This window comes from Equus asinus, chromosome 4 (genome assembly GCF_041296235.1).
Source record: "Equus asinus isolate D_3611 breed Donkey chromosome 4, EquAss-T2T_v2, whole genome shotgun sequence".
Classification (NCBI taxonomy): Eukaryota; Metazoa; Chordata; class Mammalia; order Perissodactyla; family Equidae; genus Equus; species Equus asinus.
Window position 1 is genome coordinate 113,099,443 of NC_091793.1, and position 288,358 is coordinate 113,387,800.

General features: G+C 39.9%; 5 protein-coding genes, 1 long non-coding RNA gene, 1 other non-coding gene and 1 pseudogene across 19 annotated transcripts in view; 4 read left to right on the plus strand and 4 right to left on the minus strand.

Moving 5' to 3' along the window:
* The first annotated feature begins 3,414 nt into the window (after positions 1-3,414).
* Positions 3,415-7,164, plus strand: SP9 (Sp9 transcription factor). Its single transcript, XM_044768693.2, has 2 exons — positions 3,415-3,572; positions 4,584-7,164. Exons 1-2 carry the CDS (start codon positions 3,552-3,554, stop codon positions 6,015-6,017), a joined length of 1,455 nt encoding a protein of 484 aa, XP_044624628.2. The 5' UTR covers positions 3,415-3,551; the 3' UTR covers positions 6,018-7,164.
* An 8,866-nt stretch (positions 7,165-16,030) lies between these two features.
* CIR1 (corepressor interacting with RBPJ, CIR1) lies at positions 16,031-54,369 on the minus strand. 2 transcript variants are annotated; one of them, XM_014851645.3, is made up of 10 exons: positions 54,230-54,369; positions 49,197-49,291; positions 43,835-43,908; positions 43,264-43,274; positions 43,110-43,174; positions 42,679-42,727; positions 41,745-41,862; positions 19,475-19,581; positions 18,291-18,376; positions 16,031-17,086 (listed from the first exon to the last, which is right to left on the minus strand). In XM_014851645.3, exons 1-10 carry the CDS (start codon positions 54,299-54,301, stop codon positions 16,330-16,332), a joined length of 1,434 nt encoding a protein of 477 aa, XP_014707131.1. In that variant the 5' UTR covers positions 54,302-54,369; the 3' UTR covers positions 16,031-16,329. The 2 variants fall into 2 exon arrangements, with proteins under 2 accessions (XP_014707131.1, XP_070364229.1); XM_070508128.1 differs by lacking the exon at positions 43,264-43,274.
* Positions 54,370-54,371: 2 nt separating this feature from the next.
* Positions 54,372-90,914, plus strand: SCRN3 (secernin 3). Of its 3 annotated transcripts, none has more exons than XM_014851644.3 (8): positions 54,372-54,504; positions 56,466-56,634; positions 58,110-58,291; positions 58,858-59,057; positions 61,777-61,989; positions 82,925-83,087; positions 84,062-84,242; positions 88,336-90,914. In XM_014851644.3, exons 2-8 carry the CDS (start codon positions 56,476-56,478, stop codon positions 88,504-88,506), a joined length of 1,269 nt encoding a protein of 422 aa, XP_014707130.2. In that variant the 5' UTR covers positions 54,372-54,504; positions 56,466-56,475; the 3' UTR covers positions 88,507-90,914. The 3 variants fall into 3 exon arrangements, with proteins under 3 accessions (XP_014707130.2, XP_014707127.2, XP_044624626.2); XM_014851641.3 differs by having other exon boundaries at positions 54,396-54,709; XM_044768691.2 differs by having other exon boundaries at positions 54,406-54,695.
* Positions 90,915-93,092: 2,178 nt separating this feature from the next.
* Positions 93,093-134,326, minus strand: GPR155 (G protein-coupled receptor 155). 4 transcript variants are annotated; one of them, XM_014851637.3, is made up of 17 exons: positions 134,097-134,326; positions 130,351-130,552; positions 129,599-130,095; positions 122,493-122,892; positions 120,168-120,333; positions 119,107-119,262; positions 117,459-117,542; positions 116,746-116,863; positions 112,720-112,804; positions 112,535-112,625; positions 111,309-111,519; positions 106,815-106,919; positions 103,372-103,508; positions 101,800-101,895; positions 99,695-99,759; positions 97,891-98,025; positions 93,093-95,053 (listed from the first exon to the last, which is right to left on the minus strand). In XM_014851637.3, the coding sequence occupies exons 3-17, from the start codon at positions 130,062-130,064 to the stop codon at positions 94,765-94,767; spliced, it is 2,604 nt and encodes an 867-aa protein (XP_014707123.3). In that variant the 5' UTR covers positions 130,065-130,095; positions 130,351-130,552; positions 134,097-134,326; the 3' UTR covers positions 93,093-94,764. The 4 variants fall into 4 exon arrangements, with proteins under 4 accessions (XP_014707123.3, XP_014707126.3, XP_044624624.2 ...); XM_014851640.3 differs by having other exon boundaries at positions 93,093-95,106; XM_044768689.2 differs by lacking the exon at positions 106,815-106,919.
* A 10,796-nt stretch (positions 134,327-145,122) lies between these two features.
* Positions 145,123-146,736, minus strand: LOC106837930 (translocation protein SEC62 pseudogene; annotated as a pseudogene).
* Positions 146,737-190,263: 43,527 nt separating this feature from the next.
* LOC123285390 (U6 spliceosomal RNA) lies at positions 190,264-190,366 on the plus strand. Its single transcript, XR_006527140.1, has one exon. It is a non-coding gene; the product is annotated as a U6 spliceosomal RNA (small nuclear RNA).
* Positions 190,367-195,939: 5,573 nt separating this feature from the next.
* Positions 195,940-288,358, minus strand: part of WIPF1 (WAS/WASL interacting protein family member 1) — a 112,486-nt gene continuing 20,067 nt past the window's right edge. The window contains exons 1-9 of one of the 7 annotated variants that reach the window (XM_044768688.2): positions 266,488-266,594; positions 229,611-229,865; positions 219,783-219,868; positions 216,760-216,889; positions 211,300-211,491; positions 207,859-208,629; positions 203,862-204,074; positions 203,044-203,157; positions 195,940-198,996 (exon numbers count right to left, since the gene is read on the minus strand). In XM_044768688.2, coding sequence (XP_044624623.2) covers positions 198,941-198,996; positions 203,044-203,157; positions 203,862-204,074; positions 207,859-208,629; positions 211,300-211,491; positions 216,760-216,889; positions 219,783-219,833 — 1,527 coding nt within the window. In that variant the 5' untranslated portion in view covers positions 219,834-219,868; positions 229,611-229,865; positions 266,488-266,594 and the 3' untranslated portion in view covers positions 195,940-198,940. Of the gene's footprint in view, positions 198,997-203,043; positions 203,158-203,861; positions 204,075-207,858; positions 208,630-211,299; positions 211,492-216,759; positions 216,890-219,782; positions 219,869-228,875; positions 228,944-229,610; positions 229,881-265,525; positions 265,800-266,487; positions 266,623-288,358 lie in introns of those variants that run through there. The other 6 variants (XM_070508133.1, XM_070508132.1, XM_070508135.1 and 3 more) reach the window with 6 other exon arrangements.
* Positions 235,600-242,480, plus strand: LOC139045123 (uncharacterized). The gene is made up of 3 exons (XR_011502868.1): positions 235,600-235,921; positions 241,155-241,386; positions 241,499-242,480. It is a non-coding gene; the product is annotated as an uncharacterized lncRNA (long non-coding RNA).

Below are 288,358 nucleotides of genomic sequence, written 5' to 3' on the forward strand. Positions count from 1 at the left end.
CCAGTCCTTCGGATCAGCGCTAATGACGGAATTGTTTCCCCGGCTTTGCCTCCTAAACGCAGCAACTTGAGCAGTTGCTCAGATCAAAGCTCTCCGGAGAGGCAAGATGGGGGAAACAATATTTGTTCAAAGGAAGTGAACTCTTCCCTTTAATTACCCTATTCTTCTTTATTAGAATTCCTATTGAAATTTTTTGCAAAAAAAATTATGTTGATTTAACCATAGTGTATTTACGATGTAAATATATTCCAAGATGAAAACGTCACGAATCAATTGTAAAGGACCCGGATACATAATTTTAAAAAATCAGTTTCAGTGTATATGAGGTTCTCACCCCACTTTCGCTGCTCAGTCAGATTTGTTTATGCAGAATCGACATTTAATAGTGCTAATTGCACTCCAGTTAAATTGCCCTGATTGCAGAAAGGGAAGCAATTTTCGTGCTCTCTGTCTGGGTTTGGAAGAAATTGTTTTATATTCACCTCTTTATAAAGAAGTGGAGATAAGGCACCGGGGCCTTTGCACAAATTGCACTTAGGGGCTGACTGGCAGCATTCAGGCGCTATAATAGAGCATTATTTGGCCGTTTTGAATAATGTAAAGCGTTTGCTGAAAGCTATTCTCCTGAAAATTGCTTTAACTTTTAAAAAGGGTGATGATTCACTCCAAACCAGGCCTTTGTTACATTGTCATTATTTCCCCAAATGTTTTAACAGTCAGCTCAACACTTTAGCATAACACATTGATCTTTGTTTAAAAACTAGATTTTTTAGAGGATGAAAAAAATCTGTCACACACACAAAAAAAACTGGACTTCTTCTGAAAGATTTCCTTGGGGCCCCACCTTAGAGGTGAAGCGGCCGAGGTGCCTGCCTGCGCTCCTTTGGAAGATTTCCTTAACTTTTATTGTGATCTGGCTGCATGTATCTAAAGGCATATCCGAGCGCCCACGTAGAGAGTCTGACAGCTGGAACCACATTGAAACGGCAGGAGGGGAAGGGGAGGGGAGGAGGAGGACGAAGAGAGGAAGGCAACCGGGACTCCCGGAGCCCGAGGTGCCAGCGTGAACTGTTTTAAATGGTTGACTTGAAAATGTCACCCGTGCTAAGTGGCTTTGCGGATTGTCTTATTTATGACTTTGTCAGGTTTCCTTAAGGAGAGGGTGTGCTGGGGGTGGGGGAGGAGGTGGAAGGGGGAAACCTCCTCGCTTCTCCTCCCGGGACTGCAGTGGGTGAGTCGGGAACGCCTCGCTGCCACTTAACAATCCCTCTATTAGTAAAGCGATGCAGAGGCTCTACAGGAAGCCGAGCACCCGTCTCCCCTTCCAGGGCAGAAGTCACCTGTTGGGAACCGCTCTTGGATCCCCCTGCCGGGCTTTCTGGCTCTTCCAGGCTGCCTGGATTCCCCCTCAACCCTCCACCCCGCGTCCCCCAGGGGCTTTTCACACCTTCTCCCACTCCCCCTGCCGATTTTCACCACAATCCCCCAGGGCACAGCGCTACGTTATTGCCTCTCGGGTCTTCTCACTCTCTCCTTTTCTCTCCTTTCTCTTTCTCTGTCATAATTTCCGAGGAGGCTTTTGCCTACTCAAACCAAAGAGGGGAAAAAAGCATTCTGAGCAAAGACATCCTAACGAAAAGCAAAGAAAACAATTAATGTGGCCCTCTCCACCCACGGAGTGTACCAGGATGCACGCAGGCTCTGTCTTAGGGCCGTGCGAAGAGCCACGGTGGTTGTACTTTTGGGCCAAGAGGTATTGCAAAAGAGGAGAGAAAATATTGGGGGCAGAGTTCCATGTCCTCCTCCCTTGCTTCTCCTCCCCCCCTCCAACTCGTCTTTTACACCCAAGCATTTGGGGGGTCGTGGTTAAAAATGTCTTTTATAAAGCAGGATGTGGGTTTGGAGGGGAATGTGATACATTAAAACCACTACTCAGGTCTGCCCGAGGGCGCTGGTAATTTTGGTTCAAAAGCAGCTCCTGGTTGCCCTGAAGAAGAAAGAGAAAGCAAGACCCAGAAAGAAGAAAAACAAACAGCTCAGCGGTTGCTGAGGGACTCCGGGACGCGTTGTCTGTCTGAGGACACCTCTTTTCACACCGATAAGATCCAGAGAGGACTTCAGGATGTTTCTAGCGTGCAAAATGTGCAGGCGTCCACGTGTGGCCTCCTCCTCCTCACTTGGGGATGGAGGTCCCCGAAAGAGGCTCCCTGAGCGTGTCCACGAAAGCAGGGCGCCAGGTGGGGGGCCCACCTCTTAACAAGGCGCTCTTGCCCTGTAGAGGAGCATCTGGGCCCAGGAGGTCTGGAGTGGGAACGGCTGGGAGTTGGGGTAAGTAAACTCGACTCCAGGCTGAAACGTGACATGCAAATCCTCACCGGGTTAAACAAACAGCCGTGCAAGCTGCAGCTTCAGCGGGGGTGGCGGTGGGGGCGGACGCGGCTTGCGCCGGTCTCTGTGCAAAGTTGTTACAACGTGAAAATAAGCGGCTTCGTGCAGCGTGTTGTATGGGCTGATGCCTCCCACCCCCACGCCAGCCCCCAGCGAAACCTGGCAGATAATCAGCACGTCCCACTGTTTAGTCATATTTGACAACTGGGTTAACCTGGTATCTAGCAGCTAGCGAAACGGTACAAAAGGTGCCCTCAATTACCACCAGAATCTTCTGGTGTGAGTGGCACTTGCATTACCCCTCGGGTCAGAGGCCAGAGGGACAATTAGGAAGTCACTTAGACCGCCAGAGGAAAAGACGAGATGCAGCAGGCTCGAGGCCCTCCCAACAAGTCTGTGGGTATAAACCTGGACGGAGGCCTATTTCTCTCCTCTCGGAGGAGCTGTCCCTTCGCACCCTCTCCTCGATGTGACTCTGAGAGTAAAACTGAATCGAGTGGGATTAAGGAATTGAGTAGAAGACAACCGACAATGATGAAATCGCTAGCGAGAATGACGGACTCCAGCTGAAGTTGTGCTCCGCAGGAGAGAGCCTGGACACACAAAGTGAGCGTTGACATTTCCGTCTCCACTTGGGCCTTGCCGGCGCGGCCTCCGCCTCCGCGCCCCCTCCCCTCCTGCCTCCTTTCCCACAAGTGGGGAGTGGAGCAGGACTGTCAGTCCTAACTTGCATCATCTCGGGGTGGTTCGGAGGGGCTTGTGGCTTGGTCTCAACGGTACTTAAACCTAGCTTGGTGCATGTGTGCGTAAATTTTTAATTGCACTGTAATTTCTTCAGTCCCTGGCTCGCGACCCCCCCACCTCGCTAGCCGCCTTGACTGGCACGCGCCGGGAGCCCGGGCTCGGGCCCCTCGGCTCCTCTGATTGGCTGCGGGGCAGCTCCCGTCTGCTCTGCCTGCGCCCTCATTGGGCGAGAGGCGCAGCCAGCGGCACTTCAAAGCGGGTGCTCCCCGCACTTAGGCTGAGTTTAGCCGGCGGGAGCCCGGAGTCCGCTCGGCGCGAGCTCGGGGACGCGGGAGCCGCGCGGGACCCGAGCAGCTTTCCCGAACAGCCGCCAGGCTCAGCCCCGCTCCCGGCCCCGCCGCGCAGCCCAGGGACCTGCTATGGCCACGTCTATACTCGGGGTAAGTCGGAAGTGCGGCGACTCATTTGCTTGTTTTAACTGGAGTAATTTTTCGTTATGGCTTCTCCGGGTCCGCGGCTCCGGAGAAACTGTTGCTGCCGGACTGCAGCTTCAGCTTCTTGTAGCACTTTCCACATTTCCAGGACTTATTCTTTCCAAGTTATTGGAACCTAGGAGATACCTTTGTAAGAAAATGATTTGTTAAAAGTAAGTCCTTTTGTATTTGGTTTTAAAGAAAACCTAGAGGTTTCCTTTCTTCCCCTCGTGATTTATACCCCGTCCCCCCTGGCTTTGGGGATTGTTGCAATTACACGACAGTGGTGTTTCCAGAAAACAGCCTTAATCGTTTTGCAGTCCCTGTAGTCACGTTAACAATTACGCTTCTGCGGCTCCCCACTTTGCCTGTGACTTTGAAATTTATCTCTGGGTCTCTTCTCCGCGGATTCTTGTTTTCATAATCAGGTTACTTGTATGTGTGTGCAAACATTAAAAATAACGTTTTCTATTAAAAAAGAAAAGAGTCAAGTCTTAGCCACCCTTGGGAGGAGTGCCCCAAGTTTCCCCCGCCCTTGGGCGGCTGTTTCGGCCGTCTCCGCCCTCACCCGTGTTTGTTATCGATGTGTTTACCTTCGTGCTTCACCCCGAAGGGCGATTTGGGGGCTTCTGTGAGAGGAGCCGGTTGACGGCGAGCGGAAGGCGAGCACCCGAGTCTGGTTCTGGGCAAGGGTTGCAGCGACTGAGGCGGGGAGAACCGAGACATCTTTGATCTGTAGTCCCACTGAAGAACAACTTTCCAGCGCCAGGACCCTCCGCGCCCTTGCGATCCCTCTGCCCCGCGCGGGCGCGGCGCATCCTCGGCGAGAGCGCGGGGAGGAGGCGCGGGCCGGGGAGCCACGACCCCTCGGGACGAGACGCGGGGGGACGAGACTGCTCACGGGTGCACTTTGTGTCTTCCTCCCACTTCTTCCTGCCCTCCTCCTCCTTGCTCCCTCCCTCACCCCACCCACTCTAGGAAGAGCCGCGCTTCGGAACTACCCCGTTGGCCATGCTGGCGGCGACCTGCAACAAGATCGGCAACACGAGCCCGCTGACGACGCTGCCGGAGTCGAGCGCCTTCGCCAAGGGCGGCTTCCACCCCTGGAAGCGCTCCTCGTCCAGCTGCAATCTCGGCTCCAGCCTCTCGGGCTTCGCGGTGGCCACCGGCGGCCGCGGTTCGGGCGGCCTGGCGGGCGGCTCGGGCGCAGCCAACAGCGCCTTCTGCCTGGCCTCCACGTCCCCCACGTCGTCCGCTTTCAGCAGCGACTACGGCGGCCTCTTCTCCAACTCGGCGGCGGCCGCGGCGGCGGCGGCCGGGGTGTCCCCGCAGGAGGCGGGCGGCCAGTCGGCCTTCATCTCCAAGGTGCACACGACGGCGGCCGACGGCCTGTACCCGCGCGTGGGCATGGCGCACCCGTACGAGTCGTGGTACAAGTCGGGCTTCCACTCGACGCTGACGGCGGGCGAGGTGACCAACGGCGCGGCGTCGTCGTGGTGGGACGTGCACAGCAGCCCCGGCTCGTGGCTGGAGGTGCAGAACCCCGCCGGGGGGCTCCAGAGCTCGCTGCACTCGGGCGCCCCCCAGGCCTCGCTGCACTCGCAGCTCGGCACCTATAACCCCGACTTCAGCTCGCTCACGCACTCGGCCTTCAGCTCCACGGGCCTCGGCTCCTCGGCCGCAGCCGCCTCGCACTTGCTCTCCACCAGCCAGCACCTGCTGGCCCAGGACGGCTTCAAGCCGGTGCTGCCCTCCTACTCGGACTCCAGCGCCGCCGTGGCGGCCGCCGCCGCCAGCGCCATGATCTCGGGCGCCGCGGCAGCCGCCGCCGGGGGGAGCTCAGCGCGCTCCGCCCGCCGCTACTCGGGCCGCGCCACCTGCGACTGCCCCAACTGCCAGGAGGCCGAGCGGCTGGGCCCGGCCGGGGCGAGCCTGCGGCGCAAGGGCCTGCACAGCTGCCACATCCCGGGCTGCGGCAAGGTGTACGGCAAGACGTCGCACCTGAAGGCGCACCTGCGCTGGCACACGGGCGAGCGGCCCTTCGTGTGCAACTGGCTCTTCTGCGGCAAGCGCTTCACGCGCTCGGACGAGCTGCAGCGGCACCTGCGGACTCACACGGGCGAGAAGCGCTTCGCGTGTCCGGTGTGCAACAAGCGCTTCATGCGCAGCGACCACCTGAGCAAACACATTAAGACGCACAACGGGGGTGGCGGGGGCAAAAAGGGCAGCGACAGTGACACGGACGCCAGCAACCTGGAGACGCCCCGCTCCGAGTCCCCCGACCTCATCCTGCACGACTCTGGCGTCAGCGCCGCCCGGGCGGCGGCAGCGGCGGCAGCGGCAGCGGCGGCGGCGGCGGCGGCAGCCTCGGCGGGAGGCAAAGAAGCCGTGTCCGGCCCCAACGACTCTTAGAGGCCGGGCGAGAAGCGCGAGCGAGCGAGCGAGTCGAGAGACCGAGAGCGAGCGAGCGAGCGGGCACGGACGGGCGGGGGCTCCGGAGACGCCCCCGGGCCGCGCGAGGGCAGCAGCCCCGGCTCCCGGAACGCGGCTCGCCGGCCGCGCCGGGAGCTCCCCTCTGCCGTCCGAGCCCGGCCGGGGACCGAACGCGTGGTCCAGGAACAAAAGCGAACCATCCTCCGACACAAACACCACTTGAAAAACTGCACACACAGGCACACACACCCCGGAGACCTACAACCACAGGCACGCACACTCACGCGCGCGCGCACACGCATACACACCACTCGCACAAACTTCTCGAGCGAAGAGCAATACACAGAAACGCTCCCTCCTCTCCCACCGACCACCCCCCTCCGCTACCCTTCTCTTTCCTTTTCTCCAAAAACAAGCCACCACCCTGCAAAGGACTGTCAGAACATTTTAAAACAAACGGGACCTATACAAACAGACCCTTTGTGTGGATTATATTATATATAAAACGCTCCAAGTCCTGCTTGATATCTGCTTACAATGAAACTTTTTTTTTCCTAAAAAAGGAAGCATCAAAAAAGGCTTAAGGTGAGAAATTAAACTGGAAGTCTAGTGACAGTTTCTCTGTATTTCATAACATCTGTATAAATAGGGTTCAAAGGATTGTGTTCTCTTTTATTTTCTTGTAAATGTTCATTCGAATAGAGTTTTTTTGGTGAATTCCTGAAATTCAGGGAGTTTTTTTTTAAATTTTCTGATGCACTTTGTGAAAGTCAGTATATATGTAAAAGATATTTAAGATCTTGAGTTATCATTTCACTCACAAACACGTAAGTTAAGGTCATCTAAAGAAATTAAATGCGTTTATCTGTATGAAGAAAATCTTGACATATTTTCATTTTGGTATTATTAAAGGACTCTGAACAATACACTTCCTTTTTTAAAATCCTGTTCCCCTCTCAATAACCTTTATGTGGGTCGGCTTTTTTTGTTGGGAAAAAAATTCCCTTAATGTTAGTTTTAGGTAATGTAAGGTTTATGTGAGTTATAAAAGCCATAATACATATACGTTTTTGAGAAGTCAACATTATTTATTTGTATATCAACAGCGTGAATTAAATTGGGTTATAAGAATGTGTAGTTGTATTACTTAATGGGAGAGCTCTCAAAAATGTGACATTTTAAAACTCTCCAGCGCCTCAAAAGAAAGCAAAGGTCTTTGGCAGCTTTAACTGAGGAGGTGCCTACACCTCCCGGAGGGGTCAGACAAAACTCCAGTGGGTTTGTTTGTTTTTAAAAAAGCGATTTTAAAACAATCTGTGAAAGGAAAAAGCTTTTTAAAAGAAGTTTTTTAGCTCCCAAGTCTCTCTACATTGGGAGGCGACCCAGGGGAATAAATCGCTAGAGTCAATACCCCGGAAAAGACATTTCATGCCTAAATGAAAATCTTGTTAAATGTTATTAATTTTGACTTAGAGCACACAGCAGCCCCCTGTGCCTTGTATTCCCTTATTAGGGATTCATGTCTTATCAAATATCTAATTAATCTCCTAGACATCATTTGTTCTGGCCAACTTTATCTCAGCTGGTCCACGGGGAAAACTCCAAATATTCTCCGTGACAAAGCTCCCTTGAAGATCTTTTTAATTGTCTAAATTAACTGCACCAAATTTGCATGTCAAACGGTAAAGGGCAACCTGAGATAAAATGTAAACGTTTTAAAAGCCCCCAAACTAAGCACTTGATTTGATAACTAGGCTTTTTAATGTTATGGAAGACAACTGCTCCTTTCCTTTTCAAAGACGGCTGATCTATGCAAATAGTGAATTGGAAATGCCTAGGTCCCCGCGCAGTCAAATGGCCCTCGCAGGTTATTTGAATATCAGTGGCGCTGCTTCTGAAAAGGTTCAAGGATGCTCTCTGACTTCTTTGTGATTACTCAGTGCGGCGTCTTATTCTGAAGAAAAAAAACTCAGGAATAATTAAAGGCTGGGATCAGGCCTGGGAACACATTTGGGACAGGAATCTCATTTAGACAGTCTCTTTCAAAATAAGGCACAGTTAAATTGACCAGAAGGCAATTATTGAAATGAAAATTATTTTCACTCTCTTTGTCTTCTGACCACCAACTTAACAGCCCCAGTTTAAAAGAGAGGGAGAGACGAAAAGAAAATTGGTAAATGAGATAATTTCGCAATTCAAAAAAAAATGTTCATTTAGAAAATAAAGTACATATTTACAGAATAAAAATATTTCTAAAAGGCTCCCCACACAATAGGAAGTACAAGCAAAGTCAGCCCCCAAGGAAAATTTTTTTTCATGACTATCCGTCTCGAAAACTTGAATGAAGCTTTTGATTTTGGGGAAGAAAAAATAAATTGTTGTTATTAACAATCCACAAAATGTTTCCCCGCAAACTCTGCCCTGAAAAGCCAAGTAACAAAGTAGCGATTAGCATGGAGTGACGGTCCCCAGAGGCGTTTGCAGCTTGAGGTCCCGTGGCTTCTTCCCTCTCCTCGTTCTTGCGATCCCCCAGCCTCGGCTGCCCCGCTCTTCTCCCTCGGGTTTTTCTTTTCTTTGGCCATTTTCTCTCCTCGCTCAAACAGTTCATAACCGGGCCCCCCACCGCACCCCCGCGCGCCTCCCGGTTCGGGTCTGTCCTCTGCAGACGCTGGCGGTCTGCGTCCGCGCCGGGGGCTCCGGGCCGAGGCGCTGGCGGCCGAGAGGGTGCCCGGCACGCTGCGGGCTGGGGCCGCGCCGCGGAGCCGATGGTGTGCTGGGGTTCCCGCGGAAGGAGGGCGCCCAGGCGTCTGTCGCAGGCAGCTTTGTTTCTCGTGGATAATAAAGGCAGATCAAAGGGCCTGGCCGGGCAGGTCCCGCTCGCCGCGCCGCTCCCTCCGCGGCCCAGTGATCAAGGCCTCTGCGCGCTGCCCCTGCCCCGCGGGTCAGCGGCCGTCCATCACCGCGGCTCCCGGGAGCGCCGGGCGGAGGCCCGGGCCCGAGCGGCCGGCGGGGAGACCAGACCTCGGGGCTCCTGAACCCGGAGGCCGCGAGGGCCCTGCCGCCGGGCCGAAACCCACAGGCGAAAACAGACCCCTAGGGGCCCCCAGGGGCGCGGGGAAACCTTGACCTGAGCGGGGCGACCAGGCGAGGCCGAGCCACTTGGGGAGAGCGTGCGTGCGAGGAGGAGAGAGCCCACGGACGAGGGGACGAGGTCGGTCTCCCCGGGGCCACCTCGGGGCTCCGGGGCCCGGGAGGAGCGGCAGGCCGCGGCCAGGGGTCAGGGCGCAGACGAGGGCAGCGGCCTGGGGGCCGGCCTGGGGCTGGGGGCGCGGGGCCCCTCTCCGGCCCGGGTGAGAGCAAGTGCGATTTCGTTTCAGCCGGTTTCTCCAGCGTTTCCTGTTCTCCAGCTCCCCGCGCAGCCGAGGAACCGAGACCGAGGGGTCCTCAGGCCCTGCGCCTCCCCAGCCCCAATCCACGCCGCCCCGGGCGGTTTCCTTCTTTGATTCTACTTTTTTCCCCTTGGAGTGATTAGGATCCTACCTAAGGAGGAAAAAGAAAAAAAAAAAAAGAGGAAGATGTTCTTTCCTCAAAGAGGGAAAACATTATTTGGACGATTAGATTGTGCACCTGAATGGCATGTCTGGACATTCCGTCAAATCCTTATAAGTGGTGTAAAAGGGAATTTCTTTTTATTCAGATGGAAACTTTATTTATTTTAACTCTAATCTTATTTGCATCTATTATCTGTATTCACCAAGGCACTCTCCCACTACAAAAATGCAGATGAAGTAAATCTCACATAAATCCCGCCCATTTGTGTAATTGGTACACTAAGTGTTTATTTTAAGTGAGAATAATTTAGCTACAAATTTTCTTAAGGAATAACATTCTTAACACATTAAAAAAACTGAAAACTCTGATTTGCTTTTATGTTTGACAGTCGCTCTTGATTCCCTTAAGAGGAGCCCGGCAAGTGCGGCTCGCTGGCGCCATCTAGAGCTCCGGGCCGGGAAGGCCGCGCTGGCCGCTCGGCTCGCCGCCGCCGGCGCGGGGAGACCGGCGTTTGCCCGGAGCGGCAGCGACCCAGCGAAACGAGCAAAGAAAAGCGAGTTTTTGTGTTCCCGGGGGGATGAGCCCCACTCTTGGGGAACACTGCTTAGCAATGGCCGGTATTACTGCTCCCAGGGAAGGAGGTCGTTTCTGGGACATGCTAACTGAAAATCCAAACAAAACCAAAATAACGTCCTGTCTGGCCCTAGTCTTAGAATTCTCGCATTTAACATCCCTTTCAAGGCAACTTCAGGGTCTCTCAGCTCAAAGTGGAGCACGCTGGGCGCTGTCGACGGCGACGTGAACACCGGGATGGGCACCTGGCCTTGGGCGCGGCCTCCCGCGCGCTCTTCGCCCAACAACCCGGGATCCGAGGGCTCGCGGTCGGCGAGGCCCGCGTGGACCATCCGGGACCGACTGGGACCAAGCTGACTAAACCGGGCAACCAGGCCGTCCCGCCTCCCCAGACCCCCTTTGCAGGGGAGGGAAGCGAGGGACCCGCAGCTTCCACCAGCCCGGCCCGGGGATGGCCGACGCGTCCTCGCGCCTTGGGGCCGTGGTCCAGGCCGCCGTCGCCCCCACGGCGGGTGCCGGGGTTGCGGGGCAGGCCGGGCCGGGAGGGGCGCGCGGGGCCCCCGAGGGCGCCCAGAAGCCCCGAAACACCTCACCCCAGCCCCTCTCGAGGGGTCCGCACTCCCTGGCGGCGCAAACCCACCCCTTTTGTCCCCACTTTTCCCCTCCGAAACCCGAATCTAAAATCGGATAGCAGTTGGGGGCGTTGACCAATTTTCTCTCCTCTCTGTGCGTCGCCCTCCCCCCGGCGCCCCTTTCCCTCCTCTTCCCAGTCCACCACCCCACCCCTTCTCTTCAGACGTGGTGCAGTGGCTTCTTCCCCTCCTTCCTTGTCCCCCCACCCCCAGCGCGTTTATTGTATTTTAATCTCAAAAGCTACACCTCCAAATCCCGCGCCCGCGGCAGCGGAGGCACCGTCACCCGCAGCAGCGAGGACCGGCCGTGGCACCCGGGCGCCCGGCTCCCCGATCTCGCGCCGGGGAAACGGCGTGCGTTTCCGGGAACTCGCAGCCACCTTTGCAGCGGATAACTCGGCTGGGTTTGTATTTGCTGTTTTAATACAAACCCCGCCACACTGCCTATTTCAAAGATGTGCTAATTACTACTTGGATAGCAGGGCGCAAAGTCCTTGTCCATTTCCCAGTACAAAGTAGGTTGCTAGAAAATTTGAAATTGCCTTTCAGCCTAAAGCTGCCTTACCTGAATGTCATAATTACAGTAATTATGTACATCCAAATTACATGCTAATTAAATTAGAATCAAATCGTTCTAAATCGAAATCAAATGAGGTAGTGAAGAATTAATCAATGACAACATAAATAGAGAGCTTCCTTCAGAGATATTTATTGTAACGATCCAAGGAGGAATTTGATCTGAAAAAGTCACCTGTTTATTTACTTTCAAATTAGTAATCAGTTATTATCCCTTCTCCATAATTTTAACCGTTCAGTGTTATTTACCCCCCACCCTTTCCAGACGCTGGAGTTTATAGAAATATGTATGAGGTAAATATATACAGACATGCCTACCCTATATGTTATTGATATAAATATATACAGTGTGTTTGCAGCTCCAGTCAAGGAGAAGGTTTCAGAATGTCCGTGGGGACACATCCTTCCAGGGCCTGTTCGCAGTGTCCCAGGAAAGAAAAACACCTAAGTTTTTAGGTTTTCCAACACCCTTGCACTCTCTTCCTTTGGAAATTCATACGAGGGATTTGCATGGTTTTGCAAACATCTAACCATTTCTGGGTGACTCATATATAAAAGAAATGTAAAGTGATGAGGATCTCTCCCAGCCCGTTTTCTGCTTGCAGATTGCTGGCGAGAGTTGACATTTTCATTTTTTGCCCCGGGAGCGAGAGATGAGCGTCGAAGTCTAAAGCGCCCTCTTCACCTGTGGAGCGCGAACGACGAGAGAAACTCACTCGCATCCCTAACAGCTGCCGGCGAGTCCGCCCTCCGACCTGCGCAGGCGAAACGCGCCCGAGGCCCGGCGAGCTCAGGCGGGAACTGGCAGGCGAGGGCGCGCGGCGGCCCCGGCGCGCCGGTCCCCAGGGCGCAGCTCTGTGGCCCGCAGCCCGGCAGAGTGGCCCGGGAATTTCCTCAGGGTGGGCCACTGGCGTGGGGCGGGGGGAACCGGTGCTGCGAGCGAATCCGGACCCTTTCCCGTTCATTTTGTGGGTGGGGAGTCCAGCGGCCTCTTCGCGTGGGGGGCGCATCTTCTAGGAGAGGGATGCGCCCCCTAATTCTCAGCCTTTCCGTTTCGGTTGGAGGTGCCTTCAGAAGGTTGCCAGACGCGTGTTTAGAAGGAAAGCACCACAGTTTGCAGGGCTGGCGTCGCCTCTGGGGACGGAAAGGGGCAACCCCGGCTCGGGACTCACTCCATCACCCTAGTCCAGCCCACTTCCGGCTTCCTTGGGTTTAGGGCGAAGTCCTTGGAAGCCCCGCTCTGGCCAGCTCCCGAGCCCCCGGGCCTCCACTTCTGCCCACCGCCTCAGAATGGGCCTTCGAGCAGAAGGGCCGGGGGTTTTCCGAGTCTGCGAGTCGGGGAAAGGCGGCTCACAGGCAGTTTGGGCCAGTGGGTGCATCTCTTTCCATTGCAAGCAGCCCCCTGCGTTTCAGGCCGCACGGCGCTTCCCGCTTACTGTTAGGTTCTGAGGGTGATGTTAAGTGTGGCGTGAAGGGAGGAGAAAGTGGGAATGTGACAGGAGTACTGGCTTCCTTTTCCGTCAGCAGGAAACGGGTTTTAGGAGCCTTATCAGGAGAGCCCTCGGTTGCCATTGCATTTCCCAAACCTTATCGTTCTCTCGGTTTTATTTGTTCCTCAAAACTTTTAAAAATCATTTCTCCTTTTTGATCCAAAAAAACAAAACAAAACAAAACAAAACAAAAAACCGCTCCCAAGGCCTGCAGCTATTGCATGCCTTTATTTCTTTTCAAGAAATGGTAGCTACCAAGGTTTTCTTTTCAGATTACCCAAGTAAGACTTCTTAATCTCCTTCAGCTACTAAGGCTAAACTGCAGCCTTCTCCCCGGTCTTAAGCACGGAGTGTGGAGCAGGCGGCCTCACTCGGCGGCCTCCACCCGCGTTTGGTCCAGTGGGCGTTAGGACAGGAGGAGAGCGACACGGCTCAGGTGCATGCTGACATCTTTGCGCTTCAGTGCTAAAGCGTGTTAAGCGTTCTGTGATTAAAACTGGGAAACATCGCGCTCCCAGCCGCGTGGACGGATCTGACTCACTGTCAGCAAGCGGTCTCAGGAAAGGACGGCAAGAAAGGTCCCTCCAAGCCTTTCAGATAAAAAGCTTTCTTCCGATTAAAACCGTATGTTTCAAAACAAGGTCTCCGTTTCCCATTTCAAGGTAAGCAGACCTGCCGCTAGGCTGCAGCAACCTCTGCCTGTTTTGGCACATTTATTAAATGAAATTATAACTAACTTACCACATGAAGATTCAGATAAAGAAACAAGTCCTAACCTAGTAACCTGATCTTTCCTGGCCATTTGTAAATCGACAGCACCTCCTACAGGAATTAATTTGCTAGTGTTAAATTATGTTAAATGTTAGACCAGGGAAGACGGAAGGAGGGGGCCCCCAAAATGTCTCCGATGTCTGCCAATGCAGTTCCCCACCCGTGCACAAACAAATGTCACTACCCATACCCAGATTTCTTTAAAAGAATTTTCTATTAAGGGTAAGAAGAGTGATAAATATTCGTCTTTTCCAGTAGTTTTCTAAAAAGTCTTGTCGAGGACTTTTGTTTCTTGATTCATAAATTCATTAAATTTGGAGGACACTTCTTTGGCTCTCAGTACTTAAGGGCCTCTCTACACATACAACTAAACATCCTTTTTATTATGAATTTTATCTCTGGTTTCTACCTTATATTTCAAACGCAGAAGTAGAATTAGATGTCTAAGATTTTTGTTTAAAAAATCACTTTCAGTTCCTTTTACCTGTGTCATTAGCGTATGCAGAACAAGTAAGGTGAGTCTCTTTAAGGCTGTCACCATGTTGTGATTCTATGTGCAGATGCCTTCCTTCAGGTTTAAGTTTGCTAAGTTGGAACGCTAGCCCCGTGGGGCTGTCTACCACCTTTGGGTGACCAAGGCTGAAAGCCAAACAGAAAGTCAACGTCTTCCCTAATTATGTGGGAATTTTTCTCACCATTGCATGGAGAATAACATTCGGGTTATGGGTAGCACTTTATAGTTTCTCAGTCTTAACAATGAAGGGTAATTAACCCAGAGATTTAAAAAAATTCTTATGGTCCTTATAAAGCTAAAAGTGGACTACAACATTTGTGAAAGTCAAATGAAAAAAGTATCTGAAATGATAATGTATTTCTATAACTCATTTTTAATTACAGGAGGCATTTCAACATTTCTCTTCATGAACACTGTATTGGTTCAGAAACCCTTTAAGGCAGTAAGTATTGCACAGGTTTTGACATTATAAAAATTATAAAGTCTAAAAAGGCATAAGATAGAAAATAATCAGTGCAACACTGATGAACTCAAGGTGTAAATTAGCAGTCTTTATCAATTTCAAATGCATGCTTTCTTTTTTTAAATGAAGAAGGAAAGGGATCTTTAAGGTGCACTGTATGTTATAAAAAAATACTGCAGAAGGAATTCAGTTCTTCTCCCTCAACTCTCTTAAAAATCTAAATAATTAAAGGCTTGTTTATGCCTTTAGTTAGCTGCTTCTAAATCAGAGGACATTTATGTGTGTCCACATACAAGACAAAGACATATATATCAGACTACAAGGAGTCGTTTTACTTAATTCCTCTTTCAAACTTATTTACTTTTTTATGGAATTTATGAAATTATGACTACTAACCCTCAAACCAACTAATCCATATTTGTATTGTATTAAATAAGTTGTTTTTTAAATGTGGAACCCTGATAAAAATACTTGTGTCTGTGATATTTAGTATGTACTTTTTGGAATTGCATGTTACTTGTAATTTGTACTAAGTAATTTTTTGTATAGTTTTCCTTTACCATATCCTTTGAAACACAAGGGAGAATCTGCGGCTAAATTTAAACATGTGTTATATACTTTAACTAATGAAATATATCTAAATAGTTTACATTGGTCCATTTGTGACATTACATAAATGCTTAAGCTTTAGAAGTAAAATCTTTAGTAGCTGTATGCCAGTAGCAGAAAGGACATCCGCGTCACGTAGAAGAACCTTTTAAAGACGGACACATCCCAACCTCTGGAGCCTGTGAATATGTTAGGTTATCTGGCAACAGGGATTTCAGGTTGCAGATAGAATTAAGGTTGCTAATCAGTTGATTCTAAAATAGGGAGATGGATTCTCCTGGTGGGCCCAATGTAATCACAAAGGTCCTTAGAAGTGGAAGAGGGATGCAGAATGTCAGAGTGTCAGAGTGATTAGATGTGAGGACTTGACTCGACTTTGTTAGTTTTGAAGATGGAAGGACGGGGCTAGGAGCCAAGGAATGCAGGTGGCCTTTGGCAGCTGGACAAGCCAAAGAGATTTCCCCCTGGAGCTTCCAGAGAGAACCAACCCTGCTGACACCTTGATTTTAGCCCAGTGAAACCCATTTCAGACTTCTGATCTCCAGAACTGTATAATACATTTGTGTTGTTTTAAGTCTGAGGTAATTTGTTATCGCAGCATAGGAAATTAATACATCATCCAAATGTGAACAGCTTACTCTGTAGAACAAAACATCTGAAGGGAGTTCAAGTCTTAAAGAAATACTGATCAAATCATTACTTAATTCATATTAGTGAATTTCAACAATGATTACCGTTTGCTTTAAGTAAATTCAAGTCTTAAAAGTAATAAATTTGAATTGAAAAAAGTAATGAAAATTAAATTATACCCATTCAATGTACTGTTACTCTTTTAATGATGTTTCAGAACAAAGAAAATGTCACAGAGTTACATGGGATTTTTATCTAGTATAGGGCACAAGAAACATTATCAACAGAAAATATTTTTACAGTCCCCAAATGGATTACTTACAAATATTTGCAAATTTCACCCTTTGGGACTTATGTAGTTTTGTACTTGATATGACTATTTACAGAGATGGAAAATTAAAATAGCGCTTTTTTATTAGAAAGACAATAGTACATAACTTAGCCCTTGCTAAAGGTATTCAATAAGAAAGTGGAGATCTTTTTATTCCCAGGTAGTTGTCAGATACAGTCTCTCCCTCATTCTCTCTCTACTCCTGCTTCGCTCTCTTTGGGTTACTCTAGTATGCTTCTCTCCTGCCTTCTCTCTCTGTAGTTTTTCTCCTCTGTATGGATCTGCGCCATGGCTTCTTGTGTCATGTCCTCTATTCCGCTCTTCACTGGGGCTTCGCTGTGACTGCTTTCTTGTGTCTCTTGGCTTGTAACTGCTGTGACTTTGGCTCCGGCTTCTCCTACTCCTCTCATCCCTGCTCCGGCTTCTCCGACTCTTCTCATCCCTGCTCCGGCTCCTGCTGCTCCTCTCATTTCTCTCAGATCCTCTCTTCTCGGGGCCATGGTTGTGGCTTTTGCTCTTTCTGTCAGAATCACAATGGCTCCCTCTGCTATTCTCCCCAGAACTCTCTTGTTTTAAAAACCTAGACTTTTCCTTGTTCTCGTGACTGCTAGAAAGTTCTTCGTAAAGTTTTCTCTTCTTAGACTTGTCCTTCTCTTCAGAATCACCGTTGTTAATCCCTGAACACTTGCTTTTCTTTCTTTTCTTCTTATGTATTTTCTTTTCTTTGTTGTCACTCTCACTGCTGCTTTCTGAAGTCTCGCTAGAAGAGGAGGAGGATGAGGATGAGGAAGAAGAGGAAGAAGACGATTTGTTTTTATGTTTTTTGTGTTTACTTCTGCTCTTCTGAAGCTTTTTCTTTTTTCTATCTTTTTTCTTTTTTTTTTTCTTCTCAAGTCGATCCAATTTTCTGTTATTGGGAAAAAACAGTTAACAGATTACGTAAAAAGTCTTTTCATCAACAAAGTTCTAAATAGACAATATATTTAATTAGAAGCTATTAAAAGTGATATTCAAACATAAACACATTCTTTATTAAATGACCAATCATTTTCTTTTAAATTATGAGTCACATATACATTGTTTAAATAAAAAAATTAAATGCATTAAGTCAATTCTCTCACTATACTTTCCTCAATAGTAATGATTATTAAAAAAAAAACCTCACTAAATCAGAATTTGAAATTATTTAGCACTCTAAATAAATGGTCTTCCTGATCTAAAGAAAGGTTTGTAACGTTAGTTGGACCTAGTGCAAACTCAAATATATAGCTATAATCAGATGAAAAATTAATTTTATCTATGCACTATTTTAAAGTATGGAAATATTAATCAATATATTATCAAAATTCAAGATCATATTCTCCAGAAATTCTGAATAAGAATACACTTTACATTTTTTATACTTTTTTGGTTATATAAAATAAAATAATCACTAGTTTTCAACAATTGTGTGAATTTATAAATAATTAGGACAATTCTATAAGGCATTCTGAATTTCTAAAAGGGACTGCACATTCTCAGAAGAGTAACAAGTTTATAAGATATGTCTGAATTGCTCTGAAATAAAAATGTCTTCACTGGGCTCTGTCCAGCCATTCTCAAAACTCCACAGACTGAAATATCGTGAGCTCCCTCTATTGGACTCAGCAGACATTTCTCGGATTCTTTAATTCTTTAATCCAGGGTCTGTTTAACAAGATTCATATTTGCTTTGTAAACTTAAGCATTTTCCAGCATTCCTCATAAAATCTTACAAAATGTAAAAAGAGTAATACATGGCCCCACAATATTTTCTAAGAACAAACTGTGTGCAAAGGTATACACAAATCTATTATGAAAAGTAAAACCTACAAATAAATCTATTTCCAAATTAAATGTTCTGAAAAGTGTGATGATTTTGTGGTGTAATCTGTGTATATAATCTTATATTCATTTTCATGTTACTAAAGCGAGACAAAATTATATTATTATAGCTGAAGAATAAAACAATAAATAAATCTAACGCATGGTTTAAGCACCTTCATGAGCTCCTAGGATCAGAGATGAATATGATACTAAGATGAAACATAAGACAAAATGTTGAATCCATTAAATATATACTTGAAAATTACCTGAGAAGTTTCTGCTTCTGTTTGGTGGTTAGTGACTTTAAAAATTCGACTTCTGGATCTTCTTCCCCCTCACTTGCAACATATTCCTGAATCAACAAAGACATCATTCAATTGCTAGATTTCAAGACAAATAGTTAACAGACAGGAAAGAAAATATTTACAAGTAAGACATTTTGTATTAGAGACATACCGCAGATGAGTAGGACATTTTGGATTGGGACGTGGGGGGAGGTAATTAAAACATTTTTTGTGGTCTACCTGCTATGGAGGATCACAAGGCACTAAGAGGATAAGATGACTGCTCTGCCAGCATTAACAAACCAGCAGGAAGAGGATGACAGAGAAAGAGAGACAAAACATTTACAGCATGGCTTCTACTCTCTCTCTCTTGAGTTTGAATTTAAACACTTGAGGGCTTAAATATTTTATTTTTAGTTTAATGAAATATTAAAACCAAGAAGATCATGAACTTTATGGCAAGGCCAAAACATCCACAATTTTAGCCTTTTTAATTTCAACAGTACATTATCAAATACATATCAAATAGTACAAATATATGGTTATACGGATACATGCACAGTCCCCAGCAGTGTTGGAAAAGCAATGTGCCTCTTTTCAGAGCAGCACAGGTTTATACCAGTGGGAGCCTGGGTATTAGTCTCATGTCCCTAAACAGACACATGACCAGAGGGAAATCATCCCACTTCTCTGGGCTCCAGCATCCTCATAAAATAAAATAAATGGTTTGCATTAGGATATCTACAACCCTTCAAACTCAACCATTTTCTGGATCTATGTACAGTTTAATAAATTAAACGTTTAAAATATTTTCTGTAATTTTTAGGGATGCTTTTATACACTTACCATTGGTTCTATTTAGGGTCACTTCAGGGGTAAGTTAGCAGGAAGGAAACAATAACAACCTCATCACCAGTTCAGTTAGGTATTTTATCCACATCAACCCAGAGAAGCAGTTTCATTTATTAAAATATAGGTTTAAAAACAATTTCTCATTTAGGTTAAAATAATAAAGAAGCAAAATCAAAATACATTTTAGGCATTTTCTTGGCCCTATCTTGCTTTCCTATGGATATATGCATATTGGAAAACATTAAATAGCAATTCACAAGCAATCACATTTAGATTTATAGACATTTTCAGCTTACTGATAAAAAGATCATTACCTGTGATGGATCATTTGCGGTCAAGTTTCTCCCCAGTACATTTCGTTTCAGTGCAAACCCACTGTTTCTCATCTCCGCTATTAGCTCCGAGGGGTGCATCGATGGCCCTGTTCACAAAAATCACAGTTTGAATGTATCATTTATATCTCTCTACCTTTTTCGGACTCCACAGTAGGAATGCAGTTGAAGCTTTGTTAAGTAAAATCACAGCTAAATCAACTCAATAATCTTCTGCTGAGCAAATAATCAGATATGATTTTCTAAAACAGCAGTCTGGAGATTCAGAATAGAAAATAATTGCATTTTTCCTTACGTGCTAGGGGATTCTCTTCTTATGTAACTTTGTCATATTGGAAAAGATACATTTAAATGTTATCTGCTCGGCAGTTTTTAGTATAAAATCAAAGCAAAATGATAAAAAACTGCAATTAAACCTTAAATATTCTCTCAGTAAGAATTCAATATAAGAGAGATATTTTAAAGGTACACGGGCAATTTATTATTCTACTTTCCAATTTAAAATTCCTCACTCTTATTTATCAAACCCAATACTGAATACATTGCTACGTGGTTGCTGACAATCAACAAAACACACACACGCGCGTGGGCGCACATGTACATGCCGTGGGTAACCATCAAGTACTTAATCTCCCACACACACATATATATATATGCAGAGTTTGAAATTTCTAGTTATTAGTTTGGGGTTGGTGACAAGCCATTTCTAGTTATTAGTTTGAGGTAGGCTGGCAGTAAGTGTGTACGTGTTATATTTTCCACAAACTTCAGTTGCCACTTTCATAAAATCCCAAACTGAAAAGTGAGCTTCTTTTTGGTCACAAAGTATGTACTAAAACAATATGAACTAAAGATAGACATAATTAAAAAACAAATCTTTTTAACATTTGAGCCCTTTCCTCAAACATTTGTAAGGTAGGAGTCTCTCCTCTTTCTTTCGTATACTTCAGTTTCATTTTGTTTTCCCTGTAGGTAGCAAATAATGACAATATTTCATGGAAGCTATTTAAAGCTTCTGGCCTAATTCATCTACCCTGGCTTAAATGAACCATACTGGCCAATGCAGCTGGAATATAAGGAAGAATAAGACAGTTCCTGCCAACGAGAAATTCATAAGGGAGGGTGGGGAGTAGAGAAACACTCAGAAACTGATTCCCTAGTTTGTCGATTAAATACTTCATCTACTTCATCTACTTCTTTCTCTTTTCACTGTTTCATCTTTTTTTTTTTTAACCACTTATTTGCATGTTTCTTACATGTTACCATGGAAAACAAAAGGCTTTTAACAAAATTCAAATCTGTCACTTGTCAACAGCATTTTTGGCAAAAAGTTCGGTAAAAGTTCTGGTGTACGTTAGTTAATGTCTTTTGTTGGAGTCTATGGGCTTTACCATTCTGTTCACATTACCAAGAACAACTGGACGCTGGCTCTAGGGATTAGGGAGATAGGGAAGAACTGCCTGGCCTGGAGCAGGGGAAGTTATTAGTAACGCGACACTTTAATTTACTGGGGGGAAAAGCCTTATTTAGTGAAAACAAAACAAACATCATAAAGCAGCATCTTTATTTCATTGATATTGATATTTTAGTTTAAAACAATGTAGGATCTTTGATATGTTTTTTTCTTTTATACAAGATATTTAATGCCTACAGATTACTTTAATGACCTTTTAATTATTCAGCTTGGTTGATAATGTTAAAATAAAAATTGAATTTCAAATATTAATACTGGTTGCCTCTAAATGGTATTAAAAGTACTAATGCAATTAACACTTTTAAATTAACTACAGAATGTTCACTTTGGTGGCTTCTCAAATTTCACACGTAGGAACAATTTTATAAGGTAGAAAATGTCTTCTCTGAAGTGTCAAAACTACATTTCTTTGTCAATAACTTTTTAGGTGTCAAATGAATTCAGAAAGCAAACATGCTAAAAATTAGGATAAAAACCACTCCAGTAAAGGGCCGATGAGCTTGGCCATTATGATGAGAGGTTACCAATTGGATCAAAAGATGAGTCATTTTAACAAGATGTTTTAGAAAACATGCTTTTTTACATTGTCATTACAGTACTTCCAACTACTTCAAGAAAACGATCTCTCTTTCCTCAGTCTGACAGAGATTATACAGATTATGAAACAAATGTTACCTTTTAGCATTTATATTTCTCTAAGACCTCAACTGAACTCTACAGTACACACGCTTAGCACACACTTCCACATTGTAAGACTGTCAATACAGTGCTTAATGAAGAACCTGACAGACAGTACTCAATCCACAGTAATCATTATTCTTACTGGTACCTATACAACTTTTATGATTATCTTGATACAGTCTTCATAATTAAATGCTCTTAGTAATATTTTTCAAAATCCAGTCTTATTCACATATTTTTGTATATGTAAACCTTCTCCTTCTTTTTTTTTCTTCTTCTTCTTCTCCTCAAAGCCCCCCAGTACATAGCTGTATATCCTAGCTGTAGATCCTTCTAGCTGTGCAATGTGGGACGCCCCCTCAGCATGGCTTGATGAAGGGTGCCATGTCCACGCCCAGGATCCGAACCGGTGAAACCCCGGGCGGCTGAAGTGCAGTGTGCAAACTCAACCACTCGGCCACTGGGCCAGCCCCTAAACCTTCTCCTTCTATCATCAAAAATTCTGAGTTTAGAAGACATGACACACCAGGTTTAATTAAGATATATTTAGCAAGGTCTCTTTATATTTTCATGTTTTGTGACAGTGGCTATGCAGAGTTAAATTGACAGAACAGCTCTCTGAGAACTCAAAATTTAGTTGATATAATAGATTATATAGATATGTTGAAAAAATAGATATTACAAATATGTTCAAATGCCAATTGACTACTTCTCTATATGGTGCCTTAGTAATTTAAATTACAGCTGGAGTTGGGGCTCGGAAATGTTTGATGTGCTCTTAAATTTGCTATGCAGAATAATTCTAGAGAATTCAGAAAAAGGCGTTTGTTTTAAAATGTAGATTTGTGAGGGCTCCTTTCTAGATCATCTCAGCCAGGCTGGCTTAAGCCTCCACAGCATGAAAACGTTTCAACCTAGGAAAGCCGGTCCACTAACGGAACGGTTTTCAACACTCACTAATTCTGCAAGCTTCCTTTGCCGCGATGTGAACAAGCGTCAAGATGCTGACTGTGACTATGGTGCTCAGGCTTCTGTCCTGACCAGACCGAGACTATCTCCTACCGGAAAACGCCATGAAGTCAGTGTCTCAGGAAAAAAGAATTCTCAGAAGGCGAAGCACGTTATTCAAAATTATGTTTGTGAAGGGTTTAATCTATTCATTAAAAGCATTCACTTTCATAGAATTAAGCAAAGGCAATGGAAGGTAAAAAATGTTCCGTAGTAAAATAGGTATTTTATTAGAGAATAATATGAGAAGTCGGAAGTGCTGGCTACAAGGAAGGCCGTGTCACTGACTTCACAAGTAGAGGACAGCAGTCCCAGGTGAATCTCACAAACGGCACAGGAGGAAGACCAAGGCCGAGGCAAAGATGTTGATGTTACACTGCTGGCATTAGGTCCACCTGCTCTTTCGAAGGACAGGTGTATCTTCCATTCAAAGTTTATCACTCTTTTCAAACAAAGCATCACCTTCTACAATTTTATGGTATTCAGTGGGAGAAGTGAGGGCACTGAGTTGTACGTTAGGTAAGGCTGTATTAGAAATGCCTTTCCCGGGGCCGGCCCCGTGGCTGAGTGGTTAAGTTCGTGTGCTCCGCTTCAGCAGTCCAGGGTTTCGCCAGTTCGGATCCTGGGCGCGGACATGGCACCGCTCACCAGACCATGCTGAGGCGGCGTCCCACGTGCCACAGCTAGAAGGACTCACAACTAAAATATACAACTATGTACTGGGGGGCTTTGGGGAGAAGAAAAAATAAAAAATAAATAAAATCTTTAAAAAAAAGAAAAAAGGAAAAAAAAAGAAACGCCTTTCCCTCCTTCCCCCAAATTTAACACATTAATTTAATTTACAGAATGCTACTGTTAGCTGAAATAGCTATTCCTAAAGTGAATTTGGTTTTGTTTGCTACTACAGTGATCAATTTTTTTCCTTCTCATTGTGTGTATTTTAACTTTATACTATGGAATACTTCAAACCTAGAGAGAATAATGTAATAAACCCTATGTACTCAACACACAGCTTTGACAATTATCAATATTTTGTCATTCTTGTTTTATCTATTACCTCCAACTCTCTTTGTTTCTTTTCCTATAGAGTATTTGAAATAAAATCTCAGATACCACTTTGGTATATAAATCACCAACAAATCAGGACTATTTCTTAAAATAAAACCATAACTCCTTTATTACACCTATCAATACTGACAGTTTTAAAATATCATCTAACACCAAGTCAACATTCAGATTTCCCCAACTATCTCAAAGCTATCTTTTTACAGTTGGTTTGTTCAGATTAGGACCCAAATAAGGTCCAAACATTGCATTTGGTTCATGTATCTCTTAAGTCTCTCTCTCTCTCTTTAAGCTGAGGTATAACTGACATACATCTTAAGTCTCTTTTAGTCTAAAAAAATTTAGCAACCTCCCCCAACCCCACTATTGCTATTCATTTGTTGAAGAAACTGGGTCATTTGTCCTGCAGAGTTTCCCACATTCTGGATAGTGATGTCATTTAATGTGTTCTTCAAGCCCTTGTGTTCCCTGTAAATTGGTAGGTCGATCTAAAGGCTCACTATTAAACTATTTTGGAATTTTATGCCACATACTTTGGGGGAATATATAGAAAATTGTGTAAAGTGTGGAGACAGGAAAATGACACCTAAAAACAAACACATATCTGGCTAATGAACTAGGCTAAGGAAAAAAGGCTGAGACTTCAACCCAGTACGTTCTGGCTTTTACCATGTATTTATTGTAGTCATAATAACAGTGGGATAAGCTTAAAAATGTGTGTTTGAAAATAACCCCCCCAAACATTATCACAAATAAAATATATTATCACTCTATTTCCATCAAAGTACAACCTTCTTTCCTTCTTTCTTTCTTAAAGTTAAATTGACTACATCTAGTGAATAAGGAACTTCCTGTCACTAAATATGAAAAGGATACTTAGAGACATTAGTTATAGTACATGACTGAGAGGGAGACCTGTGTCTAGTGGGAACTATCCAGAATTATCTTACACTTATATTTGATTCCTAATATTACCTAACCTTTTTGCTTTTAAGAAAGCTTATAGAAAGTTATCTTAAAAAAAGACTAAAAAAGGGGGCACAGTAGGAACATGCAGCACAAGTCCCGGGATAAAAGTGAACAAGGCTATTAATAAAGTGTGTAGGTGATTTTTATTTATATAGACGAGAATGTTTTATGTATGATTTTCTAAAGGTTATGCAAGAACCACTTGTACTGAATTGTAATAAAACTGCTCCATACTGGGAATTTTCCTGACACACTGCCAGTTCATCTTAGTGGAGGCTGGAAACAATCGGGTTTCTTATTGCCCTTATCCCAAGTTCATACTGAAGACAGCTAATTTGATCTCTATTAAAACATACAATGCAAAGGACAAATTAAACATTTCATTTTAGTGTACGTGTCTAGAAAATACACAAAGGCAAGGAACGATGAACTACCCTTATTGTATGCTAGTAAAAAACACTTTATTAAAAACAATCTTGCCTTACAGAATGAGTATAATTAAAGATATATTACCTATATTTGTATGTCTTTAAACATACATTTTCAACTTAATATATGCAAATATTTTAGTGATGTTACACCCAGCAATAAAAGTAAATTCATAGTCCTACAGGACTAAGAAAAATCATTTGTGTTGTGATGAACATGAAGTATTAGAAGTTAGCATTATGTTTTACATAAGTTATGAGACTGAATGATCTTGAAAAGTTATGCATCTATGAACTTCGAAGACATGTTAAGTGAAAGAGTCAGAACAAAAGAATACATACTGTCTGATTCCATTTATATGAAGTTCGTGAACAGGTAAACTACTATAAGGAATTAGAAATTAGAATAGTGGTTGTGGGTGGAGGCGGCCAACTGGAAGGGACAGCAGGGTGTTTTCTAGAGTGATAGAAATGCTCGACGCTCTCTATCTTGTCAGAGACATTGGTTACATGGGTACATACATTTATTAAACTCAAACTCTACACTTAAGATCAGCGTGTTTTACTTAAAAAAAAGTTACACATTGGGCTGGCCCTGTGGTGCAGCAGTTAAGTTCGCATGCTCCACACTTCGGCAGCCTGGGGATTGCCGGTTCAGATCCCAGGTGTAGACCTGTGCACCGCTTATCAAGCCATTCTTTGGCAGGTGTCCCAATATAAAGTAGAGGAAGATGGGTACAGATGTTAGCTCAGGGCCAATCTTCCTCAGCAAAAAACGAGGAGAATTGGCACCGGATGTTAGCTCAGGGCTAATCTTCCTCAAAAAAGAAAAGGTTACACATGATATTTTAAATCAGTCAACAGTAATTATTGAATGACTATGTTACTATAGACTCTTACTACATTTATATATTATCTCTCTCTCCAACTATGGAGAGAGCCCTGCATGAGGGAATTTCAACTTATTTGTCCCTAGTATATAACATAGAAAGTGATTTTTAAAAACAGTATGTATGATTGAGAGCTTATTAGTTTATTTTACTAGGTACTTGAGAGCTAAAGAATAGGGAACTTGGTTTTTGCCTTCAAGCTTATAATCGTCTTGGGAAAGTTAGTTCATATGAAAGAATAGAAAATATATAAATTGCAAATTTGTGTTATAAGGTATATTCAGAGAAAAAGATAATAAACAGTGATGTTTAGAATAGTTAGCAAAGCCTTTCCATTCAGTCATTCACTAAACTGTTATTTATTAAGCATACACATCACGCAAGGCATTGGGGATACAAAGATAAATAAGGTACAGTCTCTATTTTGGAAAAGCTACACTTTCTAGGAAAGAATTCGAAATTGAGTTTGATTTTCAAATTCTCATATGATTTAGGAAAAGGTAAAGAGCAGGGCATTCTAAGTGAGTGGAACATGATGAAGGTTCATGTTAACTTCATTAAGTTTGATTTGGGTAGAAGAATTAATATTTACTAGGTGGACTAAATTCCATTCATTCTCCTTTTCCCAGGTAATCACTAGCTAATTTCCTTTACTTGAAGCTGGTAGACCTTGAGTAGATGGAATATGTTAATAGGAAGAGTCATGTGAAAGAGTTATGACTGTGGTCTGAGAATCTTAGTACCCCTCTGAGATTACAGGAGTAGCCTCCACTAGCCCCAGACATGTCTTTAACACAGAGCAGAGTCATTCACTGACAGAAGAAGAGTGCAGTTAGTTTGTTAATGTCAATGGAATTTCAGGGCACAGACACTCTAACAACAAATTTAATTACTGAATTATAATAGTGCTTTTAAGTAGTTTGAAATGGCTTAACCATTGGTAATCACTTAAAACAGCCAAAATTTAAAGTACTAATCAAGAGCATCATTTTGATCTTTGAAGCACTATGACTTTACAGATTTTACTAAATAATCTCTTTAAGAGGTCAATATTTCTTTTCAGCTACCTTCCTCCTGCATAAAAAAGGACTAGTTCTTGACTGATCAACTATGTATTAAAATGGAGAGAAATGGTACCTAACTTCACTTTCTTATTTTGAAGTCCATCCTTTATTTATTAGTTTTAATATTTGCCTATTTTAGGAGTTTAGCTTTAAGGAGATTTGGTAACACAAATACTTTTCCTGCAGTAGAATTATGTTGGAGGAATAAAAAAAACTCTGCTATCATATATAGGGCTATCTTGGTAGCTATGCTGGTAGGATTCAACTTCTTCAAGTTCCCTGCACAAGGGAACTCCATAACAGACTCAGGGAGATTTGCCAGAAGAGCAACTGTCTTTATCATCTTTCTTTTTACAGAAAGTCCCTCCAGCATGCTCCTAGGTGTCTTTCTAGCAAAGCTTATGATCAGACAATTATTTTGTTAAATTTCCCAAACATGTTCTCAAGTGACAAAAATGCCTTCAACATGAAAGGCTGATGAAAAGACAGAGGAGCAGCATGTGGGAGCTCTGTTGCAGAAAACTTCTATCAGTGCTATGGATTAGTGTAACATTCTTCAAGAAAAATTAAATCAAGAGTTAGGAAAAATTAGGCAAGGAGGAGAGCACTGATATGCAAACAAATCTTTGCAACAAGTATAAAGTAATACTTTCCTCAACTAAACTATTCATTTTCATATTGTTGAAACACACTAAAAGCAATGGTATAAACAAGACTGGATACAGACACTTGAAACATTAAGTACGTATCATCATTTTAGCAATTTGTGGTGTGGCTGGATCTCTGACTTAGGCATTATAAAGAAAAAGAAATTCTGTATATGTCAAGAATATCCAGTGACACCATCTTGAATTTGAAATTTACTTTTATTAAAAATGTGAAATTTGCAATATTATCATATCAAGTCAGTTCCAAATATTTAAAAAATTAAAAAGTAACTTTAAGTATAAAGCAACTTAAGCCTAAAAAACCAAAAGTTAAATAATTAGTACAATGTGAAACTAATGTTGACATATTGGGACTCAAGGTTTATTCACTTTTATGTTGCTTTTACAACTTTTGGGTCCAATATATAAACAACTTGAAAGTCCTCCATCCTTACAATGAGGAAAAAGCCGAAAATCAACAAATCTTTTTAGATCTATTAAAGAACTGAGGTCACAGGGCAAATCACTGCCTCACAACAGGAGAGACAGGCGATATAGAAAATCACAGTTTATTTACCAAGACCAGAAACACTCCTAGAGCCAGCAACTGGCCCGAATACTTAAAGGATAATTGACTATTGCTGGAGACTGAGCAAGGACTAATGTGAGAGATAAAACTCCTGGGGTCCCCACCTTAATAAGGCCCCTACATTTTTGTGAGTTTTACTTCCAGGAGTCCCACCAGGTTCTCACTGTGAACATCAAACAACAATCCCCTTGTACTTTCCTTCCAACAGTGAGAAGGGAAAAGTAACCATTTTGAAATATGCCCAGAGCATTTTGTTGTCCTGAACAAATGCTTACTCTTTTTTTTTTATTAAGGTTATAAAAGTTAACATCCCTGTGAAATTACAGTTGTACATCATTATTAGTCATGTTGTAGGTACACCACTTCACCCCTAGTGCGCTCCCCCCATCCCCCTTCCCCTGGCAACCACCTATCAGTTCTCTTTGTCCGTATGTTAACTACCACCTATGAATGGAGTCATACAGAGTTCGTCTTTCTCTGTCTGGCTTATTTCACTCAACATAATACCCTCAAGGTCTATCCATGTTGTTGTGAATGGGACGACACAAATGCTTACTCTTAAGGGAAACTATTTTATCAGAGCCTAACCTACATGGAAAAAAAGTCTGAGAAGCACTGTGAAGGTTACAGCCCAGGGGCACAGGCTCACTAAAAGAGTGAGAACTAGTCATAGGATTATAGAATGTTTCCCCTCCCCCCATAACTTACCATCACATCAATAGGGTTCCTGTATAATAACAGGGGATTACAACTGAAGCAAGGCTTAAACTCTATTAAAGAAGGAGTCTCTAGGGAAACCCAAAGATAACAGGGGAGACAAAAACAAGGGCACAAAAGGAAATTTTAGCCTCTGACATCTACAGCTACAGCAAACAGTAAACACAACCTAACTCCTAGCCAGATAAACACAAAACTTCACACTAAAGGCCTATTTACCTCAGTTCCATCTACCTATCATGTCTGGCTTTCAACAAAAAATTACAAGTATGCTAAAAGGCAAAAACCAGTCTGGAGAGACAAAGTGAGCGTCAGAATCAGACTCAGCTATGATAGAAAGTCTGGAATTATCAGATTGAGAATTTAAAATAACAGATTAATATGCTAAGGGCTCTAATGGAAAAAGTGGACAAGATGCAAGAACAGATGGGTAATGTAAGCAGAGAGATAGGAATTCCAAGAAAAAATCTAAAGGAAATGCTAGAAATAAAAAACACTATTAGAAACAAAGAATGCCTTTGATGAGCTCACCAGTAGGCTGGACACAGCCAAGGAAAGAATCAATGAGCTTTAAGATATGTCAATAGAAACTTCTCAGACTCAAGAGCAAAGGGAAAGAAAATGCGACAATTAAAAAAAAAAAAAAGGAGGGGCCCGCCCCGTGGCCTAGTGGTTGAGTTTGCACATTCCACTGCGGCAGCCCAGGGTTTTGCTGGTTTGGATCCTGGGCAGGGACATGGCACTGCTTGTCAAGCCATGCTGAGGAGGCATCCCACATGCCACAACTAGAAGGACTGACAACTAAGAATATACAACTATGAACCAGGGGGCTTTGGGGAGAAAAAGGAAATAAATAAAATCTTAAAAAAAAAAAAGGAAACCAAAATATCTCAGAACTGTGGGACAATTACAAAAAGTGTAACATATGTATGACAGGAATACCAGAAAAAGAAGAGAGAAAAGAACAGAAGAAATATTTGAAATAATAGTGGCTGAGATTTCCCAAGACGAATGACAGACACCAAACCACACATCTAAGAAGCCCAGAGAACACCAACCAGGATAAACAGCAAAAAAATCTACACCTAGGTATATCATATTCAAGCCGCAGAAAGTCAAAGATGAAGAGAAAATTCTGAAAGATGCTAGAGGGAAAAAATAAAACCTTGGGGCCAGCCCTGTGGCTGAGTGGTTAAGTTCGAGCATTCTGCTTCAGCAGCCCAGGGTTTCGCTGGTTCAGATCCTGGGGGCGGACATGGCATAGCTCATCAAGCCATGCTGAGGTGGCGTTCCACATGCCACAACTAGAAGGACCCACAACTAAAAAAAACATACAACTATGTATTGGGGGGATCTTGGGAGAAAAAGGAAAAATAAAATCTTTAAAATAAATAAATAAATAAATAAATAAATGAATGAATGAATAGATAAATAAATAAATAAATAAAACCTTACCTAGAGAGGAACAAGGATAAGAATTATATCAGACTTCTCTTAAGAGACCATACTAGAAAGAGGAGAGTGGAGTGAAATATTTAAAATGTTGAAAGAAAAAACCTACCAACATAGAATTCTGTATCAAGTGAAATTATCCTTCAAAAGTGAAGGAGAAATAAAGACTTTCACAGACAAACAAAAATTGAGGCATTTGTCACCAATGGACCTGCCTTGCCAGAAATATTCAAAGAAATTCTTCAGAGAGAAGGAAAATGACATAGATCAGAAACTCAGATCTACATAAAGACAGAAAGAGCACTTGAGAAGGAATAAATGAAAGTAAGATAAAATACTTTATTTTTCTTATTCTTAACTGATCCAACAGATAAGAGCTTGTCCAAAATGATAACAGCAACAATATATCCTATGATATATGGACAAATGAAACGTATGACAGCAATGTTATAAGGAATAGGAGGAAGGAATTGCATCATATAACAGGAATTGGTTTACTCTCTTATAATGTTTTGGCACTACTTGTGAAGTGGTATAGTGTTATTTGAAAGTGGACTTAGATTAGTTGTAAATGTATACTGCAAATCCTAGGGCAACTGCTAAAAATTAAAAACAAATAAGTGTAATTGATATGCTAAGAGAGGAAAGAAAACAGAATCATACAAAATGCTCAATTAAAACTAGAGAAAGCAGGGGCTGGCCCCATGGCCGAGTGGTTAAGTTCGCGCGCTCCGCTGCAGGTGGCCCAGTGTTTCGTTGGTTCGAATCCTGGGCGCGGACATGGCACTGCTCATCAAACCACGCTGAGGCAGCATCCCACATGCCACAACTAGAAGGACCCACAACGAAGAATATACAACTATGTACTGGGGGGCTTTGGGGAGAAAAACGAAAAAAATAAAATCTTTAAAAAAAAAAAACTAGACAAAGCAAAAAAGAGTAGATTATAAAAAAAGAAACAAAGAATGAGGGCAACAAATAGAAACAATTATAAACACTGTAGATCTTAATTCAATTATATCAATAAAAGATAAAAAATCCAACTATATGTCGTCTACCTGAAACCCACTTTAAATATAAAAATATAGATAGATTAAAAACAAAGGAATGGAGAAGAATATACCATGCTAACACTAATCAAATAAAGCTGGAGTATCTATATTAATTTCAGACAAAGCAGATTTCAGACCAAGGAAATTTATCAAGGATCAAGAAATACAATTACATAATGAAAAAGGGGTCCATTCTCTAAGAAGACACAACAATCCCAAATGTGTATGCACCTAACAGCAGGGCATCAAAATGCGTAAGGCAAAAACTGACAGAAATGTTTTTAGAAATAGATAAATCCACTATTACAGTTGGAGACTTCAATGCCCCTCTATCAGAAATGGATGGATCTGGCAGGCAGAAAATTAGCAGGATATAGTTGAACTGAACTATCCATCAACTGGATCTAGTTGACATTTATAGAATACTTCATCCAAAACAGCAGAATACAATCTTCTCAAGCTCATACGGAACATTCACCAAGACAGATCACATTCTGGGCAATATAACACACCTTAAACAAACGTAAAAGAATAGAAATCACACACAAAAATGCTCTCAGAACAAAATGGAGTTAAACTAGAGATCAGTAACAGAAAGGTATCCAGAAAAATTCACAAATATGTGGAGATTAAACAACACACTTCTAAATAATACATGGGTCAAAGAAGAGGTCTCGAGAAAATTTAAAATATATTGAACTAAATGAAAATGAAAGTACAACTGCTGTGTAATAAAAAACTTGGCTGGCCTTTGTCCCCAGTTGTTGGTAGGGAGCCTCTAAATTCTGGAAATTTCCTGAGTGATAGGAGTATCTTTGCTATTCATGGTGGGACCTGATAGTTTCTGTTAATGAGCTGACTCAGGGTGAGCCCCTAGATAGGTTATGCTAAGGAGATGACTCAGGATTAGGCTGGCCACACCAGAAATGCCAACCATGTGATTAGACGGTTGGGGCTTTGAGCCACATGATATCAGCCTGACCTCTGGCGAAGGGAGAGGGACTAGAGACTGAGTTCAGCCACATGGCCGATGATTCAATCAATCATGCCTATGTAATTAAACCCTAATAAAAACTCTGGACAGCTTGAGTGAGTTTCCCTGGCTAAGGATACTCTGTGTAAATTCTTGCACACTGATGTACACGGAGGGTAATGACATCCAGACTCAATGGGGAGAGGCCACTGGAAGCTACATGTTCGGGGTGGAAGGAAAAGGGAATTCTAATTGTGTCAAATTTAAAGGCAAAGAAAGTAATACTAAAACTATTTTCTTTACTATATATTGTATGATTCCATTTATATTAAATCTACAGTGTAGGCATTCTCAAAAAAAGTAGAAAGTAGATTAGTGGCTGCCTAGGGCTGGCGAAGACCGGGGGCTGGAGGGTGAGGGCTGAGAGGTGTGGGATTTCCACTTAGGGTAAGGAAATGTTCTAGAATGGACTGTGGTGATGGATGTAAAACTCTGTGAACAGAAAAATTCAAAGCCATTGAATTGTACACTTTAAATGGGTCAACTGTATGGTATGTAAATTATCACTTAATAAAGCTGTTAAAAAACACTTGCTCAAGAAAACGAAAAGACAAGACACTGACTGGGAGAAAATGTTTGCAGACGACACACTTGATAAAGGACTGCTATCCAAAATATACAAAGAACCCTTAAAACTCAACAATAAGAAAACAAACAACCCAATTTAAAAAATGGGCCAAAGGCTTTAAGAGATACCTCACGAGGAAGACATACAGACAACAAGCACGGTTGTCCCTTGGAATCCAGAGGATTGGTTCCAGCACCCCCGAAGATACCAAAATCCAGGGATGCTCAAGCCCCTTAAATAAAACGGTGCAGATTTGCATATAACCTATGTACATCTTTCCATATACTTTAAATCATCTCTAGATTACTTATAATACCTAATACAATGTAAATGCTCTGTAAATAGTTGTGATACAGTATTGTTTAGGGAATAATGACAAGAAAAAAAGTCTGTACATGTTCAGTACAGATGCAAGCACTAGAGGCCTTTTGATACGTGGTTGGTTGAATCTGTAGACACAGAATTTGCAGATAGGGAGAGCCAAGTGTATAGGCCAAGTGTATATGATGCACTACATCATATGTCGTCAAGGAAAGGCAAAATAAAACAACAAAGAGATATCATTATAAACCTATTAGAATGGCCAAAATTATTAACACTGATAATGCCAAATGTTGGTGAGGATGTGGAGCAACAGGAACTCTCATTCATTGCTGGTGGGAATGCAAAATGGTACAGCTACTTTGCATGTCAGTCTGGCAGTTTCTTCTAAAACTAAACATCCTCTTGCCACTCAATCCAGCAATCACGTTCCTTGGTATTTACCCACAGGAGCTGAAAATTTATGACTACACAAAAACCTGCACATGGATATTTATAGCAGCTTTATTCATAATTGCCAAAACTTGAGAGCAAGCAAGATGTCCTCCAGTAAGTGAATGGATGAATAAACTGTGGTACATCCAGACAATGGAATATTATTTAGTACTAAAAATAAATGAGCTATTAAACCATGAAAAGACATAGGGGAACCTTAAATGCATATTACTAAGTGAAAGAAGCCAATGTGAAAAGGCTACATACTATAAGATTCCAACTATACTATCTTTAGGAAGAGGCAAAACTATGGAGACAATAAAAAGATCAGTTGCTGTAGAGGGTTATAGGGGAGGGAGGGATGACTAGGCAGAGCACAGAGGACTTTTAGGGCAGTGAAACGACTCTGTATGATACTATAATGGTAGATCCATGTCATTATACATTTGACCAAACCCATAAAATGTACACCACCGAGTGAGCCCTAATGTAAACTATGGACTTTGGGTGATAATGATGTGTCAGTGTAGGTTCATCAATTGTAACAAATGTACCATTCTTGTAGAGGATGTTGATAATGGGGGAGGCTATGCATTTGTGGGGATAGAGGGTATATGGGCAATCTCTGTACTTTCCTTTCAATTTTGCTGTGAACCTAAAACTGCTCTAAAAAATAAAGTCTATTAAAAAACACAAACAAGACTAAAACAAAACAAACAAAAAGATTAAGTAGGAGGCATACTGATATATATAACTATTATATCTATTAAAAAAGCCAAAAAATCAAACCAAAACAAAACACCCCCCCTTGCTTTGTTGAAAATCCCCAACTGTGGATTAAAAAAATTATGTTTACTTCAGTACACATTAAAAACATGGGTAAGTGACAGATGGTAAGAGTCAATGATAAGAATAAGGGCTATAGAGAATAGATAAAAGGCAGGTGGGCTGGCCACTTAATTACAGTCATGTGTCGCATAACCACATTTTGGTGAACAACAGACTGAATATACAACAGTGGTCCCATAAGATTAGCACCATCTAGCCTAGGTGTGAGGTAGGCTATACCATCTAGGTTTGTGTAAGTACACTCTATGATGGTCACACAATGACGAAATCACCTAATGACGCATTTCTCAGAATGTATCCCTGTTGTTAAGGAACAGATAACTGTATATTGTAATATAAAAATATTTTATAAAAATTTAGTCATCACTGAAGCTTGCAAGTTTTACATATAATTTTGATGTACCTAGAGTGGATGAAAGTGTATAAAGTTAAGATGATCTTATCAGTAGAAAAGATATTCTAAACCAGCTTAGCCCAAAGAAGCATTTTGATTGCCTAATTTAACTTTGTAAAGGAGAAGTAAATCTTATAGCTGGTCTCTGTAAACCTCACAGCTGGAAAATTCTAACAGCACCTTGTAGTTTCCAGTGATCAAAGTAAGTTACTTTATATACTAAACTAAGAATTTCATAATAGAAATAATGTAACACCAGGGGGTGCGGTTATCATGAAATAATTACACTCCTGGGAGATTACAGGCACAAGGCTGTACCCCAGGGGTGTGATTATCCCATGATAACCACATCCACTGAAATTGCCTTACTGCAGAAATAATCTCTATTCACTGGTGAGACATTATTCAATAGGTGATTTTTTTTAAATGAAAAGATTTTTTTAGCTTGAATCAGCAAGTGGATTAGGAAATTGGCCAGTTTATTTTTCATTGCATTCAGATTCAGAATACAACATTGTTATTATTTGCTTTCCTATTTGACATAGCAGAGTTTTGATTTTGCTTTTGAGAAACCTTTAAGAGATTTTATTAGTGTCAGTTAAGTGGTACTGCTGAATTCAGATCAAACTTTATTTATTTATTTATTTTTTTTATTTTTTTAAAGATTTTATTTTTTTTTCCCTTTTTCTCCCCAAAGCACCCCCGTACATGGTTGTATATTCTTCGTTGTGGGTCCTTCTAGTTGTGGTATGTGGGACGCTGCCTCAGCGTGGCTTGATGAGCAGTGCCATGTCCGCACCCAGGATTCGAACCAACGAAACACTGGGACGCCTGCAGCGGAGCGCGCGAACTTAACCACTCGGCCACGGGGCCAGCCCCTCAGATCAAACTTTAAAGGTCTTAACTGAGCAATACAATTTTAAATAATTTATTTCTATGTACAATTTTAAATTCTTCTAAAATAATGCTCATTTAAAAAATTATTAATGTAATTTACCTCCAGTGTTGCAAATACAGATAAGCAAAAAAGATGAAACTAAAAATCTCAAGAAATCCCACAGCGAGACAAAACCATTGTTAATGTTCTGGTCCATCTCCTTCCTGGCATTTTTCTAAAAGTATCTGTCTGTATGTGTACTTAAAGATATAAAGAGAAACATGAATGGAATCCATGTAACTACTTTGTTTTATAACCTGCTTTTTTATTTGACCAAATGTTGTAAACAACATCCATATCATTAAGAAATCTTCATATCATTTTTAATGGCTGCACAGTATAGTATTCCATTGTAACAATATCCCATAATTATCTACTTAATATCTTTTAATTAGATACTTAGGTTCTCTCTCTCTCTCTCTTACTATTATACACAATGCTTTGCAACAAAATCTTCGGACATATCCATGATTATTCCCTTAGGATAAATTCATGACTGTGTAATACTAGTAAAACACAATGGAAACAAACAGATAAAAAAAGGTACGTTCCCCAAATCTTCAATTGTTCTTATATACAGCTGAAGCTGATGGTTCTTTACCTTGGCAGTACATCACAAACAGATCAGTAACTTTCATCATCTTATGTGGTATCACAGATGGTGAAAGTTGTTGATCTATTTTTACCATAATTTTATCATAGAGTTCAGTGTTTGGAGATATTCTTAAATAAGTAAGTTACAAGACTTAAGAAATTAAAGATAGCCTGTGTATTTACTAGTATCTGTTCCCACACTTATACTTTTTCGGTTTGAAAGGAAAAATCGGAAATGGAAATTCCCCTAACTCATTTTTCTGTAAAGACTGAGGTGAAGAATTAATTTAGTCTGCCAGTAATTTCTCATCACAAACATACCCTTTATAACACACCAGTAACTCTTTGCTTTCTTTAGCTGTTCCAATTATTCTGAAAATAAACTTAATATTGGAGTACAAAGGAAAACATTAGCCTTCTGAAGACTATCATGTGATATTCAATGTCTGAAAAGCCGAAATTTTAAGTTTCTTTCCCAATTTTAATTACACATTTTAATATAAAAGTAAAAGAAAATCACCTGTAATTTCACCAAATTAACATATTAACTATTTTCATTCTTCCATGTTTCCTTCCAGTCCTAATCCATATGCATGTAGTTTTATATTATTAGAATCATAATGTAGATTCAACTGGTTCTCTTTAATTCACTTGATATATCAACAGTTTATTCTGCCATTCCCCTAGTGCTGGATATTTAGTTCACAACAGCGAAAAATTAGAAATGATGTTGAAATGAACATTTCCCTTAAAAAAAAAAAGCTCTTTTGGCACGTTACCATCTCTCCTTCTCCTCTATGCCGCTCCCTTCCAAAAACAAACACCACACACCACACGTACACAGACTATTCAATGGCATCATTTTTGCTTACAACTGTTTTCCTAAACTTTCGGATCATGAGCATGATGTGGGAGTGAGTCTCAGGCTCCTCTCAGGACTCTAGTTCAACAGGTCTCAGACAGGGGCTTGGGAACCAAGACCTTTAACAGAATACGTAAGTGATCCTTTACATTAGGTAAGTTTGAGAAACACCGGCTGCAGCATCCATGGCCAAGCTTTTTTTGAGAGTCATTTTGAGAGTTCAAATCTGGTTCTGCTCATTTGAAATCACTCAAGATAAATCTGCACCTGTTTTTCTTCTGGTCTTTCCTTTTGGTCAACCTTTCTATCTGTCTAAATCCTAGTAATTCTTCAAAGGTCACTTTAGTCCCACTTTCTCTATTAACCACATAATTTAGCACTCAGTTATTCTCTATTAAATATATTCTTACATAATGCTCTAGTTTTGTTTTCCGATTAGACTGTAAACTGAGTTACTGTTTCTTATGTGATATGTTAATTTAATGTTTCTGATTAGATTTTAAACTAGGAGTAGAGCCCATATCTATGCTATAAGCTTGGAACACAGAAGTTGAAAAAAGAAATTTTATGGCTGAAATGCAGGACATCAAATACATGGTTGCCAAATATAATAATCTCAGTTCTAAGAATTGACTTTCATTTGGCCTCTTAATTTGGTGAGCCATCCTTTCACCATCTAAGGCAAAGCTTCTCAAATCTTATAGATTTAAGAAATACTCATTCTAGGAGGCCATTTAACCACTGAATGACATTTTGCAGTCTATCCTCACATCTTTTAAACAATATTGCTTCTTAATTTTTTTTTTTACTTGCTTTATCCTGGTATATCCTTACATGTCAACATCTATAGCTATCTATATCTATATCTATAGATCTATAGCTCTATTCATATATCTATATCTTATGGCCACATGGTATTCCGTTTTTGGTGGATGCAACACAATTTATCTAAAAAAAAATACTCATAGAGTGCTTACTATGTGCCAGGCACTATTCCAAGCACTACACACACATTAACTTGTTTAGTTCTCCTAACAACCTTATGAGGCAGGTAGTGCAATAATATCTATTTTAGAGACACTAGCGCACTGAGGCGCAGAGAGGTTAAGCAGCTTGCTTAAGGCACATAACTACTAAGTAGCAGAGCAGGGGTTCCAAATCAGGCATCCACGTAGCTCCATAGCTCGACAGTCAGTTCTTAACCACTAAATACACTGCCTCTCAGAATTTATGGTTCCCTCTGTGTGGAAGGCTGTTCCTTTTGCCTAAGATGCCAAATGCTCTTCTCCCAGGTCTTGCGTGGCTGTATTTTTCCTGTCATTGAGGTCTCAGCTTAACATCATTGCTTCAGAGGGGCCCTTCCTAACCACTTAGCCTAAAGTTACTCCCCATTTAGTTCTCATCACAGTATCCAACTTAATTTTCATCACAGAACTTATACATACCTAGTATTTTAATGTTTATTAAGTTAATATTATTCATTTTCTTATTTATTTTATGTCTCCCAATATAATGAAAATAAGGACCTTTTCTGTCTTGATAACATGTTTGTAGAGCCTAGAAAAATGCCTGGCACAGAATATGTGCTTTATAAATGACTGCTGAATAAGTGAGTTTCTTTTTCCAACTCCTTACTGATGGACACTTAGGGTTGTTTCTAATCTTTCACTACTATAAACCCTAGCGTATGTACCTTATCACTTTCTTATAAACCCTAGAGTATGTACCTTATCACTTTCTTATAAATTCCTGGAAGCTGAATTTCAAGGTGAAAGGATATGCATGTTTTTAAGGCTTTTGACACATATCATATGACTCTTCAGAAAGGCTGCTCCAATTATCAGCAGTGGATTAAAAAGTTCATTTTACCACACTTGCTCCAATGCTGGATGCATAGGTCTTTTAAATCTTTACCAAATTTGATAGGCAAAAAGATAATATTTTAGTTTACACTACTTTGGTAATTAATGTTGTTGAAAATGTTCTCCGAAGTTTAACGACCGTTTGAATTCCTCCTTTTGCAAACCACCCATATATACATCCTTTGCTCCTTTGTGTTTGTATGTTCACCTTTTTCATATTGACTTGAAAGAACATTTTATATATTAAGGATATTAACTATAATATTTCAATAAAGGTAATACTTTTCATCCTCTACCACCCAACTGCTCAATTTATTTAGATAAAGAGAGTCACTAATTTATAGACTTCTCAAGCTTGCTTACACATATGTTAAAACTTGACAGGAGCCAAAAACTCGAGCATTTTTCTACTTCATTCACTTTATTTTGAAAAAGTTCATTTGATTGAAGAATAGTACTACAGTAAAATCCCACCACAGGTAGGGTACAAAAACCTGATTGTATAAAATGAATGACTGAATTATTGTAAGTTAATGAACATAAACGGAGGGCTGGAGAAGAGCCAATAACCAGCTTCATTACATTTGAATTCACTGTTTTCAATACTCTTAATGATAGGCTAACTAAATAGCACTAGGTCTTTTGATTGCTGTTAGGAGACTTTCTAACACACACTCAAGAGAAAGCAGGTCTATCGATTACTAGATGAAGGGCTGAGTCTGGAGTCATCCTACTCATTCTCTCAGAAACAGGATTAAAGTAAGATGAGGGTGACGAACAAAGACAGCTCCTACCGCTGCCTGCCCCTAGCCAACATGAGTCATGCAGTTGTAAGAGCACCACAAGGCCAGAGTGAAGGAAAGGATAAGAAAGATGCACTTCCTTCCAGAAAACAGAACATACCTTTCAGATATAACAACACATCCCTGTGACTACTAAAATTAGTGGTCAGAAATATTTGAGCCATGTTCTTCATATATGACCTACTCCACCCCCATTTTCTTTGGGGTTTTGTTTCTTTTGGGGCCTCTCTCCCTTCTCTCACCATTGGGTGAGGACAGGAGAGGAGGCAGCAACAGCATGAGGGTTTTAAGAGTACCTGCACTGTGGCATCAGTGGGATGTTCTGTCAGAGAGTGCCAGACCAAGGTCTCTATCAATAGTCTCTTATCACTGAGCAAGCAGTTTTCTCTCTACTTAAAATGTGGTTTCTTAACCTTTTTTTAAAGCAATAGGATTTTTAAAAAATCCATCATAATACTCTATCTGTGTACTTCTTCTACCCATTCTGACATCCATTAACAACGTTAAAGAAATAATGTCAAACTTGACAACGGGTCAAATTCCTAAACTCCTAATGCAAGACCCGGCATCTTGAATCCTCCTGTCTGCATCTGGCTTGCAGGAAGGATGCAGGATGTCTAGCTACAGAACAGGGGCTGAAGGTCATGTACTGGCTGGGAGTAACCCTTGGCTCAGAGTGGCAGTGGCAGCCATAGGGAGTCTAAAGAGGTGCCTCAGAGCCGAAGAGGATGGGGCTTCGTGCCCAGAGCATTTCCTTCAATGGAGCAGCTCTGCCTTTATACGCTCTATATATTGGGTTTCATGTAAGATTTCTTTAAAATAAAGAAAAAAAACAGGTTCTATAACTGTTTAAAAAATGCTGAAAATCTCTTGAGTTATACTAAATGAGTTGAAGCTCATAAAAGTGAAATGACTTGCTTAAGCTTACAGGGTTAAGCAGGTTATTTCTATTACGATTTATTATAAATTATGGTTGGATCAGTGTGGCTGTCTCAATAATATGCTAACAAGGCAGTGAGAAATAATTAAATCTTTTCAGTTTTCATATCTTTTTATAAAAAGAACCCAATTGATCCAAACCAAATTAGACCAGTTTTTCTTGAGTAGACAATAAGATGCAGGAAAGTAAAGAACTTTCAAGTAAAAACCACATTTAACATCTTTTTAAACTGAATTTTAAAGAGTTTAAAAGAGGCGATTCCTGAAGGCTTCTGGTCCAGCCTACATTTACAATTCAGGAGGACACAAATATCTTCCTTCTATTTTTAGGTTACTAACATGATAAACTATGTTTAATATACATTTTACTTTAAAAATCAAGTTCACAGGGCCCTTGACTAGAAAAATGAAATTTAATTCTAATACACAGCATTTCAAATTCAAAACATATGATTAGAGTTTCCCATTGACCATCATATTTTGGGAATGTGACAGACAAAAAAAACCCAACCAAACAAAAACAATACCCAGAGATTAAAGAAAAATGTCACTTTATCTTTCCTTGTTTGTCCTCAATATAAATTCTAAAACAAATAAATAAATTATGTCTAGTGCCTACCTGAGCCATCAGTGGGAACCGAACTGGCATTGATTCCAGAAAGACCAAACAAAGGACATTCTCGATCTGTGTTCACATGACCCCATTTGTGACATTTAATGCACCTCACATTTCGAACCTGAGAAATAGTGAACATTATTTTGGTTACTAAAAGAATAAAAATATAAACCAATGTTCAACTCCCTACTCTTTGGCAGAGTTTAAGTTAAATTACTCATATGATTAAAAGATCTCCAAGGAAAGAGACTCCATAACTATATTTGGTAATTAAATACAAATACTAAAATCTTCTACTATAAATTCTGCCTAAAAGCCAAGCTGAATCCTATTTCTTTGTGACTGTTACTTGGTGGCAATAAAACAATGTCATCCAAAAAGAAATGGTAAAATACCAAAAAAGAATTATGTCATGGCTTAATTTTAAATTCTCTAATTTTAAAAAGTTAATCTTTAAAGTTTCAATTTCCTAAACCAGGAGCTGGCAAACTTCTTCTGTAAGGGGCCAGATAATAAATATTTTAGGCTTTACAAGCCAGAGGTCTCTCGTGTAACTACCCAACCCTGCCAATGTAGCGGGAAGGCAGCCACAGACAATATGTAATGAATAAGCAAGGCAGTGTTCCAGAAAATGTTATTTATAACCAAGATCTGCCCTCTGGTGATAGTCTGTACCGGTTCTAAAGAAACAGAGCGAATTCTCCAAATTCCCCGCAAACTGCAGAGACCATTAACATCATAACCCTTACTACAAAACCTTGATTCCTATTTTTATCAGTCTACTACATTTAATGTTTTCTCCCCTAGACCTTCTATTATCTGATACAAATAGAAACCACAGGGCCCTTTATCAGCTTAAATATCTTTTGGACAATAACATAAAGAAGTATTTATTAAATAAAAATTATTCTTACAGAGTAAAATACGTGTCACTTGCCTGAATACCAAAGGGCTGATCTCTGATGTTCATATCATCTTTGGCATATCTATTAAGTAGAGAAAATGTACAAACACAATATTAAAAATAATTTAATAAATTAAATAGCAGTTATTCTGAAAAATATTTTTATAGTTCTAAGTACATTAGGAAATGTATAAGTTCAATAAATATATAGAACTATAAAATCTATGTAGTATTTCCAAACACTTCATTATTAAGTGTCCAGTGTGATGATTTGTGATTAAAAAAGTGAAAAAATACATAAAACTAAAGACTATGATCAAGCAAATTAGTTGCATATGACAAATCATTAAAAATAACTTTTCTCATTAGCTGTCTTCTCTAGTGAATGAAACCGCAATGTAAGATGGAATATTAGATAAATTTAATGATACATATTTTCATCTTAAAAGAAAGCCAGTTCTTACTTTTCTCGTGGGGCTCCTTTCTGCCATTCAAATTTGTATTCGGTCTCTCCTTCTGTTTCTTCTTTCTAAAAACATTCATTAAAAAGCCTTTCAATTTTTCTATAAAACTAAAATCTATTGCAAGTAAATCCAAACATAGAAAATAGTACTTTACCTCTTTGTTTTCTTGATTGCATATCAAAAATATGGAGGAAAAAAACACAGGTCAAGTTAAAAACTTCAACATAAAAGTCTGCTATCATATACTACACTATCGTATCATGGTATTTAACTGAAACTTGTAAGCATTTATTGGTTTGATTTTTTTTCTTCTTTCACAAGAAAATTCAAATCACTGAAGGACAAAACAAAATATTGAATAAGAGAAAGCATTTAATAAGTGTGTTAATTCCTAATTTTTAAACTTCTACATTTTTCATTGAAGTGAGTATTTTGCTTTCTATTTACAGGTATATTCAATAAGAAGGACTAAAGATAGATATTATAAAAGAATAAATGCACTTCTGCTGATGTTGAGATTTTTGTCCTCCCCGAAGGACTAGTCAAGAAATATTACTAGATTAGACAATTTTTAGTATTTATTCTCTTGTATTAATTAGAGTATTATTATTTTTAATTATCTTCACAGAATAATAGCAACTTTAAAAAAATATCTGTCATAGCAGTTCTCAATCTTTAGCTGCAAACACATCAAAGACTTAAAAAAAAGAAAATGAGACAAACACCTTTTTTAGCTCCGGGCGGGGCCTCATACATGAAATTAAGGCCATTCTTTACTCGTTCATCACCCATAAGCAATCTAAAGGAAACAAGACATAAAGTTAACAATTTTATGTAGGAGGAAAACATTACAGAGTAACTGCCACATCCCCCGGCCTCCGCCAAACCCTAAGGGAATTAAGATAAAATATTTTTGTTAAAGATAAAGTTCCAAAACTTTACTCCACTGACTAGATGCGATCTGAAATATCTGAATGGAAATTCAAACAGTGCTGCCTCTTTAGCAACTGGTTGTACGTTCTGAGACTTTCTCATTACCTGAGAGATCCTCCCAACAGAAAAGAGGAAAAATGTCATGGCCACTCGCACATGCTTTTCTTAAACTTTGAAATGCTGTGGAAATAACAAAGCTTTGAAATCCTATATGCCAGTACAAATTTGGAATTAAGTTAAACAGTGCCAACATTTTTTCTTAATTGTGCAGGATCAAACAGTTTTGGAAAAAATGAGTCTCTCTGGAATTACTTTAGGGAAATCAAACCCAATTAATGCTTTTAAGAGTTAAAGTCTATGAGAGAAACAAATTCTTTTTTTCTTAAAGATTGGCACCTGAGCTAACAACTGTTGCCAATTTATTTTTTTCTGCTTTATCTCCCCCAATCCCCCCTGGTACACAGTTGTATATCTTAGTTGCAGGTCCTTCTAGTTGTGGGATGTGGGACACCGCCTCAACGTGGCCTGATGAGCGAGGCCATGTCTGCGCTCAGGATCCGACCCAGTGGAACCCTGGGCCACCGAAGCAGATCAAGCGAACTTAACAACTCGGCCACGGGGCTGGCCCCAGAATCAAACTCTTGAGTGAGGCCAATGAAGAGAGAATAATTTAAAGATATTCTACAACAGGTTTATTACTATGATGGAATCAATGTCTGCTGCACTTCAAAATTCCTGTTTTAACACTGAAGGTTCCCTGTTTGGGTTCTCTTTAGAGAGAGATGCTGTGCTTTTTAGGAAAAAAACCTCTGAGAAACTGCATGATTTCACTCATATATGGAAGAAAAACAAACACATGGATAAAGAGAACAGGTTAGTGGTTACCAGAAGGGAAGGGGGTTGGGGAGTGGGCATAAGGGTAAAGGGGCACATATATATGGTGATGGATAAAAATTAGACTATTGGTGGAGAACACGATGCAATCTAGACAGAAACTGATAAATAACAATGTACACCTGAAATCACACAACGTTACAGACCATTGTGACCTCAACAAAATAATTGAAAAAAAAAACACCACCTCTGCAACAAATTGAATGACTGGTTGGGCTAAAGTTTTAATTCATAAGATCCAAGTAAAAGTAGTGGTTATAAAGATGGAGGCTCAAGGATGAACAGAATTTCCTTTTATATCTGGAAAAGGCAATCACAAATGATATACCACATGATTAGAATTCCTCTGTTCTTATTTCCTTGGAGTTTGTAAAGAACTATAAAAAAGAAGAGAGCAAAGGATGAAGGGATCTACATCCATAATAAAATACTATTCAGCAGTAAAAAGGAATGAACTACCGATACATCCTACAACATGGATGAAATTCAAAACATTATATTAAATGAAAGAAGCCAGTTGCAAAAGAGCATATGTTATCTGATCCTATTTAAATGACAGGTCCAGAATAGGCAAATCTATAAGGAAAGAAAGTAAATTAGTGGTTGCTTAGGGTTGAGAGACAGAAGGGAGGACAGAGTGTGGGAATGGGGATTGACTGCTAATGGCTATAAGATTTCTTTTTCAGAAGATGAAAATGTTCTCAAATTAGATTATGGTGATGGTCCCCAAACTCTCTAACTGTACTTAAAACCAACATACACTTCAAACAAGTATGAAAATTATATCTTATATTAACACCACTTTAAAACCGGGGCTGGCCCAGTGGTGTGGTGGTGAAGTCTGCACGTTCTTCAGCAGCCTGGGGTTTGCTGGTTGGGATCGTGGGTGCAGATCTACACACTGCTTATCAAGCCATGCTGTGATGCCACCCCACATAGAAGAACTAAAAGGACTTACAACTAGGATACACAACTATGTACTGGGACTTTCAGAAGCAAAAAAAAAAGAGGAAGATTGGCAACAGATGTTAGCTCAGGGCCAATCTTCTTCAACAAAAAAAAAGAAAGAAAGAAAGAAAAGAAAGGAAGAGAAACCTTAAAAAAAAAACAAGCACATGAAAAGCCTAACATCACTAGTTACCAGGGAAATGTAAATTAAAACCAGAAGATACCACTTCACACTCATTAGGATGGCTATTATCACAAAAAAAAAAAAGAGAGCGAGAGAGAAAATAATAAACCTTGGTGAGGGTATAGAGAAATTAGAACCATTACTGCTGGGAATGTAAAATGGTGCAGCCACTATGGCAAATGGTTTGTTGGTTCTTCAAAAGCGAAACACAGAATTACCATATAATCTAGTAATTCCAATCCTAGGTATATATCCAAAGGAACTGAAAGCAGGGACTTTAACAGATATTTGTACACCAATGTTTACAGCAGCATTGTTCACAATAGCTGAAATGCAGAAGCAACCTAAGTGTCCAATGATGGATGAATGGATAAACAAAATGTGGTATACACATACAATGGAATATTATTTGGCCATAAAAAAGAATAAGTTCTGATATGTGCTACAATATGGATGAATCTTGAACACATTACGCTAAGTGAAAGAAGCCAGACACAAAAGGACAAATATTGTATAACTGCCCTTATATGAGGTACCTTTAATAGGCAAATTCATAAAGACAGAAAGTAGAATAGTGGGTACCAGAGGCTGGAGGGAGGGGGAAGTGGGAGTTATTGTTAACATGTATAGAGTTTCTATTTGGGGTAATGGGAAAAGTTCTGGTGATAGTGGCGATGGTACACAACACTTTGAATGAAATTAATGCCAGTGAACTACCCACTTAAAAATAACAAATTTTATGTTATATATACTTCACCCTCAAAAAAAGCATTTCATTTATATTGAAACAAAAACAACATAAAATCAAAACTGGAAGGTCAATTTCCACATCATGTAAAGTTCAACAGGTATATAAAATAAAAGGTAAAGCTATGATATTGGCATTTTGTTTTAACTTCAACTAAAAACCTGCATTTTTTTTTTTTTTTTTGCTGTTGACGTTAAGCAGAATGTACAGATTTTTTGACATCCCATTAAATCCTTTTATTTATCTGGTCAGAATAATAAATGTGATTATCATCTTTAAAAAAGTATGTAGGGATCAATATTCATAAGCTAAGAAACATTTAGGATAGTAAAAACTTAAAAGAGAAAAAACAACAGACAGCTAAAGAACAGAATTGGCTATCTTTTGAATAAGGAATAAAAAACTTTACAAATCACCAATTACTCATAAATTTGCATTTGAACAACCCAAGCTAGAAGCACTGAACACACCTAGTGCCCAGATCCTGGTTTCTAAATATCTTTCTCCAATAAAAGGGACCAGGGTTCCCTGGAATCTGGTTGATTCCAATGCTGGAGCAGGGAAAAATAAAAGACAGGAAGTGGTTTAAAAAGAAAAAAGGATGGGTCATGTTAAATGGATGTTAAATGGATATATAAGCTGATAGAGTGGTCAAAGGCCAAAACTGGAACTATTTTAGCAACAAAATAAGTAACAACAGTATTGGATTGTAGCCCATTAAATAAATATCTGTGAGCCCATACTGAGAGAAATAAATGATTAAATAAATAACTAAATGAGGGAAAGGAAAAATTCTTCTTTCCAGAGGAATTCAAATTACAAAAAAAAATGTAGAGGGCATGAAAGAGACAGAAAATCAGAGTTAGAATACCACAGTAATAACTGCTGCAGGCAAGATCCACTAAGGAATGCTAAAATTAGTGGGCAAAAGATCAAGCAGAAACAGGATATTTGCATAGCTTCAAATATTTATTAATTATACAGGGAAAAAAATAACTCTTCTAAGATGAAGAATAAACATGAACACTATAACCTGTTTCAAGCCTGCTTTCCTACCTCCACTATCCCTCTATTGGTCTAACTCAATATTGGCTGTTTCTTGAACATCCTCTCTACTTTCCCACTGTGCTGATCTTTAATAAGCTTTTACTATACGTAAATCAGTGTTTCTCAACAGTAGTGCTATTGACATTTTGGACTAGATCATTCTTTGTGGTGTGGGCCCGCCCTGTGCATTGCAGGCTGTATTGCAGCATCTCTAGCCTCCACTCACTAAATGTTGGTAGTGACAACATCTGAGTTGTGACAATCAAAAATGTGTTCAAACATTCCCACATACCCCCTGGGGGGCAATAATGGTCCTCAGTTGAGAACCACTGATCTAAATCCTCACCATTCTTCAACTTCAGCCAAAATGTCACCTCTTTCACGAAGCTTCCCTTGTTATCTCAAATGGAATTATTCTGTCCTATGTTAGCCTGCTAGTTTTTAAAGCAGTGTGTGTTTTCAATACATCAGTTATTATATTCAGCCTTGAACTATATGTATATATCCCTTACTAGATTTTCCTGAGGGTAGAAAGAAATTATGTATCACACTTTTATAGGCCCCTACAACACCATTTGTTATCTTGCATGAAGTAGGTACTCAATAAAAGTTAACCAGATTAAATAAAATTAGTGAGAAAAGTACTTAATTGAACTAAAGTTTTCTTTAATTTTACTCTTAATAAACTATACTATATTCTAAAGAGAGTATTTAGTAACAGTTTAGTATTACTTTGCTTAAGTTCCATATTTTGATGAAAAACAGGACTGAGTGGAAGAGAAAGTATGGTCTTCATAATTAAAGTACCACTACTCACTTGCTTGATTAACCTAGAGAACCCAGCTTCAGAATAAGATTTGCAAATACAAACATAAATGATAACAGCTAAAGGACAGGTACCGTGCTGGAAAAAACCAATGAGGAACTCTAGCCACGATCCTGCCATTAACAGAACAATGACATGCAAGTCCAGACACTTTACCTCTTGAAGCTGTTCTGTGCCTCTTTTCATTTGAGTGTATACTAAAGACATATCTTTCTAAGAGGTCTCAGCAGTTCCAGTATAGATTTTCATTATTCTAAGCTTTGCCTAATTTGGGACTTGCTCACCAACTGTACGGAGTCACATCAATCTATATTTTATGTGAATCATGGGTTAGGTTGGAAAAAGTGGCCATCTACATGAGGAGTGAAGATAGTTCACAGGACAAGAAAAGAATTCTATCACTGGGGCATTCAATTAAAAAGAAGCTGACTCAATATTTGATTCAGTAAGGGATCATTCTCATGCAATTGATTATTCTCAAAACACCAGTATAGTGGAATTTCTTACCTATTATCATATGATTCTTGCTCTTTAAGATACTGTTGCATTAACTCTTCTTGTTTCTTCTTATCATATGATATTTTCTGTTCTGCCATCCATACCTAAATTAATAAAATAAAAATTTTAAATGAAATAGTTGGATTTAAACTAAATAGGTTTGCTTTTCTTTTATAATAAAATATAAAATGCTATTGTTTACAGTTTAAAACAATCTATTTTGGTCATAATAACATCATCACAAAATAACAGCTGAAAAATTTGATTTGTGACTTGATATAAGTCCTTGAATCCAACCATTCAAAATAAGCAAACTTTAAGGCAAAAATGTCAAAGGTGAGAACCACTCTGAGCACCCGTGGTACGACAGCTTCCTGCACTCAGTGCCTGTGTTATTTCAGAGATGAGAACGACCATCTCCCTACATGGAATATGTCTAGTCTAGAAAACTCTTTAGCACAGGGCACAACCAGTAGGGTTAAACAATGCCCACAGATGCCACTGGGTGTCACTGACACTCCAAAAGACGAGGAACGGAGGACAAGGAGAAAAGATGGAAAGGGGTCAAAAGGTAGTTGTAGAAAAAAGGACGAGACAGGAAAAGAAATAAGAGATAAGACAGAAGTGCAGCAGATGTCCTGGAGCTGCTCAGGGACATCCACACCACAGGCTGAATGTGTCCCTATGTGACATTCTCAAAATCATAAAAGTGGTGAAGGTAAAAAGCCCACATAACTTATGCAACGATATTTAATCATGTTACTTCCAGTTTTAAAAGGTACCAATGCATCCCTACCACTTTTAGAATAAAGGACCAAGTGTTTGACAGCCGTTCAACATCAACAGCAAGTTAAAACTTTCTCTCCAAACATGCCAAGTCTTAAGAAGGTAAATTCGAGGACAAATACTCACGGTGAGAAAATTATATGTAATTATAAACCGTGGGTGGGGGCAGATAAGTGTGGGGAGGAGGGTGTGGGACAAGACTACCATTACTCAATTTTAAAAGCAAAACAGGGGTAATTAGTATTTTAGTAATGCTGAGATAGGGAGGTTCTGCGGGGACACAGTTTGAGATGTGGATAAGAAAGATTAATAGGGAGAGGAGAATAAAAGCGGAAATGAAAAGAGAACCCTTCAGGGACAGAATATACCAAAAATTTCTTTTGGTATAAATTCCTGAAAGTTTCTTCCACTGACTTCATACCTATGAAGTAACATTATAGAAGAAAAACCTACACTTGGCAGCAAAAGGCAAATATGCGGAACTTTCACTGTAGCTCAAAATGCAAACAGTGCAACAGAGAAATGTAAGGTGTCACTGCCTGGTAGAATAAGATATTCATAATAACATCCTAATAATAACATATTCCTTCTAACAGGATAACTACCATTTAATTAAAGCTTTAGATTTTACTCGATTGCTCAAGAGTTTGAATACATATTGAGTAGTTATCATGGACTAGAATGAGAAGTAAGAAAACATATTCTTGTCCTCAAGATGCTCAGAATCTGCTATAGAAAATCATACTGACTTTTCTGTATGTTTAAACTATTTCATAACAAAAAAAGAAAAGATAAGAATTATATAAATAAATCATAACAAGACAGTTTGATATTTGGATAACAAATATGTACAAGATAAACAATAGAATAAAAGGGTCATTAACTTTAGGTGGCAGGGAGGAAGGCTGGTATAATGGAATGCTTCATAGCAGGTTTCGTTTTTTAAAAGTTATTTATTTTTTTAATTATCTATATTCACAAGTAATGTTATCCATTTCTTGTATATCCTTCCAAAGATGTTCTAAGGCACATATACAAAAAATACATACAGAAAACACACATATACACACACATTCTTTCTTCACTCTTTTTTTTCTTTTTAAAGATTGGCCCTGAGCCAGCATGTTGCCAATCTTTTTTTTCTTCTTCTTCTTCTTTTCCCCAAAGCCCTCTAGTACATAGTTGTACATTCTAGTTGTAAGTCCTTCTGGCTCTGCTATGTGGGACGCGGCCTCAGCATGGCTTGATGAACGGTGCCATGTCCACGCCCAGGATCCGAAGCGACCAAACCCTGGGCCACCGAAGCGGAGTGTGAACTCAAGCACTAGGCCACGGGGCCGGCCCCGTCACTCTTTTTATAAATGGTAACACGATGCGCACATGTGCACATGCATACACGCTATGTACAAAATAAAATTCTATACCATGGAGACCATTCCCAGATCAGTAAACAAAAAGCTTTCTTGTTTTTTTAGCGGGAGGGGGCTGAAGATCATTTTATTGTGGGGCTACACCTATCATTTATTTAACCAAGCTCCTACAGTACTGATGGGCATTTAAATTTCCGGTCTTTTCTATTACAAACTCTGCTGCAACAAATAACTCTGGACACAAGTAACTTCACAAATATTAAGCAGAGTTTTGGAGAGGATCAAAACTTTCCCAAGGAGGGGCCGGCCCCGTGGCTGAGCGATTGAGTTCGCATGCTCCACTTTGGCGGCCCAGGGTTTTGCCAGTTTGGATCCTGGGTGTGGACATGGCACCGCTCATCAGGCCATGCTGAGGTGGCGTCCCACAACTAGAATCTACAACTATGTACTGGGGGGCTTTGGGGAGAAGAATAAAAAAAAAAAAAGAAGACTGGAAACAGTTGTTAGCTCAGGTGTCAATCTTTAAAAAAAAAAATTTTGCCAAGGCAAAAACAGCAGGATATTATCGGCAGAGGGAACAACTCAGGCAAAGGCCCAAAGGTGTAAAATAGAAAGTAAGTAGTTTGATAGCATTGGAGTATAAAATCTGAGGTAGGAGAACAGCAGTAGAGGATGAAGAACGAAAAACTGGAGCCAGATTACTTGGATTTAATCCTGTAGTATTTTAACAGGGTCTGGAAGAGACCAGATTTGTGCTTTAAAAAGACTACTCTATGGAGGGCCAGCTGGTGGCGTAGTGGTTAAGTTCATGCACTTTGCTTCAGCAGCCTGGGGTTCGCAGGTTCGGATCCCCAACCTGGACCTACACACCACTCATCGAGCCGTGCTGTGGTGTCGTCCCATATACAAAGCAGAGGAAGACTGGTATGGATGTTAGCTCAGGGCTAATCTTCACACACATACGAAAAAAGACTAGTCTACGGAAACAAACCAAATATTCATCAACTGATGAATGGAGAAATAAATGTGCTATATCCACACAATGGAATTACTCAGCAATAAAAAGGAATGATGTACTGATACATTCTACAACATGGATGAACTTTGAAAACTTTATGCTAAATGAAAGAAGCCAGTCACAAAAGAACACACACTGCATAATTCCATTTATATGAAATGTCCAGAATAGGCAAACCCACAGAAATAAAGCAGATCAGTGGTTGCCTACGGCTGGGTGAAGGGAGGCAGCAGTTAGGAGGAAGGGGGCATGGTTAAGGGGGAGTGACTGCTAACAGATAGGGGTTTTCTGGGGGGGGGGTGATGAAATGTTCTAAAATTGTTTGTGGTGATAATTGCACAAATCTATGAATGTACTAAAAACCACTGAATTATACACTTCAAATGGGTGATTTATGGTATGTGAATTATATCTCAATAAAGCTGCTAAATAAAAAAATAATCTTATTCTGATGGCTATGAGAATGGATTTGAGAAGGGTCAAGGCTAGAGACAGAAAAATCAGTTGGGAAATGTAGTGGTCTGGGTGAAGGACGATGAGGGTGTAAGCCAAGACACAGGCAGTAGTGACAAAGAGGAGAGAGAGAATCGAGAGATATTTGGGGGGTAAGACCAAGAGAGCTCATCAGCTGACTAGATAAATGGGTGATAGGAAAAGGGTGAATCTTGAATTTCTGGTTTAGATGACTAGATGGACTGTTACTACCTGTATTTCTACTCGCATGAGACAGGAAGGATAAAAACAGCAGATTTAGGATAAAACACAAGTTCCATTTCAGACATGTTGAGTTTGAGACGCCTGAAGGATATTAAGATAAAATTGTCTAGTATATAATTGTCTTGAGGTGCCTTGAGCTAGGAGGAGAGATCTGGGGCTGTAGACTTGAGAGTCCTGAGTGAAGACAGGGTAGTTAAAACCATGAAACTGGATGTGATTGCTTGGGAAAGCATATAGAGAAAGCAAGATATAGGTCAAGGACAAAACTCCAGGGACATCTGTATTTTAGGAGCAGGCTAAGAATAAGTATGAGTGTAGGGGCAATTAACATTTTATTGAGCACTCCACATGGCTGGCATACTGCTAGGTGGTACTTTGTTTCAAATTCCTTACACACACCATCTTATTTAGTCCTCACAACAATTTCACAAGTCAAAGCAACTGATACTGATCATTGTTAATTTACAGATTAGGAGATTGAAGATCAAGAATATTAACTATTTTGTGCAAGATCTCAGGGCTAAAAGTGACTGTGCTAGAATAACTAGAATCCAGGTCTGATTCCAAAGCTCAGACTCTTCCTACTTCACCATTCTGCTTTCTACTGCTATAATATTCAGTAGGGTATTTCTGTACTGCACCTAATGGACCTATAATTGATTACTTAAAAGCCAAATTTCAACGAAGTCATGAGACAGACACTACATTATCAGGTGGATTAAAAGAGGAAGTAAGAGGTGAATTTATTTCCCTTTTAAGATATAAAATAAAAAGGGAGTCTTCTTTGTACAGGATAGCAGAGCTCAGAAACCGTGACCCCTGGGATCCGAAAAAGCAAAACCAGAATCTGTTGAGGGAAGTAACGAGGAACCCTATTATCAGTCTTCATGTCTTACAGATTGACATTCTAACCGACAAAACCGACAGCGCCGATGACAGCCGCCAGTCTCCTGGCCGATGTAGAATAAACGTCGAGGACCAGCTTTGTCAGCGAATTTCTCAGTGAAGAAGAAGGGGCGATATCACCGGGGCTTTAGGCCTGGAAAAGGGGCGACTGTCCCAAGGATCTGAGAGTCAGCACCACTCACCTCCAGCAGACCCTGGGAACCCAGGCGCCAAGGGCCAGAACACTCCCTCATCCCATTACTCACTTTTTTGATATTGGATTTGGAAGCAGGATGAAAGTCCTTCTTGCACATGAAATTGGCAAAGGATTTCCCCATCTTGGAGGCTGAGCTGGGGGAAGGCCGCGGCTAGACCTGCGAGCAACGTAAACAAACTCTGCCGCCTAACCGGAACTGCACCGCCCGTGGCAGCGGGAGCTTCCGGGATGAAAGGTGACAGCTTCCGGCAACCCGCGCCCCTGCCTGCCAATCTTCGCCCCTTCCCCCTTGCCCCCGTGCACTTTGGGTAGCTCCGAGGCCAGGTGAGGGGCATGCAGGGGGGAGGGGTGTGCATAGCTGAGGCAGGAACTAGGAAGACGGGAACTGTGGCGGGGCAGGACCCGGGGCTTCCGCGGAGGGGCTCCGGGTCTGGGCTCCGGGTCGCGGCTACGCGGACTGCAGTGTGAGCGCCGCCGGCTGGGGTGCGGAGAGCGGACCGGGCGGCTGCTCTTCTGTAAGGCGCTTGAGGTTCGAGCCCTTTCTGTCTGTGAACTCTAACTCGAGTTACATAAACGTTTCTGCCCCGATTTTCTCATCTGTGTTTTGAAAACAGTAATTTTCTCCCTGACTGTAGTACGTTTGTGAGGCTCAAACCATATGATGTTTCTGAAAGCGCTTGGTGAAGTAAGGCATATAAAATAGAATGTCACCTCCACAAGAGCAAGGACTCTTATTTTGTTACCAGCTGTACGGTGCCTGGCGCAGAAACATGTTCAGTAAACATTTGTTGAATGATGAGTACGCACTAGGCGTTAGGAAAGGCTCTCAGGCATTCCGCCCCCCCCGCCCCCGAATGGGCTAGATGCCTTCCTAACTGGGCGGCATGTTTCCTGAGCTTCTCTACGACCTCAGTTAGACAGCTCAGATCACCTGGTGCAGCGTGATGGCCCTTAAGACTCAAAGGTTTTGCGTGCATGTGGCTGCTACTGCAGTAGGGGATCCACCAACCAAGTCCCCTCACCGAGGTGGTGGGTGATGTCAGTAAGCTTTTTGTGAGAAATTTACTCTTCTGGCAAATAATAACAGCTTTCATTTGAACGTCTGCTGTATTCCATGCACTGCCAAACGGTTTACACATTATCTTATTAAATTCTCATAACAGCCCCGAGATGTTTATTGATGAGGCGGGAGGCGTAGAGAGAGATTAAATAGCCTGTCAAGGTTTCGCAGTGGTGGAACTAACTTCGTAACACAAATAGAAGGCGATCCAGAGTGTAAAGGTTGAAATAGACACAGAAAAGTACAGAAGTAATCATGACCTCTCTCTGTCACTGAGGAAAAGAGAAAAGCCCTTAGTTTCAGGCTGAAGTTGTTACTTGAGTCATTTTGTTTTCTTTTTAATGAAACATTTATTAGATTTGAATTTTGTTTTTAAGTTGCTAGTATCTGCCTGTGTAAAGCCATTCTGAGGTCTGGCTGGGCATTAAAAAATAAAGGAAAGAATTCTATAAACTCTATAAAACAATGTGTGCATTCTGGAAGCAAAATAAAAAGTTCAAGACACAAATGTTCTACTAAAATTGAGGATTTAAGATTTTCCAAATTACAAATGAAGACATAATCTTGATATTAAATTCTACAATCAGGATTTACAAGTTGTGTATGTGAGCGTCCTCTTGGAAATAGCAGCAATTTGGAATTTTACTGACATCTTTTCGTATTTGTCTGATTCAGTGAGTTTGTTTCAAAATTTCAGTCTTACCAGTGTCAGTGTATATTCTTCTCCAGCTCAAAGGAGACCCCTTCTTCCTTGTTTTGAGGAAATACTGAATACATAATTCTGGGTCTTTTCCATAAGATAAGTCCCAGTGATGAGAATACAAAGATTAATAAGACATACTGCCAACCCCCAAGGATCTGCTGTCCAGTAAGGAGATTCATATATATTCACTAATATAGTAGAATATGTTCTTTATGACAGTAGAACTAGGTAGTGTTCAGGGAAGACTTCAGGAGAAATACATCGTGGAGGGTAAATTTGACCTATAGACTAGATGAAGGTACTTGTTGTTGCCATTTTCTTATTGATTATTGTAGTACAAGATTCATTCCCAAGTCATTTTCTTATTGAGTTTTGTGCTACACTATATGAAGTTTAAAAGTTTAATGAACACCCTTATTAGATATGGCGATAATAAACTTGGTCATCAAGTAAAACTCTGTTTTGTATATACTTAAAAAATGTTGTTCTCTTTTTGTTTTGAAACTTCTGTATGATTTTTAGTTTTAAAAAAATGAAACCTTGTTCCTGTGACACTTTCGTGGCATTACCTCCAGCAACAGTTGATAACAGGATTATTTTTGGAAAAAATTCAGATAGACCCTGCGATGAAGTACAAGAGGTGGTTTATTTTCCTGCTGCAGTTCATGATAACCTGAGAGAACATCTTAAGGTAGGTGAAATACATGTTTTGTTAGCAATATGTTTCTTTAAAAATATCGTAAACAGTTATTTCTCTCGTTAGCTAGCTATTTGTCAGAGACTATAGAAGTTAAAAATTCAAGAATTTAAATTTGAAAAATATGTGAATCAGACGTCTGGTCTTCTATTTCAGTGATCGGGAGGAAGCTGAATCAACACCAATAATAATTGTTAGTTCTTTGATCAGACATTTGCATGCCTACCATATGCAAGCATATGTTAAATAGGGCAGGGATTTCAAGCCTACTGTGAAGACTAGGACTGTCTTCCAGGAGCTTGGTCTAGTAGAGGAATAGGATGGATATGTAACTAACCCCGCTATACAGTAGGATGCTTTAAATGCTACATTTAAGTAAGAGCAGCAAGCTGTGACAGCAGTGGACAAGGAGAAATTAATTCAGAGTAGGGATCAAGGAAGGTTTCACCAGGAGTTGGGGTTTCAGCTGGAGTTTGATGGACAAAAAGTATTCTGATTGGTATAGAATAGGAAAAGTCGTTCCAGACTGGGAATAACAGTTTCTTATCAAAAAAGGTTTATTGAGCCCAGTGGTCACACTCTCAACATGGGTTTTATGCAATCATTTGGTAGGATACACATTAATTAAAGGATCCTTTAAAAAATTTTATTAAAAATCCATTTAACATGGAACTTAAAAGTTAACATATGCTTTTATTGCTAAGTTATATGTTTTTTAGATTTCATTTTACTGATATTCCAATATTAAATATTAGATGTTTTCTGTATACCAGGACTATTTTTTTCTTTTGCTGAGACTGTTTTTCATCTTGGATCCATTTCCCCTGTATCTCTTCATATTCAAATCTAGACTGTCCTGTCTAGGGTGGTTCTGATTCTTTTCACTGCTGTGGACATATCAGATGGATGACTTCCATATGTGACATGGGCTTCTATGCTAATACCCTTGTATTTAAGGGCTACCATATGGGACTTAGATCGTTAACCAAGAAACACTAGACATTGAGATTGAGAACTGCTTCCTTAAACTTCAACTAGCATACATCTTCCTCTACAAAGTGTTTCACGATTTTACAACTAGAAACTCTCTCTCTCCTGAGCTTCTCTTAGCACCTCATCTTCACTTCTCTTCATGGCCTTTATACTTTATATTTTGTTGTATCTTAGTTAATGTACAAGTCTTAGTTTCTTGAAAGCAAGATCTGTATCTGATTCATCTTTGTAACTAACATATCTCTTAACAGAATGCTTGATAATAGGATATGCTTAGCAAATATTTGAATGAATAAATGGTTTAGGGTCAATCTGAATATGTTTTAAGGGTAATGCTTTTATTATTAAAAATTTAAATTTAGTTATATTTCGTGTATCTCATAATGGTCATATCTTCTGATTGATTTTTAAGATTCTGAATTTTGAAAACTTTTCTTTTTCGGTTTTATGGTTGTTGCTATGACTTTTTTTTACAGTGTACTTACATAGAAATTGATCAAGTCCCTGAAACATATGCTGTTGTCCTTAGTCGCCCAGCTTGGTTATGGGGGGCAGAAATGGGAGCCAATGAGCATGGAGTTTGTATTGGGAATGAAGCTGTATGGGGAAGAGAAGAAGTTTGTGATGAAGAGGCACTATTAGGCATGGACCTTGTCAGGTTATTTTTCTGTTATATTTTTGCACTATAGAACTTGTCTATATTTTAAATTTTGGTGTAATGCTTACATGTTTTATTTTTCTATTTTTTTCATTTTTGGACTTTGATACTTTATAGTTTGTGTAAAAAATGCTTCAGAGTACAAGCATGCAATTTCAAGACTCTCAAATATCATTAATTGGGAGAAGGGAAGGAGTTTCAAATTATGATTTATTGGAAATACCTGACAGACTTTATCACACTTTAATTTTCACAATAACCTCATGGGGTAGATATTTTAATCCTCATTTTACAGATGAGATGCCTGAGGTTCAGAGATAAAGTAACTTGCCAATATATTACCAAGTTGGAATTTGAACATTGATCTGTTTGACTCCAAAAACTTTGTTTTCATGATTCCAAACTGACTTCAGAAGCAATAGTTGAAAAGTTGGATTTCAGTTTATCTGTTGATTTGAAAGTATTTTTACTTTGAATATAAATACAAAATCTCACATGCATGAAATTATTTAAGAAAAATAATGGAAATTTATTTTAATCTGAGGACTTTAATATTTTCATTTTAGGCTTGGCCTTGAAAGAGCTGATACAGCTGAAAAAGCCCTCAATGTCATTGTTGATTTATTAGAAAAATATGGCCAGGGTGGAAATTGTTCCGAGGGTAGGATGGTGTTTAGCTATCACAACAGTTTCCTGATAGCGGATAGGAATGAAGCCTGGATTCTGGAGACTGCAGGGAAGTACTGGGCAGCAGAAAAAGTAGAAGGTATGCACAACTTTTCAAGGTTTAATTTGTCTTACAATTAATAAAATACCCCCTAAATTGAAGATATTGCATGTAATTGTCTTTCAAGATTTATAATCCAGTGCAATGAAGGGTTGAACTGCAGGAGAAATGAAAAAATTTGAAAGAGCATACAGTGAAACCACTATAAAGAACTTTCTTGAAAAAAAGAAAAAGATAGTATCTCTTTTTCTCTATGTGAACATGAATTTCATATGACATATAGATATATTTTTTTTCTGTGCAGCAGCTCTTGGCTGTTTTTTAGTACTTTTCCACTTTTTAATAATTCCTTACCTTTTCTTCTTTTAACTTTGGGCTGAACTCCAAAATTTTATCATACATAGGTATGGAGGTGAGGAAAGGGGAATGGTGTTGGTGATGGGTGTCTGAATATATTGATATAATAATATATAATAAATATATAATTATAATATATTTATCACATATATAAATTTACATATTTATACATAAATATAATAAAGATATAATAACAAAATTTAAAGTTTGATATCATTGAGTAAAATAACCAATTTGACTGTTTTAGAATGCTTTGCTTTTTTTTTTCATAGTTTCGTTGTGATAATATATTCCTCTTATTTTTCAAGTGAGGAAATCCAGAGATGTGAAGTGATTTCTCAAGGCAATAAGTGAAAGAGTTAGAATTTAAATCCTTCCATTCTGACTCTCTGTTCAGCTAGAGGACAGCCTTGTGCTCAAGCATGATCACATAATTCCTATGTACTTACCTCCTGGATCTCCTAATTTTACTAGAGAGATAAGATACACATGTGAAAATATCAAATGGTTCATGAATGATACAGATACACAGATGCTGTGAACATTTAGAGAAACGAAAAGTCATTGTGAGCTGGAGGGGTTCAGAAAGGCTTCATGAAGGGAGCCTTGAACTTTGGAGGATTTGGATGTTAGTTTTCACAATAGGTCATTGCTAGTTGTTTTGAAGAACATTTTATTTTATATTTTTCATGTATGTTTATTAATATATAAAATTGAATTTAGACTATTTTTCTTATTGTGATCATTGGCCTGATTGCACATTAAGCACTTTTAATTTTCTTATGTTTGCTGTATGCAAGCAGGAAATGAGTAAATGTATTCTGTTGAAAAAGATAGCTCCACCTAGCCACCCAAAATGAGTACCTTCGTTGGGTCTAATTATCTAGCTGTAGATTAATTTTGTCCATGGATTCCTCTTCCTATTACTAAACGGGTCCAAGAACTAAATAGCTAAAGTAAATAGTAGGGGATTATCTATCAGATGGAAAATTCCTTTTCTCTATCTTTGATTCTATCATGACTTAGTCTAGTTTTTGTAATGAGAATATCCCGTGTGTGACTTCTTTAAAGTAATTTAATTGATTTCTACTTGGCAGACTGTCATTCTAAATCTGTTTTAAAACATCAATTTTCGTTTATTGTGATCTATTTCTTTTATTATAATCTCTTTAGAATAAGATTTTATGTCTTCTATTTTGTATTTTAGTTGAAAATTTTATTTACAACTTAGTGCCGTGATATGTTTGGAAGCCTTATGTTTCTGTCCTAAACTTATTTATGACTATTTTTTTAAAAGTAATTCATATAAAAGACTAATATTTAGAATATAAAGAACTCTTAAACTCAATAGTAAAAAAATCTGATTATAAAAATGGGCAAAAGACATGAAGAGACCTAAACTGATATACAGATGTCAAAAAAGCACATGAAATGATGTTCAGCATCCTTTGCTATTAGGGAAATGCAAATGAAAACCACAATGAGATATTACTCTACCTTTATCAGAATGGCAAAAATAAAAAATGACACCACCAAATTCTAGCGAGAACATATAGACTGGATCACTGATAGATGGCTAGTAAGAATATACAGCCACTCTGGGTAACAATTTGGCAGTTTTTTAAAAAAAGTAAACATGCAACTATCCAGCAATTGCAATCTTGTGCATTTATACCAGAGAAATAAAAACTTAAATTCACACGAAAAGCTGCACATGAATATTTATAGCAGCTTTTTCCATGATAGCCAAAAACTGGAAGCAACCCAGATGTCCTTTAACTTATGAATGGTTAAACAAACTGTAGTCCATCCATATCGTGGAATACTACTCAGCAATGAAAAGGAATGAACTGTTGATACACAAAATAATCTGGATGATCTTTAGAAAATTATACTCAGTAAAAAAACCCCGAAAGGTTATATACTGTATGATTCCATTTATATAACATTCTTGAAATGACAGTTATGGAAATGGATAACAGACTAGTGATTGCCTGGGATTAACAAGGGGGTGGCAGTGGGAGATAAGTGGGTGTGGCTATAAAGTGGCAATGTGAGTGATCCTTGTGGTGATGGAAATATTCTATATCTTGAATGTATCAATACCAGTGCTTTGGTTGTGATATTGTACCATGTGTTGCCATTGGGGGAAACTGGGTAAAGGGCACATAGGATCTATTACTTCTTACAACTGCATGTAAATCTAAAATTATCTCGAAGTAAAAAGTTTAATTTAAAAATAATTAATTTATCTTTTTGAATATGTAATAGGTACACATGGTACAAAATTTTGAAGTCTATATTTATATTTAAATAGTGATTGAGAATCATAATGTACAGATAGATACATTATGTTAAATATGACTTTTTTCTCCCTTCCCCTGTTCTTCTTTGAAAATAGAGGGAGTTCGTAATATTTCTAATCAGCTTTCTATAACAACCAAGATTGATCGGGAACACGCAGACATGAGGAACTATGCTAAGCAGAAATGTTGGTGGGATGGTAAAAAGGAATTTGATTTTGCTGCGACATACTCTTATCTTGACACAGCCAACATGATGATTTCACCAGGCAGATATTGTGAAGGCTACAAGCTTCTGAATAAACACAAAGGTAATTTATCATTTAAACAATATCTGAATGAAAAATTATATTTTGTGTAGGTATCATGTGGGTGTGACAAAATCTGTTTTTTGAGGACTTATTCTTAGTAAAGATATAGTTTCATTAAAACTGAAAACGTTGTGATATTGTAACTTGTTTTTTGAGATGAGTGAATTGCTATATGATTGTGAGAGGGTAGTGATTCTTTTGGAAGGACAAGTTCAGATTCACAATCCTCAGACCTTTTATCATTTCTTACTAAGATTCTTAAAACCAAGTTGGGATTACTTTTCTTCACAGAGTTCATTAGAATATGGAGATAGCCTTTTTTGATTACTACTGCTGCTTCTTTCATTTATCTTTTGATAGTATGCTTATTGGTTATTTTCTTATTACAAAAGTTATATCTAAAACCGGTTGAGAAGACAAACTGAGCACATGTAGGAATTCCCTGTTTCCACTCCAAAACTCTAGAAATGTTGAATAAAACATTTAAACATTAAATATATATATTGCTAGGTTCAAACACAAGAAGAGAAAACTACAGGTACCAAAATGAAGAGAGGACCCATAAGTATTAGCAAGATTTGAGGTGTCCCCTCTGCACACAGTCCTCCTCCTCTCTGTGTCAAAGGAGGGATTCTGGACTAGATATAAGCCTTAGGAGCTGGTTTTAACATCCGTGAGAATGTAAGTGTCTAGGTGAAAGACCCACTTGGGGAGCAGAAACTGGATTCCTTACCTAGATTACAAGTCTGAAAAATGCTACTCTGCTCCCTGCCCTGACTCCTATCCTGAAATTGAGCTCTCTGCTGTCCCAGGCTATGGGTCAGTACAGTTTCTTGTGAGAGATTGAACTCTGAGCTACATGTATTTTGTAGGCTCAGCTGGGGCAACCTGTACTGTGCTGAGAAACAAACACTAGTTTGGAACCAGTAAATCACACAGGACCCCAGCATACCTGTATCTCTTTACCCACTATGTGAATATTTGATATGAAATATTCAGATTTTAATCAGATTTCCTATCCAAATGGGAAATCTGCTATAATGAATCTGCATATAACTGCCATTGAAAACATTTAAGTTACATGGACTCAGATTAAAAGATGTAGTTTCTATATTTACTATGGGTAGTTTCTACTGTTATGTCCTTAAATGCACTGACCTTTTCTTCTGCATTATCTAATCTGCTGTTAATCTCATTTAGTTATATTTTCGTTTGAGATATTGTATTTTTCATCTCTACGTGTTCCATTTGGTTCTTTTTGTATATTTCCCATTTCTCTGTTCATTACCTTCATGTTTTTCTTTAAATCTTTGAGCATATTCAGCATACTTATAATAGCTGTTTTAGCATCCTTGTCTGCAAACTCCATTATCTCTGTAATTTCTGGATGTGTTTCTGTTGATTTAATTTTCTTCTGGTTTGGGGTTACATTTTCCTACTTGTTGACACGTCTAGTAATTTTTGATTGGATGATGGACATTGTAGATTTTATTTGTTGAGTTGGATTTTGTCCTATTCCTTTAAAAGATGTTCGACTTTGTTTTATCTTTAGTTAAGTTACTTATGGAACAGTTTCATAACTTTTAGGCCCTTTTTAAAGCTTTTCTAGGGTATCTCTTGTGTAGCTTTTATTCTAGGGCTAGTTTAGTCCCACTGCTAAGGGATGTGATCCTTTTGGGATCTTCACTGAATGCCCTGTGTACTAAATGAGATATTCTTACTCCAGCTGGTGGGAGCTCAAAGATTCCTTGCTTAGTGTTAGCTTTATGAACTTTTTTTGTGAGGAAGATTGGCTGTGAGCTAATGTCTGTTGCCAGTCTTCCTCTTTTTTGCTTGAGGAAGATTGTTGCTGAGCTAACGTCTGTGGCAGTCTTCCTCTATTTTGTATGTGGGATGCCACCACAGTGTGGCTTGATGAGCAGTGTGTAGGTCTGCACCTGGCATACAAACCTGCCAACCCCAGGCCGCTGAAGTGGAGCATGTGAACTTAACCACCACGCCCCTAGGCTGGCCCTTTGTGAACTTTTTTCACTCATAGTTCCTGGTAATTGCTTGTTCCTCAAAATTTGTTCCTTGTTTGGCCTTGTGGGGTTTCACCCTGTGTGTGTGCAAGTTGGTATTCAGCCAAAGGCTCAAAAGAACCACTATACAGATTTCTAGAACATTTTCTTTGGGTAGTTCCTTCCACTCTGGTGCTTTGTTCTCCAAATTCTAGCCACTCTGGCCTCCATGAACTTCAATATCTGTTTCTTCAACTTGGAGTGATCTTTGGGCTGTGTCTGGGTGCCCCCTTCCTGCACTGTGGTCTGGAAATTGTCTCCAACAACATTGAGCACTGGAGCCAACATGATGGTAGGGCTTACCTTGTTTGTTTCCTTTCTCTCAGGATTGTAATCCTACTGTACCTGTTGTCCAGTGTCCAAAACCAGTTTTATATATTTTGTCCAGTTTTCTGTTTGTTTACAGTAGGAAGGTAATTCTCGGCCCTGTTGTTCCTTCATGGTTAGAAGCAGAAGTCCTATTTACATTATAGTAAGTGTTTTTTGTAGGAGAGAAGACAAGTAAGGGGCTGGCCTGGTGACGCAGCAGTTAAGTGAGCACGTTCTGCTTTGGGCGGCCTGGGGTTCACCAGTTCAGATCCTGGGTGCAGACATGGCACCGCTTGGCAAGCGATGCTGTGGTAGGCATCCCACATAGAAAGTAGAGGAAGATGGGCATGAATGGTAGCTCACAGCCAGTCTTCCTCAGCAGAAAGAGGAGTATTGGCAGCAGATGTTAGCTGAGGGCTGATCTTCCTCAAAAAAATAAAAAGGAAGAGAAGTAAAATTTTTATCCAATAAGATACATTATTATTATGAACTGCACATCAGCACAGCTACTGTAAGTTCACTGAGAGTTAAATAAATAGGCATTAGTGTTTTACATGCTTTTTATTATGCAGAAGTTCTTCGTAGATTGTTATACAGGTTTTAAAACATTTTAGTAGTATTTGGGGAAATTGATTGAGTTTTTAAATGTGGGCTAGGAATACATTATTATTTTTCCCACTTAAAATAATGGACTGTAGGCTTGTGCTTTTCAGTGTCTTCCTGAACAGTTTAGATTCAGGGAAGGAGGATGTATGTATTTTAGCAATCACTCATATGGAGGCCTCCATTACCCAAGGCCTACAAAGTCTCTCCTAGAAGATAATTCCTTTGACAGTGATTTCAGAGAAAAAAATTATAAACACATGAGCAAATTCAGTCCTGAAGGAGGAACTATTTATACAGCAAATACAGGAAATTCACCTCCAAGGGACAATTAGAGCTAAATGAAAGAGGTTTAAAACAGTACAGTTGAAGTTTTCAAAGGTATTTGATAATATTAAGGAGTTATTTATAAAACCAGGTGTGATCATTGTATTTTGTTTATGTTTATAAAAAGCATTTTTGGGGCCAGCCCCAGTGGCCTAGTGGTTAAGTTCAGTACACTCTGCTTCAGTGGCCTGGGTTCATTTCCTGGGCATGGATGTACACTGCTCTGTTAGCAGCCATGCTGTGCTGGTGGCTCACATACTAAAAAATAGAGAAAGATTGGCACAGATGTTAGCTCAGGGCGAATGTTCCTCAGCAAAAAGAAAAGAAAAGTTTCTTTTTTACAGTCACATACTGAAGTATTGTGGATAAAATGATATGACTGGAATTAGCTTCAAAATAATTTAATGGCAGGAATTTGATAACTGTTGAAGCAATGATGAATGTGTGAGAGTTCATTAGGCAGTTTTTCTAAATTTTTATGTATGTGACATTTTCTATAATAAAAAGTTAGAAATTGGGGCCAGCCTGGTGGTGTAGTGGTTAAGTCTGTGTGCTCCACTTTGGCGGCCTGGGGTTTGCAGATTTGGATCCTGGGCATGGACCTACACACTGCTCATCAAGCCATGCTGTGGTGGCGTTCCATGTACAAAATAGAGGAAGATTGGCACAGATGTTAGCTCAGAGGCCGTCTTCCTCACCAAGAAAAAAAAAAGTTAAAAATAAAATAAAAATGTTCAAAGATATAAAGGAAGGAATGAAATCCATAAAGTAAGAGTAAGAGATTATGGGAAAAAAAAGATGAATTTGAAAATTCTAAAATGCACAGAAATTCTAAAAGTGAAAAATACAGTCATTGAAACAAAAGTAACAAATGTTCAAAGTCAAGCATTTGGAAAATGCAGGTTGGTAAAAATGAGAAAAAATTCACTCATAATGAGCACTTAGGACTCACTCAACATTTAAATTTTTTTAACTGCAAAAGTAAAATGTGTCATTGTTAGCATGTATTGTTTGTAGCCATATTTCTTTTTTTTATAGTGGTAAAATTGGTATACAGCATTAAATATATTTCAGCTATATAACAATAATTTGATATTTGTACACACTTTGTAGCCATATTTCTATATATATATATATATATACAGCTTATTTTTAAAAATAAAAATAGGTCAATGCTGTATACTCTATTTTAATCCACTTTTTACTTGATGATATATTGGAAAGATTATTCCTTAACCTTTTGTTATCATTCAGTTTGAAATATTTTAAAATTTCCCTTGTGATTTCTTTCTTGATCCATGGATTACTTAGAAGTGTGTTATTAATTTCCAAATATCTGGGAGTTTCCCAGATATCTTATTGTTATTGATTTATAATTTAATTCCATTGAACTCAGAGAACATACTCTCTATGATTTAGTCCTTTAAAATTTACTGAGACTCATTTTATGACATAGCATATGGTCTACCTTGGTGTACAAAATACACAATTTGTAGTTGTTGGGTACAATGTTTTGTAAATATCAGTTAGGTCAATTAGGTTAAGATGGTTATGGTAATCATCTATGTCTTTACTGTTTTTTTCCTTATTGTATATATTCCTGAAAGAGGAATATGAAAATTTCCAATTATGTTTATGCAATTATCTGTTTCTCCCTTTAATTCTGTTAAGTTTTGCTTCGTTTATTTTGAAGCTCTGTTTTTAGGTGCATACACATTTATAATTGTTATACCTTTTAGTGAATTGGCCCTTTTACCTTTATGAAATATTATTTTTCATTGGTAATATTCTTTGTCTTGAAGTCAGTTTTAGCCCAGCCTTCTTCTTCTTTACAAGACATATATTTACCTATCCACTTGCTTTCAAACTTTCTGTCTTTATATTTAAAGTACATTTGTCGTAAAAAGAATATGCTTGGTTCTTTTTTTTTTTTTAACCATTCTGATAAGTTCTGCCTTTTAATTATGGTGTATAGTTCATTAATGTTTAATGTAGACTGGTTCTTGTTCCAGATAAGATGGTTTAATTACACTCCATTGTGTCTCTCCCTGTGAATGTAACCAAAACCCTGAATACTGCATGGAGCAGCTATCTGAAGACTCTTAAAAGTAAAAAGATACAGGCAATAGGAGAAAGAAATCAGAACTCAAAGTAGGAATAATCCAGCGTGAGTTTCATGGGTTTTTCCTTCCATATCACTCAGCCTGGTTTCAAACAGTGTGAATACTGGAACTGTGTACTGGGTGAGGACAGAAAATGGACCCAAAGCTTCATAACATGATGTTACAATCCAAATGATACCATCAAAAATTACTTAATATACAGAAAAACTGGAAAATCTCAACAACTTGGAAGGGAAAAGACAATCAACAGATACTACCCACAAGATGATCTGGATGTTGGGATTATCAGACAAACACTTTAAATAAAGCAGCTGTTTTAAGGATGAATACTCTTGATATGAATGCAAAGGTAAAACATCTCAGTACAAAAAAGAAGCTATAAAAAAGAATGCAAATTTTATAATATAATTGAAAAACACAATAACCAAAGTAAACAATTTACTCGATGGGCCCAATAGTAGAGTGGAGATGACAGAAGAGTCAGTGAATTTGAAGATAGATCAGTAGAAATTACGTAATCTGAACAAAGAGAGAAAAAAGATTGAAACGAACAAAAAGAAGAGAGCCTCAGGGACTGAGGGATAATACCCAAATATCTACAATCTGTCATTAGCGTCTCAGAGAGAGAAGAGTGTGATGTGGAAAAAGTTTTTGAATAGATAATGGCTGAAAACTCAAAATGCCAAAAAACTTAACCTTACCGATTCAAGAAAGTTGGTGAACTCCAAACAAGATAAACTCAAAGAAATCCATGGCTAAATGAACAAACTGCTGAAAAGCAAAGACAAAGAAAACAAGTTTGAAAGCAGCTAAAGGAAAACACCACATTACTTACTGGTAAAAAACAATTTCTGAGAATTTTTGGTTATAAATCATGCATGCCTAAAGGCAGTGAAACAACATTTTTAAAGTTCTGAAAGAAAAGATCTGTCAACCCAGAATTCTATATCCAGTCAAAATATTCTTCAGGAATGAAGAGGAAATAAAAACATCCTGACCTGTAAGAAAACTAAGAGACTTTGTTGCCAGTAGCCCTGCTCTAAAAGAAATGCTAAAGGAGGTTTTTTAGATAGAAGGGAAATGGTACCACAGGGAAACATGGAACTTTAGGAATCAAGTAAGAGCCACAGAAATGGTAAACATCTGGGTAAATATAATACTATGTTTCTCCTCTTAACATCTTAAAAATATGTCTGACCATTGTAAGCCAAAATTACGTTTCCTGTAATACACATGATAACCACAATATAAAGAGGGCAGAACATAGGGACCTATATGGTGGTAAGATTTCTACATTCTACTTGAATTTGTAAAATATTAATTTTAGTAAACAGAAAAGTTAAGTATGTATATTGTAATCCTAGAGCAACTATTAAAAAAGCTACACGACAAGATATGGGTAAAAACCCAACAAATAAATTAAAATGGAATACTAAGAAAATATTCAAAAAGAAGGCAGGAAAAGGGAAACACAGGAACAAAAAACAGAGGGATCAAATAGAAAACAACAATATAATGCAGACCTAAAGTCAAATATATCTATAATTTACATTAAGTGTAAATCGTCCAAACACACCAATTAAAAGATGGAGTGTGTCAGATTGAAAAGAAAAAACCCAGGACTCAGCTATATGCTGTTTGTGAGTAACTCACTTTAAAGAGGTGAAATGTAAAAGAATGAAAGAGGATACACTGTGTAAGCACTGATCAAAAGACGGTTGGACTGGCTATATAAATACGGGCTAAAGTAGACTTTAGAGCAAGGTGGATTACCACGGAGAAGGAGGGTCATTACAAAATCAAGAAAGGTTCATTTTACCAAGGAGATGTAACAGTCCTAAGTGTATATGCACCTAGTAACAAAGATTCAAAATACATGAAGCAAGAACTGATAGAAGTGAAAGGAGAAATTGGCAGTTCCACAGTTAGAATTGGAGACATTGTTCAATACTTCTTTTTCGGTCATCAGAAGAACCAGTAGACAGAAAATCATCGAGGATTTAAAAGAACTGAACAATACCATCAGCCACTGGATCTAACTGATATTTATAGAATACTCTAGCCAACAACAGTGGAAAACACATTCTTTTCCAGTGCACGTGGAACATACACAAAGGTGGACCATATCCTGGGTCATAAAATAAATCTTCATAAATGTAAAGGAGACGTAACAAAGTATGATTTCTGGCAATAATGAAATTAAATTTGAAATCAATTCCAGAAGGATATCTGGAAAAATCTCCAAATTCTTGGAAATTACACAATACACTTTTAGTCTGTGGATCAAAAAAGAAGTCTCAAGGGTAATTAGAAAATATTTTGAATGGAATGAAAATGAAAATCAACATACCAAGATTTATGGGATGTAGCAAAAGTAGTGCTTACAGGGAAATTTATAGCATTGAATGCTTATATTAGACAATAAGAAAAGTCTCAAATTAATAATATAAACTTTCACCTTAAAAAAAGAACAAAATAATTCCAAAGGAAGGAAATAATGAAGAGCAGAAGTCAATAAAATTGAAAACAACAAAACAGTAGAGAAAATCCATCCGACTAAAAGCTAGTTCTTTGAAAAGATAAATAAAATTGATAAACTCTATATCATTGACAAAGATTGGCAAAGAAAAAAAAGGAAGAAGACACAAGTTACGTGTCAGGATAAGAGATACCATTATAGACCCCACAGACCTTAGGGGGATAATACGGGAATACTACAAACAGCTCTAAGTGTATTCAGTAACTTAGAAGAAAAGAACCAATTCCTTCAAGCCGCACATCACCAAAACTCACCTAAGAAGAAATAACTCTTGTTTCAGCAGACAGTTTAATTGGCTGTACTCAACCTGCAAACTGCCCCCTGGTCGGCAACTCCAATTTCTGTGCAGTTCGTTGACCTTTAGCTGCGCTGCGTGCAGTCTGCCTCACATGTGCTGATTCATGAATCAGATGGAGATTTGGGCAGAGTTTTTTCTTCACGGAATTTGTGGGTTCCTCTCTCTAACATTCTCCCTTACGGGATTCCCCCTTCACTTCCTGGTGCCTGTGATTGACTTCCAGTCCTCCGGGCCAGAAAGACCAAGGTTTTCTACAGTTACCTGCATGGTATTGTACAGCATTGACTGTGGCCTTCCCTCAGGCTAAAGCTGTAACAAAAATGGGAAACTTACCCTGTGCTTTATCCCATCTTCCAAGTGTCACCTCCCCTCCAGAATTTTCCTGTTTTTGTTCACTGTAAAGAGCCTTCAGGTAGTTGTTTCCTGTATTTTGTCTTGAGTTTATAGTTATCTGAGAGAGGGTTGATCTGATAGGAGCTTACTCAGTCAAACTGAAAGCAGAACTCCTTCCCGTGTTATTTAATATTCCATGACATTATTTTGCTTGTAAAAATAAGTATAACCACATGATTCAAAATTCATACATAAGAGTATACAGTGAAGTCTCTCCTTCCTACCCTGTGCCTAGACATTCAGTTCTTTTTCCCACAGGTAATTCCTTATATGTTCTTCCAGAGATGATGTATACTTAGTGAAGTAAATATGTAAATATGTAAAATTGTCCCTCAGTATCTGTGGGAGATTGGTTCCAGGACCCCCGGTGGATACCAAAACCCACGGATGCTCAAGTCCCTTTTATAAAATGGCATAGTATTTGCATATAATCTATGCATATCCTTCTGTATACTTTAAATCATCGCTAGATTACTTCTAGTACCTAATACAATGTAAATACTATGTAAGTAGTTGTTACACTGTATTGTTAGAGAATACTGACAAAAAAATGCCTGTATATGTTTAGTACAGACGCAACTGCCATAGGCCTTTTAGTCTGCAGTTGGTTGAATCCATGAATACAGAACCCGCAGATACAGAGGGCCGAGCATATTCTTTTCTTTCTTTTTTTTACAGAAATGATAGTATGCCATACACACTTTTCTGAATATAACTTCCTTTTTTAAAACAAATTTTTTAAAGTTTTTATTTTTCCTTCTTCTCCCCAAAGCCCCCCGGTACATAGTTGTGTATTCTAGTTGTGGGTCCTTCTAGTTGTGGCATGTGGGATACCGCCTCAGCATGGCCTGATGAGCAGTGCCATGTGCGCAGGCAGGATCCGAACCAGTGGAACCCTGGTTCGCCAAAGCGGAGCATGCGAACTTAACCACTCGGCCACAGGACTGGCCCCTGAACATAACTTTTGTTTAGTTAGCAATACATAATGCAGATCATTTTATTTTAATACGTATAGAACTTCCTCCTTTTTTAACAGATGCATAGTATTCTATTATTTTGATATCTTGTTTATTTCTATATGGTTTATTTTAATCATTATATAGTAAAGATTGAATTATCATACTTTAATTAGCAAATTCTCTCTTATTTAGGTTGTTTTTACTTTTTCATTACTGAAAATTATGTAACTTGTTTATAGCTTATTTGTAGTCACATTCGTGATTATTTTCCTAGAATAAGTTCCTAGAAGTAGACTGTGGGGTCAAAATATATACATGTTTTTATTTTTATTTATTTATTTAAGATTGGCACCTGAGCTAAACTCTGTTGCCAATCTTCTTTTTCTTCTTCTTCTTCTCCCCAAACCCCCCCAGTACATAGTTGTATATTCTAGTTGTGAGTGCCTCTGGTTGTGCTATGTGGGATGCCCCCTCAGCGTGGCCTAATGAGCAGAGCCGTGTCCATGCCCAGGATCTGAACTTTCAAAGCCCTGGGCCGCCCAAGCAGAGCACATGAACTTAACCACTTGGCCATTGGGCTGCCCCTATGCATGTTTTTAAAAGGCTTTTGAAACACATTGCAAGATGACCACCAGAAAAGTGGCATCAATTTAAATTTCCACCAGCAATATTCAATGCCCATTTTCTAATATATTTATCAATATAGGATATTATTTTTGTTCAACCGTGATAAATTTTGTAGGCAAAATGGCATGCTATTATTTTAAAATATACTTCTCTTATTAGTGAGATTAGACATATTCTTATCATTATTGAAAATTTGTAATTTTTAAATAAATTACATGTTTATTAATATATCTTTTTCCTATTTTTATATTCAGTTACTATTAACTCTTAAAAAATAACTTCTAATGTGCCTTTGTCTTTTTGGTTCCAAATAATTTCAGAAAAATAACTTTTATTTAGAAGATTACTGGGTGGCACATAACTGCTAAAAGGGTCTTCCATTAATAAAAATGTGTGACTGATATATCCTCTTTCACTTGAAGGATAAAATAGTTCTATAAATCAACCAGAAAGCAACTACTCAGAGATCAATCAATCAGTGATTGATATTTGTTTCCCAGATATTCATTAAACAAATTAATTACATGATGGTTACTTGGTATGGCAGAAAAAAGTTCGTGACAGAATGTTTTTAGAATCCTTGACATCATTGTTTTCAAAGTACTGAATATCTTACTTATATTTTAATTTCCAGAAGAATGTCTTATCATTTGAAAAATTTTCTACAAGTTTTCTTAGTTTATCATTTTATAAATAGGTTACTTAAACTTTTAAAAATGGGGACTGGTATGTAGAAAATGCTAAAATATGTTATTCTAAGGATTTCAATGTTAGATGTATTATTTGTAACAGTAGACACAGGGGTAGAAGTTGCAGCAACACCTACACCCATTTATTAAAAGCATATCAAGGGCTAGATGCTGTGGCAACCGTGTGAAGTACGTATTATCTTCATTTTACAAATGAGGAAGCTGTGCTCTTCGTTTATCTCCTCTATGAAACTGAAAAAAATGGACTCGCTTATTTGTCTTTACATTTCTCTCAGCACCTATTTCAGAGTCTTGCACTAGTATGTTGTGTATGCTTAATAAGTGTTTTTGATTAAATTAACAAAGGATTGTTAGTTGAATTAAATTGTAATTTGCGGATAGTTTAAAAAAGATCACTGTTTTGTACTTTTTTCAGTAAACTTAAAGACTCAGTCAGGAAATTAGCAGGTATTCTTAAAAAATGAAGAATAGTAATACATAATTAAGGTGGAGAGGAAAAATGTCAAGAATCCTAATGTTTGAAGTAAGTGAACAAAAGGAAGAAAAAATAGATAGAAATAATTATAAATTAATTAGTCACTGCATCCTAATAATTCTAGTATATTTAACTATCATATAACTAAATCATAGATTTAAATGCATACATGATTATAGTAATAGGTGCGTGTGACATGAAACTTATTTTTCTCTCCAAGTGTGAAGTACAGTTCATCCAGCTTTCTGTGCTCTGCCAAAAGAATAAATGTCTTTCTAATACTTTCAGAGAAAATTGTCTGCTAGTATATTATGGTTAATTTTTCCCGTGATTTTTCTAGATGGAAGAGCCTACTTTTCCTCTTTCCAACTATCCCTACCTGATAGCTATTAAGTGTGTTGCATATATATCCAAATTGTATCTATATTCACTCATGTATTTTAAATAACTAGTTTAAATTGCAGTGAAATTGCACCCTGTGTTTTGCATTCATCTTAGTGAACCCTGCCACCGTAGTCTCGGTACTTATTCAGTGCTTGCTAGTGGATTACCTACAGCTATCCTACTCAAGTGATCATGTAAATCCTCCTTTCATTTTGAGAATTGTAGGTTTTGAATACAGAAAACATTTTCATAATACCTGTATTATTGCAGTGTTATGGTTCTGACACTATTTTCATTAAAACTTGCCATTTATAGGAATTTAGATTTGAATCATTTTAAAATCTTGCTAGGTGCAGAGGCTGTGTGTCTGATAGCTAGGTGCAGATAGTAGGCTTTTGCTTTATTTAGTTTTAATATTAAGGGCTGTTTTCAGGTACATCCTTTTTTTTCCTTCCTGCATTTCTTCAAAATAACAGAAAGATATTGCTTCTGTAACAAGTTAACTATAAATTGTTTTTCTTGAATTTGAAGTCATAGTATACTATGGAGAAACTAAAAATTTGCTATTAGCATAAAACAGTTGGTGCTTGCATGATTAACTGAGGGTGGAACATTAAATTATTTTATATGGAAGTCCATTTTATTTTAATTTAAAATGTTGCAAAACAATTTGGGTATAGACTTGTAAGCTTTTTTCTTTTAATTATTCCCATATGTTGTGAGAATGGTGGGAAAATCTTGCTTTTCATGCTTTCTTTGTGTTTGAGTTATTTCATTTTTTATTCCTTTACTGTTATGATAATAGGGTTTTGGGAGAGAGGAAACAAATAACTGTGGTCAACCAACTATGTTAAATGAAAGTTATTCGTTTCTTTAGAACTAATTTTAATGTAATAATAAACATTTCCGTAGAAACTATCTGAAAATGGCAGGAACTGTATGTTTTGTTTTATTTTCTTTTAACTGTACTTGTTACAGTGTGGGTCTACCATGTTCATTACTGTCATTAAGGAATCGATAGGACTTGAGGATAAAAAGTGACTGATGTATTTCATAAATGTGAGGCATAGTAGTGGAGTGATTACAAGCACACAGCTGGATTTCTGCTTCTGGTTATGAAGAGTAGCTAGTATAAGGCTAACCTCTCCCAAGAATAACTATAAAAGCTGGAGAAAGGGGCTGGCCCCGTGGCCGAATGGAGAAGTCTGGGTGCTCTGCTGCGGCGGCCCAGGGTTTCGCCGGTTCGGATCCTTGGCGTGGACATGGCACTGCTCGTCAGGCCACGTTGAGGCGGCATCCCACATGACACAACTAGAAGAAAAAAAAAAGCTGGAGAAATAAAACCCACTGTTTGAAGGCCTGGGTGAACAGCCAAAACAGTTAAGACATGAGGGACCTGGATCCAGGAGATTGGTAAAAGACTGACTAAACTTTGAGAAGAGCGGGACCGTCAGTGTCACAATTTCTCTGTAAAGCAATTGTTGACTTCTAAGCAGCACATATGTAGGTTGAGACACGGAGAGATCAAGCAGAAAGTAGCTGCTAAGAGTCTAAAAAGCTAAGTAGAGGTTTTCTCAGTCTCATAAGGCCTTAGGGACAAAAGTGGATTTGATGGCCAGCCAAGAAGAAGGGACCTGGGAAATACCCCAGGCTTTCATGAGACCCCAGAAAGTCTACACTTTAGGAGTAAGAACAAACAGAAAATAGACCAGTCTCAACTGGATCAATAGGTAGTCTACCTATATTCTATCTGTTTGTCAGAAGGAAATTAAGAACTCTGTGGAGGGAAAATATCATGCAGAGCTTCTGTAAATTTTCATCTGCAGTGTCTAACATTCAATAAAAAATGATCAGACATGCCAAGAAACAGGACCAAATGACTGAAAACCAAGAGGAAATAGTAGAAACTGACCCACCAGTTACCCACGTGTTAGCTTGATCAGACACAGACTCTCAAATTAGTATGTTTAAGAAAATTAGGTGAAATGATGGAGAATTTCATCAGAGAACAGGAATCTATAAAATAGAACCAGATGGAAATAATAGAACTGTAAAGTTATAATAAGTGAAATTAAGAATTTAATATATTGGTTTAACAACAGATTGGACATAGCAGAAGACAGAAATTAGTGAAGTGGAAGATCAGTAGACAATATCATGGGGCCGGCCCAGTGGTGCAGTGGTTAAATTCACGTGCTCTGCTTTGGCAGCTCGGGGTTTGCCGGTTCCGATCCCAGGTGCGGAGCTAGGCACTGCTTGTCAAGCCATGCTGTGGCAGGTGTCCCACATATAAAGTAAAGGAAGATGGGCATGGATGTTAGCTCAGGGCCAGCCTTCCTCAGCAAAAAGAGGAGGATTGGCAGCAGAGGTTAGCTCAGGGCTAATCTTCCTCAAAAAAAAAAAAAAAAGCTAAAAAACCAAAGAAAATATCCTGATTGAAACAGAGAGATAAAAGTTTGGAAAATATAGAAATATAGGCAAGAGCGTGAGAGGCATATGGGACTTGGTGAAAAGGTTTCACATGTATGTAGTCCCAGCAGGAAAAGAGAGAGAGAATATGGAGGGGCAAAAGCAATATTTGAAGAGATACTGGCCAAGAATTTCCCCTAACTAATTAAAGTCATCCAGCCACAGCTTCAAGAGCCTCTACAAATCCCAAGAAGGATAAATGGAAAGAAACCTCACCTGGGTACATCCTAGTGTGATTGTTGAAGGGAAAAAAGGAGAGGCAAGCTTAAAAACAGTCAGAGAAAAAATATGTATTATCTTCAAAGTAACAAATATAATACTGACAGTTAACTTTTCAACAGAAGAGAGAGAATCCAGAAGAATGTAAAATGACACCTTTAAAGTGATGGAGAAAAATAATAACTACCTATTTAGAATTCTATATCCGGTGAAAATATCCTCCCAAAATGAAGTTGAAATGAAACAGAGAATTCATCACTAGCCAGTTTGCACTAGGGGGGCATTCTTCAGGCAGGAAAAATGACCCCAGATAGAAAGAAGGTAAGCGGGAGTAAATGAAGAGAAACGGAAACAGTAAATACATGGGTAAAACTAAATGAATATTGACTGTTTAAAATAATAATAAGTTTATGACCACTGGGCATAACTGCGTTGTTCAAAACTGTTGTGCATTGATTTCATGGTACCAAGACTACTCTTCCTACAGGCTGCTCCTGGCCAAGGACTGAAAGTGGCAGAGAGACTAAGGCAGTCTCCTTCCTGGGATGTGTGGGACTCCTCTGATGGCTGATTTTGGCTCAAGGACTCCCTGACGGCTTTGCCAGGCTTCCTTAGATGGTGTGGCAGTCTATGACGTTTCCACCCAACCTTTCTTCCCTCTCTACCAAACCCAAGTTCAGACTTATGTCACAGTCTGGCTCCCTCCCCATTTTCTCTCACAGGCATTTTCTCTAATATAATCCTTGTACATTTAATCCCATGTTGTGGCATCTGCTTCTCAGAAGACCCAGAGGAACACAGAAGAATTAAATGTATGGGAATAGCACAAAAGACGGGACCAGTAATGGAGTTAAAGCGTTATAAGGTCCCTGTGTTAACTAAGTGGTAAAGAACTAGTATAAAGCAGACTGTAATAGGTCAGGAGAGACTAGTAAAATAATAAAAGAATCCATAAGTAATAAGCTAATGGGAAAAGTAGAATAATAAATACTTGAACAATTCAAAAGAGGGCAAGAAAGGAGAAAAAGGGAAAAAGAATAGCTGGAATAAATAGAAAACTAATAATAAAATGGTTGATTTTGTCTCATATGGAACTTACATGGTTTCTAGAATTTATACAGTACTTTTAGAAAGGTTATTTTGACTGTAACAGAAATGGTTAACTACATCTTACATTATAGTTTTATTTTGTAAATTGAAATTATAATTCTTCTGAAATTTTTCTAAAATAAAGTATGAATTAGGATTCCAGCTTTTTCCCCACCCCTCAAATGATTAGTCAGTGATCCCAGCACCACATTAAATTATCTTTTCCCTACTGATTTGAAATGCCAACCAACTTTATCAAATATTAAACTCCTAAGTAAACCCAGGTGTAAATTAGACTACTGTATTTGTCCAGTTTTACTGAGAATAATGTAAATGTACATAGTAAGGGCTCAATACTTGTTTTATGAGCCAAAGAACGATATTAGTGAATTTATAATGTTTTTTTTTTAATGTGGTAGGACAAGGAACTCCTCATTACTCTGCTTTTTCAGAATTTTCCTGGCAATCTTTGAATGTTCATTAGTTTCAAATGAATTTTATAATAATTTTTGAGCTTCTCCCCAAAAAATCTTTTTGAGGTTTGACTGGAATTAAATTAAAATTATAGATTATTTTAGGGGAAGAATGGACATCTAATAGCCTTCCTATTCAAGAACAAGATATAGTTGTCCATTTATTGAAATTTTCTTTTGTGTTCCTGAGTAGACTTTTCTAGTTTTATTTATCTAGGTTTTCCATAATGACTTTTTTTTTGTTAAAGAAATCTTCTGTGAGCACTTGCTCTGTGTTAGGCATGGAGCTACATAGCAGCAGACATGATTGATAGAGTCTCTGACCTTCAGGAACATAGTGACTAGTGTGGGAAAGACACATGCAAGTAACAATGGTATTGTTCACTATTCGATTGTTTCCAGTCTTTTACCACTGTAAATCATGTTGCAGTGAACATCTATATTCATTGAGATTTTTCTGCATTTCAAGATTATTTCTTTAGAGTAGATTCCAGAAGGGAAGTTGGACCTACAATATTTGCAATCTCAACCTAAACAAGACAACAATGTCTTGGGGCCGGCCCTGTAGCCGAGTGGTTAAGTTCGCGCGCTCTGCTTCAGTGGCCCAGGGTTTCGCCAGTTTGGATCCTGGGTGCAGACATGGCACCGCTCGTCAAGCCACGGTGAGGCGGCATCCTACCTGCCACAGCTAGAAGGACCCACAACTAAAATATACAACTATGTAATGGGGGGCTTTGGGGAGAAGAAGTAGGGGGAAAAAGAAAGATTGGCAACAGATGTTAGCTCAGGTGCCAATCTTTAAAAACAAACAAGCAAACAAAAAGAAGACAGCAGTCTCTCAATTTCTCTTCTATAGAGAATAAATTATTCCTCAATGAGAACTTTTTTTTCAAAATTTCAGATTGTTTCAATTATTTCTTCATATGTTGATCTTCTATTCTATGACCTTGCTAAACTAATTAGTTCTAGGAGTTTTTTTTGGTAGATTCCTTGGGATTTTCTATATAGGTTATCATGTCACCTGCAAATAGGGACAGTTTTAGTTGTTCCTTTCCAATCTATATGTTTTTTATTTCCTTTTCCAGCAGTATTGTGCTGGCTAGGACTTCCAGTATTATTTTGAATAAGTATAGTGAGAGCAGGGGCCGCATAAAATGGAGGAAGATTGGCAAAGATGTTAGCTCAGCGACAATCTTCCTCAAGCAAAAAGAGGAAGATTGGCAACAGATCTTAGCTTAAGGCCAATCATCCTCACACACACACACACACACACAAATGGTGAGTGCAGATGTCCTTGCCTTGTTCCTAGTCTTAGGGGAAAGCATTTAGTCTTTTACCGTTAAGTATAGTGTTCACTGTAGCTTTATCAAGTTGAAGAAGTTCCCCTCTATTCCTTGTTTGCTGAGAGTTTTTATCAAGAATAGATGTTGAAATTCATCAAATGGCCTTTTCTGTGTCAATTGATATGATTCTTTTTTTTGGCCTGTTAATATGGTAGACTATATTTGTTTTCTAATATTGAACTAGTCTGGCATCCCTGGAATAAACCCAGCTTGGTCCTGGTGTATAATTCTTTTTATACCTTGCTGGGTTCTATTTGCTAATATTTTGTTGAGGGTTTTTGCATTTATATTCATGAGAGATATTGGTCTGTGTTTTGTTTGTACTGTCTTTGGTTTTGAGATCGGGGTAATATTTGCCTTGTAAAATGAGTCAGGAAGTGTCTTTTCCTTTTTTATTTTCTGGAGGAGATTGTGTAGAATTGGAGTTAATTCTTCCTTAAACATTTGATGGAATTCAGCAGTGAAACCGTCTGGGCCTGGGTATTTCTTTTCTGGGAATTTTTAAACTACAAATTCAATTTCTTTAAGAGTTATAGGGCTATTCAAATTATCTATTTCATATTGAGTGAGTTTTGGTAGTATGTGCTTTTCAAAGAATTGATCCATTTCTTCTAGGTTGCCAATTTATGTGTATAGAGTTGGTTGTAGTGTTCCCTTATTGAGTTTTTAATGTCTGCAGGATCTGTCATGATACCCCTGTTTCATTCCTGATGTTGGTATTTTTGGAATTTGTGTCTTCTTTTTTTGTCAGTCTAGCTAGAGGTTTGTCAGTTTTATTGATCTTTTCAAAGAACCAGCCTTTGTTTCATTGATTTTTCTCTCTTTTTTCTCTGCTTTCGATTTCATTGGTTTCTGCTCTTGTCTTTATTATTGCCTTCCTTCTGCTTCCTTTGGGCTTATTTTGCTCTTCTGGTTTGTTAAGGTGGAAGCTTAGATTACTGATTTCCACATTGACTTTTAAGTTTTTCTCTAGATATTTTATATTTTTTGCTGGTAATGTGATGGGATATTTGTCTATTTTATTTACAATTGGTTGTTTTGGATCTATAAGAAAACTGTTGAGTGTTTTCTTCTATTTAATGGGACACCTCACTGATACTTTATTGTTTTTGTAGTTTTAAAATCTATTCTCTTGAGTTTTTCAAGTAGGTAATTATATGTCAGTAGTCCTATTTTAATTTTCTAGTAGAATTATACTTTTAGAAATATAAACTTTTTGCAAGCGTATAAAATTAGGAGGCTATAGAAGAAAATGGGGAAATGTAAGTATGTTCTAAAAAAATGACCTGATTTTAGTCATATATCAGCTGGTTAATGAAGCAAACATTGCAGAAAGCTGTGATGGATAGTAGGAGGGATGTCTGTTTTATCTAAATTTTCAGTCCAATGCCTCAAAGTTCCAAAGGTTGTATTGAGAAGCAAAAGTGGTCTTAAACGTAAGGATAATCACTGATGAACTGTCTCTTTATAAAATTAGTCCTCATGCAGACATCTTTCCCAATTTAACATTATCTTTCTCCTCTACTTTGCTGTCAGCATTTTTGTTGATCAGTCTCTTAATGATTATTAAATGTTCAACAACACAATGAAAAAAATACAAACTGGAAGTTGTGTAAAAGATGTAAGATTTCAAGAAGTCAGTGACAGTAATGTTGGATAATTGCTTAAGTCACATACAAAGCCATTGACAAATAAAAATGGGCAGAGAGTTAGACCTATTAACAACTGAAGGAAAAATTGAGGACAATAACATGACTAAGTGCTTCCAAAGAAAATGATTTGAATTCGAATCGAGAGAGGGGCCTGAGAAACTTGATGAAGTCTTCAAATATTTTTGCAGAAATTATTTTTTGATCATGCTGCAATAATCAAAGTTGCATTGTCTTACCATTTTGTTGGAAAAATTACACTTGATTCATTCTTTGTTCTCAGAGTTAGTATATTAAAATTTTAAACTAAATTTTAACTATAAGCTTATATAAATTTATTTTTGTAATATTTTTATTTCACTTTAAAGACTCAATCAATCCTTTTCCTCCACTATTTACTATGAAACTTTGATTCCCATTTTATATGTGTTACTTTAAGTGGCAGTTTTCTGGTACCAATTTTCTTACAATAATGAGAATTTCTTGTATTTATTCAAAGGAAAGCTTTTAAACCTATTCTGAAACTCTTTTTGAATTGGTAACTGTGGTTACCTCAGTTGAAATTGGGTCATGGGACTTTCACTTCTTTACATTCACATATCTATATATCTATGTCTTTATCTATCAATATCTGTCTATCTACCTATCTCTCCATTGCCTAGGATAGGCATTTAACAGGTGCTCAATAAATATTTGTTGAATGAAGAGAACTAAACAGAGAAAAACTCCATTCCTATACTTAGAGAACTTATAATCTAATGGCAGAGATAGGACCAATATAGACAAAAGATCAGGAAAGCTTATAGATGGAGAGGAAAAGGTTATTTCAGTTAAGCTTTGTAGTAAGTTTTAATTTGAAGGAGTTTTAATTTGATTCAGGAGGAATTGAGAATCATAGATTTTGGAGAAGAGAATTATGACATGTGAGAAGATGTTTTGGCTACTTTTGGAAGACTGCATTGTGTAGGGGTGAGATTATTCATCTTGTCACAAGGTAGTTAGATCTCGAGCCATATCTTTGACTACAGATATGCACAGCAAGGAGCAGAGCTGTCTAAAGGCATGATTGACTTTTGAAATTTTCTGGTGGAAATGCCTTCCAAATATGGAATTCTGATGCTCTCTGTAACCATGGACATATTGTGTTTGCTAAAGAGAGAAAATAGATTTTTTTCTATTTTTCTCAAAAAAATCTTAAACTATCAAACTTTACACTTGGAAGCAGAAAGCAGAGTATAAGATCATCTATTTTCATCACACAATGGACATTTAAACTTCTAAAGTAGTCCAGCAGAACTGTGCACTTACAAATTCCATTAACCAATAGTCTATTTCGTCTCCTTCATTCCCACGCAGGTTACAATTTACATTCATAAAAGAGTATTAATTTCAGACACAGAAATTATTACAGGAAAAATAATTTGTTATTCTGTAAAGAGCATCTTGTATAATATTGGAAACTAAGCACAATATTTTCTAAATATTTGGTTTCCAGAGCGGATAGACTCAGATAATAGTTATTGAAATCATCAGTTCATTGCTAACTAAATACACCTTAAAAAATTTTGTAAGGGCAACGAGATTGAGTATATTTTTGCATTATTGATTCTTTCCTCTTAGGAAGTTACAGAGATTTTACCTTTATGTTATAATGGTTTTGAGACTTTGTATATTTTGTATTTCAAAAAAATATCTTCCCTGCGACAGTGGACTGAGTCTAATTACAGTTATGATACGAGGTTTGTTTATAGTCAATCTCTTATTTAATTTATACCTAGACCAATATCTTATGTTATGTATTATCAGTAGAGAAGGCAGTTCATAATTGCAGGATACTGACCTGCAAATTCATATGTATTTGATGGTTTTTCAAATTATTTCCCTAGGAAACATAACTTTTGAAACAATGATGGAAATTCTCCGAGATAAACCAAGTGGCATTAATATGGAGGGAGCATTCCTGACTACTGCAAGCATGGTTTCTATTTTACCTCAAGACTCCAGCCTTCCCTGCATTCACTTCTTTACAGGGACTCCTGATCCTGAGAGGTGAAGTCACAAAATACTATAAACCAGTAAGGAGTCGGGGGTAGCACAGAATCATTAGTCTGTTGATGATTTTTGTCAGGCTAAATTTTTGTTACACAAATAACCACAATAATTTGTGGATGCAATTTCTGTTCAGGTTTTAATCAGCCATTTCCATATGTGCATAACTGCCATCACAATTCTCATTTTTGTGGGACGAAAATGTTAATAGTTTCTTGTATGCCATTATCCCTACTCCCTCTTTCTCCGAATATATTGAACATTATCAAGGAAAGAAAGTAGATAGGTTTTCTTATGCAGATTTCAGTACTACAGTATGACATGATTAATAACAGTTAGTGAAAAGGTTAAATGATGTAGTTGCGCTGGATTTAGATCGTTACGCATGCACTCATTTCTAGAAAATACATACAGGTAAAACTTAAAACATTAATACTTCAAGTTATATCTTAAGTAGGATTCATATAGACTATCTTGATTTAAGGCATTCATATCTCTTACAAAACTTATTGCACATTACCTTTAGAAATGGTCTTATATTCATTACCTCTTGGCGTTGTAGTCTTTCATATTAAAGATTTTTCAAGAAAATGAAATGAAATTTGTGTCCCCTTTATTAATACTGCTGCTGATTTTCATCTCAAATCCTAATCCTCAATCTGTAACATTGAAGATTGTTCTTACCTTCCAAGTGTGGAGTTTACAGAATAATTTCACTTGACACTGTTTATACGCCAGGCCCTTTGTTAGGTCCATGGGAATCATAAGGCTAAATAAAGCATGGCCCCCTGCCCCAAAGGAGATCCCAGGGTAGCAGGGAAGACAGGCATGGGTATAACTTGTATGATGGAACAAATCAGTGTGTAACAACTTAATCGAATCTTCTACTAGAGGTAATCTTAGAAGATTTAGAATAATGCTGAATATTTATTTGTATCCCCACATGCCAATTTAATAAAGACTTTTTCTTCTAGGTCTGTTTTTAAGCCTTTCATATTTGTACCGAATATTTCACAACTATTGGACACCAGTTCACCAACATTTGAACTTGAAGATCCAATTAAAAAGAAGCCACATTTTAAGAGTAAGCCTGACAGAAGACACCCACTCTACCAAAAACATCAACAGGCATTGGGAGCAGTAGATAATAATGAGGTATGATTAGATTATATTCTCTGTTTTATCATTAAGAATAGTTTAAAATATGATTCAACCCATATTTTGAACTTTGGAATTTCAGCTTTTTTTCCTCTCTTTGTATAAAAATAAGTTTAAAAATAGTTTAGATACTTAGACTATAGAACTGTGTTATTTTTTATTTTTGGTTAAAAATAATGGTAAGAATGTGTAATGAATCTTTTAGAGAAATGAAGCGTATTTAATATAATATCAATAGCTAACATTTATTGAGCACTTATTACACACCAAGCACCGTGGGACTGTTCCATGGAATACTTCATTGTATCTTCACGACCACTCTATGAGGTCAGTGTTATTATCCCCCCTTCACTGATAAGGAATCTGAGACTTGGAGAGTTCAACCAGCTTGCTTAGTATATATGTCACACTAAAAATTACAAAACCTGGTCTGTTACATAATGTTCTAAATCATACAGCCTCAGAAGAATTTTAATTGAAAGTGACTTAACACCCCATGGACTTAATAATAACTAAGGAGTTGGATTTTTAAAAAAATGATAAGTGCTTATTATTTTAAAATGTAAGCATTATAGAAGGTTAACATCACCCCAAATCTCATCTCCAGAAATAAGCAGATAGATAGATAGATGGATGGACAAATAATTTTATAATACCCATACCTCTTCAGCCCTCCCACCCTCTTCCCTCTCTGAGCCAGAAGAAAAACAATAGATTGGAAGGAAATGGAAGGCTACCCAAAGGCTTTCTGCAGCACCATCCATTGATTCCCTGCAATGCAGGAAAAGATTGGCCGTTTCCTACCTTTTCTCACCTGTTGCTATCAGTTCCTGATTTTTATTGCCCGTAGCTCCTTTTACTTCATCAAGGTCTATACCTTTACATTCTTTCTATGTTAACTGAATTAAGTGAGTTTTCTCCAGGTAATTATTTATTTACTTTTGTCTGTAGTCTGTTGAGATAGTTGCCATGCCATTCCCCTCATCTTGCTCATGCTTAAAGCTCCTATTTGCTATGAATTCTTGACACTACTCCTGCTTTATCTGGGACCAGTTTGTTTTCACCTTTGACCTACAGTGTAAACGCTTTTTTTAGCCTGGTGGCATGGAGAGGCAAGCGTCTTGTTCTTAGCGTCCATTAAGTGTACTGACAAGGGCCCAATCCACCGGGTCAGAGGTGTCATTCACTCCTTGGGCTTGGTTTATCCTCCAAATTCAGCAGAGCGCTGTGAAAAATGATGAGCCCTCTGGTTCTTCTCACATTTGCTCAAGTTCTTGAGTGATGTGTTCCAAGAGTGTCTGCTCTGGAGGGACCCCCTCGCGCCTCCCTGGGCGGCCTCCACACTGCCTGCATTGCTTATGATAGTTCTCCAGAACTCGCAGCTCCTTTCCCCCTCAATATCGTTTCTGGGAGGTTGGTTTTGTAGACTTATTAAATGTATGTTAAATGAAATTAAATTGCCGATTCACATTTTCAAAGTACTATTGGAAGAAAAATTTAAAAGCTGTTACTATTTTAGGCTTTATTTAATAGGCATTAAATGTTGATTGACAACATAAAGTAGTAGAAAGACAACAGAATTTGAGGGAAGAAGTGTCAAAGAGCTGGGCTTCTAGTCCTGGCTCTGTAAATAACTACTTTTATGTCTTAGGAGAGTCAATCCTACTGGTAGTTTATTTTTTTCCAAATAATTGAGTATTTATTCGAAAGGTGGCTTTCATACATCGGGGAGTTTTGAATGGAAAAATGACTGTCTATATATATTTTGCATATTCTCCAACTAATAGGAACCAATTCCAACCTACCCTGCTTTATTTTTCTTCACAGAACTTTTCAACGCACAATATTCTATGTATTTAACTTCTTAACTTGTTTTCATTCTGTTTCCCCTCACCAGGGTATAAGCCCCATGAGGGCAGGGATTATTTTTTTTATTGAGGTCATAATAGTTTACAACATTGTGAAACTTCATTTATAGGTTATTATTTGTCAGTGGCCGTATAAATGTGCCCCTTTACCCCTTATGCCCACCCCTCAACCCCCTTCCCCTCTGGTAACCATTAATCTGTTCTCTTTGTCCATGTGTTTGTTTATCTTCCACACAGGAATGAAATCATACGGTGTTTGTCTTTCTCTGTCTGGCTTATTTTGCTTAACATAATACCCTCAAGGTCCATCCATGTTGTTGCAAATGGGATGATTTTGTCTCTTTTTATGGCTGAGGAGTAGTCCATTGTGAGTGTGTATGTGTGTGTGTGTATATATATATACACACCATATCTTCTTTATCCAATCATCATCCTACTGGTAGTTTTAATTTACATTTCTTGATTACTAATAAGGTTGAAAATCTTCTCATATGTTTATTGGCCATTAGTATTTCCCTTTATTTTTTATTTTGTTTTTTTTTTTTGAGGAAGATTAGCCCTGAGCTAACTACTGCCAATCCTCCTCTTTTTGCTGAGGAAGACTGGCCCTGAGCTAACATCTGTGCCCATCTTCCTCTACTTTTATATGTGGGACGCCTGCCACAGCATGGCTTTTGTGAAGCAGTGCCATGTCTGCACCTGGGATCCAAACTGGTGAACCCCGGGCCGCCGAGAAGCAGAACGTGTGAACTTAACTGCTGCGCCACCAGGCCGGCCCAGTATTTCCCTTTAAATGACTTGCCTATTCTTTTCCTTAGCCTATTTTCAATTGATTCTTGGCTGTTTTTCTTTTTTGCCTCAAAGAGGCAAAAGTATGTGAATATTATTAACTCTTTGTTATACTGCAAGTTTTTAATCTCAGTTTATTGTTAAACTTTTTTGTCAGACAAAAATTTTAAATTGTCAGTTACATTTGGTAGTCTTTTCTTTAAGGCATCTTGATTTCATGCTTCAGAAGGCCTGCCTCACCTCAAAGTAAATGTAACTTCTGTATTTTCTTCCAGTATGTATGTGTGTGTTTGAAAAAATATTTAGTTCTTTAATTCATCTGGAATTTACTTTTGTGTATGTCATGAAGTAGGGATTCTAACTCTGTTTTCCAAAGAGGTGACCAATTATTCCAATACCATTTATAGACAAAAATCCATTTTTTTCTCCACCGATATGAAATGCAGTGTTTCTTCAGAAAAGAATGCATACAATTTCATATTGAAGTCCATGTTAAGGTTACGAATCTTTGTTTTGTGGAGGTCTGCCCCATAGTGGTTCAAATTTTAAAAATTATGCTCACTTTCTGGTAACTTTCTTATATACTTTTTCTCTCAGTACCTACCTATAACTGATCATGGTAATTTATCAATAACTTCAAAATTACTCCTTTCTGTAAAAGTCATAACTTATTTATGTATTTATTTGGTGAGGAAGATTGGCCCTGAGCTAATATCCGTTGCCAATCTTCCTCTTTTTGTTTGAGGAAAATTGTTGCTGAGCTAATGTCTGTGCCAATCTTCCTCTATTTTGTATGTGGGATGCCACCACAGCATGGCTTGATGAGCAGTGTGTAGGTCTGCGCCCAGGATCTGAACCTGCGAACCCTGGGTCACCAAAGTGGAGCACATGAACTTAACCACCACACCACCAGGCCAGCCCCAAGAGTTATGACCTTTTGGCTCCCTTCTTGAAACAAGGGGAATCATAGAAAAAATGTCTTTTCTTTTAGTTGCTCTTTCCCTTGAATATTACTCTTCTGTTTCCTTTGTTTTATCTGATAATATTGGTTTTAAATATAGAAGACTCAAATTTATAAACCTATCTCAGCCTCAATTTTCAGTAACCCTCCCCATATACAATTAATACCAGATTTTCAATTGCCTCGTTATTTGTCTTTTAGGTTTCTTGCTTATGGACTAATCCTACATAACTATTCTTGTTTTTTCTACTAAAATAACTAATAGTTTTGGGTTAATACATTAATTCAATCTGGAACAATGATTTTCCCAAAGAATTTCTTTCCTTCTATATCTGAGGAATAGGAGGAGGCGAGGCAAATCAGAAGTAGAAACCAGAGTGGACAAACCTTGTCTGCAGAGGTGGGTTGGAATTTGCATTAGACTTGTGTGTGTGAGTGTGTGCTTATTTATTTTTATTTTTGAATTGTTCAGGAAAAAGCCAGAACAATGTTGGACAACATGAAGAAACTGGAGAAAGAACTATTCAAAGAGATGGAATCAGTCCTGCAAAACAAGCATCTTGATGTGGATAAAATTGTTAATCTCTTTCCTCAGTGTACAAAAGATGAGATTAGAATTTATAAGTCAAATATTAGTTCTTAGATCATATAAATGGTCAGCAGTTTTCCTCAAAGTCAGAATCTGTCTTTTTTTTTTTGGTGAGGAGAGATTGGCCCTGAGCTAACATCTGTTGCCAATCTTCTTTTTTTTCCTCCCCAAAGCGCCAGTACATAGTTGTATTTCCTAGTTGTAAGTCATTCTGGTTCTTCTCTGTGGGATGCCACTGCAGCATGGCTTGATGAGTGGTGCATAGTTCCATGCCCAGGATCCGAACTGGCGAATCCCGGGCCGCCAAAACAGAGCACATGAACTTAACCACTTGGCCATGGGGCTGGCCCCAGAATGTATCATCTTGGTAAATGATATAAACCTATTTGGAGCAGATCTGATTATTTTTAAATAGCATTCAAATGATAGTTTGACTATTAAAACTATATATAACCTTGCTGAAATACTGAGAAAGAAAATAACATTGAAATTGGACACATTTATCGTGGGATAGCCAGGTGTTACTTCAGGTACCAACTTGTGTTATTTTTTTTTAGCTACAATACCTTTTTTAGAATCAGAATAAATATTCAATTCTGCATAAAGCATGAAACATTAAAATAATGCATGGATTTATGTTTATTATAATTATGTAGTATCCTCAAATAGTTTTCTCAATTACAACAAAGTAGATTTTTCTTTAGTAATGGAAAATATTATCTCAAGTATTGAGTTTTTTGTGCTTTAGGCAAATATTAACCAGTTCAAACAAAATTTTCTAGATTTATACAAAAAGTCATTACAGTGTATTAATTCTGCAAATGCACTTTTGTTAAACTCAAACATGCTCTTGGTCAAGACTTGGCTGACCAGTGAGCTTTTGGCTCTAATTATCTAGCCTTTTTTTTGGCCATGCCCCTTAATCGGCTTTTATGTTAATATTTTTAGAAGAGCTTGTCTGGGAGATTAGGAAATGGGATAAGGGAACCAAGACCTTGGGCGATACCGTTTCTGTGTCTCAGATCTCTCTCATCTTTTACTTCTGTTCACTCAGTGAAAACAGGAACAGCAATAAGATGGTGGCAATGAAATAGAATTATTAGTGTATTATGAACATCATAAATGAGCAATAATATCTGCCCAAAGTTTATAAAACTTTGTTGAAGTTACATAGAGATTACCAAGTAAGGCTCAAAGTTGAAAATATAAACAAAAGAAAAATCCGACTCAAAATAACACTTTGTATTTATTAGTTTCTAGAAATGTCCATCGTAAGTATTTTATTACATTGTCATATTTATTGGTTACTATCATTTGCAATTAGGATTATTACTAAAGTAGAAGATCATTATATTTAAAGAGTACCCAGGAAATTAGTCTTTTTAAAGTTCTCTCATAAAAACCATAATCTGCCTGCTATTGCTCTTGTCTGATAGAGGGCTGCCATTATAAAAGAAAAGATCTCTGTCTCAAGTACTCAGTTGATTGTGTGTTTGCCTTTCGTATGGCTCAGTGATAGGTTCTCCCTAAATCATGAGGACTCTTCGCCAACCTCCGTACACCTCCCCTCTCTCTCTTTTTGAAGATATGAGGAAACTAAGGGTAAGCTGTTCATTGATTTATCCAGGGATACATACTTGAATCTTATTTCTCTCTGTAGGGCCAGCATGTTTCCACTTTCTCCTTCAACTCCATCCTAGACCAGACTAGCACCATCTCTCACCGGAACCACTGCAGTTAACTGTTCAACACCCGTTTTTGTTCTTTATCTCCATCCACGTGAGTCACTGCAGCCAGAGTGATCTATTGCAAACTTAAATCTGACCATGAATTTCCCTCCTAAAACTTTTTTTCTTAAGTAGACTTTATCTTTTAGAGCAGTTTTAGGTTTAGAGCAAAATTGAGCAGAAAGTACAGAGGTCCCATGTACCCTGTCCCACGCCCCCCTACTATCAACATCCCACACCAGAGAAGTACCTTTGTTACAATTGTTGAACATACATTGACACATCATTATCACCCAAGATCCTTAGTTTACATTAGGGCTCACTCATTGTACACTCTATGGGTTTGGACAAATGTATAACGACATGTATCCACTGTTATAGTATTGTATGGAACAGTTTTACTGCCCTAAAAATGTTCTGTGCTCCATCTATTCATCCCTCCCCCTAACTCTGGCAACCACTGATCTTTTTATTGTCTTCATAGTTTTGCCTTTTCCAGAACATCATATAGTTGGAATCATACAGTATGTAGTCTTTTCAGATTGGCTCTTTAACTTACTTAGTAATATGGATTTAAGGTTCCTCCATGTCTTTTTATGGCTTGATAGCTCATTTCTTTTTAGTGCTGATTAATATTTCATTGTCTGGATATCTTGGTTGCTGATATCCGCTACTGAAGGACATCTTGGTTGCATCCATGTTTTGGCAATTATGAATAAAGCTGCTATAAACATCTGTGTACAGATTTTTGTGTAGACAGGTTTCAATTCATTTGGGTAATACTCAGAAGCATGAGTGCTAAATGGTATGGTAGAAGTATGTTTAGTTTTGTTAGAAACTGCCAAACTGTCTTCCAAAGTGACTACCATTTTGCATTCCACCAGCAAGGAATGAGAGTTCTACTGCTCCACATCCTTGCCAGCATTTGGTGGTATCAGTGTTCTAGATTTTGGCCATTCTAATAGGTGTGTAGGGGTATCTCATTGTTTTAATTTGCATTTCCCTGATGACATAGGATACAGAGCATCTTTTAATATGCTTATTTGCTATATGTATATCTTCTTTGGTGAGGTATCTGTTCAAATCGTTTACTCATTTTTAAATCAGGTTGTTCATTTTCCTGTCATAGAGTGTAAGATTCTTTTAAGACTTATTGAGATAAGTCCTAATGCTTAACAACTGCTAACAAGATCCTGCTGATGTGCCTCCATCTGTATCTTATTATACTGTCACCATTGTGTTTTAAGTTTCTACTTTGCTGCTCTTTCAACTCCTTGAATGTTCCCAGTTCCTTCATCATGGCTGTACCCTCTGCTTGCACCATTCATTCCGTGTGCTCCTCTTCATCTCAGTTGCTCTTTTCATCCTTTACAGTTTTGCTGAAACATGACGTCCCCAGGGAAGTTTTCCCCAAACCACAAGGTCAAGTTTCTTGTCACATACTCTCAGAGCCACATGTGATCCTGATCACAAGGGTAATTATATGTTTAACGTCTGTCTGACAGTAGAACAGAAGCTTTATGAGGATAGAAACCATATTTGTTCCCACTGTTGTGCGCTCAGTGTTCAACATTGTGTCTGGCACAAGCTAGATGCTCAATAAATATCTGTTAAATGAACATTCAAGTACTGACGGGAAGAATTTACACAGTTCTCTTCTCTGCCTATAAAGTTGAGAACATTAGCTAGATAATCTATCTGTCCAACTTGGTAGCCACGGATAAGTCTCAGGTTAACCTGTTGCCTTTTTCCATATCCAAAAAGGGAATAGTAACTCCCTGGATAAAGACAGGATTATTATAAGGATATGTGAATTAATTTCTAAAACAGTTTGGGAGACTTTCACTCTATATATCCACTGTGGTATCTGGGCTTTGGTACTTGCGTAACTAATGCCTTGTGGTATATTTTAGAAAATTTAAGGTTTTCTTAAATTTCATGTTTCTTAAGAGTAAAAAATATAGTAGCTGAAATTAGGCTTTTTTTTGGTCAACCCTTAAATGATGTGGTTTATTATTTACCATTATATGATAAACCAATGGAATAATCTAATAAACTGAGTATTTTAGAGAAGGCTAGTTTGTTTTTATCTTTGATGAAAACATCAATTTATATATTAATCTTTAACCAAAAATTTTGCCCTGGAAATAATTATGTAGACTAGAATTTTGGAAATTTAGTTCCTACTTGTAAAATTTGCCAAAAACAACTTCTACAGAGTAACTGTTTTCTCTAATTAATTAACTACTTGGGGCTTTTATTATCATACCAATTGCAGCAATTTATCATCCTGTGTTTTCCTGAAGAATGATGGTAATATTTCTTATCCTGAACTGTGTTTCTAACCGTCACTCATCACTTAACTACCTATGTCCAGAGGTCTCAAGTAATTGAATGTTTTACATGATATAAGATATGAAGGAGTGAAAACTAAGAGCTGTATTCTGCTGCACAGCAAACATGTAGAATAACAGTTTTACATTTTTCTTGCTTTTAGAAACTTACTGATCATTAATTGTTATTCTTAAAATGCCAAGCACGCTTTTAACCTTATTCTAGAAATATTGAAATTTAAGTGCAAATTAGGTGTGGAATTTCTCATTGACAACAAACAACTGGCCATGCTGAAGACAGTATAAAAGGAGATTTTAATCAAAATTGTATCAGATAATTTTCCCAGCTGTGACCCTGCATATTAAAAAGTATGCAATATGTGAAAAGGACTTCAATGTTATGACTCATTAGTAAAAAGTGTTTGCTGAGTGCATTATTAGGCAAGGGCCTGTGCACAGATCCCATAGGGTCATGAAGAACAGAACAATCTGAGGAGACTCATTTAAGAAAACACTGAAAACATATACACAAGGCCTCTAGGATGGCTTCTGCATTGTCACATCATTCCAAGACAAGACGTTGGCAAGTTAAAATAGGTATTTTATTGAGGAAACTTGCTTTGTCAATAGGAGTAAAAGTTACAAATCTTTTCATTTGATAAAATTACCATATTCTTAATCCTAAAAACATCTCTTAAAAGCCTTCATTATCTGAAACTGCAGATCATTCTGATCTAGGGTTTTCTTTTAGTGTTTCCCATGGGAAAAGATGTTCCGATTCCCTTCATGCACATAACAGGACATGTGTAGTGTGACTTGTTCACAAATGAAACACTCTCTCCACTTGAGTCTGAGGTGCCTGCATGCATGTGAATCAATGTCTCTGTTGCTGTAACTCGGAAGGTCTCCTAGTACAGCAACGAGGCATTATGCTGACTTCTGAGCATCATAATGAGAGTTACAGTGTGGACACGTTAAAACAAAGTGCCGCAGCAAGACAGTTCTGCTGAAAGCATCCTCATTCCCTTATCGTAACTTAAAATTGGTACAAGCTAATACTACACACAAAGCATAATTTACTTGTTAAATACACTAGGCTTCCATGCAGGTTTTAAAAAAAATTATGTATTTGTTGCATTAAAAGGGCAATGACTTAACCCTATACATTATTTTCTAAATGGCTTTTACATATGAGACACTAAAAGTATGAGATAAATAAATACTTAAAACATTTTTCAAATAAGTTAAACCAGCACTGACACCTAAGAATTAAGTGGAAGTTCAAAGGTCATGTGATTTACTGAAGATAAAGCTTATCTGAGGGCAACATTTAGTGATTTTCAAATATATAAATTTTTATACATGGACACTTAAAAAACATTAAATTCTAAATGTAAAAGCAGGATGTTAGGCTTAGAGTTTTAAAATCTTGGCTTGAACTATATAGTTTTTTTCTTCTTTTTAATTGCAGGGAATCAGGTAGTCGAGTTCTCCTTCTGCAAGGTCATGCTTTCTGCAAACACCCGAAATGATACATCACATGGCAGTAATTTTGTTGATAAAATTTAAATGAATCTGCTCAAATTGTTATTTTTAGTACAAAAGTTAAAGATGAGACTAGACTTCTGTTGATGGATTTTGGAAATAATAATATTTATGGAGGTTCTTATTCCCCTCCTAATGGCACAGATTAGTACTTTGGATAGAAAAGCAAGACAAAATGAACCTTAAAAAAATCCTGCTTCTAGCTTTTAATGAGCACTACTTGTCAAGGAAATGGGAAAAACAGAATAAGAATGCCTCTTATGAGAACTGTTAAAATTCTTTTTTAGGAGGTGCTATCAATAAGTGCAAAGTTATCATAATTTAAGGTCCATTTCCTGCCAGTAGTACATCTGCCAAATTTGGCAATTTAAAGGAATAGTAAATTAGATAGTGATTTTGAAATTGTAGCAAACAGTTGCAGGGAGCAATGTTTTAAAATGTTGGCATAATTTAGAGTAATTATTATATTGATTATCAGAACTTTAAATTCTGTTTTGGTTTTCTCTTTTTCCTGTCAGTTTCCTGTGTGTTTTACATACACATAAAATCACAGAATGTTAGCACAGGGTGGGAACACATCTTGTCAAATTTTACAGAAGAGGCAACTGAGGCTCAGAGAGCTTGTGGTTTACCCAAGGTCACACAGCTAATAAGTAACAGATCTGGGGCTAGACTATGACTCCGTGTGGAGTTGTCTCCTTCATAATTTAGGTGTTAGGGGATGGGGATGAAGGCTCAATTTTTTGGTATCTTTCCTGTTGGGGGGTGCTTGCATTAATAGCAGGACTCTGTTCAGGACTCTTTTGAAGAAATCTGTAAAACAAGTACTCATCCCGAAATTCATATTCGTTGGTGATATGTTGGATGACTCCCCCTTGCACCAGTCTGTCTCCATATATCACAGCTTCACCACGGTCAGAGGCGAGGCCGACTTCAATTAGCCAGTTCACCAGGTCACAGCCACAGAAGGTCCCAGCAGAAGTCTTTGCACCACACCTGTATGTCAAAGGAATGATTCACCCATATGTTCTGTAAATCTGGTATCAGCACTGCACGATCGAGGACAAGCAAGGAAAACAGAAGGAGACAGGGAAACACAGCATGACAGTTAAAAGTGTGGCAGGAATGAAACCATTCTGAATATAACAGGGCTTGTTAACCTACCTGAGCCTAGAAAGACCCACTGGAGAGAAATAAGTCAATAATGCTTATGAAAACAGAAACACACAAAAAAATGACTGACAATATAAATGCATCTACAAAGAAATATTCTTTTTTTTTTTAAAGATTGGCACCTGAGCTAACATCTATTACCAATCTTCTTCTTCTTTTTTTTTTGCTCTTCTCCCCAAAGCCCCCCAGTACATAGTTGTATATGTTAGTTGTAGGTCCTTCTGGTTGTGCTATGTGGGACGCCACCTCAGCATGGCTTGATGAGCGGTGCCATGTCTGCACCCAGGATCTAAACCTGCAAAACCCTGGGCTGCTGAAGCAGGGCACGCAAACTTAACCCCTCGGCCATGGGGCCGGCCCCAGAAATATTCTTTTCATAGTAGATGGCCTTCTGTGATCAGATCCATTCTGTAGACAGCTGAATGTTATATATTTTATAAATTATACTCTTAGTTATAATAAGTATGTCTCAGGAACATTAAATAATAGTTTTTACCAGCTCTTAAGAAGTGACTATTTTTACTACACTACTCAAATCAAACTTTATATTTTCTGCTTATCACAATACCCATAGCAGCCAACACAATATTCCGGATATATTCATCAGGAATTTGCTGCATTAGGAAGCAAGGAAAGAATACATGAGATCTGCCTTGCTATAAATCTAAGATTTTAAAAATATACTCTGATTATGAATCTACTTCTTGATTATTAAAATTGGTCCTAATGCAAGTGTGGGGTGCCTATGAATAAATAAACAAGGGAAAGAGAAATATAAAAAAACCAATTAAATGAATTCTGTACATTTTCATACAAATATGCAATAGACAACATGAGCATTGGTCAAGCTGTAAAATCTAAAATGCTTGACAACAGGAAACAGTGGATGAAAACTGATGAAATGAGAAACAGGTGACAAATTTTAACCACAAATGAATATACAGTAGAGTTTCATATAATAATAAGAGGTTAATATACATGAAAAATTTTCTCAAGTACATAAAATCGCAATATTTTAATGTCAGTATTTTACTTGGTAATAATACTTTACTTTATGCTTTGCAACTACAAATATCACTTTCAACAAAAGCCTGAGTATTACAACCTGTGTCTGATCCTTCTTCCTGCTTGTTGACTTTTAGTTTATAGCCCAGTACCTTCTGTCCCGGATGCCAACTGAGTAATATTTGCCTCCTGATGACTGATCAGGCAGGTACAACCACAGCCCACGGGGCTGTGCAGAGTGGCGGAGAACGTGCTGCTGCATGGCTGCAGAGCAGTGCCACCACCAGCCAGTGCCCACTCAGCCCCCGGGGACCAAGGCAGCCGGGCAGCCCTGCAAATGGCAAGAGCTGTGCTTCCTGACAGTCGGCAATCACAGTGGGCCTGGTGGAGCTAACATGGAGTTAACCTTTTTTAATTTACCGGGCAAATTAAATTTTAAATTGTTGTAACTATCCATAGATGGTACTTTGAAATAATTGTGTTTCGTCCTTTAAGGGTGGGAAACTAACTTTTCTTCACAGTTTACCATTTCCAGAAACTGGGCTAGGCCCATCATATGGATTTTGTCATCTAATTCAAACAATCCCGACAGCAGATATTTTAAAGAAGAGGAAAACTAAGATTTGCAGAACTGAACTTGCCTAATGTCACACAGCTAATAAGTGGCAGATCCAGGATTTGCGATCTAGTATTAGTCCCCCGGACTCAGTGATTCCCCTTTCCACCAGCTATACCAGGCTATCTTCTGGTTACAATGAAATACAGTGGCATAATATGTATAAGTAAATCATCCTGAATGGTAATTTTCATAAGTTTTCAGTTATAGACATAAAAGTATTTGGTTCTTTATGTTTTGTTTTTTTCTCTTTTATGACAACCAAAAATATTGGCACTATAACATTTGTTTATTCATTTTCTGTTGCATACTCCATACCTTGAGGACTATAAGAATAAATACGATGTCACAAACTGAAGATTGGGACTTGAGGTGAAAAATAAGGAGTACAATTAGTTGAGACAAAATTTCAATTCATTTTCATTATTCTTTTTTTTTTCTCTCACCAAAGCCCCCTAGTACATAGTTGTATATTCTAATTGTGAGTGCCTCTGGTTGTGGCATGTGGGACACCGCCTCAGCATGGCCTGATGAGTGGTGCCATGTCCACGTCCAGGATGCGAACCGGTGAAACCCTGGGCCGCTGAGGCGGTACGTGCGAACTTAACCACTTGGCCACGGGGGCCGGCCCCTCAATTCATTTTCTTGACAATATCATTAGTAATATGGAATAACATACCACTAGGAGACGGAAGATAAAGTCACTTCTAAATCCAATGTATCTCAGAGTTTTGTGAGAGGCACTAATGGCCTACATTAAGTGAATGTTAATATTCTATTACGTTTTGGTTTATTCTAAAGTTTTCACATTTTATATGGAAATCGGAAGTTATATGACATTTAAAAAATACAAAATTCAAGTGATATGGTTCTAACATATGCTGTTTTCTTAAACTATAAACTGACTCATAACTATTTTAACTTTTACATGTATATGTGTTATTGAAAATAACAATCATGTAGTCACAACCACTTTACTTAGCCTGTTACAAACCAAAATTAATCATCTAAAATATAATTACCTGGAACTTTCACTTACCTTCTTTTCTTGACAATGTTTCGGATACAGAGGTCACGGTGATAATGGATAAACTGTTGACAGGTCATTCTTATTTCCTCAGGAACAGGAGAATCCCTGTTTTCTGCTGTTTCTTTATTCCATAGGAACTCAAGTCTGAAAACCAAAATGTAAGGAGGCCATTTTTAAGGAAGGAAAAGCACTGAGAGAGAACTCCTTCCTGCTTATTGCACCATCACCATGGCCGTTCCAAAACTGTCATTTACCAAGGCTGTCATCTACAATAACCAGGCATCATGAGTCTCTGAAGCAGAAACATACTTAACCTGCATTTAGTTTTCTGTTCGAAGCAGGCTGGGCTGGGGGTGAGGTGGGGTGGGGAACTTGAACATTTGATAAAGCATCCAGACCCATTTCAGTTTCCACCAAAAAATGAAGTTCCTTATTCTACATTCTACTGTTTTAAAATGCAAAAATAACTTACAGACATCAAGTATTTTATTTAATCATTTTCCAATTTCAGTATCAGAGAGACAAATACTGGGATCTGGAGCACAGAACAGTTCTGTTTCTGCCAGCCTAGACAATAGATCTCTTGACTATTTTAACTGATCAAGATTATGAAACTGATAACTAAGTTCAATCACTTTCCTATTACGCTTTTCCTCCCTCATGACAGGATTATGATCCTAGCAACTACATCTTAATATTGATGATGTTAATGATGATGAAAAAGAAACAGAAGGAGAAGTAAGAAAGTAGTTACCATTTGCTAGGCACTTTTTATATAGTTGGTAGGATAAATTCCATTAGCACTTCTAGTTTCTCCTAATTTTGACTCTGAAAACAAATGAGGAAGTACAAGGATTTGCCCCCCCTTCCTCCCACCCCCAAGCTGGAATATCCCTACTTCATTATTTTTCATAAAGAAATTCCTGATCTGAATTCAAAGAAACTCTTTACCGAGCTAATAAAAAACCCAAAAGTTTAGAAAGAAGAAAACTTGATTTTTCTATAAATTATCAGTTTGACAGAAAGAGAAATCCTGTGGTCAAAGGAGAACGACAATCAAATACAGACTTTGGGGGCATACCACCTACTACTTCCATTTCTAAATACATTTTCAAGTTTCATTTTACTTTGAAAAAGCACAGGCCCAAATGGCGTCACTCACGCCCAGGGCCCATGACACCAAACCTAGACTTAATCCCTCATCTACTGCGGTTTCAACCTCCCCCCGAAACGCCATCTTAATGAGCCAGTCTGGAATTTTCTGGTCAGCACTAACCATCAGGTGGGCCCTCTGCATCTCCCAGAGGAAGAAGAGGCAATCTGCATGATAAAACCCTTGCCTGTCCCTTCCCCCTAAAATAAGATGTCCCGGCCTAAAAATAACCCTTTTTTTCCTTTTGCTAACAGCTCCCCTGCCCCACCGTTCTGCCCCATAAAAACCTTCCACTTTGTACAATCCCTGGGAGTGCCTGCTAGTTGCCAGATGGGATGCTGCCCCGTGAATCACCTAATAAAGCCAATTAGATCTTCAAATTTACTCGAATGCATTTTGTTTTTAACAACTTTATCCAGTTAATGGCATAGATAGAAGCCAGTGTCCATCCATTCTTATTAAAATGCAAATTACAATGTTGGATTAATAACATTTCTTCCAATATTTTCTCTGCAATTATTTACAGCAAATATAGGAATCAACAGATAACCTTTCTGTGGTCTCCTAGCAGTTACTAAAAGTTTAAAAATATCAGTATCTTAATAGAATGGCTTTGCTATCACCTTTACGAATATAGATTTACTTCAAAAGGAAATTTACCTTCTTTTGAAAGGTAGGATGATTAAATGTTTGTCCAATCCAAAGATTCCAAAGGAAATAAATCCCTATGGAGGAAAAAAAATTATATTTTATGAATTCAACAAGAAACTGTGAAGACAGAAAAATTATGGAAGTCACCAAATATAGTGCTTATGGAAGCAAACCTATAGGGATGAGAGCAACCTTTGAAATGGAACACACGAGGCAGGCCCTCTGAAGTTCAGTGCCCGGGGGCAGCTGCTATACTTGGCTGCCTCTTCACAATCATCTGTCCAACTAATTAGGACGGTGATACGAAGCAGCGCGGAGCAGCCACATTTGCATGCTAGCTTACAGGAAAAATGAAAACGTTTAAGGGCTATACGTCTTTGTTATCCCCTTTTTAAAAAGAAAGCAATCCCTTTTTTAAAAAGAAAATGTATCTCCCATTGTGCTTATGTATTTCTTTATTATTTTTCTGTTAAAACTTCAGAAATTATAGAATTTAAAAGTGCTGTAATAGCTGACTATAATACAGTAACTGAATAAAATTTATGTGAAATGAAATAGGCTAGTGGTTAGGGAAAGGGTTTGAAGAATTTAGGGGTGATGAGGCAAAGGGCACCAGAGAGCAGCCACAGATCAGGATGATGAGGACTCCTGGGGGAGACAGGAGGCTGCAAACTGCCATTTGTCAGGCACAGCGGGATAAGGATCTAAGTGCAGGTTGGTGGGAGGTGGGATGGAGAATGCAGTATATTATATGAAGGACGTAGCTTTCTTCACCCCCAAACTATAAACAACCGAAAGGGAATGATCTTACGACACCAGCTCCCCAAGAAGATGGGATGGGAGTGGGGGTTTGTATCTCTCTCCATCCTTTGAAAGCACATGAGCCATAAATTGTAGGGGCAGCATTTCAAATGTAACATTCCTGGCATTAGCCTGTTTGTGAAGCTTTCTCAGTCCTAGTCCTGGGATGGCTCAGCTTGGAGTGGGCTTTTTGAATGCAAAATTCTCAGGGAGACTGATTTTTCAACCTGGCATTTTATAGTTCTTGGATACAAAATCAGACCTTAAACAGTATCACGGAGAGAGGTGGGCATCACGTAGCCCTTGGGATGCACTTGTCTGTCTAGACATAACCATTTTTGCTCCCACAATAATGGCAAAACACACTGGAACTATTTCAAGAAATTAATGTTAGGGAAAAACTTGCAGGAGCATCTTCTGATAAATGTTAACTAACGCGTATGGCCAATTATTTCAGATTTAATACGCAAACCTGGTGATTTCAAATACATTATTTTTTTCAATCTGATACTTAACCTGGGGACTAACATTCGCTAATTAAAAAGTAAGGAATTGAAGACATAATCATATTTTGAAATTTGCACATAAGAAATATTTTTCCAATATGTAAAATGTCACATCCTTAAATATCTATTTTAATAGTGACATAAACAAAGATAACAGCACCTATTATATTAGTTCTTCATGGAATTTTAATTTCTAATTTTTAAACCAAGGATGATCATGTCTACTTTGCAGGTATTATTGTGATGTTTCAATGAGATAATTAACGTAAAATGCTTCACGATGGTTGGCATGTAGGAAGTACACTCTCAAGGAATGGCAACTGCTATCCATGGTCAAAGCTGATTTATATGCCACATGATTTTTTTTTAAAGATTTAAGTATTTATTGTTCAAGAAACATCAAAATATAACTGAAATGGTGTGCATCAATTTAAGTGGCTGAACTAAAGGCTCAGAGAAGGTAAGTCATGTTCTTGAAGTAACTTATTAAGACCACCACAAAATTTAAAAAGAACTTGGAACATCTTCTCCCTGCTTAAATTATCGTGCTTTATCTCAAAACCAAAGCAAAAACGATTTGGTATTTCTGACTGAAACACTCCGCGTGCATTCTGATGACTTGAACCAATATAATAATTCATCTCTACTAGGAGATAGGCAGCAGCTGTCAGCTGTCACACATACCAGCAGCTGGCAAACAAACTAAACCCTTTTGATTTAAAAGAAAACAACAACATCCGCACCAGCACCCCCAATCAACCCATCCAGGAAAACGAACACCCCTCCAAGTTCTCTGTAGGTAAATACCTGGCCAAAGTTAAACACGGCACAGAAAAACTGTAACTCCACATACAGTCTTCCAGGCTCTTGGTTGAACAGCCACCATAAACAACTGGAAAGATTCTGTAACGGAAGGAGAAAATAGTACTTTAAAATGAAGCAAGCTAATCACTTCTCTCTATCCAGAACGCAGTACAATAACTTATCTACTTAATAATTAGGGAAAAAAAGACTAAAAGGAAAAACACGGAGAGAATGTAGAGGCTTTGTCTTTCGAACAAGGGGTTTCAACCTCTCCTCTTGACAGATGTCATTCAAACAGCATCTATTCTGATCAGATTTGAAGCAGGAAGACATGAGCCATAATACAGAAGCTTACATAATATATCAGGACTGCCGGCTAACCTAAGACAGGACTGATTTTAAAATTAGTTCTACACAATGAAAACAATCACATCACTAAGCGGCAATTCTTGGCAGCGCTTCTTACTTTTTGATTTTTGTTCTTAAACAGCAGTGAAAATGGTGCTGGCTGATATCTGTAACAAGCATCCCAGTGTCAAAAGGGTAAGAGGGTTTCTTCATAGGTTATATGGTCCATCTCCCATCTCTAGGCAAGTTACACTTGAACCATCTCAAAGAATTACATAATAATAACTGATAATTCACAAAACAGGACATAAAACTAATTTAAAAAAACCCTTTAGGAATCAAAGAAATGCATTTGAAAAATGAAATGCTATATTTCACCTATAAAATTATCAAATTAAAAAATTTATAATATTCAATGCTGGTGAGAGTACTTTACAAATCTATACCACTCTTTTGGAAAACAATTTAGTAGAATGCATCCAAAGGCACAGAAATATTTATACTCTTTGACCCAGGTTTTCCAACTCTGAGAATCTATCATAAGGAAATATACTGCATGAAGATGTTTATTAGAGCATTTTGAAAAATTAGGAACAATCCATAAGGAAGTGGTTGAGTAAATTATAATGTATCTTCCTCGATGGTTTATTGAGGGGACATTTAAAGTAATGGTTATGAACACTATATAGCAATTTGAAAATGCTTGACATAAGTCACAAAGCAGGATATAAATCTGTATGTATCATCAGAACCATGAAAAATGTATTAGAAAATAGAAGGCAGTAGTATGAACGATATTTTTCCTCTTTTCTCTATTTTGTAAGTATCAATCGTATGAAGTTGGTTATGTTATTTTCATAATTTAAAATTATTTTTAAAAGTTTATTTATCTGAGGAGTATCTTCTGAGAGACTATGTAGGTGTTTATGCACTGAAGTCATCAAGGAAAACGTTAGGAATAAGTGGGCCTCCTCCATCATGGAAGATACCATAGAATGAGTGAGTGATTCTAAGCAAAATAAGCTATTGGAGCACTCAGGCAAAGAGTAATGGGAATTATCCATTCTCTTTTCCCTCCAAAACATTTAGCTCAAGATTAGGATTCAGATGGCCTAGCTGCCACCTGCCCTGGGAAGTAGCGACTAAGTTTCTCCCAGATGCCTGAATAAAACCTTTGCCAAACATTTAAAGAAATGGCCCCAAAACAAAATCAGAAGAAACATTTACAGCAAACAGGCCAATAATGAGAAGTAAACACAGCAACACATGTCGAGTCAGTTGCTGGTCTCCACTCTGTAGATACTGCTCTTCTTCCTGGGCTAAGATGCAGCTCTGGGAGTTACAGCGGCTCACACAATGATCATCTATAAAACAGTAAGTACAACAATTTGTAATCAGAGCTTTTTATTTGGATGCATTTTAAATTCATAATGACTTCCTACGCAAACTACCACATATGCACATTCAGCTCAGAATCAGTATATTATTTTAGATGAAATCCCAGTAAGGCTCCTTCATGTTCTTTCAGGAGAGTTGTACTTGTCAAGCATTTTTATCTGAAAAAATATGAGTAGTATAGTTCCTTTCTACACTATTCAACAATGTAATATATATATCATATATATAATATTATATAAAACATAAATTTTTTTTTTTTTGGAGGAAGATTAGCCCTGAGCTAACTGCTGCCAATCCTCCTCTTTTTGCTGAGGAAGACTGGCCCTGAGCTAACATCTGTGCACATCTTCCTCTACCTTACACATGGGACGCCTACCACCGCATGGCGTGCCAAGCGGTGCCATGTCCGCACCCTGGATCTGAACGGGTGAAGCTCAGGCTGCTGAAGTGGAACGTGCGAACTTAACTGCTGTGCCACTGGGCCGGCCCCCATATATGTATATATATATATTTTTTTTTTAAAGATTTTTTATTTTTTCCTTTTTCTCCCTAAAGCCCCCCGGCACACAGCTGCGTACTCTTCGCTGTGGGTTCCTCTAGTTGTGGCATGTGGGATGCTGCCCCAGCGTGGTCCGATGAGCAGTGCCATGTCCACGCCCAGGATTCGAACCAACGAAACACTGGGCCGCCTGCAGGGGAGCGCGCGAACTTAACCACTCGGCCATGGGGCCAGCCCCATATATGTATATTTTTAAGGCTAAATTAAAAACTCAAGTTTTACCTGTGATAAATCTACATACTGCTCATGAATACGCTACTTTGGCTAACTGTAAAACAAATTTACTACTACCCCTTGCCTTTCATTTCTTGTTGTCAGTGTCCTTGAGTTGATTCCAACTCCTAGCGCCCCTGTGGACAGCAGAGCGGAACCCTGCTGGGTCTTTTTGTGTCCTCCTCTCACCTTCTGGTGCTCTATCAGACAATGCCCCATTGCTATTCACAGGGTTTTCATGGCCAGTTTTTTCCAAAGTGGGTGGCCAGTTCCTTCTTCCTAGTCTATCTTAGTCTGGAAGCTCTGCTGAAACCTGTCCCCCATGGGTGACTCTGCTGATATTTGAAACCCTGGTGGCATAGCTTTCAGCATCACAGCAACATGCAGCTGCCACAGCATGACAACCGACAGACGGGTGGTGCATTTCCCTGACCAGGAAACAAACCTGGGCTGCAGTGGTGAGAGCACTAAATCTTAACCACTAGACCACCAGGGCTGGCTTGCCTGTTATGAAAGAATTTAAAATTTACCTTAGAAGAGACCTTTAAGGAACCAAATAAAAAATATTATATACTTTGTTCTGTTCACACATGGAACCAAGTCCAAATCACAGGTATGATTTCCCTGGCCTAAAATAGAGGTGAGGGGCCTTTCACAAGAGACCTTTGTTTCCTACCTCAGTTCCACCATATATATGGCTTCAAAAGCAGGGGAAAACACTGTTACCAAACAGATGTCTAGACTAATACACAGTCTGATTTTAAAAAGTCAGTGATAAAAAAAATGTATAGCTCTGACCCTCAAGCTAACAATAACAATTTGTATTTCCTAAGCCCTCATCTTAGGAAAGGACATATATAACCATTAAACATGGTCTAGCACAACAGCCAACGGCATGGGGGAAGGCTCACAATGTTGCTCAATAGTAAGAAAGTAGGCGGCCCAACTGTCTCTGTAGGGATTCTATTTTAATAAGAATTATTTGTGTATATCTTGGTGTAGAAAAATTCTAGCAGTATATATAGTAAACCTGGTCTTAAAATGTTATGTACAGATACTACAAAAATGGATAAAAATAAATTTTACTGTCTTTCATTTGCCTTTCTTACACATGGCAATATTTATTTTACCTTTGTGATGTGTCAATGTTTTGGGCATGAGGAATTAATTATATCGTTAAACTCTAAAATTCTCATTTATCCATAGTTTGATTTTCTTTAGACTTTATTTCAGGCTTAGGAAATAAGAGGAAATTATATGAGCAGATAAGTCCATATATGATGGCTCTCATTCTATTTAATTTTTATGAAATATGATCAGAAACTCTAAGAAGGCCCTACAATTTAAAAGAGTTTTCAGGAATCAGGATTATTAATGAAGAAAATGACAGATAAGCAGAGCATAAAGAGATTTGGGGAGGCAAAAAAAAAGCTGTTAAATCAAATTACACGTTGAATTTGTCAATGGACTTTACTATTAGGTATATTGTGTAGGGAAAAGAAAATAAGGAGGTAGGCCTTGGGAATTCTGACGTAAAGAAACATTAGTTTATAAAAGTGGTGCACAAATTAAAACTGACTGTTCAACTAAATGCCAAAAGGGGTTTCCTATCAGAAAGTCAGTGAAGGCCCAACATCTGATATATTTATATTCCTTCTGTGGAAAAGTGAGTTCTATTTACCATTCATTCCTAGCCAGCAGAGAGCAGCCAAATACAAACCCCACCTGAATAATGACAACTACCGCTGCTACGACTGTTTAATGGGCATTTACTATGTACACCACACTCTGTGCTAAGTGACTTACATATATCATTTCTTATCATCCTCACATTTCTTATATAAAAACATAATGCCTTTAGCAACAATACAGGTGACATATGCTTCATCACAAAGAGGGTTTTTTGGGATTTCCTTTTCTAGCGTGATTATAAATAAGCAGAATTAACTGAAAGTGCATTGCAATTTCACGTAAGTGTATTTGTTTTCAATGTGAAATTCAGAACACAAATGGAATTCAGTCTCTTAGTCTATAGGCCAAAGGGTTATTACTTTTAAGGATTCTTCTTATTTTATAAGAGAGGGTATATTTGAAGGATATGGATTCAAATATAATTAAGCACTAATTAATTGATGCTGGCCCTGGAGGAAGGGAGTGGTGGAAAAGTCTCAGCTTCTAAAACAAGAAAAAAGGCCAAAAACATAATGGTGCTTAGGGCAAACTTCTTGGAATTATCACTTGGGTTAAATTTAGTGGGAAATTTATGTGTGTGTGTGTGTATAATACTATTATACCTATTACATTATGAGAATTTTATCTGTTTTTCAATGAGTATTCTATCTATGCATAATTATTATCCTATTAGCACTTTCCCCCATCTTATTTGAGAATACATAAACAGTGTAGCTTCTATAGAAATTCTATGGAGAGTTCTCTTAAGGCATAAGGATAAGGAATCTTCTGTTCCTTAGGCCCATCCCCATGGCCCAGAAGCACTTACTTTTCTCAAATGAAGGAGTCACAGGCCCACTGGTGCTTGTGTTTGCTACTGGTTCTGTGGATGGGCAGTGTAATTCACCATTTCCCATGGAGCAGGAGCAGCAACCTATATATATAACATAACATGTGAGGGTAGAGCCCAGCCACCACAGAAATGGACAACTTCAAGAGATGCCAAACAAAACAAAACAAAACCCAAACCAAACCAAACAAAAAAAAAAACCCATTCATACACACACACACTTCCCATGCAGCCTCAGTGGAAATGTTTTCATATGTTATCTATCAAAAAGTATTCAAATGTGCTTATAGAAGTTAACATTTAAAGAGTGGCAGACAAAGGACTAGCTCCTTTTCATATTGTCTCCTCATTGTATGAGACAAGGAAAAAAGTTTTTATCCATGCTGGTTTGTTAGTTTCCTCTGTGCTTTGGGAACTAAGAATTTGAACACTTTTCTAAAATACAGCTTTTATTTCATCACGCCCCAAAAACAGGCACTAATGCTCTATGGCTTACTGCAGTTAATTCAAACTCCCTGGCCTGAATTTGAAAGCTCTCTAGGCCTTGGCCCCTCTCTCCCTATCCAACCATCCCCACTACTCAGCAAAGGCCCTTCCCTTCTTTCACGACAATTCTTCAGTGTTCTCCTCAAACACCACGCTTATTTGGGTCACCAGGCCTAGTGTGACATGCATGGAATTCCCACTTGTTAATTCATCCAAATCCTCTCCTCCTTTAAAGTTCAGCTCAAGAGTCACTTTTTTCAAGAACGTATCTCGGGGCTGGCCTGGTGGCGCAGCGGTTAAGTGCGCACATTCCGCTTCGGCATCCCGGGGTTCGCCGGTTTGGATCCCTGGTGTGGACATGGCACTGATTGGCAAGCCATGCTGTGGTAGGCGTCCCACATATAAAGTGGAGAAAGATGGGCACAGATGTTAGCTCAGGGCCAGTCTTCCTCAGCAAAAAGAAGAGGATTGGCAGCAGATGTTAGCTCAGGGCTAATCTTCCTCAAAAAAACAAAAACAAAAAACGAACGTATCTCATACTAGTCTAGAAGATGCAGTAAAAACAACTATATTCTTTTTTCTTTTCAAATATGTATTGCTGCAAATCTCTTGCTGGTTTACAGAAGTCACACTGAGGCATCTGCTACAGAGCTGTCATTTTTCCTCTATACAGTCAGAGAACTGCGCACAGTATCCTTTAGAACATTTCACACATATACAGACATGACACTTCTTGACATGGATTATAGTAGAATAATAACTTTAGTGATAAACTGTATTAAAATTTAACATGCTAGAAAAAGGAATAATGCCTAGGCTGAAGCTTTCATTGATAATGTGCTTTAATTCTTCTGTGGTGTTCTTAAAAACAAAAAAAGATTTCAAAGTATAAAAACTACAATCTATAATAACCTATTATGAATGTCTTTCTAATTTAAGATAATGATGCCATCTCAAGGTTAAAATAGAACCACAGAATCATAGAAAAGAAAATACAGAGATCACCTGGCCCAGCCCTCTCATCTTTAGAAAGCTGAAGGCTAAAATCAACTAAGGTAAAACTGTTAAGAAAGCAGACATAAAGCCAGCCAATTCCAATGACATACATATAGGGAACAAACATGAACACAGACACACACACATGCATGCATATGCTCACATGCTTATGGCCACCATGAAAAGTGTATGGCATTTTTTTCCTTCAAACATAAGGACATAGAAGTAGCCCATTAGCCTTTTCTTTTATAACTGAACATTTGCTCTCATATTAAAATAATTTTCCTTTCAATCACAATTCCACACTTGCAACATGTGCAGGTCATAGGTCTCTGACAAATGTGTAGCAAGGGGCAGAGGTGAGGGTACTATTTTGGATTATTGAAATTTAGGGGGCCAGGCTGCACATCTAATGTGTTGTGTGTTAATAACACTAGCAAAGCAAAAGAGAACAGGATTTAGGGAAGGAAAATAACCAGACAGGTTTAAAAACCTTTACCTAGGAACATGGGTGAATAGGCAAATAGTACTTTGCATGGCAGTTTTCAGGGTAGCATCAGAAAATCATGGTGTATCTTATCTACCCATCCATCTATCTGTCATTTAACAAATGTTACTAAACACTCACAGTCAGCCTGATACCATGCTAGGTGCTGAGGCTATAACGATGGGCAAGTCAGTCACAGCACTTACAGTCTAGTGGGTTTATTCATGAACCTCCATTTATTTATACTAACGGGGCAAGCTAGCTTTCCTGCTGGAGATGATGGCGACAGGATTTAAGGAACATCTATGGTACAGTTTATTTGCTGTTTTTAAAAACAGGTAAAGATGTAGCAGCAAAAGTCTCTGAACTTAAGACACTTAGTTTAGGGCTCCCCACACATGCTGTCAGGCCTTCTGTAGCCAGTTCTGAAACATTCGTGGGAGAAGAAGACACAGAGGGCCAGCCAGAGTGGTGGTCTTCAAGGCCTGCCTGAAAACAGTAGACGGGTTTAGGGGATAAATGTAAGAGTCCACAAAGGATTCAGCATGATCAGAAAAGTACTCTAGACTTAGGGAAAACAGCTTTTAAAATTTTAGTGAAAATGTAAATATAATACTTGAACTTCCATTTTAAAAGGGAAAATGGTCAAGAGGGCTCCAAAGAATGAAATTTTGATGATATACCCACAAAGGATCTAACAAAGAAATTAGCGAGTGCCGTCAATCAAATGAACTACAGGAGGCCTGCCTGAAGCAGGGATGATGGTGTTCGTAGGGAGCTGGCAAACTACAGTCCTATGTGGTTAGGACCCCGCAGGCCTATGAAGTAGGTACTATCAGCAGATATGGAAATAGAGGCACAGGGAACTTGCCCAAGATCAGAAAGCAGCCCGTTGTGGAGTCAGGATTTGAACCCAGGCAGTCTGGCTCCAGACCCCCGCTTTTAACCGCTGAGTTATATACTTCTGGTTTGGGATGGAGGAAGGGAAAGAGGGAGAAGGGAGGCAGTGTAAGAGGGCAAGACTTGTGGGATTTTCTTCCTTTTCAGATAAAGATAGTTAAAATGTTTTTTTATCTTTTTGCTCTCTCTTTGTATCCTTTACTTACTGACATTTAAACTAGTAGTTGTGAGATTAGTCTTCTCTCTACTCCATAAACTCTCTAAACAAAATAGGTACTGTCATTTACACTTCCTAGCACAATGTTTTTTGGGTTTTTTTTTTCCCTTTTTCTCCCCAAGGCCCCCAGTACATAGTTGTATATTCTTCGTTGTGGGTCCTTCTAGTTGCGGCATGTGGGACACCGCCTCAGCATGGTTTGATGAGCAGTGCCATGTCCGCGCCCAGGATTCGAACCGACGAAACCCTGGGCTACCTGCAGCGGAGCACGCGAACCTAACCACTCGGCCACGGGGCCAGCCTCCTAGACAATGTTTTATGTCTATGAAATGTCCACATGCACCAGTGAATCCGAAATGCATACCCTATTGCTGAGTTCCCTTCATGAATTGAAGCAAACCTCATAACTACTGTTAACACTTATTAACAAAGTTACTAGTTAGGATTTTTTCACTTACACCGTGGGCTGGCAAACATTTTCTGTAACGGGCCAGATGATAAATACTTTAGGCTTTGCAGGCCACTGGATCTCTGCTGAACGACTCACTCTACAACGTAGCGTGAAAGCAGCCATAGACAACACACGAATGAATGAGCGTGGCTGTGTTCCAATAAAACATTCTGGACACTGAAAGTTAAAGATCATATAACTGTCAAGTGTCACAAAATGTCTGTCTTCTAAAATTTTTCATCTACCTTTTAAAAATGTAAAAACTAGGGGCTGGCCCCATGGCCGAGTGGTTAAGTTCGCGTGCTCCGCTGCAGGCAGCCCAGTGTTTCGTTGGTTTGAATCCTGGGCGCGGACATGGCACTGCTCATCAAACCATGCTGAGGCAGCGTCCCACATGCCACAACTAGAAGGACCCACAACAAAGAACATACAACTATGTACTGGGGGGCTTTGGGGAGAAAAAAAGGAAAAAAACAAAATCTTAAAAAAAAAAAAATGTAAAAACTATCCTTAACCCTTTGGCCATACAAAAACAGATGGTGGACCAGATTTGCCCTGCAGACTGTAGTTTGCCAATTCCTGACTTTTACCATTAACCCTGCTTTTCCTTCATTTTATTGATGGTGCTTGCCTGATACAATGTTGTTAAATTAACAAATGGAGGTGCTTAGTTCCTAGAAAGGGCCTTCCTTCAGTTGTTGCTTTTTTCTAAAATCTCAGGTCCCAGGATTTAACAAAAGATTATCCTCACAAAAGATTTATAAACAAGAATCTAATGAACTTTCAAGCTCTTTCTATTATTGACTATGATTCAAGTTCCTCATCTGACAAATACTGGTGATAATTCAAGATGGTTAAGAAAGTTCCCTTAAACAAAACATTTGGAATGCATGCCATACAGTCATGTAAGAGCTCCCTTATATTTAAGGATCATACTTGTTTCTGGGATAGAACTTGTAAAAAGTTCGGGTTCAGTTATTGGCACTGGACTCTCCTCAAAAGCAGTGTTTCCAGGCTCTGCTGCTTTGTGGTCCTGAGACTGGTCGAAACCCTCATAGCGTCCCGCTTGGGTGGTGCGGTTCATACACATGAGCGCTATGCCGGCTATGGCAATGCTGCAGAACAGGGTGACTGCCGTGATGATCATCTGCCAACAGTGCAAAAAGACGTTAGGACACTTTTCACAAAGTGGAGTAGGTTCAGTGTGCTTTTTTGGTGGAAAATGCAATATCTCCACAGCTATAAATGCTCTAGAACAGTGGTTCTTAAAAAAAGAGTAAGAGTATGGAAGGGATGTAAGTTACTTGTAGAGAAATTAGGGTTTGCTTGTAATCATGTAAGATTTCTAGATGCTTCTTTTGCTATACATCAATGACATTGGTTTCCTCTACAAGTAACCTAAATGATTGCTTACAGACTTTTTCTTTACTTCAAAGTTTTTGCTTGCTTTAATACACAGTTCAAGCATACTTCAACTGGAGACTTTGTTATGGTAATAATACTAAAAATCAATAACTATAGCTAATACTTATTGAGTACTAACCATATGCCAGCACTAGTCTAAGTCCTTTATATGTATGATTTTATTTATTCTCACAAGAACTCCAAAAATTCAAAATTAGAAAACAGAAAAAAAAGGATAAGAAATCAAAATTATTCGAGGAGATTTTTTAAAAACTCACATCCTTGGGCCCTACACCTGGAGAATTCTGATTTAGCAGGTCTCACAAACCTTCTACTCCATAGCTTTTCAAGCACACTTTTTCCCAGATACTTTTTGTTTTGAAATTTATATTTACGATAGGATGGAAAGTCAAGAAGTTGGCTTATACTATTACTGCTACTAGTGTAAGTATACTGCTTATACTTTACTAAATTAATCACTCTTTCCTCCGGTAGAGGAAACATAATTCCTAAGTGTGTTTAAGAAGACCCAATTAAGTTTCAAACATTTGGAAATCCTCAGCTAAAAACGGACTTAGACATGTAAAATCTTTACCACATTTAAGGTATGACTTAACAAAGTGACACAGGATCACTAGTGATATGCAGTAAGTTGGAATAGATTTCCAAAATTAATTTTACTATAACTATAGCAAAATACATTAACAAGCTGAAAAGAGACATTCTCAAGAAGCGAGCTAACAATAAACTCTTCTCACCTGCTCTTTTCCATAAAAGAAGGCAGAGTCAATGCTATCTCCATTATGCTTTCCAGTTATCAAAAGAACACCAACAAGGAGAGCAGGAATTCTGTAATAACAAGGGTTCAGAGAGAGAGAAGGAGAGGATGCATAGTAACTGCATATATGGAAATAGGTAAGCAAACAGAAAACTACTGACTTACCCCCAGCCAGATATTATGATGATTCCAACAGGAACTTGTACATTCTCTCTCTTTTTCAAAAGAAACAAAGAAATTGCTAGAAGGCCTAAGAACAAGAAATAGGGATTGAAAAGTAGATTACTCTTGATGTCGATCAGACTTCATAGAATCTTAACCAAGCTTCTTTCAACAGTAGTCTATAGTTTTTGCCCTAGAATTTACTCTGTCTAAATAAACGCTATTCCCAATATTTTGAAGTTTTCTTAATTCAAAATTATTCATGTTTTCCCTACTATATTGTTTCTTTACTCAAGTTTTTTGTTTTATACATGAGGATTTTTTCAAAAGCCCAACTCACTTTATTCTTTTGACTGATGTGTTTGGAATGTAAGTATATTTGGGAAAAAATTTTTACCTGGATACACAACAATTCTAAAAATAAAAACACCCCCACTCTCCTGGTGCTAAGAAAGTACAGGTAATTCTTACACAGGTGTTGTTTTTGGAAAATGCCCCAAGTCTAAATGATGGACCTTAATAAAATACAATATGAACTTAATACAAAAACAAATGTTTTAAAGTTCTTGAGCTTTCCTTATATCTTATACTCAATTATTTATACAAGTAATATCTCATTTAATAAATTCTACATAGCTGTAGAATCTTAGAACTTTAGGGTAGGAAAAGACTGTTTTAAATTAACACCCCCATTTGATAGAGACAGAAACAACGGTTTGTCCAAGGCCAGCAGAGGGCAGAGCAGGACTAGAAACCCAGGCTTCTGATCCATGGGTAAATCCAACTCCATCAGTGTTTCTAAAACTCAGATCCGTGGACCCCTAGGGTTCCTAAGACATATTCTTCAGGATCTGGAAATTTCTATGAGAAATTTTTAAGTCTTTTTGTCATATTTTCAATGATGATCCTCTAGATGCCCATCTTATAACCAAAGTATAGTCTCCTGATTTCAGGGCTTATATTTGGCGGTTTTTTTTCCTCCCCAAAGCTCTAGTGCATGGTTGTATATCCTAGTTGTAAGTTCTTCTAGTTCTTCCATGTGAGCTGCAGCCACAGCATGGCTGCTGACAGATTGGTGGTGTGGTTCCGTGACTGGGAAATGAACCCAGGCCGCCGAAGTGGTGAGGGCGCCGAACTTTAACCACTTGGCCAACAGGGCTGGCTCTTACATTTGGTTTTATACTAAGTTTGAGCCAAGTGAAGGCCAAAGGACATCACCACATGTGCTCCACACGAAGGTTCTCTACTAGTTTGAAGAGAGAAAAGCCGTGAGATAACCAGGTCATAAGCCCACCCAGGAAGTAAAGGCAGGCCAAACTAAAAAAAACCCTAACCGGAGAAGTGAGTTCATTTTACATTTCAAATGGTGATTCAGATTAGCAAAACAAAACCCTTTGTCATGTCAATTAATGTTAATAATTAGAATTACTGAGTTTGTAGTTTTGTTTAAATCTCATCTGTGAATTTACTTTGGTTTTAAAATTGTATATTAGCTGTATAGAAGGAATTCATACCTAGACTTAAAATTCCACTGTGCTGGAAACAATATAAATCAACACCGAGGTCCTTGAGAATTGTTTTTCTTTACAGAGGACCCACACAAACTCAAGTTCAAGAGACACTCTAATACCACCGCTCCTCCCTAAAGGTGTTTGTACACTCTATATTCCAGGTTTTCAAAGTGCCAGGGAAACAAGTAACTAGCGACAAAAGCGTGCCAACCGTTTCACACAGCAAGCGCACGCTTTAAAGTTCTGAGGCTCATCATCCCTGCCTTGTGGAAAGACTGATGTGTGAACAGGCCCCATCCAGCCCTGGATCTCTCACTGACAAGCCGTGAGAGCTCCTGCCTGAATCAGTTAAACTCTTTGGGCTTTATTTTCCTCATCTGCAAAATGAAGGCTTTAAACTAGACCAGTGTTTCCAAAAACATGGAGACCATAAGTGGCACAAGGGTGAAAATTTTTGACTTGTTATGTGTTTAACATGTGCTTGAAAAAACTTTAACTAGCATATGAAACCTGGCATTTTACTGATCTAAAGCTCAATTTATTAAAGTAAAAAAAGTGAGTCAAATTTAAGGAAAAAAAGAAAGGGCAGGTGGTATGCAGATGTGGCAAAAATGGTGAGGATGGTGAAACTAGCTCAATAGAAGGTTGACATAAGGGAAGCTATATTGTAGAAAAGAGACCATAATGTAACTTTGAATGACCTCTGACTGACTCAGCTGGATTTGCACCCTCCAGGAGATCCATCTGTTTATGATCCCTGCTTCTGCATATACCTCCCATCTGTGATAAGACGATAAGATGATAACTTTGTCCTTTGAGTTCCTTAGGAATGTGATGACCTCCAAACAGAGAGTCTGTGTTGATAGCCATCATCAATGAAAACTGAAAGGTCTGGTGTGGCAACCCCAAGTCTGTAACACCAGGAGGTTCAACATTCCTAACCCCTCCTTTGTAACCCACTGGCCTATAAAACTGCTTCAAGATTCTGTGCCCCCTTAAGATGGTTCTTTTGGACATTCGTCGGCCATCTTCCCTCTTGCTAGCAAGCTGTAATAAAATGCCCTTTCTCTGCCACCATCTTGCCTCTTGACGACTGGCTTTTGTCTCATGGACATTATTACCGCCCTTTGTGTGGTAATAATGGTATGCAAACGAGTGAAATTGAACATGGCTGAACAGGACAATTTAAAATGACATTTTGGGTCTAAAATTCTGTTATATTATAATAATCTGAAGACTAAAGGACACCGTCATTGGGGTCAGGGAATTCAGAACAACGTCTTTGGATAGATTTTGGCATGCATGCTTGAAAAGGACTTCAGAGAGCCTTGGGGCTTTTTTATACATTGATCTATTTGCTGCTCTCTTGTTCTTATTATAAATTTAGTCTTAATAAACCTCAGTATTAGAGATCATCTTGGTTCATCTGTATTTGGAAATAAAGTCTTTAGGCTCTTTTAACTTGACATCTCATGAAAACTCTTATGCTATGCAAAGTTTGCTTGCTTTTAAAGGCACAAAGCTTCTCCTCTTTGCACTGAATTTTTCATTCTGTAATTCCTCACCACACTGATGCTTCACTTCAAAAGGCTGTTGACTTAGATGGGCCCTGCTTTTGATCCTGAAGGCATGAAATCAAAGGCCTGTCCCTCACAGCAACTTCCTGACACCTGCCTCCTAACAGTGGCTGTGACCAGCCCTACATCCTCTAGTTTCCTTTCGTGTGCCATTTTACAGGTTCCCATTTGTGGTATGAATACAAAATAGCCATACAGAATGTTTCACAAACATGCCAGAATGTATGCATCCGAATAAATATTATACTTCAAAATAGCAACGTGCTAAAACATTCTGAATATCATTTTTGGGGCCTGTTGAAATGAGAAATAGTCTTTCTTAACTGGCTTCTCTTTTATTTCCATGTCCTTTTATTCCCTTAATTGTTCTCACATTACCGTTTTTTCCTCTATGTAACAATACAGTTCCACTTGTTGAGTACCTAATATGTACCAGGCATAAATACTTCTATTTCATTTAATTCTCAAAATAACCCTATAAGGTGCAATTACCCAGTCTTACAGATGAGGATATTGAGACTGCAAAACTCAAGTCTTTTGCTTAAGGCAGAGCCAGAATTTTTTGTTCAGTTCAGTGGGACTCTAATAGTGAGCTCTGTGACAAATCTCACACACCTCGCAGCTCTCTGCCCTTTCCCTGCTTTCTCCACCTGCCTCCAGCGTCTGCCCTCTTGGGGTCTCCAAAGCGGAGCTCTGCTGCCTGTGCCCTAGAGCCCAAGAACCTGAGGAAAAGGACCACGTGACTAGAAACCGCCCGAGCCCTGGCAGAAACAGAGTACATCAGGAAGCAACATAGCTTTGCAGACTGTTAGCGGGTATAACTGCCAAGTGAATGCCTTAGTCCTATCTTCTAGACTTCACTAGATCACCTAGAAGCTGAGGGTTTCCAGTGATAGAGGAGAGGGGGACAGATCTAAATTTCCATTCATGATCCAACTTACCTGTCCACAGGTAGGTGCTATAGAGGGAGCTGTACAATAGAACAAACACCAGAATTTGTCCAACAAAATTTTTTTCTTTAACGAAATTCCATATCATCATTCCAGCACAGACAATAGACTGAAGAAAAAATTATTAAAAAACCCAAAGTGAGTCATCCTCGTATGAGTCATCCTCATATGTTTTATTCACAGCAAATATATTACAATTATTCATTTTAAATTATTGCTGAGTAATTATCAACTATTCCATACTAGTTACACTAAAACTTCAAGTTTTATGATAAAAAAGCCTTTTTATACAGAGCCTTTAGCAATGTACATATTCAAATGAAAGAGATGACAATATTCTAAATGCTAACCTTATATTTAGTAATGGTTTACACAGAAAATAAACTTTTTTCTATTATAATTTGAGACATTACAAAAATTTAACTAGAAAAATAAGATAGAGTGCAATTTTTAATGATTCAATTATTTCTATTAAAAATGCAAAATTATCATCGAATGCCATTAGCTTCAACTCTATACAGTTCAAGACCTATTGCAATAATTAATAAATTAGGCATAAATTAATTGTAACCAAATGATAATTGATTGCATTTGGTAATACTTCTGACTTTATATGTGGAAAAACTCAGCAAAGTAACTTTCTCCTCTATAGTAGTGTAACTGATGAGGAAAGCACAGTTCTACACCTCTGTAGGTTTACTAACCTGCGCGATGAGTAAATTAGTTGTAAGCATATGAGGAAGCTGTTTATATTTCTTACTCAAAAGAAGAATAGCCAAAGACCAGATCTTAAAGACAAAAGGTTCAAAAGTTATTCAGGTTTCTTAATCTTTGTAATTACTTACTAAATAACTCATTGATTAGCCTCCTTAAAGAATCCTTTTTATCCTGGTTCAGGAAGAAATTCCAATATTTTATTTACTTTAACCTGTCTAGTTCCCAAAAGGGTATTAAGGCAAATTACTGTATCCAAAGTAAAATAAAAAGCACGGAGAGGGGCCAGCCCCATGGCATAGTGGTTAAGTTCGGTGCACTCTCCTTTGGCAGCCGGGGTTCGCGGGTTCAGATCCCAGGTTCGGACCTACTCTATTCATCAGCCACACTGAGGCGGGGACCCACATATAAAGTAGAGGAAGACTGGCATAGATGTTAGTTCAGGGCTAATCTTCCTCAGCAAAAACAACAACAACAACAAAAAACCATGGAGAGAGCCTCTCATAAATTAACTAACTGTCCAATAATGACAGGGTCTTTAAGAACTAATGCCTTGACCAGGGCCATGTTCTAACTTTCCGTACCTTCAGTGCTGGAGTGGGACACAGGCTCACAGCCAACTATTCAGGAAAAGAGCTTTAGTGGGAGATGCAGTTACAACGCACTATTCTAAGTTTCCTTTTTTGATTCCAGGATATTGGCTCACAAGGTATCTAAATTCCAGGCTGTCTTACTTCAAACAATACACATTATCCACTTGAAGATTAATTGTCTTGCATTCCTTATATTTAAAAGGACTGAGTTTCTATTCTACCTACACAGTGGCCAGCTAAGTATGCTGGTTGATTTCCTTCTTTCTTCTCCTCTCATTATCAATCAAAGTTGATATTGCCTCTCTCCCAAAACTTCCCTCTTATCAGTGGGCATAGATTTTAAGAATATATAACAGAAGTGAAATCTCCTAAACATTACATGAATCACACATTTATTCGTTGCCAATATACATATTCATCCCACCCCTTTTCCTTTAACAGTGAAAGTGAATCTTCCCCCCCCCCCCCCCCCCCCCCCCCGCCAGAATACTGCTTGAATTCAATAAGCAACTTGAGCTATAAGATAGTCTATTTGTCAAGTGTTTAAGTGTTTAATTTGAGCTAAATATATGCAAAAAGTTTCATTAACATTAAATGGGCAGTTGGAGGTGACCTCAAAGACCCCTTCCAGCCCCATGCTTCTACAACAGCTGGTATCTGTATAGTGATTCACCATTTCAGAATGCTTTTCACATATATTGTCTCATGTAATCCTTAAAACAACCCATGGAAATAGGTAAAATTATTCTATTTTATAGCTGAGAAAACTGAAACTTAGAGAGTTTAAGGTAACTCCACTGAAACACAGCTAGTCTGTGACAGGGCCACGAGTGAAATCCAGGTCTGACTAAATCCATGCCTGTCAGCTGTACAACTCTACCTCCCAACTGGAAAGATAGAAGATCTGTCTTCTATTTTATGGGCAGGCTTCAGCTTTCTCTATTGCATAAGAGATGAGATTTTTAAAGCCCTAACTTCCTATTACCAAGCTATTCTCAAACTCATTCTGTGGTTTTCATCCATTTTTACACTGAAACATACTTACCAAGGAGACCAGGCTGATAATACTTATATCAAAACTAACATTCTGGATGGCATATGCCAATGGCTTAGGGTCCATAGTGGGAAAGGTCAGTAACCAGGCAGAAACGTACATGATTGGCGCAGACACAAACGTGCTTATCACCATCCCTGAGGTTATCTGCAAAAATGAGATCAAATTGAGGAGAGTCACAGTCTCACTTAAATGATTGCCTTAAACTGTAAATAGCCACAGCACACTACAGCATTCTAAAATAAAAGCAAGAATCAGTAAAAAGACATTTCAGAATCTGGCATGTTATCTAATGCCATGCTCCCCCTTTCTGAGAGTCCTTAAAAGAAAACACGATTTCATTCCCTTGGCTCTTCTTCCAATCTATGCTCAATTTATATCTGCACATAACAAATACTGGACAGCCCACTGCTGATGGTTACCTTTTAGGTTCTAGAAAGTAAACCATATTAATGATCTAATTAAACTGATGACCAGTTTCCTTCCATACCATTTCATAAAATATAGGGCAATAAAAGCAATTCAAAAGGAGAAAAATTACCATACAAACCTTTTACAGATTAAATAATGGAACTGACCTTCATTAAACAATTTAGTTCCTTCACGTTGTATTTCAAAAACATTTACTCTAATGCTGTAGATAACATGTACAATACGCTTAGACACTGTTAACAATTTTGTGTTAACTGATTTTAGCTGTTTATTGCAGTTGATTACATGGTGTTTTGCATCTGATGGTTGAATTATCAATGCATGAAACAGATTTTTTTCCCCTCAAAATTTCAAAAGTTACCTTTCTGTAATAACTTTTAGGTTTAAGTAAGAGTACAGCAATAAAATACTTGAAACTAAAAAAAACTAATGAAATAAGCCATGGCTGAATAAAGACCCCAGATTAAATAACTCTACTGTTACATGATGCCTCTTTATTTACAACGAGGTAGTTTATAGATATCAAATTCTCATAAGAGAATGCTGATTTCTATGTTTCAAAAATTCATTTTTCTATTAACCATACAAACAATCAAACTTAGAAAGTAGTATATACATACAATCTCTACTTCCATGTTGAACTGTGTTGCAAAGATAGCCACTCCTGGTGCTACGGGGAAGACACCATACAAAAATGCATAATTTGATAAACTTGTGTGGTTCACTACACTGTCGCCCTTGTCCAAGAGTTCCACCATTTCTCTGCCCAGAAGCGGTAGCACCAGGCTGAAGAAACAAGAAATGCATCGTTACTTAATATCAAAGCATGTTGGTTCTGAAGTGTTAGATCGCTCTAGTGAACTTGGCACTAGGTTCTTCTTCTCCTGCCCAGAGGGAGTATCTATTTGTATGTGCAATTCCCTATGTGCCTACTTGTGGACATTTTGTTAAAAGAACCGAGAATTCAACTTGGAGCCATTTAAAGTGTACGATATTCTAGAAATATTTCAAATATCAGGGATTAGAAAGAAAAAACTCGGATTTTTTTGTTCTACAAATAATTTTCTTGCAAGAAATGTGTAAAAGTTGCCATTATAGCTGCTGTTTCTTGCTTCCTCTATTAGTTCATTGAAATGTTAAAAGAAAAAAAAGATTGACAATCTGAGTGAAATTTTTTTTCATGAAAATTACTAAACTCTTTTTTGGAGAAAATGCTGATCTTTATTATGATTAGGGGTTTAAATGGTTTGGTAATAATGGTGCTCAATTAGATTCTAAAAACCAGCAGAAAAATAGGTATCTTACAATTAGCTCTTCATCTTTGTAAAGACAAAAAGGTTTAGCAAAGGGAACTGAAACAACTGAGATAGAGCAGAAAATTAGTGAAATCCAGACCTGGTGAAGGGTCGATTATTAAACAAATCTTATAGGATTACATAGAAAGAGCATATCAACAGTAATTGAGCTAATGGAGCTTTCCTTTAAAAAGACCCAGACTAAGGTTGATAACACTCACAGCAGCAACTAGAGAGACGCTCTAGGATGGACTAAGAACTGCTTTTATAGGTTGTTTGTTGTTGTTGTTGAGGAAGATTCGCCCTGAGCTAACATCTGTGCCACTCTTCCTCTATTTTACACGTGGATCACTGCCACAGCAGGGCTGACAAGTGGTATAGGTCTGCAGCCAGGATGCGAACCCGTGAACCTGGGCTGCCAAAGTGGAGAGTGCCAAACTCAATCACTATGCCATGGGGCCGGCCCCTATAGGTATTTTTTTAATTAAAAAAAAAGAGATGAAGAAAATATCTAATAGGGATCAAAGACCAGAAAAAAAGATTTTAAAAAATGAGAATATTTAAATGCTACTTGTAAGCTGAAGTTGATAATACTATTATTGTTAGAAGCGTATCTATTACTGTGGCAATACTAATTAGTACTTTATTTCCAAGGAGCATAACACCACCATAAGTAATTTTCAGAACTCATATTCATTTTTATTATTTTGAAAAATAATACTATTTCATCTTGCACCGGTCTCATGAATGTAATGATCTATACAAGAGTTGAATTCAATAGGTAAGCATGCCCCAAGTGCCTTGGGATAATCTTGCAGTAAAATTGTGTCACCTGCACCATGAATAACTCCATGGCTAATGAGCTAAGTAAGCTGAAGAACTATTAACTAAGGAGCTGATAAGAACTTTTTGTTTGACAGACTAGGAACAGACGGTTGATAATCATTCACGTTGACTTACTTATATTAAGAAATTTCAACCAGCATTAGAATTACAAAATATTTCCCCCCAAATTCATGATAAAAATAGTTTAGGGGCCGGCCCAGAGCCGACTGGTTAAGTTCGCACGCTCCGCTTTGGCGGCCCGGGGTTTCCCCAGTTCGAGTCCTGGGCACAGACTTGGCACCACTCATCAAGCCATGGTGAGGTGGCATCCCACATGCCACAACTAGAAAGACCCAAACTAAAAATACACAACTGTGTACTGGGGGGCTTTGGGCAGAGAAAGGAAAAATAAAATATTAAAAAAAAAAGTTTATATTCAAAATTATTTTCTCACCATGACTAAGATGCTTTTGAGTTCAGGATTCTAATAGATTTAGAAAACTCAGAAATCCTGCAAAATTCCTTAAAAAGTATGATCAAACTTGAACCATAGGAGATATTAAGTAAAATTATATAAAAGCTGAAGGGAAACCAATAGTCTTTATCCTCTGACAGTAAAAATGGAAATAATAACCTACACAGTCGAAGGAAATGATTTTCCACAATATACCAACATCACATTTTCCTTTAAATCACAACTATTCAATTGAGAGGAATTATTATCACATTACTTAAAGGAGAAAATAGTTGCAGATACATCCCAATGAATTGGCTAAATAAGGCTTTCACAAAGTCCAATCTCCAAGTTAAATAAGTGAAACTTACAGTTTAGCTGTGATGAGAAGAATTAGCACAACAAATGCTGACTTCTTCAGTTTCTTTATTTTTCCCACCATTGTAAGACCAAGATAAAATAGAGCTGATCCAGAGAAAGAATTTCCAAGTCCATCAAGAAAGTTTTCCATATATACGGGCACTTTCTGATCCAGAATAAAATTAAAGGCAATGCCAATGAAGACCATAAATACTATTGGGTTCTGTAATACCCGCAGAAATCCGAGTCCCACAATTTTTACTTTATTTTGAGAAGCATTTTGAGTATCTTTCCACTTCTGGATTTCACAGAAGATAAACCCTATAGGGTTTAACATCATAAGAGATATTGGCGCCACCAAATAAATGTACTGGAGATATTCTGGGTACGTAGTTTGATATAAAGCTTCAACTGAAAAACAAGAATTAAAATTGATTTTAAAATGATCACCACAGAAATATATTAATGTATTATGTATATTATTTTCTGTGCTTAATTATAGGATATTATAAAGTAATCTAAATAGTGCAGAATGACCTCCTTACTCTAGTTTTGGAAAAGTACATTTCAGTAAGAAAGATGGAAAAAGAAGAAAAACACACTATATTAAATAACAATGAGCTTATAAAATGATAATCAACTTTCACAAATTATTTTTAGTAAAACCCACTAATTTTGACCAAGTAGAGGCTAAGACTAGTCTCAAAAAAAAGGGCAGAATTGTGGAATTCTTCAAAGAAATAATTCAAAATAAAAATATAATAAATGAAACGTTTAAGCAAGAAGGTGGTTGTTGGTTCCCTTGAGGGAGAAGTTTCACTGGAGTGATGAGGCAGGAGTCAGAGTACAGAGGATTGAAGAGAAAGTAGGAGACCACGAACTAAAAAATGAGCACTAAAGTGATGGAGTCCAAGCCGTACAGGAAAGGGAGTGAAGATGGGAGATGGCTGGCAGAAAATAGAGAGTGTCAGGGACTGGAGGCCCCTATCAAGTCCAAGAATTATGTGCAGCTGGAAGTTGAGGAGTTTGGAGTAAGTCAGACGGTGAGCTATTGAATTTAATATTTCCCACATGACTAGGTAGGATAAGGCCATGTTAGTTGGTGGCTGAAATGGAGTAAAGGAAGACATCATTGGAGATAAGGAGGCCAAGGAACTGAGAGGGCAGAGAATTTGATGCGTAGTTCACAAAGATGCTAAAGTCAAACAAGATAATGGCAAAACTTGGGAGTAGAGAAGATGACAATGAGACAGACAAAGTCTTCAATGAATGAGGAGGAATGATTAGAATGAGGTCAGCAGATGACAGCAATGAGGATGAGGGGTTTAGCCAGGCAGCATGAACCTCAAAGAAGCAGTTTTTACAAAACAGCAAAGGCCTAGCAGTAGTTCAAGGTGGCTATGAGGATGCCAGTCTACGATTGCTCGTGTGGTATTCAGGCAATGAGAAAATGAGCAGCCTCCATCAAGAATGAAAAGGAATGATGCCTTCAGGGAAGACCAGTGAAGATGCTGAAGAATTAGGGATGGAAAGATGGATCTAAGAAATGTTTGGGAGGGGAATACAGTAGAGTCATGTCAATGCACATTTAACTAACACAAACTCAACTACACTCTCTTAGGAAGACAAAAGCTTCATGTTTTGTTTTTTTTTTCATAAAGTATGTTCCCAAATGCAAACTAATTCCTTCATGGGTTGTTCATTGAAGAACAACAATGGTAGAGAAAAAATCTGGCTGTTAGACTTATAAGAAATGGTACAATGTACACAAAATACATGTGTTGTATTTTGTGGGTGACTTAAAGGATTTTTCACTGTACATGATGACTTTAGAACCTAACCTAACCACTGAGTAACAGGAGACCCCTTGGAAGAGGGTGGGTGGATCAGACTTCTGTAGTTTCTTGGTGGATGTGAGGGTTGCTGGCCTGGTCTTGGGTTGATCAGGGCAACTTAGAGCCTTAGAGTAAGCAACCTGATCTCTAGGTACATTCTTGGCAATGAGTTTTGAAATTATTCAACCTAATACATACAAAGGCTGATTCATAAGTGATTTCAAGTTGAGAACGAAAGATAAAAAAGAACAGCCACAATCACTCACAAGGAGAGAGGCAATCATGTGAAAAACTTGAAAGATTAGGTTTCTCAATTTACATTGAGATAAAGTGACAGAGGTAGGAAAATATATTTGTTTACTTACTTAGGATACATAAGTTTAGTTAATGTCAGGCACATGTCCCATTGAAGTTATGTAACTAGATTATATAACCTTTAAAGTTCACCTTGTTCTCATTAGCCAAAACCTACTTTTTATAAGATTCAATTCCCTTTTTTTCAGCTAAGCACATACAGGGGTTTATATCTCCAAAATGAAGCAGTGGTTAAACCAAACACATTTGATTACATAACACTGCACACATTCTTTCCACTGATTTCCAAATTAGATATACTAGCTCTATAACTCTTAGCGGTTTTCTTTCATATTTCACAAGGTTTCATCTTTTAAGTAAAAAAAGCCACACTTTTGATAACCATTTCTAGATAGCTACACTTTCTCTGATTACAGTCTATCTCTAAGAGAAAGGTGTCCACATCCGCCCACCACTCAATTTTTAAAAGACAGTATATTTTGGAAAACCCTTGTGTTTTCAATCTGAGCACAAGAATTTTCCCAAGTGGCCAAAATAAAATACATACGGTATTTCCTTTGACAAGTTACAGCACACAAAGTCCCTTAAGTTAATGCCTTTTTCCAGAAATTTACTTTCCTGGCACACTAGCACTTAATCACCATCACATAATGGGCTTTAGATTGTTTTAAAAGCTCACTGCAAATCTAAGCAACAGTCTTTATTGTCTATGACTAGGCAATTACTAAGTACTTTCTACTTTTGCAGGATCTTTTGTATTTTCTCTTCTTGATTCCTACTAATACGACTAGTCAAAAACCTCAAAATTGGGTTACTTAATCTGTTTACCAACTTATATTCTTTTGGTTTTTCTTGACCGCCTTCTTCATCCATTTTATTTACTGCTGAAAATATCACCTAAATCTTAACTTTCAAAAACTAAGATTTTCCCACAGCTCTCACCACCTACAAAAATAGCTATAAAACCTTTCTTTTGACATTCACAGTCCAGTCTCCACAACTGATCCCTTATTTATCCAGCTCATCTCTCACTATTCCTTAATGAAAAGGAATAGCCAATTTAACTATCAGCCAGTTTAATATCATAGTCATGCTGGACAAACACCAGGTTCATCATTACTAGTTCTGCGTGCTGATCATCATTCTCCAACTTCTTATAGTCTCTCCTCTCTTATCCAAATCTTGCCTACTGTTTAAGCCCAGCCTCATGTACCACTTCTTCCACCAAGTCTTCAATTTACATCATGGATCTCCCATTCTCTGGATGGCTCTGGTACCTTGTTTCATATTAGTGCCACTTTAACAAACTCTAAGTTCCTTGAAGGCATCATTTATACCCCTGAGACCCAGAACAGCACTGAGCAAATCTGAAAAATACTTGCTGAATGGAATTAACATATCAATGAATGTCTAAGGTTTCAGACAGAATAAAAATGTATTAATACACAGCAATTTATATCTAACTGTTATCTGTTAACCTGTTTCTTTTTACATCCAATTTTTTTCACATTCTGAATATTTATAAAGCAGGTTACTATTGGAGTATTTTAACTCAGTTGAACACATATACGAAGGCAAAAGAAGTATAGTCTAATGGGATAGCAAAAAATTGGGAATAAATACTTGTTCAGTTACTAGAATAGGGTTCAATATGGAAATTTCAGCCCATTTCTGCCATTCATTGTGTAATTATTTAACATCATGTATTTATTTATAAATTGGCAGTGCTTTTCTTTTGTTACCAACCTAAAGATGTTTTTTCAAATCTGAAAAACATATAAAAACATATATGAAAGCAGTGACCTATACTAACAAATTAGATGTATAGTCATTATATCAACTATTAAGTTCTAATTAATACTTATAAATAAGGCTCTTGGGAGGGGGAAATCCCACTATGAGGAATTATTATATAGCTTTGAAGAACTAAGACAAAATTAACCACCCACTGTGGCTCCTATTTTGATTCCTGCAGGGTTTCAATCCTAGCAAATAACACAAAGACCCAGACAGGATCCTTCTATTATTTAATGGCATATAGTTAAATGCTTCATTTCCTTTCTGTTTACAGCTCAAGCACTAGAGCATAATTATGATTAGTCAGGGCACTTATGTGATCAGCATTGTTTGAAGGATAAATTATAGGACTTAACTATGCCTTATTAGCATCTTCTAATGACAGAGGCAGGGAGCCATTCTGATTTGCTGGAATCAGCATTCACCTTGGTAGATTCTAGGTTTCTTCTCACACTCGGATTTCTTAAAGTATTTTGAAAAAAACTGTTCTAAAAAGACAGTGAGCTTCCCTTTTAGTCTGTAAAAATTCATTGTAGTATTCCATCACTTGAGTATAGATAAATATTTTAGCGTAATTTCATAGACTGTTACAATTGTCATAATACAGAGAAAAAGGAAATATGACTGTCCTTTTTCAATTCATTAATTGATCTGCCTTCTCCTGAGTCACCTGTAAACTGGATGAAGTTGTGGAACAAATGCAGTCTTATAAAGGACCTTTCCTATCAGCTACGATGCTTATCTGCCAACAAGAGAGCAAGAATTCCTGGGAGAGGCCACATAACAGAAAGGGTCATCTCCCTAGAGAAAAAGGCTCTCTGAACAAGGCCAGAAGGCAAACGGGCATGGACAGCAATAAGAAATACCTCACTGGAGCAGACACATGGCCCTACAGTTCTGTTCCACACCTTCCAATTTGCAGATATATGAGAAAGTACTGCCTATTCTCTTGGCTTCTGGTAAGGTTATTGTCTACAACCTAATGTTACAAGACCTCTTATTTGTGATTTAAAAACAAAAATGACAACTCAAAATCTACAAGCATAATCATCACGGAAATTGGCTAGCACACTGCTGGGAACATGATTACTACCAGATTCACTGATCTAATATGGGACATAAGAGAGGTAGTGATGAAAATGGCTGACTACATTTTTTATTTGGAGATTCTGCCTCGATAAGAAAATGGATAAAACTCATCTAATAGCTCTTTTTCCACTGCTACTCATTTTATGGATTATTTTTAGAATACTGTAAAGATAAAAAACCTTTGATTCTCTCTGAAACTAATGCTAGTTGGGTCTTCTGAAGATTAAATGGCATGTTGTATAACTGTGTGGCATATGGAATACCCAGGATTTAGAACCAGAAGACCTAGGTTTGGGTCTCAGTCACCTCTTAGCTGTGTGAACTGGGATAGGACAATTAAAACTGTAAGCCTGTCTCCTTATTTGAAAGTGAGGATAATAATATCTGCCCTATCTCAAATGAGATAAGTATATAAGAAAGTACTCTATAAAGTTACAAATGTTTGTTCTATTTATTTAGGGGCTTACTAATCTATGGGAGCATGAAACTATATATTTACAATTTATGCCTAAATTAAAGAGATAGCAATATTTATTGAATATTTAACACTATGATACTGAGCCACTTCTAAGGTCCTTATTCCATAAATATGTTGACAAATTTACATTATTAATGCCCCTGAAGAGGACAAACTCATTAACTCCTTGCTCTTTTATTTCCAAAGTCTTTATTTAAATGCTTGGTTCATCCTTAATTTTAAAACTCAATAACCTTCAAGGAACACCTGTCTAGTTTCTGACTATTTAAAACTATCTAAGAGCCTAGTTTTCCCCTCTCATAAACCTCCTGCTTTACTCATAGTTATTTAACTTCTAAGGCATACCTCTGTCTCTGGTAAGTGAGATGGAGGAGGGTCAAAAGAGGAGAAAGATGAAAAGTATAGTCCACTGGAATCCTTTTGGTGCCAGTGGTGAAATAATTGGGGGGAAGGGAGGGTAAAACTACTGGATAAGAAATCTGAAAGTCAATGGTAGATTTCAATTATCCATTTCAATAAGTTTTTTTCAATCTCTGCTCAGAAGATATATCACCAGAGAGGCCTTTACTGACCCTCTACCTCAAATAGCACCTCCTTATTCCTATCCCACTGCACTACTTTATCTATTTCCATGGCCCTGGTCATTGCCTGATATTATAATTTTATTTTCCCATTAAAATGTAAATTCAATATGTATATGAACTTTGTTCACAGGCATATTCCCAGCAGCTAGCAGTCCCTGGTACGTAGCAGGTCCCTATGAATGAGTGAATGAATGAATGGCTAGATTCATAATATTCAGGTCTTCACATTATGATACCTGATCAAAGTACAACATAAACTTTAATTTAAAAATAAAAATATAAAAAAGTAGTTACTAAGTATACGTTTTCTTAGTGGCAGAGTGTTCTGGAAAAAATAAAAAGTTTCCTTTCAAGATATCTCAACATCCCAAACTGGTATATTTACTGTTTTATCAGGAAAACACACATACATAGAAATATAACATTAGGCTGCTTGAGGAGTTAGAAAGGTAAAGAAGGAAAAGTTGGAAAGGTAAAAAACAAAGCCTTCACCATTTTTGTTCTTAAATAAGAAATTAACTTCAGCTAAAGTACATTGCCATTTTGAAAAACAAGCTCAAAAACAAGTTTTAATGTAACATAATATATATTCTGGATGGTAAGAAAGATAAGGGAGGGAAAAACTCATTCATAAATTTCCACTGCTAACATCTAATAATTGTATTTATACAGGCATATGCCTATCTTTTTTACATAATTTAATCAGAATCTGATCCCTTCTGAGAATTAAACTTCTTTCATATGTGATTACTGAGAAGAGAAAGAATACTATTAGAAAGACGATTCACAAAGTTCATTTGGATATGACCATTTATTTTAGGTAGATGTTTGAAGGAGCCTCAAACTCTGAAGGAAAAAATATAAATCTTCCAAATTTAAGACATATTTAAGAAAAAATATGAAAAAATTTTTAGATATAAGTATCTATCACTAACAAATGCTTAGATAAAGTTTTAAATTTTGTTACCTCCTAAAACACTTGAATTTTTAAAAAACTTGAAAAATAAGGAATAACTTACCAATAGGATATCCCAATGCAAAGTCATTACTTTGTGTAGCAAAAATAGGAAATAGTCCAGCTTTGCTAAATCGACTGTCGGGGCTGGCGACCAATAAGGTTAATACACATACAATGAAAAATACAGCAGCTTTGGCAATTAAGATACTATATAGGAAAGCCCAATCCACATTGGAAAAATTAAGTATAACCATGTTTTTGAATAATAAAGCTGGAAGTGCAAATCTGGAGACAAAATTCCCCAGTCCTTTGGCCTGTGTTGATGTTATGACATTGGCCCTTCCTGCTATGTAGCCACAAAGGACTATGCCAAAGCATTCTAGTAAGGCTGGAAAAAGCCTTGTTATTGACATCGAAGGTGAGTCATTAGTAGAATTAAACCCATGTGTTACTGTTGAGGACAAAGTCTTCGTCATATTGACTGCAATGGTTAAGTTCTCTGCAAGTAAATCAGAAAAAGAATTCATTTTCTTTCACCTTCCAACTCCGATCAGATCTCTGGAAATAAAGGAAGAAAGATTCAGCTTGACAATCAATAAGAAGAATTCTAGCTGAAAGGATATACTGGCAAACCTAGCCAAATAAATATACATAATTTCTTCGACTACCATCAGGGAAAAATACAAGTTCAAAAAAAAAAAGGCTGGGAGTGTTTGCTAGCGACAACCTCTTTACTCTCAAAGGTGGGTCAGCTCAAAATATTTATGTTGCTGTCCTATATTCAGTATCAGACATGAGTAAAATAAGACCCACAAGGATTACAGCTGCAGTGATGCACGGCGCTCCTCTCCAGTGGTCCACACTCGAGCTCCACCCAGTGAATGAGGGCATGGGGCCCACAGAGTCTCTGCTGAATGTCCACTCGCATCCAAATTCTCTGGAAATTTCAGAAGTTCTCAGGGCTACATCAAGGAGTCACACCAGACAGGAGGGTCCTTTCCAGCCTGTGGTCATACTTGGGTACAGGATAGGAAGAAGAGTATAGTAGAGTATCACTGATCAACTTTGAACCAGTAACTTAACTATTCTATGCCTCACTCTCCTCATCTGTGTAATGGCAATAATAGTACCTCAGAGGAACTTGAGCTTATTCAAGTATAGTCCTTATATCACATCTGGCACAAAGGAATCACTTAACAAAAGGTGAATATAACTTTTGGTAGCATATAAGAGACAGAATGAAAGAAAAATGATGGCATCTCACCAACCTACTCTTAGTTCCTTTTACATCAGCCACACATATTGGCCTTCTCGAATGACCCATAGTCCCTTTGTGCCACAGGAACTTTGCACATACAGTTCACCTTATAATGTTCTCTTGTCTACCTACCTATCACTCTCTACATAATAACACCTACTCATCCTCCAAAGCATATAGTTCAATAATCGCTGTATCACGTGAGACTTCTCTAACCCCATAGCTAGGCCAGGAGTCTCTCGCATATAGACTCATACAGAGTCCTTACTTTTAGAACACTTTTCTCAGTTTATAGTTATACTACGCATTAGAGTGACCACTGATTTACGTCTGTCTCCTTCACTAGACTTTCAGTGCCACAGAAGCAGGGATTGTGCATGTTTTTGCTCACCGTTGTGTCCCTAACGCCTAGCACAGTGCCTGGCACACAGGAGATGTTCTCCCTCTCTTTCTCTAAAATAATAACTTGCTCTTAAATAAACCTTTCTCCCTTTAGTGGATCAGTGTTCTCTTTTAGGATCTATTTTCATGGACGGAAATCTTTTTTTTTTTCTGAATGATCAAGTATTCTAAGTTTTTCACTGTAGCAACAGGCCCAAGAGCACAAAATGTGTTCTGAAACGTTCTAAAGCTGTTCAGAAAATGTTAAAGTACACAAAATGTGTTGTAAAATGTTCTAAAGATGTTCAGAAAATGCTAAAGCACGGAAAAATTCTTTATGCTAACGTTACAATACTTATCAGACCCCACCCTTGCTACCAGGGACACAATGAACAGGAGGTTTGGACCACTCTGCAACGAATCAGCTTTTATTAGTAACTTGAAATTAATATGGTGACAATTGCCAATTTCTAAGCAATTATTCTGGGTTAACCATCTAAAGTGAACTTATATAAGGTAGAAAGTAAAAAAGCTCTGGCTTCCTGAAATTTACAATGCCCAGGTTAAGCTCTCAAACACCCACCTCACATTAAAAAGACTCAGATATCTGGCAGGCCAGAGATCAGCAACAACTGATACACAGGGGTGTGGATGAGATAATTTTCTCTGTGCTACCCTGGTATAAACTGAACCATTTAGAAACCTGACATTTAATCTGGATCAGGACAAGTATTTTTCTACTAGGATTAGATGGGAGTGGTCAATATACCCAAAACCTACAATTACTCACATACTTGAAGTTTACCATATAAGCATCAAATTATATCCTGGGAAGGCTACTGGTTGGTACAGGGACGCTTTGTTGAAGTAGGAGCTGGTGAACAATTAAAGGAGCCCATGAAAGACGTGGACTTAAAAAAGACAGTGCTAAAGAACAGCACTTAAGTAAATTAGCCCAGTCTTCTGTTATTTTTACAAAGTTCCCTACATTTCTTTGCCTGGAGCATTCAGAACTCCTGCTGCTCACTACCTCTTATTTGTACTGCATTCACATATCAATGTATTCTGATCATTTCTAACCAATAGTTTTACCTAAACTAGTAGTTGTTCAGTGAAAAGTGTCAAAGAGACCTGAACCCAATTTGGGGCCTTATTGCTTATCAACAGTTTGGGCAAGTTACTTAGCCTCTCAGAACCTTAGCTTCCTCAACTGTAAAATGAGAGTAAAAACCTCCTTAGAGGGCTATTGTGAAGACTGGAGATTTTATACACAGCTTTGTCACAGGAGCTTATCACAAACTAGGCTTTCAAGAATTGGTAGCAATTGCTATTAGGCGTGTAGTCCTAATAATAATGATAAGAATGGTAACAAATTAAATATAATTCATTGTCCTATGCCAGTTCATCAAACATACTTAGTATTAAAGATCCTCCACCTAAAATAGAGGGACGGAATGGGTTGTAAGGTTATCAGTTTTTGTTATTTACCAAACAATTAACAGGAGTTCAACTGAATTTCGTTTGATCTCAAATAGTTGTTAGCAGGGAAAGCAGAGCGCTTCCTTTTTCTCAAGGTGACAGTCTAATAACAGTTGTAGCAACACTCAGGCTTAACTTTCAGTTAGTTGAAAATTAAGAGAAAAACTTTGAAAAGTAATCTGCCCCTTCCCATGAGGTTTTTAAAATGTTTCTCGACATTATAAAGGCAATGCCTGCTAATTGAAGTAAAGTCAAAATAACCGAAAAGGACTTATAAAGTTTTATCTCATCTTAATCTTTTTCTTTTTTTCCAATGGGAGGAAATATGCTTTCTAAAGCATTATTTCCAAATGAACAGGAAACACAGCAACAGAGGTGTTCAAAAAATTATATCCAGTCTTTTCATCTGATTAAAAACAAAGCTTGTTATGGAACAGACAAGTTTATCTGTCACAGTAAAAGATGGCTCTCTGACCGCTCACGGGACGGAAAGCGGAGAAATGCTATATGCAAACCACTTCAGACCACTTCATATTTGGTTTAAGTAACACCAAAGAACCACTGAAATTGTAAACAACTGCTATTATTAAGTGAAAATGGGGAGGAGGGTTCTGATCAACTTCAAAGAGAAAGCTTTAACCTCTTAGGCTATTTCCCAAACACCCAATATCCTTTATCCTGTAGGAAAAGCATAATACAGTGTGATGTTATTAAAGCACCCTTCAACATCAACAGTGAGACCATCCACCCACTCCCACCTACTTGCAGGGGACCAAATGCCCTCCCTAGAGACCCAGGGCGGGGAGCGCTGCGCACTGCCTCTTCCCTTGTCGACAGGGGCAGCCTATGGCCCTCCAAGATAAGAGTGTGGAGAGGCGAGTCGCTAACCAAACGGGCCGCCCAGAGAGCAGGTGCCGCTCAATACCTGGGCAGGCAGCGGTGGAAATTGAAAGGCAGCCTGAGGTCTCTGCCTGGGATAAAAAGTTGTTCGCTCAGCTTCCCCAGGGCATGAGAGTCACAACGTCATGTTAACTGACAGGCTCCCAAAAGGGGTAAGGGGGAAAAATTTGGCGCAAAGCTCCCGGTATGTGGGCAGAAGCTCCTAGGAGGGCAGATACTGACGCCACCCTTGGGGATAAAGGGAAGAGTCCGCGAATGACAGGATGGACGACCAGCAATAAGGTGCTCCTCAAACTGGGGATGGCAGTTCTGTCTCCGGAGGGGACAAGCAGCCCCTTCTCCTACGTAAGCCTTCCCAGGTGGCCCCGCACGTCCTAAAGGCGGGCACCGCGGGGCAGAGGTGGAGAGCCGCGGGCGGGGGCCTGAGCACCAAGGCGGGGCGCTGCACACTTGCCCAGACCCGGGGCGTGGGGGCGGACACCCGGGGCCTCCCAGGCCGAGCCAGGACCGGGCAGGTCCGCGCGCCGGGGGCCCATCTCACCTGCTATGTCTGCAGCCCCCGGGCCGCAAGGAGAAGGGAGTCGGTGCTCGCGGTGGGCCAAGAAGGGAGGAAATCACTGTCATCTCCCACCCCGCGCCCTCCTACTGGAGAGGCGCCGGCTGCCGGCTACCGCAGCTTGGGCACGTTCCGCGAAAGTAAAGAACCGAGAAGCCGCGGCCAGGTCAGCTCCTCCCCGCGCCCGCAGCACCGCCCCGCCCCGCCCCGCCCTCAGGCCCCGCCCCCGGCCGGGAACCTCCCAGCGGCATGGCCCCAGAGCCTCCCGGACCCGGAACCTCCTAGCCTCACGCCCCGGCCCCGCCTTCAGGCCCTGCCCCCGCCGCGAGCCTCCACGCCGCAGGGCCCCAGGCCCCGCCCTCAGGCTCCGCCCCCGGCTGCCGGGACGCCCAGCGCGCGATCCCCGGCCCCGCCCCTCCAGCCGCTAGCCGCCCCGCGGCTAGACTCCGGCGGCGGGACTTCCGGCCGCAAGGCTCTCGCAAAATGGCGGCTGCTGTAGGGGATTTTGAGTCTCGTTTTCCCGTCCTCAGCTCGAATGCGGAGGCCTTTTATCATGCCGCGTGACCTCAGCTTCGTGTGATCCGCCAATTCCTCTCTTAGTTTAGTCATGTTTATAGCAGAGTTTAAGAGCAAGGACTTAGACCTGGGTCAGCAGCCTGCCTTCCACATTCCCAAGGCAGTGTGACCTTGACCTCTCTAAATCAGAGATTAAAATGTCTAAAGCTTTAGCGCTGTGCTTGATTTAGAATAAGCTCCCAGTCTTGACTGCTTCTCTTTCTATGGTAGGGGAGACTACATGCGCGTCTCCTCACTGTGCTGAGAAGAAACTGGTTGTATTGGTGGGAAACTTCCAGAGCTTCTTGAAATGAAGGGGTCCCAAATATAGGGCTCCGTTTTGAAGCCCGAAAAAACTCTGTATTTGAATTTGTATTTTGGAATCAAAATTATTTGAAATTTGAAAATATTTATAACTCTCACTTAATATTTCCACAAGCATCTGTTCTTTGTAAAGCCTCTATTTTGCATCTTTAACTTTTTTGTCTGGCAACTTCCGTGTCTTCCTAGCACCTTGGTAGTTTCAGTGCAAAGATACAAAAATATATGGCTTAACTTGAAAAATCATAGTGAGCTAAGGGTTGGTTAAAGGATCTGAAGACTAAGTTGGAGAAAAATAAGCAGAAACTGAAACTATAGAAAAGTCATGCATTCTGCTCCTGTTCTCACTTCACCTTTGTTCTCTTCTTCATTTTTTACTGTCTTCCTTGTTTCCCTTGAACCTAGCTACTTTTTCTTTAGTCTTCTAAATATATTATCTCAGGGCTAAAAGGGTTTCTGTTTAGAAAGTATGAAGGTTAACTCAAATAAATTCTGATTGAACTTTGACCCTTAGGGAAATACTGGAAGATAGGCCTGGAAAGGTAAGTTAGGGTCAAGGTCTAGGAGGTTCTTGAGATTAGTCATAAAGTTTGGACCTTATCCTTTGACCACAGTAAAACCATTAGGTATTTTTTCACAGGAACGTGTCATAATGATTACAGTATTTCTGGATATGTAATCTAGAAGCTTCCCCAGTGTTAGTTAAAAGAGAGAGTGAAAGCAAGAAAAACAGATGCCTTTGGGAAGAACTGAGATGTGACGAAGTGAATACGTACTCTGGAGTGATGATAATGAAAAGAATGGAGACATTGAATGAAAATGTCCAGAGAATTTTCAAGAATGGGAAAGGGCTGAGAGACATTACAAAAGGAGAACTGATAGGGCTCGTTACTGGTAGGGCTACGGAAGGGAAAGAGAATGAACATAGGTATTTGCTCATCCATTATAGTAAAGAAAAAGAATTGAACTAGGGAGCCTCTAACATCGTTCCTGGTTCTAAAGCTTCATTATTTTCTATCATTCTGTTATTTGGAGATGAAAAGAGGAAATATTTCAAATGGAGGAAGCAGTTACAAGAAGATAGTTTTGCTTTAGGCCTAAAATCTGAAACTTTGAGAAATTATGTAATTCAGACTCCTCTCTTGAAGTGGTCATCATCTTTATCTGAGGTCCTGGAGATTAAGCGATTGGTGCAAGAGAATGGCAATATGAGTGCTCACTGTCCTGTGAACTAACTGCTCATGAAGGTATCAGAACACGTAAGTAGAGATTTCTGGTAGACACCCAGAGAGAAAACAGAAGCTCAAGAAAGAGAAAGAACAGAGCTAAAGATGTGGTTTGGGATAACTGTATGGAATGGATGAGTATTCTGAGAAGAGCAGCTTGTTGGGGGGATCTCTAGGAACAAAGTATGTACAGAGGTGAAAGACTTCATTAAAACATCATCCTCAGATAAGCAATTGCTTATATGAATGAATACCATAAGAAAATCACTCAATTCCACTATTGTATTTGCTAAGCATTCTGTGAGATGCTGACCTATATATACTATTAACTGAAAAAAGGGAAGAAAAGCTAAAAGTTATTCAAACTAATGGAGGAAAACTGTAAATTAATCTTAAACTCCACTTACAAATAAATAGAACACGTACCTTCAAACACATTGATACTCATTTTCCTCAACTCCAGCTGATCAAGATTGACAGGAGAAGTAAACCAAATGGTTTGTACAATGACAAGGATCGTGTAGGGTATACGTTGAGGCAGTGTGATATAATGTAGACTCCTGGTAAATTTTACTTTTTTCCAAAATGAAGTAGTTCTAATGTTTTTTTTTTCTGATTATGAAGGTAATAATTATAAGATATTCAGATAGTACAGAAAGGAATGAAGAAAGTGAAAATCATATCTACGGATAACTTTTGTTGACATTTTACTATATGTGCATCACCTTTTTCTATTCATTTATAGATTATTTAAGAAATAGGATTATACAATATGCATGATTTTTATAAACTTTTTCATTTACTAATATATAATTAACATTTTTTATCCATAAACATAGCTCTATATCATAATTTTTAATACCTGTCATGTATTCCCTATTGAAATTTTGAGGATGATCTTTCTTGAAAAAGTGAGAACTGTGGACCATCCATAAAGTCTAATCAAAGATGAGTACAGAAGAGGGAGATAAAATAGTAGAAGTGTTTAGAGTGACTTAAAATGTGTTGTTTGAATATGTCTAATATGATTTCAAATTTCTTTAAAAACGTTTAGGTTTTTTTTTAAAACTCTCCATCCTTTGCCCAACAGCACCAATTTCTTTTTAGGGATCTATATGCTTCCAAAGAAGTTGACTTCACCCTCAGAGGTGATGTAACTAACCTAGGCTATCCAATCAGTATATTCCATCCCTTTGGACTCAATGATTGAGTCAAGGAGGGCGTTGGCTCTAAGGTAGTTTGACAGAATGACTCTTAGGACTTTTGCTGGGAATGTTGATGTTCTCTTTCCTGCTGGACGAGAGGAAGATGCTGGCAGCCATCTTGGAACCATGAGAGGAGCCAGTCTTAGAATGATGCAGACACCGAGGAAGGCACAGCAGAGAAAAGGAAATAAATGGTCCTTGATGTCATATTGAGTTGTAGAATCAAGCCTCAGCCCGCGGACTTCTCATTCATGTGACCCAATCAGTTTTCTTTATTGTTTAAACAAGTTTGAGTTGGGTTTTCTGTTACTTGAAATCAAATGAGTGGGAAAAAATTCTAAAAGAAAGTGCCAACAGTAATTATCTCTGAGTGGTAAAAATACACGATTTTAATTTTTTTCTGTGTAGAAAAGTTCCCAAAATGTCTACAAAAAAGTACATATTAATTTTTTCAGGAAAAAGTCTGAAATAAGTCTTAAAGTGTATATTTTGGCTATATGGAAATGGTGAACAATACCTAATAGTAAATATTTTTCTCAAACAAATTTAAAAGCCACTACTATGTGTTAAACCAGGTAGATATACAAAATCCACCCATAAAATAGAACAATTTAAAAGCACTGATATAGCACAATATATGAATTTTTGCAAGGCTAAGACATTGCTTTTGTTAATCTTTGTATCCCTAGCACTTATAGTAGTGCTCTTCCTGACATATAGTAGGTGTTCCATAAATAGTTATTGAATGACTGAATAAAACATAATTGCCTGCCAGCTATCCAGGATGTTAAAGTGTACTTCTTTTTTTTCCTTTTTTTTTTTTTTATTGAGGTAGCATTGGTTTATAACATTATATAAATTTCAGGTGTACATCATTATATTTTGACTTCTGCATAGACTACGTCATGTTCACCACACAGAGACTAATTACCATCTGTCACCTTACACATGTGCCCTATTACCACTTTCGCTCTCCTCCCTCCCCTCTTTCTCTCTGGTAACCACCACAGTGTACTTCTATTCAATGGGAGCTATTTGATATAAGCAACTGTGGTATAGCTGGATTTCTTATATTTTCCAGCTTTCCACTCAGCCCAGGTTTATAGCCTTATTTAAATAGTCTTCCAAGTTGTGGCTTCTTTTTGTTATTTTAAATGCTATAATTAAATAATTTAATTTTTGATCTGTCAAGATAAAACCCTGGAAATTATCTTTTAATTTAATTACACAAAGATATGTATGTGTGTTTGTGTTTTTGTAAATACATAATAGTGCCCCCCCCCTTCAATCTGCTATTAAAATATTCTCATGAAGCTTCTGGGTTGGTGAACGTGTGGAAGTGCTGGGAGATTGGTGAGCCTAGAGAGGGCGTGGAAGCTCCATGCCCCTTCCCACATACCTTGCCCTATGCATCTCTTCCATCTGGATGTTCATCTGTATCCTTTATCATATTTTTTAATAATAAACCAGTGAATGTAAATATATATATTCTTACAAAAGCAATGAGGGAAAGTGGAATCTAACCATCTCACCTGGTTACTGATCTTACAGACCTCAGGTAAGTCTCAAATGTGGCTTTAGCCTGGGCCGGCACTTAAGAAGTTAAGCAGAAAAACAGTGAAACCAGAATTAGGTTATGAAACTGAAAGTTAAATCAATGACTTTGATAAGATAGGGTGTAGAAACTATATAGTAGAAGCATGACTTTGGGGGGCCGTCCAGTTTGTTTCAGGACTTAGCTTCTTGATACTTGTGGTTTTGTTTTGACCACATTTTTGGGGAGGAGGAAGGGAAGGGGTTAGAGATCAGGAACGTGAAAATGAAAAACAAAAAAAAGTACCCTTATTTTTGCTACTAGTTTGTTCTCTTAAAAATGTGCTCACAGACAAACTTATGTAATAGGCAATCTTTAAACAAAGAATCTGATGAATGTGTAGAGCATTTTGTAATTTGTATAATCTCTAAGATGAAAAACTATAAGAATTAACCAATGTTGTAAAATATAAAGAGGAAGTGGGGAAAACCTCAGATTTAACTTTGACTTTGGAGTCTTTAGTTGATTGTAGCTATAACATGGGTGGAACTTTTGAGAAAATCGCTACCTCAAAAAAGGCTATCACTTCCTCAGCACAATGATTAAGCACAGACCTCAGAAGCATTCTTCCAGTAGAGGAGGATGTGTCCTTCCCTCCTTAGAGGGCAGGTGCTCTATGTGTATTGATTTCCATCCTGTCTTCAGGGCTTGGCACATAGTAGGCACTTGATAAGTATTTGTTGACTTCCTGCCTCTTGGAATACTAGCTAAACAAGTTTGTGAAGTTTCTGTATTTAGGGAATCACTTAAAACAGAAACTTGTGCTCTTTCTTGTTTCTGTGTCTTTCAACAATCAACAAAAGTAACTAATGGAGACGTATCAGAACTCCAGTCTATGTGGCAGCAGAGGAATCAGATCATTTTGGTGACTGCCAGTGGCTGGAACAGAATAAATCATGGGGGAATCATCATTGGTTGTGACATAGACTGAATACAATAATGTCCCAATCATTAATTCTACAAATACTTAAATGTCCCCAGAATTCCAGAAGTTATTTAGACTTTCCTTTTACCCTAACTTCTATGCAAGCATTCCCTAAACTATTTCAAAAAGTTGAAACAGAAAAGAAAACTTTAGACTTCTGAACTACAAGAGCATTACACAGAACTAGTCAGAAGGAGAGCTGGGCACTAGGTTTGGAGATGGTTGTTCTTGGAGAATAAAGTTGATAAAAGTAAGCTTCTCAGTACGGGATCAATGGGGATTGAGGCTTCTATAGTCTATAGCTAATAGCATGATTAACAATGTCCTCAAGTCTGGCTTATTATTAGTTCTACTGGCCTAACTCAGACCCTCTCACATGGATTTGTTATACTCAGACATTTTGGAGACAAGATGTTTATAGTAATGTTAAAATTTGATGAAGTTTCTAGGAGAATCTTAGAAATTTTATTTCATATGTTGCCTCAGTAGCTGGTGAAGGATTTTCTTTTAATATAACAGTCTTTGTCGACCAAGAACTAGTATTAAAAGTTCAAGCCCAACGTTTGCCATAGTGGTAGAATTGTTTATTTTAGAGGCAAAAGGGGATTATCCCTGAGGGCAATGAAACAGTTTCCAGAAATCTTCAAACTGGAAGCTGTAGTCCCAGTGAAATTCAGAAGCGCCTCCATGAGTCTCTCTTCTCAACCGCTTTAATCTCACTCATCCAACCATGTGTGTCAAAAATTAGAATATGAAGGAAATGACCATTCTCTTGCTTGTCCAAAATTCCTTTGCTAACTCCAGAAGGTGCTAAACGGGGAAGGAGCATGACCTCTGTTACAGGGAATTTAGCCTGTGGGGAGGTTAGAGGAAAAAAAGCCTTCATGAGAATAGCTAGACATTTCAAAAAATGTAGAGCATTAGTGGAAGTAATTCCAGAGTAACCCGAAGAAGAGAAATTTGTCTCCTCAGCTCTTGGAAAGGGAAGTAAGAGAAGCTTTGCATGGGTCCCACTAAGGGTAGGCGACCAATGGGAAGCTGTTGCTAAGGAGACAGCTGGTGCAGGCTATAAGGACTGTTCTACAAAAGGAGAAAGGGAGGAGGGTTAGAATTTAGACATTTCCTCCTATTTGACAAGAGTTGTTCCATTTTTCCTCTTTTAGGCCTCAGTCTTGATGTGCTTTCCAGCACTCTATCACTCTTTCTCTTTTTCAGCATCCTCTCTTCTCAGTCTTCTCATTTCATTATTATTGCATGCCAGTGATTTGGTACTAACAGGCTGCCTGCTTGCTCCCCACATTATTTGTTCGTTATGATTTGCATGTATGGGCTACTGATCAAGGAGCTAGGAGAGTCAAGTGAGCAAACAGATGGAATAACATGGGGGTGGAGATCTGTCATAAAGATTGAGGTACAGAGTGGTAAAAAGCAGGATGCTTCATCATGGTCAGGAGTCCAAAGATCTGTCACAGTAGTTTTCAATCAGAGCTTCACACTAGAATCACTTGGGAATATAAATTTTTAAAAATATAGATACCAGGGCCCCAGCCAGACTTACTAAATCAACATCACTGGGATTGGATCCAAGATGTGCATTTTTTTTTTTTTTTAGATTCTGCAGATGATTCTAATGCAAATTCATAATTAAGAGCTACTCATTTAGGGAATAAACTAGAAATTATAAATCAGTTTCAAGGGCAGGCAGGAATATTTATCTTAGGGGACAGCAGAAAATTTTTCTAGAATCTCAGTGCTCTATGGGGAGAAATGTGTTTTTATTATAGGAAAAGGGCACACTGAGTCTGGCAACTTCCTTCAGAAATCCATTTCAATAGCTGTTTTCCTATCAGGACATTGTTCCTCATGCGAAACCCATTTCTTTTTGGTTTGTCCTTTGTGGAGAAGAGCAAAACAAAACAAAAACCAAAATTGATCACTGTCTTCGTTTCTTCTGTATGTCCATCATGTCCTCACTGTAGTGCCATTAGCAAATCCCAGTCAGAAAGTTCATGTTATGGGTGAAACTGGATGAAGTAATTTTCTGGTGCATTCAATAACTAAGCCAATACATGTACTGTATTGTGGATTATATTGCGAAACCCCAGTGCAGTCATTTCACCATCTCTTAAAGCTTCAGTTTTTGAGAAACAATCCTAATTCCTCTTATCTTTCTCCAGAGATGTGATTTTCTAAAATGTGGCTTTTTACTAATTTTTTCCTTTATAGTTTGTGCATTTGGTGTCTTATTTCAAAATCCTCCCCTGTACCAAGATCATAATGATATTCACCTACATTTTCTTCTGTAAGTTAAATGTCTTTTAAAATTGTTATTCTTTGAACCATTTTTCAAATTCTCAGATGTTATGAAAGCCCCACTCTAGATTCAAAATGTAGAAAGTTTCTGCCCAACATGGAGAAGAATATTTCTGTAGCTCCTACTACAGAGTCTAGATCAAAAAACCCTCAATGCAGAATAAAATAAAATAGGAATGTACAAGGAGAGAAAAATCTATAAAGTGTGGTAAAAGAAGATAGCAGAGCAGTATCAGTTAATGGAAAGATAAACTATCTTAAAGCCAAGGTGTATTTTCCCTAGAGATACTGAAGAGATGAAGCCTTAAGCCTTGGGAAGAGTGAGCAAATGCAGGGTGTGTGGACTAATGGCTGGTAATCATGCTGTGGATATGCTTATCGCATGTTTATCAAATGTCTAGCAGGGACGTACTTATCCTTTGTTTGTCAGACGCCTAGCAGGGCTTTTAAGATGTCCTTGAGCAAAAGTCACTTTCCAGCTCCATGTCAAGTCTAGTAACCCACCCCCCAACAATTTCAAAGAAAGTAATCCTTTGATAAAATTCCTAGAAGTTGTCCCACATCTGAACCCTTGCTGTGGCCTCCCATACCCACCCACTTCCTCAGGTCCTTGGCTTAACTGTGGAACTTGCTGTTGGAGTTTGGGCTCTTGTACTGCTTTATGAATGTCTATTATTTACTGTTTTCCACCTGCCTCCAGAATTTCATCAGACACCCAGTTGTACCCACCTATGATTGACTTGGCTCACTTGTACTCTCTCTTCTATCTAATTAGAATCATAGGGCCTCTGTGTAGGGTCCTTAATACCACCTCAAGCTGATGATAATAAGCTTCTGGCCATAATTTTCCAACTGTAACATGGTGGAGACTATTACTTGCACTAGAAAGCCAAACCTCTAGGATACTCTTCTCATACTTATATGGTCTAACTGACAATTGTGCCAGCAGAGGAGGCATTTCTATCCACATGGAAGAATCTATTTGCAAAGGTGTGACTTGTGTTAGGCTACCCTGGGCTGAATAGCACCACCCTTTGTGGGAGCACCTGTTTTCCTCTCATCAAGTGAATCTGATAGTTGGATGGGCCTAAGGATGCTTCTGTTCCTCACCAGGAGCACCTTTCTCTGCCACTACAAGAAGTGCGCTGTAAGAAGTGTTACTGCTGTCACTGTCACCTTGCCCACTGTGACATGACGGAGAACTGACAGGGTTGGTTCAGCCACCTTGGCTGCCTAGGCAGATAGCCCTTTCCTTCCTCGCTACTTTATGTACTTTTCCCTAAGTCTGCCTTCTCAGTAAATGTGCACCTGACATTGTTTCATTTCTGCCACTTCTAAATTCTCTCTGTCCTGGATAGCCCAAAAATCTTAGGCCTTGCCATCTTCGATCCTGTAAATACGCTTCTCTCCTACACTCATTGCCTATGGGCTCTGATCTGTGCCATGCTATGAAGCGCCCACTGGTTAGCATTCTACATGGAAGCAGGGTTGTGCCTGGGGAGCTCTAGGCCACATAGATCTCGATTACCTTGATTTAGTAAACCTGGCTGGGGCCCTGGCATCTATATTTTAAAAAATTATATTCTCCAAGTGATTCTGGTGTGAAGTCCTGCAGTAGGCTAGCACCCTGGCCATCATAAACTTCAAGAATTATAGGTTTCAGGGCTGGCCCCATGGCGGAGTGTTTAAGTTCGCATGCTCCGCTTCGGCAGACCAGGGTTTTGCCAGTTCAAATCCTGGGTGCTGACGTGGCACTGCTCATCAAGTCATGCTGAGGCGGCATCCCACAAGCCACAACATGAAGGACCCACAACTAAAAATACACAACTATGTACCAGGGGGCTTTGGGAGAGAAAGGAAAAATAAAATCTTAAAAAAAAAAGAATTATAGGTTTGAATTCTCTTCCACTTTCTTCATAGTCCTAGGTGAGCTATTACCACTTGTCTCTGCTGGTAAACCTCAACCCAGCAACCTCTGAGTCACAGTTTCTGTGAGCCCCACACGGTATTCCAGCCACTAAGAGTTTACAGCTCTGTCCTGGTCATACAGACCAGATGACTTAGGAGTGGTGCCATCACACCTTGGGGACATCGTCAGTAGCTCTCCCCATCTTGACTGAAGGAAAGTAATTTAACATTCATTATCGGTTTATAAGAGTATAACTCCAAGGAATGACTATGCTCATAAGTAAACATAAGATTTTTCTGAAAGATTTGTAACTAAGGAATGCAAGACATAAAATCAAACTGCAAAAGTAGATCAAAGAAATTAGACTCCAATGGTTCTCATGTTTTCTTTTATGTCCTTTATTTTAAATTGATATTTTAGAACAGTAAATTATCTTTCATAGTAGTGCCTCCTGGTCTGATGATAGTAGCCTATTTTTGAATGTAGAGATTTAAGATAAATCAAAATGAACATTAAGATGTACAAACAGCTACTTGAAGTCTGCTCTCAATTTAATAAGGATCATTTTAACTTCATACTCAAATACATGAAATGTTGGCACAAAATTGAAGCTGCTGTAGAAAGAGCACAGATGTTCTGTGGGTTATTGAAACTTCCATTTCTCTAAAAACATATCCTTAAAGAATCTTAATTTTATAAATTTAAATGTTGAGAAAATGTCTAAATAATAAGTAACAATTAAAAGAAAATATTTATTTGTAAATTATGTACAGAATACACTTTATTTTACAAAAAGGAGATGGGAAGAAGGGAGAAGGGCTGTCATCTTCCAACCAATGCTGTTTGCCTTCTCTGTTGGAGATGACCATGTTTCTCTGAATGAGATGTACAAATCAGTTTGGATTTCCTAAGTTGGAAAAGGAGAATTTGTAGCTAAACTAAAAATGTTGCTTTATTATTAGTAGTTGCCTTGTTTCCACAAAATACTTTTGAACCCTGCTAACTCAGAATCTTAGAAATTTCCTCGTATAATTTTATAATCAACAAAAGCTTAACTATCAAGAACAATGAGTTTAAGTGTTTCATCTTAAAGAAACTGTGAAGTGGCTACATAACTATGCGTAATCTGAAATGTTGGTGTTTCTTTTTTATCTCTTTTAGTTATTTTGATTAGTCTAACAGTAAAAAGCCATACAACTATCAAAAACGCCATTAATCTAAATGTCGTTGTGGAAAGTACATCTTTGATACCTATCAAAATGAATGAGACCTACTTACCGTAAAATTATCAAACAGATAAAACTTATAAATGGCTTTAGACTATACCAATAGTAGTATTCTATGAAATGAAGGACTGAATATAATTGCTTGGATGTCAAATACATGTCAGCAAATGAATTTAAAGAATGCCACAAATTTCAAGTATACATTATCATGATCGGCCAACAAAGAAAATCCAACCTCTTGTACTTCTTTAGTCCTCAAATTAGTCAGATTATGATTTTTCATGTGAAGATTGAGCTGTTTCTCCATCGTCGTCTTCTTCCTCCTCTTCACAATCCCCATCTGTTTGCTGTTGCAATTCCTCTTTTGTGATCATTTCAAAATCATTCCCATTTCCACTACTGTGTTGGGATCAGTCATTTGCCCTCCTGTCGCTGTCTGTGTCTGAGTGCCGTTCTCCACCCGAGCCTTCTGTGCCCTGACTTCCTGGTCCTGCTTTTCCCTCCTCACCTTCCTTTTTCTCACTGTCTGACTTCTTCACTGTCGGATTTCTGCTGCTTTTTGGTTTCAGATTTCTCATCTTTCTTTAAGTCTGCTTTTGGTCCTTTATATTCATGTGTGTACAAAGAACTGAAAGAGTCAATGAAGCCCATGTCAGTAGTCATATTTGGCAAGAACCAAAAGTGGTGTCTTCCTCCAGTTGAGCCAAATGATGAGAAACAGAATGCCACAAGCAACAGCTAGGAGAAGAATGCTGGCTACAAAACACCTGCGCCCACGCTGAGGGAGAAAACAGCCACTCTTGTTTCTGCTGGCCAGAGAGTGAAGAGTGGCTGCTGTCACTGCAGTTACAAGAGCTAATCCCATGACAGATGTTTTAAAGTGAACTGGGTCATAGATCCACACAAATACCTCATTTCCATCCAGAAAAACTTGATCATCATGTCCCTCAAGCTTGAGTTTTTTCTTAGTTTCCCTTTTGGGAGTTCCTGGAGTTTTCTCCTTTTTGGATTCTTCCTTCTCGTCAGCTTTTTTTTCCTTTTACCTTTTTGGTCTTTTCATCCTTTAGATTTTCTTTCTTGCTCCTTTTATCTTCTTTTCCACTTTCAGATTTCCTTTCTCTTTTTCTTTTTTTATGTCTCATCATACTTCATTTTCGTTACTTTCAGTGCCCGGTGAAAAAACTGCTTCTTTAAAAGCCAATAAAATAAGCAACTGGTGACCCATCATATTGGTGGACTTCGTTGCACAGTTGAATCGAAGATATTTGGCTACAGTCTTCTCTTCTTCAGATGGTCCACCAGCTTCCTAGATCTGCTTCTTGTGTCGCCTGCGTTCCACCATGTTGGCCGCTCCGCCCCACTCTCCCCATCTTAGGCTGGGAGTCAGCATGTGCCCAATGACCTAGGTGAGGCTTAGCATGAGTGGAACTTCTACCTCCCCAGAAATTCCCCAAGGCTAGTAGAGAGACATCCACTAGATGAGGTTCCTCTTGAGACGAACCTGGCCTTAGCATTATGCTTTATGGACGCTTCAGAACCGCTGAACCGTTGGTAGGCTTTTTGGGTCCTGCACCATCTGGGACAACATGCATATGATACGTGTTGTATTCATATCCTATTATTGCTATAACAAATTACCACAAACTTAGTGGCTTAAAATAACACAGACTTATATTACACTTCTGGAGATCAGAAGTCCAAAAGCTTTCTCCCTGGGTTAAATTGAAGGTGTCAGAAGTGCTGGTTCCTTCTGGAGGCTCTGGGGAAGAATCTCTGTCCTTGCCTTTCCCAGCTTCTAGAGTCTGCTCACAATCCTTGACTTGTGAGTCCCTTCCTCCAGATTCAAAACCAGCAATGCTGCATCTCTGTGACTCTCATTTTGTAGTCACATCTCCCTCTGACCACAGTTTGGAAAGGCCATTGGTATTGTCATCTGAGAAAAAACTGAGCCCTCTCCCTGGAGCAGGATCTCAGGCTCTGGGCATGGGCCCGGGTCCCTCCTCCCTTTGATCCAGGTACCTGGGGTCGGACCACCATGTCAAGATGTGCTTGTATTGTTGTCTTATTTCTCCTCCCTTAACCATGCTTTTTTTTAATTTGCTTTTAGAGATGTTGAAGGCTATAAGTATTTCTAGTAACACAGAGAATCATGATCTCCAAAGAATGTTTCATATAAACCACTGTTTGAGTTCAGTAGGGGTAAATGTCCAAAAATAGTGGAATGGCCAGAGAGAGCAAGGTATGACACTTTCTTTCTTCTTTCCCCCCACAAATCCCAATCTTTTCTGATTATAATACAGACAATATGTGCACAATTTAAAAAATGCAGTACCAAGATGTGTATTGTAGAAAATAAAAAGTGCTCAATAATGCCAACAGAAATAATCTCAGTTAATATATGCAGAAACATATAATATATATACACATACACTCAAAAGCACACATATATTTACTGAAATGTGAATAATTTATAACTTCTATTTTTATATTTAATATTTTGAGAATATCTTTCCATTTCAATTCATACATCCTTTTGTTTTACTGGCTTATAGTATTCTCTGTATAAGTGTGTTGTAGTTCATTTAATTTCTAGTGGGAATTTCAGTAAATTCCATGTTTTTCCTCTTAACAAGATCCAATATTTTCTTTATTTGTTTCAGTAGTTACTATTAAATTGTTAACTTATGTATTTAACTAAACTTAGAAAACAACCAACCAAAAAAACCCAAAGTCTGAAATTAATCTCTGGCCACTTCATGTCCAAGAAAAGAAACTTAACACACTTTACTACTGCTCACAGCTTGCCCCTACCTTTCACCCTATTATCTTTCTTATTAGTATTGCCTAGAATTTTAATTTTGCTTCTTTGAAAAACACAAAATAATTCAATTCATTCAAGTTCAGGAAACATTACCCACTCATTACTATTAATTTCTGTGCTCACTAGTCTTTCCTGAATCTGACTCCTCCCCACATACCTCTGGAAGTGACAGGCTTCAAATCCAGACTGCCTGGATTAGACCCTCAGTTCTGCCACTTTAAAGCTGTGTGACCTTGGATAAGTGACTTAACTTTTCTGTGCTTCAGTTTTGTCATCTGTAATTACCAGGGTAATTATTGTAGCTACCTCATAAGATTGCTGTGAGAATTAAATTAATGCCTTTGAATGGTACCTTTGCTCATAGTAAGTGTTCAATAAATATTTGCTACTATTATAATTATTTCCCTATAAATAGCTTCTTTTCTTTGAGGGTCTTTCATGACATACTTATCTTGATCACTATGTTTTATGTTTTCATATGTATTCATGTTACTAATTAGCATGCTTTCATTTCAGCTTGAACTCCTTTCAGCATTTCTTATAACAAGGGTCTAATGGTGATGAACTCCCTCAGCTTTTGTTTGTTTGGGAAAGTCTTTATCAGTCCTTCATTCCTGAAGGGCAACTTTGCTGGGTAAAGAATTCTTGGTTGGCAGGTTTTTCCTTTCTGAACTTTGACTATATCATTCCGCTCTCTCCTGGCCTGCAAGATTTCTACTGAGAAGTCTGTTGATAGCCTTTTGTAAGTTCCTTTATATGTGAGATTTTTTTCTCTTGCTGTTTTTAAAATTCTCTGTTTTTTATTTTAGACAGTTTTATTATAATGTGCCTTGGAGAAGATTGTTTTGGGTTGAAATTTTGGGGTGACCCATTAGCTTCGTTAACTTGGATGTCCAAATGTCTCCACAGATTTGAGAAGCTCCCAGTCATTATTTCATTATTTAAATAAGCTTTCTGCTCCTTTCTCCCTCTCTTCTCTTTCTGGAACTCCAGTAGTACATAGATCTTTTTTTAAATGGTATCTCATAATTCACATTGGCTGTCTTCACTCTTTCACATTCTTTTTTCTTTTTGCTCCTCTGATTCGATGATTTCAAATGACCTGTGTTAGTAACTAATTCTTTCTTCTGCTTGGTTGAGTCTGCTGTTGAAACTCTCTATTGAATTCCTCAGTCAATATGTTCTTCAACTCTAGGATTTCTGTTTGTTTTTTTTAATGGTTTCTATTTCTTGGTTGAACTTCTCGTTTTGTTCATGCATTGTTTTCCTAATTTCATCTAGCCGTCTGTCTGTGTTTTCTTGTAGTTCACTGAATTTCTTTAAGAGGATTATTCTGAAGTCTTTGTCAGACATTTCATAGATCTCCATTTCTTTAGGGTCAGTCATTAGAGTTTTATTAGTTTCCTTTGGTGGAGTCATGTTTCCCTGATTTTTCATGATCCTTGCAGCCTTGTGTTAGTGCGTGCGCATTTAAGGAAGTAGTCATTTCTTCCAGTTTTTATGGACTAACTTTGGCAGGCAAAGCCCTTCACCAGTCAGTCCATCAAGAGGTTCCGTGGCGGGCTTGCTGCTGGATTCCTTGGCCAGACAGGTCTGGTACCTGGGTCCACATGTGGACAGGCTTGGTGTTTGGGTAAATGGGGACCAGCCTGATGCCTGGGTCTGTGGGGGTGGGCTGGAGCCTCGGCTCAGTGGGGCCAGTCAGGTGCTTGAGTCTGTGTTGATGGGCCTAGGACCTGGGTCTGCATGGGCAGACCTGGATCTTGTGTCCACAGGGGCCAACCAGGTGCTGGGGACCACTGAGGTGGGCCTGCTGCCTAGTCTGTAGGGGCTAATCCAGTACTGGGATAGACTGGGAGATAGATTCTGTGGGAGCCAGCCTGGCACTAAGTTGAGCCTGCAGTCTTGGGCCACAGGAGTCATCCTGTCACCTGGAGCCTCAGGGGTCAGCCTGGAGGTTGGGTCTGTGGGTCCAGATTTCTGCTGGTGCAGACTGTGAGCCTGTGTCTGGAGGAATCAGTCTTGAGGCTAGGGCCTTGGGGGCTGCCCTGGTGATGTGGTAAGCTAGGAGCCTGGGTCTGTGGCAGCTTGTCTCAAGTCTAGGTCCGTGGGGGCCAGCATGGTACTGGGGTGGACCACGGGCCTGGGTCCATGGTAGTTGGCCTGGTATTGGGCCCAGCTGGGAGCCTAGGTTTTTGGGTGCCCAACTGGAGCCTGGGTTTGTAGGTGCCCACTTGGAGCCTGGGTTTTTGGGGGCCTTTGCAGGGAGCCAGAGACCACCAGAGCTACCCTGGGCTGTGGGAGCTGGCTGGTGATAGATGTGCTGAGAGCCTGCGTTCTCAGGATTCTGTCAGGGGCCTGGGGCCATGGAAGCCTCCTGAAGCTGCTGGAGCTGGCTGGTGCACAGGTGGGCTAGGGGCTTGGGTTTGCAGCATCCCTGTGGGAGTCTGGACCTATGAGAGTCCCCTGGGACCACTGGAGCTGGCAGGCACTGGAGGGAGCTGGGGCCTGGGCTCGTGGGAGCCTGCAGGGAGCCACCTAAGGCTGCAGGAGTTGGCTGGGTGCTGGAGCAGGCTGACTCTAGGGTCCCCAGAGAAGTCGTGCACTCACTTTACTCTGCTTCTCCCATGAGGAGGGTGTCTCTCTCAGCCTAGGCTGTCCGGGCTTGGAGGAGGGCAAGGAGAATAATATGAATGTATCTTTCTTACCTTCCTCAGTATGTCTTTTCTTATTTCAAGCTTCACCTGAGTTCTGTAATCCATCACCTGGAATCGTTGGCTCTTGTGAAGCTATTTTCCTACATGGATAGTTGTTCAGATTGATGGTTCTGGAAGGAAACGAACACTAGAAATTCCTATGCTGCCATTTTGATGATGTCACTCCCCTCCTGGGTCATGTTTTTTGATCCACTCTGACAATCTCTGTCTTTTAATTGGTACATTTAGACCATTGACATTCAAAGTGGTTATTGATGTAGTTGGATTAATAACTATGACATTTATTACTATTTTATATTTGTTGCCCTTTCTTTTTCTGCCTTTGTGGCTTTGATTGACCATTTTATATAATTCCATTTTCTCTCCTTTCTTAGCATATCAGTTATACTTCTATTTTACTTTTTTTAGTGTTTGCCCTAGACTTTGCAATATTCATTTACAACTAATCCAAGTCCACTTTCAAATAACACTATACCTCTTCATGGCTATTGCAAATACCTTATAATAACAAAATAATCCTAAACTCTCCCTCTTGTCCCTTGTATCATAGCTGTCATTAATTTCACTTATAGATAGGCATATATATATACACACACAAATATACATATATATGCACATATATAAGCATGTATAGTCAAATACAGTGTTGCTATTTTATTTTGAACAAACTGTTATTTGTTAGATCAACAAGAATGAGAAAAATAAATGTTTATTTTACCTTCACTTATTCCTTCTCCAATACTCTTCCCTTGTGTAAATACAAGTTTCTGATAGATATCATTTTCCTTCTCTCCAAAGAACCTCTTTTAACCTTTCTTGCAAAGCAGGTCTACTGGCAACAGATTCCCCTAATTTTTGTTTGTCTGAGAAAGTCTTTATTTCTCCTTCACTTTTTCGTTTAAAGAAATTAAACCATGATGATGTCAATTTGAGGGAAATGGAGCTGCTTTCTATAGGGGTGGGGGTTGGAAGAATAGGTGCAGTGACATAATGTCTCGTAGGGCACCGCTTTATTATTAAATTAGGCTATTGTGTCTACAGGAAGAAGCCGTGAGGTTAGGCAGGAATTTTAAGCCTCTCAGTTTGTTCTAGATTTGCCACAATCCTAGATTTGCAGAAGCAGTGAGGACTGTACAGTTCATTTCACATCTACTTTCCCTACTTTTAAGTGTCAGTGCTGACACCCAGACTCACCAAAATGATGTGTGTGTGTGTGTGAATATATATATATATATATATATATAAAGAATAATTCAATTTATTGAAACTAACCGCCTCCCCGCCAAAAACAGTTCACCCATTTCTCCCACTCCCCTCTCCCTGCCTCTGGCAAACACCAATCTGTTCTCTGTATCTATGAGCTTGGTTTTTATTTTTTAGATTCCACATATAAGAGGGATAATATACTATTTGTCTTTCTCTGTCTCACTTATTTCACTTAGCATAATACCCTTGAGGTCCATCCATGTTGTCATATATGATAACATTTCATTATTTTTTATGGCTGAATAATATTCCATTTGTGTGTGTGTGTGTGTGTGTGTGTGTGTGTGTGTGTGTATACACACCACATTTTCTTTATCCATTCATCCATCAGTGGACGCTTGAGTTTCTTCCATATCTTGGCCATTGTAAATACTGCTACAGTGAACATGGGGGTGTGTACATCTTTTCAAGTTAGTATTTTCATTTTCTTCAGATAGATAGTCAGAAATGGGGATTGCTGGATCATATGGTAGTTCTAGTTTTAATTTTTTGATTTGTCTTTTAAATTGTTTGTTTTCCATAGTGGCTGTACCAGTTTACATTCCCACCAACAGTGCATAAGGGTTCCCTTTTCTCCATGTCCTCACCAGTACTTATTTCTTTTCTTTTTAATAATAGCCATTCTAACAGATGTGAGGTGATATCTCATAGTGGTTTTGATTTGTATTTCTCTGATGATTAATGACGTGAACTTGTTGACCATCTGTGTGTCCTTTTTGGAAAAATGTCTCTTCAGGTCTTCTGCCCATTTTTTAATTGGATTGTTTCTTTTCTTTTGCTATTAGGTTGTATGAGTTCTTTATATCTTTTGGATATAAGCCCCTATCAGATATATGATATGCAAATATTTTCTCCCATTCAGTAGGTTGCCTTTTCATTTTGTTGATGGTTTCCTTTGCTGTGCAGAAGCTTTTTAGTTTAATGTAGTCCTACTTATTTATTTTTGCTTTTGTTGCTTTTGCTTTTGGTGTCAGATTAAAAAAATCATCACCAAGACCTATTTCAAGGAGTGTACTGTCTATGTTTTCTTCAAGGAGTTTTATGGTTTCAGGTCTTAGGTTCAAGTCTTTAATCCATTTTGAGTTAATTTTTGTGTGTAGTGTAAGATAGTAGTCCAGTTTCATTCTTTCACGTGTGGCTGTCAAGTTTTCCCAACACCATTTATTGAAGAGATTGTCCTTTCCCCATTGTATATTCTTGGCTCCATTGTTGTAAATTAATTGACCATATAAGCATGGGTTTATTTCTGGGCTCTCTATTCTGTTCCATTGATCTATGTGTCTGTTTTTATGTCAATACTCTACTGTTTGCATTACTATAGCTTTGTAATATAGTTTAAAATTAGGGAATTTGGTGCTTCCAGCTTCATTCCCCTTTGGCAAGATTGCTTTGGCTATTCAGGGTCTTTTGTGATTCCATACAAATTTTAGGATTGTTTGTTCTATATCTGTAAAAAATGGCATCAGATTTTTGATAGGGATTGTGTTGAATCTGTATATTGCTTTGGGTGGTATGGATATTTTAACAATATTGATTCTTCCAATCAATGAGCACAGAATATCTTTCCATTTATTTGTGTCATCTTAAATTTCTTTCTTTAATGTCTTTTAGTTTTTCGCTATACGAGTTTTTCACCTCCTTGGTTAAATTTATTCCTAGGTATTTTATTCTTTTTGATGCAATTGTAAATGGGATTGTTTTCTTAATTTCTCTTTCTGATAGTTCATTGTTAGTACATAGAAACACAACAATTTTTGTGTATTGATTTTTTTATCCTGCAACTTTACAGGATAAATTCATTTATTAGTTGTAACAGTTTTTTGATGGAGTCTTTAGGGTTTTCTATATATAATATCATGTCATCTGCAAATAGTGACAGTTTTACTTCTTCCTTTCCAATTTGGATGCCTTTTACTTCTTTTTCTTGTTTAACTGCCCTGGCTAGAACTTGCGATACTATGTTGAATAAAAGCAGTGAGGGTGGGCATCCTTGTCTTGTTCCTGATCTTAGGGGAAAAGCGTTCAAGTTTTCATGGTTGAGTATGATGTTGACTGTAGGCTTGTCATATATAAGCCTTCATTATGTTGAGGTATGTTCCCTCTATACCTGCTTTGTTGAGAGTTTTCATCATAAATTGATGTTAAATTTTGTCAAATGCTTTTTCTGCATCTATTAAGATGATTGTATGATTTTTATCCTTCGTTTTGTGAATGTGGTATATCACACTGACTGATTTGTGGCTGTTGAACCATCTTTGCATACCTGGAATAAATTCCACTTGATCATAGTGTATGATCCTTTTAATGTGTCATTGAATTTGGTTTGCTAATATTTTGGGATTTTTGGGTCTATGTTCATCAGGGATATCAGCCTGTGATTTTCTTTTCTTATATCTTTGGTTTTGGCAATCAAGGTAATGCTGGCCTTGTAAAATGAGTTTGGAAGAGTTTCCTTTTCTTCTACTTTTTGGAAGAGTTTGAGGAAGATTGGTATTACTTCTTTGAATATTTGGTAGAATTTGCCAGAGAAGCCATCTGGTCCTGGACTTTTGTTTTTGGAAGGTTTTTGATTACTGATTCAATCTCCTTACTAGTAATTGATCTGTCTGGATTTTCTTTTTCATCATGATTCAGTCTTGGTAGGTTGTATGTTTCTAGGAATTTATCCATTTCTTCTAGGTTGTCCAATTTGTTAGCATATAATTGTTCATAGTAGTCTCTTATGATCCTTTAATCAAAAGACCTAGCTAAAGGTTTGTCATGTTTTTGTTTATCTTTTCAAAGAACCAGCTCTTCATTTTATTGATCTTTTCTATTGTCTTCTTAGCCTCTATCTCATTTATTTATGCTCTAATCTTTATTTCCTTCCTTCTGCTGTATTTGGGCTTCATTTGTTCTTCGTTTTCAGTTCCTTAAGGTGTAAAGATAAGTTTTTTATTTGAGACACTTCTTGTTTCTTGAGGTAGGCGTTTATTACCATGACCTTCCCTCTTAGAACTGCTTTTGTTGCATTCCATAAATTTTGGTATGTTGTATTTCCATTTTTACTTGTCTCAAAGTATTTTTTAAATTTTTCTTTTAATTTCTTCTCTGATCCATTGGTTGTTTGGTAGCATGTTGTTTAATCTCCACATACTTGTGAATTTTTCAGTTTTCTTCATGTAATTAATTTCTAGTTTCATACCATTTTGGTCAGAAAAGATGCTTGATATGATTTCAGTCCTCTTAAGTTTATTACAACTTGTTTTGTGGCCTAACATATAATATATCTTGGAAAACATTCCATGTGCACTTAAGAAGAATGTGTATTCTGTTGTTTTGGATGGAATGATCTGTAAATATCTAAGTCCATCTGGTCTAACGTGTCATTTAAGGCTGATATTTCTTTATTGACCTTCTGTCTGGATGATCTATCCATGGATGTAAGTGGGGTAGGAAAGTCCCCAACTGTGATTGTATTGCTGTCTATTTCTCCTTGTAGGTCTGTTAATATTTGCTTTATATATTTAGGTGTTCCTATGTTGGGTACATAAATATTTACAAATGTAACCTCTTCTTGTTGGATTGACTCCTTTATCATTATGTAACACGCTTCTTTGTCTCTTATTACACTCTTTGTTTTAAAGTCTCCTTTGTCTGATCTAAGTGTAGCTATTCCAGCTTTCTTTTGGTTTCCATTTGCATGGATATCTTTTTCCATCCCTTCACTTTTAGTCTGTGTGTGTCCTTACATCTAAAATGAATCTCTTCTAGGTAGCATATTGATGGGTCTTGTTTTTTTTAATCCATTTAGCCATTCTGTGTCTTTTGATTGGAGAATTTAATCCATTTACATTTAAAGTAATTATTGATAGGTATGTGCTTACTGCCATTTTGTTAGTTGTTTTCTGACTGTTTTTGTAGTTCTCTTGCTGACTTTCTTTCATTTTGTGGTTTGATGATTTTTTTTTTTAGTGGTATGCTTATATTCTTTTCTCTTTATCTTTTGTGTATTTGCTGTAGGTTTTTGCTTTGTGGTTACCATGACGCTTACATATAACAACTTATATCTATGACAGTGTATTTCAAATTGACAACATTTTAAGTTTGATATCAATATAAAGCTGAACATTATTATTCTCCCCCATGTTTTATGTTTTTGATGTCACACTTTACGTCTTTTTATCTTGTATATCCCTTAACTCATTATTGTAACCATAGTTATTTTTACTACTTTTTTCTTTTAACCTTCAGACTAGCTTTATAAGTGATTAATCCACTATCTTTATATGTATTTACCTTTCCAATGAGATTTGTTCTTTCATATGTCTTCTTATTACTACTTAGCATGCTTTCTTTTCAGGTTAAAAAAGTCCATTTAACATTTCTTTTAAGGTGGTCTAATGGTGACAAACTCCTTTTAGCTTTTTCTTGTCAAGAATTGCCTTCACCTTTGAAGGATAGTTTTGTGGGTTACAGAATTCTAGGTTGGTGAGGTTTTTTCTCTCAACATTTTAAATCCTTCACTGTACTCTCTTCTTGCTTGCCTAGTTTCTGAGGAGAAGTCAGATGTAATTATTAGGTTTGCTCCTCTATAGGTAAGGTGTTTTTTTCCTCTGGATTCTTTCAGGATTTTTTCTTTATTTTTGATTTTATGTAGTTTGAAAATCATATACCTAGGTGTAGGTTTTAGGGGATATTTATCCTGCTTGGTGTTTTCTGAGCTTCCTGGATCTGTGATTTGGTGTTTGACATTAATTTGGGGGGAATTCTTAGTCATTGTTGTTTCAAATAGTTCTTCTGTTGATTTTTCTCTTTCTTCTCCTTCTGGTATTCCCATTATGCATATGGTACACATTTTATAGTTGTCCCACAGTTCTTGAATATTCTGTTTTTTTTCAGTTGTTTTTCTCTTTGCGTTTCAGTTTTGGAGGTTTCTACTGAGATATACTCAAGCTCAGAGATTCTTTCTTCAATCATGTCCAGTCTACTAATAAGTCCTTCAAGGGCATTCTTCATTTCTGTTGTAGTGCTTTTTATCCCTAGCATTTCTTTTTGGTTATTTCTTAGAATTCCCATATCTCTGCTTACATTGACCGTGTGTCCCTGCATTCTGTCTACTTTATCCATTAGAGCCCTTAGAATATTAATGATAATTTTTTAAAATTCCCAGTCTTATAATTCCAACATCCTTGCTGTATCTGAGTCTGGTTCTGAGGCTTGCTCTGTCTCTTCCACATGTGTTTTTTACTGTTTAATATATCTTCTAATTCTTTCTTGGAAGCCAGGCATGATGTACTGGGTAAAAGGAACTTCTGTAAGTAAGCCTTTAGTAATGTGGTGGTAAGGTGGAGGGGAAAGGAAGTGTTCTATGGTCCTATGATTAGGTCTCAGTCTTTTAGTGTACCTGTGCTTCTGGACTGTGAGTGTTACATACGCTTCTTGGTACTGCCCTCCTCCTCCTTAGTTGGGACAGGATGGCTAGAGGGAGCTGGAGTTGGATATTTCTTTTCCTCTAGGCCAGTTAGGTTCTGATAAAACCTCGGCAAGTTAGGCTCTGGTTAAATAGTTTCCCCTGAAGGCATACCTTGTTAAGAAGAACAGAATGTTCTGGTGTATTTAAAATGATTCCTTTTCTCTTGCCTCTGCCAGAAGTACAGTGGGGGAGGGGGAGGAGCGAGGTTTGTCTCTGATATTCACTGTGAAAATCTGGTAGACATCCAGGAGGTAAAACTCACAAATGTGTGAGGGCCCCCAGTGACTGGATCTCCCTGAAGTTTTTAACTATCAGAGTTGTCCACACTGGGCCCCCAGCAGTTTGTCAACTACAGTTCAGGTTTCCCTACCCTGGTGCTGGTTCCCACAGAGGTTGCTGCTCCAGTAAGTTGTGATTCTCTGTATTTTCCAATTGGTTTCTCCAGTTTTGGGAGTAGCATTTTTCCTGTGACCTCACTTCTCTTTTGGATCTAAGAAGAGTTGTTGATTTTTCAATTTGTTTGGCTTTTCACGTGTTGTTGGGATGGAGTGGCAACTTCCAAGCTTCTTACATGCTGAACTGGAAACCAGAAGTCTCATCTACATTTTTGTCACTGCAATATGAAAAGACTCAAGGATTCTGTGTGAACTGTTGCTGGGCATCTTTCTTCTGGCAGTTCTCATCTGTTTCCCTTGATTACCCTATTATTTCATTGGGACTCCCAGAAGTTATATGTTAGTGGACTACATGTTCTGTTGACAGAATGTCCCTTAGCCAAAAATATGAATAACTGGAATGGCTTGATCAGTCCTACCTTTTCTAATAAGATTTTCTCAATCTGTCATCCAGCCATGCCATTTCTTTTGGTTCTTAATCTGACCCCTTTTTCCCTTCTAAGATATCAAAAGTTCTCACTAGTTTATCCTATTTCCACAGAAGTTTATTTATTTTTTTCACCATACTTATGGCTTTTCACACTGTTTTATGGACCCTGTCTGTAGCTTTTGTGGTGAACATTTTATGTGTTTTAAAACCTTGTTGCTTTACATCTTTTGTTGCTAGAGTGATATCGTCTGTTTGATTCTAATTGAGCTGAGCCTTCAAAAAAATATCTCTTTCATCTTTAACCTTTTAATTCTCTTATCCTTTACGTGTATTTTCTTGTGAGTGGGCTCAAAACTCCTCATTCCCTATATTCCTTTTGTTTTTTCCCTTAGCCTTTGTGGTATTCTTAGATAATGCAGGACTTCTGGTCATTTTGATATAGATTAGCCTCACATATTAGTTCTCTCTTTCAGTGGTTCTTTTGCTTTTCACTGCTACCTTCTGCCTTATCACTTCATGCCTAGTCTCCCATCTGGTGTAACTCCTTTCGGTGTCTCCCATTCCATTTTATTTTTCTGTGGCAATGGGATACTTTCCATTTCAAGTAACAGAAACTCAACTCAGATGGATTTAAGCACTGAAAGTGATTTACTGACTAATAGAGCTAAAAAGTCCAAGGTAGGATAGGCTTCAGAGTTGTTTTGATTTAGTAATTCAACCATGTTGTCAAAGACCTGGCTTCTTTACCTTTCTCTGCTTTGCCTTCAGTCTTGTCAGCATTATTTTAAACTTGGCTTCTCTCAGAGTGGCAAAACAAACCCAGATATCCAAATTTCATATCTATATACCACCCTGCCTACAAGGGGAGAGAGTGTCCCTTTTCATGGCCCTTCCAGAGAAGTGAGAAATCTTCTTTCCTAGAAGCCCCAGTACTATAAAGGATACATTGCATGTTACCCAACAAAATTAGTCCAGATGCCCTTCCTGAACTGACATCTGTGCCTGAGAAATGCATGCTTTGTTTGGCTTAGGTGTGGGTTACGTGAACTGATCATTGTGGAAAGAGGAATGAGATGCCCTGATAAATTTAGTCCAATCTGAGACCTCTCTTAGAGCTAGGAGTTCAATCGGTTTTCCCTAAACATGTAAGAGAAGTAGACATCTGGCTAAAAGTCTGGAAACTGTGAGGAAGGAGGATGGGGGAAATGGATGCTAAGCAACTAAGAAATGCCCCTTACTCTTATATACGGTTACTTCAAAAATTAATAAAACACCATATTTATTTTATTTCTCTGTTGCTCTAGTCCAAGGACCAAATCTAGCCTGCCACCCGTTTTTATAAATAAAGTTTTCTTGAAACACAGCTGCACTCATTTTTAAAGTATTGTCTATGGCTGCTTTCACACCACAATGGAAGAGTTAAGTAGTTGACAGAGACTGTATGACCTATAAAACCTAAAATATTTATTATTTGGCCCTTTCAGAAAAAGTTTTCTGACCCTAGGCCTAGAAGATTAAACTCATCCTGGATTTCAAAGCTCTCTATCATCTGTCCTCAGCTTGCTGATCTAACTCAGTTGGCATTATTCACTGATGGAGCTCAAATCCAATCAGGTTAGTTTTTCCTCTACCCCAAATAGTGCATATTCATTGTCTTCTTTTCTCTTTTGTTCATGCCTTGTCCAACCTGGAATGCTCCTCTTCAATCTTATGTATCTTTGAAGGCCCATCTCATGTTAATGAAGTTTTCCTTGTTACCTTTACACACACTGAAGCCTTCTTTCCTCCATTTATTGTCTCTATCACACTTTGAGGCATTTTGAGTCTGTACATATTTTTTAAATATGTCGTATGTAATACATCTTATCTGTCCAATTAAATGTAAAACTCCTGGATCTTAGAGTCTTGGTAATATAATATTTTTTATATCCCTTGTAAAATTTCAAGCAATGCTGGACCAGGAGAAGGCACTTAACTGATACTACTAGTCCTGTCAAACTCTACCTCACACACATAGCCAGAATTAGTTCACTTCTCTCCATCACTACTATACCGCCCTAATCTGAGCTCCACCGCCTCTCATCTGGTCTAATTTGACAGCCTCCCAAGGGCCCCCTGCTCCTTCTGACCCCTAAAATCTTTTGCCCACACAGCAAACAGACTGACTTTAAATGTTTAAATCAGATGATGTTACTCTCCTACTTAAAATCCTCCACTTCCATGATGTATCTTAGAGTGGATGTTGTGATCTATCTCTGCCTAAATCTCTCCACTCAACTCCTTTCACTTGTCAGTGGTTGTTCAGCTCCAGTTTCTCTCAGTTCCCTCTGCCTGGAATGTTTTTCCCCCAGGACACGAATGTCTGTCTCCTAATTCTGGTCTCAGCTCTGTCCTTGCTTGACCACCCAGTGTAAACTGACTCTCCACTTCCTGTATGTCACTCTAGATCACATCATCAAGTTTCACTTTCTTCATAGCCTTGATCTCACCACAATATGTCTTGTTTACTTGCTTAACTGTTGCCCTTCTAAATGCGAGGTTTGTGAACTCACCTAATTTGTTCACTGCTGTATTTTCAGCCCCTAGAACAATGCCCAGTGCATAACAGGTATTCAGTAGCTTTTTGTGGAATAAATAAAACCACTCATAGATTTATTTTCTTTTGAAATAGAAAAAGAGAACTTTTATTCATTGTCATAAACATGCATTTACTAAGCACCTACATTCATAGTATTACCACCTAAGGTTTTGCACAAAGAAACTCTTCTTAGGGGTTTTCATAGTTTCTAGGGCTGCCATAACAAACTGCCACAAACTGAATGGCTTAAAACAACAGAAATTTATTCTCCCACCATTCAGGAGGCCAGAACTCCAGAATCAGAGTGTTGGCAGTGTTGATTCCTTCTGGAGGCTCTGAGGGAGAAACCATTCCATTCCTCTCTCCTAAGCTTCTGGTGGTTGCCTGCAATCCTTGGCATTCTGTGACTTGTAGATGCATCACTCCAATCTCTGCTTCTGTCTTCACATCACCTCCTTCTCTGTGTGTCCTTCTCTGTCTTTCATAAGGACATTCTCACTGGACTTAGGGCCCATCCTAATCCAGTAAGATCTCATCTTGATCCTTAACTAATTACATGTCCAGTGGCCTTATTTCCAAATAAGGTCACCTTCTAAGGTTCTATGTGGATGTGAATTTTGGGGGACACTATTCAACCCATAACATGAGTTTACAATACAACACAGAAACTAACAGTCTGCTCCTGCTGTAGTGTAGTGCAGTGGGTTGTTTTCGGGTGGCCAGCAATCATCTCTCTTCCCAGGAGCTCCCCAATTTCCTATTGGGGAATTACCTCTCCCCCTTTGGGGACAGTCTTAGTAGGGATGTAAATCAATATTCCTCATCCTGCTGCTACCAAGGAGCCATATGGGACTCAAGGGAAGACAGCTGGACTCCTGGGATGTTTTATTTTTCCAAATTTATATTTGTTTATATTTTGACAAGCTTCAAGACATAGCTTTTACTCCATACTAAATTTCCAATGATTTTAGCAGTAGAATTCTGTGAATTCACAGAACATATCAAATAATCTGGGCTCTTGGAACCTTTAATCTTGAGCAGAGGCAAACAAGGACAGGAAATAAATGCAGTGTGTACATTGAAGCAGCAGCACCTTGAGAAGATCTGTACATTGTTCTTGCTTCCTGGGCTCCAGGAGCTGTCCTCACTCCTGTCTTGTGTCCAGGCCTGGCTCTCCAGCCTCCTGTCCATCCCGTGGGTTCCTGGCTAGCACTCCATTAAAGTCCGTTTTTGCTTAAGTTACCCAGAATCCATTCCTATCATTCGCAACCAAAGAAACTCAATTGTTACACGGAGATCTAAAATTTGTTCAGTACTGTTTTGCCTGCAGTTCTGCATATTTAGCTCTGAGTTCTGACATGCTGAGTTTACTACTACATGAGATACTACCTGCAAAATGTCAATTTCAGCCCAAACCTACAAATTAGTGCAATTACAGGGCAGCGTATTAGCCTTATTATTAATTTATTTATAACCCATCTTGTTTCAAAAGGATTTCATTGTGTTAAATTATCCTACAAAGGTACGGCAAGTAAAAATACATTTAAAATGAGAAACAAAAATGAGACAAGGGGAGAATAAGAAGAAAAAAATGAGACGGAGCCATGAGTGAACCTAATCCATAAAATGATTACCCTGAAGGCCTAGACAATAGGTAGAGGAGAGATACAATGACTTGAGAGGAACTACAGGCTATGGTTGTTGCCATGGTATTTGGAACAATATTTTGTACTTGAAATAGTACCTTCTCAACCTGCATTTCTGTTAAAAAGAGCTTGCAGTCTCTATAGTAAAGTAGAACCATGAGATAATGAAACAACTGGCCACATAGGAACTGCCTAAGCAAATAACAGAAAAGACAATATATTTGCTTAAAGTCTTTAAATTATCACTTTAAAGATAGTAAAAAAAGATCCTGACGTCTGCGTTAAGTTTCTTTGTTTGGGGGGTTTAACGTTACTAAAAAAAACCCCCTTTAAGCTGTAGTGCCTTATTTTAAATTAATGATAACTTATTTTGTTTTACACAATAGATAGACCTTGGAGAACTTATTTTATAATCTATTTTTACAAATCTAAACATTTTAAATAGAATAGAGGAATTGACTGTTTAAAAGAACACCTAGAATCAATCTTTTTGCAAATCAAACATTACTTTCTTATTTATTTTAGTGATATGGGGGTTTCACATATTATAGAAATGCTGGTTCCCCTCTTGTGGTTTTTATAAAAAAAAAAGTGAAGCCGAGATTTTAAATGCAAACTCTGCATAAAGATATTGCTCATACATAGTAACATAGTAAACACAATCATAAGATACTGATCATTATTATAATGAAGATTTTCTCATTTTAATATTTATTGCATTTTTTTTCTATCAAACCTTTGCAAAAAGGATCTGAGGCAACTGTTGAATACATCACAAGTGCCACCTAGTGCTTTCTTTGAAAATAGCATTTTTTTAATCTTCAGATACAAGAACAAAACAAGAAGTATGAGGCCTATACGCCCAGGACAGAGCTTCCTTAAAAAAAAGCCTGTTTGTTGTCACTCAAAAAAGGATTGGAAAGAAGAATTTGGAAGTAAGTTCACTTGACTGTAGTCAGATCTCCCAATACTGCTTGTTTTTAATTCTACATAGGTTTAGATGGAGTTAAGTAAAGGATATTAAAGAAAGGAAAAATGAAGGCATTTCATTAAAGAAGTAACAGCAATACTTTCAAAAAGTATTTTTTTTCACCTCCCAATAGGAGCTGACATATCACTAAAGCTCTAAGTTTATCCTCATTATTTTATGCCCCAAGTCACTCCTCTTTCCAGTTTTCCTGTCTTTAATGCATGGAGACATCTTTGTCGCCATCATCATCATCACTCCCCACAGTCACAATCACAAGAGCTAGCTGAGTGACAATGGTTGCAGTGATGTGGATCAAGGCTGCCCCAGGGAGAGAAGCCCAAGGCAACTGTCCTGGCCTACATGCCAATCTATATGACCCAATTCATATCTAAAGTTATACGACCATGCAATAACCAGACCCCACCTGCCCTGATACCATTTTAATGACTTTTTACATGATCTTTCCTTTGTCTAGTAAAAATAACTCACATACCCATGCCTTTTAAATTTAGCCCTACCCTCAACACATTGCAGCTCTTCACTGCCCACGGGTCCTATCCCCATGTTGGCAGCTCTTCACTGCCTATCGGTCCTGTCCCCATGCTATTCTCTGAATAAAAGAGCACTAACACCAGACCTTGAGAGTCCAAGAAATCTTTCTTTCGACTCCTCAGCTCGCCAAGCCTGCATCACTTCTTCTGGTGGCCTGTATGGGGATCTTGCTTCACTGGCGTGTGAGCTGAAGTTCTGGTAGGTGTACTTTTCTTCCTTGTGCCTTCCTCTTTTTTGAGGATTGATCTAAACTCACGTCTTCATTGGGAACCGTCTTGGACAGCTGCATGAATCCAAGTTTGCTGCCCATGGCTACTCTATGGGGCAAACCATATCATTCAGCCAGAAAAGCAGTACCTTAAGCCTGAGGGTGATGAAGAATGAATTAATCCATTCCTTCCTAATTCTATCTATAGCATATAAATTTTACATGGGCACGGGTCAAGCACTTAAGTCATTAGGACGGTCACCAGTCTTCCAGACTCCCATGGCAGGTTTCTTTCGTTAAGGCTGGTTTGGGATCCGTCCCCATGGCTCTTGACCACACTCTGAACCTCAGGAAAGTCCCAATCAGGACTCTAGATCAAGGAAAGTACCAAACTCTAACTTTTGGTTGAGTATGGGAATGCCCTTCTTGGGAGAACGGCTACAGGACGCAATTGGTTGGAATGTCCTGCAGACCAGTGGAAAATTCTTTGCTGTTTTTCTCTATTCTTCTTTTATCTCTGGGGCCATTCACCAAGAAACTGTTACTGCCAGGCATAATAGGGAGGATATACAAGGGATGCAATCCAGAGGGACGCCCCCATCAGCCTTTGCTATAGGAACCCCACAGGCAGAACAGTGGGTAGGAAGCTGCCCTAGGTTCAGGGGGGAATTTAAAGGTAATGTACCCTTTTCTTTCACTTCTCTTGTCTTCTTGCTTCCTAGGACCATGGGAACTTCTAATTCCATTCTGAAGAACTCACCTTTGAATCGCCTTTTAAACAACTGGGCAAAATTTGATCTACAAGATCTAAAGGAAAAGAAACATTTTTTACTGTAATACTTTTTGGCCTCAACATGCTCTGAATGAAGAAAAATGGCCCATGAATGGCACTTTAAATTTTTTTTTTTTAAAGATTTTATTTTTCCTTTTTCTCCCCAAAGCCCCCCGGTACATAGCTGCATATTCTTCGTTGTGGGTCCTTCTAGTTGTGGCATGTGGGACGCTGCCTCAGTGTGGTTTGATGAGCAGTGCCATGTCCGCGCCCAGGATTCGAACCAACGAAACACTGGGCCGCTTGCAGCAGAGCGCGTGAACTTCACCACTTGGCCATGGGGCCAGCCCCCATGGCACCTTGAATTTTAACACTATTTCTCAACTAGACTTATTTTACCACCGCCTGGAAAAATGGTCTGAAATCCCTTATATTCAAACATTCATGGCCCTAAGTCAAGATTCTGAACTCAGAGCAGTTTGTTGCATGTGTCTAGCTTCCCCCCCGCCCCGCTTCTGGGGTCCTTCTGCTTATGGCAGGGCCATCTGGGGTCCAATAGGACCATCTGGGTGCGCACTCAGAGTGGGAACAGTTGTAGGACTTTATACCCTAAATCTTGGAACTAGTTTGCTGGTGTACTGAGTTGGTCATGAGGATAGGAGACCTGTGATTTATTCTGTAAACTGTCCTGCCAGTGTTGTGTGCCCCAGCATGAGAACTGTTGTGTGACACTTATCTTGATAACTCTTGGCAAGAGGCCATGAGGGCAAGGCCTAATCCCCACTTTTCCTTTCTTTGTGTTGTTCTTCACCTCCTCTGTTGTCATCGAGTCGAGATTAACTTCAGGCTGGGCCTGAGCAGAACCTGGACCCTCTGTGAAATCAAAAACTTGAAAACCTTTTGCCAGGGACTTAACTCTCAACCCTGGTGCTGGGAGCCACAGCCCTCAGTCAGCTCCAGGCCTTTGCCTCCTGCTTCCCTGGCTCACCTTGTGCTGGCTCAGGAACTAAGTGCCCAGGCTGAGGGGGACTTGAGTAAATCTTATAACTATGTCAACACCAGCAGTCGGGCCCGCTGTCAGTTGGACACTGGCTTTACCACTATGGGGAGCATCCCAAGCATCCCTGGAGACTCACCCCTCGGGTACATTCTAACTAATTGGAAACAGTTTCAATTGGGTGGGTTATGCCCCAGAAACTCCATCTTGGGGAATACTTGAGTGGTTTCTCTGTGCCTTTATGATGTAGTTGGACATGAAGATCAACCTAAATGTCATTTGAGTTACAACCCAGTTTCTGAGAAATCAAGAGGAACTGTCCTTAGAAAATCCTTGCAGGATTGGAAAGCAGCTCTAGAGGCAGTTCAGATTTCACCCAGTTCCTTTATCTGAAAAAGGATTATCATCTCTCCTCTGCAGGAAATGTTATCTAGCCCATCACTAATTCCTACAACTGAATTAAAAAAAGGAAAAAGAAAAAAAAATCCACAAGCATGCCCTTGCCAAAAAATCTAGTATCTTAAATGTCTTCTCCACAAATATTAGTAAAAAAGCTCAAAACAAAATTTGGATTCATAACTGGTGTGCTTTATATTACTGTGCCTGATTCATGGCTGTAACTTTTTAAAAAATAGCTGTGGAGACTCTGTGTATGTGTGTCTATATGTATGTTTGATAAGTATTGTATTTTCCCTCTGGATGGTATGGCCAAAATTAAGAGGGCTGTTCAATTGGCTTAAAGTGCTTACATAAATTCTAAATATAATAGAAATTAACCCATCTTTAAGTTAACATGATAAAGATTAATCTTTGGTAACTGAAAGGTTATTTAAGTTTGAGTAAGTCTACCTAAAAGATAGAAAATCTATGTTTGATTAAAATAATTTCCTATGTTCAGAAGGACTGAGGTCTCTCTATTAAGATTTTTTGACTGTGTTAACTGTTTGCTCTTGACTCTTTCTGTTGTCACTTTGAATAGATAACTGAGCGTTATTTCCTATTTGACCAAGTGTTTTAAAACCTTTTAATATTTTTGACAAGCTTCTCCCTCAAAAAATATTCAAATCCTGAATGAAGGCTTTCTTTTGACCTGGAAGAAGGAGGAAAATTTCTCTGAGGATTTTCAGAGGGCCCCTGGGACTTCTCAAAGAAATTTGTTCTCTCTCTCTTTGCATAAAGAGGAAGATATTAAACTTATTAGGCTTGTTTGGTATGTTAAATTACATGAGAAGCATTATTGAATAAGTGATGATAAACCTTCTTAGGTGGTATTATGTGGATAAATGCTATTGATATAAATGTTTTAAAATTATATAACATTCCTAAAATTCTGGTCTGTCCTGCTTGTCAGCCATAATTCTAGTTATTATCTTGAAGTGTTGTATGTCACAGAAGTAGCCAAGTTTCTTTGTCAATAGCCCTTTTGAGTTTTTTGTCATTTGTAGGTAGTTGCTGTTTTACTCTGAAGATTTTTGCTTTTGCAAATATGTTTCATCTTCAGAGAAATTCATGGAAAGGATTCCGACTAAGGATTCTAGAATACAGATTTCTGATAAACTTTCAGATGGTAAAACTGAACTGGGTAAGAAGTTACAGAACTCTAACAGAGAAGCTGATGACCTCATGAAACTGCTAACAGAAGATTAAGATCAATAATCAATTACACAGGACTGAATGAACTGATGAGGATGATTATAATTTTTATGACTTTTGTTTGAAATATTGTTGATTTTTTGTTTTCTCAGATTTAAGGAAATCTTTTTCTCTTTTCTCTTATGCTAACTATGATGTACAGCAATTTGGTGAAATTATACCTTTGCAAGCAGAACTGAAACACTTATCTTTTCTCCCTACCTGATTCCTCCAGAATTTGGAAACTCTTGGTGAGTGAGTTAGTATGGTTATTTTCATGGCAATGTAGTTATTTGCATAAGTTCAAAGAGAATCTGTTCTCCTTATAACAGGACACATTTGGAAACATTGGTTATATAACCAAGGCTTTGACTAGAATGTCATATTTGAGAGAAACATGCAGACTCAGATATGACAATACAGCCTTTGAGGAATAAAGTTTGACTTTCTGAAATAAAGACACTTGGAAATATTGGCCTGGTATCTTGCTTACAGGTATTACAGCAATCTTACCTGGTAAGTAATGAAGGTCACTTATCTGGGAGATACCTGGAACATCAAAATATTTTGAGGAACCTTGAGAAGAGAGGAATCCACTCAAATCTGTAGGTATTGCAGGCAAAATCTGATGACAAGTCCTTGGCTTGGCTTTCCTGGCCTTGAGAGGCCTTTAAAGTTCAATCTGAGATTCCTTATAAAAAGTTCCAGCAAAGCAGATTTAAAAGAACCTATATGATCAATTGCCATTCTTGCTGCACTTATGTAAATAATTGGACCAAGTTTTATTGAAACTACACTTATTTTTCAAACCATTTAATCTTAATTTGGCTATCTTTTGTAAAAAATGAGAGTAATTTTAGAGAAAAACATTATGTTTCAGTAGAAGTTATAGTACACATGCATGGCTATTAGATTCTAGCTCTTCTCATCTACAAGATTCATCTATTACTAATCATAATGTCTCCTTGTGGCCATCCATCTCTGATACCTGGGAGCTCCCTGGCCACAATCAAACCTTTTCCTTCAACTCTACTGTCTAAATACTAACTAGATTCACCTGGTCACAGGTGAATCATAAACAACGAGCTCCCTAGGGTAAAGTCCCCAACCTATCAATACACACAGGATGGATTATATCAAATTTAGGATGAATATATTTGGCTCACTCCTACTAGTGGTCAACTCAGTCAAAAGGCCACTCTATGCTGGGAACAAACCAATTACACTTGTGATACGTGACCTAACAGCACTCAACCTATCGGACAAATTCCCCATTATATGTGTTCTCATATCATAGCCTTAAAAAGTTGGTTTGGGACTGACTGGGATAGACAGCCCAGCATATGTTGGTTAGCCCTAATGGCACTCAGTGGTTATGTGGTTCCAACTTATGGCCTTGGCTGCTGCCTGATGGATTGTAAGGTGCACCCTAGGCTTCATCTGGATACAAGGTAGAACTACATTTACTCTATCTTCTCCTGCTAACTTACTCAACCTACAACAGCACTGAAGGTGTTTTGTCTTCCACTGGTACCATCACCTTGCCTCAATTTTTCTTTCCCAATTAGAAGTTGAAAGTGTCATCTGGCACATGGCAGCCCTAAACAAATTTACCATGAAGGCACTAAATGATACACAGCATAGCCTTTTGCTACTCAATTTAGAAGTATCCCAAATGTGTAAGGCAGTCCTCCAAAACCTAATGGCACTAGATGTCCTGACTGCAGCACAGAGGGGCACTTATGCCATTATAAAAACCGAATGTTGCATCTATATTCCTGACTACCGTCAAAATATCTCTGGCCTCCTATCTGATGTGAACCACCAAATTAAATCCATGTCCCACTCTATCCTATCCCTAAATGATTGGTTGGACTCCTGGTCAGGTCCAGGTCTCTGGACTACCATCAAAGCTTTATTCATTAGATTAATCATATTGCTTGTATTTCTTATTATAATTTATTGTCTATTTCATTGTTTGTCTTCCACATGTCAACAAAGTTTCACGTCCTGCACCACTTCTTGTCAAATGATTCTCTCATCTCCAGAGGATCTGTATGCCTTGTCTGCCTTGGACTCTGTGGGCACAAACTTTTGGTCCACTGAACTTCCTGCCTGTACCCCTATGGCCCCCATTTAGGGACAGCTCTATGACCTTGTACAGCTGGAAGTAGTTACAGAAGATTGACCGTTGTCTATATCCCCAAAGGATTTTGGGGCCAAATGGGTTCAGGGGGGCATTTTATGATGTGGATCAAGGTTGCCCCAGGGAGAGAAGCCCAAAGTGTCCTGGCCTACATGCCAATCTGTATGACCCAATTCATATCTAGAGTCATACAACCACACAATAACCAGACCCCACCTGCCCTGATACCATTTTAATGACTTTTTACATGATCTTTCCTTTGTCTAGTAAAATGTACCCATGCCTTATAAATTGAGCCATACCCTCAACACATTGCAGCTCTTCACTGTGCATGGGTCCTGTCCCCATGCTATTCTCTGAATAAAAGAGCACTACTACCAGACCTTGAGAGTCCATGAAATCTTTCTTTGACTCCTCAGTTCACTGAGCACACATCAGTAGGATCCAGTGCTGATGTCAAGGAAACAAACACAAGCTTTAGCCTCTACGGTCAAGGAGCTTAATATCAACTTGGAGAGTGGAAAAAAAGAAGGAAGAAGAGGAGGAGGAAGAAGAAAGTACATGTGTAATAATAAGATAGCAATACTAGATAAAAAGCCATCACCATTTTTCCAGTTCACAGACCAGAAATCATTGGAACCGTCCCCACCCCTTAACCGCTCTTGGTACCCGAGTCCTGTAGTTCTCTTTTGAAACACGTTTATGACGTGTTCTCCTTTCCTTCTCTATTGTTCATTTATTCTTCCACTTCAGGCCTGGAAAATTACAACAGACTTATCCTTCAGCTTCCCGTTTCTCCTAGTCCCAGGCTAACGTTACTAAAATTCTGTCTTGAACTTTTCATTCTCTTCCTCAAGAAACCAGTTTTGGCTCTCCGCCCAGACTATGGGCACAAGTTTCTGACCTAGCTTTGAAGGCCTTCCGTAGTGTACTTGGACTTCATCTGTTCAATTTGATGGGTCGCTACACTCCAACACTAATTTTTTATCCCTTGAAGGGTAGGTCTCTCTTTACTTTGGAACCAAGGGGAATACCATGCTTCTGTGCTTTCATTTCCTTTTTAAAATTGTGTGGGTTTTTTCCTGGTATTTCTACTTGCTTTTTTTTTTCGTCTCGTGCCATTTGCCTATTTTCAACTTTTCTCAGATATTTCATTATGTTAGTTATTCTATCACTTGCTACCATTCACCTCCTCCACACACCCTGTTTTTCCTGGTGCCCTCCCTCCTGGCATCACATTCTCCAATCTCTCCAGTTGCTCTTTCAACTTATTCTACAGAAAGTCCTATTGGAACTTCCCCTTTCCTGCTCTTTGGGTTTGTCTCACTTTTTCTTGGATCACTGGTCTTCCCCTTTCATTTCTCCTTGTTTTGCTACAAAACATTTTCAAGCAAATTCCTGAAAATGAGCATGTAAGAGATAGACATTCCACGTCCTTGCATGTCTGAAAATGTTTTTATTCCACCTTTACATTTAATTCTGTTTGTTTGAGTAAAGCATTCTAGTTTATCATCATGTTGCAAAAGAACTTGCTAGCTGTTTCCTCATTGTGTTTTAGTACCTGTGTTGCTGATGAGAAGTCTGATGTCAGTCTGACTCTTGTTCTGTTGTAATGTAGAAGATAGATTGTTCCTGTTTCACTACTATCAAGTCAAATCCTAACAACCCACTTTTCCATTTTAAAGCTGAGCTCCACAGATCTGCATTCTGCTGTTAATGCTAACTAATGAGATTTCAGAGTCTGGCTCTGAAAGTACAGGACTTCATAATTTAAAAAAAAAGTCTAATAAAGAGATGAAAAAGATATTTCTCCTCTACTGCAGCTACAAAGGGAGAGACGTTCTTCCTCATCTTAAACCTTGGTCAAAGGATCCAATGAGGTAAAGTGTTAAATGTGGACTCTTACAAGGACATCAGTCTTGTTTCCTACGTGATATGAAGTCTTATGCAAATATTCACAACTGCTGCCAGCTCGTTCTGTTCTCTCGAATGTAAATCTATCATTGGAATTATTATTTGAACAAAAGAGTCTTGTAGTTGCCAGAGATCTTAGAAATTGTTGCCATGTCATGTGAACATAACCTTCAATGACTCCTGTAATTCTTACTTGTTAAGACTTGTTAAGATGGTCTTTGTTGCCCTGATGATATTGTTGTAGTTGCACCTCTGTTCTCAAGTGGTATAAACATTATTAGAGTTGCTCTGTCAAATCAGAAGAGGATCTTTGGCTCTCTCCTTTTCCTATTTGCATAACAGACAAATAAATTCTACTCTGCTAGAGTCCTTCACATAACAAAGAATTTGAGTCTTGTCCCATTTCCATTTCCACAGCAATAGCCAGTTGCTTCAGCACCATAGACCACAGTGACAATTTCCCAAACAAAGACTTGGTTTTATAAGACATTTCATTTCTAATACCTGAGTGCTATTCAAAACATGTCACTTTTTTAGTATTATTTGCAATAGGTATCATTTCAGTGTCCTTCAGGAAATTTGGGAAGGGAGAGGAATATTCGATAACAAAATAAAAAGGCAAAATGGCAATTCCTTTAATTAAAAATAGAATTTATCAGACACACACGAAGGTCCAGAAAGACAATGTCCCAGAATATTCTTCTAAATATGGTGAAAACCTTCCTACCAATACCAGAAGTATTCTCTATATTACCATAGTATTAAATCTTTACTAAATCTATTGCTGCATAATCTGTTTAAGAACATAGAACAGTAGAAAAAATAATGCTGTGGAAAGGAAACTTTCCTCATACAAACTGTATGAACCTCTATATCATCACTGAAAGTGAGCAAATAGACAATAGACAAATAGAACAGAATAGAGTCCAGAAATAGGCCCACACATAGAGGCTCACTTGATTTATCAAAAGGTGCCAATGAAATTCATGGGGGAAGGAAGGGCTTTTCAATATATGGTACTAGTTCAAAGGATATTTGCACTTTATTTTATTTTTTTTGGTGAGGAATATTGGCCTTGAGCTAACATCTGTTGCCAATCTTCCTCTTTTTGCTTGAGGAAGATTGTTCCTGTGCTAACTACTTTGCCAATCTTCCTCTATTTTGTATATGGGATGCTGCCACAGCATGGTTTGATGAGCAGTGCATATGTCCATGACCAGGATCTGAATCTTCTTACAATAATTCATGCTCTCACCAACATGGTTGAAGAGTGCTTCATGGTCTATTCATGTAAATGTTTAAGGATATGTGAAAAGAATGGATATTCTGTTTGTTGAATGCAAAGTCCTCTTTCTATGTGCGTATATGGTACAATGCATTCATTATTCAAGCTACAAATATTTGCTGAATGTCTCATACTGAATGTCTATATTCTAGGTACTGCCCTAGGCCCTGGGGATTTGGCTGAAGGCAAAGTACCTACTTTCCTGAAGCTTACATTCTTGTGGGGGAAGACAGATAATAGATAGACAAAGAGTTAATTTTCATAGGGTTCTAGGTTGTATGAGGGAAAAACCTAGCCGGGTGAGGGGATAGAAAGAGACTAGGGGTGAGGGCTCTAGTTCAGATCATACAGAAGAGTCAGGGAAGGCCTCTGCAGAGGTGACCTGCATGATAAGAAGGAGGGAGCCAAGCAAATTTTGAGGAGAAGGCCTGTGTCCCAGGCAGAAGCTCAGAGGGTGAAAAGGCCCTGGGTCAGGAAAGTGGTTGGTGTGGGGGAGAGTCTGAGAGAGAGGCCACTGTGGCTAGAGAGTGTAGGAGGGATGCTCAGAGAGGTAAGAAGGGGCTAGATTGTGCTGGCCTTCTTGGCCATAGCAAGATTTTATTCCAGTGCTATGGGAAGCTATTGAAGAGTCCTTAGCTTGATGTGGCATGATCTGATTTATACTTGTAAAAGACAAATTTGATTGCTGTGGGGAAATGAATTGGAAGGGGAAGAAAGGAAGCAGAAAGAACTTTAGTTGTGGCCAGAGGGACAGTAGTTTGGACTGGGAGGTAGCTGGTGAAGTGGTGAAATGTAACCAGGATGGGGACACATCTGGGTGATATAACAGTTATGACTTGCTGATGATTTGGATGTCAGGGGTGGGGTGGGACTAAGAAGAAGGTCCTGAGCGAACATCTGTGCCAATCTTCCTCTATTTTGTATGTGGGTCACCACCACAGCATGGCTTGATGAGGGGTGTGTAGGTCTGCACTCGGGATCCAAACCTGCAATCCCTGGGCAGCCAAAATGTAGCGTGCAAAATTAACCACTACGTCACTGGGCCAGCCCCTAAAAAACTGTTTTGGTCTATCAATTTCTGAAAGAGTGAAACAGATGTATTAAAGTTTTCCACCATCATTATAGATTGACCTATGTTAATTTCTTCTTGTATTTCTAATGTCTTTTGCTTTTTGAATTTTTAAGTTCAGTATTAAGTGAATAAAGGTTCTTGACTCTCCTGCCTTGTTAGTGAATTGTGATTTTTATCATTTTGAAATAGCCTTCTTTCCCTTTAATGTTGTAGGTATCTTTTTTGTAAATGGCATATAGCTGGATTTATTTTTAAACTCCAAATCAAAGCTTGGTTTTTTAATATGGGGACTTATTCACATTTTTTATTGTTGATATGTTTAAATATATTCATGTTATCTTGGTTTCTGTTTTCTATTCTGGTTGCTTTTTTGCTGTTTCTTGTTGCTTTTTTCCCCTTTTCTTGTCTTTTGCTATATTGGTCAAGTTTTCTTCATTCCATTTGTTTTCCTTCAAGTGTTGGCAAAGTTATGTATTTAGTTCCAGTTTTTTTATACAGTTAACTTAAAATTTGAACTCTCATTGTTATACATGTTTTTTATCAGCGTCTAGAATTAATCCATCTTTATATCTTCTCATTAAGCAAGAAATTTATACTCTCTGACTTCCTCCTTCGTCCACTGCTCCCTCAACAGGTATAAGTAATTTTACCAAATTAGTTTTATTCTAGTTAAGTTTTACTGTTTTTTTTTTTCTTGACTCACTTTTTTCCTCTTATCTCACATTGTCTTTGTCTTTGGGTTACTTTTTGTCATTGTTGTTTTGTTCAAGTGTATTTTTGAGTACTGCAGTTATTTTAGAGATAGTGTGTTTGTGGCAAAACTTCTGAGTCCTTATGAGTTCAAAAATGTCTCCAATTTGCTCTCACACTTGATAGTAAGTTTGCCTCAGTATAGACTTCTGGGTTCACAGTCATTTTCCCTTCAGAATTTTGAAGATACTGCTCTAGTGTCTTTAGTACCCAGGGCTGCTGATGAGAAGGCTGATGCTAATCTGTTTCTTGTTCCTTTGTAGATTTTATTTATATGGAATTTTTCAGAATCATGTTCTTTATCTGTGTGTTTTTAAAATTTCACCAGCGTTTGTCAGTTGGCCCTTTCAACCTATAATTTGTGCTTTCTCAGGGAAATTTTATTTTTTTTCCTTCATGATTTCTCCTTGTACTCTTTCTGTACCTTCCTTCTGGAGCTCCTATTAGATGGATTTTAGAACTGGATTAGTTTTGTCAAGGGAAATAATCCATAACCAATCTATAAATGAAAATTTGGGTGAGTTTATTCTGAGCTGTAATCTGAGGACCATGGCCCGGGGCCTTTCTTCCCGAAGGAAGAAAGGGCACCAAAGAAGTGGGGTGCACAGAGTGGTTATATACCCCCAAACAAGGTGTTTCACATATGATTGAAATGTCCCTCCCACAATAGTCACAAGATTGCCCTGTCGGCACAGCACTTGATGGACACAGCAGGTAGTGGGCCTGCTATCTTGGTGGGCGTAGCAGGAGGCAAGTCTATTGTCTCGAGCTGGGCGGTCACAGGTGAGCGCAGCAATCAGTTTCTAGCCTAAGGAAAGATGCTTAATCCTTAAGGAGATGCCAACGTTGGGAGGGGGAGGGAAGTTGCACCTTTATCTCAAGGGCCTTTGTTCTTCCATAGGGAATATCTAAAGCAGATATACAATGCATGCTCAACGGCCACGGTCAGGCCCTTTTGGGAAGACAAGGTCAGGCGGAATTAGGTTTATACCAAATGGCTTCCTCATATTCTCCAATATATCCTATTGCTTGCCATTTTTATTTGTCAGTCTTCATACTGCTTAAGTTCTTTCTTATATTTTCTATTTACTCTGTTCTTTTTATTTCAAATTTTGGGAGATTTTCCTACATTTATCTTTCAGATCACTAATTTGACTTTCAGTTGTTTAGGTTCCATTGATCATTCAGTCATTCAACAGATATTTAGTGAGTTCCTACTTTCTGCCAGGGATTATTTTAAGTGCTGAGATTCAGTGGTGAATGAAATGCTCTCACTGGATTTTTATTTTCCAATAACTCGTACCCTCTGAAAACTCTTTTTTGTATGTAGGCAAAAAATTTCAAATATCCCTGAATATACCAAATGGACTCTTCTCTTTTTTTTAAGATGAAAATTTTATTCTGATCTCTTTTCTTCTAGGTCAGGTCTGTCAGTTCCTTTTTGTCTATTTGACTCTCATGCTGTTGATTTTCCTTAATGTCTGGTGATCCTAGGTTATTCTTTGCTTTTATAAATGAAGAACTAGGTTGATTATTGTAGGTAAGAGGCATGGGTTTTATCTGCTTTTGTGTGGGTGGGCTATCTGATAGACCTCTCCTCTGAATGCAAGATTTGATAGAAGTTCTCTATAGGTAGGAGGGGAATGCCCCCAGGAAACATTTAAAGATAAATGGGTGTGGAGCAGGCAGGTAGGACAGTTTGTATCAGTCAGAATTCTTGATTATAAATAACAGAAGCTGGCTCTAGTAAATTTATGCAGAAAAATAATCTATTGGCAGGCTACTGGGTAGCTCACCGAATTGACCAGAAGAGTGAAAATCAGGCTTGAAAAACCAGCAGGAACCAATGGGGCCACAGCCAAGGATATTCTGGAGGAACAGTCTGGTTAGGCCATTGCCATCAGCCTTTGTGAATATCACTCCAGATTCAGGTCCTGGGTGGAATAGCCAGCACTCCAATTGCCAACCAGAAGCAGGGTTATCTGCCAGGTAGCCAGTAACCACATGTGGTAGGCAGAAAAATGCCTCCAAAGATGCCCATGGCCTAATCCCTGTGGACTTGTTCCCTTATTTGGCAAAAGGGACTTTGTGATTAAATTAATCTGAGAAAGGGTGATTAACCTGGGTTATCCAGGTGGGTCCAAGAACATGATTCCTTAAAAGTAGAGAAACTTTCCCAGCTATGATCAGAGGGAAACGTGACTATGGAAGCAGTTGGGGAGATGCAATGTTGTAGTCTTTGAGGATGGAGGAAAGAGGGCCATAGGCTAAGGAATATGATGGACACTAGTAGCTGAAAAATGCAAAAACCAAATTCTCCCCTAGTCTCCAGAAAGGAATGCTGACACCTTGATTTAGCCTTGGACTTCTGACCTCTAGAACTGTAAAATAATAAATTTGTGTTGTTTTAAGCCACTAAGTTTGTGGAAATTTGTTATGGCAGCAGTAGGAAACCAATACACCTCACATATGCAGTATTTCCCTCCGTGATGCTCAAGTCAGGAAGGTTCAGCCTGGTGGCACACTGTGCACGTTGTCTTCCTTGCAAAGCTCTCTCCAAACACTTCCTCCTGCACACACACCGCCCATCCCCCACCCACGTCCGTCCCTCTGTCTCCTCCCCAGGCCAAACGCTTCTGATGTTTTCTTTCTGCCAGTTTAGGGCTGGAGGGAGACCAATGGGCCCTATGTTCTGGATATAGCTCTTTAATAAATTATCCTGGACGGTTGATTCAGCGCCACCTTCTATATTATTGGAAATGTCCCTCTGAGTTGGGAATCTCTCTGGACTTGCTCTTATCTTCCCATTATTTTAACCATTTATTTGATTCATTTTCTGCAGCTAGTTTTGAGATGTAATTTTTCTTCACTCTTGTCAATGTTGACTTAACTTCTATCTTCCAGATATTTCAAATTTTTCTGATAATAGTGCCCTTCCCTATTTACCAGGGCTGTGTGGATTTCCTCTTTAAAAACAGCACTTTCCCTCTGTCATGGTAAGAAAATTTGGGTGGAAGGGGACATGGTCTTATGAGCTCAGTTCAACATCTTGATCCAATCATTGCCTGTTATTTAGGCTGATTGTTCCGAACCTGGGGCTCAGACAGAATCCAAAGGACTAGAAAGTTCCCTGAAAAATGAGCTATTCGGTCCAGTCTCAGAGCAGGCCATGGGAGAAAAATGGGTTAATGGCGGATGAGCTCTAGGGTGGTCCTGGAGGAAGCAGGTGGAATGCAGGGGTTGGGACAATCCAGGGGACATCAGGGAAGTCCATTAACAGGAAAAGACAAAACAGACCTGGGATCAAACCCCGATTTTGCGCCTTGCCAACTCTGTAAGCTTAGGCAAGTTCAGCTTCTTTGAGCTTCCGTTTCTTCACTTGTAAAAAGGAGATAACACCATCCTTCAAGGATTAAACGACATAGTACTGGTAAAATGCTTACCATCGGCTTGGCAGACAATAATATTAGTGTATTTACTGAGTGCATTTACATGGATTAATCTTATTTAAGCCTGATTCTTAAGCCTATTACACAGATCAGGAAACTGAGGAACGGAGAATTTAAGTAAGCTGCTTAAGGCTGTAACCATTAAGTGGCAGAGCAGGGATCTGAACCTGGGCAGGCAGGCTCTGTCATCTCTGCACACACAAGGCTGCAGTTTACCCCGTAGGGGAGGGCTACTGGGCTGAGTGCTCTTTGGCTTTTCCGTTTCCTGTGCAGTTTTGGGGTAGGGAGCCAGATTAACGTTAGGAATTGGGAAGGGATTGAGTCAACAAGAGGGGACTAAGTGGTTCCAGTAATAGGCCAGCTGGAGCTAGCAGATCATTTGTAGGTTATTCTTCAGTATCCGTGTTTGTTGGCCTGTTTGCTTTTATTAGGTATTTATTTTGTGGTGGTAACATTTACATAACAGTGACGTGCACGGGTTGTAAGAGCACAGCTCAGTGAATTTTCACCTAGTTATGCGCCTGTGTAATCACCATCCAGATCGAGATATAGCAAGTTTCTAGCCCTCTAGAAGGCTCCCACGTGCCCTTGCCTGCCCCAGTCAATACCTGGCCGAAGGTAACTGCTGGACTAACCTCTACCATCACAGGGGAGTTTAGTCCATTTTTGAACTTCATATAAGTGGAACATACAGTTTGTGCTCTCTCATACCTGGTTTCTTTTACTCATCCTGTTTGCTTTTTATTCCATAAAGAACCAGATGCTTTATAGGCCGTAAATCTGTGAGCAGATGACCACACTTCTGCGCAGACAGCTGAGATCTCTCACCCAAGGGCTCTGTACACAAGTATAGCCTTTCATGCATCGTGGGAGCCGGCTGTGGGGGATGGGAGGAGGAGGAAAAACCTGCCTGGGCGGGGCTGCCATCTGCTCCACCCTGAAGAGGCTCTCAGGACTCCCAGGGGTGGATGCTCTTGGCACAGTACAGGTGTGAAGTACAGTGAATGTCAGTTCCTTTTCTCTTTCTGGGGGTCCCCATGAGTCAGGTTTTAAGATGGGACAACTGCCTAAGTTAGGTTGAGGGTGGCACGCTCTTCCCCTCTTACAGCTCTTGTGCGGTGGAAGACTCTGAATTCCTCTGTACACTTGGGTGCAAGAAATGTCCACACTTCCCTCCAGCTTCTGGGAACTCATCTTCTCCGGTTTGGGGCATAGCTGTCTCCCCTGTGAAGCATCGCCTTCCATCTCTTCCCTTTTTAGGAGGACTTCAGCTTCTCTTCTTGAAGAGCCAAGAACTCTCACAGTCCTGGTTGGGGCTTTTTCCAGGATAGTTTTTTGTTGTTGTTGTTGTTAAGATTTTATATTTTTTCCCTTTTTCTCCTCAAGCCCCCCAGTGCATAGTTGTATATATTTTTAGTTGTGGGTCTTTCCAGTTGTGGCATGTGGGATGCCGCCTCAGCATGGCTTGATGAGCAGTGCTGCGTCTGCGCCCAGGAACCAAACTGCTGAAACCCTTGGCCGTAGAAGCGGAGCGCATAAACTTAACCACTCGGCTGCAGGGCCGGCCTGACCCCTCCAGGATAGTCTTTGAAACGCAAAGAAGCTCTTAAAGTTCTTACACCTGAGCATAACAGGATCCTGAGCCTCAGGACAAAAAGCCAACGTTCTGTCCAGAGAGGAAAAGGTGGGGAAAATTGCCCTTTCCTTCTATCAAGTAAGTCTCCACCATAAATAAAAACAGGGCACAAATGACCACGTCAGTGATCTATCCTGTTCCACAGTCCTGGGTTCCAAATCCCCCCTCTGCAACCAACCACAGGGGAAACCTGGCAAAATGACGCCACAGTCCTCTCAGCCCTGGTTTCTTCAATTACAAAATGGTGCCGATACCAATCATACAAGGATGTCGTCGTTAGTAAATGAAATTAGTTTTTTTTAAAGCTCGATACCTAAGGTCCTAATAAGTGTATTGTCTTTTCTTTCTTCCTACAGGAGGAATTACCTGGTAGCACGGAAGTATGAACATCTGAATTAGGTGGTCCGGGTGACAGAGCTCTGAGAACAGTGATGCACTTTGCCAGGTAGGTGGGAAGCAGGCTGGGGCTCAGAGGATTTTCTCCTTTTCTCTTCATGGTTCTGAGCAGGTAAGTGGTGTGACTTAGAAGGGGCTGGGAGGTATCTCTGTGCTCTCAACAGTTGTGTACAAACCTCACTGAGCATTAGAATTACAGGAAGGATTTTAAAACATTCCTACCCCAGCTGCTTACTTTCTCCCACCATGGCTGAGAGTCTGATTTTGTAGGGCAGGGGGAGAAGAAAATGTTAATTAAAAAAAAATCCGCTGGTGATTCTGATGACCAGTAAGTTTAGAAACTACTGTTCTAAAATATATACCTGCCTGAAAATCCAATAGCTTAAAATATTTCCATATTATCTCAGTAGGGGGCATAAAAAGAGTGGGATGGGGCAGTCATGAGTCATCTCCACTACCCAGTAGAAAAAAACTTTTGTGGGACTGTCTAGATTACATGAACTTTGTCACATACATTGTAAGGCCTAAATCTTGATTTCTTTTCCGAGACAAAATTTTCATCAGGGCAGAGGAACAAAATCTACCAGTACCTTGTTCAAGTAGTCAATACCACCCTCATTCCCAATACTTTAACCAGGCTACACCTGTAACTGGGAATTTTTATTGCATTAAAGTAAATCAGAATGATCAAGAATGCTGGAGACTTTTTCTCTTCTCTGTATCCCCTCCTTAGTTTCTGTTATTGAAGGCATATTAATACCTACTTCTCTAAGGTGTAACCTCTGAGCATTCTGATAAGAGAGAATATGAGGAGAGGCCCTTAGGACTGTGAACTGGTAGCTGAGAATATCTGTTAGAAGTAGTTTAATCAGACTGCTTTCCTAACTGCTAGATTACATCAGCACACTGAGAGTACGGGAATGAGCATTTTGATGGAAGACAGCTGGGGGGATTAAGAAAATCTAAAATTCTAGTAATATTTTATTACATATTGCTGTAATTGAAACCTCCATTTAGGAATTTGTAATTAAATTTGGGAGCATTAAAATTTAGAGAAAGGGCAGAAATGATAAAGGCTCAGGCAAGCCAGAGGACACGGGCACTGTATAAGCCTAGGTAGGGGTTGAAGAGGGATGGAGCCAGAAAGTAAGAAGATCGTGGAGGTAGAAAGATACTAAAAATAGATATTATTTCCTTCCACCCCTTACGGTTCTTGCTGGGCAATTCCCATCCCAACTTTTCCCACCTCTTTTCACTATTTCATCCTGGTAGAAGTGAGAACCAAACTAGTTTCTTGCGCTAGTTTCAAAGTGACTCAAGTAGAAGTCTAGGAGATGCTTAGATATAGCCAGGAAAATATCTAGACGGATCAGATCACAGTTTTCTCCTATATTGTTTAGATGTCTTATTGGGGGCCATGCTCATGGATCTTTAGCAAACAATCTAGAGCTTAGGGGCTATCTTCCTCACTTCTATTTTTGAGAAAATTTGAATACTGTTTGTGCTGTTTAGTGTGTATATGTGTGCGTGTGTGCATGCATTTGTTTTGTAGAGGGTTGGGCTAATGAAGTCATACTGGAGCAAAACTGGCTTACTGCTGTTAAGAGGTTTGATTTTTGCTTTTACTGTCATTTTTAGCAGGCAAACGAAGTCTAAAAATTAAGTTTCTTAGTTCTAAGTACTCCAGGTTTATACCTTCTCAAAATGAACAGAGGCTTTACTGAAAGAATAAATGACTATAAGTCTTCATAGCCTGTCATTTTCCCCTGTCACCCCCTCAGATAATTTTGAGGTATTTGAAGATTTGAAGTAAATCTCAGATGTCATATCATTTCTGTTATAAATATTTAAACATATCTCTAAAAGATAAGGGTTCTTTTAAAAAACATAACCACATATTTGGATTAAGTGGCTCTAGCAAAATAATGATGTGTACTCTCAAAAAAAAAAAAACCCATAACCATAATACCTTTATCACTCTTAAAAATATTGACAAAAAGTCTTTAATATCATTAAATATACAGTCAGGTTTAAATTTGCTCTATCATTTCTGGATTTTGCTGATTTTGTTTAATAAGTCCCTCTGTTCCCTGTACTTCCTGTAAGCTGAGTGTTAGATCTAGAGGTTTAATCTGATTTGCTTTGTTTTTTGGCAAGAACACTTCATAGTGGTGTTGTATATTTCCATAGGAAGGCATATGATGTTAGCAGACATTAATTATCATTGTCTAGAGGGTTTTTTATTTTTGACCACCCCTCAACCCAACTATCAAGCTACACCCCCTCAGACACACATCACATATACCCTCTCCATTGTACTGTTTTAATTGATTTGAAAATGGATACTTGGTTGTAAGCTCATTTCACAGACATAATCTCCTTGGAAAATAATCAGAAGGCTCCATTAACCTTTGGTATACGTAAATAGAATTTTTCTCAGCTCCCGCTTATGGCAATATTGTTGGTTGACTATTCAACTGCCATCCCTCCCACCCTTCTTATGTGCAGGCAGAGAATTTTGATGGAAGACGACTGGGGGGATCAAGCAAATGTAAAATTCTAGTAGTGTCTTATTATATATTGCTCCCACCTCCCACTCAAGAGGCTGATCACCTGTTCACTTTTCAAAGCCTGACTGGTTTCTGGGGAACTCTTTCTTTCCTTCTTAATGGAGGTACTCTTCTCTTTGTGTCTACATGATGTGTGAGATTGTTGTTTGGAGCTGCAGTGGCCAACTTCTGACCATAGGGGTCAAGCTTGAGGATTAACACCAATGTGCCAGGATGATGGGATGGGAATGCGGGAAGGGTCCAGGTCCTCAGTAAGTCATTGAGCCACTGAAATAGCCAGTTCTGCAAATGCCGTATCTCCAGACTTCTTATTATGTGAGATTGTAAATTTAATTCACTTTTAGTTGATCATTTGCAGCTGTGAACAACCTGACACACCAGGAATATTCAAATGAATCTCTTTTATGTTTCTGCTTACTATTTAAAGCCCTGCTATAGAGAAAAAAACCTATAGATCTTGACCTTGAGTTACCCATAAAATCAGTCTTTCTTATCCACTCTAATAGTGCTAAAATGATGAGACAGATAGCACAAGGAGACATCAAAATTAACTTATTTTGATGTCATATTTTAAATAAAATCAGGTTTTGATAGGATATAAGTTGAAAAAGCACACAGCAACTTAAAAGTGGAGATGGAGGTCTAGAAACTTCTATCTTGGTGATAGAAATTGGAATTAAAATATTTTCCAAGGATCATTCTCAAAGTACACAGCTAAGAGTTGACTTTGAGTGTTGGCAACAACAGGAAACTTTTCTCCTATTACGTTATGCTGGACATAACATTCTTATTAAGTAGGAGAATTGGAATTTTTGAATCTCCTCCTTTGTAGCAAAACAATTCCCAAGTTTCAAATTGGATGCACAAATTTAGCAGGCAGAGTGATGAGGATTTAATTTAAAAAATAGTATGATGTTTGAAATCTGTTAAAGCAGCCCTGGAACTGAAACAGTAAAAGATAGCTGATGGTCTCTCCTATGCTTGCTCTTGCTGCTGCTGCTGCTTTTTATTTTTATTGAGATATAATTGATGTATAACATTATGCTCATGCTTCTTGTATTTTGCACTCCCAGACTGTTGTTGGAAGCAGAGGTTCATTGTTTCTTGGTTAGTAGATTGCACCTTTGTCTTTGCAGACAAGGTGATGACAACAAGTGGTTCCAGGAAACCCTCAGTAACAAACCCTCTTTGTGTTGTCTAAGGAAGCCCTGGCTCATAATTGGATGACATCAGGAGGCTTCCCACCCACTCCTCTGGATCCGTCAAGGCACAGAGTCTCATTGTTAATGACTTTCACTCTGAACAGCTGCTGGCTCTTGTTGGCTTCATTCACTGTGAAGATGGTGGTCATACATCCCAGATTTGAAATAATCTGTCCTGTTTTCAGACCTTGTGTCAGGCCATCTGCCTTGGTATCTCATTAGGAAAATATGATCACTTTAAGGATGGCACAATCTCTTCCAACTTCTCGGCCCTCTTGGAGGCTCACCCCATATGTCTCGTTGTCTTGGACGCCTTTTTAGGTGATGTCCCTTCTCCTTTGGCCAATTAGCAACATTCCCCATGCATCTTCAGTGGAAATGCCCTCTCTTTAGGGATCCTCCCTTGAAGAGATTTCAATCTAGTGAGTACTAAAATTAGACAAAGTAAGGCAGGAGCCTACCTCCTTATGAAAAGCTACCTGATCAGAATTCCGAGTTAAATGTCGATTATCAGAATAAAGTTCAAAGCCTTTGAAAATGCATAAGGTGATGCATTTGAGCAGATGAATATAACCTATCTTGGAAAAAATCTCTGATGGGAAGAAGGCAGGGTTAGGGTTCAGCTTTGAAAGTTAGAAAAGAGCAAAGAACAACTTCAAGCCCCCTGGGGACAGGCCTGCTGTCTACAGATGGTGTGTCAGGCAGTGGGCCTACTGTTTACTTTGACACTGTGGCTTGGAGAACATACCAGAATCTCTGGTATCTTCTGTGTACTTAGTGCAATGAGCCATTACACCAAAGGTGCTCAGGAGATAGTTGCTGAACTACATTGACAAGTAAGTTTTACTTGGATCTACTGTGTTTGCTACACCAGATAAATGCATGTGCAACCATCTTTCTGGTTCAGAGTATCAAAGCATGCTTGAAATGCCATAAAGAATGTTTTTACTTGAGGATAGTTTTTTTAGGGAGGTAGGACTTTGATTTTCCTGATTTTTTTTTTTTTTACCTATGTAGCAAGAATATTAGAAATAAAATTTAGGAGAGGGCAGGCAATCCTTGGGTGGAAGGAGATTAATAATGGCTTGAGACAGCTGAATAAATAACATTTATTTGGCTCCCTGGGCCTTACCCAAGCCTTTTTACAGCTACCAGGTATTTTATAGACACATTTTTCTATGAAGTAGTCAAACTGTAAACAGAGTGAACCCTGACTGATAGTCACGTCTTTAAAAAAAAAGAAAAGAAAGAGAAGACAAGAGAAGAGAAGCACCGCCATAATTTTCCTAGTGGAAATGTCTTTTGTCTTTGGAAGCACAGAACCAAGGGTGTGAGGGCAGATCTGGAGCTGTGGACTGGCACATGGCCTTTGCTCTGCTTTTAACCCATCCTGATGGTGGGCTCCGTGTAGGTCTGTCCCACACGTATACCCCTGTACCCACTGTACCCCAAGTCCAATCCCACAGTGTTTTGTACCCAGAATGATAGGTGCTCAGCAAATGTTTGTTGGTAAATAAAGCATCATAGCCATTTAGCAATATTTGTGAACAGTGTGTATCTTCTCCTTCATGTTTATAAGTTCCTTGGGTCTAGGATTAAATCTTATGCACCCGAGTACCTCCCAGTATAGAAATGTGTGCACTCAGTGTTTGTGTCTGAGTGAGTGAAGGAAGGGTCTGGTTCACGAACACCATGGGGAGCCTGCCTTGTTAACCTTCACACCCACGTGACTGGCAGTGTCTACTGAGCAACAGAAATGTTCTCCCTCTGCTTTTCAAAGTCTCACAGATTTATGATAAGAGTTGGAAAAACACCGGAGAGACTTTTAGGCCAAACTTTATTTTATAAATGAAAAAGTTAGGTCTGGAGAGAGGGAGCGACTTCCCCAAGGTCATATAGCTAGTCTTCAGGAAAGCCAAGAAAAAATTTGAGTCTCCTGGAAAGTGATTTTTCTTCTCGAAATATTTTAAAGTTTTTTTTTAAAAGAGCTTCATTTCACTGCTATATATATATATATGTCCTAAAATAGTTGTTATAATCAATTTCTCCTCAAGAAAACTCTAAAAGAATTTAGCTAGTTATTTCCCATGTGACACGTTTCAAGATTTTAAGAAGTTCTCACCGAGACATCAAGATAAAATGTCACATGCCAAAGAGAGGAGCCATAAAAAGATAGAAGTCTTCAAGGGGTTATCCAAAAAGTGGTAATATGACTCAAATCCTTTGCCTACATTCAGGTGAAAAGACGTTGGGGCTCTGAGGGGGGCTCAATGAATAACACCTGTCTTTCCCACTCAGGTTCTGAACAAATTGAGAAAGAAGACGAAAGGTAGCAGATAGAAGCCAAAATATCATCTTCGTTACTGAAAGAGGCCAAGCTGGAGGGCAAGGCATAGTGTGGCAGTGAGGGCAGCTGTTCCCCGAACCCCTGGTCTAGGCTGAGCTTCTGCGCAGAACAGTTGCAGAGCAGGTACACTGCCAAGAGGAACAAGCGGGGCCAGGCTAATCTTTCTCTGTGAGTGAATCGTGTTGGTTAGTGGTGCCAGGAAAAGCCTAGAGAGTTACAGCTAGTGCAGGACACTTGGCAAGAGCAGGGAACAGCCATTCCCCATGACAAAATGTCAGTGGGGTTGAAGATTGGGAGGGAAGGTTTGTGAAGAGGGTTTCTCTGGAGGTGGGTAGTCTGAAAGCCCCTCCCACCCCAAAGTTTCCTTCTCATGGAAAATGCTTCATTCAGACAGCTTTACACTCATCTCCTGCAGCTTGGATGGTGCTGGTGACAGGTCTTTGGCTCCCACCTGGAAACTCTAAAGGAAAGAGAGTTCCAATAGTGGGAATGAAGGAGAGGTGGCTCGACTGGGTGGGCCAGCGTTGGCAGAGAGAGAGAGAGGGGGAGAGAGAAATTTAGCTCCTGTCCAACAGGGCCACCTAGAGGGGCTCTTAGGTTTCAGCAGGGAGCTTTAGTTGATCAAGGGAATTTTAGGTCCCCAGCAATGGGGGAAGGCGGGTCTCTGAAGAGCCGTGAGAGCACCCCATACCAGGAAGAGGCAGCTTTCAGTACCGTCGCCTAGCCTAGAAAGAGAGAAGCCACCTTAACAACCAGTCAATTAAGAAGTCTTCGCCCTCCTCTCGCTTTGACCCTGGAACGAACCATGGCTAGTGAAATGGGGGCAGACAAGTAGAAATAGTAGGGGGAGCAATGGAAAAGATGGGCTCTGCTCCCTTCCCGGCCTCATGACAGGAGAAGGCCCCAGAGGAGTGAAGAGAACAGTTTCACCTTTGAATCTGATCCCGGGTGTTGATTATTACACAAGTTCGGATATTCTAACTTCTTAACTGGACTACGTTAGAGACTTAAAGTGGCTATTACCAAAGAGTGGTTTAAAAAAAAGTCGTAGGATTATGGAGGTTTTCATTCAGGGGCAAGGCAAGAACGTCCCCCCCCCCCGAATAATTTTAAAAGAGACAGTGGGAAACAAAAACAAAGTTGCTTTCTGATTTGAATAAATTATTTTCTTCTTCAAATCGAACAGCCTATCGATTTTATTTTCTTGGTTTTGATTTCTCCAGCCCACCAACATGGGATTGTTTGTGGTATCTTTACTTTTACTAAGCTTGCTGCCTAAACCAGCACGTGGGACATTAAGAACACCGGCAATTCCAGCTAACCGAAGGCTGAATCCCACTGACGGCACCTGCTACATTTTCCCCAGGTGGCATGGTGCATGCACAGCAACTTTGGGGCTGCTCCTCCAGCAGGTTATGAACACAAGAAGGAAAATGATGCACACATTCTCAGTAGTACCGGTGGTCTTTCCACGATGTCTTCTCAAAGTACTTTTGCAGCAAATAGCACTGCTAATTAAACTGGTTGGTGAGTAAACCAAATGAAATACAGTCATACATCGCGTACCGACAGGGATGTGTTCTGAGAAACGCATCGGTAGGTGATTTTATCATTGTGCGAACATCATAGAGTGTACTTACACAGACCCAGATGGCATAACCTACGACACACCTAGACTGTAGGGTACTAATTGTCTGGGACCACCATCGAATACTTGGTCATTGACTGCAACGTCGTTATGTGACTGTATGTTAAAAGTCTCCATCTAATCCTGTCCAAAGCCAGGCAGAGGAGGCCAACTTGAGTTCTCATCACCATCTCCCAATGCCCTTTGTTGTTTGATTAGCATAGTTTCCCTCTGTAAGATATTAATGATTCCCAAAGCTGCTTTAAGAAGTTTCTTTATTATAAGTGAAGTGATTGAAAACTGCCAATCACAAATCTGGCAATCCCCTCTCATGAGCTTAAAGACTGTTCTGATTACGATAATTACATTTTTATGAATATCCTACCTAGAGAGTAACAATTTTACTATGTCAGACTTCACCACACAAAGATGCACCAATTTCATCTGCAATGAAAAATAGAGCCTAATAGCACAGTTATATTTATATGATAGTCAAACATCAAGATGCAACATAAGTACTTCAACTGAAAGAATTCTGATCATAATTTAACCTTGAGATGATGATTAAGGGTGAAGGCTTGTCAGCTTTCATGAATTATTTTTTCATGATTTTTCCTGTTTTGATTTTTAATACTCCATAATTAACACATTAACATTTGGATTCCACCCCCACCCCCCATGATATGTGGGCGACAACAAAAAAAGATTAATAGATACAACTAATGGTCAAAGAGAGAATTAGGTAATTATAAGACATAGTCATGTTTCAGGTACAGTAGTGCCATGCCAACTGGTTTTCTATTTAGTCAGCTAAGTTTCTTCAACCATGATGCAAATAATGGACACAGTATTTAGGTTTGATGCTATAAATACATATTAGTTTAATAGAAAGAAAACTGTTTCATTATTACAGATAGTGAACATTGGCAGTCAAAAAGTGGGGTCTGAGAGCTAGCAGCATCAAGCATCGCCTGGAAACCTGTTGGAAATGCAAATTCTCAGGCCTCACCCCAGACTTGCTGAATCAGAATCTATGGCAGTAGGGCTCAGGACTCTGTCTTAACAAGCCCTCCAGATGATTCTCTGAGGTTTGAGAACTACTGCTCTAGCATCTTGTAACTATTTCCATTGGCTACAGTGAAACATTGGCAAGTGTGGAGGCTGCAACCCCAGCAACACTATAGGCATTCCCTGTTAACTGCAGGGGTGCGCGTTCCAGGGCAGCTTAAGTGAACAGGCTGTTTTGGTCAAGGGGTTCCTCTTAAGTGGATTTTTTCTTCTCTTTAAATCCCCTAAGGTCATAAGCCATAGTGTCTTCCCATCTAAACCAGTCATAATTGTTAGTCCCTCCCCCCTGGTTATGGTACCCTTTGTAATGTCAGAGGATTTCCTCTACCTGAATCCTTTCCCTCTGTTTCTACCATTTTTTTAAAGTCACTTTGATTTGCTTAAAAAATTTTAACATCCAAGATGATACTCTTCTATATTTCTTTATGGCAGTACCTGCGCTATCATCTTTTGATAGCACTGTGGGTCAAAATTATTTACCAGAACTCACCAGAAAATGGTATGGAGAGAGGCCACACATTGTGAGCACACTTAAGTCAAGAAAACTTGGTAGAACATATAGTGAGTACAGAGTGCTGATGCTCTCTGGCCAGGACTGTGCAGTGGTGTCATTAGATAATTTTTCTTTAGCTGAGAAGGTAAGGTAGCTCTTAGCATGAGAGAAATGTATCACAGAGTTTGGTAATAGACAGATAGATTGATAGAGATGTAGATAATTTCTTAAGGAATGTATTTTAGAGAGAAATAGCATTCTAATGAATCAGCATGCATGGGGCAGTGTTAAATGGAGTAAATGAATATCACAAAAAGTGAATGCCATTTTATGATTTAATCTCTCCCTTATTTCATGTATTCTAAATATATGAATACATTCTTTTAAAGGCCCAAATGCTAGAGTAAAACCTTAGAACAGAGATTCTGAGTCCTGAATGTGTGCATCAGCATAACCTTGAAATTTATTAAAAATAGAAATTCCCATGCTTGTTTCGGCACATATGCTGAAATTTGAGCAATACAGACAAGATTAGCATAGTCCCTGCACAAGGATGACATGCAAATTTTGAAGCATTCCATATTAAAAAAAAAATTCCCTAGGTTCCAAGAGATTTTTATTTTGGTAGGTCTGGGGTAGAGCCTGGGAACCTGTATTTAACAAGCATCCAAGGTGATTCTGGTGCAGGTGGTCCTTGATTTTCATCTTGAGAAAGCCTGCAAATCGAACTCAGAAAGATGAGGAAAACAATGTGAGTGTGAAGCAGTAAGGCTCTACCAATTTCACGGGAGTTGTACCTTCTTTGGATCCTCATGATGCATTATTTCAAGCTTAGATAGCACGTGTATTTTGCCTAGTTCTAAAGTTATTTGTGTACTTGCCTCAGCCCCCAAAAGACTGTAAGCTCCCAGAAACACAGGAATTATGTGGTACTTCATGTCTTCAGCTGGACTCAGCCCATGCCGTCTCATTATTGACAAGGTGCTCAATAATATTTGTCGAATGAAGACAGTAAGGGTAAAAATGCAGTTCAAAGAGGGTGATTGAAACAGTCAGAGAGGGGTTTAGTCTTTGTCACTTTCACCCACCAGCTGTGAGACCTTTGAGCCACTTTATCTCTCAGTGCCTCAGCCCTGCATCTGTAATGTGGGAGATGAGTTTCTTCCTCCTTCACAGGGCTGCTGTGGGGTAAAAATGAGGTAATGTATGTGGAAATGCTATGAAATTGTAGAGCCACTTATTTCAATGTTTTTAAATATGGCTATCTTTTTGCTCTAACCTCATCTTCCCTGTGAATGAGTGCTAGTTTATATGACTGAGGCAAACAACACAAGGTTTACTTCTGGCCATTATGGGAAAGCAAATCCTACTATTTGGAATTTAACAAAACCACATGACTTTTCTTTTTCTTTTAGATTTTTTTTTTTAAGTGAGGAAGATTTGCCCTGAGTTAACATCTGTTGCAAGCCTCCTCTTTTTTTGCTTGAAGAAGATTAACCCTGAACTAACGTCTGTGCCAGTCTTCCTCTGTTTTGTATGGGATGCCTCCACAGTATGGCCGATGAGTGGAGTAGGTCTGCACACAGGATCCGAACCTGTGAACCTGGTCTGCCAAAGTGGGGCATGTGGAACTTTAACCACTTGGCCACGGGTCCAGCCCTCACATGACTTTTCCAGCTTCATGGAGAGTAAAAAATAAATTCAATACAAAAATTTATAATATGAATGGAAGAAATACCCCACAAATAATGGACAGTACAAGGGAAGGGAGATACACAGGGGAACAAATAAATCACTCACATTACTGTTGGACTCTGAGATGGGGACTTTCAGAAATCTAAGTGTTTAATGAACTGATGGCTGAATTTTAGTGGCTCCCCTGATATCACCTTAAAAGGTAGCATGTGTCTGATAAGCTGAGCTGTAAAGTACAGGTATATAGCATGCCTTGAAAAACCTCAAAGTAGGGATTTTGACCACCTGCTCAAGCTGTAAAGAACCAAGAGTCAGTGTGCCCCAGGTGGTCCAGGACTAGAGCCAGTCCATAGCCCACTGAGGAAAATAAGGACAATGCAGCCAGTTTTCCATGAAGCTATGTTTATTCAATTGAGCCTACTGCCTTTTATTCTAAAATTAGGTCTTCCCTTATTTTGGCTCATTAAAACGTCCTTGCCTTTATGAAATGTCAGTATTTTTTAAATTGGGAGATGAAAAGTTGACAATGATATTATGACTCTCCATTCAAATTTGTTTACTTAGAATTGAGTCTGAATTCTGGATCCATTCAAAGCAAGTGGCTTGAGGCAAATTTCTTTTTTTCTTTTAAAGATTTAATTTTTTTCCTTTTTCTCCTCAAGGCCCCCCAGTACATAGTTGTACATTCTTAGTTGTGAGTCCCTCTAGTTGTGGTATGTGGGACACCGCCTCAGCGTGGCTCGGTGAGCAGTGCCATGTCCGCGCCCAGGATTCGAACCAACAAAACACTGGGCTGCCTGCAGCAGAGCGCGCGAACTTAACCATTTGGCCACGGGGCTGGCCCCTTGAGGCAAATTTCTAATCTACTCAGGCCTCGGTTTCTCCATGTGTAAAGTCACAAAGATTAACAATAACATATGCAATAATATTTGCAAAGACCTTAGCACAATTTGTAGTACATGGTAGGTGATCAATAACTGGTGGTGGTTATATGAAAAATAAAGATAATATCTAACTGTTGTCATCTAGGTAAGTAAATTAGGCAGGGTGTCTTGATGGTATAAACTTTCTGTGATGATGCTAGTGTGTTAGAGTTTTCCATTTTCCCATGCTGGCCTCATTTGGGACCTATTTATGTCTTTGATCCAAGAGTAAGTCTAAACAGAATCTCCCTTCCATGCACACCGCCAGCCAGGCAGCTCTATGTTGGTGGTGAGGAGCATTCCAGACCAGTGGTAGAATGGGGTTGTGTCTATTGGCTGAGGTTCTTGTTGGATCTAGAATTTAAAATCCCACCCTTGGTTCTAGCTCTAGTACTTCCTGCTGTGTAATGTGTATCTTTGTATTTCCAATGCTTAATCGTATTTACTCAATCAGTGTTTGTTGATGATTTGGGTGAATAAATGTAAAAATGAATCTCAGGGAATATGATGGCTCCATAAATCATTAGGGTTTTCCCGATTATCTGCTGCTGTTTGTTTCAGGGATCTATCTGAAAAAGAAAGCATTTTGACAGGTGACCTTTAACTTACTAACTTGCTAAAAAGACAGAAAACAGGAAAAGGGTGGGAGTTTTTCATGACTAAAACACAGTTATGTTAAGTCCATGGTGGGTATTCCAGGCATTCTGGAAGCATCTTCCTCGTCAAGATTTAGGCTAAATTTGAGCTTGATGTCTAATAACATCCAGACCTGTTTCCTAGGCACCTTGAAGGTCTAACATGTTTTCCTGGATGAGTCATATTGTGGGGCCTTTAACTAACTATAATGTGATGTGGGCGGTGCAATGACTGAATTGTTTTAGAAATATCTACAGGCCACTCTGGGGGTACAAAGGAGGCAAACATTTTTGCTGTCTTATATTTGTCTAGGATTCTCATGGAAAACTAGTGGCTTAAAGTTTTTAAGGCCTCTATTTTGATTGAGTTCTGCATCAGAAACTGGGGAGGGCAATAATGCAAGGACAGATCCAGGTTTTGTGGGGTCTGAAGGTTTAGACAATTTAGGTTGATCTATTTAAGAGAAATAATATAAAGATCATAAATAAAAATTAGAAGGGCTGGCCTGGTGGTGTAGTGGTTAAGTTTGCACACTCCACTTCAGGGGCCTGGGGTTTGCAGTTTCAGATCCTGGGCACGGACCTACACACTGCTCATCAAGCCATGCTGTGGCGGCACCCCACATACAAAATAGAGGAAGATTGGCACAGATGTTAGCTCAGGGTCATTCTTCCTCACCAATATATATTTTATATATATATATATATTAGATATAAAAGTAAGTACTTAATTAGAAGAGATTCTTGCAAGTGGAGGTCCCAAAGCTTGAACTTCATTAGCTTCTTATAAATGTGCCCCTGTAATACTGGAAACAAAATTTTCAGACAAAGAATTTGTTCTAGCATGTTGATGGACAGGACATTTCCAAACATTTACCAGTAAGAGAAACGTACGTATGTGATAGACATTAAGTGCCAAGTGCTCAGAGCAGAGGAAAGCGGGGCTGTAGGGAAGACAGAAGGGGCCACTCTAAATTACGTGTCCAGGCAGTCTTCAGTTAATGGGAATGTTTAGGGAACTGGAAATTCTTGAGTTTACTTTTCAGATTAATCAAAACCAAAAAGATATTTATTGGCCGTCAAAATTTTTTCTACATACTTTTTTTTTCCAAATTTTCTTGTAGATTTAAAAAATTTTTTAAAAAGTCAATCAATGTACTTCACCCATTGAGATTAAAGGAGAAAAGAAGCCAAATAATTACTTAAGGGAGGAAAAATGATTAAGTATTTACTTCCCTGCTTAATAGAAAGTCCTCTGTTGCTTGGGTGACTGAAGTTGCACCTGTACCTGGTGGGGACAGGGGTGCTGGCCTCCTTAACAGCCACTCAGAGGTCATTTGACTGATCTACCTGTGGTGGGGACATTGGTTTGACTGAGGTGAAGCTGGCACAAGAAAAATTATTGAATGGATGAATGAATGAAATGAATGGTTCCAGTTTGAACAAACGAGGTCAGTTCAGAAAGCAATTTTTATTGCTAAGAATTTTGCAATTAAATTTTATCAGACTCTTTTGAATGCACTGAACATTCCTTCCTGAATACGGCCGAGAGCTGATGGCGAAAGGATTAGGACTGAGTGCCTGACGTACGCCAGATATTTTGTCTGATGTTTTGTCTATGTATTCAAGCTTTGTAACCATTTTGCAGTTGAGGAAACCAGAGCTTAGAGGGCTTAAATAGTTTGTCGATGGCCTTACAGGGAGCAGGTGGCAGAGGCAAGATTCAGATCCAAGTTTGTGTGTCCAGGGCTCCTTCTCTGACTCTCTAACTTGTCATTTGGCCTTTTCTTTCCAGTAAACGTGAAAGACATATGGGACAGAGACTTCAGCTACAGGTAGGAAGGATTATAAAGAAGAGAGTGTGGTGTGGTGAAAAGTCATCCTGCTTGTTCTTCAGTAGTATGTGATTTGGGGTCTTAAATCACCCATCTGTGAGCCCAGAGGGTGGGACTAGATGATCTCTGAGTGGGGTGACAGCATGGCCCTGTTTGCAGGGACAGCCCGATTTATACCTGTTGTGCCAAGGTAAGTATTATTAGCACCCCCTTCAAGAGTGGTCATTGTGGATCATAAATTCTAAGGCTGCCCTACATATATGGTGGTTTCCAGGTCTTAATTTCTGTTACTTCAAACTGAATCTAATAATTTCTTTGATGATTGAAAGAACATGAATTTTCATTTTTGAGGCCTGCGAGTTATACCTGATGTCTAGAGGTTGTTTTGCATTTCTGATACGGATATTTTTTCTGCGATTGCCCCTTTCCTTTAAAAGTATACACTAGTAAATCCCCTTCTAGTCAATTCAGTTCTGGTTAATTTGGAATCGTTATATAAATATTTGTTTCCTACTTAATTCTAATAGTGGCCACCAATTAGTGAGTGCTTAGAATAAGTCAGGCTAAGAGCTGAGTGTTTTATTTAATACACTTATTAATGCTGTTAGTTACTCACTTTCTAGATAAGAAACTGAGGCTCAGAGAAGTGACTTGCAGGTAAGAGATGAAGGCAGGTGTTCTTAATCTCTTAACCATTATATTGAGATATGCGCACACACACAGCAGATAATTTAAAAAATCATCAGGCCTCCTAAATTCTCCTTGGCCTTCCCTGTATTTCTCAGTGTCAAGGCTAGTCCTTGTAATTTCATCTTCCATTGCTTCCACCATCCATGTTCACTTCAGAGGAGAAGCATCTGCCTTAAGTAAACAGACAACAGATTTCAACTAAGATTCAGGTTCTCAGGAAAAACAAATAAGGGGTTAGAAAGTGAATGCGATGAATATTTACTTCCTTATATGGACCTTTTTTTTTTTGAGTTTGTCTTTCTTTACCAGAGTATAAAACAGAAAACAGACACTTGTATTTCCTGTATATTTACATAGATAATAGTTAAATAAAAACCGCCAGTTGACACTCTTATCATTCTGCTTTTATTTATTGTCTGGCTAACTTACAAAGACACAGATGTCCAGGCTAGACTCAGCCCCGCCACTTAAACGATCCTGATGACACAGATAACAAAATGCGCATGTTTGCATAGTGCAGTGGTATGAAAAACATTATCTTCCTTTACAGTCCCTGACTATAAACAGGGAAAAATTAATTTCATGCCAAAAATTTTTGGGCACTTTAACAATCATCCCATTTCTGCTACTAAAATAACAAAATTGATATTACAAGTTAAAATATAAAGACCTAACAGTTTTTACAAATATGCAAATAATCTGCGAATACGTAGACATAAAAAAGTTGATTTTTTCCAAATCACAAAGTAAGGCACCATTGGATTAAACATTTTTTTTCTCGGCTTTTACTAAATAAAATGCATAGTGAAATAAATACTGAACACTGAATTTTAATACTGTAATACATTTCAATATAAAATGGTATGTGAATGTTAAAATTCTGTATTGCATCTTGAATACATTTATCTGGAAATCTTATGGAAAAAAAACACATGGAAGCTCTGATTTCAGGGAAGAAAATATTCATTTTTGTGATTTGCCATAGTTGAAGATTTTAGCATAGGATTTACTCAGAGTTTTGGATGTAATTAGGTTGCTGACTTTCAAAGAAAGGTCGCAGGTGTATTAATGAAACATTCACTAAAAAATACATTCGAAAACATCTCTATCTTGGATGATTAGCAACTTTGAGTTGTGACCCTGTTTCAAACTTTAGGATGGTACCTGCAAAGTTGGGATATATATGGAAACTCGCCATTCTTACTACCCCTTACAAAATTCAAACCCATTTTCTTTGGGTCAGACTTTTCTCTGCCATATTTGCTAGGAAGGCCAAACTCCATCTTTTCTGCAGTGAGTCATTAGGCTTTATCACAGGGATTTTTATCAACTGTTCATATCTGATCCAAGAATCCAAATAAAATGATGCTCCCAAAATATTAGAGATTAAAACGTTTTTTTGAAAATACTTTTCCAAGCTGGTTACACCTTTATATTTCTGGATTCTCTTTGGGTACAGGGCCCCAAGTGACTGTATGAAAGACAGACGAATAGTAGAGGAGAAGGGGGAAGAAAAAGTTCACTAAACCTAGTATTTCTGGCAAGGAAAGTTATAAAAATACAATATATTCAAATGGGAAACTTCATAATTTATTAAGACATCCCACTTATTAGAACTCTAAGTTTGTTTGCTTTTATATAAATGAAACATTTATTCTATAAATAGGAATGCTTCTTTCAAATTTTTCTTTGGATTGATTTCTTGTTAGCATCTCTCAGTAATACATGAACAATACACTGAAACCATGATACAAATTTTAGGTAGACAGACATATACATATGTGGCTGTGTGCTTTTAAAAAATAAGTAATGATAATTTTAAACATCATCAACCATATAAAAATCTAATTGGAAATATTTTTTTTTCCAATTCTATAGCTAGATTTAAAAGTCCCTGTAAAGTTTTGTAAACAAAATCATACAAAAAAAGGCAAGGCTGGCTCTTCCCTATGGTCCTTTCTCAGAGCTCACTTTGCATAGATCCAAGCCAATGGTTCTCCTGGAGACATTCAGAACAAATTCCCTCCAATTTCCAGTAGCAATCTCTCTTTCTCTCAACTCCCTAAGCATCAGATTTAGATTAGCGTTTTGCCCATCAACTCAAATCTGTTCCCTTCTTCCACGTTTCTGGTTTGCTACCATTCCCTGACTTTACCCCCAGCTACGGAGCCTACAACTTCCCCCCATGAGGAGCCAGCTGGGTGGGAGAGAGAAGCTGCTTCAAATGCTAAAGGCAGGAGTCCAGCCGACAGGTGAGCTCCAGCCAGCTGGTTCTGAGCCCGAAGCACCAACTGGCTCTCAGTTTCTTTCCAATGGCTTTATTCCACGTGACTGTAAACCCTATCAGATCAATTTCTGACCTTGGGACTGTGAAGCAACACTTGTCTACAGATATTAGGGAAGAGGGAAAACAAGGGAGCCAAACCTCAGGTCAAGATGTCTGCCAAACAAGGTGTCGGGTCCAACTTTATCTTTAGTTACCTCTTTAATTGCTAAAGCTCATCTTGCCTTTTCTGTTTTTTAAACAAGAGGTTTTCGCACTAGTGTCTATTGTCTAGACCTGCGCTGTCTGATATCGTAGCCACCAACCACACCTGGCTATTGAGCACTTGAAACGTGACTATCCAAAATGGAGATGTTCTCTAAGTGTAAATTACACACTGGATTTTGAAGACTTAGTACCAAAAAAAGAACGTAAAATATCTCATTATTTGTTATATTGATTGCAGGTTGAAATAATATTTTGGATGTTAGGGTTAAATAAAATATATTAAAATTAATTTCACCTATTTCTTTTCCTTTTTTAATGTGGCTACTAGAAATTTTTCAATTGTATATGTGGTTTACATTATATTTCTACTGGACAGCTCTGTCCTAGAGCTTTCTTCAGACTATCAAAGATTGGACATCCTATAACTGCAAAAATTTTAGGAGCGCCCTCGTGCAGCAATTTGCTTAGAGAGTCTGTGGTTCATGGAAACAGACAGGAGGCCAAGCATGCAAAAGAGGCGGGGAAGCAAACAGCTCTCAGGGACTTTAATATTATAGCCTGGAGGAAATAAGCAGTAAAGTTTGGATTTGGTTGGTTGAAAGCTGGGACAAAATTCATCTCCGCCTACTTGCCACAAAAGCCTATCCACCCCCAAGCAGCCAACACTGGTGGGCTGTAGCGGAAGCAAGCAGTAGCTTGAGAATATACACAATATAAAAACCTAGGTGCCTTTCTCACTGCATTCCCACCCCCCACACATATTCCCACATCACCCTCCCTTCTTCCCTACTGCCAATATGAAGAGGACAAGAGAAGGGGAGGAAGGTGTGCAACTCTCCACAGCAACAACAGAAGTAGCTCTTGGGCTTGGGTGGAGAAGAGCAGGCAAGGATCACCTCGGGGTGGGAGGAAGTGGTGGGGCACCCCTTTCTCTTCGGTTGGATCCACCTTGATGAAAAAGTAGATAAAACATAAATTTTGGTTAGAAAGCTTATCTTCTCACTGTAGAGACTCAAGGATGGTTGCAAAAGTACCCACTATCTCACTCCCTATGACCAGGGCTGTAACAACTGGCACAGGTGAACGAGAAGGGACAAGCGAAGGGAAGCAAGTAAGGATCTGAACAAACATTACTAGAGAAGGAGGACCTGCCCCAACTACTTGCACAAAGTTAAGAAAGCTAAAAAAAATTTACTTTTCTTCTTATCACAAATGTAGTATGTGTTTATTATACATTTAGAAAATACAGATGAGTAAAAACAAAACAAAAAATTCACCCATGCTTGTACCACCCAGTGATAAGCAAAAACATTATTTGTATATTTTCCATTTGTTTTTTTACATATAAAGTTCCCTTTTTTCTCCCCAAATTGGATCATTTAGTGGCAGTTTCATAGTCATTCCTCTTTACAAATATAGTTATTAATGACACATTGCCTTCTATTACATATGAACACTACGGTCTATTTATCTAATTAATCCCCTTTTCTTGAGCATGTAGGTATCTTCTGATTTCTAAACAAGGCTTTTCTGATGGTAGCCATCTTAATGAGTATGAAGCGGTATTTTAGTGTAGTTGTATTTGCATTTCCCTAATGATTAGTGATGTTGAGCATCTTTTCATGTGCTTATTGACTATCTGTATATCTTCTTCAGAGAAATGTCTATTCAACTCATTTTAAAAATTGGGTTGTGTTTTGGTTGTTGAATTGTAGGAATTCTTTATATATTCTGGATATTAATCCTTTATCAGATAGATGATTTGCAAATATTTTATCCCATTTCAGGGACTGCCTTTTCACTCTGTTGATAGTGTTCTTTTAAAAACTATGCATATTTGTGGGCTATCAGTGCACCGTAATAGGTTTAAAATCCATTCACAATTTTTTAAATTCAGTTGTCCCACACACATTTTTTTGAGGCTCTTACAGGTGTTGAGCATGAAGCCAGGTGCTCAGATGCTGTGAGCCAGTCTACCAGGGACACATGTCATTGAGTAGATCTGCTACGGCCACTGCTCTGAGACTCAGGTGGGCTGGCACCAACAGATTCCTCAAGCAGACCTCTTCACAGCGGCCCTAGTAGCCCACTTAGGGATTTCTGAGATAGAGCCAAACCTCTGAGCAAGGGGAGGAGTGAGAGGCCAACACTGCAGTTCATTACCTTGTCTCTTCCTCCTACCCTCCCAACCAAGTCTTTTTGTGGGCAAGCATCTAAGGAAAAACTCATTTGGATGTAAACCAGCCATCTGTCCTAAGGCCTTGACTGTCAGCTGACACACCACAAGTGGTCAGCAAAACGAAGGCCGGCCTCGTGCAGAGCTATAATTAGGTGGCACTGCTCAGGGCTGTCTGGGCGCCCTACCAGGCTGTGGGCCTGGAGGCCAGGGCAGCTACAGGAGCAGAATAAAGCCACTTAATAATACGTGATTTATTTTTGTTAGAGAGATGATCCCTTATCATTATAAAATATTAAACATGCATAATGCTACAAACAGTTAAAGCAAATCTACAAAAACACTTGTAGGGGACAGTGGAAATTAATTCACCAATTTAAGAAGTATTTTTAAATGTCTAACATTTTTCAGAATCTGTGCCACTTGATGGAGGAGCCATAGTGAGGAGGACATAGTTCTAGTCCTCAAGTTTTGGATAGTCTTTTTTTTTTTTTTTTTTTTGAGGAAGATTAGCCCTGAGCTAACATCTGCTGCCAATCCTCCTCTTTTTGCTGAGGAAGACTGGCCCTGAGCTAACATCCATGCCCATCTCCCTCTACTTTATATGTGGGATGCCTACCACAGCATGGTGTGCCAAGCGGTGCCATGTCTGCACCCAGGATCCAAACTGGTGAACCCCAGGCCGCTAAAGCGGAACGTGCGAACTTAACTGCTGCGCCACCTGGCCGGTTGCTGGATGGTCTTAAAGACAGGAGGATGGGGTAGGGTGTGTGTTCACCTATTAAATTAAAAATCTAGAGCCATTGGCGAGATGGTTCTGTTACTGACTTAAATATACAAATAATATTTAAATTAGGTTAAGAATGCTTACAAGAAGTCAGGAAAAAATATTTAAAGTCTATGTGAACAACTCCATAAAGTGAATTCATTTATTAGTACCCAAGAGAGGAGAAAACCAGGCTGTACTCTTATCAGACAGAAGCCCCTCTTCTGATGTACACACACACACACACACACACTACATGCATGCACACATAAACACAGAGAGACGACTCAAAGATATTTGTTCCATGTGAAGACTGATATTTCACCAAAAATTTCAACCACTAACTCTTGTACGATAATTTTATTATAGTTATACCTTTTTTATTAGGCATCATCTAGAAATGCAGTATTCCACATAAACGAGTTTTTCCAGGAATTAAACTTTTTCTTTCAAGCAGCAATATTTTGTTTACTTCTGGCATTTGTTCATGGAAATTTTCCTAAAACAGTTTCTAATTCTTTGAATTCTTCAACAGAGGCACAAAGCACAGTCTGACCTGTTCTTAACCCAACAGAAACATCTGGTATTGTCCTGTGCTGTAATAGATAGCACAACTCTGTGTCCCTATTTCCTCTTTTGACCCGAGACTGCCACCTATCAATTCTCCCTGAAGTCAGTGATTTTGAGTCTAACCAACCTTAATCTCAGCTGATATTAATCTGCTCTAACGCTGGGAACCAGCCAACCAAAAATCAAGAACTGTGTGTTAAGAAAAAGTCGGTAGGCTCTGATTATGTATAAGGAGCTCTATTAGGGAGTGAGGACGAGGTTAAGGACACTGTGACAGTTACTTGACACGCTCAAACACTTTTTCTCCACACATTCCTGGTTTTGGAGTTTGGTTCTAAAACTAAGGTTGTCGCAAGTCTGAGCCTCATCAGTGATATATGTATATTTCATACCAGTTGTTTCTTCTATAAATTTAATGTTATGAAATAACCAGTTTTTCTATTTCCTCTTTTTGATCAAAGTTTTTTAAATAGGAAAAGTGATTTACTTCTTTTTTCGTTGTTGTTAAAAAATTTTAACTTATTTCTATTAGAATTTGTTTGTTGTGGTAAAGTGTTACATAACATGAAACTTACCACGTTAACCATTTTTAAGTGTCCAGTTCTGTGGCATTGAGTACATTCACATTGTTGTGCAACCATCACCACTGTCCATCTCCCGAACTTTTCCATGTTCCCCAACTCAAACTCTGTACCCATCTAATACTAACTTCCCATTCTCCCTTCCCCGCTATGATTCACTTCTTTATGTAGCATTACATATATTAGCAAAAAAACCCCAGAAACAATCTAAATGTCCAATAATGGTAAACTAAACTATTATATGCTGACTTGATGCAATCCTATAAAATAAAATAGGGACGTGTTTACTAAGCAATGTTATATAAATCCTACCACCAAAAACCATACTCTATAATTATAACTATATGAATTTGTCAGAATTAGATGGATGAAAATTGGAAAAGAACTTGGTAAAATGAAAATATCTGTTATGTTATGTGGAGAGATTATGGGTATACTTAACATTTTCATGTAATGCTCTGTGAAGCTATAATTATAACATTTAAAAGATCAAAGCAGTTACAGTGAGTTTTTGTTATAATTAATAAGACATTTTGCAAGTCTCAAAACTAGCAGGAGTAGAAGATGGCTCTATTTGTGCCATCTTAGGAAGATCAAAATGGGGAAGGACTGTCCAAACAGGCAAAACAATAACATGTCATCTACTCGCAAACCAAAGGTATTTTGAGTTTGTAATGACCCATTAAAATAATCGTTTCTCATATGCATTCTGGATCTCTCCATTTCCTCATGTGCGTAGAAGGGGACTTTACCAGAGGTGAGATGGCTCCAAATCCAGGAGTGATTTCTCTGCAATCTCCCCACTGCAGGCAAGAAGCCTGGGTGTCCTATGCAACCCTCAGCTGTATGTAACCCAGCCTACTCCAATATGAAGCCAGCAAAGCCCCTGCAGAAATACTTACTTCGGCTTTCACTTCTTGCCAATTTACTGGGATAAGTTTTGGCCGTTGGGACATATGGCTCTGGAGGTGGCAAATCAGAAATTGGATGGAAGTAGAATCTGCTTTCCCATTCATCTGAGGGAGAGAACAAACAGGATCTTCAGAAACAGACAATCTGCTGTGAAGACTTATGTCACGAAAGGCACAGAATAAAACAGAGACAGAACTGCAGAGATGGCTTCCAGTTTTATGCCCAGAAGTTTAGAGAAGAGCTGGAAGTTCTTTTAATGTCACTGACCGGCACCTGAGTGAAATACCCCGACGGGTCCAAGTGATTTCAACAAGAGTGACAAGGGCCCTCTCCGGAGCTCGGGGCTGAGGTTTGGGATACCTTTCTTAATTATTCCTCCCACCAGTGGAAGGAGTGACTGAGACCCCCTGATAACAGTGGCAGAGGTAAGCTACTTAATGCCTGCAGCCATCGGGCCTCTTGCATACAGCAAACTGTTTAGAAGGTAGGCAATAAAAAGGTAAGCTACAAAAATGGTTCTTTTCAGAATTCTGGAATCTCTGGAAAGTTAACCAAAATGAGACTCAAAGAAGAAACAGAGAAAAATGAGGTGTCTTTTTGGGAAGTGGAAGAAGGGGATTACTATTTTTAATTTGAAATCATGGTGGCCCTAAAATGGTTAGACAGACCAGAGTACTGCAGTGTGATAACACGGAGGGTCATACAAATAAGAAATGTGAATGCAAACACACAACACACCCAAACAAATCTGCCATTCAATTACTGTCCTGTAGCTTGTACATTTCCAAGGAGTGGGACCGCGCCTCACCTTCACAGGAAGAGTCTTGGAAGCCGTTTCTAATTGATGTTGATGGTGGAGGTGGGGGAGGTGCCCCAGTGCCAGGCCTGTCAGGAGGAAGAGGAGGCCTGGGCCCACTCCTGGGACTATCTACTACACTCCTGGACGGCAACTGAGGGGTGGCAGGCAGGGCCCGAGACGTGCTGCCATTTCTGTTTATTGGAGGAGGCGGTGGGAGAGGGCCTGGAGCAAAAGAAAAGACAACATTTAGTGCAATACCTTACATCCTACATTTCTATTATCATGGTCACCATCAACATGCAATTACTGAGTGCCTGCTGGATACATGCCCTTTTACTAGAGAATATGGAGAAATGGTAGAGACTCCCTGGAGATTTTGCTGAAGAGAGAGTAAGTACAAATAAACACAGAAACGCACATATGTACACACATATGTGAGAAGAGTGTATATTGATAGCTAAATGGCTATTCTGGCTTTGAGTTAGTATTGAGGCTGGAGATGATACAGTTATGTTGAGAAGAGGTGATAATCTGTTTATATGACAAGTGTTTACTTTATAAAACATTTTATGACCCTTTTAAATAACTAATGAAGTAATTACTCCAACATGATACTTATTAAATAAGTGCTATTTAAAAACAATTTTTAAAGAAGAAGATATGAAGTTATTTTAGGCCTTCAGAGGGACTTCAAAGGGACTTTAAACGCACAGTATTATTGCTAATTACAAAGCATGTTTCTGTGATGCACACGATCTGTTTCCAGGCAGAAGTGGCATCAGGAAACCAAATATCAGTCATGCTGAGAACAGGAGGAGTTCCTTCTTGGTTCTTCCTCTTTGGGGAGGCAAATTAACACAGGAATGACAAACAGCTCATCGATGTGCATGCTGTAAACGCTGGTGCAGGACCCGCCCCTGAGCGAGCTGGGTAGCCATGAACTTAATTTCCCATCTACAGAAGAGCACCCAACAGCCACCTTTCTCACCGCACTGCTGCCAGGGATAATTACTCCAAAAGCACACAAAAAGTATTGTATAAGTATTTGAAGCCATTTTTAAAAATGCAGTGGTGTGGTATAATCAGAAAATCTTAAGTTCCTAGAAAATAATTCAAAGTAAATTCTTGTTTTTGATAATATAAAATAAACCTATCTTGCTTGTCCCATCTTCCAAATGCAAAGGCTCTTTGGGTCATGAGTAAATTAAAAGAAAAAAAAAAAGAAAAAGGAACTTAGCATTCCCATGCAAATCCAAATGGCCTTAGTAATTATTCCTGATCTGCAGTAGTGTGCTCCACCTGCAAGATGCTGACATTTTATGTAAACACTAATCTTCTGGCGCTATAAATATGAGTATTTCTTGTTACTACAGAGTCAGAATCCAACTAGAGGACCTTAAACTGAATGACCCACCCATTGCAGATCTCTCTGCCTGGAAGTCTTGGCTTGGATACCTGATGGAGGTGAGAGGCAAGGCCAGCTCTGGTTGGTCTCTCAAGGAGTCCTCAGGGCCTCACCTGGTAGGGCTTATTTATTGCCCCATCTGCTTGTCATTGCTGGAGTCCCAGTCAGTAGGAGTAGATTTACTCGGAGGGAAAGTGTCTCGCATGCTGTGGGCTTAATTTCACTGGTACTACCACCACTACCACAGCTGTCACTAAATGCCAACTAGACTTCCAGTATTATGGGGCCGGGTACTATGTAACTTGATCGACTTTATCTCTCTTTCTCTTTTTAAGTAAACATTCGTGTTCCTAACTCTCCAACCTTCCAGCTCCCTGCTCCAAACCTAGGCAAGCATAATAGAAAACAAAACAGACTTCTATTTCCCTTTGGCAGTATAATAATAAAAGTGATCACTTATTGAAGGCTACTACATGTTACCACTATGCACACTTGTCTCATTTAATTCTTACAACAACCCTGAGAGGTGTAGGGACAGCAGACAAGGCCTCAGAGGTGTGGGAAGGTTAAAAAGCCCAAGTCAGGAGGCTAATGAGTGGAAAAGTCAGGATTTCATGCCAAATCTGTCAAATTCTAAAGCCCACTCCCATGACAATGAAGCCAAGCCACCTGTCAAAATATAGATGGTCCTTGATGACCTCTCATATGTTCCTTGTGGGAATGCAAATTGGTAGGAATTTTCTAGAGGCCAATTTGGCAGTTTCTTTGAAATCCAGAGTTTACTATGCACACCTATTAACCTAGAAAGTCCATTTCTAGGAATGCATTCAAAGGAAATACATAGAGATATGCACAAACATTTAGCTATAAGAATGGATCCCTGCATTATCTAGAACAGCAAAAACCTAGAGATGGCCTGTATGACCAAGTGAGGGATTCATAAATCAAGGTACTTTTGTAGGATTTAATATTAGCTGCCATTAAAAGTCAGGTTATAGAGGAATAATCATATCAGGAAATGTTAGTGAGACATTGTTAAATAAAAAGAAAATTACCAAACATATATAGTGTGATAGTGATTTTGTAAAAATGTATATATATGCATTTTTAAAAGACTGAAAGAATATATAAAAAATGTTATCAATGATTATTTCTGGATGTTGGTGGTAGCAGGATTATGGATGATTTTTATTTTTTTTATAGTTTTCTGTCTCTTCTATAATAAACAGGCATGACTTATGTAATTGAAAGAAACAATAAATGTTATAATTATATGTCACTGCCTATCTTATTTTGGGGAAGATTTAATCTGTTAATTCATCCATTTGGTAGAGCCATACAAACAGCTCCATAGCTGTTGGATAAGAAGAAAATGTTGCAATTAATTCATCCCACTACCTAGTCTCATTTGTTCATTGAAGAATAGTTAGTGAGATGCCACTCTGTCTAGGGATTGGATTGAAAGGACTAACTTTTTTTATGTGTAGCCAACTGTCCGTGGCAGAGCGGTTTGAAGGAGTGGTTCTCAGACTTTGCTGCACATTAGTTACTGAGGAGCTTGCAAATGTCCTAATGCCCAGTCTGCAACCAGACCAATGAACCCAGAAACCTGGGGATGGGACCCAGGCGTCCACAGTTTTTAAAGCTCCCCAGGTGATTCCAGTACATGGTCAGGTCTGAGGTCTACTGGTTTGAAGAGCGATTTATTAGGTTCCTGAGGTCACAGGGTCAAAGGTCAGTTGGATTCTCCTAAAGAAAAAAATGCCCCATTACCAGACATCTTGGATGTATGATAAGGTTAAATTTAAAAAGCAGATCTACTGAATCCACCAATAACCACTGTAAAACACAAAAGTGCTTCTTACAATTAGGAGAGAGCGCGCAAACTCTGGGGAATCCTCACATTGCATTTCATACTCTGAAATGAAACCTTTCCTTAGATCCAGGTTTCTTACCCCTGGGCAGGGGGCACAGATGGGCTTTGGCAGTTCAATCCATGACACAGCAAGCAAATTTTGAGTTTATGCTTATGAGCATTTTCATGAAGAGAAAGCCTATACTTTTATCTCATTCTCCAAAGGATCCACGTGCCAGAGGTGTTAACAAATAGCAAAACGGACTGTGACACTTGTCTTCAATGACCAGGGAAGTGGCCTCAAAGCTTGACAGGTGAGAAGTACAGGAGAAGTTCATTAGCTCTTAAATAACTGCCTTTCTTGTTGGAATAATGAGGCGCTCCAGCAGGAGATGGGAATTTATTTCCCCAGGAAAGACAGCTGAGAGTCCCTCTGGGAGGCAGGGTAGTAGAGTGGCGCGATGGAAGTTCTAGCCTCTTCCTTTATTAACTAGCCTGTGATGACAACTTTATTGGTTACATGGTCCTTATCTCTAAAACATGGACAGAAACATTGGCCCCACTTTCTTCAGAGGTCTCATGAGGTCAAGAGGAAATCATATGTGGGAAATGTCACTTAGAAGATTAAGGCAGTCTGAGAGTTCACGTAGGCTTTTGTTGGACTCCATTCACATTTATGATATATTATTAGGGACATTTGGCCGGCTGGGTTGTAGGGAGACAACTCACCCCATGTCTTGCCATACCTGATCTGCCGGGTGGGTCCCTCACAGGAGGAGGGGGTCTCTCATTGGGCGGGGGAGGAAGAGGGCCGGAACGTCCAGGTGAAGGTAAGGGAGGTGCAGATGAAGAGAGGGACAAATTCCGCTGTGGGAGCCTTGGGATTTCATCACTGCCACTGGAACCTGGAGGCAGGGGAGGAGGGCCAGGCCTGCTGGGTGGCGGCGGCGGAGGTGGTGCCTGTGAGGAGGAGGAAGGCCGCGGGGTGGAAGGCACCGGGGGCTTGCTGTTCTGAGGGGGAGGAGGAGGGACCGCTTCCCTGTGGATGGAGGGCCTGTTGCCCACTGGAGGAGGCGGAGGAGGGGGTTTGTCATCCAAGGCCCTGCTCGGGGTGGGTGGCAGGGGAGGCCTGTTGGAGAAGGGCGAGGAGGAGCCTGACGGGGTCTGACGTATGGAGCCTCCTCCAAAAGCAGCACCTCGGTTTCCAGGGAAAGGGGGAGGAGTCGGCCCAGGGCTGGGCTGCCTGGGAGCCCCAGGCACTGGGGGGGACCCCCGGTTGTGCAGACTTGACTGAATGGGTCTTGGTGTATTGGGTACTGGCGGGGGAACGCTATCAGGCTTTGAGCCCACGTCAGGCCTTGGGGGAGGCATTCGGTTCCTCTGAGGCTCTGGGGGTCCACTTCTGTGGCCTGGAGAAGGCCCGGGGAACCTCCCTGGGCCACTTGGGGGCAAGAAAGGTTTGGCAGATGTGGCTCTTCCTCCTGGTGGCAAAATTGGGGGTCGGCTTGCTCCAGAATCTGAAGAAGAGGAAAAAAAACCAGTAAGAAAATTAGGAACCTTAAAGGAAATCAGAGAACTAGGTACATACCCAGCTACTGGAAGTCCTTTCCTAGATGCTATCAACTGCAGGTAACCATTATTTACATAAAGCAGATTTTGTACGGTCCTTCCTGGAGGCAGAGGAATAGATCACAGCTCTCTGTTTACCTTCTGGTCCTAGGTCCTACAACCTGTCAGCTTTCAAAAGGATTTGGGAGAGGTCTCTTGGCATTACGCACGGACAAGAAGCAGGATGAGGCTGGTAGGAGTTCTAGAGAGATCCCTACTCTTTACAAGAGGACGAGAACAGATGGTGTTGGCACATGGGATTTCTGCTAATGATTTTCTCTTCTCCCCATCACTATCCCTGTCCCCTGCCCTTGCACCTCTCAGATTTGAAAAATAATTTAGCCATCTTGGGTGAAGAAATTAGTTATCCCAATACACGTTTCTATACGGGAGGGCTTACCTAGACCCTTTGAAGAGACATTCCCAAGAGAAGGTGGAAAAATGTAATGAAAGAGTTATGACTGAAATAAGAAAGAACTAAGAAAGGAGAAAGAAACTGTCAAAGTTTAACTGAAAGAGTTGACACCAGTGGATGGTCTTAATCTGCAAAGAAGTAGGCAACAATTTCTTTTGTTCCTACTCGGTCAACTTCCACTTCAATACTGGCAGGACAGAACACCCCTATTACATAATTAATATTAAACTGGTTTGGTTCAACAAAGGGAAGAACTAAAGGAGGAACCAAGTTATGGAAACATTCAAATCACCACCCCAGAACCTTTTGGAACCCAAGCTCATTCTCAAAAAAGGGTTAGCCTGAAAACTTCTACCACTCCAACCATGAGCTAATTAATGTACCAAATATTTATTGAGGACCTGCTATATGCCAGCCTTTATTCTAGATGCTAGAGACAGAAGAGTAAACAAAACAGAAAAGATCCTGCTCTCCTGCAGTTTACATTCTTGTTTGGGAGATAAACAATAACAGTAAACACGCAAATATTTTCAGATAGTTATAAGTACTACAAAGAAACTAAAATAGGTTGCTGAGATGAAGAGTGTCTAGAGAGGCCAGGATAGATGGAGTGGTTGGGGATGGCTCTTCTGAGGACGTGACATTTGAGCTGAGGCCAGTCAGAGAGAGAGGAAGAGGAGAGGTGCTTCAGGCAGAGGGCCAGCAGGTACAAAGGTCCTGAGGTAGGAATGAGCTTCAAGTTAAAAAACCAAGGCCCATGTGCCTGAGGCACAGTGAGCACGGAGGAGAACCGTAGGAAATGGAGCTTGAGTGGCCAGTAGGGGCTGTTCATAAACAGCTTTGGAGGCCAGAAGGAGCTCACATTTTATCCAAAGCACAATAAGACACATTTGGATGGATGTGTACAGTAGAGTAATGTAAACTCTAGAGAGAATTTTTTATTTTGACTTTAGTACTAGAAAAAGAGCTGTATTTTCCTTGACTGTGTGGAACATTTCTATGTCACCAACTTGTGATAAGTCAGATCTTCCAAGTTTGGATTAAAGCTGCAGTTACTATGCACACATACATTGCATGGATAGGATCCATTCTGTGCATGGTCCATTATGAACACGTATACTTTTGGTATACCATTTTGTGCACTAACGTAAATTCCATCTTCATTTTATTATTTTACGTCCAGTTGTGTTTGCCCTAATTTCTTCACCTAGGTTAAAGTACTGAATGTATGCATTTGTCAGATGCCTCAAATCCTTTTGGTGGGTTTTAAAGAAATACCTTTAAATTTAAATGCAGGTCTGACAAGACAGAATCTCTCACATTTGTGAGTCTCTTTCTAGATTTTGACCATCCCATACTAAAGTAGTCAGTTAACCCTGAGGATTCACTCTTTTATCTCATATGAATGTGAGAATTTCACACTTCCCCAGGGGGCATTTTCAAAGATCACAGAATTAGAAATAAAATTCTTCTAACACAAGAAACATTAAAATAGGAAGTTTTATGGTCAAATTTCTTGAGCTTCCAGTAGTAGTCAGGAGAGGCTCTATAAGGTTTTTATTTAGGCTTGACCAGGTTCAACTTTTCTCTCTGCCGTCAGGTTCATAGACAATCCTGTAGGACTCAGGACTCATTTCCACGGCTCCCTGCAGAGAATACTTAGAATCACTGGCCATAAAATGCCAAAGCCTGTCGTACAAAACACTTTTTTAGATTTAGTGAGATATGTAATTATATTCCATATGACATGCTCCACAGTGCGTTTGAAAAGTGGCTCACAAGTATTTACTATACTAGACAGCTGGGTCCGACGACCTCACACAGAAAGCTGAATTTGCCAGGTCACCAGGCAGAGTTTCCAGGGGTGGCAAGTTCCATTTGCTCCTTCCTTTTCTTCCCACTCTAGCTCACCCTTTAGAAAAGTACAAAAAAGTACAAGTTACCCCAAGGACACTGGGCAATATTTAACAGCTCCATGGAGCTGTCTGATCCTGATTAAAAAAAAAAAGAGATGCTCAACAGAATCTCTCTTATAAAACAGTGTTAATGTTTCAAGCAATCTAAAATGTTTTAAAGGGCACAGTGCCTTAGATGGGACGCCAAGCCTCAAAACCACCAAACTCGGCCTCGTCTTCAGTCACTAAGAGAAGGAAACTCTCCTTACCAGTCTCCCTGCTGGCTGTGGATCGCAGCTTCGGCATTCCAGCCTGGAACAGCCCTCCCAAGCCAGGTGGTCCACCCCCGCCAAAGCTTCCTCCACCGCCGCCGCCACCACCGCCGCCGCCGCCGCCGCCGCCGCCGCCACCTCCTCCGCCAAAGCCACCACCACCTCCACCAGCACTGGCTCCTTTAGGTTCTGCAGAAGGAAGAAAACACACGGATGAAAACACCCACCAGAGGACTTCACAGTCCTCGCCCAAGTAAGCAATAACGATAAAATGGAGCTGGCTGAACCTAGGCCTCCGGTGGACAACTGTGATTTCATTAAAATGCAGGATTTTAAGGATTCACCCTACCCCCAGAGAGAAAAGGAGTTTCTTTCCACTCCAGGGCAGCTGTGGGCTCAGCGGCAGAAGAATTGGTAATGGCTGACGACTTACTCCCCCAACGCCCCCCCAACTTGGCTAGCCTCCACATGAGTTAATATCTGTTTGTTCTATATCCTAAGATTTGGCAAATAAAAGGATCTTCAAAGAAAGAAAGTCCCAAGGGAGAGGAGATGCAATAAAAGGTGAGAAGAAAGGAAATAGTAAAAATAAAGAGAAGAAAAAATATCCCATAATTTTACTCCTTGGAAATACTTACCGTTTTGGTGTATTTTTTCCCAGCCAGTATATTTTCATTTTATATGTTTTTTTCCCTTAAAATTAAGACCAAATTCACTAAACAGTTTTTAGCCTGCTTTTTTCATGTAACACATTAATATTTCCCATGTCATTAAATATTCTGTGAAAACATGAGTTTCAAAGACTGCATTGTGTTTTCAAACACAAATGTACTGTAATTTATTTAACCATCTACTTATTTGATGGCCTTTTAGGTTGATTTCAATTTTTTAATATCATAAAGTCCAACAGTAAGCTTTAACTTTTAAAAAATGTTTTGCAATTTGAGATGGTACAAAAATTCTGTTTCATTTCGCATTTATTTCCAAAAAATTGTGAAAGATTTTGAAATGGGCAAACAAAAAAAGAAAGGAAGAAGAAAGAAAAATATTACTAGGTGTCCTGTCTAGCCTTCTGGGTTATTTCCCATTGTCTTTGAGCTATTTTACAACTTTGTAAGTTGTAGGAAACTGATAATAATGTAAATGATATTTGTCCATAGAAATGTAAACTGGCTATGTTCAGTGGAATGCAACTGATCACTGACCCACTTTGCACCTATTTGTGAATTGATTTCAGCACTTATCCCACTATGTCCGTGTGGTACTTTGAATTCTCCTTTTAACTGATAACATCATACTGGTTCCCTCATTCACTAATGAGCCTAATAACATCTTTGACATATGCTCATTTTCTATCTGTGTGAGAGCCGTGATTATACCCTCTTAAAGACATTGTCTCTTAACCACTTATGTGTGTATGTCTGTTTTATGAGGTTTGTTTTATGAGCATTGTTTAAAGTCTGCCCCTGGAAAACACTGCTGAGCCTTTGATAAGTATCACATGAGCTCTACAAACTGATCTGGGAGAAGTGATACTTTTATGATATTTAGACTTTAAGGAAACATGGTATATTTTCCCATGTCTTCTGATTTATTCAGTCAAGTTTTGTAATTTTTGCGATACAGGTCACACACACTTCTTCTTAGGGTTACTTTGAATACATTTTTGTTTGTTGAAATTGTGAAAGGAATGTTTTCCTACTACTTTTTTGTAATTGGTTATTAGTGGCATCAGGAAATTTTTTTTTTTAAAGGTTGGCACCTGAGCTAATATCTGTTGTCAATCTTTTTTTTTTTTCTTTCTTCTTCTTCTCCCCAAAGCCCCCCAGTGCATAGTTGTATATTCTAGTTGTGCCTCTGGCTCTGTATGTGGGACGCCGCCTCAGCACGGCCTGACAAGCGGTGCCATGTCCGCGCCCAGGATCCGAACCAGCAAAACCCTGGGCTGCCGAAGGGGAGCACACGAACTTAACCACGGTCACAGGGCTGGCCCCAGGAAATTTCATTTGCTCTCTAATAAACCACTTTGCTGTATTTTCTAAATTAAAATTTACAAAAAGTTTATCTTAGATTTTCTAGATGTATGGTCTGCAAATAAGAAAGGTTTTGAGCCCTCTTTTCTAATAGTTGTCTATCTTATTTCTGTTTTATAGAATTACTTTGATCACTGAACTCCCCAAATAATGTAAATTATTAACGTTGCTAAAGGAAAGTATATTTTGATTTTAATAAGAATGGCTCAAAATTACAAAATTATAAATTTCAAAATTACATATTGACTATTGGTTTGAAATATTTTTTTTCCTTCTTTCTAAACATTTGTCGTCAGCAAGGAGCCTTCTATTTTAGGTTTTTAAGACCTTCTTATGGCTTGGAATTTTATTGAATGCCTATTCAGGATCTACTGAGATGATTATAAGGTTTTCCTTATTTGATATGATGGATTTATAGGCTTTCTAACATTAAAAATGAGCTAAGCCCTCGTCTTGGTGAATTATTCTTTCAATATATTATTGAATTAGATTTTTTGTTTTTTTAGGTAGTATCCTTCTCATCTCTGATCATAACTGGTCTATAGTAGGGTTTTTTAACCCTGGAACCAGTGACATTTGGGGTCAGATAATTCTTTGTTGTGGGTGGCTGTCCTATTCTCTGTAGAATGTTTACAGCATCACCGGCCTCTACCCACTAGATGCCAGTAGGAACTCCTCTCTCGCCAAGTTGTGACAACTAAAAATGCCTCTAAACACTGCCACCTGTCCCCTGGGACACTGATGTATGAGCTTTCTTTTTGTGTATATGCTGCCTTTGTCAGGCTTTAGTATTAGGATCATGCTAGTCTCATCACCCCTATCAGATAGCTTTCCATCTCTTCCTGTGTTTGGGAATGATTTATGTAACATTTGAATCAGCTGTTTCTTAAAATCTGAAAGAATCTACTGATAAAAGTATCTGGCTCTAAAGCTTTTGAGAGAGAACATAATTTGATAAAGTTTTCAACTTTTTCCTTGCTCATTGAGTTTTCATGAATTTTGGTAAATTCACAAAATTTGCCAAAATTTCATGAATTTTCGTAAACTGATGCAGTCTTAGAAAATTAATCTCTTTAAGATTTCAAAATGTTTTGACATATAACTTCATTGTAGAATCCTTAATTTTAGAAAATCTGCTTTGAATCTCTTATCTATTTTCTAGGTTCTAATTTTATTCATTTGTGTTTTCTTTTTTTCTGGATTAGATTTATTCATTATAATTCTCTATTAGCTTTGTATCTTCTCTAGGTGTGGAGCTTTCTGGGATACTTATGGGAGCTCTGCCGATAGAAGAAATAATCTGATAGTCAGCTCACAAGAATTACTTCACCTAACAAGATGAAACAAATTAGAAGAACAATTTCTTGAAGGGTGTTCAAAATTGCTTCCATATGAAATAAATTAAAATTAAAATTTTTAATCATTTTAATTATTGCCAATAATATTGATAATGCCCTTGTCATTCAAACATTATTCATTAAGGAATGATACATTTTGGAATACTGCATTTACTTAGGACATCTTTACATGGGATTAAACATTCAAAGAGATTGATGCATCATCAGACATCATCCTTTAGCATTCTTACCTGGAACATTTGTGCTCTATCTGAAGCTAAAGTAGTTGAGGATAGCTAATAGGCTCCACATTACTTTATTAGCAATTAAATTGCAGGACAAGGGCGACTTCAAGAGTTATATCATGTATAACCATGGGGAACATTTTGACATAAACCCCAGGGAGGTTTCACCTGCAAACAAATACAAAACCATGGATGGACTTTGCCACTTGCAAAGAGCTTGTGACAACAGTATTGGTGTCCACTTAAGTGGATGGACAACAAGGGCAAGCATTTGGTTGCATTGTGTATCCACCAAGTAAAGTGCATTCTTAAACATCACTGAGCAGCTGGAAGGGAGAAGAACGAACACTTGTTTCCATTTAACGGGAGGAGAAGTGGATCTTGAAGAATAAAATGAGTTTCCACTAGTGGATTCAGGACTAGGCCTCAGACTGCCCAGTCTCCTTTAACATCTGGGGAGTTCACATCCACCTCTCCAGAGACTGGGCTCCCTCTGGGAGCGGAGAGAATGGCTGGGTTCTGTCCTAGAGGTCGGCAGTTTGGGGAGCTCCTCTGGCTCCATTCTAAGCACCATGACACTATGGTCATTGGATTAAGGCTCCCCAGATATAAATGCTGTGCTGGGCTCCCCTGAGGGAGAATCTTGTGACGTGGATCAGGAGGACTGAAAGATTGATGACATGATAACCATATCAGTTTTGTGGGCATTTTGGCCTAGAGGTAAGACTACGTCAAGTCAAGAGTCAAAGACCCCATAGTTCCTTTTTGAGGTGTGGTGCATTCCCACTTGTACCACCTTGCCTGGTAACAGAGCGACATTCAAGGCCTTTATCTTGGTCTTCCACTTTTCCATTTTCCTCCCACACCAATGTTCTCACCTAATTCTGATCCTTCTCCTTCTCTACCAATTAGGTACTTTTCCTAGAAATTCCTCCTAAGCACTTCTAATCCTCCACTTGGCTAAAATCCTGCATCATTATTCACTTGTCTACAAAGCTGCCTCTGGTGATTTTGGAAGGTCAGCCTATTTCCTATTGAGTCCAAATGGGATCTGTGGTCTAGGATGAATTCTGGAGACATCTGGCTGGCAGTGGAAACAACTAGGAATATGAAGAGATAGTCTCAAGGCCTGATTATTAACTACCAGTAGATTCTAGCCATGTATAACTTTTTATTCTGTTGTAAATGTTAATAAGTAGCCCTGTGTGGTGGGTACTTGTTTGTTTATACATACCCTGCCTTGTTCCAGAAAGTATCTCAGACTTATGATGGGTAGATAAGCAAAGTTGTGATCTCATTTCTTCCCGCTCCAAGCTCCTAATAATCATATCTTACACTTGAATTACACATTTCAGACAACAAAACACTTGCACAAGCATCATCTCATTTGATGCTCTCGACAAACTTGTGAGGGCAGTAGAACAGGTATGATCATCTCCATTCTGCAGATGAAGACGATAAGGCTTGGACATGGTAAGTGACGGATGTGCCAGGACTGGAACCCACATCCTTTGATTCCAAGGCTGGGGCACTTTCCATATTTCATGCTGCTGTTTGATCTGTAGTGTGAGGAGCGAGGGGTTAATTTCCAGAAAGTGTTGTGAATAATTCAGAGAATTGCTGCTGTGTGTGTCTTGGACAAAGAATTATTATACTGGCTTCCTGCAGCATTAGAGGGAACCCAAGCCAGAGCTGTGGCCTACAATGGGTGATACAGTCCCTTATTCTGCTAGTTTTGCAGCTGTTGTTAACCAACAAAAAATTTTTTTTGGTGGGAAGGGTAGAGTTGATTGTTAGGCCATAAACCATTTATCTCCATGGAAAATAACTTTTGTCACTTACTGTCCAATATCGGTGCGCTTCTGTCGTTGGTGACTGTCTTCTTTAGTTTCTTCCCTTTGCTGATGTCAGAGAGAAGGGCATTTCTCCCAGCCTGCTCTGACTTATTCAAGGTAGGCTTTTCTGTATTGGCCTGAAAGGAAACCACACAAACGCATATTCATCTCTTGAATTAAAATCATGTGCTACAACCCTCGGTGGGGGCAGCTAGAGTATTGGAAGCTTGTTATTAAGGTTCTTGGCAATAGGTTGTAAATTCTCTACGAGTTTTAGACCCGATGTCATTCTTTTTAAGACCCAGATATTTGGGAGCAGATGCAGCAATAAATTACATTCATTTTCAACGCAGGAAGAGTCAGTCCCTGATAATAAGTCTCTGAAAATTCAGCCCACAATCTGGCCGTAACCCACAGAGCCCGGGTTGGATTGCGAGAAACGTAAGGAAATTTTAAGTCTGATAGGATTCTGTAGGATACGATGAGGTTTCATTCTCTAGGATGTGTCCTGAAGAATGGCCTGTCCTTCCCATCTTTTAGAACTAATCTGGTGCAAGGGGAAAATTGTCTCTAGCAAAAAGGGTCAGTTGTATTTTTTTAAACCCACCGAAGTTTTAGAAAATAATTCCCTCTGTTGACATTGCCAAAGATTTTTTTCTCTTTCATTTAAGGCAGATTTGAGGTATAATTTACATGTAGTAAAATCACCCATTTTAGGATACAGTTCTATGAGTTTTGACAAACATATAAGTGTGTAGCCACCACCACAATCAAGAGATACAACATTTCCATTACTCCAAAAAGTCCCGTCACGTCCCTTTGGCCTAATGTGTCTCTGCTGTTTCATCCCTTTGAAAGCTTAGCTCAGAGACTGCAGAACAGACAAAGGTGCTGCTTTAAAATGTCTGGGTATTTTCCGTATTTTCAGAATTCCTGGGAAAGATCCTTACTATGAACTGGGATCTTGTTTCTTCAGGGTTATGCTAGGGAGTGGGGCAGGAAGAGCCGTGCACGTGAACTCAGAAGTAGGCATGTGCCTGTGTCTGTGACACTTGGAAACTGGCTTGGTCTGGCCTGGCTCAGGGAGGGTCAGCTTCTCCAAACCCAAAGGTCCTTCTGGCAGACCCGAGAGTCCTTCTAGGCTGGCCCCAGCCCTTCCGAAGGGATCTGATATCAGAGGTGCCAGCGAGGGCCAGAGGAGGTAAACCTGGGAAGTTTAGCTTCATAATTCATCCCGCTATTTATCATAGTGGGAGGCAGTGATGGCAGAGGGAGAGCTAAGAAAAACCTGAAGTAGGCTGAGAGAATCCTGTGTGTTAAGCTGAAAGGGGCCTGAGATAATTAAATTATAAAGTACTAACGTGCTCATGATAACAACAGTTAACGTTTATATAGCTTTTACTGTGGGTCACGCACTGTTCTGAGCACTGTGTGTGTATTAATTCATTTAGTCCTCATCTACCCTGTGAGTCATTACTTCCATTTTAGAGACAAGGAAACTAAGGCCCAGGGAGGTGAAAGCATTTGCCCCAGTGACCCGGCTAGTAAGAGGAGGAGCTAGGATTCAAACTCTGGCAGTCTGCCTCCAGAGCCTTCCCTCTCACCTGACGGAAGGGTAAATGTGGGACCTAAAATGCCCCTTCCGTAAACTGTGGAGATGTTGTGAAAGGCTACAAGCTGGTAACTAGAAGATGAATGAGTTCTGGAGATGTAATGGACAGCGCAGCAACTACAGCCAACAATGCTGTATTATAAACTTCAAAGTTGCTCAGACACCAAATCTTAAATATCCTCACCACAAAAAAGAAGTGATAATTATGTGACGTGACAGAGGCATGAGCTAAAGCTATGGTGGTAATTATACTATAATGAATAAATGTATGGGATCAACATGTTGGACACCTTAAACTTACACGATGCTATATGCCAGTTATGTCTCAATTGAAAAAGAATTAATAAATAAAATGCTCCTCCCCCATTGGCTCCCAATGCTCCTCTGAAGCAAACCTGTTAAGAGCTTCTTGTAGTTAGTTCCAGAAATGCTCCTTGCATATGCAGTTCCCTTTTGCTAATGGGATCATCCTCTCTTACTCTGCAACTTGTTTTTATAACTTAGCAACATACTTTGGACATCTTGGAGAGAGCGTTTAAAATTAGCTCGTCTTCATTTTAAGGATGAAAAAACCCTGAGGCCTGGAAAAGTTAAGTGAGGTGTCCGCATTGGGTCTATTAATGGTTTTGGGTCCGCAGCCCTCATTGGCCTCCTGTTCTGCCTCAAAATGTATTTTGACAGCTGACCCCTTGGGTGTTGACGTCTCTCACATGGCAGTCTGGGGCCCTTAATTACCCTGTTCCACTAGACGGTGTCCTATGATGGCCACCAAGCCAACTGTCCCTTTTCTCATCTCTACATCCTTTTTCTCTAGGGTCTTGATTTAAGTCAGATAATAATGGATAGAAATGAATTGATGGGATAAATGAGGGTTTCCCAAACTTCCGTCATTCTGATACAACTTTCATGGTTTTTGTTATCTTCTCATGCTACCTGTGTTATTTGCTTAATATTTTTCATGAAGTCAATTCACTATATTATTTACTATACTCTGTTTCAGTGAACATTTTCTTTTAAATGAACTCTCTAGGAAACCCTGGGTGTGCCCAGAAGTTAAAGGCAAGAAGATGAGTCTATTTGAATGAAAACATTGCAGGCCGGGCAGAATTGTTCCTGCAAACCCATCTTGGCCCAGTATGTGGGAATGAACAGGACATTCTCCTGGAGGGACTCGGCAGAGGACACGGAACTCATCCTCACTCACGCGCATACGATGAGTTGCCTGAAACCTTAGACAACAAAACCCTTCATGTTGCATTCACTCATCTCTGGGTCTGGCTTACTCCGGCACTTAGGAAGCCTAAGATATCATATTTAAGCCAGAATGCAAATACACTGAAAACAAATCCATGGGTGCCAGGTTCGACTTCATTTGGCTTGCTTCATGCATGCATGATGGATGGTGAGGAGCCACTCACCAGAGCAAAGGTGGGCGGAGGCGGGGGCGCTGGAGGGGGAGGGACGGGCATCTCGGACAGTTATCCTTTCAACAGTCTTGATAAATCTGTAAAAACAAAACAAAAAGAAACAAAAAACACGGTCATTTGTTAGACTTTTTAGTAATACTCTGTCCCAGTCTTCCTTCCCCCGTTCCCACCAAAGTGACAGCCATTCACTCAGGCCAACTTTTATAAGAGGTGGATTACCTTTACGACGTTGCTAAGATGTTACTGTTCTGGAAGCACCCTAGCTGGGGAGGTTTCTGAGCTACAGTGACCAAAGATACTGGAAGCAAAATCCAGCGCCTCATGCTGCTCAATTCTACCACTCACCAAAGCAAGTCGGGGGAATGACACGGACCCTGGGCCCGCAGCCTGAGTAAGCCAGCTTATCATGAAACTGCTAAAATGTATCCCACCAAAGCCTGATGTTCAAGCGGCTCCTCTTCCTCACCCATTTCCATGACAAAATCCTTTCTTGCTCTCCCACTCCCGCCCACTCCTCACCCAATGGTTTTCTTCTCTGCAGATCCCTGACAGTCCCCTGGGTCTGGGTACATACTGTAGGAATGCAAAGATGGAACTATTTCTGGTCTTGCCCTCAAAGTTCTTACAGTCCTCCAGGGAAAGGAGCCAGGATATAAGGAAAGGTAGGCAGGGAAGATGCTCGAGGGGGCTGGATGCCTATCTTTGTGCTACTCGGCATTTCCTTATGAGATCTAAGTGGGAAAAAAGAGATGAGGAGTCAAACCTAAGACTCCTGTCTGTTTACCAGAAAGGAGCTTCATTAGAAAAGCTTTCTGCATAGTGTGACTGCTCTGGCAACAAAGGGAAGGTCAGACTCTGTGGCTGGGTGGGAGAGGTGGAAACGGGCTGGGTGGCATCTGGGCAAATGTGAGGGGCCGCAGAAACAATGGTGAGGAAGCACCCCAGGAGTTACACCAGCCAAGAACCTGGCTCCCTTTCCCCAAGTCCTTGGAGTCCCATCCCTGGGTCTCATCAGGAGCCCCAGCTCCCAGGCGGAGGCAGCGCCTCGCTCACCTTCTCACCCATAAGCAATCCCAGCTTCTCCCACCCAGTCCTGGCTACTCCAAGAGTGGTCTGGCACCAGCAGCACGGGCATTGCCCAGGGGTCTGACACTAGTGGGCAGCCTGGGACGCTGACCACCTGAATAACATTGTTTCTACGGAACATGTGTCCAGAATTTGAAACAGCAGACTTATTTTTCTTTTATTCTCAATAGTCTCTCTTTCTTTTTCTTTTGCTGAGGAAGATTTGCCTTGAGTTAACATCCATTGCCAATCTTCTTCTTTTTGTATGTGAGCCGCTGCCACACTATGGCCACTGACAGACGAGCGGTGTAGATCTGTGCCTGGAACTGAACCCAGGCCGCTGAAGGGGAGCGTGCCAAACTTAACCACTAGGTCACCGGGGCTGGCCCTCAATAGTCTCTTAATTGCAGAAAACAATTTCTTACAATTTAAAATATTTGGTTCAACGACTAAAAGTTAATGTGGAAAACTTATACCTTGAAACAAATACTTTTTGTTAAAAAACACTGTTAGATGGCTTGCTTTCTGTGGACAGAAATGGAATGGAAAAGCTAAAAGGACATGGCTGGACTTGTCACAGCTGCTAGAAGACAGGAATGAAGACAGTTTGGAACAGTTCCAAGTGGGCCGTCCAGAAAATGAAATTTTTTAGAACTCCGCAGCGGCAACAGCAGGGATCACTCACTGACAATCAGTTGGCTCCAGAGTGCTTTGCTTACATCGGCTCTAACGCTTATGACAACACTGCAAATTACACGATTCTGCTCACTTTACAGATGAGGACACTGAGACTCAGAGAAATTAAGTAACTCACAAAAAGACCCATGCAACTCATTCCAGTCAGTCTTTTGGACGCCTGCTCTTCCACTGGATGACGTGCCTCACTGCCCGGCCCTTTAATGATCTGATAAGCCTTTTCAGGCAGGGAAAGGGCTAGCTAGTGCTATGACTCACCTGTAAAGTAGGTTGGAATCTGTTTTTCAATAAGAGACCGTCTCAGACAAGGATTCTTTTAAAATGTGTCCCTTAAATTGGCCTTTTCTGCATGACACCAATTAGTCGCCGGTGGGGCCAAGTGGGCAATGTAGGCAGGGTTGGGAGCCTGTTATGAAGCCAATCAGGGGGTTCTCCAGCTGCAGAAGGCACCTTCAGAGGCCTCCGAGTCAGACGTGTCCCAGGCCCAGGAAGGACGGGATCTGAAAATGACTCTGGCCCAACTAATTGTGAAGGATGCTGGAGCCGAAGCAATGGTATTAACAGGGCTGAAGAAGGCGACTTATCACGTTGTGGGGAGCGGCCAGGGCCACCTGGAGGGCCTCAGAGACACGCTCCATGCAACAGATCATCCATGTGCTTAGTGGAGGAAATGCCCCTCAACACTTGGATGTATTTTGTCTGCTTCCATGTTCGCCAACTAACCCATCACCCGGTTATCCGAATACCGAGGAAGGAGTGACTTCTGGTCAATTACCAGGAACCTCTTATGGGTTTGGTTCTCATGAGTCAGTCTCTGGTGCAGAGATCAAATTGAACTTATGCCTGCACATCTTAGAGGCCAGACTGTGGACTAGGGACCCTTTCAGGGGACTACCAACCCACAAGCCTCTTTAATCTAATTATTTTACAGTTTCTGTTGTTGCTGTTATGGTTTTGTCTGTGTACTACCTGACTTATAAATACACCTCTGGACTGCAGGGGCTCGGCTTTCCCCTCCTGGCCACCTCCCATGAACCACGGGGAGACGATCTGCGGGTGAGCGCGTTCACCTTGCCAGGGGGATGCAGACCTAAGTTCTCTCTTCTCTCCACTGCAGCTTCCCCTGCCCCCATCTCTCACTCCCCTCCAGATCAGCTACTCCCCCCTCAGTGCTGAAAGGTGATTACAGGGGCTTCCATGGACTCTGCTCCTTCCTTGCTGAATAGCTGCTGGTCTGGACATGACCAGGCAGGGGCCCTGAGGGAAGTTTGTGAGAACGCCCAGACTCCAGTCCTGCCCCCTCACCACATGGGTCAAAGAAGACCAGTCACGTCCCCCATGCCGGGCCCACGCCAGGCCCATTTCCTGGCTGTCTTCCCATCAGACTGTGACTCTACCAGGTCTCCTCAGTACCCCTCACTAAAGATGTATAGAGCGAGAAAGCCAGCCATCACGCAAACAGGCCCGTGCTGGCCACTGGAAGGGCCCCCAGCATCACGGCAAGTGCATTCTGAGGTTTGGGCAAAGCATCAGCCCATCAGACGGGCTTGCTAGCACTATGTACTGCCACTTACCTCCCGGCAGGCCCGACTTCCCAGTGAGGTAGAACCCAAGGCCCTGGGAGAGTCAGACTTCCCTCCTCTCATGGAGTTAACAGCCCACATCACAACCAGACCTGGGCCTCAACACCAGCAGAGACCCTCATGGACCAGGCATTCCTAACCTGGATCGTTACACCTGCAGGGGCTGTGGATAGAGTTCAGGGGTTTGTGAACTTGGATTAAAAAAAGTGCCTACTTATTTCCCCTAAAATTTAGCATTTCCTTCAACATAATGTGTGCCACAAACCACAGGACTTGAAATATTTTCACCAATAGTTTTTCACATGATATTTTCATATCACATTACAATTGTCACAGATCTCTTTTGAAATTACGGCAACGTTTAGATCCATTGCTAGATCTTGCTTACATATTTCAGTATAACTAGTTTCCTTCATAATCGTATTTTGTTTTATACATTTAACAACAGTCAGAGGAGTCCTCTGGGCTTTACCAGGTACCAGTGTAGTCTATGGAATGCAGAAGGTTAGAATCCCTGTGAGAACATGAGACCTGGGTCCGGCGAACTTGATTTGAATCTTTGCTCTGCTACCTAATAACCTGGGACAGGAATCTAACCTCTCTGGGCCCCCCTTTGCCATCTGTTAAGTAGGGGTTGCTGGGAGGATGAAATGCAATGGTGCAGGCCCAGTTCTCAGCATGGCCTCTACAGTAAGCTCAGATCTGTCTTCCTGGAGGGTGAGCATGGGTCCTGCTGGTGTGAGTGCCGCTCAAGCACCTGGCAGAGGAGGGATGGACCTGGCGCCTGAGCTGAGGCCCTGGCTTTGCCCGGAGTCCTGTGTGGGAAGAGCTGCCCGGCACGGGAATGAGGCAGCCCGAGGACTCAGTGTCAATGCTGCACTTGGTTCTTCCCTCGGGAAGTAGGAGCCTGGCGGGAAAGGCATCCTGTTCTGGGGCCAGGAGGGGCCCCAAACAAGGGAAAGGCCTAGGGCAGAGGTTCACAAAGTGTGGGCTGTCAGCTCCTGCCTCAGAATCAGTGGTGTCCTGTTTGAGACTGCTGTGTCCCGCCTCCCACTCCAGTTAGGCTCCCTAAAGTTGGAGGACCACTGAGTACCCATTCGCTGATCCCTGCCCTCCCACCTTACCTCCAGCCCAGGCACCGAACTTTTAAGAATACACACTTGTGAGAAATTAATTTCTTTCTAAGAATCACTTCAGTGTTTAAATAACATTCACCACAGGGAGAAAAGCCAGACAAATGTTCACCTTGTGTGTTGAATTTTATGTGTACAAAGAAAACCACAGGGATGGAAAAGGCTTTTTTGTTTTCACTCATGGTGTTATGGGTTGCAGTTCATCCCTCACACAGTCATACATGGAAGGCCCAACCCCTAGTGCCTCAGGAGGTGATGGTATCTGGACAGAGGCCCTTTAAAGAGGTGGTAAGTCATAGTGAGACCATCAGGGTGGGCCCTAAGCCAGTATGACTGGCGAGAGGGAGAAGACAAGAGAGACACCACAGATGTGTGAGCACAGATAACAGGCCATGCGAGGACACAGGGAGAAGGGAAAGAGAGGCCACAGAGAAACCAAACCTGCCAACACCTTCATCTTGGACTTCTAGCCTTCAGAACTGTGGGATAATAAAATTCTGCTGTTTGAGCCACCCAATCTGTGGTATCTTGTTATGGCAGCCCTGGATAACTAATAAATATAGTTTTAACAATACATGTCTATGATCCATTGTGGAAACCAATTTAATGGATTTTGAATAAAATATCTATCAATTGATGTCTCACCTGTGATCTCTCTGGATTGTCAGACATTGAGGAAATTAAAAATCAACCTGAACCATAGGGCACGTGAGTGGTTGCCAAAGTTTTATTTAATAACTGAATGAATCATTAAAAAATCATCAAACTTGAGGTGAAAAACTGTTGAGGTGAGGGGAGGGATCTACCAGTAAGCCTTTTATAAAAAGGAACTGGCTCTATGGGTTGAGAGAACAGAGCAGAATATTTTGTAGAAATGACTTTAAAAATTCCTTAATTGGTTCTTTAGTTGTTGCCTACACACGCATACAGATACATATACACGCTCAATAGACATCAATATTTTGAAATTTCCTAGTTCTGTGAAAAAAAATGGTTAGCTTTGTTGGTTTTATGGTAGTGCTTCAGGTCAACATCATGGTCAACACTCTCAGCAGACAGATCACACACTGACCTAGACCAACAAGGGCATCTTGTGGCCTGGAGCCATTTGCTAAATATGCAATAGTGGCTATGAGGGAAATCTTGTGAGAAAAAGTGAATTGCTCAGCCCACTCCCCACCCTACACTGGACATATTCTTCCCAGTGGCATGGCCAACAAGAGGCTCAACCACATCCCACAGTTCAGTCCCGACTTGCCCCAGGAAACTTATGGTTTCTTCTTCAATGTGCTCATCTAAGAAAGCAGAATTATCTCTGAATGTAAAATGAACCACCTCCTCAGGATCCAGAGAATTGGCTAGTTATTTAAATAAACTGCTTCCTAGTTTCTTTTAGTCAACTTAAAATTCATTCTAGATTGTGCTGCATGAGGCCCACACTACAGAATGACATGAGGAGGGGAGAGATTTCCAACACTGTCCAATGAAAACATCTGATAATCCTCAGGATGGTCTCGAATCCTGAGTGGGGGCGGTGAACAGGCCAGGTTCCATTAGAGAGGACAAGCAAGTTTATCCAGTTCTGTGTTATCACCATTTTGGACTTTCAAAAATATAAAGTATTCTGCTGTACAATTCCTGCCAAAAGTCACCCTTAAATACTATCCTACCTCAAACGAATTGGAGAAAAATAAACTTTTTTTCTAAAAGGTTGAATCAATAGAGTATTTTATTTACTTTGCGTGTGTGTGTGTGTGTGTGGTGGGTGGGCAGTGGGTGTAACAGAAATAATACAATTGGACAGATCCCAAGGTCCCAATGCTCTCATGCCCTCATTACTTTCTATTCTGTGTTAATTTCCTTTACATTCATTTCTATTTTACTTTATATATAATGTTCTTAAGTCATTTTCATGTATGCATTTCTTGTGTGCTCTTAACTTCTCCAGATTAGATTTTTTTTTCTGCTTCCCAATGTAGCATATGTGCATTTAGAAAACAATAGACAACATGAAAATACACAAAGATGAAAATAAAACATGACAGTTGTATTTAACCACTGAAGCATTTGATAATAACTAAATTGTAGGTGAAAAAGGGTTGGGGTTAATAATACCCAGAGATAATTCTTGTTAACATTTTGATGTATATCTTTCCAGCTTATAAATACACACACACACCCCTCTCTATCTATATATATATATATACACACACACAGGCAAAATTGTTTGACCAATAAATATTAACAGAAGGAAATTTATAATACATATAACTCAACACTGTTTTAATAAAAAAAGGCCATTAAATTCATATTGAGTTATTACAACCATAAAAAAATGGTTTCAAAGCCATTCATTATAACGGCAATGAATCCACTCGAGGTTACACTGTAAAAATAAAAATCATTTAGCAAACTCAAATTGCTGCTAAAACTCTGAATTTTAAAAAGCCTGTAGTTTTACAATTCCTACTCATAATTATTCTTGATTCTATTCTTTAGAGACTTCTCCGTGATACAAACTTCGTTGCATGTGTTTAAGATCTGAAAACCATTAGAACTAATTAAGATGAAGTTGGCTTTGTTCTTCAACTTCCTGTAAAAATGCTCAACAGGAAAATTGATGTTCGCAGTAAACCACAGCCATCCTGTTTCTTTAGCACAATCTTTTCACAGCTGCAGTTGCCTGTAGTTTCTATTTTATGACACCAGTCATAGTGCAACATCTCTGTGCACCACCTCCCACCCCCACCCGCCACCAAGCATGTCGTTTGGCCATTTTAGAAACTTTTAACATCTCTGCAAAAAGTTTGTTTCTATTATTGTTACTCTTCCTCCCCTCCGCTTCAAACTCAGAGGGCCACAGGCAATGAGGCAATCAATACAAGAGGAAAAACAGACAAGGCTGCTCCACCCAAGAGGAACCAAAGGTGGAGAAGAGAAACACGCTTTCCAAACTGTCTCACATTTACTTCTTGTTGGAAAGAGCATTTCCCCTGGACTGTCACAAATACCTCTAACTGTCACTCCTGAAAGTTAAAATGGAAAAAAATACTAGAATAAGGAATGCCTTAATTAGTATGCTTTTCTGAGAAATTTAAAATGCACTTTATACCCACCTCTCTTCACCACTCATTTGTAACACAGAGGTTTACATGGGTGTGCACATGTGGGCTAAGGTTTTCCTCATGGTTAAATAGGCAGGAAAACAATAACATTTAGGGCAGAGGATCTGAACAGACATTTTTCCAAAGACATACAGACGGCCAACATGCATATGAAAGATGTTCAACATCACTAATTATTAGGGAAACACAAATCAAAACCACAATGAGGTATCACCTTATACTCATTAGAATGGCTATCATTAAAAAGACAAGAAATAACAAGTATTATTGGTAATTGTTATTGTTAATAAGTGAATAACACTAATTCAAAAAAATATATGCCCCTCTATGTTCATTGCAACATTATTCACAATAGCCAAGACTTGGAAACAACCTAAGTGTCCACTGAGGGATGAATGGACAAAGATGTGGTATGTACATACACACACACACACACACCCCCACACACAATGGAATACTACTCAGCCATAAAAAAGACAAAATCTTGCCATCTGCGACAACATGGATGGACCTTGAGGGTATTATGCTACGCGAATAAGTCAGAGGGAGAAAGTCAAATACTGTATAATTTCACCCCTGTGGAAGATAAACAAAGAAACACATAGATACAGAGAATGGATTGGTGGTTACCAGAGGGGAAAGGGGGTAGAGGGAGAGTGAAAGGGGGAAAAGGGTACAGGTGTATGGTGACAGATGGCAAATAGACTTTTGGTGGTGAACATGACACAGGCTATACAGAAGTCAAAATATAGCGAAATTTATATAATGTTCAAGTGAAATTTATATAATGTTATAAAGCAATGTGACCTCAATGAAAAAAAAAAGTAAATAAATGGGCAATGAAGAATCTAAAAAAAGACAATAACATTTATTGAGCACTTATTGTGTGTTAGTCTCTTTTGCTTATTTTTTAAAAATGGCTAATACTTATTAAGTACTTGCCTCCTTTAACTCTTGAATAACCCTACTGAATAGGTACCATTATCAAAGAGCGTTAGAAGACCCGACTGTGATTTTAGATAAATCATTGAAACCTCTTTAGACGATGAAAGGAAGAGTTTTGACTAGATGATGATCCAGTTCAGAAGCAACATAACTTTATGAAGTTAACACACAATACTTGAGACCCATAATCCAAGTGAATAGTAAAGGTGTGGTTTCCACACTAACTGACCTCAAATCCTTTCCTGGCTTCTCATCCTCCTCTCTCACTATCCTCTTATTCTTTCTCCTACCTTTCCACCTATCTTTCTCTCCACCAAGCTGTTCTACTTTTCTTACTTAGAATCTTCCTGCAGCCTTTTCTTCATTTTACCACTTCTCCATTTTCTACTGCATACACTAGTTATGCCACTGAATTATTTAAAAGAACGTGTACTTATTGACTAAAGTTGTATGTGCTCTCTTAATATTTTACAACTTTGTTTTATATTTCTCCATGGGGAAAAGGAATACAGGTCACGTTGCTTTTTTCATACTTGCCTCAGAGAAAAAAAATTTTTTTGATACAAAAAGTTTTCGTTAATCCTATTCTGTAGGTCTCTGGGTACACGGCCTGAAATTTTAAAATTACAATATTTTATGTAAATATTTATTAATCATATTAAATGTAATAATGCATGCTATAGAATTTGATTAGCAATAATTGTGTGCTGCACTGTTATGATGTTGAATAAAATGATTCTAAAGATAAATTGTCTTTGTCCTAAAAGATTCAGCTTAGAAATGGTTTAGTTTGGGGTTCGAACCTAAGTATCATGTCTGCAGCAAAAGAATGGCAAGAGCCTAGTTCCACAGTATTTCCTTTGAAGCTTCCAATGACCCCTTGACTTTAAAAGCACTAACGGTTCCTGGCCAAAGTGACAATTCCAAAGCAGTTGTGTGGACTACTACATCTTATACTGAAAGGATATATATTTACTGACATAAACCCCCATTTTAAATGGGAAAAAAATTCCTGTGGATCCAAACTTGTCCAGTGGCCAGGAAAAGTTCTACTGAATAACTTACTTACATTTTGGCTCAAAACACAGTTATGAATTTCCCATAATCACCAAAGTGGTGAAACCAGCATTCTTTGCCATAGGAATAGACCACACGGTTTTCTACTGAAAAATTACACTTTATATCGACATACTATGGCCCATTAAAAGCCATTTAGTTCTTCCCTCTAGCTGGTAAAGGAAACACATTTAGTTGGAATATAACTTTTCTTACCGTTAAAGGATACTGTAGGAAGGCATGACCAGGAACACAGGCAGACAGAGAGCAAGCGAGATAGGAGCCCAGAGAGAAAACGGTCCCTGAAAAAGGCATCATCTTCTAACGCAAATGTGGGGTCGTTTTGGGGCAGCCATTTTGGACAAGCTCTGTCCTCTCGTGAAATGTGACATACTGAGTCAGAGGCAGACGTCCTTCTGTGGTTATTCGCTTCCTGTCTGATTAATTTGTTGTTTGCTCCTTCCTCCTTTGCTGCAGAAAAAGAAACTAGATGGGTTTTACTTAAGAAGCAAGCAAAGAAAAAAACTTAAGTTAAAGAAATTAAATGTTTCTCCTTCCCACAAGTTGTAACACATCTGTTTGGTACAATGACAAGAAGTGATCAGGACCTCCATCCAGTTAACGGCCCAACTTTATTCCAGACACCTCCACAAAAACAGTTGTTCATGGAACCTGAGATTCCTTCAGGAAAATTCCACTGGAAGGTCTCACTCTCAATATTGACTAAACCACTTAGTATTAAGGAAAAGAGTGACTCAAGAACTAAAAGCTCTCAACTACACTAGTAATTAGGGTAAGTGGTTCTTCCTCATCTACAGCGCATTCAAACGCATACAGCGAGAGTCACAAACGCAGGGGAAGAGAGCTGGTCAGGTGTATGAAAGCAAATGAGTTGGCTTTTTTTTTTTTTTGAGGAAGATTAGCCCTGAGCTAAATGCTACCAATCCTCCTCTTTTTGCTGAGGAAGCCTGGCCCTGAGCTAACATCCATGCCCATCTTCCTCTACTTTATATGTGGGATGCCTGCCACAATATGGCTTGATAAGTGGTGCCATGTCCACACCCGGGATCCGAACTGGCGAACCCTGGGCCACTGAAGCAGAATGTGTGTACTTAACCACTGCACCACCAGGCTGGCCTGCAAATAAGTTTTGAAATGTGATTTTGGTGCCCAGGTCAGGATAAATGATATGCAGCTCAAGTCATATGAAGATCCAGAGCTTTCTATGCCAGAATGTTTTGTTTCTGTCCTCCATACTTAATGGGGCAACAACAACTCTCCCAGAAGCACAGAGATGATGAGTGCAGAAGGAGAAAGTCAGATCTCTCATCGCTGTAGGACTCTAAGAGGTGGATGGGCAAAGGAATGCAGAAAGAAAATATCACACCAAAACCATGCGTTAGGTATAAACTATCAGAAAAGGCTTTTAATTTTTTCTCAATCCATCTAAAAGGTTCAGATTTACGTTTGCAACACATACCATGTAACTCCGAGAAAACAGTACCAGCTGAAAGAATGAAAAAAGAGGTATATTTCAGAAATGAATTTGACTGTAAAATGTGAACTTTGAGTCCTGATTCTGCTAGATTCAGAGGAAAAAGGCATGAAGAGACCACAAGTTGCCTAATATTCCCTTACTTGTAAAATGATAGGACTGAGTAGCCCAGTGGTTCTCAATTCAGGAGGCTGTTGGAAATGTGTAGAGACATTTTTAGTTGGGGGTTGGGGACAGTGGGTTGGAATGGTGGGGGGAAGGGCCTGCGGGGTTCAAAGGCAGAGCCAGGGAATGTGAAATTTCCCATGATGCTTAGCGCATTCTCACCCAAAATACTGCAAGTTCTCTTACTGAGGAGTACTGGGATAGTTGATGCCTAAGGTTCTTTCAAACTCTAAATTCTTTGAGATATGAGTCTAGCTACCCGAGCAGGGTTTCATGATGCCACGCCATGGCAGGATTCCTGGAAGAAGAGCCTCGAAGGATTAGTGACCGTGAGTCCTCTGCTTTGCCTGGAGCCGCGTGAAGGCATGACGTATCCCACTTGCCTCACTAGGGTCTGGAGTCCCAGGGACACTCTGGACCTGAATAAATACATGCAGGCGTGAGGCTGCACCGAGGTGGAGGCCTGCAGCTATCAACTCCTTCCCCCCTACTAACCTCAGGACAACAGAAAACCTGATCAACTACCAAGTAAGCGCCTGAGCGAATCTTTGGGGAAGGACCCAGCTATAGTTGCATCTAAAAAGAGAACATGAGCAATATGATGATTTCTCTATGTATTTTCAGAATTACTTTGAAGTTCTCTAAGTAAAGTACCCCCAATATATACAGACACATACAGACACACACACATGCACACACTCTCAGTACACACACCCCTATCTATTAGGGACAGCTCAATTAGAAAGAAGTATGTCACTTAGAAGGCTGAAGCCCCCGGGACTTGCAAGGGAGTAGTTGTCTAGAGTTTGGGTCTATTTCCACTTTAATGAAAACTTGTAAATGTAGTCAACTTTGGATACATTTATGAGGTGTCTACTATGCACCATAGGACATAAATCAGACGTTCCTCCTCGCTTAAAACCCTCGAATGACTTCTCATTTCACTTAAAAAGTCCAAACTCTTTAGCTAGGGCCACAAGGACTCACAATATCTGGCCCCTCCCTAGCCCTCTGACCTCATCTCAAGTGACACCCCCTCTTGCTAATTTATCTTCCAGCCCTTTCTGTTCCTTAAAGTCACCAAGCTCATTTGCATTCGGGGCCTTACATTGGGAAGCCCTCTCACCTAGAACACTCATCTCCTGGTTCCTTCTCATTCTTCAGTTGTCAGTAAAACTGCCCTCCCTCAGGCCTCATCTCTGCTCCTGTTTTCTTTCATACATGGCACATGTCACCACTCGGCATTTTTTCATTTATTTAATGGTTTATTTACTTGTATGTGTCTGCCCACTAGAAGTCAAGCTCCATGACATCAGGGACCATCTTTCCTGCTGTTGCCTCAGCATCTAGAACATCATCTGACACCGGGTAGGTGCTCAAAAATGTTGTTTGTTGAGTGAAAAAGAAAATCAGTATCTCCTAAAAATCCTACAATGTAACATTCCTTTAAGAGCTTAAGATGTTTCCTCTGAAACAGCGAATAAGCAATGCCAAGACTAGACTTGAACCTTCTTGGGAAGGCTTAAGTCAAAGGGAACTTGCAGAGGAAGGATGCCACCGATCTGAGGTAAGCCCTTTCACCCACCAGGGGTGAGGCAGAGTCTTAGGCAGTGAAGACGGCTTATGTCATTGGGCAGTGGGGAGAGAAAAATGGGTTAAGAAAGTTGAAAACAAACAATCTAGTCAGAAAGGAAGGGGAGGAAATAAAAAGATAAAGGAAATGAGGCAGGAAAAGATGGAAATGGGAGAGATCACGTGGGCAGGGAAGAAGTCCAACTGCATTGCTGACCACAGGGGCCTTGGAGGCCACCCTCAGCAATGGATGACACACAGGGGTTGGATGTGAAAGTGCTTTCTGCCCTTCATCTGTGTGAGGTGTTCCTAGATCAGCATCAACTTCTCAAACTAAGGAATTTGAAGGCTGAACAAGACTGCAGAGATCAAAGTCCACACCGTCACTTACAGATGAGGAAATGGGGGTCCAGGGAGGTTAAGCAACCTGCCTATGTCACACAGCAGGCAGCAGCAGAGCTGGCACCAGAAGCCCGGTCTCCTGCTCCATGGTCCAGCGTCATTATGGCCTTAAGTCTCATTTTAGGTTCAGAAGGAGGATTTCACTTAATTCCTTTCTATAAGCATAAGAAGAGGCAGAAGGAAGAGGGGAAGGGAGAGGGCTGTGGTGTGGAGGGCAGAAGTTGCGGGTAGCATCTGTATTGCTATCGAGGCTGTTATTATAATCAAAGGCCAAAGATAAGCAGATTGAGAACCCAAAGCAAATAAAGACAATCACAATTCTGGGCTTCAAAGAGAATTCTGAATGCCTCTATCACCCCCCTTTCAATATATAGACCAGTCTGAGCTTAATGCTAGAGTAAAACAATAATCAATAGCTCTCCAAGCAATCAGGTAAAGAAACCTCCATATTAATCTATATAAATAAAGAACCAAGAGTGGACAGAAGATTATAAAGCTACAGCGTGATTCTCACTAGTCTTCAAAATTTCAAGCAGTAAAGAATCCCAGCCAAGACCCTCCCGTGCTGACCTCAAAGCAACACACACTGAATCAGGGCAACAGCGACATGTATAGAATATGAGAGGATTTGTTCTTTATCATTCTGGTTTTTCAAGTTGTGTTTCCATGACTACCTGTTTAGTGTAGCGTTTACTCTGTAGTGGAAAGATGCTTCAGAATACTGTATCCCCTTGATTCTAAAACATCTTCTTCAATAGCACAAGGCCCCCTTATAGCTTTTTAGGGGGAAAAAGAAACAGTACCAGATTAAATGTATGCATTTATTGTACATTATTGTGAGAGGAATTCTACTTTCAAAACGTTGAAATATGGGAATTATGTGATTTAAAAGAGCAAAACAAAGGAATGTCCCTTTTCCCCATAAAATTATCAGTACAGTTACATAAAGGGTTGATCACCTAAAAATAATCTCAGAAACACAGAGAAATGAAAAGCAAGTTTTTTATTTTTCTAGGTTCTGTTATTATAAATTGGTATCATTTTACTTGTGGAGAAATTTGCAATCTATTCCCTTATGTTTTGGCAGCTCAGTATCTATTCACGCTCCTTATAATGATGTCCTTCAATTTTTGTTTGGAGAATCATGCCTCCTTCACTCTCAGACCAGGAGGCCTTCATTCCCACTCCGGCCACAGGAAGAGCGTGTGATTCAGAGCTGGCTAATGAGAGCCTGGCATTCACTTGGCCCCAGAAACTTTTTGGTGATGGCCTGGGACCTGATCAGAACCAAGGGCACCTGTGCCCAGAGGCGAGGACTCCTCGCACAGGATAAGGCTGGAGTTGGATCCGTGAAGATGCAGGGGCTGGAATGGCCGCACTCATCCTTTGACCACATGGTCTGAAACTGAGACCAACAAAGCGGGGAACTGGGGGCAGAAAAAAGGCAGCTAGTGACATTGTTGGTTGAATCCATCTGTCCCTGAGGCTACCCCTATTTCTAGACTTTTAATTTACACCAGCAAATAAATTCTCAATTTTGTATAAGCTACTGTGGTCAGTTTTTCTATCACTGGCAATACAAAGACACTTAGGTGTTATGGGAATGGGTACTAGAAGTGAGTGCTGAATGTGACTAACCCTACAATGTGCAGCTGGCTGATCTGAGCTCAGGTGAAGGCGAGTGCAGGCTCCCCTGGGCTAGGAAGCTGGCAGTCCTTGTTGCATCACGGCCACACTGCTGGTTATGCCTCCACCTACTGAATCCTTGGCCTAAGACCACAAGCCTACAGATGGTGCCCCATTAAAGGATTCAGAGAAAAAAATTTAGGACGTTGGAGTATATTGGCTATTTCTTGCAGCCTTCAGTAAGATCCACAGGAAAGAGATAAACTTCAGCTAAAACTGACTGGAAGCACAGAAGGAAAAAATACAGCTTTGTTACCAGAGGCCTTTTTTTTTGTTTTTTTGCCTGTGATCTGCAGCCAAGATGGTTGAGAGTCAAATAATCTGGAGCCTTGTGGGTTAGAAAATCCAAATTCTCTATGCTATTATGCTATGCTAACGTTAGATAGAGTTGGGTCAGAAGGAAGAACCAGATCAGGAAATATGTTTAGAACATTCTCCATTGTCCCTCCAGACATTCTGTTAAGTTCTCCTGTCTGAGCAAAAGGCCAGCTACTTTCATTGCAACATACTGGGATCCATCTCAGGAGCAAAGAGTAAATCTTCAGTGGTTCCACCACCTCAGGCCATTGTTTCAAGTTGTACCTAATCAGAGACCAAGATAGAGGATGTTTCATTTGCTAGGAGACAGAAGTGCCCAGGCCTGGTTCCACATTCAAAGACTACAACTCAACACAATCCTGAGTTTTAGTTACTAGTCCATGGAGTTCAGGTTAGAGAAATCTACCAAGTTTTTAAGGGCACTGTACTACCGGAAAAAGCCCCAGACTGGTTAAAAACAGTTTATGATTGCTCAAACCCTAGGGTAATGTTGCCTTGATCTCAGAAGCCAGGAGAACAGGAAGTGGGCTGTGGAATAGGTGCAGCCCTGCTTTTAGAGCTGGCTCCAGAAGACAGCAGATAAGGAAGAGCCTCCCAGAGAGCAGAAGCAGGCAAGCCACTGGCTGATCAAAGTTCTCATCCCACTGCCAGCACAGGTACAATCTGTCCAGTGGGTTAAAAAATATGCTAAAGACTGGTGACCAATGTCTCATTCTCTCCTTTCCCAAATGGAAGTTTAAGCACAAAAGTCTTCTACTGCTCTCCTTCTAATATTGTATACTGGGTGTTAAACTTCTAAGATAGCCCCCAGACACAAGACACAACCTCCAGCGCTGACTGACAAGACCGTGGAGACTCTGGACCTGGATTGGCTGTCTCTGGGAGGAGGGTGAGTCCAATTTATTATGGGGGAGCATTTTTGAAATTGCATGTATGGGGAGAGATGTGTGTGTGGATGTTGGATGGGTAAATAGAGGATACCTTTGTATGTGGGCTGTCCAGCATCCAGCCTCCTGAATTACAGTAAGAGCTTCAGATTTGGGGAGAGAGAGATCCACTGATCATCTGCTCTTTTGCTCTTCTGGCTTCTGTTGGGCTAAGTCTACCCTGACTTCAGGAATGGAAGGTGACCAGCCCTGGCCAGTTAGAGCCTTGTGGTTCCCTAGCTGCAGTGACTGGTTCAGAGATGAGCATGTCATGACTTCTGTACCAAGGCCATGCAACGCGACTTTTTCTAAGATGTATGGAGCTGGGTCTGGTAGTATGACAGCCACGTTGCAAACGTACAGAGGCTGAGAATCAAGCCAGTGCAGTGAACGAGCAGCAAGGGGAGCCTGAGACCTAAGGGATGCAGCAAGCAGATGCAGTGTGTGGATGTACTGGGATCCTGATTCAAACAAATTAAAAACTATGAGGCAACTGGAAATCTGAATATTGATCAAGTATTTAATAATATTAAACTTATTGCCAAATTTTAGGTGTCATAATGTTATTGAGAGTATATCGGGTAGTTTTTTTTTTTTTTAACAAAGAATCCGTCAATTTTTAGAAATACACACTGAAATATTTGTGGGTGAAATGACATAATGTCCGGGTTTGCTTCAAAGTAATGTGGAAAAGGCAGGACAGTGGGTAGGGGTATAAATAAAACAAAATGGGCCTGGGATGATCATTCTTGAAGTTGGGTGAAGAGGACATGGCAGTTCCTTATAATGGTCTGCTACTTTTCATATATGTTTGAAATGTTTCCATCAAGTTTTAAAAATAAAATAAAAATGACTTCCGGCTCACTCCCTTCTTGACTAGAGGCTGTTATAGCAGCTCGCTCTACCATAGACGTGCTCAGACCTGGGAGCTACAGAAGTTACCTTTTACTGCTCAAAATGACCTCTTTGGCTTATAGATAAAATGGGACAGAAGCTCAGGGCTCCCCTATAATGGTTTAGAACCCAAGAAGTTCTTCCCAGAAAAGCATTAAACTCTCAAAATCTGAGAACCTAATAATGGCCACAAAAAGGCAAAAATCAAAATCCCAACCAACCAACCAAAGAACAAAAGAAAACAACTCTCCTTCTAGATTAGTGCTGTTCAGTAGAAATATAATTTGAACCATACGTTGTTGTTGTTGTTGTTAGTGATGTCGAGTTGATCCTGACTCCTAGTGACCCTGTGTATAGCACAGCAGAACCCAGTCTTTTTACGCCATCCTCTCACCTTTTGGTGCTATATTAGCCAATGCTCTGTGCTATTCACAGGGTTTTCATGGCCAATTTTTTCAGAAGTGGGTGGCCAGGCCCTTCTTCCTGATCTCCCTTAGTCTGGAAGCTCTGATTAAACCTGTCCACCATGCGTGACCTTGCTGGTATTTGAAATGCCAGTAGCATAGCTTTCAGCATCACAGCAACACGCAGTTGCCACAGTATGACAACCGACGGATGGGTGGTGTGAGAGAGAAATGACTGGGTCACGGCATTGAGAGTGCCGGATCTTAACCACTAGACCACCAGAGCTGGCTTAAGCCACATGTGCAGGTCTACATTTTCTACTAGCTACATTAAAAAGAGTTCAAAAAGCGAAACTGTAATAATATATTTTACATAACACATTATTTCAAAAATATCATTACAACATGTACTCACAACAAAAACCATTAATTACTGTTTTTTTCACACTAAGTCTTCAAAAACAGGTGTGTATTTTACCACTGGCAACATTTCAAGTGCTCAAGAGCCACCACCATACTGGACACCACAACTAACCTCACCAGGCGATGGCCTGGTAGGAAGGAGCCCTGTCTAACCCATCCTTGTCCCTGGCAGGATGCCGGGACGGCACCTAACAGACAATTACTGTCAGTCCTGGGAAAGTCTTGGGCCGCGGAGCCACCTCTGGGCTATCCTTCATGTCTAAGAAGAGTTTATCCTGCTTGGAGCCATCTCTTGAAACAGGGCATCGGCTACGTAGTTTTGGATTTGTGGCCAGGAGAATTAAAGACCAAAATGGGCTTCCCCTTCCTGGAGTCTTGGTGCTCCCAATCCTAGCACAGGACTTGAATCCTGAGCTGAGAGATACTGTATGTAATACTGTCAAACTCAGGGCTCAGAGGAGATTCATAGACTTGAAAGCCTCAGTGGCTTTCCACTGTACACCAAATAAAACCTAAAGTCCTTGCCAACACTAGCAAGGCCCCTGCGATCCGATGCTCCCCTGCTCATCGGCAACTTCATGGACCTCTTCTCCTCCCTCTTGCTCTGTCCTTTTGTCTTAGGGCTGTTGGGCTGACGCTTTTCTCCTGGTTCTGTGGCTTGGCCCCCTCACCCCATTTGTATTCTGTATCATCTGTGCACCTCTGCTGTTCCACTGGAGAGGGAGCGCCATGCCGGCAGAGAGTTTGTCTTGTTCTCTGCTGTCTCCCCAGCTGCTTAGACCAGTATCTGACCTACTGCAGGGGCTTGAAAAATATTTATAAATGGATTTTAAAAGCTTCCAGCTCCAAGTTTCATTCATCCTTCATTTAACCTGGGCTTGTGATTAGGCTGCCACACACCTGGCTCCAGGTGGGGCGGGGCCAGGGCGCAGGGGAGATGTGCTGGATTTCCTCCTCCAAAAAGACCGGGGCGGGCTCCTGCTTCTCTTCCCATGCAGTGACAGCCATTTAAAAGGACAACATGGGGACCTGCCAACACATTAACAACCCTCTTTCTTAGGTAGGACTATTTGCCAGTGTCAGGGATATGACAGGCTGTCTTATTTGAGACAATGGTGAGGTGACTAGCTGGGACAGAGAAAAGGAGAAGAACCACATGCAGGGTGGGCAGAAAGAGACCCCAGACTATCCAGGAAGAACATTCCCATAATGGTTTCACATAATCACATCCAACTAATCTAGATTTTATGCTCCCATGGACCGGACGCCCAGTACGCTAGGTTCTGAGGACACAATGGAGAGCCTTATCTCTCCAGACTGACGGCTTGGCAGTTCAATACTCAGTAAACAACAAATGCTGAGGTTGGGACATCATAACTTTATTTCTTTGAGGGGAAAAATGCTTTTCACATGTGGAAAGACCACTCATGTTTCGTTTTTTGGGTTTTTTTGCTTTTTCTCCCCAAATCCACCCAGTACATAGTTGCATATTTTTAGTTGTGGGTCCTTCTAGTTGTGGCATGTGGGATGCCACCTCAGCATGGCCTGATGAGCAGTGCCACGTCCGTGCCCAGGATCCGAACTGGTGAAACTCTGGGCCGCTGAAGCAGAGCACGTGTACTTAACCACTCGGCCACAGGGCCAGCGCCCATTCATGTTTCTTTTGAAAGCACTGTCTTATCGTAGGTAATTTAATTAAAATGCAAAAAGTTCCCAGTTGGTCACCAACATCCAATACAAGTGCCCCCCAGGGGAAAACCCATGGGAAATATAGAGAGAAGTTTCTTACAACTCAAGAGGCAAACTGGTGGAAAACCCCCTTTTCACATCCTGCCATGTATATACTTGTGCACACACACAGGGAGAAGCTATTGGCATGTGGACAGCTGTGTGTTCCTTTTTGTTGCTAATCATAAGGTACATAGCCCAGGATGTGGTCTTTACAATTATTTCTTGGGTGGGGACAATAGCCATATTGTTCCTTATTCAGACTTTTCTCCAGCTATTTGGTTACTTGATGACTCCCACTGAACCATGTGGACGTGAAAGGCCTTCCGTGGAGAACTCAGGAAACAAGAGTCTACACAGCTCTGCACCTCTGGACCTGACGTCACCCATGTAAATGCTGCAGGAAGGAATCAGTGACCTGTGACTCCCCCTGGGGCCCCGTGACTATACTTAAGCCAAGCCTGGCTGGTGCAGCTGCTACCTGGGAGAGGCAGACCCAACCACTGTGCGTGTGGACAGGAAATAGGGGTATTTGTGGGTGTCACAATAATGGGGGGACCCTCCTGAGATTCAGACATGGGAATCAGGGATGCTAGATGACCTGCAATGTACCAGCTGTCCCACTCATGAAGGACCCATGTCCTTCAAAGGTCCTGTTGGACATCGATGTAGATAAAAAACTGTTTACCGTAGTGTCCCTTAGCCGTGGTTCCACTTTTTGTGGTTTCAGTTACTCACTGCCTACTGAGGTCCAAAAATATTAAATGGAAAATTCCAGAAATAAACAATTCATAAGTTTTAAATTGCACACTATTCTGAGTAGAGTGATGAAATCTTGTGCCATCCCACTCCATCCCACCCGAACGTGTTCATCCCTTTGTCCAGCATAGCCACACAGAATATGCTACCTGCCTCTTATTCACTTAGCAGCCGTCTCGGTTATCAGATCCACTGTCACAGTATCGCACTGCTTGTGTTCAAGTAACCCTTATTGGACTTAACAATGGCCCCAAAGTGCAAGAGTAGAGATGCTGGCAATTCAAATATGCCAAAGAGAAGCTGTAAAGTACTTCCTTTAAGTGAAAAGGTGAAAGTTCTCGACTCAATAAGAAAAAAAATCATATGCTGAGGTTGCTAAGATCTCCAGGAACTTTTATTACAGTATATTGTTATAATTATTCTGTTATTATTAGTTATTGTTTTTAATCTCTTACTGTACCTAATTTATAAATTAAACTTTATTATAGGTATGTATGTATAGGAGAAACCATAGTATATATAGGGTTCAGTTCTATCTGAGGTTTCAGACATCCACTGGGGGTCTTGGAACATATCCCCCATGGATAAGGGGAGACTACTGGATAGTTACCCGAGCCTAGACTTAACCTTAACTTCATTTTACATATAAACTCAAAGTAATTATTGCACTGTGGTATTAGTCCCTGAATTTTCCAGGAATGCAACTGTCAAATAAATGAAACACTATGTTTTGCTCAGATTTTCACCAGGAGTTGTTCACCCCTTCCAGAAAATCATGTGCCCAGAGACATTCCCACTTGTGGTATTTGGGTCTCTGACTCTTACTGGAATCGGTCTGCAGTTGCTGCCGCCCCACTCACGATGATCACATGTCGATGCAAACCCTGACCACTTCATTTTGTTTGCTAATGAGTTGCACCTAATCACTTACAAATTTAAGTTACTTTACAATAAATTACTTTCCCTTTATTTTTCTTTTTAATTACAGACAAAAACTATATGGATTTGGGGGGAAATTATGCATAAGTTTAGATTATTTCACTGAAGAAGGTTCGCTGAAGCTTGTGAAGTGGGCATTAGAAAATATTGTTATTAAAAGTGGACGTGGGGTCCAACAAAGCTGAGTGCCACTGCTTCTGGTGCTTGGCGGATGTCTGCGTGTCCCGGAGCTCTGTTTACAGTCATGAAGGGCAGTTTGATGGCTCTGCTCATCCAGCCTGGTAAGTAGAGACGGGAGCCCGTGGGGACCACCACAGCTGGTCACCTACAATCCTGGAGGGAATCTCGCATTCTGTTTCCAAATAACCACAGGGTTCTTCCTCCTGTTCTTAGCAGACCCAGCTTCTCTCAGTGGCTTGGCTGAAACAGAATTTGTTCTACTTGAATGACCCCTGATTCCCATCTGATTTTGCTACTTGGGGAACTACCCACCTCCCATTTGGCTGCTCCAGATCCTCCAAATGACTGATCAGGAAAACAGACTGTTAGAAAAATGCTTCCAGGTTGTCTCTAACGGGATGGCTACGCTATCAGGCCATAGGACAGACAATGGGAAGAGCTTCCTCCTGGACCGAATGCACATATGTTGTTCTCTCAACTCCAGACATGGATGCGGGGCCAACAAGACCAGAAAAGGGTGCGATCACAAGGTGATCAGCTCCGCCATTTTGTGTGTTTGTTTGTTTTTGTTTTTTTGGGTTTTTCTTTTTTTTGCTCAGTGCTGACTAAATGACTCCTTCCCCTGCTACACGGAAGCTGCTTAATTCATTCAGCCTTGGACCATTTCATTCTGCTTGAGAACCATTCTGCCAGAATGATCACTTGATGGCTTAAGTAAAAAGCCACTTTTTACATAAAAATTTAAAAATTGACTAGTTTGAGAATAACAAACCACAAAGATTTGAGGTATAAAAACCATGTGTGGTTTATGTTTTGTAGGACACCCTCAGGAAAATAAATGGACAGAGTTAAAAAAAAAAAAAACCAAATGGTCTCTCCCTGCCTCACCCCTACCACCATTAAAAACAAACAACAAACAAAAAAACCCAAAATAAAACTGAACAACAAATAAACAGAACCCAACCAGAGTATTATTCTTGGCTTTTGGGTGGCAGCTGTGTCCTAGCAAGGCAAATAAGTAGCTGCCTGGGCACCGTGCTAGGGTCGAGAATAACGTGTTAGCATAACCTCCACCTTGGCAACAGCCCCTCCCACCCCTGGAGATGGACTTCTCCAACTCAAGCTCCTGACATTGTGGCCTTTCCCTCCCTTAACCTGGCCCCACACTCAACCTCTTGGCCAATCTTCTCCAGTCAAAAAGAAAAACACACAAAGATTACTTTCTAGAAATAAAAATATTTTCTATGATCTTTTTATCTGCTCACCTTATATATGCGTCTCCGACGACATGGCTAGCTAGACAGCAGGGACATGACTAGGGCTCCTATGCAGAGCAGTCACTCAACAAAGACTTAGCATTAAGTGCCAAGTGCTGTTTTAGGTGTTGGGGATACTAGGGATCAAACAGACAAAATTCTCCACCCTCACGGAACCTACACTCCTATCTGAGTTGATGATGGGATGCAAGGAAAATGCATTTGTCTCTGTTTTGTGCAGTGCAGGTGTTCATTTCGGCACAGCTCATCTTATGTTACAAAGAATAGCCTCACAAAGATGACTGCTGGGAGAAGGGCTAACTCAGGCCGACTCTAATGGAAATGTACAGTGCTCCAAAGTCCTTGGGGGTCAGTCACTCTGTTTTCAGAACCATTCCTTTTTTTTTTTTAAAGATTTTATTTTTTATTTTTCCTTCTCCCCAAATCCCCCCAGTACATAGTTGTATATTCTAGTTGTGGGTCCTTCTAGCTGTGGCATGTGGGACGCCGCCTCGGCATGACTTGACGAGCGGTGCCATGTCTGTGCATAGGATCCGAGCCGGCAAAACCCAGGGCTGCCGCAGCGGAGCGCACAAACTCAACCACTCAGCCACGGGGCCGGCCCCCATTCATGTTTCTTTTGAAAGCACTGTCTTACCTTAGGTAATTTAATTAAAATGCAAAGACCTTGATACATAGTGTTAAATTGTTTTCTCCAAGATTTAGCATTCATACTCCCCCTAGCACCCATTTCATTTCTTTTCAACATGTGCTATGATCACTTTTCAAAATCTTTGCCAATTTGATAGACAAAAATTGTACGTATGGGCAGTTTTAATTTTCCATTTCTTTGATTATTAGTGAGGTTGACAATGTTCCATATATTTATCATCTTCTCCATTATTAGTATATCTTTCTCCATTAATTGTCCATTATCTGGATTTTTTTTAAACCACAAGGTTTGTCTTTTCCCTATTTCTTCTACCTTTGAACCTAAAGATTACCTAAAAGCTCCATGACTTTTCAGACAAAATAAAATGTTCTAAGCATTGGGAGACTGGCTGAATAGCAGTGACCATTTCTGTGTGTCTGTAAAGCAAATTTCATAACTCCAGGACTGCCTCTATTCCCAACAGATATACAACTTAAAAAAAACTTCTCTTAGATTGCAGCTGTGGCTAATTTTGTGCAGCCTATGATCATTTTCACCATTTAAGAAATGTTTCCATCCCATATTGGGCGGAGAGAGTAGGACATCTAGGCACATTTTATCACAGTTCTTCCTGCCTCAAAGGCAGAAGTAGGAAGGCCTTGATTTATAGACACACGTGCAGACGTGTAAACTTCTGAAGTTTGAGTACAGAAACAACCATTATGACCCTGAGTCACCTTGTTCCATCTTTCACAAGCCCAAAGTTCCAGGAACTAAGGAGGAATTTAGGCTGACCTAATGAGTACCCAAGCTTCCTTTATCTTACTGTCTTCATTAGCCACTGTGCAAATATTTCTAAAAAAGTAAAATCTAATTTAGAATTTTTTAATGACTGAAAACTTGGTGATAAAAACCTCCTTCTGAGCACAGGTCATTCAGAGAACTCCAGTTATCTACTTGACGATTCACTCGAGGACTTGGGCTGGAAGGACATCCTCCGGTCTCCTTTCCACCTATGTCTTCCCAGGTCAAGGGCTGTCCTCACTTCCTCCAGTTCTCTCCTGGACCTGGAGGATGTTCAATATGTCTAAATGAGAAAGGCAGACACTCTGGAATGAAGTGCCTGAAGAATACTCAACACTCAACAATGTCAGCTATCATTACTATTATAAAGAGAGCTAAACTTCTTCCCACTTAGTGCTACTTGGGTAAAGGAGGAAACACAGCCAGTAAAGTGGCTCTTTTTGGTTACAAAGGGATCATTCAATGTAATGTAAGAATGAAGAATTCACTCTATTTGATATTTGAGAAAACCTGGTAATAGGAATTCCAGTCTCCATTTTACATCATCCTACAAATGGTTTTCAAATATACTTAGGCCTATTTCAACAAGCTGATGCTGACCCACTCAGTTTGTGTTGGTCCCATTCTCAGTCACAGTCCCTAAGCCTCTGCATTTCTGTGCAATCCCAAATATCACTAGACTCCATGAACACAAATTCAGAAAAGATGCCCCTCAAACTTCCTAAAAATACAGTTTCTCCTAAAAGTTATGGAGAAATAGGGATTAGTAAGTTGGTTTTATGCTCACTGCCTTGTTTTCATTTCTCCTGGAGAGGCTGGTTGCCAATCAGTAGGTTAAGTTTCAGGAGGAGGATGGGGAGCCACTTGTCCCCGAATCCTCCACCGCACAGAGCAGGACCTCTCTTCAGGGCACTAAGAAAATGTCCAAAAGCCCTTTGGGGAGTCTCACCCAACTGGGGAATGGAAGACGGAGCTTATTTTCAAGGTTGCTTTATTCTCATGGTTGAGGAGTAAACAGAGAGAACAGTAATGGTCTGTGAATGTTTTCAGAGGTAGCACATAATCAACTGAGAGAAAACAGACCTTGAGGCAAGATCTGATTCCTCTGAGCAAGTGAGAAAACAAAACCACGATTCCTATCATTAGGCCCAAGTGCAGCCACCACAAGACGATGGCACTCTGACGTGAAAGACAGCAGTGCCAAGAGTCAAATAAGGCTTCAGCAAAATTGAATACCACAGAAAACACTGTGAGTATCCAACTCTCGTTGGCAAGGAATTCATGGAAAACCAGTATGAAGATCACCAATGTGAAATTTTCTTTTCCAAAGTACAAAGACTTCTGTACACAGAACTTTCTATTCATCCAAGATTTACTCCTATCTAGTGCAAAATAGCCTGTGGAGGCACATTCTAATATGCTTCCCTGGCGGGGTCTCCTGAACTCTCTCCAACCTCTAACTGCACAAATGTGGAGATAAGGTTTTCTTCTCTTGTCTTTTTCTCCCCTCAAATCTTGAAAATATAGATGAGAGTTTCTCAGAACTACTGGGAGATACACAAAGATGAAGTATCTCAAAATCTTTATAGGCATAAGCAATATGGAGACGTTTAAGCGACAGAGAACGAGAGCAACATATATGCTACTCTGGATTCATTCAAGACTATTATCAGTGACAGTATCAGTCTTCAAAATGCAGATTCTAAAAAAGGTTTAAAATTATGAGTTTATTCTAAAATGCTCAAACACAATGTAAAAGTCAGTGTACAATGTATTACTCAGGGAAGTAGCTGGTACCTGTTACCACTTGGCTAGAATTTGGCCTTTTACAAAAATAAAGTCCATGAAAGGACTGGGTCAACTCTGGTGATTTTTCTTAAGCGCAACTCCTCTCACCTCCTCACCACAAAAAAAGGCAATTATGTTTTTAAAAACATAAAATCAGAATTTGACAGAAGTCAAATCAATTTTTAATGCTTAAGTAAGGGAATATAAAAATCACTGTAAACTTATTATGATTATGTTTTTTAGATCTCTAGTTCTATTTTTCCTTAGCATAAGTATAAAAGTACTTAATGGTTTAGAATTTACTCTTGAGATAATATAAAATATTACTATCTTCATAACAAAGGAGATTTATGGAAAAGGGAATAATGTTTATAAAATGTTGGTAAAAGTACTGTATATGTTGGTATATCAACATTTAGAAGTATTCAAAGGTCATTCATTGCTTAAAATATTTAAAGTATAATAAAACGTAAGTTAAGAATGGCTTTGGGGCCGCCCGGTGGCGCAGCGGTTAAGGGCACACGTTCTGCTTCAGCAGCCTGGGGTTTGCGCGTTCGGATCCTGGGTGCGGACATGGCACCGCTTGGCACGCCAAGCTGTGGTAGGCGTCCCACATATAAAGTAGAGGAAGATGGGCACTGATGTTAGCTCAGGGCCAGTCTTCCTCAGTGAAAAGAGGAGGATTGGCAGCAGATGTTAGCTCAGGGCTAATCTTCCTCAAAAAAAAAACAAAAAAAAGAATGGCTTTACTCAACCTTGCAGTTTCTAAAATGTATCAAGACCAGAGAATCTGGAAGTATGAAAGATTAAGTAGAAATACACATTCAAAAGAGTTCCATGGAATTCTCAGAAAGAGAAACCAGACAAAGGGTCATCTGAGGACATTATTTTAGCCTAAACGTTGAGTATCATTCAAATGGGGGAGTCAGTGCCCAATATTAACAAAATGCAGTTTTCTATTGGTGAACCAGACGGCAACCCACCCTATCTGCCAAAATTAGTGGATGACAAATCATTTCATGAAGTCATGCACAAACATGAAATACACTGGTAAAGCTTTGCCGCCATCCCTCAGTCATCTCTTTGCTTGGCTAGGCTGGAGGCCAGCAGGAATACCTCCCTCTGCAAGACTGTTTCAAAGTAATGACTTAGAGGAAGTGGTGTGCTGATACCATGAAAAAAAAATCTCTCAAAACACAAAGTTCAAAAAGCATCTGTATATGTCTCAGAGGAAACAAACAGCTCAGCTAATTTCAACTCAAAATAAACCAAAGAGACCAGTTTACCTTGGCCATGGCTACACACACATGCCGGAAAACTGATGGCTGGCAATTATCCAGTGATTTTGTTCTGTGCCAAAGGGGATGAAAGGGCAGGGTTTCCATCCTGGGGTCAGGACAGAATAAGAGAAGAAAGCCCATCCCACATGGCTTCAGACACAGAATCACTTGTATATGAGAGGATTTCACACCTTTCTCTCCATGGGACAGGTGGGCCCTGGACCACTGCTGGAATGGCAAGTCTGATGTCCCTTCCTGAAGCCACTAGTAGGTCAGAGCTAATTCTGAGCTTCTAACACATGGTTTCTCCATCGCTGAGGCCTTTCCATGGGCCTTCCTTCCACAGTGTGTCTTTAAAGAGCTAAGAAGGGGGCAGGACACCTAAAACAATAGTTTCTTTTGTCGACCTTGGGCTGAAATAATCTATAATCTATAAAAGGACCAATATTGAATTTTCAATTTTTGAGCATTTAAAAATATTCTTCAAATTAAGTGAATATATCAGCAACAAAGATTGTATTATATTTGGTTTTGAAAAACATTTGGAGTTTTCTGTAAAAGCTGCTACTTTTCTGAGAGAACAAGTGGTGATTGCTACCAGAATCTTTAAAAGGTCCTTTTTATTTTCAAATAACTTTTATTTGAGAAGATCTTTAAATGTGTCAGCAAAAGTGTTTAAATTGTTTTTTCAATCCTGGTTTTGTATTGCTATTTTAATGTCTTTATTGCTAAGGGGGTTAAGGAAACTCAAAAAGCCCTTTGGTTTTGATTATTTGAGGAAATTCATCTCACAGCTGAAGACCAATTTATTTTATTTCATTTTCATTTTTATGAGAGGAAGACAAGAAAGAGCGATTGACCTTTAATATCAGGAACTTGTGTCACTGACCAACTCAGTAGTGAAATTTTTAGTTCAAAACATTTAGGACCCAGATCACATGTGGGAACAATTAAAATGTTTTAAATGATGCTTTTCCTTCTCCTTCAAGTATGGGCCATAATATTCAAGCCGGGCACAGGAAACAGAGATTTTGTCTCAACTCTCAGCTGACTCGCAAGGGCAGCTGCAAGCTCTGCAGTTTTTGATGCTTGTCTTTGCAGGTGGGACACCAGTCAGTAATCCTCTGCAGCTCATAAAACCCAACATAACCTTCTGGGCTGCTCTGGAAAAAACACATTGAGTAATAAGGCTAGAATGCTCACTGTCCAATGTTTCCAGTGCTATTCTCTGCCCAGAAGAAATACCAAAGCATAGGCATCTGGAAAAGAGATGGCGCAGAAAGAACAATGATCTTACACAGCCTGCGAGCTCTGATCCCCTAAAGGGCCATCTACCTGTTTCCTGCTGTCTGCTTCATGTGGAGCTATAGGCATGAGAGCAAACAGCCATTTCTATGAGACTTGACGCCAGTGCTAGGGTGGTCTTAAAGTGGCAATATTCGACTTCCAGGGAGTGAAATGTTGTTCTGATCACCTTGAAGACCAGGCAGTGATGAAAAGATGCAAGTCCATGGCAGTGACAGTGAAAGAAGGAAGTATGGTTTAAGACAACATGCACCGTGTGATGTTAATGTCCTCCATACGAGCTTTCCCAGAGGTATCATGAATATCATTTCTATTATTGTAGAAAATAATTAGAAGGCCCATCAGCATCTCTATGTGTAGTTTATACACCATACTATGTTTTCTTGACTGGTCCATGGCATGGAAAGAATTGAATAAAGATGCCAGCAAGTAGACAGGCTGAACGTGAACTGATGCAGAGGTGGAAAGGGCATGGCCTAGAAAGGCAGAGATTCAAACAGGCCTCTGAGGTTTCCTTTCATTTCCACAGTTCTTAGTCACATAATTTCCTTTGTGGATTTTAACAGAGATTAATGGGCCTTAAAAAATGAATTGGTATACGAGGTGAAAAATGCCAAAAGTCATCTTGTCTCTTCAGCAGGGTTAAGTTTTTTAGTTTAGTTTTTTTTTTTTTTTTACACTTTCTTTATTCTGTGAGTCCTCTTTTCAGAATGATTAGTCCATAAAAACAAGAGCTTCTTTTTTGCCTATGATCCCCTTGTGAGATCAACCGCAGCTGGACCCACCCTATCTATGGCTGACTGGACAACAGCAGGCCCCAGGTCCATGAGTGGCCAGTGTTCAGGCTGGAGAGCACACTGTGAGCTGGCCAGGCACCAAAACCTCTGCTCAAACAAGGCAGTCAGGCTCCTCCTTGTCTCAGAAGTATGAACTGGGAATCACGGACGGGGGCAGTCAGTCACACCGAGAAATGCGAAGAGACAGAAAGGAACAGCTAAGCCAGTTAATGCGTGGACATAAGAGAGATGATTCATCTCCTGGGACTGGGGTACACTGTGGTTTTCAGGGACCTAAACTGCCCCCTAGTCTTCAATAATTCTAATGGTGTTAATACTAACAATAACAACAAAAATAATAGCTAACATTTACCCTTACTATGTGCCAAGGAGTGTTCAATTTTCACAATAACTCTATGAGGTAGATGATGATGATGATGGCACTGAAGCACAGAGAAGTAACTTAACCAAGGCCACACAGCTCACACGTGGCAGCGAGACAATCTGAACTCAAATGGCCTGGCTCCAGAGCCCACGCCTCTAACCCGGCTGTGTGAGGCTACTCCTGGTTTCCTGTCTCCTTCACTGCCCATCTTTACAATAAAGCCCTCCATTAAGGAAGCCTGCCAGAGGGTCTATTTCTTGCTCACTTATTATCTCACAATTAGCATTTTTCTTGGCTCCACTTAAGTATATATTTATTAATTCAAGAACAATTTAATGTTTACTGTTTGCCAGGAACTGCTGTGAGCTTTGGAAGCTACTGAAGCATGAGCCCTCTTCTAGCTCTCAGGAACCTTAGAGTCGCAGAGAAAGACACCACCATACTAGAAACGCTTCCAGTGTTTACATTGTAAGGTCACATTTCCATGACTTGCTACATGATAATATATTATATCCTATCTTTGTACATATTGTATCCTATTTTTTGCATAATAAGGTATTGTATCCTGAGCTCATTGATAATATAATGTCTAAAAAGCACATTTAAAAAATCACCAAAACAAAAACAGACATGGTGAAGATGGCTTCCTTCCTAGGATTTCAAACTTCCTTCCTAAGTTTCAAAGGTCTTCCTTCCTAGGATTCAGGGTCAGAGTGACGCCAAGGAGATGGCAACAAGTCATGCTCATGCTGGCTGGGAACTGCTCTGAAAGAGTACATGCCTCTATGCAGTGCTGCAGCATCCCCCACAGACACTGAGAGCACCGTGAGTTCTGGCAAAGTGTTTGAGAAGCAGGAACCATGGCTTCTTCCTCTATAACCATAGCTCACTGTTGGCAACTTGTTCATGGCACAGACCCCCATCCCCACCAAACAGGTATTTACACATGTCTGTAGCCCTCACAAGATGGCTGTCCCCAGACACCAGGTGTCAGCTCTTCTCATCTTTCCACCCTACAGCACCCAGCACACTGCTTTGCATTTGACAGCCCTTCAATACATTTAAAATGATTATTTTTACCAAATTATGACAATAGCACAAGTCTATTGTGGAAAATGGTGAACACAAGTAAGTTTAGAGAAGATAAATTACCTATAATCCTACTGGGTAGAAATATACATGGTTAACTTTTTGGAATATTTCCTTCTAGACTTCATATACATAAAAAGTTCTAAAATTAGGATTATAACGTATGTGGTTTTGAATCCAGTTTTTGTTATCCTTTCATGCCACTAAATATTCTTGGGAAATGTGATTTTTAATGACTGCATAACATTCCACACCAAATTTATTTAACATTCCCTTATTGCTGGTCATTTAGTTATCTCTTACTTTGATTTCATAAGTTTACTAATATCGATATCCTTATAAACAACTCAGCCAGGATTATGCTATAGAATAAATTATAGAAACAGAAGTACTGGATCAAAGAGTTTGAACAATTTAAGCTCTGTGATCCACAGTGCAAATGACTTACACTCTCTCTGGCATCAAAAAGGAATGCCCCATTCACCACACTCCTGCCAATACTGAATATTATAGTTTTAGAAAATCTCTATCTTAATTTGGTTTCTTCAATGGGTCAGAACAGAGCATATATTAAACTCTAGGCTCCTAAGTAAAACTTCAGAAAAGCTACTTACAAACAAGAGCAAAACAAGCCTGTGATCAGCAGGCCCCAACTTCAAGCCCTGGAAGCCTTAAAATGCTTTAGAATTTTACAAATGGAAATTAGTTTAGAGATAACTGAGTAAACCGCTTCCGTTTATAAATAAGGTAACCAAAGCTCAGAGAGGTTAAGTGACTCGGGTAATGTATTCAACTTAGAACTGGAGTCTGGCTGTGCTGCCCCATAAATCATGTCTTTGGAACAGGCTGACAACCTAATGAAGCGAAAAACCATTGTTATCAGAGAGAAAGTATAAAGGAAAAAATAGCATAAGAATATATTTGAGAAGAAACTATTTTTGTCCTAAATTCTATTTTATCTTCATGACACAAGGTCAGAATAAACTGTTTTATAGACAAAAGCAAAAACTCAGATCTAAGTACTACTCTATTCTTAAGATCTCTGCTTAAATCCATAACAGATTTTTTTTTCTGGAACCATTACAATATTTGGCATTGATCTATTATCCTCTCATCCAGCCAACATGTACTAAGAATATCCTGTGGCCAGGCACTGTGCTAGGTCCTGGGGTAGCTGGGGAAAGGGAACTAAGGTAAGAAAGAAGGGCTTCATTCTGGGGGGAGGTGGACAGGAAGACTTGTGAGCAAATCCTACTGCACGTGACTGGGTGGTGACAGGTGCACAGGTGCTGCGGGAGTGCAGAACAGTGGATATGGAAGCATTCACAGAGTCGCTGATACACAAGCTGTGCCTGCCCGTGAAAGCAGTTGGCTGGGCAGAGGAGCGAGAAGAGCATGCCACGCAGTGAGAAAGCAAGGCTGCTCGTCAGACGTGGCTGAAACATGGCGGCCTGGGGAGATGAACGCTCGTGGGAGATGAGGCTGGAAAGGTATCCTGGGGTCAGGCAGTGTTCAGGAATTTGCACTTTTGCCTGGAGGGGCTGGAGCCTCACGAAAGATGTTTAAGTGGTGGTGCCATGGTCAAATTTGCACGTTATCAAGCTCACTCTGATGGTGTTTGGGGAAGGACTGGAGCCTCTGAAGGCAGGAGACTTAGCTGCATTCATCCAGCCCACAGGTTTTGAAGGTCTAAATTAGCGAAGAGGCAAGGAAATATAAGAGGACACGAATTTGAACAATATTTAATAGGAAGAAATAAGAAGACATAGAGATTGGTTAGACGTGGGTGCCATTAACGAGATGGGGAAGGAAGGAGGAGGTCCAGGTTTCGCAGGGAAGGGATTTGTACACATTGAGCTTGTGATCTGGCAAGATATCAGGTATACCCAGAAAGCAAACGGATATACAAATGTGGAGATCAGAGAATGACAAGCAGAGCCACCAGTCAGCATGATCAGTATATGGCTACCCCTGCACCCGCACCCCCCAAGGTCCCTCCACACACCATCTTGTCTGCAGGTGGTTGGAGCAGCACTGTCCATTAGAAATGTAATCCAAGCCACGTACGCAATTTACAATTTTCTAGTAGACACGCTAAAAAAAGTAACAGGTGAAATGAACGTCAAGAATATTTTTTTGGGAGGGGGCTGGCCCCATGGCTGAGTGGTTAAGTTGGTGCACTCCACTTAGGTGGCCTGAGGTTTCACTGGTTTGGATCCTGGGCGTGGACATGGCACCGCTCATCAGGCCATGCTGAGGCGGTGTCCCACATAGCACAACCACAGGCACTCACAACTAGAATATACATCTATGTACGGGGGAGCTTTGAGGAGAAGAAGAAAAAAAGAAGAAGAAGATTGGTAATAGCTGTTAGCTCAGGTGCCAATCTTTAGAAAAAAAAGAATTTTTTTTGAGGAAGATTAGCACCTGAGCTAACATCTGCTGCCAATCCTCCTCTTTTTGCTGAGGAAGACTGGCCTTGAGCTAACATCCGTGCCCATCTTCCTCTATTTTATGTGGGACGCCTGTCACAGCATGGCTTGCCAAGCGGTGCGTACGTCCACACCCTACGGGATCCAAACCAGTGAACCCTGGGCCACTGAAGCAGAACGTGTGAGCTTAACCGCTGTGACACCGGGCCAGCCCCAAGAATATTTTTTATTTAATCGAACATATCTAAAATATCATTTCAACACGAATCAATATAAAGACTACTAATGAGATATTTTACATTCTTATTTTCATACTAAGCCTTCAAATCCTATGTATACTTCACACTTGCAGCTCAGCCCATCTCAATTCGCATCAGCCATATTTCCAGTGGCCACCACACGGGCTGTGAAGGACTAGACCATGACCCACAGGGGTGATTTAGGCACCAACATGAAGTTTTTCTAAGACTTGGAATTTGTGGAATTTAATTAAATGGAATTAATGAGAGAATAGAGGAACCCTTTTGGGCCCCCCAAATCACAGCCCACCTCACCCCTCTTCTCCAGCTCTGGGAGGCAGTGGCGAAGGGGCAGTGTTCCATGTTAGTGGAAGTTTGGGACGGGTGAAGGGTGGAGAACACTCCTCTTCACGTTACTTATTAGGTTATCAAATACCCTGGAGGCAATCTGATTGAATTTAGAGCCTTGAATGGGTTCTCTCTTAATCTGTATATATGTCTGGATTCCCAATAAGTTTCCTAAGGCAGTGACTCCCAAATTTCAAACATTTGCAAACCCATTTCGTAATTTTGTGATAGCTGCATACCACCAAAACTATGCCATTTACTTAAATATTATTTTTCCTTAATTCACCTAACCTTAAAAAAATCTAAATACACAATTTAGTGTCTTCCTAAAGGACTATATCCATGAAATCATGAATTTCGTTTTACATATTTTTTCTAGAATACATTATAATAAATAATAATCACTTAAATAAAAAATGCTTATCCATATGTCTCCTAAAATCATCCCACAAATCCAAAGAGGTATGACTATCAAACTTTGAAAATATTGTCCTGGGAAAAGGGAAAGGGAAATAATACCACTGGGTCCCCTCCTTCTCCAGAAGTGCTCGGAGGCGGGGGGGGGGGGGGGGGGGTTGGGGAGGGGTTGTACTCGACTCATAAAGCCCCCAACTCTTCTGTAAGCAGACTGATGTTCACTGCCCCCACTCGTCTTTTAGACTGGCATTTATTCTGACTGGTCAGCACTTTGCCTACCAGTTGTCAGATATTTTAGATATCAGCCCTGCCTATAAGGAAATTATTATCTTCATTTAAATTTTCCAGAGGTTACAGAGCCTCCAAGTTTGGGATTTGAGCTTTTAACTATAAACATCACTAGGCAGAGACAACTATAACACCCAGCATGAGACCCTCCATTCTACTTCTGTTGTTAACTGGTTAATTTTCAATTATGAACTATGTGAAAAGCCTGATGACTTTAAGAGAGAAGAATAGGTAAATTTCAATAATAGGTATGCATGGTATCAAAATGGCTAAAACAAATTTGTTACAAATTAATATATGTGCCTTTTATTAATGCATTAAACAACAAGATCTAGTGGCCAGTCTAATAACTACTATAATTTTGAAGTAGTAAGGAGGGTAAATGATATCTGGAGATATCTGCAATCGTAATGTGAATAAACTATTCTTTTTTTTATTAAAATATATTTGACGTACAACATTGTGCTTTAAGGTGTACATGTTAATTAGCTACATTTATCTGTTGTAATATGATTGCCATTGTGGCAATAATTAGTGCCTCTAACAAATTACATAACTATTCTTTCTGTTTAGTAGTTGGAATAATTAAGTTCTAGTCTCTTAGCAAGTTTGGTGATTATAATACAATACTGTTGTCTATAATTCACCACACTGTGCGTTAGATCTCTAGGGCTTATTTATTACTCATTGTATAAGTTATCTATTCTTATGTAACAAATTACCCCAGAACTAAGTAGCTCAAACCAACAACACATTATATCACAGTTTCTGTGGGTTAGGAATCTAGGCACAGTTGTGTTGAGTGCCTCTGGCTCAAGGTCTATCACCAGACTGCAATCAAGGTGTCAGCTGGGGCTGTGTTCTTATCTGAAGGTTCAACAAAGGGGAGAATCTGCTTCCAAATTCACTCACATGTTGGCAAGGACTCAATTCCTTGCTGGCCATTGGTCAAAGGCCTCCCTCAGTTCCTGGTCATGTGGGTCTCTCTATAGGGCAGCTCATAATATGGTGGTTGGCTTTCCTTAGAGTGAGCAAGAGAGTGACAGAGAGCCCCCATGATGGAAATCACAGTCTTTTTATAACTAAATCTCAGAAGTGACATCCCACCCTCTCTGCTGCATCTGGTTCATTATAAATGAATCACTAAATCTAGTTCACATTCAAGGGGAGAGATTTAAATAAGGGCGTGAACTCCAGGAGGTGGGGATCATTGGGGGCCATCTTAGAAGCTGCCTGCCACATAATGACATAAAATATCCATGACTTTGATTGGTGATGATGTCACCAGTTCTGCTAATATTACTGCAGTTTGTTGGCTAGATTGATAATTGAAAGAAATGTAAATTTTCAATTAGAGGTTAGTGAAAATAAAGATGTATTATTTTCCCCACCCCGTTAACAGACGTCAGGTTAAAAACTCCCATGTTAAAGGACTCCGTGTATCTTGCACCATCTAAAAATCAGTCCGATGCTTTGTGGATGGGCACAAGGACTCCTCACACACCCCTCGAATCCACCATGTGTGGGCATTTACTGTGTTTGTGAAAGATTCCTTTTTTTGTTTTGTTTTGTTTTGAAACCATGTGGTACTGCTAGTCCAGCTCAGAAATAAATCGACTTTGAAAACTGCCCCACAGCTGCAAAAGGCAAGTGTTTGGCACTAATAAATCAGGATTAGTGGAGCTCGGCTTATAATGAACCTTTCACCTCCTCTGGGCAGGTGGTCACCAGCTGATCCATGGGAGCAAACAAGCCATGTTTCGAAGTAATAACCATCTTTTTAATGATAGGTAGAATTGAAGTAGAAATCAAGGAGAGGGAAGAGGGTGTCTTCCTGCAAAATTCAATCTTCTTAAACTTGGGGACCTCTGAAAACATGAATCAAAATTATGTACCCAGGGACCTTGCTTGACCTCTGCTTATTACCTTTCTTGTCACAACCCCTGAGGGTATTTTCCTTCTAGATAATAAAGAGGAGCCTGGGATGATATCAACAGGCCCATATCAGAGAACTGGTGAACTTGGGGCACAATTATCAGTTTAAATTTTGCCCTCCTGGACCCCAATAGAAACTTGTTGCGACCTGCTCACAGAAATGCCTTCATATTCCATTTTATTGGGGGTGGGACAGGGCTTATATTCAAAATATTTAACAACCAATAAGGCACAGGCATTAACCAATCAGAATGCTGTCTCTGATGCTGGAGCAGGGTCCTAGGGCATCCCACGCTGCGCCAGGGACTAATCCTTGGTTGTTGAATTATGAGAGAGGTCTTAGGGGTCCTGGGGGTACTCTTGGGTGACTGAGGTTGGTGATGATTCACCAACTGGTTTTGAAGCATCTCAATATTTTAGTAACTAGCACGGCCATACCAGTACAAACAGACTGAATATTATCTGCTGAGGTAGGGGATGCTCCTCCCAGGGGCCCCATGGAGGGTTACTGGGGTGGGAGCTGACCCTGTCTCCCTTCAGCACTCTGTCTGGCTTCTACTGTGGAGACAGCGCCCAGCCCTCCTTCCTGAGCTGGGTCAGCACCTCCAGGCCCTGGACCACTTCCCAGGCTCTTTGAACCCCCCACTCAGGTCTCCTCAGGGCTGGCTGGCTTCAGTCTCCCAGCTCCCAGGCGCTGTCTAGGAGCAGCCTGGAACAGCTGCTGCCAGCTGGCACCACAGACTTCTATGCAAGAGAGGGTCGGGTGTTTCCTTGTGGGTTTGATGGAGGAGAATGTTCTCAGTCCATGGGTGTCATACCACCCAAGTAGCGTGACCATTGTACGGGGTAGAAGCCAAACAAGAGACTTTTCTCATGGACCCTCTCATTTCAAGGAGTAGTTTAGCAAATACCTGAAATTTCTGAATGGAGCCCCATGTTTGAGGTTTATCATAAAACAGGTCACTCTGCATCGCCTCTTGGTCTATATTACTTTACTGAAATGTTCTGCTTGGCTTTCCTTTCTCCACGCTTTTGGGATGTAGAGTAGGGGAGGCTTAGGATACAGATAGTCCTGGGTCTGAATTCTGGCTCTGTGGACTGTGGTCCAGTCCCTTCATCCGTCTGAGGCAACGTCTGCCTCTGTCAACGGGGCTCATCCCGTACCTGCCTCGTAGGCTAGTCGAGGGTCTGATGAGAGAAAGACAAGTTTGATGGATGCTCTTCTTGTAAACTGAGCACAAGATTGAGAATAGAACTTTCAGTCTCTGTTTAGGGGAGGAACTGCCAGTGTTACTCCAGTGTACCAATTTTGGTATTTTTTAAATAGATGCTTTTTGTTCACTTAAGCTGACTAAAAAGCACATAAGTGAATTTAGAGGTCAAAAATGTAAGTTTTGCACAGACTTAGATCCAACCCGTGAGAACTCAGAGTCCTTCCTATTGAACGAAGATTACATACATCCTTTTCCCCAGGAAAATAGGTAGCATAGATCAATTCACTAATATTTGTATAACTGGCTCACATCGGTTTCATTGAAAATAAACGCAATTTGAATGATCAAGATAATACATAAACATTAAAAGATGAAAACAACTTCATAATATTTTCTTCAATTGCCTTGACAGATATGTAAAGAAAGGCTTGATTTGTTCAGATATTGAGCATTTGAAAAATAAAGCTTGATTTTGCCTACTTTGCTAAACATTTTTTCTCTCAAAATAAGAATTATGGAATCACTGAGGCTTAAGCAGTGAAAGGCAAGTCCTAAAACAAAAATCCTGACCCTTCCACTCTTAATGTACCCAAGTGAACATTCTCTCTGAGTTCAGTCCCAGACGTCAATCAGTGAATAAGTCCTTCTGCAGAGTCCCATTCCATGTTTCGTTTGTTTGTTTGTTTGGTGAGGAAGATTGGCCCTGAGCTAACATTTGTGCCAATCTTCCTCTTATTGGTTGAGGAAGATTGTCACTGAGCTAACATCTGTGCCGATCTTCCTCTACTTTGTATGTGGGGAGTCACCAGGGCATGGCTTGATAAGCACTGTGTAGGTCCGTGCCTAGGATCTGAACCTGCAAACCCCAGGCCACTGAAATGGAGCACGAAAACTTAACCACGACATCACCAGGCTGACCCCTCCCACTCCATGTTTTTATAGGGGTTTTAGAAGCTACAGATGCATTTAGCAGTAATATTAAACCATTAAGAACAATAAGAAAGACTAACTTCATCTAGGATTCTAACTCCTACGTTAAGACATGTATATCCAAGTGTCTACTCCACGTCTCCACACATTGTCTGTTAGACAGACATCTCAAACTCAACTCCATTTCTCTCTCCTCCAGCCCTACTTGCTCTGCTTACAGCCTGCTCATTTTGGTTTGATGGCATTTCCATTCTTCCTTTGCTTAAGTCAAACTCCCTGGAGTCTTCCTTGACTCCTCTCTTCTGCTTCCTATTGTTCAATCCAACAGTTAATCTTGTTGGTTCTACCTTCAAAATAACCAGACTCTAATCACTTCTCACCACCTCTAGCGCAGCCGCCCTGGTCCAAGGCGCCATCACCTCTCATGGGAGTACTGCAATCGCCTCCTAACTGCTCTCTCTCTTCCACTCTTGTTCTCCTACAATTTATTCTCAATACAGTAGCCAGAGGGATCCTTTAAATCCTAAAGCCAGATCATCATTTCTCCTTTGCTGAAAGTCCTCCCAAAGGTCCCTCTGCCTTTGAATGAAAGCCAGAGTTCCTACAGTGGCCTACAGGGTCCTCCAGGATCTCACCTCCTACTTCCTTCCTCCTCACTTCCTCTGCCTTAGTCACACTGGCTCCTTCTTATTCCTTGAATATGCCAGGCATGCTCCTGCCTCAAGGCCCTGGGCTGTCCCCCAGGTATCAGTAAGGCAAATTCTCTCACCTCTTCCAAGTCTTCACTCAAATGCCACCTTCTCCATGATGATCACCCTAACCACCCACATAACTCCATACACCCACCACTGCACTCTGCTCTTCCTCACCCTGCTGGACTTCTCTTTCCATAGTACTTATTGCTTTCTAACCTTCTAATATACTACGTAACACCCTTTTCTATTAGGGTTATTGTTATTGCCCACATTCTCCAACTAGAATGTAAGAGCCACATGGAAGGGGCTCAATAAATATTTCTGAATTAAGAAAAAATGCCCCAAAAAGGCAAAAGAAACCCCAAAAAACCCATAAAATACCCAGTGCCCAAAAAGGTCCTTGTAATGTCCAATAGTAGGACCCACCTATTATATCTCATTTTCTTCTTTTTATAATGGCTGTGGCATTTTGAAGAGGAGTGACAAAGAAGTAGGGCTGACACTGAGAAGAGGCTGCTGTTTGCCTAGGAAAGACCCCCCCTAAGAGTGGCATTGCAAGGGAGGGGTAGATCACTATACTTTGAGCGCAGGGACTCTGTCATAAACGTTCTAGAGCCTCCCTTTTATCTGAGAGCCAGAGAGATCAGACTCAGAATGACTGACTCACATTACAAATTCACAAGAGGCTGCTGGGCACACCAGAATTTACAAATGATGTAATTTCTTTCCAGTGCCCACGTCTACTGTCTAGAATGCACCCTTCTGAGATAATGGTACCCAGGACGCTGATTTAGTGCTCAGGAGGTGGTTCAGGGATCTTGGAATCAGGGCTAAGGATGGGTAAACCTCTTGAGGACCACTTATTCTATGCCATGGTGAGCCCTGATCTCCAGCCACACTTCACGATGGACAACCCCTCTCAATCCATATTCACATCCACAAGATTCAGAGTCTCTCTTTTCTGGCCAATCCTGTGGAACCACTGGGAATTTTTCCTCTCTGGGCTGTCCTCTCCTTTGCTCCATAAAGACTATCACCATTCATTGCTCACGAACTTTCTCCAGGTAGGATGGATTAGGTGTCTATCTACAAGATTACACCTGTATTGCTGCGCTGTCTCCCAGGAATTAAGCAGAAGTCTCTTAGTTGGAGTTCCGGGAGTTCATAAACTCCTCAGTCTCTTGGTGGACTCCTATGAGGCCTGGGTTTGGCCTCTGTAGACCCCAGAGGGGCACCTATTATTCAGATTCCAAGTCCTTGGGACCCTCAACATTGCAGCTGGTGACCTGTGCTGGGGTCAGGACCACTACTCTCACTAATTAGCTACTTTGATCACAAACAAATCACCTAACTTCCCTGGGCCTCAGCTTCCAAATCTGAAAATGAGAGGATTGAGCCTTCTAAGTCCCCTCTACTTCTAAAAATCCAGGATTCAATTTTTCACCTACCTCTTTAAGTTTTAAATAATGACAGCAGCATCTGAAAGCCTCTTTCCTAAACTTTTCCCAAGGCCAGATGTTCCTGGCACTGAAGTAGGAGAAAAAAAATAGTTTTTGAATAACCTAAGATTTTTGTCTTTTAGAGAAAATTATCCTCTGGCCTTTTCAATTCTCTTTCCCCTACTGCTACCTCCTTATGAATCGTTACAAAAAATTTTAAAAAGTAAACTATCCATCCTCTGAGATTCGTCAGGCTCTATCTTATACCAACATTATTTTTTTCCAAATTATTTTTCCTGTAGAAAATATCTCAAACATTTTTATTCTTGTACCTATGCTCATCAGCCTTGATTTGCCCATTTTGCAGAGAAAGTTATTAAATGCTCTGGGGAAGAGGAACAAAAAGCTTACAGAGAGAGGGCTAGAGGAGGAGGCATGCTGTCCACACAGGTGAGCTTAGGCCTGTATTTTCACAAGGTGATGGGTGTGAAAGGGCAGGAGCGAGAGTCAGGAGCAGAAAGAGGAGGAAAAGCAGAGGGAAGAAGAGAAACAGCAAAGGCATATGCTGTTTGCTTTGAAAGAGGTTTTAGGCAAAGCATTGGTGGCAGTTCATCAAGAACGTTTGTTTAGTTAAATGACTTTTGAAACTGGGACTTTCCTAACAAGTCACACCGCAGTGAGAAGGCAGAGTTGGAACACCAATTCCCTTCCCTGAACAGCTCTCGGTGTGCAGCCTTCTGCATAGCAGGCTGGTGAAGTACTGGGCAGCCTCTCCACTGGTCCCACACCCAGTTTTCAGAGGTTGAGATCATTCCCTAAGTCTCTAAAGCCTTTAAGGAAGACTAAATCTTTCCATAGCTGGCCTGGAAATGAAAGGAGATGATCTGAATTACCATTTAACAAATCAGTGATTTACTGAAAGAAAACCAATTTACTAGCAAACCCTTCAAATGAATCTATAGGTATTATACATGCATAACCTCCTACTCTGAACTTAGCAGCATATTCCAAATAACTGTAGGTTCCAAGATATCAGCTGATGACTTTTAATTGAAGAAACATATGCCATAAAGAATTTTTCCCCATTAAAGTATATATATTTGTGTGTGTGTGCAAACATGTATCCTACTATAAAAAAAGACTTTGTTTTTAAGCCACACTAGGATTACAAAACAATACAACGACTGAACTTAAAATACGACATATTATTAAAATCCAGACACAAACAAAAGCAGAAAGGAAGACTAATTCATACCAGAAAGCATCAAAACACACACTCTGGTGGTATCTAGCTAGTTAGACAGTCTCAAGGCAGTAACCTGTAATCAGTATCAAGAATTACAAAGCTAGTAGTATATGAACACCTCCTGGTGGAACTGGCATAGGCTGTCACATCAGCCAGGAATAAGTGCCTTGTAAATTCGGTTTGTGGCACCATAACAGGGTTCCGCTTCAAGGACTCATCTTTTCCCAGTTTATTCTTTTCAAGGAAAAGTTTTCTCTGTCCTTTCATAAACAAACAAACAAATAATTTTCATTTTCTGATGCCCTTTTTGGGGGGTGGGGAGACACTAAGAGGCTTTTTATCTTTTTGGAAACAAGCACCAACTCTAACTGATGGAAAAATGGAGGGAAATCGAAGTGGCGGAGTGAAAAATCAATCAGTCATACAGGCAATCCCTTCTCTGGAAGTGTCAGAGAGTACACAGGAGCATTAGCGATATTTTATTTAGAAGACAGCACCTGCAGCAGCAGAAGAACCACACAGCACTGCGTCAGGCTGTCCATCACACCTTCCCCACCATTTCCTTCCAGAAAATCTATAATCTAAATAAACACCATGGCCATGCCTTCAGAATAGTCTCACTGTTCTTGCTCCTTTTCTTGGGACAACAGCCCAAGTTCTCTTTAGGTCCTTACTACCCAGAAGCAAAATACAACATTTCATTTGAGGCATTCACGAAGGAAAATGGTAATGATCCTGTATTCTGAGGTATCTTCACATCTGTGGGTTTGGTGGGAGGGTGGCATAAGAAGACAGAATTACTGGATGATTCTCAGAAAGTGTGCTTATTCCTTGCATGGAGGCTGGTTGTAGTGAACAGAATAGAGGATAAGGCTTTTTCCTGAAGTTTATGTAGCAAAAAAAGCATAAATCATGGAAGGAATAAAAAGCATTCTTCAAGCTATCTCTTTTCTCTTTTTCTTCTCTTCTCCTCCATCAACTCTCAAAAACTGAACTCCTTATAAGCTGAAAACGACTGAGATTTTGTGTAGCATTTCAGAGTCAAGATAAAATTCATATTGTTGAAAAAAAAATCCTATCATTGAAACTCATGCTCCATCCTAGGGATGTAGACAACAGGAGGCAACTGCCTCATAACAGATGATGTGGACATTAGAACCTGCACATGCGACACTTTAAAAATCTGTGGTTCCCTAATATCTAGACTATATAAAGAACTCCTACAACTCAACAGCAAACAACCCAATAACCTCATTAAAAAATGGGCAAGGGACTTGCACAGACAGTTTTTCAAAGAAGATATATAAATGGCCAACAAGTATATAAAAAGATGCTCAACATTACTAATTGTTGGGAAATGCAAATCAAAACTAAAAAGATATCATCTTACACCCATTAGGATGGCTGCTATGACAAACAACAACAACAACAACAACAAATTGTTAACAAGTATTTTCTAGGATGCAGAAAAAGTGGAACCCTTGGTCACTGTTGGTGAGAATGTAAAATGGTACAGCTGCTATGCCAAACAGTAAGGCAGTTCCTCAAAAACTTAAAAATAGAATTAACATAGGATCCAGTAATTCCACTTTGGGGAATATATACAAAAGAATTGAAAGCAGGTTCTCAAAGAGGTATTTGTACACCCATGTTCACAGCAGCCAAAGGTGGAAGCAACCCAAATGTCATCCACAGATGAATGGATAAAGAAAATGTGGAATATACATATAATGGAATATTATTCAGCCTTTAAAAGGAAGGAAATTCTGGCTGCAACATGGGTGAACCTTGAGGATATTATGCTAGGTGAAAGAAAGTAGTCACAAGAAGATAAATACCATATGATTCCATTTGTACGAAGTGCTTAGAATAGTCAGTCATAGAAACAGAAAGGAGAACATGGTTACCAGGGGCTGGGAGCAGAAAGAAATGGGGAATAATTGTTTAATGGTTATAGAGTTTCCATTTGCAAGATGAAAAGGTTTTAGAGATTGGTTGCACAACAATGTGAATATATTTAACACTACTGAACTATACACTTAATGGTTAATATGGTAAATTTTATGTTTTATCACACTTTAAAAAAACAAACCTCTGGCTCCCAATACTTCCCAGTATGACAGTGATGATAACAACAGTAATACCTTACACAGGCCCAAGACCTTCTCTCTGAGAAGCCCAGAGAGCTCGGCCTCCAGACTTGCGCACGCCAAATCAAAAAGATGACCGAGGATGAATTCGATTGTGAGGGTTGCACTCATCAGTTTTATTTTTTATTTTCCTTTTCCCTACTACCATGAATGTTTTGTATCTCTCACCGTTTCATCTCTCTGAAACCCAGGCCACCCACACATCTGTGGACGCTGACTCTGAAGTGTCACTCTCTATGATCTGGGATTCTGGGGAGAAGAGGCCTGCCTCTATGTCGGGGTCCAGGAGAAGAGGGGCTTGTGAGGTCAGCTCCCTTCTTCTCCTTATTTAGCAAATTCAGGAACATACCCATGCACTCCCTCCCCAGCAAATTCACCAATTTCCCTTCAGGTGAGAGGTGACGACTTTTATCTTTTTCTACTTTTGACCTTGAAACTGAACTCAGTCTTCAGTTTGGCAGGAATTCCTGTCTAAAAATCACACCCGAGATTAATTTTCCAGGGGCTCTCCACTGTTCACACGATCCACCACCTTCTGCCATTGTGTCCTCCTCTTTTTCAGAACCACTTCCAGGTTTGGGGATCAGAGGCACCGCATAACAACCACACTTTATAAACCTTTCTTGAATCTCAAACACAAAGGAACACAGTGAAGGTGGACAGCTGGAGAAACGGGTGAGAAATGGCCGGGGAGACAACAGATGCCCCTCAGAAGAAATGGAAACAGCTTTTGGAAGGATGCATTTACAAAAAAGACGGCAGGTCCATCTGGAAAGTATTTTAACAAAATAAAAAGCCCTTTTCTACTACAAGCAGCAGAGTAGCAGAATACAAAACTCCCCGAACAACAAAGCTCTATGACCAATTTAAAAAGCAAAACAAAACTGAAAGAAGAGTTCCTTCGAGGGATGTCCAGCCACCGCCAAGCTGTAAGCCTCTTTCTGGTGCTGAGTGACACTCCTGGTGCCATTTGCAGGAGACCTTCCCACCGCAGTTCCCCTCCACGGGTGTCCTCCCATATTTATTTATGCAAGGGGCTCAAATACCGAGTCCAATCTCCCCTCCACCCCCCACCCCGGATGGAAATGTGGGCTGCTGTCAGAGCTAGAGCAGGGTTTCTGAAACCACTTGGGCTAAGATCTCCTACTTAGAATCCTCCCTTATTCTGTCAGCTTCCTCTCCATTTTCTTGCACTACACGGTAGTAAAAAATGAAAGAAAAAAAGAGGGCACTCTGAGGACATAACCAACAATGGTTTTTCTCTTTCATCACTGTTCTGGTTAGTTTGCGCTACCGGTATACAAACAACATGAGTCCACCAACCCCTCACCCCTCTGTCATTCTGTTTTTCAGTACAGAACTTTGTAGAACACTCTGGGCTGGAAGGAAGAGATGAAACAAGAAGCTCCCAACGCTGGGCTCTTCCCTTCATTGGTCTCCTTGCCTCTACCCACACATGAGCACAGCCGCAGACGACATCTAGTATGTTTTCAAAAAGCTCCAGAAGAACGCTCAGCAACCTCTCCGGCTAACTTGTTCTAATGCTTAGTAACCGCCCAAGAATGTACTTACTTATTCCTCTAACTCAGATTTGAGACATTTTCCTTCTTCATACAGGTCTGAAAGCAGCAGGTCATTGCATAAGAGCCTTTTATGGTCTTGAAGCTCTTTACCACACTGTCCCTCATTGGCTATAGGATGAATAATCATCTTGGGCCATCCTGCTATCTCTGGACTCTAATTTCCAACTCTTTAACCATCTCTCTGGCTCTTCCCTCCACTCTTCAAGTCTTCCTTTACGGAAGGAAGCACAGGCTGAAGTGAAGGCACGAGGCTCTGGTGACAGTCTAACCTGGTTGCTCCTCAGACCTGCAAGTCTGGGGCAAGCAGGGGACTTCCTCATCTCACATGCAAGCTGCCCCCTACCCCTTCTTCTCTACTCTCATTTTGTTAGTAACAGAAGGAAAGAAAAAAAACAAGGAAGGAAGAGGGCAGAAAAAATATAAAAGAAAAGGGAACTTAAGAATTTATAAAGATACGAGAAATGAGTTTAACAGGAAATAAAGCCAAAAGATTTTACCAGACAAAAAATACACAAAAACAACCAACTTTTGCGCACAGCCTGACAGCATGTTCTCACACATAAAATTTCTGTGTTTTCTACCCTGCGTACGCCAGCAAACACAAGCCGATTTGTCTCATTTCAGATTTATGCTAATAGGTAAACCTGAGGAGAGGCTCAGCCGAATTTCATGAAATAAGTTATTGAATGAACATCTGAAGGTTTTTTTTTAAAGCCAGAGAAGTTCTAAACAGGGAAATCAGAGATTCTGAGAATTTCATTTTCACGATAATGGCTCGATGTTTGTTCCCCTAACAACGTGTGGTTTCCAGCTACGCCCGGCTCTTACATTCAAAGCCAGAGCAGTTCTTCACCTTACAAAAATAGTTAAAGACAGTCTAAGGAAAGAACCAGTGAGGTATTTTAGAGCGGCTATGAAAGATTTTTCAAGGGGTGGAGGGAAAGCACTAACCTGTGTTGTTTTAATCCGCTGAAAATGACCCAGTTCTCAAGTTCCCCTGCTGTCTTCTAGCCAGTTTCCTGTAAATGTTGCATGTGACATTATACTTCCTCACTGCACCTTCTCTGACTGCCTCTCTGAGAGCGGTCAGAGGCATGTGATAAGATCGCTTCACGCTGGTGTAACCCTGTGTCTAAAGCCATGGCCAGCCGTCTCAGCTTGCTTTGGTCGTCCCTAGGGCACAGGTGGAGAGGAGACAACCTGGGAGGGAGGCAGGGAGAGTAATGTCTGGACTCCTGGCACTTCTGGCTCCACAGGAGGGAGCAGGGGGAAGGGAGAGACAGAGACTCCTAAGCCCTAAGTCGCCCATCTTGGGGATGGAGGTGAGATGGGGCAGTCCGCTCACTGCAGAGCCTGGGGCTCAGGTGCTCTCCTGTCATCAGGACAGGCCCCGATGCTGTGGCCTCAGGACCGCTGAGCAGGGCGGCCATGGCCCTGAGTCCTGGATGTCCCCAGGCTCCTCTCTGGAGGGTGCCGCCACAAAGGAGCACACCAAGGGCTCAGCTCACATTTCTGGATACTGCACTGACAACGGCCACTCACTCTGAGTTTCCTGGGACAGTCTCAGGTTCACAGCCAGTCTATTTAGTCCTGCTGTCAGATGGTGTGCCCTAATTCTTGGTTCAGCAAAGGAAGGCAGGTACTCTGTCTCCTAGGGCCAAATAACTGGCAGACGCTTCTCCCCTGCTGGCCTCCAAAATATCCCAGCCTTTAGGTTTCCCCTGAAAAAGGGTGACATGGTCTTCCTGTGGGATGGACGGTGGTGGGTTCCTGATGGCACATGAACCCTGGACGTGGGGGGCCCTGAGGCTGGCCTGAGAGCACCAGAGAGAGTGCCCGGACGTGCTCCCCTGTGCCCCACAGTGGGCAAGACTGGAGAGGAGCTGAGGGAGGACCAAGAGAGAAGCCCAAAGGTACCATTTCTAGCTTTCTTGTGCTGTGGTCAGTGCCTTCCTCAATCCTTTTATAATTCCCCGAGCTCTCTGCAGGGCCCAAACCTACTGGGATCTGTGGACGTAGGAAGTGGTGTGTGGGTGTAAAATGATGTCCTGGACCAAGGGGAATATTCTGCAATTTGTACGGCTTGACTCAATGCAGAAACCCCAAAGTTGTTTCTATTTGGCTACCCGGGCATAATTCCTTTTTAAAAAGTGCTTTTAAAGGGATTTTTTTGTTTTTTCAGAAAGGTAACCATAGACAAGCTCACTGTTCCAAGTCTTGGAAATATTACCCTATAATTCCCCAATGAAGTTTTCCGTGTGAGAACACCGAGCAGGGAAACGAGTGCTGAGAGTCAGAACTTTGGACAACAGTAAAACTCTGAAGTCTTGCCACACGATTGCATTTCTGCCTTTGGAAACACGCATAACTGCTTTACCATTCTGACAGCTGACGGCTGGTTTTCTAATGGAACTGAACAGTTAGATTAGCCAGTCAACATGGCTATGAGCACAGCATTAGCTTTAAAATAGGAATAATGGTAAAACTTGGCCATCTTGGAAAAAGAAAATATTACATAGATGATAAATAAGAATGACTCCATTTGAATGTATTTAAAAGTGTCACATTCTGAGTTAAGCTGCCAGTTCCATTTTTCAACTAAACAGTTACATATGTTCTCTTAAGCCATGCTCTGGGTGGAATTTTTTAAGGTCTTAAGAAAACGCTTTACAATTTTTCTTTAAAATTTCTAACCTGGCCTCCTGTCCGTGAATTTTTTTTTTTCTGTTTAGGCATTTAAAAAAAAATTTAACAGGGGCCGGCCCAGTCATGCAGTGGTTAAGTTTGCACGTTCCACTTTGGCAGCCTGGGGTTCGCCGGTTCAGGTCCTGGGTGCGGACATGGCACTGCTTGGCAAGCCATGCTGTGGCAGGCGTCCCACATATAAAGTAGAGGAAGATGGGCACGGATGTTAGCTCAGGGCCAGTCTTCCTCAGCAAAAAGAGGAGGATTGGCAGCGGATGTTAGCTCGGGGCTAATCTTCCTCAAAACAAAAAAGACTTTATTTTTTTAGAACAGTTATAGATTTACAGAAAAACTGAGAAGATAGCAGAGTTCCCACTCATTCTGTACCCAGTCTCTCCACTATTAAAATCTTACATTTAGTATGATATATAAGTAACAGTTAATAAGCCAATATTGATAGATTATGATGAGCTGAAGTCCATAGTTTATTTAGATTTCTTTAGTTTTTCCCCAATGTCCTTTTCTGGTCCAGGATGCCATCCAGGACATCACATGACATTTAGTCATCATATCTCCTAGGCTCCTCTTGTTTGCAACAGTTTCTTAGACTTTCCTTGTTTTTGATGACTTTGACAGTTTTAAGGAGTACTGGTCAGGCATTTTGTGGAATGTCCCACAATTGGGATTTGTCTAACATTTTTCTCATGTTATGGGTTATCTGGAGGAAGACCACAGAGGCAAAGTACCATTTTAATCCCATCATATCAAGCATGTACACTGTCAACATAAGCTAATACTGTTGATGTTGGCCTTGATCGCCTGAGGTTGCGTCTGCCAGGTTTCTCTACTGTAAAGTTGCTCCCCATTTGTTCCATAGCGTACACTCCGGAAGGAAAACCTTGAGGGTAGAGCATTTATACAAATTATTTGGAATTCTCCTGCATGGAAGATTTGTTATTCATTTATTCAATCATTTATTTATATCAGTATGGCCTCAAAGATATTTGCTTTATACTTTCAGGTATAATTCAACACTACTTTATTTTCTTGTTCAAATTGTTCCACCTTTGGCCATTGGGAGCTCTTTCAGTTGGTTCCTGAGCTCCTCTGACATACTCCTGTCAATATTGTTTGTTTGTGAGCCCTTCCTTACTTTCTGGCACTACAAGATGCTCCAGGCTCATCATGTATACTACCCCCAACTGTCCATGACTTTTTCCATCTTAACAAGAGAATGAAAGAAAAGAAATCCACAGACCTGAGAAAATTTTTATTTGCCTTCAATTTTATTAATAATTACTAATTAGTATTAGTAAAAGTCTTTTTTAAATTGCTTTCATAAAATTAGTCCCAGCCTCTACCAGCAAGAAAACACCAAAAAACCAAGTGAGTGAAGGTCTGCATTTCCTTAATTCCAAGATGCACGTCTGTGTTGGTAGTGATTTTTTCCTTCATTTTTTAACATTCCTGGAATCAAAGTGTACATTTAATATCATGTCTTTTTTTCCCTTCTCCTTACCTGTCATTAATTTGATGGTAGACCTTACAGCTGATGATGTCTTGGAAACAGAGGAAGCAGAGCAGTCCATTAGCTTTTGTTTGGGCCACAGACGTCATTTAACTACTTTCATTGATTTTTTTCCCCAACTGAGCAAATATTTTGATTAAAGTGGTTTGATGTCTAACATCTACAGACATTAAAAAACCCCAAGATTTTTACCTGCTCCCAGACACATTCTAACTTTACCTCAAACCACAAATTCTCATCAAGTCCTAAATATAGATAAAAGAGGAGGGGTGTTAAATTCTTTTCAATTTTTTTCTGGGTTTACTCTCCAACTCCCTGCACTGTGTCACTTTTTCAAGATCTCATGAATCCATCATCATGCCTGAGGAGCCTAATGCTGACACTGAAGGGTTGTGAGAAGGATGTTTCACTCTTGATGAGAAGTAAAAGTGCTCACTGGTCAGAAGCAGATCAGAAAGGACTCCCTGATTCTGCCTTTCCTGCTGGAGAAGCCAACCGACTGCTAAAGAATGGCAGAACTGGCCATTCCTCTCTCTCTAGCCAGGATCTTCTCTCCAGCTCGTGAATCATTGCTGCTTTGGGAGCATCATGCTTTACAGATTTTTTTCTTTTAATGGACAGAGACTTGTTCAACCATTCCTCATGGGCATACTTCACAGTCACAGATGAAATGCCTACTCTTTTCATCCGGGTAGGCAGAACTTGGCTACTTTAAACACTATTTTCTGCCCTACTCCTGTGTAAAGTGTACTAAGACACTGACAGTGCCCTAATCATCTCATCAGCATCCAGAAGAGACTGAAAGAGATGCTACACTGACTTTCTGAGGCAACCATTTCCAGCTCTTCCCACGTGCCAGGCACGGAGCTAAGCTCTTGACATCCATACTTTCACTTAATTCTCACTGCAATCCTGTGAGGTAGGTACTGCGATCCCCACTTTACAGATAAGCTAACCAAATTAGGCTAAATAAGCTGTCCAGGGCCCCCTCATAAGACTGACACCAAAGACTCAGAGCCTAATGCTACTCTTTGCAGCAGGTAGGTTTACCATTTATAGCTCATAAATGGGCATGTTACTGAATACAGTCCTGTCCTCTAATTATTTTCTTTACATACTTTTTACTTCAACCAAACCTAAGTGGCAATGAGGACAGGGACAGTGTCTTTTATTCCATTAACTCCGCATTCCATCCTCATTCCAGCAGCTTTCCCGTCAACCCTGCACTTCTGCTTTACTGCCAATCTAATTTTTTTTAATAAATTAGAAAAATTTATTAGAAAAAATTATCATTTTTCTAATAAAGGTAAATAAATTACCTTCATTATTTCCCTCCACTACGGTTTTTTAAAATTTTTCATTTATTATCTTCTTAAATTACAAGCTTATTTTCTTTATTTTCAGTCCTTTTAAATAAAAGCCTTAACATTTTATCTATTTTTAGTCCTATCTCACATGTTTCAATGCATTGTATTCTCATTGTTAATTTTATAATAGTCTATATAGGTTTCAGTAATGATTTTCTTTTTTGACCCAAAAATTATATAAAAGGATCATATTTTAGTTTCCAAGGCTGGGAGGGAGGTGGGGCCAGGAGCCATCTCATGTTAATTTTCAATGCTCTGTTATTATTATATGTGGCCAGTATGTCTACTTCTTGTTTAACTGAAAAGTTTCCTTGTGGTCTAGTATTTCATCAGTTTTTGTAAATGCTCCATGGTCCTTTTAAAAACTGTGTGTATTTCCTATTTGCTGGGTTAGGTCAATAATGATAATGACGTTATTTTAAATCTTCTGTTCCTACTTATTTTTGTCTACCTGATCAAACTCTGAAAACATTCTGTTAAAGTCTCCCATTATGATTATGGAAAACTTTGTGTTTTTAAATTTTTAACTTATTATATTTTTATTTGTATTATTTTATTTGTATCTTTAACAGATTTTGCTTTATCTAATTCGGCGTTAAGATGTTTGGTGTATAAAGGTTTATTATTATTGAATCTTCTTCTTTGCTCATATCTCTTATTCTTTTATGTCTTGCTTAATATTTCTTTTTACATTCAATCTTACACTTTTTAATATTAATATTACCATCCCTATTTTTGTTTTGTTAGTTAGCATTCACTAACCTATCTCTTTATTTTCTTCCTTCCTGTGTAATTTTGGTACACACATGACTCCTGAAGACAGCATATAGCTAGATTATTTTTTTAATCAATCTGAGAGTCACTGATTTTATTAGAGGAATTTAACTTAGTCACATTTATCATTACATGTTTACCTTATTCCTGCCATTTTACGATACGTATTCTGTTATATTTTCTTCTTCTTTCCCCCCCCCTTTTCTTTACTTTTGCTCATTGACCATGATTTTTATTATTGTAGTATCCTCTACCCCTGGCTGTGTGTTTGTTTTAATATCCAATGGTGTAGAAATCCTACCTATACTTTTTTCCTAAAGATCAAATATATGTGATCTTTCTTGGTGAACATCAGAGAACTGCATAGTAGGACCCTGTTAAATGCTAAGGTCAGTCCATTGTTTTAGGAAATTTAATGGTAGGTTCATGTTAATAACAGTAATAACTTTTGTGTGTTGGGGGGGAGGGGGATGACATTACAAAGGCATCAGAAACCCTTCTAAAAGAGTACACTGCCAGGTCTCCATTCACTTCCCTCCCCCATTTCCTATAAGAAAGACTGGCTATAGCTTCTCACAGAGCAAGTAGGTAAGTGTGGGGTAGAGTGACAGCCAAGAACCCGGTGGCTGGGACATAGCAAGGAACATTCTGAGGAATGCATCTGCAAATTCTGGACTCTGAGACATTCAGGCACTTTGGAAATCTGCAGAAGTGCCTGTAGAAGAGAGGCTGTCAGGGTGGGTTCCTGCTACCTCATTTCCAGTCACTAGAAGTCGTCATCAGCTGAGGAATCTATTCTAGAATTAGGCAAGAGGTCAACAGTAAGATCACAAGAATCTAAACATAACCTCTAAAGGGCTGGGGAATTCAGATGAGAAAATAATGTTGCTAGACCTGCTCAGAGGCTAGAATTCTGAGTTTCCTAATGTCTACTAAAGAAAGCACAGTAGTCAACAAGAATCTGCACCTTTTTTTCCCCTTAAAATGAGGTAGTTTTCACTTTTTTAAAGCTTTGATACCAGTGCAGGGATGGGAGAATCTCTGGGCATAAAAGACCTAAGCAGGTATTGTTTGGGTGTGTTTGTACTCATGTTTGAATGAAGGTTAACATTAAAATTCCATATTTAATTTTTCACGGGGAATCCCAGGGTAGTGGGTGGGAGGGAATAGGAACAAAGGTGTAGCAACTATTTAAAGACCTGCTGGTAACTCTCAATTTACTGGACTGACATCCTGATTTGGACCACAAAGAAGTGATAAAATACCATAAAAGAGTGTTTCTGTTCTAACATATTTAAAAAATTAATTTAGCCTCAGAAACATTTTATGAATTAAACATTACTCATTCTCATAATACAAAAGGGGAGACTAAGGTTCCAAAAGTTGAAGAGATTTGTTCAAACAAGTAAATAAGTGATAGACTGGATTTAAACCCAAAGCTTCTGACTAAACCCAAAGTCCAGTGTCATTTCCAGTATACACCAAAACCGTCTCCTCGTTGTTCGGTCTCTGACAGAAATGTACACCCATGCATGCCACACGCACATTGTGCAGAGAGGAACTGTAGCAAGGCACGCCCTTGGCAGTCAGTGCTTCACAATGTAGGTCAAACAGTCCAGCCAGACCCCAGGGCAATTGTTTCTACACTGACCCTGGGGGATTTTTGGAGCATTATGTCATGCCAAAGGCTTTCCTCATTAGCAATTATACAAAAAAAGACACCATGCACCACGTTTCTGAGCCCCTGGAGCAGATAAAGGGAAAATGAAAGATCAAGAAAGTTCTCTCGCTGATGCACTGCATTCTGGTACATTTGTTTATACCACTGTAATGTAATGTAAACCAGAACTACCAAGTTCTCTGGCTAGCTGTCTTCGAAGCCAGAGCCCTACCTAGTGGAGTCATTCTTCTTTGGCATACTACAGGACCCTATGACAACAACCAAACTAGATCTTTCCAATATCATGCAGCTGAATTCCAAATAACTAGGCCCCTCATTCATCTTTGTTGATGATCAAAACATTGAAAGGATATGGCAAATCCCCTTGTTCACAAAAAGACCGGCTAGGGACACACAGAAAGCCTTGCCATTCACCCAGGCGTTTTAAGAGGCCTCATAAATACAGAACTTCAGAGGTAGTAGACAGTTCTAAGAACCAAGACACTCTTACACATTTCTTGCTCCTTTCTTTTAGGTTGAATAGAGAATAGAAGAATACAAGGCAATATAAACAATTCAAAAGTGTACCAAGTGTGTTGGGAGAGATCATGAATGGGTATACGCAGATTTGTGGCTCTGATTCAGAATCTGTGTCTTCCTCACATTCATAACATGGGACCAAGAGAACATCTAATTAATTGCCTATTTGCACAATCTTCCTACTCTGATGCATCCCTCCCCTCCACATTTAAGAGCATATAGAATACGACAGAATTGGTAAACAAGCTCATGCCATCCCTAAAAGGAAGGATTCTGGAACTAAACTACCTAAGTTCAAGTCCTAGATCCCCTACTTACTAGTTGCAGTGGATTCCTTTATTCTTTTGGTTCCCAGTTTTCTCATCTGTAACATAGGGATAATTTTATGAGTATTGAATGTGATGCTACATTCAAAGAGCTTAGCCAGTGCACTGAATAAATGGTGGCTACTGTCAATGTTAGTAGGTAGAAATTTTATTATCAGGAAATTCTATAATAGAATTTCTCACAAGAAATGCAATCAAGAATCAAATAACGAGCTTTATTTCTGAGGGTGCTGTGCATGCAGGAAATAAAGGACGTTCAGGAGTCAGGGGCAGTGGAGCTACAGGTTCTCCAGTCATCCTAGAGAGGCACAGTTCATCCCGGAAGTAGAACAGGAAATTCATATGGGTACTTTGAGCCGGAAGTGGTGTAGCTTTTATGCTTCTAAATTTGGAAGAGTTGGATGTATTTATATCTGATCAAAAATAAGGACGAAAATGGTATGTGAATTATCTCTCCATAATTTTTTTTAAAAATTAAGAAAGTTTCATGGCCAATGAAAAACTATGTTGATGAGAGAGACAAAGAGGTTTAGCAGTGGCCATGAGTGTAGAGAGAGGAACAGAATTTTGGAGAAGCTGTTTATGTGGTGTGAAGCGTAAAACTTCTAAGCCATGCCTTTTAGAAAAACTTGGATTAAAGAGAGATATTATTCTTCAAGGCTTTCTGATGTTTTCTTTGAATGGGACTCCAAGTAGAATCTGGGCCACGTGGGGCCTCAGGACTTATTCAGGTTACAATTAGAGTGTGGGTCATATCTAGCCGAGCAACATCAAACCCAACCAAATGGGTTTATCACATACTTTCCGCATTGTGATTTGGATTTTGAAGTGCCTGCCGACAGGCTGAATTACATGATTCTGTAAATTAGGTAAACTTCCAAAAGATAAACATCTCTCAAGATTTTATTAATTACTCACAGTCACTCTGAATGGGTAACACTATATTTTGTATCTCAGCATCTATTATTTTCTTTGCCTTCAATCAACTTCTAGAAATAAAGTTGGCGCTCTAGGAGGTACCTACAATGAAACAAGGTGTTATTTACTAAATTACTGTTGCATATCTCTCAATGATATACTTACACTATTGAAAGCAAGCTAATATTCACCAATTAATTTCCAAGGACAAATTTATGTACAAAAATGATCAAACATCTCTATAGCTAATAACATAAATGTGTTTATTGAAATATATTTCCTGAACATTTTATATAAACTGTATTTTAACTTCAGGGGCACTGTAGGTCATTAATCACAGTGATGGAAGTGGAGGGAGACTAGGAGTTAATGGAATATTACAATGAGCTGATTATGGTTTTTGTTTTTAATAACCATACTTCCCTTTTTATTGGAAAATTACCACCATCAACTGTAATATTCATCAAAGCAGGCTGAAATTTTTAGTAACTAGACTTTGTAGGTGTGAAGGCTTCCTAAACAATAAGGAATATGCAGGGGGAAGGTAAGTTGTGACAAGTAGTGTGCTTCCAAATGTACAACTAAAGGTACAAATTCAGCTCAAAAAAATTTATCTAACTTGATTCAAGACAAGGATTTAAGGTTACAAAAATAAAAATAAACAAAGCAAAACCATCACCACCCTGGGTTGTCCTTAATGATAAACTGCCTTGTGCTATCCTAATTGTAAAAAAAAAAAAAAAAAAATTTAGGCACCCCCAACCAACCTGCAAACTGCGGACTGACACACTTTGGGATTACATTTCTCATTTGCACAGTTGCATAACAGGCCTATTTCACTTACATAAATCCAACTCTTGATGCTTGAAGGAGAGAGACAGAGAAAATAATGTAAATAGTGACAGCCTTTTCACCCACCATTCCACACAATGAGCGTACCCCCAGAGTGCCCTAAGATGAGAGAGAGGAATCTGCGGTTGTCACCAGTGCCACGCTGGGTGTGATTCCAGTCTTTAAAAACACATATTTTTCACATGCCAGGGCCCATAAATGGCAGCCAGCCCCTTCACCTGGAGCTCAACCAAGGAAAGAGCGATCAAGAGTAATTCCAAAGAGGTGCAATTTCTACCTTAGTCACAACTGTAAACGCCAACTTGACTGGACCAAAGGTAAGTCTTTATCTCAACATGATTCCTCCTGTCCTGACAATGGTAGCTCAGAAACCCTGCTATTGTAGTAGCTTTCAGGCTCAGCTATAAACCACCACTCCCTCTGGGCAGTCCCTCCCTGATGTTCTCCTTCTGCCAAGTTGATGAAGTAAAGATTTGAGACAGATTTTTTTTTTGGAACAGAACCCTTTTATTGTTGTCTAGCACCTGTGCCAGTTTCATGTCTCTCTAAAGGAGACAGGAACTTCGGAGCATTATTGGCCCTTTTAAAGGAAAAGAAGGGTGGGTAGGCACACCCAGAGCTGAGTGAATCTCTTAACAAATGAGAACGTGCTACTAAAACCATCAAGCACACCCCTGACATGCTCCCCACCAAAGTCTGCTTTATCATCCCCTTAAAAAAATCTGAAACAATATGTAACAAAACAAATAATTACTTTCCATCTCTCAGTACATCTCTAAAGTAAAGACTGACACTTATGGCAATAAGCACCCCCAAGAGAGGTGTTCTGTCTCCTGGGATGCCAATCTTGGCCTTGGTTCAGGGGTCAGCCTCTTTATTCTGGACTTTCCCCAGCAGAGCCACGCCCCCTCACTCCATTGCACCAGTAGTCTACCACACCACTCCTTTACAGGTCTACGTCCTCCTGGGAGGGAGAAAGGGGCTTGGGACCTTGCAGGTATTTCCTGAATGAACGAAAGATTACTGCCTCCCCACAACGAAAAACAGAGGAATCCTTCATTCTCAAATCCACAGTGCAGTTCACCAGTTTCATAAATGGTCCACTCTGTGTACGCACAAAGTACAATAGCTTCAAAACAAAAAATCCTGATTCAGATTCTAAATTAACCTGTTTAGTAACTTATAGATCTTAAGGCCAAAACTGGATATAAAACTCCCTTTGTCCGTCCTTCTGCAGTCTGTTGTATATTGAAGTGTTTCCCGGACCTTCTATTCTCACTGACTCCCAATGCCATCCTGACTGCTCTTCTCAAAAAGGATGAACTCTTCAGCTTTTCAGTTTTCTTTTTAGGATTAAACATAAAAAGTACACCTCCTGACAACATTTTTTAACAAAGACAGGTATTCAAGTAAGACAGAAAGTCTTTGACAAAGAGAAACCACCCATCTATCTTCAGTCATACCTGTGCTAAGGACCTTTGTTCTGGTTCAACGTGCCCAGGAGCTCTCTGCAGGATGGGCAGTGAGCAATGCCCAAGCAGATGCCTGCATGAGAACTCATGTGTGACTGCCACACAGCTTGGATGAAGCCAACACCAAGGCGAACTTATGTGTAGAGACAGCCTAATTGACTGGCATCGCATGTGCCATGGATTTGCTTCCCCTGACCTAGGAACATGACTTTGACCCACAGGGAGCTGGCTTTCTATGTTGCTGGCCGGGCTGAAAATGCAGCAGTTGAAAAGAATGAAGACTTCTCCTCTGCCCTGTGATCTACCACACCCTGATTTTCAAAAATCAAACTGAATTATCTGTACATAAAAAGACCACTAGACTGATTCCAAATGGAAGTACTAAGACTGTTATTACAGATCAGCTGCTTCTAAAGCATGAGCTCCCTCAGGCCCTAATAGCCTGGTCTTCCTGTATAAGCTCATATTGCTTTGTAAATGCTCTTAATGGCACAAACTACTAGCATTATCCATTAACCTAAAATAATTATTACATTAAGTGTTTATGTGTATCAACCGTGTTATCTTTTTTTTAAAACCCTGAGTGCTTTTTTAATGTGTTGTCTAATTCATCATCATTGTGGAAAGCTGTTATTTCTACTTTAGAGGTGGTGATGTGGAGTTACTGCTAAATGAAAAATAACAGTAACACATCCTTCCAAGCAAACTATAAAATCGCAGACGAGCTTGGTTTGTTACCTTTCACCCTGGGTCTCAGTTCAATAGACATCTGTTAACTGATTAGCTAACTCTCCCATGCTTATCTTGTATGGAAAAAAACTAGCAGTAATATGGCACATTTTGATGGGACCAGGTGGTTCATACAGTCAAGCTCCTGTAAGCACAATGATGCATTATATGGTACCGACCCAAGATATAAAGCCAGGAAACCCTGTTGGGTGAGTGTTCTAGCTATCTACTGCTGCATAACAAATGACCCCAAAACTTAGCTGTGTAAAACAACCACTTCATTATCTTCACGGATTCCGTGGGTCAGGAATTCAGAAATTTCACAATGGAGACAACTCTTCTCTGTTCCATAATATCTGTGGTCCTAGCTAGGATCATTGATAAACAGGGGGCTAGAATACCGGGGCTGGAGAATCCATTTCCAAGATGGTTTCTTCATTTATGTCTGATGCAAGCCTTGGAAGGCTAAAGGATGGGCTCAACCAAGACTGTCAACCAGAGAACTTACATGTGGCCTTTCTGGCATCTAGTTGGACTTCTTGGGGGCTTAAGTCCCCAAAAGCAAGTGTTCCCAATAAACAAGGCAGAAGTATGGTCTTTAATGACCAGCCTTGGAAGGTACATGGGGCCACTTCTGTTGCACTCTCTCGGTGGGAGTAGTCACAACCCCCTTCCCCCACCAGATTCAAAGGAAAGGGACATAGACCCACCTCTCATTGGGAGAAGTGTCAACATATTTGCAGCCATGTTTTCAAACACCTACAGTGAGAGTTCAGTTTCCTGTTGTCTGGTGCACCAACATTTTGAACTTGAACTTTTATTGATAAGCATGTGTATTTACAGAATATCAACCATAAATGGCTACAATTATATTTCCAGATGATCAGCTTCTGAATTGTGAGCGGTCATAGTTCCGGGGTAATATAATGCCTACATGGGTATTAGGTAAATATTAATTTGGAAAAACAAGAAAGTAAACAACTGGCACAAGATCTGTTGGCATGTTTGGCCTTTAATTTTATCAAACGTATTCAGCTAGGCAAAAAATGATGTTTTCCCTATCTCTATTAAGGCTACATAGCGATCAGATGCCCCAAATTAAATCAAAACCTTTAAGGAGCTAGGGAACCTAGGAGAGAACAACTTAACTGCATAGAACTAACTAGTCAGCTTAGGTGGCAAGCTGACACTCCTATCAGAGAGGCAGGTCAAGCAGTAAAAGGAGACTGGGGTAAGCCAGTGGCAATACTGGGGACTGGGGTTAACCGAGCACAGTGAACACACAGGGACAATACCTCTTACTTAAGACTCTATAAGAAACAGACATCACTGTAGTCCTGTGCCCTACAAAGTCCCTCTGGACACCTGAAACGAGCTTTCGAGTCTCAGCCTTCTTGAAGATGGGCAGCGCCTCCACCATCGATCGTCTGATAGAATGCCACCCACCAGCAAAGCACTACTCGTGTATCTGTCACAGAAGCAAGAGATACGGGATCATGGACATTGGCATTTCTGCGCTTGACAACCTCTCCTGGCAGACCACCACATGATTTTCCCTTTAAAAAGTCTGTTTTGAACAATCCCCTTCAAAAAATCTCCCTCCATCTCCTTGAAGAGAAAATTCAAATAGAGTTCTCACTCATCAAACATAAGACAGAGGCAGTTTTAAATCATTTAAATTATTTATCCTTCATTGTTTAATGCTTTATACCATTCCTCCATGCATAATTTATTATACCATTTATGTTTATTAAAAATTGATCACGAGGACTTGCTTTCTCTCCTTTCTCTCAGGCTACAGATATTTCTCTGTCAGATCACTTAGGAATAGATAACAATTTTTTAAAAATTCACTTTAATGGTTTGTGTGTCCCTTTCTTTTCTTAGGGCTCCTTTTCTTCCACAAAAGGAGGTTACCACAGTGTACTATCTTAGTATATTAACTGCTCATTTCCTTTTTTACATAACAAGAAAGCTTACCTGAAGGCCCTCTGAGGCTTTCAGGAAAAAACCCTTACTTTTCTAACTTTTAGAATGAAGATGTAAAAAGGAGGCATGAAAACATAACATTCTAGCGTCTTCCACGACAGAGGTCATAGGCTGTGGAGCCATCTCCTTCTCTTTGCCTTTTCTATTCTGTTCCTTTTTTTCTCCTCAGATGACTCATTTTCCTTGCCTTTGTTATGTCTTCAGTGACTTCTGAACTTTCTTCTAACTGGCTTGGTTTTTTTTTCTCTTCTCCTTTTTCCAATTTCTTCCCCAATCCCCTTGCCCTTGCACTTCTCCACCCTGTGACCCGAGGTGCTCTCTGTAGGACACCAACCCCAAATCCTGTAACTCTCCATCACCAGTGTCTCCAACCCACTGCTCTCAAAGTGGAAGGTTCAAAAAGGTGACATCCCTGGACACCCCTGCCTCAGACCCGGCCACTCTTCTCCGTGGGAGGGCCGGGGAGAAGCAGAAAGGAACAGTTTGAGAGAGAGGTGCGGCAGTTAAGCAGCAGCTAGGGACCTCACAACATATTAGTCTGAAAAAGGTTTGCAGTGGCTAAAACCCACAGGAATCAAACTTGGTACACTCCAGTTGGCTCTCCTTGGTACTTCCAGCCCACCCCAATGGGATCCAATCTTGCCCCTCTTCTAGGGTTCCGTAATGGAGTGGATGAGACCACCACTGGTTGCCCAAGCCAACCTGAGGGTCACCCCCACCTCCTCCCTCTCAGTCATTCTCATAACCAATCAATCAATCATCAAGACTTGTAGATTCTACCTTCCAGTATCTCTGGACTCCACCCTTGAGCTCCATCCCCTTGGCCATCCACCACTCTCCCTTGCCTGGCCCCAGAACAGTTTCCTGGGGGTCTCCGGGCCCAGGTACCTCCATTCTCAGTCTGCTATAGCTGTGATCTCTCTGAAAGGCAAATCTGCTTAAAATCCTCTTCCTGTCATGACTGAGATCAAGTCTATCTTCTTAAAATGGCTTACCCAGCCCTCAGCGTGTGATGAGGCTCCTGCTTAACTCTTGGCCTTTTACTTTGCAAACTCTAGGTGCGACTTCTCCTCTCTTCTCATCAAACACACCTACGCCACTCTCTCTACGCTCTACTCTCTAGCCACACAAAACTTCTTTCAGTTTCATGGAAGGGCCTTGTTTTCTTTTGTCTCCTGGCCTGGGAGCATGCCTTTCTTTTGCCAGCAACCCTCGTCACCCATCTCTACAGGATGAACTCGGCCCCATCCTTCCATGAAGTCCAGGCATGCTCCCAGGGCACCTAGCACTCCTCCCATCCCAGCACTCACTGCTCTGTATGGCAATTTTCTGATTCCTCATTTCCTGTGCTCCCCATAGACTGTAAACTCCATAAGGGCGGAACTGTGCTTTGCTTGTTCACCACCGTATGCTCACTGCCTGGGACATGACATGCACGTGATTGAAGAATGACTGTGGGTAGTCTGTCCCATTGGCGGCCTCCAATGAAGCATGCCTCCTGGTATTCACACCTTGTATAGTCCCTTCCTCTTGATTGGGCTGTACCTGTGACTTGCTTTAACCAAAACTAAGCTGAAGAAGTGACACCCTGCTGGTTCTGAGCCTGAGCCTTTAGAAGGCCTGGCAGCTTCTGCTTTTGTGATCCTCATCACCAGGTAAGAAGTCCATATGGAAGGACCACTTGGAGAGTGAGAGGTCCTGACACTACATGGAGAAAAAGAGAAGCCCAGCCATCCCTGCTTCCCAGGTAACCTGCCATCTGAAAGCAGCCCCAGTGTGACAGCAGAAGAGCTGCCCAGCTGAACCCAGCCTAGATGGCAGACTTGTAAGCAATTGTTGTTTTAAGCCACATAGTTTTGCGGTGGTCTGTTAAACAGCAACACGTAACTTTAATAAACTAAATATATAAATAAAAGCGAATAAGGAGTTATTTCACAGAATACATTTCATGAAAAGACAAGTCAATGTTTCTAACAGGCAGGTCCAAGAAAACAGCAACAGATTAAAAGGATATGGAGGAACTCATACCACCAGCTTCCATTTACAATACATCACAATTTTCCTCTGCCATTTTCTTTGGTTTTAAGACATTTTCCAATGAAAAGATTTTCCTACTAAAAAAAAAGGATTCCTGGTCTGACATTAAAGTTAAGGAGTCCAACTAAGGATGCAATGTGAACATTAACACATGAATGGAAACTAGCCCATGGCCAACCCATCCTGCTATTCCATTTCCTCTTATTCACCAGCAGTGCAGATCCACAGCTGTGGATGAGGGCATGTGGGCTGCTGTGTTCAGGGGGGACTGGAACATTGACGGGCTCTTGGCTTAGTTGGACTGGGTATCAAATGTTCAGTTCAGAGTGAAAAATCACTCAAAGAACAGAATGGCCAATTTTGACTAGCAGACTAAAATGACTGGTAGAAATAAACAGCTACCCATGCTGCTAGCCCAGACATCCAATCAATTACACACACACACACACACACACACACACACACACTATCCTGATGCCCCATGGAGACAGAAGACGCACACTGTTACATAATCCAGGATATGGCTAGATTCTTTTACAAACCCCACGTACATCTGCAGAATGAGAAGAAAGACTGCTGAATTTATAGTGGCTTGGTGGTTTGGATCGCTACTTCTGCTCTTTTGGAAAGAGAAAAGATCATTATATAAGAACTATGGCCTAAGCAAAGCATCTGTCTTTTGTAAAAATAAAAAAAAACCAGAATGTCAAAAATATTTTCTAACCATTTATATTGGATCAATGCTTTGAATTTTCTGAATGACCTCTTGTAGGTAAGATTATCAATGTCTTTTGTGGAATATATCATGTCTCTTAAAACTATTTTGAATAAATAAATCTTATGTGATTGAAATTAAAAGCAAAGAAGTGAATTTAGGAAAAATCTGGGGGCATGAATGTTTCACCTTTAGAAAGAGAAGGATCAGTTCCCAGTGTTTGCAGAGCTCCAGACACCAGGCAAGAGAAGCAGCACCTTCAGCATAAATGGCAATGTGCTCTCAGTTGGTGAGACTGAGCAAGAACCTCTTTTAAACACTGTTGAGAGAGCAAACTCTAGACTTAGAAAATGGGAAATATTTCCCATTCTTCTTTTTCTTCCCTAGGTAAGGGCGTTCTTTGAATAGATGCCACTCGGCTGTTCCCAGGGACCCAGCAACCCCAGAGAATGGAAAATTTGTTCTCTAACTTTTCTTCCTCTGTGGAGTAACTTCTGGTGGAGGCATGGGACTGTGCGTCGACTGTGGGAGAGGACAGGATACACAGGCAGTGAAAATGAGCCACGCACCCCATTTTTACCTTCCAGGGAAGAGAAAAGGGTGGCATAAGAGCAATAGGCTTTTGCAATGGAAGGAACCTGGGAGACTGTCTTGGTGAAGCCAGTCAGCGCAGACACAGGGACATGAAGGGGCACCCTCCCGTGTGCCAGTCACTAGGCTGGGCCTTTTCACATGATTTTATTTAGTGGGTATTTAATATGTGTTTATTGGGTGGGTGGATGAATGAGGGAGGCAGGCAAATCATATCCAGAAAGGATACATGATTCTTCACATGATTCAGAAAGGATCATGATTAATCATGATACATGATTAATGGGACAAGCGGGACTGGGATTCCAGCCCCTGGAGAACAGGGCGGAGAGGGTCATGACTGAGCCTCAGGGGTTAGGGGAGAGAAGGGAGAAGAAAGGAGACAATGCTCCTAGCGAAGTGTTCTTGCAGCTGACACAAGCCCCATGACGGTTTGACCAAGTGACTGAGAATCACAGTGAAATTTATTAAATGCAACAAGTTCATGTAGAACGAAATTGTGCAAAATCCCGTAAGCATCCTATATCCTCAAAATGGGCAAAACAGTGTGAGGCAGCTTGGAAAAGTGTAGGGTTATTCACACCGTGTTCTGTGGGGGCTGGGAGTTTCACGGAGCCCCTCACAGAGCACCTCATAAGGCAGGTACACCCCACCTTACCCAGAAAAGCTTTGCTTCTGTTTGAAAAAATGAGTTCTCTGCTTAAAAAACAGAAATAAACTGAAAACTACTGGTGCAGCACTAAGACCACTGGATAAGGATCCTGCAGACAGGAATGTGATTTGCAGCCCCAGCACTAACTAGCTGAGTGTCCTCAGACGAATCATTTTGTCTCCATGGGCTTCCAGTATCTGAAAGATGAAGGTAACACCCACCTTACACAGCCATTTTGAGGATCTGAGTTAAATTATGTGACAACACTTAGAAATTATTTCACAGATATGGGTTTTAGGAAACCTAAAAGGTAAATTTTTTTTTTTTAATTTCTCAATAAGTTAACAGGTACTTTCAATGGAGACCATTTTCTGTCTCCTGTGTTTGTAGAGACAAAATCCATGGCTATCTCAGAGGAAAAGCATTATTTAAAGAAGATCCTTGGTGCTCAGCAGAATTTCACTAACACCCCAAAGCAGGCTAGATGAGGGGATCTTTCTGGCACTCTAGGATGTGGCAAATAACGCTGGTTGAAGAGCTGCTAAAATGACAGGAAATGGGGTAAAAACTCCAAGTTTCACATTTGTGGCTTCAAAGTGAGGATAGAGACCGTTGCTTCTGTGCAGAAGGCAGACAGAGGATCAGGGTTGTAGAACTGGAAGGGATTTCTAGACGATGAACCTCTATTTTACAGATGAGACAACTGAGAACTTGGGCTGAGAGGTAACTCACCCACGATTACACCAGCAACTGTGGGAGGCGACCTTACAGCCAGCACTCTCACACTGTAAGAAGTTTGACCAATGGCAGACTCCTAAAACCTAATTTCCCATCAATAACGTAACGTGTATAATTAGCTCAACATTCCCATAATCCACTTGAACACAGACCTCAGAAGGCATTCCAAGCAGTGGCATTTCTACCATGGCCTGGGGGTAGGGTGAACCACATCCTGGTTTGCCCAGGACAGTCCCCATTTATGCCTGTTGTCCCCACATAATTATTAATAGTGCTCCCTTGCCTCTCACAAGTGTCTGGATTTGGATGGAAAATTATCAAGTACTCTTTGTGCTTTTCTGGGGGGAAGAGAGACACCCAGAGTAGAACTGCTCCCTGAGAGCTTGGTGTGCTGGTTTGGAACCGAGAGAGATGTGATAACTGTCTTCAAATATTTAGAGGTCTGTCCTACGTTAATAAAATTAGACCCTTCTGTGGCTGTGGGGATTAGAACATGGACCACCACATGGAACCCACAGGGGTGGAATTCTTCATCAGTATAAAGAAGTGTACTCTAAATGGACTCCGGAGCCAGCCTGCCTGGCTTCAAATCCTGCATCTGCCATTTACTAGCAGCGTGACCTCAAGCAGGTTGCCTAACCTTTTTGTGCTTCAGTTTCTTCATTCGTCAAATAAGAATAATAAAAAGAGAGCCAGGGACATGGAGAGTGCTCTGTAAACATTTGTTCCTACTATTATTACTGACTGTTATTTGGCAGGCAGTGGACATTCCCAGAGTGGAGGTTTTCATACTCCGCCTAGAAAAGGATTGCTGGGTTCATCCTGGAGAGCACAGACAGCACTGGCTTAGCTGATGTTGGAGATGCCATCCTGACTCGGTGAACCTAACAGGTCTGCTCACTGCTTGAAGCAGAGTGTGTCCCCAGGGAGCATCCGGTGTTCCTGATGAGGGTTGCACTCTGGGCTGAGCAACCTGGAAAAGGACCTGGATCAGGACTGTCAGGGGTGGGAAGGAACAACCATTCTCACTGCATATGGCAGTAGAGTGTAGTGATTTAGACACGAGGGCATCAGACTGTCTGCTTTGAATTCTGGTTCAACCAAGTTCTAGTTGTGGACTCTGGACAAGTTACTTAACCTCTCTGTGCCTCAGTTTCCTTCACTGTAAAATGGGGATAACAACAGTGCCAATCTCACAGAGGAGTCGGTGTGATACACGTAAAGCCCAGCATAGAGCAAGTGCCTGACAAATACTGTTACTTTGATGACAGCACCCATCACTGAAGCTTACAGTTGGACAGCACCTGAACGCAGGCTGGAACTGAAGGCAGGAGAGGCGAGGGGGCTGTCCAGTCTCACAGCCTGGGAAGCACCTGCTCTCTTCTCTGCCTTGTGCTGTAGTTCAGCTCGGGCAAACTGACTCATTCTTTGAAGGCCCAGGCATGGCTGATCAGTTAGTGCTGGGGCCGCAGAAGTGACAGAGCTGAACTCAGGCAGCCAGAACAGGCAGGCAGAGCTGGGGGCAATCTGACTGAAGAGCAGGTGTGAGCTGGGGCGTGAGGCCTGAGCTCAGAGCTGGGTGGAGACGGGATGGAAGAAAGAGTGATTTTATTAAAACATACATCAGATGATATCACTCCACTGGCTAAAACCTTATTAGATTAAAGTCCTTACAGACCTGGTCCTGGCCTGCACCTCCCCTCCCCTCTCCCTTTCTTTTCATGGGACTTGTCCAGCTTGTTCTCACCTCAGGGCCCTTGCATTTGATGTTCCCTTTGCCTGATGCACGCTTCTCCCCAGATATTCATTTCTGGCCTTTGTCATTCATATCTCAATTCCCCTAAGTTTTCCTTGAGAGCTGTATCTCAATTGGTATCCATATCATTCATCCCATCATCCTATCAACTTTTTCCAGAGCCCTTATCACTACCTTAATTTATCTAAGCAATTATCTGTTTGCCGTTTCTCCCTAAAGAATGTAAACTCCAGAGACAGGGACCTTGCTTTAGCAAGCCTCGCTAGCGAGCACTTAATATACGTTTGGTGAGTGAATAGATGAAGCAAAAGCAGGGCGCAGAGGAGTGAGGAGGTTGGAGGGTGACCACCGTGCAGAGGCGGAGTCACCGCCACCAGTCAGGGGGAGCCTGGTGTCTGGGCAGGTGTGGCTGTGGCTGCATTAGAGCCCAGAGGCAGGATATGATGCCTCTGGAAGGAGAGGAAGAAGAGTCCTGGAGGGAAAGAACAAAGTGAATGGTCTTCCTTCACCTTCTCAGCAGAGCAGGCAGCTGCATCCCCCGGCCGGCGCAGAACACCGAAGCTGGCCCCAGGTTAACACTCTGCCCATCTGTAGCAGGAACAGGCCTGCACTCAGGGACTCTTCCCCTGGATTGGTGTTTCAGACTGTTGGCACCTAGCGGATAGGCAGCAGGTTAGCAGAACTATCTTTGACCAGCGCTGAAGAGAATCTAGCACAGAGTCCTACAGAGATGGGGCTTCAGACAAACATTCCTGATTACGCTTCTACAGAGTGGCAAAGTTCAGCTGCTTTAAAACAGGCAAGAAACCCATCGGGGGAAATCTATGTATGGAATTATGAGCATATTCGTAGCCAAGCAGGCTAATCTGAGCGTCCTGAAATAGGGCAACCAGACATGTGAGGCTCCGATAAGTGTGTCTATCTTCATGCCACACTTGATTTCTAGCCCTCCAGGACAGCAGCCCCGGATGAGGCAAACCAGAGCCGTAAACACGTGCTCTCTGAAGGGAAGAACAGGGCCGCTCGGACCAGCAGGCTCTGCACGGAGACCCGGCGACAAATCAAAAAAGGATGTGGCTCCCTGCTAAGAGTCTTTCGGCATTTATCAGACTACTGTCTTGATTTTGAGAGATTTTTCCAGAAAGTATTTGGGAGGGAAACCCCAGATCTTTATGAGAACACTGACGCAAAAGCTTTAACAAGTGTTGGTAAAACATTCAGATCCCTAATTACTCAGACTTCATTTCTAGGAAGCATATCTCTGCTTTACAAATTAATTTTTAAGTTTTAACATCGGTAGAACAGGCAGCAGAGAAATGAGAGACAGACTGAAAGGGGAACAAATAGCGCTTCTCCATAAACACGTCCTTTCCCAAAAGTCAAGGTCAGGAGTGAAGAGAGAGAGGGAGGGAAATAAGGTCCTTAGGACCATTGAGGGGACCAGGGCCACACATGAGGCTTCGTGAATAAGGTCGCGCCCTAGAAAAAGTCAC

Coding starts and splice junctions, on each gene's coding strand:
- CIR1 (XM_014851645.3), bottom strand. CDS start 54,301: ATGGGGAAATCCTTTGCCAATTTCATGTGCAAGAAGGACTTTCATCCT. Junction 41,863..42,678: donor ATCAGCCCTTTGGTATTCAG/GCAAGTGACACG, acceptor ACTATTTCTCAG/GTTCGAAATGTGAGGTGCAT. Junction 19,582..41,744: donor GGTTCCCACTGATGGCTCAG/GTAGGCACTAGA, acceptor TTTTGTGAACAG/GGCCATCGATGCACCCCTCG.
- SCRN3 (XM_014851644.3), top strand. CDS start 56,476: ATGAAACCTTGTTCCTGTGACACTTTCGTGGCATTACCTCCAGCAACA. Junction 59,058..61,776: donor GGCAGCAGAAAAAGTAGAAG/GTATGCACAACT, acceptor CTTTGAAAATAG/AGGGAGTTCGTAATATTTCT. Junction 83,088..84,061: donor GGGACTCCTGATCCTGAGAG/GTGAAGTCACAA, acceptor TTTTTCTTCTAG/GTCTGTTTTTAAGCCTTTCA.
- SP9 (XM_044768693.2), top strand. CDS start 3,552: ATGGCCACGTCTATACTCGGG. Junction 3,573..4,583: donor TGGCCACGTCTATACTCGGG/GTAAGTCGGAAG, acceptor CACCCACTCTAG/GAAGAGCCGCGCTTCGGAAC.
- GPR155 (XM_014851637.3), bottom strand. CDS start 130,064: ATGAATTCTTTTTCTGATTTACTTGCAGAGAACTTAACCATTGCAGTC. Junction 99,760..101,799: donor CCGTGTTTAACTTTGGCCAG/GTATTTACCTAC, acceptor TTTCCTCCATAG/GGATTTATTTCCTTTGGAAT. Junction 95,054..97,890: donor AACATTGTCAAGAAAAGAAG/GTAAGTGAAAGT, acceptor TTTGACATACAG/GTGTGGTGCAAAGACTTCTG.